General features: G+C 35.0%; 5 protein-coding genes, 1 non-coding gene and 2 pseudogenes across 24 annotated transcripts; 3 read left to right on the top strand and 5 right to left on the bottom strand.

The window, feature by feature from the left end:
* Positions 1 to 32,797: 32,797 nt before the first annotated feature.
* BCAT1 (branched chain amino acid transaminase 1) lies at positions 32,798 to 106,695 on the bottom strand. 6 transcript variants are annotated; one of them, XM_016119288.2, is made up of 12 exons: positions 85,283 to 85,345; positions 84,142 to 84,213; positions 78,412 to 78,612; positions 75,186 to 75,296; positions 73,075 to 73,194; positions 61,303 to 61,466; positions 55,405 to 55,547; positions 50,161 to 50,246; positions 47,377 to 47,517; positions 45,550 to 45,624; positions 42,960 to 43,117; positions 42,017 to 42,047 (listed from the first exon to the last, which is right to left on the bottom strand). In XM_016119288.2, exons 1-12 carry the CDS (start codon positions 85,322 to 85,324, stop codon positions 42,032 to 42,034), a joined length of 1,329 nt encoding a protein of 442 aa, XP_015974774.2. In that variant the 5' UTR covers positions 85,325 to 85,345; the 3' UTR covers positions 42,017 to 42,031. The 6 variants fall into 6 exon arrangements, with proteins under 6 accessions (XP_015974778.2, XP_015974775.2, XP_015974772.2 ...); XM_016119292.2 differs by lacking the exons at positions 42,017 to 42,047; positions 42,960 to 43,117 and adding an exon at positions 32,798 to 39,038; XM_016119289.2 differs by lacking the exon at positions 85,283 to 85,345 and adding an exon at positions 106,539 to 106,695 and having other exon boundaries at positions 39,303 to 43,117.
* LOC118614629 lies at positions 56,524 to 56,642 on the top strand (annotated as a pseudogene).
* An 11,706-nt stretch (positions 106,696 to 118,401) lies between the features above and the next one.
* Positions 118,402 to 195,839, top strand: IRAG2 (inositol 1,4,5-triphosphate receptor associated 2). 7 transcript variants are annotated; one of them, XM_036236847.1, is made up of 39 exons: positions 123,171 to 123,379; positions 123,734 to 123,770; positions 124,672 to 124,785; positions 126,971 to 127,049; positions 128,168 to 128,326; positions 131,354 to 131,471; positions 133,465 to 133,515; positions 136,532 to 136,609; positions 137,364 to 137,387; positions 139,131 to 139,187; positions 139,981 to 140,040; positions 140,129 to 140,193; positions 140,995 to 141,094; positions 142,820 to 142,954; positions 143,668 to 143,769; positions 144,727 to 144,878; positions 152,267 to 152,375; positions 152,797 to 152,959; positions 159,481 to 159,542; positions 160,649 to 160,726; positions 161,291 to 161,387; positions 163,030 to 163,177; positions 163,953 to 164,034; positions 173,304 to 173,350; positions 173,457 to 173,521; positions 173,675 to 173,782; positions 175,818 to 175,888; positions 177,760 to 177,817; positions 179,142 to 179,205; positions 179,291 to 179,321; positions 179,574 to 179,714; positions 183,682 to 183,816; positions 189,421 to 189,568; positions 190,516 to 190,559; positions 192,129 to 192,191; positions 192,302 to 192,351; positions 192,626 to 192,727; positions 194,359 to 194,466; positions 195,336 to 195,839. In XM_036236847.1, the coding sequence occupies exons 1-39, from the start codon at positions 123,203 to 123,205 to the stop codon at positions 195,577 to 195,579; spliced, it is 3,726 nt and encodes a 1,241-aa protein (XP_036092740.1). In that variant the 5' UTR covers positions 123,171 to 123,202; the 3' UTR covers positions 195,580 to 195,839. The 7 variants fall into 7 exon arrangements, with proteins under 7 accessions (XP_036092742.1, XP_015974704.2, XP_036092736.1 ...); XM_016119218.2 differs by having other exon boundaries at positions 123,169 to 123,770; positions 161,294 to 161,387; XM_036236843.1 differs by having other exon boundaries at positions 123,169 to 123,770.
* On the bottom strand, positions 135,164 to 135,282 carry LOC118614082 (annotated as a pseudogene).
* LOC118614474 lies at positions 137,100 to 137,206 on the bottom strand. The gene has a single exon (XR_004956070.1). It is a non-coding gene; the product is annotated as a U6 spliceosomal RNA (small nuclear RNA).
* Positions 195,840 to 195,920: 81 nt separating the features above from the next.
* Positions 195,921 to 250,729, bottom strand: CFAP94 (cilia and flagella associated protein 94). 6 transcript variants are annotated; one of them, XM_016119225.2, is made up of 16 exons: positions 247,126 to 250,729; positions 244,360 to 244,377; positions 235,541 to 235,625; positions 234,224 to 234,315; positions 232,202 to 232,303; positions 231,240 to 231,377; positions 226,851 to 226,997; positions 224,441 to 224,544; positions 222,541 to 222,850; positions 208,598 to 208,673; positions 205,891 to 206,051; positions 203,576 to 203,732; positions 199,973 to 200,187; positions 198,717 to 198,884; positions 197,123 to 197,236; positions 195,921 to 196,324 (listed from the first exon to the last, which is right to left on the bottom strand). In XM_016119225.2, the coding sequence occupies exons 4-16, from the start codon at positions 234,281 to 234,283 to the stop codon at positions 196,046 to 196,048; spliced, it is 2,031 nt and encodes a 676-aa protein (XP_015974711.2). In that variant the 5' UTR covers positions 234,284 to 234,315; positions 235,541 to 235,625; positions 244,360 to 244,377; positions 247,126 to 250,729; the 3' UTR covers positions 195,921 to 196,045. The 6 variants fall into 6 exon arrangements, with proteins under 6 accessions (XP_015974711.2, XP_015974708.2, XP_015974709.2 ...); XM_016119222.2 differs by having other exon boundaries at positions 247,196 to 250,729; XM_016119223.2 differs by lacking the exon at positions 244,360 to 244,377 and having other exon boundaries at positions 247,196 to 250,729.
* Positions 250,730 to 250,798: 69 nt separating this feature from the next.
* Positions 250,799 to 256,686, top strand: ETFRF1 (electron transfer flavoprotein regulatory factor 1). The gene is made up of 2 exons (XM_016119230.2): positions 250,799 to 250,843; positions 250,921 to 256,686. The coding sequence occupies exons 1-2, from the start codon at positions 250,799 to 250,801 to the stop codon at positions 251,140 to 251,142; spliced, it is 267 nt and encodes an 88-aa protein (XP_015974716.1). The 3' UTR covers positions 251,143 to 256,686.
* KRAS (KRAS proto-oncogene, GTPase) lies at positions 252,062 to 287,534 on the bottom strand. 3 transcript variants are annotated; one of them, XM_036236851.1, is made up of 6 exons: positions 287,364 to 287,534; positions 283,391 to 283,512; positions 269,132 to 269,310; positions 267,599 to 267,758; positions 260,667 to 260,790; positions 256,350 to 256,451 (listed from the first exon to the last, which is right to left on the bottom strand). In XM_036236851.1, exons 2-5 carry the CDS (start codon positions 283,499 to 283,501, stop codon positions 260,671 to 260,673), a joined length of 570 nt encoding a protein of 189 aa, XP_036092744.1. In that variant the 5' UTR covers positions 283,502 to 283,512; positions 287,364 to 287,534; the 3' UTR covers positions 256,350 to 256,451; positions 260,667 to 260,670. The 3 variants fall into 3 exon arrangements, with proteins under 3 accessions (XP_015974714.1, XP_036092744.1, XP_015974713.1); XM_016119227.2 differs by having other exon boundaries at positions 287,351 to 287,497; XM_016119228.2 differs by lacking the exon at positions 260,667 to 260,790 and having other exon boundaries at positions 252,062 to 256,451; positions 287,351 to 287,497.
* Positions 287,535 to 288,358: the final 824 nt, after the last annotated feature.

Below are 288,358 nucleotides of genomic sequence, written 5' to 3'. Positions count from 1 at the left end.
ATAAGGGTCCCAGCTCCCATTCCTTCAGAGGAACAATTCTGAGGAGAAATACACAGTTCCACAGAGGGTTGAGTCACAGTTGCCCGCAGCAGTAAGCAGCTCAGTGACGCATCCTGTTGGCTTTTCTCCTTCCTGCCTTTCTTGCTCTCCCTCCTCTTGCACCTTACCAATAAACTGCCTGTACCCAAGTCCTTGTCCCAGGCTCAGCTTTAGGTCTTAAGGGAAGCCTTGTGGTTAGAAGAATGGACTTGAGCTGCATTTGTACAAGACTTTACTTTAAACTAAAGCAATCTAATTGTCTGTTTAAAAACACTGTATTACCAGCAGATATTTGATATAGACTAGAAAGCATAATTCTCAAATCCTAGGGAAAAATAGTGTCAAATAATGTCTCTTAGAGTAGCTACATTAGATCATGCTCTAAACTGCAAACTGTTCTCTTAAGGACTTTAGTGTAAAACAATAAAATGATTCCAATCTTAATCATCAACATTCCCAACTTTCATACCAATCAGGAATTAACTGTAATTGAATGTCACTGGCCAAAACTACATTTCAACAGATGGGGCTTGGGACATTTAAGTTTACTTAGTAACCTCACTCACTATGAGCCTCAAGGGGAGCCACGTTACAAGGTGAGTCTGCCCTACTTCTCAGACAAAAGAAAATGGAAGACTGATTCTGTAACCTGGATAACTGTGGCTATATGAGCCACACGAGCATACTATTAACTTTCTGTAAATCTGATCAAAAAACTATGTACACTGGTATGCTGTTCTGCCCTGGAGGACTTCAGAAACCATTCCTTAAAAAACTACCATCATGATTAAGGCTCTTCTTAAACATAAAAAGTATTTTTTGCATCCCAATTATATATATATAGAGACACTCTCTCCCTTACGAAACATTTGTCCTCGGGAAAGGTAGATATAAATATTTTTGCTGCTATTTCAAGGTGAAGCTGAAGAAAGGCGATGAAAAAAAGGAAATTAGTGGCTGGTTTTTAACTTTTAGTCATATGACATAATTTGAAGTTATCCTTATTAAGCTATTCCCCAGGATGTCCTGATGTCCTGTGCCAGTTTCTATGGTTCGTCATCTTTCAATTGACCTTATAATCTACATTGCATAAATTAGGGTCTTCTTGAAGGTTTTTGGCTGGAATATCTAAATTGCTTTTGCCCTGTTGAAATTCAAACAAAGCAGTACTGTTTGTACAAGTCTTCCATCCACGTCCTCATTGGCTTGGACTTTGTTTTCTTTAGAAAGCCGTGACAAATAAACAAAATCCTCTATCAAAAGCAATGAGGAAGTCACAGTTTACAATTATATTCTCTTTTAAAAATTTAACATCATTACTTTTATTCCATATATGGCCAGTGACGTATCCATCCCTGCATCCTCTGAGTGTGGAAGACTTAATGGTAAAATCATATTGGCCTCCTGTTCCCAAGATTAGGTAACAAAGTAATGGTCCAGTTATGAAATTATTGTGTGTGTTCTGCAAGTTTGTCGTAAATTAGTGCTAAAGTGTCTTTGCCCCCTCATTTTTTAAAATACAGGGACCCAAACCTTGCTGTTTGGTGGGAAAAAAGTAGAATTATATACTACCACTCATCTGTCAGTTTTTTCCAGCATGCCCCGATTTCATACAGTGTCCATTAGTGGCCCTTTCCAAACCTGGAGGATGGAATAGAATTGGTGACGTGATTAACTCTACTGAATCATACCTGTCCTATGTTCTATTAATTAGTTTGACTCCATCACCAGAAACATATGTCCTTGACATCTACTACAACTGACTGGTGTATGAAGAATTACATAAATAATTTTGACTTTACTTTTCCTTTTTTAAAATGAAGGAGAAGACATCAGAAGCTTTGGTGTTTATGCAAGAGTATGACCTTTGTATTGACATATACTGAAATGTAAATCCTTTTCTTTGTGAGTGAAAGCAGTTTTGAAAATAGTAAAATTTCATGTAAATGTACTTGTAATTTTGTTTCTGGAACTTTTCATTGCTTGCTGGTGGTTACATGTTAAAGTTTCTTGCAAGCCTACTTGATGTGAATTGGTCTATATCTTGTGCCCTTCACAAATCAGCCTCTGCTAAAAAGCAGCACAGAGTTTTCCACGTCGAGCCACGGAAGGAGCAGTTACGGTATATGGCCTATGGCATAGTGACAGTTTATGGGGTTAAAAAAAACCCATAGAATTTGATAAGAATTATATTCTAATGTAACTCATTCATGGTTCACTTATTATTCAAATATTTACTTGCCACTATTATGTGCTCCACACTATATATTCCCTGGGAATTCAAAAGTAATTAAAATAACTTATTCTTTAAGAACCCATAGTCTAGTAAGGTAGATAAACATTTATAATCAGAGAGATAAGGACTAATATAGGTTGTACAAAAGGCTAGAAAGATGGATAATAGATAATGAGATAGTTGCACGTTATAGTTCCATGAAAAAATGAGTTTGATTTTCATTGCTTCCAATCCACATGGCCTTCTTTGGGAATATCTTCTGTGTAAATTAGAGAACTCAGTAAGATTTCCTACCCTTTTAGACTCTAATGCCCTAATGCAGGGAAGAAGGGGAAAGTGATTTTTGCTCACATGGCTGCTTGATGGGCCATCATCGTCGTCAGAGTCAACTCTGCAGCATAACTCGCGGTTCTTATCTCTGCAGCTGCACACAGACTCTGAACGCTCACATGGAAAAGCAAATGGATGATGGAAATCTCTTTTTAACAGAAATATAGGTGAGGTGAGCTTTCTATTACTTTATTCTTTTTTTTTTTTTTTTTTTTGGTAAATTCTAAGAAGGATGGACTATAGGCTCCTTGAAAGGCCTCATTATGCAGAAAGAGCATTTGAGAAAGACTAGAAAGGAATGAAAAAGAAAAAAGGGAAGAAAGAAAGAGATGGAAGGAGAAAAGGAAGGAGATGGGAAGAAATAAAGGCATGCAAGATAGCTACAGTATTTGGAACAAGAGAAAATTTTTTTCTGCTACAAAAAATAACTACAACACACACAAGTTCAATTAACATGGGGAGTAAAGAAATGTTGGGAAATAAAAGCTAGCCCACAGTCCTTTCATAAATGGCTTTATCATTACACAGTCTTCTATCATTAAATATACTAGGTCAATTCTCACCTTGCCTTCCTGTCCAACCATTAGCAGAAGCAGCATGTTAATTTTTCCATGACTAATTCTGGTGTATGGAACATACTCGTCCCACTGAAAAATAACTGGGTCTTTGGAAACAAAAGCCTAATGACCGCAGCATAGGATTCTCCCATTCTGAAGAGCGCAGTTCACGTGGTTCGTGGAAGTCATGCACGATTGCACGGACTTTTAGTAAGGATTAAGGAGGTTCAAAGGCTATCTCTGAAAGCCTTTACAGAAGGGAGAACAGCCCGCTGTGTATTAGGCCCAAACTAGCACACCTCCCTTCTTAAACACTATCATGCCTCATAGCATTTCTTTAGTATAATCAAGCTAAAAAAATAAAAGAAAATTAACATGCTCTAAGAAAGAAGATTCTCACTCATAAAATAAGAGGCAGGTCATCTTTCTTTGCTTAATATTTATTGAATATTTCTTAAGACATGCAATTTGCTGAAACTCTCTCATGTTTTTTATAGCAATGAATAAATATAGTTAAGCATATCAAATAAGATTTTTCTCCTGAAGGTAAATCACAGAAGAGGAGAATTTTCAGAAAAATGTTTTATAAATTTACACTGAAAGTCACTGCCGTGCAGTTAAATAATGAAACTTAAAATGGTAACAACTTTTCAGTATTTTTATTTTGGAAAGGTATTTCTAATTAGGATAATGACATTCAATCGTTTACTAGATTACGTTTATTGAGGACCCATTCTGTGCAAGTCACTGTTCTAGGCTCTGGGGGAAAAAATAGTGAACAAGACTGCCATCCATTCACTCATATGTGGAATATAAAATAAAAGGTATCAAACGAATCAACAAAGAAGCAAAAATAAACTCAAAACTCATAGATCCAGACAACAGAATGGTGGTTACCAAAGGGTAAAGGGGGTGGGGGAGGGAGAAGTAGGTAAAGGGGGTCAACTATATGGTGGTAGAAGGAAACTAGACTTCAGATGGGAAGTACCCAATAGAGTATACAAGTGTTGAATTATAATGGCGTGTGCTTGAAAAGTCTAGAATGTTATTAACCAATGTTACCCCAATAAATTTCAAAAAAAGACTGCCCTCCTATATAGAGTCTATATTCCATCAGGGAAGACAATCAATGCATAAGCAAACAATTATATGAGATGATTTCAAATATGTATAACTGCTAGGACGATAATAAAACACTGAGTGAGTGTGGGGTTTGGGGAGCACTTTAAAGTAGTCAAACAAGACTTCCCTGAGCTGAAACAAAAATGAGAAAATGTAGGGAGATGTGCAAAGAACTAGGATAAAGGTATTCTAGGCAGAGGGAACAAGAAGTGCACAGAACTTGGGACAGTCAGTACTCTTTGACCATGCTTTGTATAGTTCTGTATAGCTTGAAGCACTTTCATGTATATTTTTTCATTTGATTCTCACAACTCTAGAATAAGGGTACTACAAGTAATATTATTCTCACCTTATGAATGATGGAATCACACACCCAGTGGAGGATCAGACAAGGTCTTGTGATGCCTATGCTTTTCAACACATTATGATACTCCTCTGTTTTTCAATGATTATGAAGATTATATAAATCATCTGAGTGGGTAGTTTAAGGCCATGATTAGCTCCATTTTTTCTTCCTTTTTATAGCAAGTAGCTAACTTGCCTTCTGAGTCTGAAAACCTTTCTTTGAAATACAGTCCTGCCTCAGTTACATAAACTACCTTCCTGCCAGTTAACATCCATGAATGGTCCACTCACCTATTAAAGCCAAACCTTCTACTTAAAGCCTGGTTCCCAGTCCCTCTAGCCCATTAAAAACATCACTGCAGAAATTCCTCCCTCAACTCTCTCATAGTCCTTATCTAATCTGACAGCAGATGCTATGGGCTCTGCCTTCAAAATATATTCAGAATTCAACCACTTTTTATTTACCATGTCCACAGCTTCCACCCTGATCCAAGCCGTCATCATCTCCCACCTGGATTACTACTAATAGTCTCCTAACAGGCCTGCCTGCTGCTACAGTATATGCCCAGTACAGCAACCAGAAGAAGCCTGTTCAAAAGTAAGCCAGATTGCATCACTCCTCTACTCGAAACTCTTCAGTGACTCTCATCTTGCTCACAGTTAAATCAGAGTCCTTGAAGTGAGCTATGAGACCCACATGATCTGGTCCCCAAACTCCTTAGACCTTATGTTCTGTTCTCTCTCTGCTGCTCACCCAGTTCTTACTACATGGGTTTCCATCCCCTGACTACTCAGCTATAATGTGAACTCCACAGGGGAAAGGATCTTTGTCTGTTTAATTTACTCATGTATTCCAAGGGCCTGGAACAGTGCCTGGCACAGAGTAGGCACCCAAAATGTATTTGTTGAAAGCATAGTCCCTGCCTACCTAACATAAAGTTAGGTGCAGATTTGCTTGGTTTTCACTTCATCTAATTAGTATATAGAATTCCACCAGATCTTGTCACAATCTTAATTAGATCTCTCTTAAATAAATAAAAATACAGGTGTGAAACTCCATTTCACTATATATTGCACAGACTTATCCATTTATTAATATTTCTCATATACAGAAAAGCTGCTTCATTGGCTGCTGCCTTAGCTTAAGGATCCAGTCTCCACGCTGAGGGAAATAGTGCTTCTGATGGTTCAGATTATTGGTTCACCGATACTTAAGGGCCTAAAAATGGTTAGAAAATAAACTAAAATATGTAATTTATTCCTTCCCAAACAGAATCAAATCTAGTATTGAGTTTCTTTAGGAATCACTGAAAGCTGTTATAAACATATACTGTAGTTTTTAACTTGTTCATATAAAGCCGAAAATGGTTACTTATGAAATAAAAACAAAAGTTTCTCGATATTTCCCCACCCCAGTCCCTTTCTCTCCTAAAGAAGAAATCTGTAAGAAGATTCCACACCCTAGGCTAGACACCATCCTACTGACCTGTAGCTTTTCTGTAGCATTTGGTTCACAGCACAATATTCAAGCACCTTGGGGCAGGCTGATTCCCACAGGGTTTGTCTTGCTTTGTTTTAAGGAACAGAATTCTCAGTTTCCACAAAGCTCTACAGAAGTCATTACAATTGATGTTTTGAAGGAAACCCAAACTGATTGCCAAAGAACGATTTTTGGATTATCTAGTCTTAATTCATTTCATTTCAGTTCTATAGACACTTATCCAACGTGATGGCCTGGTGCTAACCATTAGACCAAGGGGTATGGACTTGCTTTAAATACAGTAAGAGCAATGGTAGAAACAGGTGCAGAATGCTAAGGAACACAGATGAGGTGTGTTTGCCTAGCCTTGAGATTCGGAAAAAGCTTTCTGGACAAAACTCTGCTGGGGCCAAATTTTCAGTGCAAGTGAAGTATAAACTGAACAAAACAATGTGGAAAGGGCATTCACAAATTCCATTGACCCACTTTCATCAATTTGAACAAGAGAAAAGTTGATATCTAGTATTTTAAAGGAGGCTGGATTATCTGTGTGTCTTAGTCTATTTTTGATCTGTTCACCTTTGCTGAGTTCATTTGGAATAAACTGTAGTCCCATATTTAAAATGCTTGATTTATGTTGCCTCCCATGGTATAAGCTTCATCATAAAAAAATAATTGCCCTGGTCTGAATTTTGAGAGTAAAATTAATATACTCTGTATTAAGTTTGAGTAAAAATACATTTGGAGTCAGTTAAAAGACATTCATTTTAATAATCAGTTTTGAAAATTTGACTGTGTGAGATATTTAAAAGAAGTATTCAGTTTGGGTTTTGTTTACTAATATTGGAAGAAATCCTAACTTAAAAAAAAAAAAAGAGGACCGTATTTCAGTCTCTTCAATCCTTTGTTAGTTTGACTTCCTTCGTGCACCCACCGTGCTTGTTTCTATAACATATGGGACTTTACACATTCAAGCAAAGATGTGTCTGTAAAAAAAAAAAAAAAAAAAAAAACTACTGGTTTTAAATTCCATTTTTTATTCCATGTATACCCTGTTACAAAAAAATAAAAATAAAAAGTTATGGATCATTGCTATTTTTGCCCGAATTTCACTCTACAGAAGTCCCTTTATTAAGAAATGAGAGCTAATGAAAAGTAGGGCTACTGTTTATGTGGCCTCAAATATCACTGGGGAAATATTTTATGTTTACATTTTGCTGAACTATTTATAGTGGGGACTCATACTACTGTAAAGCCCTCTTTTCCACATATAATGGCTATCTTTGTACCTGAATTCTATATACTTCTATGGTTTACCTTTTTATCCAGTCTGACCACATTTCATTCCACATTACTTTGTCCTCTGAGCCCAGCTATATTACAGCAACACCTTCTGGCAGAACAGAGACACTGAAAATCTAGTGAAATAAAACGGCACTTATCTAAGTGTCTTAAATCATTAGCAGGAAATGCAGACTAAATTTAGCTATTTAACAAATCTCTCAAATCAATTATTATTTTCTATCCCCACTATTGGTCTTGAAAGCTCTCAATTTTAAGCACTCGACTTTCTCCTTCTGAATTAGTGGCCAATAACTATTGTTGTATTTTACTTATATTTCAACTATTTGGTACCATATATTTATAAATCTAAATCTTTTTCAATGTTTCTTGCCTAAAAGACAATATTGATGAGTGAACTTTGGAGTCCCTCTGGTGGTCATTTAAGTCAATTTTAAATGAGATATTTCTCATAACGTCTTTTAGCCTTACCTGCTTCACACCATCTGCCCTCTTATTTCTCTGTACCTCAACACCCAGCCACCCTATGCAACCCCTACTCTTTGCAATACACAATTCCTCACCCATTCCTACGATATATATAAATACAATGTGAGTACTTTCTACAAATTCTTAATGTTAGGTTGTGAGAACATTTTGCCCATGACATTGTATTTTCAATAAAATACTCTCGCTGAAAGTTAAAACAATTGCCAATTCCCTGGTTTCTATTAGAAATCATAGCTCGTGCTTTTTTCTTACTCAAATTGGTTTTAGAAATTAATTTTAATTTTTAACGACTATCTTCCTTCATTTTCGTGGCATTTGATGACTTGTATTTCTTTTTAGTCACCTAATTTAGTCCCTTCAAACTTTTTTTAATGTCACTAATTCAAGATCCCAAGCATAGAACAGTTTTACTCAGAATAAACAATGGCTTAGTGTAGTTACATTGTGCAAAAATAGTCTTTCCCTCAGCTCCTTATTTTTCCGTACAAATGAGTGAAATCTTCCCTGGAACAGGCCCTTGAGCAATGTTGGGGCTTTCAGATAGATTAAGTCCTGAATTGTGCTTAGAGGAGATTTAGAAGCTATTTACCTAAACAGAAATGAGATGCCTCCTTAACATTACATATTGTCCCCTTGACATTTGTGTCATTATCTATGTTTCTAGTCAGTGGTCTCAGAATTTCAGAGTGTTCAATGTTCAGTCCCCATGAGTTTATGGTTTTTCTGAGTGGATGTGTATTGCCTCCTTCACTCTCAGTTGAAAGATATTCATCCTTCAGGACTGTGTTTGCTTTTATTCAAAAATTAGTGTATTTAATCTACTGTTTAGAAAAGGAATAGAATGAAAGTAGTGATTGTATTGATACCGAGATCATCGAGTCTCCTAAATCTTTCCAAACACATGGCTCCCTGAACACCTCAGAATATACCCTCTTCCTCTTTTATTATAATGAATTTACTTGAGAACCAAAATGCTACACTATACATCACTAGTCATCAAACCCAAGGTGTCAAACATCCATTTTATTAAATTAGACTGAAGAGAATTGAGTATAAAACTAGGGTTGAAATATTATCATAGAACAGATCATGCTTTTTAAAATTATAATAGTCAAATATGAAAAATCCACATGTACACATATTTCATACTATTAAAAAATAGTCAAACAGATATGTTCACGAGGAGCTAAATACGTAATATATTCGTTCAAAGTCAGCACTAATAAGAAAATATATAGTGAAAAATTTCCAAGAAAAAACGTAAATGGCATTTGTCGCTGCCTTTTCTTAACTGTTACACCACACCATATATGAAAAAACAAGCAGCAGCATAACTTCTTTTGCAGACATCTTTACCCTGTGGTTTCTGATCTTCAATTCACTTTCATACATTGTGTGGCCTCAGGGTGTTCAATGTTTTTGAAGGGGAGTTGGAGTTTACATTTTAATATTTTTAAGTGGCTGTAAGCAATTCAATATAGCAAACAGAATATATATTCCATTGTAGTTTGGCTTTTTAATAAGTAGTTACTTTTGAATTATAGCAACCAAATCTCCAACATCCTGGCATTCATCACTACTCTGATGAAGGTTTTCCGAATCCGAAACTATGTGATTTGTAGGCTTTCATGAGTAACTGCTTCCATTGTTATCATATGGTCCTAATTATTTTAAATTGGAGGGTTGGCTGACAACACTAGAAACATGGATACTTAGCACCATCTATTGTTCAAGAACAAAACAACTATATGATAAATAAAGGAGAAAGTCATTCTCGAAGTCACACTTTCAAAGGGAGAGTTTGTATTACTTTTCTAGTACTAATGTAAAAATTTACCACGAACTTATTGGCTTAAAACAATACAAATATATCATCTTTAAGTTCTGTAGTTTAGAGGTCTGCAACAGGCCTCACTGGGCTATGAAATCAAGGTATCGGCTGGGCAGCATTCCTTCCTAGAGATGAAGCTGCTTCTTTGCCTTTTCTAGCTTGTAGATGACACAGCTTTTAGAGGCTACATGCATTCCTTGGCTCATGGCCCCCTTCCTTCACCTTCAAAGCCAGCCATATTACATCTCTTTGACCATTCTTTCATAGTCACATCTCCTCTGATTCTGACCTCAGGTGAGAAAAGTTCTCTGCTGTTAAGGATTCTTGTGATTAAACTGGGGCTACCCACCCAGCCTATCCAGAATAAAGTCCCCAAGTCAAGATCTGTAACTTAATGACATCCGCAACTTCCCTGTTTCCATGCAAAGTAACATATTCACAGGTTCCCAGAATGAGGACCCTGATATCTTTGGAGAGTCATTATTCTGCCTATCACAGGGTCTGAGAGTTAGAGCATTAATTAAAAATCTTATGAAAATATCCAAAATTTAAGTCCTTGACTTTTGGTGGAGTTAGTGATATATTATGATTTATATTGGTGACAGCGAAGAGGAAGGCTGCATTTCCTGTTTGCAATATCTGTCATTTTTATCATTTTAGTTCTTCTGAAGTCAGGCTGCTATTGTTAATTTTCTCTTATTAATGTGTAGTAGGTTAGTATTCTTAGAATGGCCATCTATTAAGAACCGCCTAGGTTTAATATTCCTTAGGGGAAGTGTCAGTCCTTATTCTTATCTGTTAACACCAACCTTTTCCCCTCACCCCACTCACCCTTCAACCTGGTTGCCAATACACACACCACAGGTATACACGCATCTACAGAAACATAACAACACGTTCAATAAGTGTCGTTATTTTCCAGTGTTTAATTTCTATTCTGCTAAGGGGTTCTGTTTTGAATGAACATACAGTAGCACCCCCTTTTCGGCAGGGGATACATTTCAAGACCCCAAGCGAATGCCTGAATCCTTGAAAGTACCAAACCCTATATATACTACAATTTTTCCTGTATTTACATGCCTACAATGAAGTTTAATTCATAAATTAGGCACAGTAAGAGAATAACAACAAAAACTAATAATAAAATGATTATAACAATATACTGTAATAAAAGTTATGTGAGTGTGGTCTCTCTCAAAATATCTTATTGTGCTGTACTCACCTTTTCTTGTAAAAACTGCACTTTACAGCTTCTCTTTGGCATATCCGAATCGCCGGCATCACTGGTCTTGCGTTTGGGGGCCATTATTGAGTAGAATAAGGGTAACTTAAATTCAGGCAGTGTTATAACAAGACAGTTGATCTGATAGCCAAGACAGCTACTAAATGCCTAATGAATAATGGGAGCACAAGCGGCATAAATACAGCAAGCAAAGCGATGAGTCACGTCAGGGGTGGGACGGAGCAGGACATCGCGAGATTTCATCATGCTAGGGAGAATAGTGTGCAATTTAAAACTTACGAATTGTTTTTATTTCTGGAATTTTCTATTTAATATTCGCGGACCGTGGTTGAGTAAAGGTTGCCGAACTATGGAAAGCAAAACTGCAGGTACATGGGACAACTTTCCAACCCATATTACAACGTTGAAATGCCGTTTGTGATTAGTTATCCTTATTTCTTTTCTATAGCAATGTTATTGATGTGTTAGTGATAGACAACTGATAATCAGTACTCAGCATCCAGTTTTATTGCATTTATAACAGTAAAACAGACTCTCAGGATGCTGCTGGCATTTCATCACTAATCTAGAAGAGGCCAAGGGCAGTTGCTAGAGGATGCCCAACAGACTTGTCCATTCCTTCTCTGACGTGGAGGCACTGGTGGCAGCTGGAAACAGAAGGCAACTTTCGGCTGACAACATTGTTAGATTCCTCACTGATTTGTAACCGGTACTCGCCACTTTAAGATCTCTGGGGGAGAGGAAATACCTAGAAAATAGTTTGCTCTAGCCATGTTCACTCTAAGATGTGTTTGATGTTTCTCACTTCAGGATGGGAAAAATGGACTTTTGGAAAATAGCAGCTTCTTTTTTTTATAATTTCTCAAATTTGGTAATAAAATACAGGCACCAAGTTTTTTAAAGGCTTGAAAACTAATGGAACTGTTCAAGGTCTATCAGAATAACTGGAATGTATACAGAGATTATGATTAATAGATCACGTTTGCAACCATCTAACTTGATAATGACACCAACCCTATGGGACAGATATCATTTTACAACTGAAGAAGCTAATGTTCGTGTCTAGTTGACTAAGATTCTGAAAGAGTATGCTTATTGACAAGGACGCAGAGAAATGATCGCTATCATATAATCCTGGTGAAGGATTTTTTCCCCTGTGAAATACCTGGATGCCCATCAGTTTTAATGACAGTGACCCACTTTTATTTGCTACTACATGTATTCAATAGATATAAGTAAGACTCCAAATAATAGCCTTATATAAGCTAGAAGTCTATTTTTGACATGTGGTGGTCCTATTGTTGGTAGTCTTGGACTTACTGTCAGAAACGTGCTCCTGTAAAGCTCTGCTCCAGCATTCCTAAAGCAGTGGTTTCCAAACTCAGCTACATATTAGAATCACTTGGAGGTTTTTAAAAACATTGATGTCTGGCTCCCACGCCCAGAAATTCTTATTTGTTTGGCCCACAGTACAACTTCGGGCATTTGGATTTTTTAAAAACTCCCTAGGTAATTCTAATGTACAGCAAATTAATCCAACTTTTCAGAAGGACAGTTGACTATATCAAAATGCCAAAACATATATTAAAGTAAGGCTTTGACCCAAAATTTCCACTGTAAGTAATATGTTCTAAGGAAAATTTTAAGAATGTGAACAGAGATTGAAATAAAGTGGTGTTCATTTCAGAGTTGTTTATAATAGTAATAAATTAGAAATAACCTATGGCAGAAATTGCTGGATATTCAGCAAAATCTGTTTCCTGTGTCTCCTGGACATACAGCTGTATTACATTCCCTGGTCTCTTCTGCTGATAGAGATGACTGGGGACCATGTTCTAAGGGATGGAATATGGGCAAAAATGATACAAATAACTTCAAGTTTTAGTGCATAAATACCTCCTTGGTGATCCTTCATGCTCTCTTGTCCTGTTGTTGGTAAGATACAAAGAATTCAGTGAAAAAACCCTTCTAGACAATGTTATACTGACTAGGTGAAAGAACCTTGGTCCTTCCTGGAATGACCATGTAGAACACTATCTCTGACAAGGAACATATAGATTATGCTTCATGTAAGGGAGAGATAAACTTTTACTGAATTAAGACAGTAAGATTTTAAGGTACCACAGTTAGAGTTGACCCTAATACAAAATTTACATGCCTAATAATAGAAAAATTAGTCAAATAAACAAGTGAATTTCTTGCAACATAGTCTTTCTTTGGATGACTTATGAATTACAATCTGGGCAGTAGCCAAACTAGAATAGATATAAAAGCATGTATTTTCATTCTACTTTATTATTATCAATTTTAATTTCAGGCTATTAAATTAATGCACTACTATCCATTTGACTGCAATCATCTTTGTGAGGCTGAGTTGGGGTTGTCCTGTTTCACAGCTTTGTTTTTGACACTAGAAGAGGTAGCCAAAATTTAAAAAAAAAAATTAAAAAAAGGAAAGTCACCTATAACTAAATTTTTTAAAAATTAAATGACACATTCTGATCAGTGATTTGCCATGGAATCATATAATTGGAGAGTTCAGATGAATTAAGTGTTGATTAAGCCAATCACTCAGATGGCTTGAATTTCAGCCACAACATTCAATAAAGGAAGCATCTGTTTTTTCCTTGAACACCTCCAATTATGGGGATTTAATGAACATAGAATAAAACACAGTTTAGGGTTTGTGTGTCTGTTCGTTTGTTTTGCAGAGCTAATAACAAAGATAAAAAGAGCAAAGTAGACAAGAAGACCAGCTAGTATTTATTGAACGTCTATTATCTAGTTCCTGGGTATAGCACATCCATATATATTATTTAATTTAATCTTCACAACAACCTTCTAGGGTTGGTGTGCCCATTTTTCAGAAGACCTAAAGCTTGCAGAGTTGAAATAATTCATATATCTGCCAATTTCTTATATCTGCCAAAGAGACAGAGGCAGTGCTTACCCCACCAGAGCATGCCGCCTCTTGAACCTTGAAAAGAGTAAGGAGAAAACAGAGTTGATTAATAATTGGTTAGTTGACATTTGACATTTGATTCCCTAGAGGACTAGCTTCTAGAGTTAGACCGTTGGGATTTACATCCAACTTCTTCTTCCTCACAGTGTATCCTTAAGAAAGTTTCTTAACATCTCTAGGTCTCAGACTTGTTATCTGTACAACAGAATGATGTATGCTATTTACCTTTTGTTGTTATATTGAGGGTGGTTTGAGATAATGCCCATAAAGTGCTGCATGATATTTTGCAGAGTTTGGTCCACAGAGAAGAGGAGGGTGGAAACAGTTGGATCAGTTAGGAAAATAAACACTTCAGGGTGTCTGCAGTGTTCTCAGAGACATATAAATAGATATAAAAGTTATATAAGTACACATTATAGTACTAAAATAGTATATATTTTATTTTTAGTTCATATAATTCTCATCAGGCAAAAATTCTGAAATATTCCGTGCCTTATATATGATCATGATATTATTGGTGTGTGCTTTAAAATACACCTCCAGCCATCATCAGGAATTTGTATCATTCACTCTCCTTCCTTAGACACTCTCTAGTTAATTTCTTGGACTAACAACATAGAATCTTAGGGGTACAATCTATAATCATCAATACTAAGGGAAAAAACCTAATAGTTTTATTAAATAACAGAAATCATTACCTTAGCATAGTGATCTCGGCTTTCAAGTACTCTTAACTCGGGCTTCGACTATTATGCAAAGCAAATTAAATAATACATCTTTTGGTTTTGGAACATATTAATATAAATGACAAACATAAACAAAATCACATGAATATATGTAAATCTGTTCAAAGAAAGACTGAAGCGTTTTCTTTCAGTGTTTCCATCTTGTAATTATATGCATGCAATGATTTCAGTGCTAAGAGAAAAGTAAGGAGTGTGTGTCTAATTGGTGGGTATTTACAGCTCAATTCCAGTTGTCTGTGAGAATCAGAAAGAGATGGAGTGCAAAATGCAAAGAAATGTCCTGTTGAGCTGCAGAAGAACAGCATTTGGAACTTTGTGGTAGCATTGAGGAATTAGACAGGAAATTATACAGAATTGAGGAGAGCTATTTGATTAGAGAATGGTAGCGGTTAAAAAAAAAAAATCAGTGGAACTGTTAGTAAATAAAATCCAGTGTAACCCTATGTATAAACAAGTTAAAAATGGAGTAACCTGTTGAAGTAGAGTATGTAGAACATCATCTAATAATCCTCCCCTCTGTTGGAACCTGAGTCTCTTCAGACTACAATTTGGAGATCAGTACCCACATTGAATACATGATAATCACCCAGGGATATATATATATGCCTTACTGCTAAATTGTACACCTGAAATTCATATCTGTTCTCCATAATTCAATGCCTTCTGACTCTGCTCACTCGCCCACTATTTTCTCCTGCTCCTGGTGGTTGCCAAGCTGTTAAGGGTCCACAATTTGCCACAGCCAAATGTTTGTACATTGCTTACCACAAGTATAAATGCCACAAAAGTCTAGCAAGAATATAACTGAAAAGCAAGAAATACTATATTAAATTTTGTAAGAGCTTACTAACCTGATTTCTCTGAAGATGACCTGATTTCTCTCAGGGCTCATGGGCACATAGTAATTTCCTCAGCTGACACTATATTCTTTTAATCTTCTCAAGCAAAGAGAAGTTCATTTTGAGAAAATGTTATAGCAACATTGCCGTGGGGCATTTGAAATATATGAGTTGATGGTTCCTTGACCATGTGTAATTGGCATTAACTTAACTCCTCTATGCCCTTCCCACCCTGCCCCAGCATTATGCAAATACACATCAAAACGGCAATGTTTAGAAATGAGAGAGACATTATTATACCATCAGTTTTTTAAAAAAAGAAAGAAAGAAAGAAAGAAAGTCCAGATCCTTATCTATCCCTGGATCCATATTCTAAAATAAAATGAAGTTAAAATTAAATTGACATTCCATTCCTTCCATTTTAGAAGAAGATTGCTATACTTACTGATGTGGGATACTATTTACATTTTAGAAATATATCTAGGAACTAACAAAGCCATGTTAAATTTTTTCTTAGGTAGTTAGTTGGCAATTAAGTCCTCTTGGGCAATGAAAAAATTCCCCAGATAGTTTAGATATGGACAAAAAAACCCATAAGAGATAATAAACCAAATCATATCAATATTAGAAAAAGATTCAAATATATGTAGGAACCTAAATTCACAAAGCTTCCTCATAAAGACTTCCAAGATATGTTTATTTATAAAATTTTTCACGAACTATTTTGAAAAATAAGAGACATTTCTAGAAACATGAACGCATGGAGACTGGGCACTAAAACTTTCACCTCCCCCCCCCCCAAAAAAACCATGTGATATCCTATGAGATTTTTTTCAGATTACTACATCTAATTTAAAATATTTAATAACTTTAAAATGACTTACATGCTGCATAATGAAATAATAAAAGAGGACATACCTATCTTGAAAATCAGCTAGTGAGAGGAGGATTCAGAGGATGTATTTCTTGTTTGTGAGAAACAAAAAGTATATGTTAATTTTAAAATGTTTAACTTCTTAGAACAAGTAAAATGGCAGCATTCTTTAATCAAACTCAAGAAATATTGCTCCTTTGCATTTAATCATTGCCTACCTCAAAAAAGACGGAGAATGGCATTTTCTTTGGTCAAGATGTCCTTATTTCCATCCCAATGTCTGATATAATCAAATCACTTTAAAAGTATGATAACACTCTTTTAAAATTTGCTTTCTATTCCTTCTTCCTTTGTAAGTGTAGTGATATGATTCAAGTGATACACACACATATATATACACACACATACATAAACACACATATGTACACATACATGTTATATATATACATATATATATATATCATCAAAATTTAGTTAAAAAATAGCCAACACTTGAATCCTGTAAGTAAAATCATTTATGTATTTCAGTTTTAAGTGAATTCTCATTTATTTCTACACCAGTTATGACTATGGCTTCTACACTGCAGTGAACAAAATGAACACTTCTCGATAACTAAAAAGGAATCCCTAATCTTTCCTTAATAATAGTCGAATAAGTCCTGTTAATTCAACTCCAGAAATTAATCAATGCTCCTAGTTTTTAGTTGAAATATTTCTAAAACTCCAATGAACCAATTACTCCTTTTAAAAGTTTAAGGCAAAATTAAGGCAATTTGAGAACAGAGATTGTGTATTGATAAGCCTTGGACTTGTTCAATACCTGGTATGCAAAAGATACTAAAAACCGAGTGGAGAAAATGGTATGTGCCTTAGAAGATGCATGAAGAGAAAATGCTCAAGAAAAAATACTTTAATTTCCATGAGTTGATCCCTATAAATCTCAATCGCTCTCCTGGTGAAAACTCTTTAGAGAAAATATTTTTTTTCTGAAATATTTATCCACAAAATTTGTGATGTATGGGCATTAGCCAAATGTTCTGTGTAAGGACTTACTCTCTTATTTTGTGTGAAAGTAGTCAGGTTAACACCTAAATGTAGCCTAAACTAATAAAAAATAACAGTACCTTCTCTTCAAAATCAATCAAACATCTTTCTGAAATGTTCTTTTCCCACACTTGGCTCTACCTCTTTACTGCACATTGTTTCATTTCTCCTCTGCCCATTTTGGTATCTATTTGTTCTTTCATGCCGCTTATGTGTGTTGTATGTGACACCTTCCTGTGTTTCTTGGTTTACGGTTGACGATTTCGTGTGGAACATCTGTTGCTCAGATGTTCAATTCCTTTCTATATTAATCATTTCTCATTCTACCCTAGAATGAAGGGAGTTAATCTCATCTAACATGAAATTACAAAATCACATTGATAAAACTTGGTCTTCTGAACTTTTCTGCAAAGGAGGAAAAAACATGCATATACATTAAACTAGAAGGTCTTCATATTCAACCCACAAAACTAATATCAGTTAATCTTCAGTTCCATATTATGGTTGCAAAGTCAATATTGATAAATGTAAGAAATAAGCTCAACAAATCTTCTATTATGAGGAAATCAGAAATCTCTAGGAAGTTTTCATTCTACCTATATTCCTAAATTATAACTGTAAATTCACATAATCCAGGAAGCATTCCTAAGTTAATTCTATCCATTGCTTACAAGCTAAGGTAATACATGACTTTTCTCTGCCATTTTCCCACATATAAAACACTTAGTTTCTTGAGGAAAAGATATTATTTTATGTTTACTAGACTGTAAGAATTCTTAGGGATTTGCTGTCAAAAACTAGAACTTAAAGATAGATAAAGGACACAGAGAAGTCACTGATTAGGAGAAGTTAAAATCATACAGCAGGAGAAATATTCCTTAGTATTGGGTAGAAACAAATCAGACCTCAAAGCTAATTTTAGACAGGAAGAAGAGGCCTACGTGGCTTTTTGAGTGAAAAAGTCATTGTGTCTACTTCAACAAAACAAAACCTATGCAAAGTCTGATGTAAATAGTAATCTGGAGTGATTCTGGCAGCCAAAATCAATAAGGACTTGTCTCTAATCACTGGAGACAAGTTTTAAACATTAAGTGAAATGAGTAAGAGTTGGAAAGTGCATTTTATCAGGAAATGTATGCTCAAATCACTCAAGCAATGAAAATTAGATTATTTTAGAAAAGCCAAAATAAGAAGATAAAGTGAAAGTAATGGGTTGCCTGGAAAGGCTGCAGAATAAAACATTAACTTAAATTCTTATGAAGGAATGTACAGAAACTACAATCTATAAAAGTGTTCATTATCTTCGGCACATTAAAGAATGCAAATTTCTCTACTAAAAGATTGATTTTTATGAGGAAATATTTTGCTCTTCGAAGAGAGCAAATTTATTCTTTAACCTTTAAAAAGCCCAATATATTGAGCTGTGAAATATTACAGTAGTACTAAACATAGTACTTATTAATAACATGTTAAAACTTCAAGCCTTTAGGGACTAACAACCAAAACCAAACTAAACTAATCTAGTAAGAGTGACAATGGGGGGAAGGGGGGAAGAACATCTAATAATCTACAGGTATGATTGTCATATAGCTGTAACTAATAAAGAATAAATGAGAACAAATAGTTCAACCAAAGCCATTAAAGGGTCAATATTAAACACAAGGAGAAAAACTGGTCCACATTTTTAGGACTGTAAATTACACAGTACTAGGTTATAGCCATTATCTATCTATCAACTATCTATCATCTATCTATCTTTCTGTACAGTTTAATTCAGGTATTTAGTTTCTAAGTAATACTAAAGTGTGTGTGTGTGTGTGTGTGTGTGTGTGTGTGTGTGTGTAGGGAAGGCACTCAAATTAAATGTCCTAAATGAGAGAATCTAAGAGAGAACTATAGAGTAATCCTTCTTGCTTTCAACTTCCAAAGATAGGAGATTTACCTCAGAGGCAATTTTTTCATACAATAGCTAATGAAGGTAATATTGTTTGGCAATTTATCAAAAACTTTTTTGACTTAATATATTTGTAAGTTCCACCTTTTCCATCTCTCAGAGTAATGTTTCATGTCCATTTACTCATAAGAGAAATGATTATTTTATTTATCTGAAAATAACTGCCTTTAAGCTTCAGTGCTTTTCAAGGCAAAGTGAGCTAAAATTTACCAAAATAGCTTTAACTTTGTGCCAGGAAAAAATTAAATCAGGGAAAAGCTAAACCAACTGGGACCTTTCAAGTTGAAAAGAGTAGTTGGGAAGATCGAAATGATCATTTTTAAAGAGTTATTACATGCCGACAGTTTTCTGGGTATTCTTCTGGACTTACAATGAGTTGATTCACAGAATATTAAAACTGAAGAGGACCCAGAGGCTGCTTGTTAACAACTCTCCAGCTCATTTTTCTTTCTTTCTTTCTTCCTTTCTTTCTTTCTTCCTTCCTTCCTTTCTTTCTTTCTTTCTTTCTTTCTTTCTTTCTTTTTTTTTTTGCAAGAGGGAAATTTAGGATGGCTAAACTATCACCTAAATAATCACTTCCCCATTTTGGGGGCGGGGACGGGGAGGCGTAGGAAGGGGGACTAGAAAACAAACAAAAAAATAACCTGTAATGCATGAGACAACATTTTCATTGAGAACAAATGAGAAATAATCCAAGACATATGGGTAAAGTTGCTGAAAGAAACAATACTAACCAGGAGGAAAACTAAATTCAATGGCCTGGGTTACCCATATGTGATTTAATGCCCTATTAAGTCTATTAAAAATACTCCACAAGTGTTCAGAGCTACACTGTGGGAAGAGTATGAATGGTACCTGATTTATAAAGCATACATTTAAAAACAATTTATAATTTTCAGAATAGAAATAGAAACATATATATTTGTACTAAGTAAAAATTCCCCACAGGAGCTTATTCTCATATTTAAATTCAAAATACTTTTAAAATTTTGGTTTAATGTAGCAGTTCCAGAAACACCACAAGCATGTTCATGCTGGTAACTTTGTGTCAAAAATGATCAAGGAGAGAGAAGCCGGGTTAACAAAAGCCCCTTAAAGGGGGGAGGCGGAGGGGGGGGGGGGAATGCACATGTTATTTCAATTCTTTGAAGCTGAAATAGAGCCATTTTTTATCTAAAACTTCTAAGCAATGTGACTATCTTCAATAGGTAAAAAGGCATTCCCTAACCTTTCATACTTGAAAATGTACTCATCAATTGCAAGAACCAGAAAGCTGGACCATAAGGAAATTTCCAAGAAACAGCTATTTATGTGAACGAAGTGTTTTACAAACAAGGCATTAAATGCCTCTGCTAAAGTGAAGGCAAAAGGAGGCTATGTAAAACACACAGGCCATCACTGTGTGGAGCAATAATTACTCATTCATTTTTCTCGATGGAAATACATCTGTGGCATTTAAATTCAAGGAAGCCAAATCCTCAGTAGACCTTGTTGTCCCATTTTATACTTGGGTAGTTCATTTTGGGAAAAAGACTGCACATAATGTGTGATTAATAATCCCTTGTTGAGAATGTGTCCTGCAGAGCCGCTGACCCTCTTGTAAAAAGACTTTTTGTTTGCTGTATCTGAAGGCTTAGGTCTTGGACAAAATAATGGCCTGCTGTGCGTTATTGAATCTCTCTTCTAGAAATTTTGAACAGACATTGAGAGTGTGGTGGTGGTTATAACCCTAAGTGAAGAATTATGTGAGAAGGTTTCCTAATAATCAGCTTGTCACAGACTTGAGGCTTTAGGCCATGGAGAATTGAGGCAGTAAATTTATTTTTTCCCCTCTTTAACCACAATACTTGGATCACTCCTAAGAAAACTAAGGAAGAAAGTTCCCTAAGAACATTTAATTCTCATTCCATATTCAAATTTCTCCAACTTTCCCCAGAGGCCTTGACAGCCACTTTTGGTCCCTAGCCAGGGTGTGATCGATGATCCCACACTGCTATTGCTCTTTCTCTAATGGCCTTATAAATCTCCAGCAACCCCTGTAATACCACCCCCACCTTCACGTTAATTATTTCAAATTGAGGTTTGTATTGAGATAACCATAGATTCACATGTAAGATATAAGAATGCAGAGAGATCCTGGGTACACTTCAGTATCCCCCAAAATAAGTAATATTTTACAACACTGTGAGATTCTATCACAAGTAGGGTATTGACATTGATACAACCCACTGATTTTATTCAGGTTTTCCTAGTTTAACTTATGCTTGTGTGTGTGCGTATATTGTGTGTGTGTGTGTTTGGGTGTGTGCGTGCATTTAGTTCTATATCTATGTTCATTTTAGAATAACAATTTCAGCTAAAATATATGGAGTACCTGCTACCTACCTGGCAGTGTTCCAAATTTTTTAGGTGTATAATCTCATTTAATAATCATGTATTAAATACTATTCTTATCCCCTTTTTATACAGATGAGGGAGGCTAAATGACCTGGTGGTGACAAAGCAGGACCAATTCACTTAACTGCCAATGCCACATGTCTCATTATTTTGGAGCACCTTTCAGTATACAACTTACAGTCTTGTAGAGTTAGACTCTGTCCCGAGGGGAGTGAGGCTGGGAATGCACTTCTAAAATAGCTATAAAAGTCAATGTCTCTTAAAGGGAATTTTTAGGGCAGTAAAATTATTCTGCATGATGCTGTAATGGTGGGTACATGACATTATTCACTTGTCAAAACTCATAAAACTGAACAATACAGAAAGTGAAGCTTAAGTATGAATTTCAGTTAATAATAGTGCATCAATATTGGTTCATCGATATTGTAACAAATGTACCACACCCTTGCAACATGTTAATAACAGGGAATCGGGGTGGGGGGGCGGATAAAAATACCTCTGTCCCTTTGTTCAGTTTTTCTGTAAATGTAAAACGGCTCTAAAAAAAAGTCTATTACTATTTTAAAATATTTTTAAAATATTTTTTTAAGTCAATGGCTCTTTCAGATGGACACTGCTAACAAAGTAACTGAAAATACTTTTATCTTTGGAAATCTCCAAACTGTGGTCACTAAGCATTTGTAGTTCACCAGCTGCCTTGCATTATCTGAAGTAGCAGGAAAATCGTGACAAAAACTCAGACATTTAGAGGGTGCCCTGGGGATGTGCGACTCCCCCCCGCCCGTTCCACATCTTCCCCTGCACTGACCTCAGCAGCTAAGCAGAAAGAGGGCAAACAGAGTAGTGTCTGTAATTCCCATCCATTCTTGGGCCCTGTGGAATCTGAATTTAAGCTCGCTGCATTGTCACTTGAACATTAAATCTTAAATGTCAAAATATTCTTCAAGGCAGAGAAAGAACTTCAACATGGTCTCCCAAAATCTCTTTTCCATACTCTTTTTGGCAGCTCTGAGAGGAAATTTTGCTACTGCTTTCAAAAATATTGTTTTTGTGTTCTTGTGGAAATTCACAAAGGGAATATTATATTTAATCTTTACCACAAGTAGAAATACTTATTTTGGATGGAAATAATACTAGACACAAATATAATGGAAAATATTATCTAAACTTTTATATTGGGTGAAAAATTCATCCTTCACCTAAAGTGTATTGTACACCTAGAATCATCAGGACAATTGCCAATGACTGCTCGGTATGAAATTGTTTCTTTGACAAACATGTTATGCTCCCAGGCAAATTGTAGCACCACACATTATCATATAAAACCAGGGAGATAAATTAATCTTAACAGCTATTTGGAGGAAGATATCTGAACATGCCTTACCCTCTTCTGCCCCAAATCACAATCCAATATTAACTCATAATCTTTTTCATTGGCTTTGGTAATTGTACCCTTTGAAGACAACCTATGAATATGCATATGTCCTTTAGGCACTTTAATTGCCATCTCACCCAATTAACAGATAATTAAAAATGCTTCGTATGAGTACCTTTTTCTCCTTCCTTTTATCACCAAGGAAGGAAGAAGGGCAGATGTCAGGCATATCAAAGGCAAACATAGCCAACTTCCTTCCACCTCACTTTGTTACTTGACCCTCCAGATTTGAGTTTCATGATTGATAGTTTCCTTTAACTAGTTAACTAGCTCTTATGGGACTAGTTATGAGATCTCCCCAAAGTTTCAGTAGGTTGCTAGAGTCATTTTCATGTACAGTGTCATGAGTGTATCATCTTTAGAGCAAACAAAAAGTAAATCAAATTTATGGCGAAATTAGTGATGAGATCCATTCATAGATACTATAACTACGCTTTTCATACTCATCAATGGAAGGAGATAGACATGTCTAGACTCAAGAAATAGAACCTCACTTGATAGAATAATCAAATAAATATACTTTAAGGTTTTATTTTTTGTTTTTTTAAATAACAACCAAGATAGACTATGTTAATTATGGTAATGAATTAACCCTCAAAGCTCAATAACTCCATCCAGATTTATTTCCCATTCACGCAGCGTGTCCAGCATGGGTCAACAGGGGTCTCCACTTTAGTCTCTCAGGTACCAGGATGACGGAGGCTTCATGCTAACTCATGATTCTATGATTACTGAAGCAAGAAAAAGGAAGTTTGCAGTTGAGCACCACCATTTAAATGCTTCCACATGGAAGTGACACATGTCACTTCTACTCACATTTTATTGGCTGAAGCAAGTCACTGGCCAAGCTTAACTTCAAAGGGTCAGGAATCACAATTTTAACAGGCCTCCAAAGAGAAAAAAACAATATTGGTGAATAGCTCTAATTATTACCACACTGCTTACTCCCTGCGGCTGACCTACAGGAGTTTAATAATTCAATGCATTTGATGGTGTTTGGAAATTTAGCACTGAGTGTTTCAATTATATATGAGTGACCCTGATAAGATCTAATGCCAGGTGGGAGGTAGCTATTTAGCTAATGAGTTAGTTTATTGGTTCTCTATTTGTTGTCACATTTGCTGTAATTTAAGGAAGATGGTAAAAACTATTTCTTATAAGTATATTTAGTTGCTTATAAGAAATAGGAGCTATCTTGTTGTTTTAAGTACTAAGAAAAACTTTTGAAGAGTTGGTTGTTTCCCCTTGTAAAAAATCAGATCTGTTGATTTTGCAGAGAACCAGGTTATAAAATTTGAAGTAGCTGCAAGAGTTAACATATTTTCTTATATGCCCTTAATCTCATTTTCTCCTTTAAAATTAATTTTAAAATAATATTATATTTATTCTTTTCATGAACTGCCTCAAGCCCTTTTGTAAAAGAGATGGAGACTATATAAAGAATTAGAATTTTAAAAAACCCGTGACTTTGTTAAAAACAGTAATTTTCCTGGTTATGATGTAGTATAGTAATATAAAGTGTAACCACTGAGAAAAACTGAGTGAAGGATATACAGGACATCTGTGAATTATTTCTTATAACTTCATTGACTCTATAATTACGTCAAAGTAAAAGAAAAAAAATTTTAAAGAAAAACTGCAAGGATGGTTGACTGCTAGTGCTGGTGCTTTAAGTCTTTTAAATGGACTTGAAAATGCCATTGTCTTTCAATAATATATATTAAAAAATGCCCAATTTATCATGCAATAGAAATCACTGTGGCAAAGACTTGAAACCACAGTCAATGGTTATTTTCATAAATTAGTTTAAAAAATGGCAAAAGATGCATACATAAAGCATATGTTCTGTTTCTTTCATTTCCTCCTTTCCTTCCTTCCTCCCTGTCTTCCTCTTTCACTTTTTCTTTCTTCCTTTTTCTCTCCTTCCTTCCTTCCTTCCTTCCTTCCTTCCTTCCTTCCTTCCTTCCTTCCTTCCTTCCTTCCTTCCTTCCTTCGTTTCTCTCTTTCTCTCTCTCTCTGTCTCTCTTTTCCGACCTTATTTTTTTTTTAAGATACTATTAAATCTCTCCTATTGCTAAGGACTATGGTAATAGGTAGATAAGACAGAAAAAGTATCTGCCCACGTAGTGCTTATATTTTAACGGAGGAGGCAGTAAAATTGTAATTGTGATACCTGCTTTGAAGAAAACTAAGAAAGTGCTGAGATGGGAATAATGGGGCTGAGGAGACACTCTAGCCAAGGTGGTCATCTGAGGAGATGAAGGAGGAGAAATGACTCGTGTTGTAAAGAACAAGTTGGAAGGATTCCCAGCAGAAGGAACAGCCTGTGCAAACGGCCTTGAAGGGAAGCGAGTCTGCATATATTTCAGAGCCTATGAGCTGTCAGCGGGGCAAGAAATGACACTGGAATCATTGTGGTCAGAGCCTCAGCCTAATAATTCCAAGTGTTGTTAGAGCTGACTAGAAGGTAGAGTTGACCTAATTACTGATGTTTATTTTAAATTAAACAAGTTCATTGTCGAACTAATGATACTCAAAGTTTACTCTTTATCTCTCTGCTGTATATATTATTATTGTTCCCATACTCTTCTATACTCAATTTTCAATGAGAAAGCTAATGAACAAAGAAGTTAAGCAAATACAAAATGAAAAAGACAGAATTAAAACTTTTGCTAGAGCCTCACATATGTAAAGAAAGCACAGAGACTGGGAAAATCCATTTGTTGACCTACAGAGGACAAAATAATATTATGTTTTTCAGAACAGCTATTACGACTGGGAAGATCACCCTGATCCTCACGTCTTTCCCATCTGTAAAATATTCTGATAAAGTCATAGACAATTTATTTATTTTATTATTAGCGATTAGGATTGAATACAATATCCCTTGCAGGAGGAACGCTATAACTTAAATTTACACTAAAGACTAAAAAGTTATCCTAAAGGTTACTTCCTAAGGGTGGAGAGGGAATTGCAATAGATAAGTGGATAGCCAGAGTATTAAACTTTATGTTAATACTTTATTAAACTTGTGAGGTGGATGCATGGATGACGAAGGTATTAATCTTTATAATGTTTTAGATTTTATATATATTTCTTAATAGTTTCTTTTTAAAAAGAACATGATTACCTTCAGATTCTCTTAATGTTTAAGCAAGTGAGCTCTTAAGACAGGAAAATTGAAGGAGAGGGGAGAAATGAAAAGGATCATGGAATAGACCCAGTCCACTCAGAGTTGAGGAAGCCTAGAATGAGAGGAGAGCTTAGGGTTCGACTAACTAAAACTCTTCATTTTAGGGGAGTTAATCTGTTCAAGCTCATAGCAGACCTGGTAGAGGAAGTAGTGAGCTCCTGACTTCAGTCTGTTGCTTAGCACTACATAGTAACTTCCTTGAGGTCTTTTGTGTTTGGTCACTGGTGACATCAAATTTGATTTTAGTGACAAAAGGAACATCTGGGACTTAGAAGTAGACCTCAAAATGATATTTGCTGGCAAACTGGAGAAAGTATCTTAAGGAAGAATGATAGAGATCAATAGAGACAGCCACCCTGCTGAAAAGAAAGACATAGAAGAAATCACTGTAATTGATTATCCCAAAGGAGCAAAGCAATGTCACAAAATGATCATCATATCAGGAAGTGTAAAAGGAATGTTACTGAAGAGGACTATGTCCTCTCCATTGACTAGAAAAAGCTAAAACTCATTGTCCAGGTCCAGAGTCTGATGGCTGAGAGAAGCAGAGAGCTTTGAGAGGCTTAAGAGAATAGGCATGAAAGTTAAAGAGAAAAAAATGAGACACGAAAAGGAGAATTGGAATTTCACACAGAGAAGTGAGAATTATTGATAATTGAATAATAATATTCTATCATATGAAAGAATATTACATGGGCAAAATTAGATTTTCTTTTTCAGTTTGTAGATGACTGTAAATAGAATGTAAAAATATCTTTGGCAGCAAAAAGGATTTAGACTTTAGAGGAAAAAAATCCTAATACTTTAAATATTAGAACAATCTTTTAAAAGGGCCAGCTGCTTCTCTTATTCTGGTAATAGTTAAAAAGAACTAAATTCCTCATATCTGTGGCAGTTTAGATGTTGTCCAGCCCAATGTAAGAATTACTTCTGGCCTACTATGGAACAAGAAACTATGATTCTGGTAGGAGCTAAACCTAAAAGACTCTACTCTCAGCATCTCAATTTCAGGTACTAGGAAACCGACTATAGTCAGAACTAAGGGAGGATAACTCATTGGGATAGTTTGGGCAGTACCTCACAAGAATATTTAAGTCCCTTAGGTTATCAGCCACAAGCATCATTGGCCAAGAACTTGCTTTAACGTGAAAGGAAGCATTTATCTATGTTAGTAGCCCACGAAACTTAAGAACAGCTGCAACTTGGCTGAGACTCTTGTTTATCTGTTTAATTTTTTATATATGCCCAGAGGCTCCCTAATAGCTCTAAATATAAAGAATAAATAGTGTACAGGAATTCAGTAATTAAGAGTCTCCTGTTGTTTCCTGTTGCAGTAATTTTCACAGAGACCACCATGATAATTCACTCACACAAGACAGAGACAGAAAGGAAGTGCCAGGAAAAAACTCAGAAGGAATTAGCAATTTAAAAGGTACGTTTTGTAATCAAATTTGCATATGTTAGGTTTCGAGCAAACTCAAACCTATCTTGAGTACAGTGCTATAAAATCACTTTACCTTTGGAACAAATGATTTTATAAAATTAGTTCCACCTTCCAAATGATTCTTGTTTCTAACCTCGCCATTCGATGTGGCTGTTCAGCTGAGAAGTGTTTATGTCAGCACTTTCAAATTTGAATGTGGAGATAAATCATCTTGTTAAGATGCAGACTGATTCAGTAGGTCTGAGAAGGGGCCTGAGGTTCTACATTTCTAGCAAGTGCATAGGAGCTGCTGATGCTGCTGATCTGGTAATGCGGCTTTGAGTAGCAAGATTTTAGATGACCTCTAAACACAAGTTGGGACCTCAAGAGCAAGCTGGCAGACAAAAACAGTGTCAAGCAAGGCTCCATCCTGTGGAGGAGGTAGAGAGCACCATGTCCAAGGGGTTATGGGCAAACTCAGGTCTAATCAAGCCCATTTTCAATAACGAAGAATTACAGTCTGTTGATAGGATCTAGCAATAACCATAATTGAACAAGAGGCAAAGATTAGTTCTAAAGGTTTCAATCTAGATTGAAACAGGACCCATCTATATTTAGGTAGCAAGAGACTAAGTCCAGGCTTAAGAAGGTGTCTGGACCTCCACCAAATGTGTTGAGGCTGTGGGCAGGGTGACTCTTAGCGAGAAGAGCTACAGGAGGCAGAAATCCAGTAAATCAGGATGGATGGATGGGCATGCCAGTTGAGGGATAGGGAGACAGCTCAGTGGGATCCAGAGATGCCAGAGACGTCAGAGACGCCAGATGCTGGGATTAGAGCAACAAAGCTAATTTCATGCCCCTGAACCTCAGCTGTTAATGCATTATCAGAGCTATTTCCAATTAACTCATGAATTGGATGAGATGAGCCCGAAGATGAGAAGTGTTCAATATCTGGAGTTAAGTGGTGCTTTGAGAAAGGAAGGTGCAGAGCTGCCAGATATTGTGTACCTACTAGATGCTAGGCACTATGCCAGATGCTTAATACATATTTCTTACATATGATTAAAGAATTTCACTCTGGGAAGATAGGAAAATGAGTAAAAAGTAATCCTTTAAAGAGTTACTAGTTTAGTGAGAGAGTCAACCATTGACAAATACAAGTTCTCATCATAGTCACCTAGATAAAAGGGGAAGTGTAAAAGCAGAACTGTCTGTGGCCTTCATACACTTGACTGAATACTAGCCATTCAAATCAGTGATTAGCAAGAAAAATAACTGTCGAATAGTTTCAGGAGGAGGATTATTGCCATTAAAGAAAATTTACATTAAACTGGTGGATAAATCTCTTACAGGAAATGCAAACGTTAACCTTGCGATTATGGCAAAAGCAAGCTCAAGAAAAAGACTGCTACTTCTCACCTCATAGGAAATATGAAGTCACTTTCTCTTTCTGCGATAACAACCAGACTGAAGAGTAGCTATTTCGGATCATTTCTGTCCCCATCACTTAACCTCATTTGGCTTCTTATTGCCTTTTAAATTGACTTGTCAAACTCACTAGAGAAGCAGACTAGTTTATTCTCTTTACTCAGGAGTTTAAAAAATATGTCTTTCAATATATGGGGAAGATAGGTAAATAAAAGTCCAAAAGATTACAAAGATGATCCTAACTCGAGTATGATAGTAAGGAGTTGAATCTGGTCGTCACGCTGTGTGAAGTCAGCAGGGTCCAGATGACTCCTATAATGGTTATCGTAGCCTTGCATTTAGTAAATCTATGAAATTGATTTTTGTCATCAGGATGGCTGCTTATCTGACAAAATAACGCCATCCCTCAATTAAACAAAAAAAGAGTTCTTTCCACCTACTTTTGGCCATGTTATGTCTGCAAGGTATACATTCAGGTCAGAAACACTAAGCTAACAGTATTTTATGACACATTCAGTGGTCCAACACTCAGAAATATTTTTCTCACTGATGCCTTAAATTTCAATAGTGATGGCTGCCTTCATTTAGTTGATTGGGTTGTGCAACCTTGCCAGTCCTGGAATTCTTGTTTTCTCTTAAGTACTGTGTTTGCATTAGAGCAAACTATTGCTGGTGCCTTATGTGATTAACAATTTTTTGAATGCTAGGCATGCCTCAAATTAAATATTTGAGTCAAAAGGCAGTAATATATTACATGGTTTGCTTCCTTAGAAGAGAAAAACATGAGTCCTAAGACTGTCGTATCAGGGTTCTATAGAAAAACAGAACCTATATATATATAGAACTCATATATAATATATAATATTGTTATATATTTTGCGTATATATAAAATGAAGACCACATTATTATTATGTGACAAAGACATTTGGAGAGAATGGCCATAAGGTTTAATATACTAATTAATGATATTATTATTAATTTTAATAATATATAATCTATTACATTAAAATAATAAGATAATGTGTGAGATTTATATGTGTATGTATATGGAGAGAGAGAAAAAAGGGAGAGATTTTAAAAAATTGGTTTGTGGGATTGTAGGGGTTGGCAAATCCATAATTAGTAATGCAGGCTGACAGGTGGGGAATTCAGATAAGAGTTGATGTTTCAGTCTTGAGTACGAAATCTGCACAACAGACCAGATGGCTGGTGACTCAGGCAGGGTTCAGTGTTACAGTCTTAAGGATGAATTCCTTCTTATTTGGGAAGCCTGTTTGCTCTTAAGGTGCTTAAGTTATTGGATGAAGTCCACCCACATTATGGAAGGTAATCTCCTCTACTCAAATTCTACCAATGCTGATCTCATCTGAAAAATACCTTTTGCACAGCAACATCTAGGCTAGTGTTCGGCTGAATGATTGGGCACCATAGCCCAGTCAAGCTGACACATAAAATTAACCATTACAGTTGTATTCATGTGGAACATGGAACTTAACTGATATTTCTAAAAATGGGAAACATCTAATTACTTCTCAATAATCTTATCAATCATTGCTTAATCTAGCCCTGGCTTTTATTTCTGGGCTTTAGTAGATCACACATTTCCAACTCACCTTAAGCAGTTTGAGGTAAATTCTGCCACTTGTGCCATGGGTACACTTGTGGTATGGATATCGGAACCTTTACCACCTCTATCAGGCATAGAGGGAGGGGCTGATCACTACATTTTAGTGAAGTATCTATTTGCCCCTCTCTTCGGGTTCATTCATTTATTTTTAATAACATTCCATCTGCTTCCACTTTATGCATGAACTGTTACAAATTCTTTACAAATTATTATAAATTCTTTGTTATAAATTCATAATAGTGAGGTTGGTACTGTTATGAATTTTTTCTCCAGTGTAAGTACTGTGGTAAGATCACAGTTGGTGGTTCTTAACCATTCTCTCAATGATTAGACAACCTGCATATTAAGGTTTTGTTACATCTGGCCATGGCTTGGAAAAATCCAGAGAATAAAGGCTGAACCATCTCTGTTTATTGTTACGAATATAGATGAGAAATGTTTACTAGATTATTGTAGCTATTTTAAAAACAAATGTTGTTTAATCATCTCTTTTGCATTTGGGATACAATTAGCCTGTATTCTGCGACTCCAAAATTTTCCATAGGTTAATCTCACAGATTTTTCAAAAATCCTATTAACTTAGTGATAAAGACCTTTGGAGAGAGTGACCATGGGTGTTAACCAACACTGCCCATGTTGCATACAGATATAAGCTCAATGACTGTTCTTACATACACTTTAAGAAGAGTTTACGTCTTCGCTGTGGGTTTTTCATTATAAAAATGTGAGCCTGCAAGTCATCACTATTAAAAAGTCAGGCTACAATAGACCATTTCATCTAAAGATAAGTTACCATGGGTGTTAAGCAACTATGATATGTCATGTATGTGGAATCAATTCTAGATTATAAAAATATGCTTAAAATAAAATTGATTCAGCTTAGCAGAAAAATCATTTTAAAGGTTGAAAATCCCCTCTTCAAGTCCTTGCTCCTTTTTTCTGCTTCTGTTAGTAAATCGATGTAGAAGAAACACTTTCTACCCTAAAGGAGACTGCTGTCGCATCTGGTAAAACATGTTAGGTCCAGTGAATGCATGCCATCACCCTCAAGAATGACAAGTCTATCTCTGTCACTCTTGTGGGATTTGAGCATTGACACTATGAGAACTTGACTACCTTTACCTGAACCTTCCACACTCTGCATACAACTTCTTGATAAAGATCTTGATAAAAGCCAATATTTTCACAGTTCGACAAGGTCTGAAGAAGAGGGTCACTGAGTACTTTGACATTTTTACATCCAATTTACAATAACTTTGACACTTTTACATTCAGTTTACAACCTCAGGTTTTGTCGCAATTATCATTGGAACAAATCATAAGAAAATGAATATTATATGTGGCCTTCAGATATACTGCATTTGGCTTTATTCTAAAATATATGCTTGTGAGTGCAATTTATAGAAGGCCTGGTGTGATTAAAAGGACGTATCATTGGTGTTCTCTAGATTTAGATCAAATGCCTTTCGCTTTATAGTGTCTTTTATTCTAAAGCTGGTTAGGCACATATGGGTGTGTTGTTCTATCAGTAATAAAATAGCTTAATTATCAGTGAATGAGGAGAAGTAATCTATTCCCCTATTCTGTGCAAAAATTCCAAAGACAAAGCTAAATTTTACTAAAGACAGATTCATACTAGGAAAAAGGATGATCTCAAATGCCCATGGTATTTCTTATCCAAAAGTTTGAATATAAGAGGCACATTTAGATTCTGCCCAATTGTATGGTTTCAGGTGTTTCTGGTGTGCTCAATTCTTTTCACTCTCAATGTCATTTTGGTTTAAAAATATCACACTACCTTCACAGTCCATGACCAAAAACCTTGGAATAGCACTAAAACGATAAGTAAGGATTATTATTTCATGCATCCAACAATACCAGTATCAAGGGACTACACAAAAAGGATTCCTTTTTTTATTGATGACAAAACAGTGCATAATTAAAGATTTGATGAGAAACCTGCAAACAATAAAGAATGTGTCTATTGCCAGCAATTTACAATTATTCTAGATCCTTTAGACATTACAGAGTTCTTTCACACCAGATGGTTCATATTTAACAAAGCCATTTTGTAATGTCTAATTGTGCTTCTACAAAACCTTCGAAGAATGAGGTAGTTTCCTTTACCCACGATTTTTTCCACATTTCCATCATCATAATTTTAGTGAGCCTAAATCCTTTTAACATAACCTTTAAACAATATTTCATGAAAGCCAAGCCTTATTTACAAAATGTTTATTTCCTTCTATTTGACTTTTCTTAAAAACAATTTTAAGAATCACAACCCACCTAGAGAAATTTGAGACGAGCAATGGCCGTGGTTTTTTTCATTACATTCAGACTTAGATGCAAGAACACATTCTAAAAATTTCATAGTTAGGCTGATGTTCTTCTCTATCTATAAACTCTGATTTAAAAACTACTTCCTCAAACTACTTATTTTCTCTCAGCCACCCAATGTAGTAAGCACTAATTCTTCAGGATAGTAGGTTAGGCTCCATTTTAGCTAGTTGGGTGCATTATAGGATTATTCATTTTCATAAATTAACAGTGCAAGAAATAATAGATGCAGAGTAGTTAGCTTATTTTTAAAATGATTCAAAATCTACCCACAGCCGTACCCTTGAGAGAATTACTGCATTCTTCAAAAACTTATCAATGAAGTAGAAATTGAGGCAGATATCTGAATTACTTTCCTAACTCTGAGAACGACTTTAATGACTACATGAAATTAGCTTGAGGAAACTGCATGTTACTGCGCATTTTAAAAACTAAATAATGATATTCAACTAATTCCAGCTCAGCTAACCTATACCAAGGAAAGAAGATAGTGGTAATACTATTCTTAAAGAGGAAAAAAAACCTCTCACAATCTACTCCAGTCACAATCTATTCCTTGTCACTTAGTCTTTTATACAGCCTCAAGAAGCTTCGCAAATCTTAAAATAAAATGATTGAAGAAATGACACAAGAGATCTCGTAGACAGTGCAATTATAAAATGAAGTGTTATTCAAATAGGTAGCTATCTAAAGTGGTTTCCACGTAACGCAACTCTCAAATTATTACCTTATCATCATGGCCTAATTCTAATATCTCATGAACTGGCCACTTCCTAATTGACACCATTTGTATTTGGCACCTGTGTTTCAAACTGAAAATGCCTATGGCTGGCAGAATAAGAATAAAAGCTTCTTTGGACAATGCAGAGTTAAGTTTGATTCCCCTCCACTCCCCCCCCCCTTTTCCCTTTTTTCTCTACCTTTAGTTGTCCTTCCTATGACATCTCTAACTAATTTTTTCTCCATATTTCAGTAACTAGATAATGACATACCTAGTGATAATGGCTATGCAGATAATTCTGCCAATGAAACTACATTTTAATTCTTTCCCATAACACAACTTACAGTCACTTCTTACCATCACAAGTAGAGTCTGTAAGTTGAACATTATGCAACTCAAGTTTTAAGTCCTACTAACTGGATCTACTATTGTGTGAAAAATACACTTGCAGACAGAATAAGATTACTTAAATAAAACTTCAATACTTGTACCCAGCAGATTTTAGAGACCACTTCATTTTCTAAGACTAAATTGTATGCCTTTGTCATTCATTAAAACAAATATGTTTACATATATCTGATCCCAAGGAATTATTTACCCACAAACGCTATTATGTCTTGTTGATGTTTCATGACCAACTTCCCCCCAAAATATCTGACAAGTCTTTTATTATGGTATGGATGCTGAAGATGAAAAATAAATCATTATCTTCTACCTTTGTATTTTTAAAAGGGCTTTAAAGCGCTAATAAAAATGAATCTCTTTGCTATAGTTTAAATGACCTTTCTTTTAAAACTTCGAACTGTAAATAATCATTATATTAAAGTTAGTCTCCCACCTGTTATTTTCTGAGTAGCTGGATCCATCATTTTGGAGCTGATCCTCTAAATAGTTTGATTCATAATAGACATTTTCCAAAAAACTTATTCTGGGAACATTTTATTATTATCTAATTAAGATCAACAAAGATGCTGTCATTTGAGGTGTTCTTTTGTTAGATGGACCATGACAACTCAAAATTGCTTCAAAAGAATGCAGTGAACAAATGTACTAGAGGTGGGCAGTGAGTAGTAAACCAAAGGAGGTCATTTATAACACAGCAGTGGCTGAATGACCCCTGAAAACTAATTATACAGAGTAGTTTTGACTGGAGAAAAGGAATGAAAAAAAGAACAAATACCCTTTAAAAATGAGATGAAAATATTCATTGTGATTTCTTGATAAGAACTATTCTCTGGCCTGCCTTCATCTCATTACCTAACTGCATTAAATATTGCTTTTACACCTAAAAATTTGTTCAAATACTATAGTCTAAACAACATGAAGATACTATATATAAACTATTTTTTAAAACTAACTTCTTAATCCCTATTGCAAGATATATTAGATGCACACTTGTAGGTACTCAAGGTATTAACACTTATCAAATTAACTGCTCAAGTTAACTATAACTATAATCACCATGATTGTTGTCAATTAATAGGTAATATTATCAAAAAGCTCGTACCCTTCACCTCCTTTTCAGGGGAGAAATCTGGAAAAGAAGTAGCTGGACAAATTCTACTTGTAGCAAAACAAAGTGACAGGTATTATAGTGTCCAGTAAAATTACCTGACAGCATTACTATTTGTAATAGGATTTTGCAAATTCACATTAAAGAATCCACATTACAAGAAAGAATTCCTTGATCATGTTTAGAATCAAGACATGAAATAAGGAATCCTTACAATGTTTCTCAAACCCGGAAGCCGTTTACTTTAATGAATCCAACAAATATTTACTGCTCTAATATTTTAAATATCGTTTATTTAAAATGAACAAATGCTATAATTTTCTGCTTAAAACACATTTTCTCAATCATAAGAGTAACTAAACATATAATTTTTAAAAACTTTTTAAGGAAAAAGAACATGGTGATTCAGTGCTGAGTGGGAATAGAGAAAATAAGTAAGCTTATTCGGCAGCCTATTTCACAGTACAAACCCCCTCAAGCAGAGTTCAAACTACAACTTCAATAAAGAGCTCCTACAATCCTTTTTACTAAGATATACCCATCAATTGTCTTCAAGTACCCAAAATTGGTCTAATCTGAGGAAAGCAAGATCATTTGTTTAGGTACAATTCTATCAAGCAACAAAACTGGTATGGTGAAGAATTTTAACCCAGAGTATATGATGTAGGTTTCTCACATCTTCAAGTGTGCTGACATTGCATGTCAAATGATTGTCATTACACCGCACTTTCTTGCCGCTGCCTCTGATCTTTTTTTTTTAATTGTTATTATTCTTAGAGAAATCTTTTGAAAAAAAAATAAAGGGTGCTTACCAAGCAGGAAAAACAAGTGCTAACAAAGTTTCTCAGTCATTTCTTTCCATTTCACTTTCCCTTTGTACTTTTGAAAGCAAAAGTTAAAACGGGTATTGTTCATTCCTTCCTGCCAGCTGCATAGTACTAGACAGCACGGTCCAATCCACATCCCTGAGGTCGAGTCTTCCTTTGGTGTATCATGAGTTGAATCCTTAATAAATGACAGTAACAGAGAACATTTCTAATAGCAAATATCTTTAGGAAATGCTCATGTTTTGTCTATATTTAATTTTAAAATCTTGGTTTCTATTGATATGTTTTGGTAAAAGCTGACAAACTTGGTCTGAAATGAAAGAACTAAAAAATGAGGAAGAAAAAAAATGCAAAATAAGTTAATCATTATCATTTTAAGTGCCACCAGTTGTTTATATTCATGCACATGTGAATTGCTGAATCTCATTTGATCAACCCAATTAAACATTAAATAATTGCAGCCAATTATGCAAATATCAGCAACAATATTAATTTGTTGATCTTTTTGAGCAGATTAGCCTCACATGTTTCTAATGCTAGACTATCTTACGCCTTAAATGATCAATTAGTGTTACAATAACTAAGTCTTGAAGAATGGATAATTACCTAGTTATAATGGGCCACTCTTGCTGTATTAATCTACTGCAATTAAACAAATAGTGCACAAGGAAAAAAGATGTACAGATGTTTCTTTTAAATCTATTTAACGAGTTAGTGTTAAGGTCAATTTCCTGTCTTATTACTTAAACGAGAATGGCAGATTACATCCTCTCAGTTTTTTTTTTTTTTAATCTATATCCTTAATCTTCACCAAATCTGGTAGAAGGGCTTAAAATGCTCTTAAGTTTTGGTAAAAGAAATCGTACAGACTTAATGTCAAAACATTGTTCTCTAACTTTTGTATGTAATGGACATGTCGTCTTACCATAATAAATTTAGCAATGCAAAGTATAAAATGCATTTATGGCAAACAAATGACTCCCATTTCTCATAGGAATGTAAGTCTCATTCATGTGCTGCTTAATAGGTTAAAATCACTTGGAAGTTTTTTCTAGAATACTATATTAAAAGCAAGGTCACAGGATTTAGCTAAAGCAAATACATACCCTTAGAACACTACTTGGTGAAGGAGTGTATAGGACAGGTAAAGCACCCGAGGCCTGAAAGAACAGACTCTCCCAAGACTTCAGATCAACAATTAAAAGCCCCCTAAAAGATACTTCTACCATTCCTTTTCATCTTATACTTCCCTAATTTTCATTTTTACCATTCCCATCTAAAAAGACCCTATGGCCAAAAGTGTTGAAAAAGAATCAAAGCCCCATTTGCTATGTGCTGCTAAATGCCTTAAGGAAATTTTTCCAATGCATCAAATTTTTAGAATGTTTTTTTCCTTGCTTTGAAAAGAGAATGAAATATGATCACCAAGATGAAAGTTATTAGTACAGAAGGAAACCAAAATATAACATCTGAGGGTTGACCTTCCAAGGGTAAATGTTTTCTATCAAAATTTGACTTTCCCCTAGATAAACCAGGATACAATTTTAACACAGAGCTCCTAAATGAGGAAAATACCATCTATAATTGCTCCCCCTGCACCCTAACCTTGTGCTCATCCAATCCCCATTCAGGAGAAAAGAGCCCGTATAAAACCAAGAGTATAAAAGCCACAGTATATCTCTCTGCTTTCTACTAAAAAACTAAATATAATGATTTATTTTGTATTTAACACTTAACATATAACATTTGTCATTTTCTAGAGGTATAACTTCAGTTCCAAGACAGTCTTTACATATGAAATAATTCCTCCAAGAAACTATGCCTCTGAATATCTCTAATGTCTTAGACCATGGAAAATAAAGACAATATGAGGTAAACATACATAATGTCAGAATCAATCACAAATTCTAATAAAGAGGTTTCATAATATAGAAACAAAGAAGGTTCACTTCTATAGAAGGTAAATATTCATTTATTCAATATCTACTGAGTACCTATTATGTGCCAGGCATTGGGGATGCAAAGATCTCTAAGGCATAAGACCCTCAGTGTTTAGTGGAGCCTAACAAGCAGCCAATCACAATACAATGTGGAAAGGGCAATGCCGGAAATGTGCATGGATCTTACTGATGCACAAGGAGATCTTAGAACTGATTGTGACATCAAGAAGTAGGGAGAGATTTACCTTAAGAGGCACTTAAGGGGCCTGTAAAGAAATGTGACATGAGGAAATTCAGTTTTTCAAAGTCTTGATTTAAAAAAAACCTTCTGAGGATGAATATGTGTCACAAGAAATGTTATCTATGAATTTTACTCAGATCAGCTTTTAAACACACAAACTCATTTGGTTGAGGAGAATATAATTTATGATAAAGAATAAACAAACATTTCTGTATCTGAGTGTAGTACTAGAAGAGGTACTAATATTATTGAGGAAAATTCTATGCTGTATGGCTTACATTATCATCTTTCTAAGGGAAGGGAAGATAAGCTTCGACTACAACATTTACAAAACACCATTTGAAAATTGCAATTTATTTTCTCTGGCACGAGGAAACAATCGCCCTGGTAACATTGATAATACAAACTACATTATGCACATTATGCACAACTAAAAACAGGTAGACAAAGAATCTATCATAATTCAAATGCAACAGTCTATCCCAATAGCACACAGATAGTATCCTGTATTTTCCATTCAGGATATGATGATTGTCCAATCACTCTCTTCTCTTCCATACTACAAAAAGAACAAGAACATATTTCAGTATACAAGCTAACAGTACTGTAGATTATAAATAAACTTAATAATAAAAACGGTTATATAAAAGATTCATTTCTGTTTTGAATATTAAAAGCATGTTCACATTAAAAATAAGATTTGAGAGAAAAACCAAATACCCAGAATGAATCACAAATTTTATAATTATTGAACTCAAATTTATAGTTAATGTAGGTCCCATATATATGCTTTCATTACTATTCTGTATTTAGTTTCTGGTCTCCAAATAGCATAACTGAGTTTAACTACTGTCATCTTCATTTTAAGTGATGCTTAAAGTGCATTCCTCAGACCAGCAGCATTAGCAAGATGCTGGCAAGATGTTAGAAATGCAATTTCTCAAGCCCTACCTCAAATTTCCTAAATCAGAAACTCTGCAGGTGAGTCCCAGCCATCTGTGCTTCAGCAACCATGTCAGGTGATTCTGACAGGCGCTAGTTTGAGAATCACTGCTTGAAAATCATCACTCCTGAGAGAATTTTATGTTTCTGGACAAAAATATTGAATTGACAAGCCTGGTAGATCTTAATGGTGACTTTGTTTTCTAAATGAAAGTTGTTTGTGTTACGTTATTATCCCAAATTTCCTTATTCCTTCAAAAATGATGGAATTGCATCATAATCACAATTAGATTTGCGTCAGCAGATAAATTGCTTTAGCAAACCTAAATTTTAATACTTAAAACTAAATTAAATAAAACAAAGATATCCCAGATGTCAAAAACAGAAAGCCAGTTCTACATTCATTCATTCATTCATTCACTGATTCAGCAAATATCTGTGTTTAAATGAGCTTTCGCCCCACGAGCAAGTACTGCATGCCAGCACCACTATGCCAAGAGCTTTACACACGTACTGCCTCGTTTATCCTTACAGTATCTCTGGAGAATAGGTGCCATTATCAATCCCACTTTATGGATGAGGCAACTGATGTCTTGGGGAGATTAAATAACTTGCTTAAGGTTGTAGTTAGTAAAGGGTAGAGGCCAGACTCTAGCCATGGCCTCCCACGCCAAATTCCATGCTCCAGACCACCGTCTAGACTCTGCTCTACATGTTCAGTCATACGTTGTGGAGGCGAACTTGGAGCAGACCTTCCCTACGCAGAGGAGCATGCCATTAATTCTGTCACTATGCATTTGCCTAAACCAGAGGATGTCCCCTTTTCCCATGAATTGGCTCTTTAGTCCTAATGTAACTTCTGATGAAATTAATACAAAACATCTGAATTTCTGAATTGTTAAGAACCTTAATGATCATTTAAAATGATCCTCACATTGGGATGAGCCAAATTAAGTGGGGATCTGGGTTATACTTCTTTACTTCAGAACAATTCCACTGTTATTGGTTTTGCCTATTGGGATTCCAGGAAAAATTTATCTTGGAGAAAGTTTTGCTGCTGAAAAATCGAGCAATGAACTTTTACGCCAAGCTTCTCATTTTACATGCAGGGACACTAAGGCTCTAGGACATTCATAATCACAAGCCCAGCTCTCTTGCCTCTGTTGGATGCCATTTCTCCTAAGTCACATTGTCCACATGCTGTATTCTCCTTAAAGAGCTTTAAAGACCTCAGTGAGTAGACTCTGGAAAACTGGTGAAAATAACCAGGAGCCACAAATGGGTCTACCTACAACCTTCTGGTTTACATGAAGAGGAGAATGAAGGACGCCCCATGACTGTAAGTGACCTGCTTAATCCACATCAGAAAGAGTCGCCTAAGGAGTGAGACCTCCCACTATCGACTCTGTTGATTCGTGATGAATGCTGGATAAAACATTCCCAAAGTCTGTCTGATTTATACATGGTGTCAACACGACTTAAGGTAAGAGCAAAAGATGTGTGCTATTTCTCTTATTTGTGTTTCCATTAACACATTAGACATTTTTGCCATTAATAATACTTGAATGTCAGCATATTGACATTTTAGCAGCTCTACAAAATTGTGATTCATGACCACTATAATTTCATACTGAATTTCATTGGTTAAAATAAATTTGCTTTCAATTAGTCGTTTTAGTTTTATACATAGTAAAAAATCAATTTTGGTTAAAATGACAGTCATAGGCCATATTACATTGCAAACCTACATGATAATATAATATGTTTTACTCCTCTCATCCTGAAATTTACACTTTTATGTAAAATCATAGCATTCTGAGATGTATCCAAGAGATATGATAATACAAGTAATCCATATATCTAGACCTGGGCCATTAGCAGTCCAACTTTTCATTTGGATAATAAGTCATTCAATTTCATTTTTCAAGGCAAAATAATTCAAAGTGGAAATGACAGGTTTTAGGAGAGACAGAAATTATATTCTTTCCTCAAGAGCAGGTGTCCAGAGAAGGAGAGAAAAGAGAACAAACACATGTCTGCATGGGCTCGGTGTTCATGACACCATTGTTGGTCATTACAAAACCACAGCAGCAGACCCACACCTTCAACACTGGCAGGCCTGCTTGCTATAAGTCACACTTACTTGATTTTGTTCATTGAAATCAAAGATGGGGTTAAAGCAACATGGCAAATCACACTGAGCCTGTGAGATGGTACTTTGAACCTATGTGGAAAACTATAATGTGCAGAATTTCCATCTTTTCACAAATTCCAGTTAGAACACTACACCAAAACATGATTAATGATAAGTTCATTATTTCACATTCAACGTACGTATGGCAAACATTTTTTCATAACCCTTGCTAAAATGTCTTTTACATTCAACAGAAAATTCTGAGCAACATAAAAGGACAATCTATGTGTCATGTACTTACTTTCTACAATGCCAATAAAAATATATTAAGTGCTGCCCACCAGGTAATAATTTTTCATTCTTATTCTAAATCCTACTCGATGGCCATGCACAGCTCTGTAAAATCTCATAACATGTAGAGAAGTGTGTCTTAGGGAACAAAGGGAGGCTGGAAAGCTGGTGGAGGGACTGAGTCATCAAGGCAATCTGCAACTGTGCACATAGAGCACACAAAGAGAAAGATAGTTTAAGAAGTCAGCAGGGGAAAGGGTGGGGCTCTAACATCTTAGATAACTACTGCTCCTATCCTATTCAGGCTTTCCTTTTCCTAAACTATTAAGATGTCTACCTCTCGGTCTTTGCAATCGCTACTTCTCACCTCCTGAAACCTCAATGGTAGCACTGCTAGTTACTCAAACGTGCTACCCCTGATCTTTAAGACTCGGGTTCCAGCTTTTAGCTAATCCTGACAGCAGTCTTGACGTATGTCACTTTGAAAAGTTCTGAATCAGGTTCTTTGAACATTGAACAACTCTCACATTCAAAAAAACCATAGAATAAAGACAGGTGTGTGTCTAGAATATGATTTAACGACCACGTGAGATAATCCCAGGCAATAGGGAAGCCAGAAAAATAAGTAGCATTTAAGTGGCTGAATGTATGTTTGTATTGGGTTTGCAAAGGAATGTTGCTCAAGAGAGATTTAAAAGGTACCTAAAGGACATATGCGTTGAAGGACAACCAATACCTTATGAAATGGACAAACTGTAGAAGGAAAAAAGCAGCAGAGAGCAGGATATAGTGAAGAACAGAGAAGACCCCAAATGGTGGGAGCAAAGGTCAATATGATGTAACTGGAATGGCAAAGAGTAATGGGAGAGAAAAGAAACGTGGGCAACATGGAAAATGATTTCCAAGTTTAAGTTTGGTTAAGTATGAACACAGAACACAGAAATGTTTTTCTTTGTTGCTTAAAGAGAAAAAGGAAAGGGCAAAAAAGAAACTGTTATTTGAAATGTTCCCCTCCTAAGAGGTTTTTGTAGGGCAATCTGAGACCCAGGGAACTATACGAGTAATTATCCAAATGGGATGCACACTTAACCTCAGAGATTCTTACTCATGTACAGAAGTACACAGGTTAAATCAAAGTCCAAACTGCGGTTAAAAAGGAATTTCCCCCCGAGGTCAATACTGGCAAGAGTCATAAGGGTTTTGTGATTGTTGTTGCTCCCCCTCTTCTTCATTTTACCTGAGCACTTTGTAGGAAACATCCGTATTTCCATCTAATATCAAAGAGATCAAATGTGAACCGTGATGCAATTCTATGCTTTTTCCTCAATAATTGCTTAAATTATTTTTCTTGGAAAGAAACAGATAACCTAGTAGCTTGGCTGACAGCACCAATTTGCCATCTTGTAAGAGAATAATTCTGAAACTTTGGGTTCCATGCCCACAAGCATAAAATCATTGAAGAGGAAAGATGTGGTCTTAAATTCTGCACGAACAGTCCTTTGTTACCTAACAATTTGGAGCAGAGCTGGTGCTTCTGGTTTGTGGCTGAATTCAGAATCATTGTATTATCTCCTGTTCTGTAACTCTATCTCTTTGTTTCTTTGTTCAGTATGGAGCTCTGAACATATCATTAATTTTTAGTGTTATGTACATTATGCATTATATGTTACTATCTAAAGTAAAAAGAGAAATTATTAACTTCTTCCTAGCCACAGGCACTAGGTTATATAGAGAACATATACACATAAGAAAATGTTTCTTCTCATTCTCTATTCTCTCTATGTATATTTATTTTATTTTTAAAACTTTTTACATGGACTCATATTTAAATTGCATATTTATTTTGACCTTCTAAATCGGTGTGATTTGACTACTCTAATATTTTGTCCCTTTTTAAACTACAGTATCACCAGTATCTGGAACAGCCTCTGGCACACTGTGCCCAATACATAATTTTGTTGAATGAATAAATAAAAAACATTCAATTTTGTCACCTACATTCTTGGCTTCCATCATCTTACTTTGAAAAATGTTCTTTCTGATAACTTTTGCCATGGCTTCTCATGTGTCCCAAAATTATGTCTTTGGGCTTCTCTTTCACTCAAACTTTAGGGTTCTGAAGCATTATTCTGTCATCATCCCGATGGTGATAATGTACCTTTCTGCTTTTGCCTTCCTTAGCCAAAGCTTCATGGTTATGTTTGTTGAACACATCTACTTAGATCTTTCTTTCCATTCAAATTTAATAGAATTTGATTTTCCCTTCAGCCCAGTTGACTACTTTTCCTTTTCTTTTAATCCTTCACAAGCAAATTGAATCAGTTCAAAATTTTTTTATTTCATGTAATCTCCAAGAAGTAACCCTGAGATCTCATTTTGTGTATTAACGGGCTCAAAGAAATCCTCCAAAAGCTTTTTGAAATGCTTACAAATTATAGGACAGTCTCTTGTAATTGACCCAGAATTGCTTGGTATTTGATATGCCTGCCTAGAAAGATGCTTAACTACCTTGCGAGACATTACTATAGATTGTTGGTCAAAAAAAAAAAAAAAAGAAAGAAAGAAAAAAAAAATTCTCTTCTATATAATGTGTTCCAGAAAAATTTCCAAATGGTATTCCTTTCTTATCACTATAACCACACTTCCTCCTCTCTTAAAAATCTCTCGACTTCTGTTTTGGATAAAGCCTTTCATAATCTAGCCAATTATATATTTTTGTTCTATTTATGTTTTTTATTTGAGCAACAACACTAATAACATTATCTTCATTAGATTTACTCAGATAACTTTAAAAAATATATAAATACCTGAAATATCCATGCAGAAAGTTCTGTTAAATTTTTCAAATTACTTCTAATTGTTTCTATTTACAAAAGTAGAAAACAACTCTGTAGAGTCTATGTCTTCAATATTAATTTAGGAATATTGAATAAAGGAATATTCTATATTCCTTCATCTAACAGAAAAATTCCTGTAGAAAACGTTTGTTGAAGAGTGGAAGATAGCTCAAAACACCAATCATTCTTTCCTTTCATTAATATTATTAGTTTTGCATAAAAGTTGTTAAATATTCAAAAATACCATTTTAACACTTCGATAACAAGATTTCTTTAAAAATTATGGTACACTGATATAATAAAATTTGATTAAACTTTTTCAGATGGAATTAAAAATATTTATAGATATAAAAAAGCAAATAATTTACTAAGTGAAAAAAGCAGGTAACAAATTAGTACAATCCCATTGTATTAGAAAATACATTTATCTAAAAATATATAAATGCTTACAAAATATTAAAAGTTGAGATGTAGAAAATTAACAGTGGTTATATCTCTTGGTGTTGAAATTACAGGTAATACTAGTTTTCTTCCGTGCTTTCTTCTACTTTCAAGTTTTTGAGTATGTTCTACTTTTTAATGAGATTTTTAAATATTATCAAAATTTACAAAGTTTTTAAATGTTAAGTAATTTGGAGTCCCTGACAATACTTTCTTTCTCTTTTCTTTTTCTTTTTTTTTAAACATGTATCTTCTCCCTCGTTTCTGCTTTACTTATACCCATATATAGTATCAGGAACATGTTCCTTAAATTTAATTTGTCGACCCCAAATGCAGTATTTACTCCCTTCTCTCTATTGAAATATGATTTGGTTTTAAGTGCTAATTGAAATAAGATAACATTTTTAACAGAAAGAAGCCCTTACCTGAATATTAGTCAATTTGTCCAAGATCCGGCTTGCAAGCTTAGGCCCATTCTCCATAGTTGGAATGTGTATATTCTATGAAAGCAAACCAGACACAATATAATTTAAGGATGTTTAAGTATACAGTGACAAGTAAGACACTCAGCAATTCCACTGAAATAAGGAATGCGCTATGATAACCTGATTATATATGTTAGTTCCTTATGCCAAAGCCTCTTTTCTATTCCAAATTTGAATAAAAACTAACTAGCCAGTGATAAGCTGTTCATAGCCTATCAATTGATTTAGGGCACAACTGGTTTATATGCCATTCTTCGGGATGATTTGAGGAACCAATGAAAAGCTAGGGGTCCCTAAAATAGCAGCTAAACCTAAAAGAATACTACCTCTTCCAGCATTCCTAGAATCTACAAGGATAAACGATTGGCCTCCGCATTTAACCCTCTCAGCAGAAAATAAGAACTCAAAATATTTTGTCACAAATTAAAGTAAGTCATTTCAGGGACATAAATTAAAGCAAGTTTATATCCCTTCACAAGGGGCTTCTAGACCTATGTCTGTTCCAAGTTAAAGCTCCAAGGGCCACAACCTCCACAATGTTGGATAGCATGGTTAAGTTCGGGGCTGAGAGAAATATCGTGACCCTAATTTATATTTCAGTCATGCTCATTTATGCCTTGCTGGCTTGCAGGCCTTTGATAGTATGATTTTAGTAGACAGTCCATGTTCTTATCTTTCTTATTATGCCCTTTAGGATAATAGGATAATTAGATGTACCTTTTGGCTCTGAATGCCCTCTAAAACAAGACCATTAAAAATGTGTTAAACTTTATAAACTTATTATTTCTAGAGGTAAAATAGTAATTGAACTTAAAAATATCTGACCTAATGACAACCTTAGTTCGTTAAAAAGTGGACCAATAATACATTACCTAGATACTACCATAATAAAATATGAAACAGTAGCTTTATAATCAGCACAAGTACTGAATGATAATAGAATAATTATTTTCTCTTGAAATAGTTTGCAGATGAAAATATGTCAGGAGCTATTCTCTAAAAGCAAGATCAAAAATCTCAAGCAATGAAGCAGCCATCATTATAAGCAGGAAAAAAAAAACCAACCCAACCAGCTGAGGAAAAATAATTATAATGTTGAATATTAAAACAATAGAATTTTTATTTAATGAGTAATTTAAGCCAATTCACGTTTTATAAATAACACCCACATGACTTTAAATTATAAAGTTAGCTAATGATGTTAATCACAAATATTGTAGCTTTGTTATAAAGTGGAAAGAAAAAAAATCTGACCAAAAAATGGAAGTACAGTACATATAAAATCAGGCTAGTTGACTGGGAGTAGAAAATTTCTTTCAACTAAATGTTTAAATTCCTTCCGCACATTTTAGTGAATGTACCAGATTTGCCAGATTAAAAAAAAAAAAATAAAGAGTGGTCTTGATGATGATGATGATGATGATGATGATGATAGTAAATATAGGGATTTCCCATTGCTATTTAGCATTCCTACTCTAATATTTTGGAAATACTTTTGGGAACCAGAAATTGAGATCTAACTACTTATAGAAACGTCTTTATTGAACTAGTAGAAAGAAATGATGGAAGTCTATTGACACATCTTCAATTCCTAAATTGACAAAAGGCAGATATGATACTTGTCCAAAGACAGAAGTGACCTCCCACGATGTTGAAGCTTACACAAAATCACTGGAAAATGAGAATAAATAATTTATTAACACAGGGTCATCAGGACAAACTGCCCCATGCTTAGAAATGACAAGCAATGAAGAAACACTGTCTCACCTCACTCTTGTACAGTATATCAGAAACTGGGCAAACGACGCAGGCCGTGCCAGAGCCGAACATTTCTCTCACTCGATTCTGCTCCAGGGCTGTTATCAGGTCATCCATGGTGAGATACCTCTCCGACACCTTAAATTCACCCTGTTTGGAATATAAAAAATAAAAAGTATGTATTTTCAAGGAAAACGCATGCAAAAAAGCCCTGCAGTACTTATCTTTCTACTTTACATTCTGATCGAACTTGGGTAATGGCAATCATCCTTAGAGGGAAAGCTGGAAAGAGCAACATCATCACATCGGTAAACACACTGAGGTGCTAAGCAACATACTCCAAGGTCACAGCCTCTCTAAAAGAGATGATCGGAAAATAAAATATAAGATTATCACTAATGTGCAGTATATTTTAATAAATGCCTGTTTTCTTTTTCTTTTTTTTTTTTGTCATGGCTAACGTCTAACAAATTGATGCACCCAAGTATTATTTAATGTGTGCTCTACACTGACAGTGTCTTAAAGCCCATTTATCATAAAAGAGAACATATTATTACACTAATAATTATAGCTCCCATTTATTGAGCATCCATTGCATGCCGAGTTCTCCCATTTTTAAGGTGGATATTATCATCCCCATTTTACAAATGAGGAAATTACGGGTCAAGGAAAAGTCACATAGCTAGTAAGTGGCAGAAACTGGATTTGAATTCAGGTCTGATATGACTCACTCCAAATTTGCTTCTCTTTCCACTGTGTCTTATGGAGTAAAAACAGATATAGTTTAAATATCTGAAATATTTCATTAATTTAAAACATGACAAGTATATTTGGACTTTATTTGAGAAATTACATTTTATATATTTTTTCTTTCTAAATTTACTGATCCAGTTGATTTTACAGCAGTAATCTTCTTTCTTCTCCTTAGTATCATAATAGATTGAGTTTCATCATAGAATTATCCGTATAACCTCATCAACTTCTGCTGAACTACTGGAACATTTTATTTGCTCAAGGACAGAAAATGAAAAAAAAAATCTAATGCTTTTAAGTTATCTGTTAAAACCATCTGTTTAATACTCATTCTTTAATCTGTTTAATTCTCATTCTTTTATGTTAGTGGTTAAAACTCAAAGTTTGTCAACAGGCTATTTGAATTAAGAGGCAACAAAAGAATGAATAGATTTTTTAAATAAGAGAGTATTTTTTAAAACCTACAAATTCACAATAGATAAAAATGGAAATCACAGCCCTTGGCAAGATTCAAAACATTAGAAGAAGAATGCATCATGCTGTAAGTATATTTAGAAGGGTAGGAAAATATGCCTGCCTGCAATAGAAATATGGCTTTTTGCAAGTTTCAATTTATCTCAGCCCGCAATTGCAATTATGTTGCTCAAAGGTAAATAAATAAATTCCAGAAAATCAGCCAAGTTAACTGAAAACAAGCTGAGCTCTGTGTTCTGGAAAAGAAAAAAAAAATCTTGTAAATAAACAGAATTGTTTTTCCTCTGTTCACCCTTACTTATCTTTGGACAATTTCCCCTGTCTGGCAAGTAATAGTAACCCCCCACATGCCTCTTGGCATTTATGTCTCACTGTTTTAAAATAGCTTTTAAAATAAATTATAGCTAAGGAGTCAAGAAAAAACTTCCTCCACAATAACCTATTTTTCATGCTAGCAAATCATTAGTGTGGGAAAGCATTTCTACTTGCAACTTGTCATCAAACCTTCTGTACTTGGTTGAATTTTTTCTTTAATAAAACAAAAATTACTGAGCTTTGAAAATACATCTTTCCAACTACAAACATATTTAGGACAGGGCAAGCTGTTTGAAATTATACCAACAGTTTGTAAATGTCATGCCCAATGTGCCAGCCAGCATGTGGCAGTTGGGTCTTGTCTACTTGAAGGTTTTGTAGAATTATTTATAGCACATTTCCTCTATTTCCAAAGTCTTTTCCAGAGAAACTGTGCTGGTATTCTCTCCTAGATAATGTGTGTGTTTTTAAACATTTGTCCCATTAGTACTGTTGGACCACAGAATGCTCAAAGCCTTTTCATGTCCCTTGGACATCATTTTAACACATGGGTCACAAGTTCCATCCAAGAACTTTTGCCAGATAACCAACTCATTCAATATTTATCTTGAGTGTGTTATGTCATTTCCAATACCAAATAGTTTAACATGCTTTCCTATGTCACATGAATCAGAAAGTCTACTGAAAACAATTTTATATTTGCTCCAGCGTTTTGATTTTAAAATAACCGTGTATGTGAATTTGGGAGAACAGGGGGCAGGAAGAAGGGAAGAAGAAGGCAGCCGAACTAGTAATGTTGTGTCAGTAATTATGTCAGTTAAGTTCTTTAATTTCTGTGACAAGGATGATTCCAGTGGAATAAACAGAGAAGGGGAAGAGCTACGAATCATTGCCATTTGGAAACAATACACTTAGACTCGAAAAGTTAAGAACTGTCTAAACAGAAGCACACAAAGTATAGACCAGGGGAGTTAGTAGGAGGCACTTGATAGAAAGCTCGAGAGTAGTACTAGAAAACTTCTTCACCAGGACAACTTGACAAACCGGTTTCTCTCTGCCCTCCCTACAAACAATACTTATTTGATAGTCTTGCCAAGATAGTCCTTCTAGAAGACTTCTTTACACTCAAGTTAAGATTAAAAAATTGATGACATTGGTTGGAACTACAGCATATAATTTAAACACTAAGCCGGGCTTATTTTGATTACTTTTTGTCTCATGCTTATAAATGTTCATGTCAAAGGCACCCACCCACTCGCGTGCCAGGTCCAGAATGCTCTGCCTTGTCACTCCTGGAAGAATGATGCCATCTAGCGGAGGAGTTGTCAATTCTTCTTCTGTCAATTAGAAATTGGAATATTTTCAAACTTTATATTAGCCATGCCTTATGTCAATAGCCATTTTAAAAAACTGTTTCTTGAAACTTTGCTAGCAATAAATATGAATATAATGCTGCTGTTCTGTATTGTTGAATTTCCCAAATTAATTCACACTTCAGGTAGATCTTTATTTTTAAAAAAGAGAATAAAAAGAAAAAAGAAAAGAAAGGCACTCATCTAATCATCTTTAATGTATCCTTAACCAGTAAAAACTGAGAAGGTTTTCCACTAACAAAAGGTAAGAGTTACAGAATGCTGTTAAGAAGAAAATTCTGAAGTTGAAATTTACTTCAGTGGATTAAACTGGTTAGTAATTAGAATAATGCAGATAGGCTCCTACTCAGGAACACCGGTCATCACCAGACCTTCTAAGAAAGCTGTGGAGGGCCCATCCCCAAGAAGCAGCCGCTCTTGTTTGGGGCAGTCACTGCTCCCACACTGCCCTTGGATAAGTCTCTCTATAGTAATTTTCAAACTGGTGGAGTCTCCATATCCTATATGGAGTTGCTAATGGCACACTCTGAGATTCAAATGTAATGGGCTCAGGATAAATTCAAGCATGCATGTGGCTACCAAAAAAAGAACCAAGGCCAAGACACTGGTCTACTTGAGAATGACCTCAGGCATTCCTAACCACCATGAGGGTTAGCACGGTGGTCCATCTATAAGAACCAGTGTGGTCTGCCACCCACACACACACACTCTCCTTACAATAGGAAATCTCTAGTAAGCAATATCTCCCTCACCTCCCCACCTCTGGTACCCAGGAATTGGAACCCAATGAGAAATTCAAACCTTAAATCATTGCTTTATAAAGATGTTAAACCTTGTAACAAATGATGTGTGGCCCACTGTGTGTTTACAGAACTCACAAGGTATGCTTGAAAGGTAGCAAAAGCTATATAGCAGTCACACTGATGTCTCTGAGCTCCCCCAAACTGGTATGCAGATAAAAGGGGCTTTAGAGATCACCTAGTGCAATCCTTGTATTATAGAAGAAACTGAGGTCCTAGAAAAATAAGTAACTTGCAAGACTGGTGACATGGCGGACAATCAGGACCAGAGCTTAAGTGTCCCAGCAGTGGGGTCTTTCTCTTTCCCTTTATACTGTGGTCTGGGCTTTCCTGCTCCACTGTGGTCACGTCAGACATCCCAACAACCAAGCTGTCTGAAAAACCCAAATGCTATATTCATCCCTCTGCCTGGCCCAGAGTGGTATGTTGTTTTTAAATAAAAAATAAATGAATAATCATCTTTGCTAGGATATAGCAATATAATTCTTTTGAATTCTGGGTCTAAAAATTATCTGTTGAAAATTGCTTTCTGGAAAGAGGAAAATTTGTTCTTGGAAATGTCCTTAGGGCTACTTTTCATCATGTTTAGAAATGTTGATCTCAAAATAAACATGTGTTTTGCAATAGCTAGCTAAACATATGAATGTATGGATCTACACGTATGTGAGTATACGTACACATACAGATAAACATACTTCCAGCGCCTCCGAATTGGACCTTTGCTAAACTTGCTGAGCTCTTAAGACTACCATAAAGGCAAACAAAAACAGCAGCCTTGCATGTGCAAATTCAGTTTTGTGAAATGTATTTAACACCCAACTGGAACCACTAGCCTGAGGTCAAGGAATAGAACATCTGCTTCTCTGGTTGCCAGACAGAGGTGATGACATGACAACATTTGGGTGAGAAATATTCATTTTCCTCTGCAACCACAAACATGTTTACTGAGAGCCAGAACTAGCTCAATTGCCCAACAAGAAGAAAACAGAGCCTATAAATGCAGCTCGTTTTTGACAGGGAAATCACTTTTAGGACCTGAAGAATTTAGAAGCAATATCAGCAGGATTTATCTGTGGCATCCCAAAGTCAAGCACTAATAGCAACCAGGAATGTGGTTTACATAAGTGCCCTAAACGCCATCAGCACAATTATTCATTTATTCAACACACAGACGGACCCCATTTAACAACGGTCTGACTTATAATTTTTAAAATTTTTTACTTTAAGATGGTATGAAAGTGATATGCATTCAGTAGAAACTATACCTTGAATTTTCGTTTTTTCCCAGACTAGCAATATGTGGTATATCTCTTGTGATGTTGGTCAGCAGCAGCAAGCCGCATTCAGCCACGTGATCACAAAGGTAAATAAATGATACTCTACAGTGTACCGTGTTGCCAGCGTTTTTTGGATATTGCATTCTGAGCATGTTTAAGGTAGTCTAGGCTAAGCTATGATGTTCAGTAAATTTGGTGCATTAAGTGCATTTTCGACTTATTGATATTTTCAACTTATAAGTTGAGGAGCATTTGTATATTCAGTGTCTACCATGTGCAGTTGGCCTATCTATACCCTATGGACACCTTATGAACAAAAGTGGTGTAACTCCCTATTTGCATTCTAAGGGGCACAAGCAAACAATTATTATGTTAAACAGTATGTCAGATTATGGAGAAAAAAGAGGAAAGGTGATAAATGCTAAGAGGTGGGGAAGTAGTTTGCAATTTTTATTAGGGTGCTCAAGGAAAGTGCTGAGCTACTGAAAATTGGCTGTGTGACGCAAAGACCTGAAGGCAGTAAAACGGCAAATGTTGCAGGCATCTGATGGAGGAGTGTTCCAAGCAAAGTTGATGTAATTCCTTGTTATCTAAGAAGGCTCCTGGGCCCTTCTTAGTGGACTGAGTAACATCAACACTCACTGCCTCGATCATTCTTCCAAACTAACTTTGAACTCAACCACAACTAAGTCTTACTCTCAAGGTGGCTCCAGTGTCAGTACAATGTAAAACTGTTTGTTCCAACAGTGGAAAGAAGTACGTGTGTTAAATTACTCACCAACAGATTAAAAAAAAAGATTTGAGGCTGTGTGATCTTACTACCAGGTTGCTGTTAATGGAATCAAAACCCACATGAGTCACAGGCCAAGTGCCACATAAAGCCACTGCACTTCACTGTACTGTGAACACAGATCGTCTACTTTATCTACCTTTCTTGGGCAGCCATCTTGTTCAGACGAAGCAGTAAGTGTGGGTGCTCATGGAAAGATGGCAGGTTATTACCAAAAGAACTCTGCATATACCTCCTGTTGATAAAGTTTGTGAAAAATCAGTATTTTGCTGATTTTCAATTTATTATTCTTTGTATTTTTTTAAAGCCACATGATTTAAGTCAAAGTCACTATGGAGTCACTTCAATGACTTCTTTTGCTTTTAGCCCAAAGATTACTCCTAACGCTCTTCTCTCATAGTACTGTCCAAACGTTCATTCCATTTCCTTTCTCTTTACCTCGAATTGTAGTTAATCTGTTACATGAACACCTTCAAATTGAAGGGACACATTCACATTAAAACTAAAGTTGTCACAGGCAACCATAATCTAAACAACAACTCTTAAGGTCTTGTATATTTTGTAAGAATCAGAAGACAAATTCACTCATTTCTACTCTGTTCTGACTTTTAAAAGCCATGGTGGAAATGGTCCATGCTTTTTGTTTGGATAAGGAGTAATTTTTCACCAGGACTGTTTCTGGGTTTTCAGTTAAATCATGCAGCTCTGATTCAGACTGTGCTTAAATCCTGACATCTCCCATCCATAAATAATGACACTGCCACTTCTATATGATGTAACTGTTTTTATTTGGGGTTGTGTGGGTTTTTTTTTTTTTTTGGATGGGAGTGAGGATAGGAGTTGGCAGATGGGAAGAATGAGTTAAATCAATCTATTATCTCTTGGTGCAGAATTCAACTCTGGTTGTCATCTTTCAAGCACAGCTTTTGATATATGTCACATGCGATAACTCAACTTAGAAATCAAATATTCCAGTAAAAATTTTGTTTTTAAATTGTGCCAAGTACAAACAGCAGGAATGGAAGAAAGAGCATGATTTGTACCTGGCTTTTCTTATGCCAAGGATTATCTATGGTCAACCCCAGGACAAGGTGTATTCACCATACCTTCTATTTATTCTACCTCTGACTGGAATACAAGGCTCATCTTATTAATCTCTGCAAGTAATGCTCGACTTAGTGCATAGTTCTGAAGTCAGCCACATCTGAATCACCATTTTCCTCTACTTGTAGCAAAATGACAAAAGAGCGATAGAGGCCACTCTAGGTATTTTAAAATAAAATTTTCATTTAAAAATTTAATTACAACCAATATTGAGACTTTATAAGTATTCAGAAACTTAACACTTTACATTTCTAGTCTCTACACCCAGTACTGTAAAATGAACAGCTTAAGAATGTTAACAAGCCTAAAAATGTGTTTTAAAAAATTTTTATAATTATTAAAATTATGATGGAAATAAATGAATGTTTGTATTTTTCCCTTATTATTGGTCATTTAATTCAATGCCACAGCCATTACCAACATTTTACTTAATTATTATGGTCTTTGTCAACTAATAATAATATAATAATATAGCAAGAGAGATAAGGAACATTGAGGGTAGTAAAGAAGTAGATTTTAATAGTAGACATATAATAGACTTGAATGAATCAAGATCTAAATATAATCCCAAGATAGAGCAGTATGTTCTTAAAAATAGTGCGCTTCAGTCAAATTGAGCTCCAGAGTAAATCTGGAAAGCTTCTGATATGTTATCAAAATACATATAAAGGGCAATAGTTATTGAAAGAATTATAGCAAGAGAGTAATCAGTAGACCATGTTTATTACTGTAGCATTTAATACAACTTAGTATATGGTAAATGACCAGTGAATTCATCTGAGACCTATCTCCAAATACAAGAGATTTCTGATAAGAAAAATGTTAAGACAGCAAAAGGGATAAGGTAGTAAATATTCAAATTGTGGAGATTTAAATTCCATAAACTGACATCTCAAAAATAAGTACATCTAGAATCAAAAAAAAAACAAAAAAACAAAAAACGAAACCTTTGAAAATTCTGTAAACCTAAACTCGTGTCTACTTGGACAGCAAAAGCACAGTAGTTCTTAGCCATTGGGTCTGTGGTAGTTATTCCCTTGTTCTAAGGTTCTAGTTCTTTTCTTTCCAATCCCACTGAAAATTATTGGCGGGGGTGGGCGGGGGGAAGGAGGGGTGTGGGGAGGCAAGGAGCTGAAATCTGAATAGGTTACCTCCATCTTCATTTATCCAGTAAAGAAAAAGATTCATAGCTCCAGCTTCCGTTATCTGAGTATTCTCTCCATAGAGCCACAGAACCTGCTGACACTCGTTATCCATTGCTTCACATAGGGCAAAGAGAGATGAGCCATAATTCCTTTTAAGAAAGAGGAAACATACTGATCATGAATATATGTTAACCCCTACTCCCCATCTTCCATACTAAAATACTCAAGTCTTTAATTCACATGGGTATGTAGTCAATCAACGTACTGTTTTTCATATGTGTGTATATACTCTCTAGTTTACGGTGTAACATTTAAACAAAGTCATTAGAGAACCTAAATGATCTAATGGCACTCATTTGAGAGAGAAAAATGAAATTGTGGAATTCTAACTTGAAAAGTAGAGATATGAGAACACAGGTAAATAGCCAAGTTAATAACAGTTTAAAGTTACTGTGTTTTTTCCACCTAACAAGCAATATTACATGAATTACTTCATTTAAGCCTCACATCAGTACTATGAGTCAGCCCCTATGATTATTCCAATAGTCAGATGAGAAACTGAGGCTTAGAGAAGTAACTTGTATCAAGTTACAGCAATTAAGTAGCACAACAGCAAGCCTGAGCTCTCTTAACTGAGACATTCCATATATCCAAGAAATGCCTATGCTCAATGCCTAAATTACCCAAAGGTGAAACAGAATGTCAAAAATCCTGATTTTAACCAAAAAAAAAATTCTGAAAGCCCATTTTCCTCAACCTGCACTCCTCATCTTGGATTATTCAAAATCAAAAGAAAATGGTACATCTTTCTGGAATAATATTGGTAATATCTTAAATTCATCTTTTATTAAAATTAAATGGAAAATTCTGGAGTATATTACAAGGTATAAATAAATATTTAAAATAAAACATAAGAGTCCTCAAATAAATGTAATACTTGCTTGCCTTCCTCATCCCCTGGTTCAGTTTCCTCGGTCTTTAGAGGACATTTGCAAACAAGTTCGAAAGCATTACCATATAACAAGCAGGTCTAGGAAATAAACCCTACACCCACCCATGGACTATGAAGCCCCAGAAGTACACAGAAACAAGCAGTCAATCAAGCATACAAAAATAACTACTACAGTCTATGGCCATGCCACTCTGAACGTGCCTGATTTCATCTGATCTCAGAAGCTAAGCAGGGTCGAGCCTGGTTAGTGCTTGGATGGGATTCCACCTTGGAATACCAGGTGCTGTAGGCGTTTAAAAAAAAAAAAAAAAAAAGCCAATAACTACTATCGACCATCAATGTTAATGTCCACAAAATACCCACCTAGGCCTTTGAAATGATCTCTTTTATGTCTGGGCAAGATTAAAATGTATAGTATTGTCTAAGCAAAAGTGTCAGTTAAGCATAAGAGCCATGTAGCACAGTGGCTATCTGCCATTCCTCATCCGTACTGCTTCCCTTCCCACTGTATTTGCTGTGGCCCTTCCCGTGGAGCAAAGTCATTACACTGGGGTTGACAGTCGTAGCATCTTGCCCCGTACAACTGAATTAAAGGGTGGGCATGTAATCTAAGCTGCTCATGTAAATCCTTCTTTGAGTTTATTCACTCATTCATTTTAATCTATGGAATGTGAAAGACGCATTTTCCCCCTTAAGAGGTAGTGGTGTCCTGTTTGCTAGGATGCAGGGGGTCTATCGTGTCCATGATTGCCAGCCTTCACAGAAGGCATCTGAAGTGGGAGAGCCCTCGGCGAACATGCAGATGGAAGCTATGATGAGACATGAGGGGAGGAGGGAACAAGGAAGGAGGGAAGGAGTGTGGGGTGCAGGACACATACGAGAGCAAAAGAAACTTGGCAACATGATTTGAGCCCTGAGCAAACCCACTGCTACCACCCTACTGATATAAGCCAATCAATCTGTTTTCTGCTTTAGATGGTTTGAGTTGGTTTTCTGAAATAATATTAACTAATAATCAAAATATTCTAGAAAGCTATGGGAAATAGGCATTAAACTACGTGGCTATAGCAACCTGGGGCATGACAACATTTACAAACATCAAGGTAATATAAAATGTATTTAAAAGATCTTCAAAATACACATATTAAAATGTAAAATTTCTGTTAATCTAAAGATGATACCATTCTTTTTTTATCTGTTTAATAAAAATAAGTCAGATAACCTTTATTCAGAATCGATGGTAAATAGGCAATAAATGAGTTAAATTATGAATACTTTTTAATAACAAGTATAAATCAGACTTTAGTGGGGATCCAGTAGGAAGACCACTGGTTTGAGGCCAGCAGGCCTAGGTGAATCTCCTGCACTTCTACTATTGAGCTATTTTGTGAACTTAAGCAAGTCAGTTAATATTTTTGCCTCACTGAATTCATCTGGCAAACAAAAGTACTTGCTTTATAAACTACATAGGGCTATGTGTTAAAAATAAAATAATAACAATAAAAGCTAAAAAACAGATTATATAAGCCTCGTATCCTAGTGAAATTAAGTTTTAAAAAAAACTATTATAATTGACTTTTCTCTAGTTCACAGACACAAGTGTTAAGATTTTACCATATTTGAAATAAATGATTTCTCTCCTAAGTAAATCCCCTTGATAAAAAAAGAAAAGAATTTTCACAGTGTGAATTATTTAGCTTTTGAAGAAGCTTCTAAAAACATACTCTTTTGAGAGTTTGGAAGAATGAAAAACTATAGTTTGTTAGCAATGTAAAGCTACTTGGGCAGGAAAGAATTAAAAACCTTAAATGTTTCAGCACGCTGAGAGGAAAACGAGTTATTATTTGTTTGGTGCTTATTTTACCGATTATGATGTTCTATAGGTGGCGGTTTTTCCTAAACACATGTTTTTCTCAAAATTCTCTCTTAGCTATAAACTGCATTATTAATATCCACACGGTGAGGGAGACCACGGTACACGGATCCCCTCTCACGTGCTGCCAATATTCAGAAGAGAAACACGTGGCATTGGAGGTCAGAGAAAAATGAAAAAGTGGGAAAACTGTATGAAAAAAATTTAATATAATTTAAAATAGAATAAATAGTTGGGAGATGAGATAGTAAACACATCTCTCCAGAAGAGTAAATTATATTATGTGAAATCCAACTGATTGTCCTAAGATAGAGTCCAGGAGGCGAAACAACAAAGAAAGCCTCATAATAACTGTCTGTTGAGAGGTTACTACCTGCCAGGTGAGGCAGGGCACTAGGTACATAACCCCATTATTTCATTGAATCATGTTAATACAACCCTAGATTTGATTATACTTTTGAGGATTTCCAGGAAAAGAGGACTTAACTGTGTAAGATCACACAAATATAAAAACATGGCTCCCAAATATCTCTGACTCCCAAGCCCATGCTTTTAACTGCTAGGTTATACCACATTTACTGAGAGCTTTCTATATGACCCATGGCCCTAGGTGCTTTATAGTATCTCACTTAATCCTCAGAGGTATGGTGGGAATTATTACCCTGATTTCACAAATGAGGAAACTGAGGCTTAGAGCAGTTAAGTAACATGAACGAGGCAGTTAGATTTTTAAGCCAGGTCTTTCTAACTTCAAAACTTGTACTCAAGTGCAGAATGAGAGTGCAAGAGAAAAAGGAAAAAAAAAAAAATTAAGGTGGGAGGATGGGCAGGCCTAATTCTTTCCAAATTAACTTAGAACCTAAGAAATTGCTTGGGAACAAAGAGGTTCCTATGATGAAAGACTTCATCACAGGGGTCAGAACAAGCTGTCCGGCTCAGGGCTTCTCAACTCTGGGGGCACATTTTAAACATTCTGATGCTCAGGAAATATGCCAGATCAAATAAACCAGAATTGCCGGCCATGGGACCAAGGTATCAGCAGTTGGTAAAGCTCTCCAGGTGGTTTCAGTTTGCACCCACGGGTGAGAACCACTGTGTAGGAACTTCAGCTGTGTGCCACTGTATTACTTTTCTCACATATATTTAGAAATGAAAGGATAATATCTTGGATGGCTTCAAAACAGTGGAGTAATCTTAGAATTTAAAAATGTCTAGGGTGACGTAGATCCTAAAAAAGGCTTGGAAAGGAAATGCTGAATTAGTTCGGTTTAGAGAATAAGCAATAATATACAAATCTAAGGTTGCCGCCAAATGGCCTCACCAATTACATAGGTTGATACTTGATGCAGAATCGTTTGTGTCCCTTGCACTTCTCCAGGTTAGAAGTATAGGAGTAGAGAGTTCTAGGACTTCTGGAAACAATAGTCCATCCTTTGGATACTGCCTTCCCACTGGCCATTTTTGTTTTTATTTATGAGATTCAATATTCTCTAAAACATTTTAAGTGAACTTCCACTGATCATGGTCCACCTGAGCTTAATGACTCAAAGTATTTTTTTAAATATAATTTATTTTTAAGATCAGTTTAGGATTACAGAAAAACTGAGCAAAAATTACAGAGTTCCCATATACCCTATTTCCCCACTTCAATTTCTCTTATTATTAACATCTTGCATTAGTGTAGTATACTAGTTAAAATTGATAAGCCAATGTTAATACACCTACTATTAACTAAAGTCCCTAGTAACATTAGAGTTCACTCTTGGTGAATATAAAGTATTAGTTTTTAATTGTCCTATAGTGATCATGTATTCTGTGATAATGCTAACAAACTTGCCTATATACCAGAACTAAAGATTTTCCTGCAATTTCTCAATGTCCACATGTTATCTTTTCCCTAGGCAGGTAGGGGGAGCTAGAAAGCAAGATTTAAAGAAGAAAAACTATTTCAAATTATTACTTCTTTGTGCACTCTAAGAGAAGTTTCGACAAAATACAGATGTTATGCAGTGGTGCATATGAAGAAGTCTGAATGAGTAAAAAAAGAAATTAAGAGAGTAAATAAAAGTCATTTCGACCTGGCTAGCCTAGGACATAGGAAGGAGTGAGTGCTCTAAATAAGAAGGAAAAGTGACTTCTCAGTTTAATTAACTCCATTAGAATTTCTCTATCCATTCAGAGAATGCAGTTGTTGAAACTGGGAACAGGGAAGATGGGACTTAGAATTTTATAATGTTTTTTAGGAAGAGGCGGGGCGGGCAAGAAAATAGAGAAAGACCACAGAGGGGTCAGAGCCAGCTGTCGCTGTCTCTCTCACACTCCAGAAGCACGTCATCTGATTCCCAGGAATTCCTGAATCTACGTTTGTACCCAGGCCCAGAAGACGGCCACTGAGTCACCTTCCAAAGACTGCTGCTGCCCCAGGTATGTGATACACATCAGCATTTGGTTTACACCAGGAGAAACCCACGCTGATTAACTCGGCTATTCCTGTTCAGCCACAGGGGTATTCCCCATTCACGGCCAAGTCCACCCTTGAAATTGTCTAACACTTTTCAAATGTTCTTTTATTTCCAGCCAGCTACATATGGCCTATGAGACTGGCCTGACAAAGCCAAAGCAGGGCTGTCCCTCAGCCAGTTGGCAGCAGGTATGGCTACAATCTGTGGCAATGAAGACAGCACTTCAGTGAAGCAGGCACCTTCCCCAGGGAGGAATCCTTGGAGCCAATTGAGGGCCTTGCTCCCGCCCAGCACCAAATGCTCTTTAATGCCAGACATCAGCCTGCAGCCAAAGGACCAGCATCCAGGGCAGTTCATTCAAAGCACTGATCCAATTCCCTGTTTTAGTTACGTATTTTAATTCATGCCTATGCATAACATTCAATGTTTCTCCCTTATAAAGGGCCGCAGGTTATCCTTTAAACAACTAGCACTTTTAAAAACACTGAAAGCTAAAAACACAAAACAAAAATGAGCATAACGGTGGGCATATTAACATATGCACTTGTATTGAAATGAAGTGTCACCAAAATGGTAGTGAGGAACTCTCCTTTAGACAGAAATGCAGACTGACTTACCCTCCCATCTTGCAGTCTCCAGTCCCACCTTTCCAGGCCCTTACGAACTTTGGATTGGCCCACAGGGACACTGGATCAAAGTTTCCTCTTGGAAAATAAGGTCCCACCGGGCTCAGGATTACAAAAATCAGGGCTTTGGTAGGCTTCTTGATTCCAAGAGAAGGCTGCAATAAAGTAAAAGTACACACAACTCTTAGTTTAACATGTAGGCGCCAGTCTTAAAATCTAAAATAGATCAGTAACTGTCTCCCAAAAGGGCCACCTGTCTGTCACTTCTAACATTAAGTCACACAAAGCCTTTTAAGAAGTCTTTTAAGAAGAAAACACCAAAAATGGAGTATTTAAGTTTCATTTTGCTTTGCTTTCTGAGTTGTTTTGATTTCAGAGGAAAAAAGCAAATGTGTCAATTTTGTTGTTGTTGTTGTTAGTAGGGTTTTTAGAGAAGTATATTTTTAAATTTTTAACTACTAGCAGCTATATAACACCTTTCCATGTTGCAATGGCTGGAAATTGAAAAAGGGAAGACATGATTTTAGTCTTTGGGGGTGAAACATAATATTTGCTTCTCTAACTTCCCCTTCTGTTTTCAGACCACTGAATGCTTAGTTTAGGACACGAAAGGGCCTCTAGCAGGTGGTGTGTGTAGGGGAGTGTGCCATTACCAGATCTCACTGTGACAGGTACCAGATAGCAAGTGGAGCTTTACTAGAGGCAAAGACACCAAACGAAATAAACATCTCTCCAAAAGGCAAAGGATGAAGGATTCAGGAACTTGTCTCATGAATGACAAAGACAGAAGATGGCCTTTCCTACAAACAATCATTAGCCAATACTGCAAAATCATACAAATTCCATTTCAGCACAAAAGCAGTTATAAGTAATTACTGTCAGTTGTTAAGGAAGAAAACTGAGGGACTGAAATTTTCGAGGGCCATATATCACACAAGGACAAAAAAAGGTCACTGAGCCAACCTGTGCCATTCGAGACCACAGGAAGTAAGAAAACAAGTCAGGAATATTGCATTGAGAGTCTCGGGATATAAAATGTGTCCAGTCTTCACTAGAGTCTAGAACTAAACTGGATAGGGGAGGAATCTGTCATGGAAAGAATGAGAAGAGACTCAGTTCCGACAGGGAAGGTGATTCCACCTGCATTTCATGTGAATATGAAGACCGAGCCTGGGTGCCCACAGGGCAGACAGACACCGGATGACAGGTAACCAAGTTAAAGAAATTAGTCAGCAAGCAACAGGTTTTGGTTTTTGGCTTATGTGTGTTTGTTCTTTAATAGTAGCTGAACAGGGCTACCCCCAAGTAAAAGAGTGAGAGACTTAAAGCTTCTTTTACCTCTTTGGGGTTCATTGTCTGGGAGAGAAAACCTCAGAATGTACACATATGACCTTCTTTCCAAGTTTTAATAAAAATATCAGTTAAGTAAGTACAATGATCCCTCCCTGTCAGAGGAGCTTTAAAGTTTAATATTTAAAAAAATTTTATGGACCCTCATATTGAGGAATCAAAAGAAGCCTCTCAACATTATTTAGAAATATGATGTGCAGGACACAGTCTCAGTAATTTATCTAGCTCCTAAGGTTCTGAATAAAACAGCTTATTTATGGACAATCTGATAAGAATTTTATTAGCTATCATATGATTGTCTGGACTTTTTTCACTCTAAACTCCAGCGTTTTTTGCAAACCACATCGTACTAAAAAAAAGTAACAATAACTCATCATTATGGAAATTTTTTTTCTGAGATAAATTTCATCCTATTCATTTCCTTCCCCCAATTTTAATTGAAAAACTTCCATATATTCCACTAGGTGGCAGTATAGAGAGCATAGATGGAAAATGGGGAATAATTCTATAAATTAAATCTATTTCTGGAAAAAAATCTCAATAAACTTTCAGTAATACGTTTATTCTTAGCACACAGGTAAATTACAGATTCGAGTGTTTCCATGCTGAGAGAGAATGTGTTTATGTGTACTAACATTTCATTTTCTAAAATTTAAGCACTGTTAACTTATGTTTCATGAGTACATCAAGTACTTGTGTTGATCACAACTTAGTCACCTTCATCCTTAAATGATTACTTATACTGATTGTCTTTTCATGAAAATAACTCTGTGACTTTACTGAAAATGATCTAACACAATGCTTTAAAAGAGAGAATTAAATGTAACTGCATCAGGAAGAGAGCTTGGTGATTGGGTTTCTGCCCTCAGGAACCATTATTTTTTTCTTTGTCTTAATTCTCCCTTCTGTCCTGGAAGACAATTTGAATTTGTGCCACTGCTGCGATTATGAGTAACATCTATTATAAAATGTTAATCAAATGGCATTAGCATAATTCTATCATGGCAAGGTACACTTCTGATCGAATCAAGTAAAAGTCATGCAAATAGAGAAGATATGAAAGACAACAGCTGACAAGTTGTATAAATCGATTTCAATAAGTTTCATTTCTTTATAAACTCTGATTTTTTATTCTTCTCTGCCAATTCTTTGATTATTGTAATACATAAGAAACCGAAGAGGGCTTTTTAAAAGCCCCATGGAAAATAAGGAATATAAAATCTCAGGTGCAGAGTATATAACTTCTCAAGGGACCACGATGAGTTTGAAATTAAAATTCTGATGTGTAACAATAGACACTTCTTACTTTATATTATATCTCACAGTTAAATACATATATGAGGGTATTAAATATGTATATATTTTGCACGTAATAACAAGACACTGGGTGTGATGAAAAACAGAGAGACATCACAGTGAAAAGTACCACTTATGTCTGAGTCAGTCAGAAAATTAGTTCATAAGAGTTGCCGGCACCTCTGCACCTCACTCTACTCCAATGTGGCAAAAATATCGAGCCTTAGAGACCGAAGGGTTCATCGAGTCTCTGATTGATGTTTTCCAAAAGTATGCTGGAAAGGATGGTAACAAGTGTAATCTCTCCAAGACTGAGTCCCTGACCTTCATGAGTACAGAACTGGCTTCCCTCATGAAGAACCAGAGGACCTGGGTGTCCTTGCTGCATGATGAAGACATTGGGCGTCAACAGCAATGAGCAGCTAGATTTACAAGAATGTCTTAATTTTACTGGTGGCATGGTGGTAGCTTGCCATGACTCCTTTATTAGTTTCCAGGAATATATTTGAGGAGGCCTGGAAGCAAGTCTCCACACCACCCACTTTCCTTCCAGCCCCCTCACCTCCAACACCATCTCTTCACAGATCACATATACCCTGAGCCCAGGGCAGCCACCATGCCGGGCTCCTCCTTCTGGTGGTAATAAACATTATCATTTTTTAAAACACCAGCACACAAAAGTTTATAAAGGCAGGATTTCAGCGGTAATCTGAACAATGGTAGAAAGAGCTCGGCAAGCTAAGAAAATCACACGTTTTAGCCCAGAAGGCAGAGAAGCACAGGAGCTTTGTGGAGACTAAATAATAATTCTGCCTGGGCAAGGCAAATAGGAGAGACAAGGAATAACATAATTGGGAATAACAGGGCAATATTTTTTGGAAAAAAATGGTATGACTTTTTTGTTAATCTTGCCATTTTTTAAAAAAGATGTTAGAGGAGAAAACAGTAAAGAATATTGGACTGATGGGTGCTCAAAGAGATGTGAAGAGAACCAGGGCCTTGAGTGCGTGTCACAAAAGGGGAAACAACTCCATGCAGTTGTTTTTGTAGGAAAATCTAGTTTGTTTGGTGAAAGATTTAAAAAAAAAAAAAAAAAACTTCAAGAATTATATAGTACTTTTTGGTTTCTGAGACAGTAATCCAATAATCTAGGAAGTTAACAATTATAATTTTTAGGTAGGAGAAACTGACATTCAAAACAAATGATTTGCCCAAGGCTTCACAGTAATTACACTCTAGATCCTCTACTCAGAGCTCTTGTTACAATATCAAAGTTTAAGAAAAAAACAGTGACGTCCCCGAAATTTCCTAACCTGAAGAAAGCTCAGACTGGGGCCTCCCTTCCCATTGGCAGTCACACTACGCATCCCATGCTCAAATCACAGGGAACCCTGTTCCCTTTCTCTTCCTCCTCACCTTGCTACCTCTAAACATTCTCCCCATTATGAATGAAATGTGTCTGTCCTTAGAATTTGTATGTTGAAGCCCTAACCCCACCCCACTCCCATGTGGCTGTATTTGGAGAGAAGGCCTTTAAGGAGGTAATTAAGGTTAAATGAGGTCAAAAGGGTGGAGTTCTAATTCTATAGGGCTGGTTATCTCTGTAAGAGGAAGAGACACCAGAGGATGAGCCTCAGCTCCTCACCCCGCCCCCTTTCTTTTTCCCCTGACAGAAAAGGCCCTGTGAGGACACAGTAAGTAGGGTAGGGACCTACAGGGAGGCCTCACCGGAAACTACCAGGCTGGCACTTTGGTCTTGGATGTCCAGCCTCCAGGACTGTGAGAAAAGAAATTCTGGTGTTTAAGACACCCAGTCTGTGGTGTTCTGTTATGGCAGCTGGTGTAAACTAAGACATCCCTGCCCTCCCCTATGTAATATAAACCCTTCAATGCCAATTTAAATATCATTTAAATGTCACTTCAGGAAATGAGACCTCTAGACAAGGATGTAGGTGCTTGTGTTATGTGCTATTATAGCGACCTGCACTTTATTACATTTAGGTGAAATGGTTATCACACATTCTTACAACTGCTTATTTAATCCTCCGCCTTTTGCTAATCTGTACACTCACTCCATGTGGTACAAGATCTTCTTTGTCCCCTATACATAGCATCGTACATTTTTATACCAGGTTTACTAAATATTTATCAAACAACTGTCCATTTTAATAAGATGTTTTCTAGGAAAACAACCTACATGACTGTTTACCATACTTGAATTGTTTTGATTTAATAAAAATCTTATGCTAATTCTAATATGTTGCATTGACAACATTTAGAAAATGCTCCTTTGTCTCTTGCCTGATTTCCTTTAGTGCTGGCCTCTAGACTAATAATTAAAATGTAGACAATGAAAGAATATCATCTGGGAAGCTAAAGTTCAGAATTTTCTGAAGCTTGCTATAAAATGGGTTAGAGATAGGGCTGAGTTTATTTGTTTTTCAGTCCTATTCAAAGAGAGAGATAGTATAGATTTAACACTTGACCAAAAGAAAAAAAAAAATCCTGAGCAGTCAACTCTTTTTTAGTTTTTTAAATGAGAATAATCTTAACAAGTTAAAAGAAAACTAAAGATAAGATGAAAAAGTCTAAAAGAATATAACTGTCTTACCTTATGTAAAGGCAGTGATGACTGCTCACAGTGTTAGTATAAGAATTAAATCAGATAATCTGTGGAAGGCACCCAGGGCCTGACTTTTTTCAAGCACTTTACAAATTGCAATTTTTATTATTGCTTTATAAATAACTGATAATAGTAATAGTAGTAAAATAAATTCAATATGTACCAACACATAGCTCATTAAGATGACATTAAGATGATTGTAGACATGACCATAGAACCAATTTCAACACTCAGGGTTAGAACTGTAAAATATGAGTACTTGGGAAAAAGACAAAGATTATTATGTGGATGACCTAAAAAAACCAGGTTGGTAAATTTGAATTCAATCATAAACAGAAATTTTAGCCTGGATTATTAAACTAATCAAGAACACCTGATGGGGAAATACTCAAGAGGAACCAGAATTGAGTCACCTTTAAAAAAACCATGCTTCATTTCCCTTTCTGAAATAACTCTAGATCAAAGGTAAGCTAACTTCAGCCTGTAGTCTATTTTTTAAAAAGTTTTATTGGAACATGTGTAATCATTTGTGTTACCTTATGGCTGTTTTTGTGCTACAAAGGCAGAGTTGAGAGTTGAGCAGCTACCTAACCCTTCACAGAAAAAGTTTGCCAGCCCCTTTTCTAGATGACAAGACAATGCTACAGGAGGCTTTTCCTTGTGCCAGGAATGGCCTCAAAATCAGGATCTCCTCACTGAGCTAGACCCAGCACTCAGACCGTGATTCCAACATGCTTGGTTCAATTGACTGGGCCAAGTACGGTGCTCAGCCTCAGAGAGACAAATAAGACCAACATAGGGAGCCGACAACTGCCATCAAGATGGATCCCAAATTAGCAACTCCTACCCACCTTAGTCAACCAAGTAAGGAACAGAACCCTGAGGGCACTAATAAGGGAAAGGATGTCACACTCAAGGGAAGAGCTTTCACAAAGACAGTGTTGTCTACAAAAGAAGTGTGTGTGGGAAACTATAAGCTAAAGGGCAAGGTGAAGGTGGGGTGTGTGGACGTTCCTCCACCTAGTCAAATATCACTGCCTGCTTATGCTATCACCCTTAAAAGTAGAACCACAATAGAAGTAGTTTGGGAAATCTTTTGAATATTTTAATAATCACTTTTCCCTATCTTCTGGATCATTTCTATCAGCTTAAAAATATGCCTTAATATTTCCCATCTAAAACAAACACACTCCCTTACCCACATATCCCACTCCAGGCATCCATTCCTTTCTCTGCTCCACTGTATAGCAGAATTTCTCACAAAATTCGTACATACCATGATAACCTCCCCTCCTCTCATTCTCTCTCGAATCCATCATATTTAGGCTTTCAACCCTACCACGTGGCTGAAATATGGTTCTCAATATCACCAAGAACCTCCGCATTGCCAGATCTGAGAGTCGGTTCTTAGGCCTCATCTCGCTGGTCCTACGGGCAGAATTTGCCACAGTTGATTATCGCTTCCATGTTCTTCACCAAGTGCACCAAGCCCTCTCTGGTTTTTCTTTCCACCTTACAGGGTACTTCTCATACTCAGCTGAATCCTCCATATGGCTCCCTTTCTTCTAAATGCTGGCTTGCCCCAGGGCTTAAAGACTCATCTTTACATCATTATCTACAGTTCTTCCCTAGATAACTTCACCCAGGCCCTAGGCTTTAAAGGCATTTGATGTTAATTATTAAAATGTATCATTTAAATTCCAAACTCTCCCCCAATTTATAAATCTACCCATCTATTTGATATCACCAGCTTAAATTACCATGCTGAAAAATAAACTGACTCCACCCACCATCACGCTAACAAATAAACAAAAATAAACCTTCTCCCTCACTCTTCCCTGTCCCAACAAACGCTCACTATCTAGTTGCTTTGGTCCAAAGGAAAATCTGATATCTCTCCTCTTAAACGCACATCCAATCTACCAGCAAATTGCGTGAACTGCAATAAATATCCTTGAATATGTGTCTTTATGTGCAGTAGGAGATATGTCTATAACATATATTTCTTCAAGAAAGCCTACATTTTTAAGATTCCCAAATTTATTTTTTCTGCTTTACTCGATTTACCAAAAACTGCTCTAATGTTTGTTATAGCAACATAATGGCTGATCAACAGGACACTGGTTATATGCTACCATATTACACAGATTCTAAGATGTCCATTATTGTTCACATTAATTTAACATGTGTGAAATCTGGGCTCAGCATGTTGCGATTGCTACTGGCTAAGCAGCAGTCATGGCAAAGCTGGGATTGCCAGACTTGAAATTACTTGTTCATGGCTTATGGGTGCTGGTAATGCTATACATGCTGATCTTGTCATTTAAAATACCTTCAAAAAAAGTTATGATATGATTTGGCACTAAAAGAAAGGTTACCGCATAGAAAGGCACAAGAACAGAAGCAGGACAGATATCGATACGAAGTGAAACAAAGATGTGTAATAACATTAAACAAATGCAATTCAATATTTTCTTGCAAAGTAACAAGTCTTCTAATGGGACCGACAGTAGGAAGTAATCCATAAGATACATGCAAAAAAACAAAATGCCTATCACAAGCCCAGCAGGGTAACTGATGGCAGAGAAATCACAGATTTCCTCACAAAACATACATTAAAAAAAAAAAAAGGGCTGGTATGATTAATTCATGAAATGCTCAAGATTATCAGGAAAATACTGTCATGGTTTAATTGGCAATATTTTCCCACTTCAGTGCATACAATAATGGTATATCTTATTATAATGTATGGCATCTTGTATTCAATTAGGTATGAAATATGTGTACAATGGAATGCCTTACAGCTAGAAAAATAGAAAAAATAAAGGTAGATCCATGTTTACCGATATGGAAAGTGCTTCAAGACAAATTACAAGCACGAAAACAGTAATACAAACAAAACTGTTCATAGTATGCATACTATTTATGTAAAAAAAAAAAAAAGAGAGAAAAGAAAAAAAGAATGGGAATGCGGGCAGAGGGGAAAAGGGACAAACAGGGAGCCAGAAACAGCCTTCATCTATGGAAACATGACATAGCAACAGCTGGCACTGTAAAGCAGTGGAGAAAGGATAGACAACTCAATAAATAGTGATGGAACAACTCAGTGACCATATGGAGAAAGATAAAATTGAGTCCTTCACACAAAGTTCACTTCCATGTGGATTTCATTTAAACGGAAAAAGCAAAATTTTAAAACAGAAGTATGACCTTAGAGTAAGGAGGAATTTCTTTTAAACATAAATATCAAAATCCATAAAGAAAAAATAATTACATTAAAATGGGTATTCCTGTTCACCAAGACACAGGTAAGAGAGTGAAAAGGGAAGCCATAGACTGGAAAACTACTTGCGATACATTTATATAACAAAGGATTTGCCACAGACTGGGAGCAGGGAAGTGACGTTTGCTCGGCACTGTGTGCCTAAATCTAGCACAGTGGCTGACATATTAAAGATGTTGCAGTAGAGAGGTTAAGAACCTGGGGGTTCCTATTCAACCTCTTTGGGCCTCAGTTTCCTCATCTCTAAAATGATGCCAGTAGCACCCACTCACTCACAGGGTTGTTGTCAGTCAGTGTACAGAAAGCACTGAGCACAATTACACTCAGAGCTTCATAATGCCAGTGATGGTGATGATGATAAACCGAATTATTATATTTTATCAAAAAGAACCAGGACTTTCCTGAAAAACAGCAGGATTTTCTTGGGATGGAGAGTTAAGATGGGCCTAGGGCATCATGCTCAGAAACAATGATTTTTTCAATAATTTTCTGGGTTGTGTATTTTCAAACTGCTCACTGCAGTCTTATATGAGGTAACAGGGAAATGGAATCCCAGTTAGGGAATGGGACAGAGTGTGGTAGATGCTCAGCATGGAGAACTATGCAGCAGTTAGAAGTGATGGACTGGATACAAACACAGTAACCTGGACAGAAATGAAAAAACAGTGCTGAGGGAAAAAGTTAAGAAACAAAATGAAATCTGTAGGACAAAATCATTTATATCAACTAAAATTACACACATGTACACTAATAAGAGATACTTTAAAACACATACATAGCAAAAGACTATTAATTCACTATATGTGAATGATTTCCAGTCGGGGAAGAGGAGATGAGTGGGAAATGAAGACAGAAGGGAATAAAACAGCAGAGGGATCTCATATGCCCTATGACAGTAAGTGCCATGAACTAAGGCGCATAATTAGTAACCAGGTGTAATAACGACAATCAATCCTGTGGTAAACTTGAAATGGACAAGAAGGGCCTCGAGAGGGTGTGCACTGATAGGAGTGGCCCGATAAATAACAGGCTGTTTATCGCAGGCCATAACCAATGCAAATAAGCTGGATCTCTAAAAACAGACTCAAGGTTTGAGATACTAAAATGGGGCTGTTAATATAAAACATGTTAACAGAGTTATGCAAATGAGAATTTAATATCGTTTTTAAATAGTGGAATGAATATATATATATATACATATATATATATATATATCTCAAATAAGGTTGCAAAAGAATACATTAAGTGTGAGCAAAACCCCAGTTAATGATTACAGATTGCTGCTGTAACACCTAGTTTTCAAATCTGTTCAGCTTCCATCATTTATAGAGGCTAATTGTGAAGAGAAAAGATAAGATGTATAAACAAGTATAAACAAACAAAAGCAGTGAATAAAGGGAATTCTTTCATGGGAACTATTATGATTATTGGTTAAATTATGAGCAATATAAAGATTTTAAAGGTGATAAAAGGAAAAGAAAGTCATGTCTATAAATTCATATTTCCTTAAGTCCCCTGTGTAGTGAACCAGAAGTCAAGGGGCGCACCATTTGGGAGCAAGATATTTAAATGCGAGCTCTAAGGAAAATTTCATACTGAAAGATTTCCCCAGAGAAGTTGTGGATGGGGAAAATGTGTATGTGAAGTGATTTTAAATGTTTCTACATTATTTGAAGTGTATTCTGTGCATCCGAAGCTGGTATTAACCAAAAGCAGACTGCTTCTTTGGTTGAGCTCAACTCCAAAGATGTATTAATGTATTTACATAGGGGCAGTCCAGTAAGGAAGCATGAATTCATTGAATATGAGGAATTAATCAACTTCCAAATGAGCTAAAGTCAGTTTGTCTCTGAGTGCAGCTGAAAAAGTCAAATCTGCCAGTAGCTTGCAGATCTATGGTGACAGCCTAGGAAGCTGTCCCTTCCAGCAGACTCAGCCCTTCTAATGATACTTACTTAGTACTGTCTCACTCCACCACCTCTTTAATGGAGAAAATAGGATGAAATGGGACTGAGATCAATTGAAAAAGTAGAAGGCTAGGAGCAACGATGAAAGGAATGAGTTTGTGGTTGTACATATTTTGCTATGACTGTGGTCAAGGCATCTGTACACTTATCAGAATTACCGAGGAAATAAAGGTGTGTGTGTACGTGTGTGTGTGTGTACGTGTGTGTGTGTGTGTGTGTGTCTGTGTCTGTGTCTGTGTGTGCTCATACAGCTGTACCTGCCCAGAATTACTAAATAGGGTAAAGTTGGATAAAACAGATGTTAAAATCAGCAAACCCCAGGTTCTTTAGATGTAAGGTTGTTAGGTATCCAGTACTGAACATGACAGTCATATCATTTTAGCTTCTTGTAGGATAAAGTAAAAATTTAGAATCTGTTTGTGTAGATGTTCTTTATCTAAATATTATGATTTCAGATTTTACCTTAATTAGCAATGACACATAATCAGCAATAGACTGAAGCACTCAAGCTTTTAGTTTCTCTTTGTTTTTAACTCCCTATAAATAAATATTTTGGAAGATATTGATTAAAATGCCAAAATACTTTCTTAATGAGAAATCTTTTGGTGATATGATTTTATGCTTTAATTTAAATGTTTTACATTATTGTATTAATGTTTAGTATTTTGTTTAATAATGTAAACTTTACAGAAAATTATTTTTCAAATTTCCACCCACCAGCAGCACGGTACTTTTGTTGGCGATCGCTACTCATTGATTACAGGGGAAGAGAGCCCAGCACTCCACTCCCTCCCCTTACCAAGTAATCCCAAGACTTCAGGAAGCAGCTCTCCCTCCTCCAAATTTCAAAACCATTATCGCCTTGACCCTGAAGAAGTACTGCCAGGACCAGAGGCACTACATTGGTAAACCAAGGAAATAATGGTTAGTCTTGATTGGGGAAAGGCAAACGGCCTCATCCATTGTTCATTCCTTTACTCATTTACGTTTGGATCCATGGCTGCTTTTGGGCTATAATGGTAGAGTTGAGTAGTTGTGACAGAAGCCATATGGGCCCAGAAAACTTAAAATATTTACTATCTGGCCCTTTAAAAAAAAAAAAATGTGTGCTGACGGGTGGTCTTAATAGAAAAGAGAAAGGAGTCATTAATGATGTCACTGGGGGCTGCTTCCAAGTTTCACACAAGGATAAACAATAATAACTTGCCCACCACAGTACCCCAAAACAGGGAGTCAGCTGTCACCTCAGTTCCAATGAGTGTAGGACGAATATACAGACTAGCAGATGTTGAATATGGGACCCATTCTTGATCCAATTTCACAAGTTGTTGAATACACTCTAAAAGCTCGTCCTTGTCAAATCGCTGGAGGAATGAAAAACATAATGAGTAATGGAATTTTCTTTCATTGTAACAATAGGAAACAATCCTCATGAACTGTTAAAAAGAAATAATAAAACCATACAAGAAGTTTTCTGTTGCTCTCCCCCACACACACATTATGATGAGATGATAGATTACTTATATGGGGAAAATAAAAAATTGGATCCCTACCTCTAACTACATCCAAATATCAACTATAGTTGGATTATACACTTAAGTGTGATAAAACATTAAGACTTAAGAAAATATATACATATCATGGTCACCTTAAGGGAAGAAAAGAATTCTTAAAAAAGAGACATAAAGCAAAAATGGGAAAGGAAAAAAATGGATAACATGTGACTAAAACTTAAGGGCTTCTGTTCTTCAGAAGAGGTAAGCAGCAAACTGGGTGAGGTTATTTGTAACATAACCAGCAAAGGATCGTAACTGGAATATGTTAGCATATCCCCAAAATGAGAAAGAGGGAGATGACACAAGTGGAAAATAGGAAAAAGCTAAAAGCAGTTTATTTCTAAGGAGAAAAAGATTTTCGTATACTAAATTGGCAACGATTTGAAAAATCAGTAGTTTCTACTCACTTAGCAGGAGAGAGAAACGTACTTTCAGAAATGTATGTGATGGATGAGTTATCCCAGGTACAAATGAAGTCGAAAGTGTGCATCTGAGTAGACCTCATGATAACAAGATCTAGCTATTTAAATATTAATTTTTAACAGCAATCACAATGTACTAAAATTATAGAAACCAGGACTGCCAATTATATAGGATGTATCATTACCATGTATCACCTGATTGGGTCTCTGGTACTGCTGTCTAGAGATAAGATTTAATGGGACAAGAACTTGACTAGAAATTTTAGAATTTATATCCAATTTCTTGTCCTGACCTTTTATTCTGTGAGACTTTGAGTAAGTCCTTTAATCTCTCTGGGTCTGAGTTTTCCTCTCTGTAAAAAGTCACTACTAAAATTTACAATACATACCTTCTTGACAGTGACTTACAGTTACGATTAAAGCAATGAAGAATGTAAGACCACATAACACAGTTTGTAACAGAGTTGATGTCCAATGAATGTTAGTCCCCCGCTTTTCCTTCTGTCCCCATTTTAAGGTTTTCCCCAGTAACCTGTCTATAATGGTAGAATAGTGAAACTAGGACCAGTTCCAAAGAACTTACCTAATTTCCCTTCTACTACCATATTATGGCCTCTAAAGGAAGTAGGTGAAGCATGGGTTACAAAAACAGCGTGAAGGATGAACCTGGCTAAAAAGTAATAGTTACTTGGATTTAGCTGTTCCTAGGCTTCTTTAATAGATGGCTTGGGCTAGATTCCTGAAGGTTCAGTACTCAGATTATGTAAAAGAAGGAAAGGACTTCTTCCATTTCAGAAAGTCAGCCTGGTCATGTCTCAGGGAATGAAAGTAATCTATGTCACCTCCACCTAGATGTTAATCTTACCAACTAAAACTAACCCACCTTATAATGAATTCTGCTCTATAACAATGGTATAGCCAGGATCCAATGGCCATGAGAAACCATTCTGATGTCATTTTTTAAAATAAAACTTGGGGTAAATATTAACAATTAATTAAATAAGTGCACACTTGCTAGTGTCCAAAGCAATTAGGCAAATATTCCCAAAATAACTGTGTGGCACACCATGTTTTCCATTTTTGATGTTATAATTTTGTAAGTCTTTCAATTTTATTTATTTTAATTTGACACATTCTCTTATTTCTTATCTTTTTATCTACCACCTATGCATTAGCCCCTCTCAGATACTCAAAGAAATAGACTGTGAAATTGCCAAATGGTATTGATTACTTCCTTAAAGTACATTGGAAATAACTTCAGTGTTCATATGGTTTGTACTGAATATCTAAGTATTCAAAAATGATTCTTTTCATTGTAAACTCACAGTGAACCATTATATCAAGAGAAACACAGAAGAAATGCCTAAATTTACGTACCGGCAAAGTTGCTCTTATAGCAGACTGGTGCATTCTATCCATGTTGAGGTTTGGTCGAAAGAGTCTAATTTTATTATCTACTCCTCGAAATGCCTTCATCCCTTCAAATAACTGAAGATAAAAGAGAAGGTTCATTTAGGTTAACTAAATGAAAACATTCCCTATGTTCAACAAACTGAATTATCTATGGGCACTCATCTCTGTCATGTAAAGCTGTAGACACAGACCTCAATCAGAGATTCCTAAGTCTAGGAAAGCCAAGAGTTGAAAGACTGGGTATAATAACTGGGATAAAAAGAAGTCCTTGTATTACCAAAACCTGGTGGGAATTCAGAGTTATCTTGTGCTCAGCAGGAACCATATTGCTAAGTAACATATTAATGGAGACTGGAAGAAAGCATCCCAGTTGCACAACTGGAGCTAACTAACCAGACGATGGAGGTGGAAACCAAAGGCCCTCCCCACCCCCCCAACCCCTGCAAAATACCCATGTATCTTTTCATTTAATCTGACCCATTCAAATTCTGGATAGTAAACAATCTAGATATGACCAGAGCTGGTTCAGTCTCCTGAATCATCTTTCTTAAAGTGCAGACTCCAACAAATCACTGTGCAGGGATGTGAAAAGACTGGCAAGTAGGTACATACTGACGAACATGGAGAAAGGAGAAAAATCAGCAATTTTCATGGAAAATTTTAATACAGGTCCTCTAAGTAATCAACGGAATAAACAGGCTAAGCTCAATAAAGAAGATTTGAACAACAGGAACAAGCTAACGTACTGAACATACAGAACCCTGCAGACATCACCTGTAGAATGCATATTCTTTTCACATGCTTTCCATCAGAAGGTATGCCAGAAATCAATACCAGAAATATAACTAAAGAATATACAAACTTTGGAAAAGAAACTCATTATTCAATAAAGTATGAGTAAAAGAAAAAAAAATGGTAATTAGAAAATATGTTAAATTGAATAATAATGAGAAGTAGGGCCTTTAGCAGGCTTATATGTATAGCCTTAAAGCTTACATAAGAAATATAAATCATGTAGCACAATTAAGAAGCACAAAATTCAATATTGTAAGTACAAATATATGAGAAATGTATTAAATATAATAGGAGTAAAGCTTCCATTAAAAGACAAGGTTGTCAGATTGGACTTAGCTGATAACATCTGAAAAACATCCAAAACAAAAAGAAATAGAAAACAATATGCCATACAGATACTTTCTAAAATAGAGCTGGTAGGTATACCTCATAGATAAATAGGTCCTAGAGATCTAATGCATGACAGTGATTATAAACAATACTGTACTATAAACTAAGAAACTAGATCTTAATTGTTCTCACCACAACAAAGAAATAATAATTATGTGACATGATAGAGGTGTCAGCTAAGGCTACAGTGGCAGCCATACTGCAGTATGTAAATACATCAAATCCACACATGTACTATAAATGCAAAATATACAAAAGGGTAGCACAGCATGAGTAATTTGGATTTATACCAGGAATACAGATTGATTTAACAGAAAATCAATTAATGAGAATTCATTATATTAACAGTTGACATAAAAAAAAACTATATGATCATCTCATTAGATGTAATAAACACATCTAAAAAAATCAAATATTTATGATTTTTTAAAACTTCCTTAAGTAATTAAGAAAAAAAGAGAACTTCCTTAAGTAATAAAGGATAGCTATAATAAGCTTGCAGTAAACATACTTAATGGTAAAATTTAAAGCTTGCGTTTTCATTTTAGGAATATCACAAATTGCCTTCTGTGACTACTTTAATTCAATTATTATACATCCGGTATAAGGCAAGAATAATGAAATAAAAAGCATTAAATGTAAATAAAAAGCAAGAACCTTGAAACATAGAGATTAAGTATGTAGAAAATCCAGGGAAAAAAACGACATAATCTCTTGAAATTATTTGTTTAGTTAAAGTAACCAGATGCAAAATTATACTCATACGAAACAGCAGCAGTTAATAGATAATATCATTTACAATAAAATTACTTAGATGGGAAAAAATCTAATAAAAGAAGCAAAAGACCCATAAGGAAAATATAAAACTTTACCAAGTCATTAAAGACCTAAATATAGAAAGCGATGTCACATGAGCTCATGGATGGAAAGGCTTAATATGATAAAGATGCCAGTCCTTCCCAAATTGATTTATATATTCAATGCAATATGTCAAAGTATTTCATTTTCTTTTAACAAACTGAATTATGAAAGTTGACTGACTTGATGAATCAAATCTAAAAATCATATGAAAAAGCAAATGACCAAGAATATCTAAGGCAGTAGTGAAGAGCAGAATAGAAAGATTTATTTTAGCAGACATCAAGACTCACTATAATGATTTGGGGATTGAGAGTGTGGCATTTGTGCAGGTACACAAGTAAAACATTGAAACAGAATAGAGACCCAGATACATTACATGATGGAACAAAAACGGAGATCTTGAAGCAGATGTATGCATACATGACAGAGGTGCCGTGACATGTCAGAGGGAAGAGACCAGTCTTTTGAAATGGTGCTTGAACAATTGAGTATCTGTAGAGGAAGGAAGGAAGGAAGGAAAGAAGGAAAGAAGGGAGGGAGGGAGGGAGGGAGGGAGGGAGGGTCAGACACCTACTTCATGTAAAAATCAATCTAAGATTAAAGTTCTAACTGCAAAAGACAAAAATATAAGAAGATATCTTCATAATCAAAGGTCAGGAAAAGAATCTTTAAACAAAATACAAAAGTACCAAACATAAAGCAAAGATTGCTAAATTCAAGTTTTAAAAACTTAAGTATATTTCCTGTCATCAAAAAATTATGTAGGGAGTAAAAAGAGCATGGAAGAAGGTATTGAAATACATATAACCAACAGAGGACCCCTCCTCAGTCATTAGAAGATCCGAGAAGAGAAATGACAGTAAAATATTAAAAGTACAGGCTTTTTGATTGCTAATTTTCTTACCAACCGTCCTTCCTCCTTGTTCTAAATGATTTTTTATTGACATAGAAAATTCAAGTTTATTTTTTAAAAATTAGTTCTTACAACTTACCTTCAACTTGACTATCTAGGAACAGTTTTAAAGACATTTATAACTTCATGAGTAAATGTGATGAAGTCCAAAAGCTATTTTAGCAGGGGGAGTTACTTAGTGTCTATAATGAAGAACAAGCATTTTACAATCTGTAATTCCTGTGTACTCACCTCCACTGCATAGTGCAGAGCTGACGAGCCAGGATGCAAAGACAGGTTTTGAAGAGGCTTGATATGTGGTTTCTCCCATCCAAACTCTGAGGACCACTCAACTGTCAACATGTGATCAGTGAAAACAGTTCCAAAGACCAAAGTATTTGGGTCTGGCTTTTCCTTTAAAATGGTGGCTGGTGTGATTATTAGATCTTTAGCCTGGAGAAGAAAAATCAGCATCAGTAAAGAAGAGTAACTGAACATCTACACTGGCTACATGACACAGTGGGTAAACAGACATAAAATTTAAGTCACTGGTCATTAAAAAGTGAAATTCATACCTTTTGACCACCTTTACTCATTTCCCCCAGCCCCTACTTACCCCACTTGACTTTTAAATATTGGCAACTAACTGGGAAATTTAACAAATCATGCCTGCTCTCCGAATTTGGCCTGTTGTTTGAAATCTCAGCAATGTACACTGTCTAGTAAACAGTAGGACCAAAATTCAGTGATATTTAGAAACAGAGACAAAAAGAGCAGATGGGGTAAAATGATGCAAAAAGAACATATCCCTTCTTCATTACTATCTATCATAAGGCTCATGTTGAGCACTAGGGAAATAAGAAAGGGGTATCTTCTATAATAAATACAGCAACACTAAGAATAACTTGTTAAGCTAAAATGAACATCATTAAGAATTGAACTTTTAGCTGATGGTTATACTTCAACTCCCCCAAATAATTCTTGCATCTAAGACTTAAACCCCCAGGGTGCACTGTAGAAGAGATGAGTAGAGCAAAGCAATTGTTTTCCTCGTTAAAAACAGAGAAGTAAAATGAGCACTAACATATTAATCCTCTGTTCTACGTTAAGGAAATGGTGAACAAAGGACCTCTTACTGAAAGAAGAATAAAGAAGAGTAATAGGAAACAACCCCACAAGCAGCATTTCACCACCACTCCACGCAGCCAGCTTGTTTGTTACAAATGACCAAACACATAAGCATACAAATCTCTGTCAATACCATCACTAACTGTATAACAGCAATAGAATGCTGACAAAAAAAAAAAACCCAAACAAAAAAACGAAACAAAACAAAAAACCCACAGGCAAAGGAGGTTTCTAACCACTTATAATATTAACTAAGCACAGGAACAACCTGTTAAAGAAGGTCAAATCCCACTTCTTTTAATACAAAAAAGTACTCATTCTCCCACCCCAAAATCGAAGACAGAACTTCACTTTACAGCCTCAGCTCTTATTATTTTTTAAATGATTTCGTTATATCTGATTAATTCACCGCCTTACAGCTGCCTTAGTCATTTGATATATTATACATAATAATCGGTTTCAGTTTTAGAATAATATTCAGGCTGAAAATGTATTCTAAAACAATCAGAAAGCTCATATTACGAATCTAAAAAGGAACACAATATTTCCTCCAAAATGTGGTCCCTATTTCTGATATTCCTATTACTTTCAACTTCTTTATTTCTTAACCCTTAATTTATTCAATAAGATTAATGCATATTTATAATTTTATTTAAAAATTTGACGGTAAAGAAGGGAAGAAAAATGAAAAGTATGAAGTCCCCAACTACCACCCTAACCGCCATTCCCACTTTCTATTTGTTAATAACCTCCATTAACAAATTCATTGTGTGTTTTTCCTATATTTCTTTGCATCTTTATTACCTTCAAGGTCATTTATCATTCTCACACATTCAAGGATTCCAAGTATGGCACTAATTTCCTTTTTTTTCTACTACTCATTAATGTTTTATATAAACTTTTTACTTATCCTTTACCAAAACATTCGGCTGCAAGTAAATCAAAGACTAATAGGAGTTGGTTTTCTCACATCAGAAGAAGTCTTGGAGCCAGGCCTGGCAGTACTCTGTAATGTCAAGATTCTGTGATTTTCCTGGCCTTCTCCAAAGGGTCAAAAAAAGAGAGAGGCTGCTATAACTATAGCAGTTTTAATAATCTAATCAAAGTCCAAATAAAGGGTGGGGAGGACGATACCAGACATGTCTGTTCCTTTTGATCACAAAAGCAAAAATTTCTCAGAAATTCTCTTTTGCCTTATTGTTTAGAAATCTGTCATATGGATCTCTCTAGCTGCAAGGGAGGCTAGGAATGCATGTTTGCCACCCAGGGCTGGTTAATGGACTGCAAACAAAATCAGGGTTCTATTAACAAGGAACATGGTAGGGCTATATGTCGGGTACACATTAGCCCAGTGCCTGAAAACATCCCAGTCTTTATGCATTCTTGTTTACGAACCTTTGTCTAACATGGAAGGAGAGATGAAAAGGCTAAAACTTGGCTACAAACGCCCTTCCACCATCACCTTTTTCTCCCTCCCATTTCCTCTACTTGTAGCACCATTTGTCATGCCTCCAGTTTGTCCAAACTCTTCTTTCTTCCTCCAGCAGTTCAGTTTGAAAACTGTAGCACCCCATCTGGTTCAGTAATCTGTTATTGTATCCTCAGCTTTCAAATCGCCTAGCACTTGCTTTACTTATTGCTCATATAACCCCTGTAGGTGGATAGCTCACGTTCCAAAATGCTTGGTTTGGCTCCATAAATCCGTTTGATTGATATAAACAGTTAGGAAATGGGAGTCATTTTTCTTTATTGTGTTAGCCTTTCATTTAACACAGTAACTCTTATAGATATCACTTATGTCTAATTCTCTTCTGAACTTCACTAAACTTGGATTGCTCTTCATGGTTTGGGATATTAACATAATAGACTACTAGTTTTTACTTTTAAAAAAACCTGTACTTACTATAGTTCATAAAAGAATTTTCTATTGTTGTTACAAACCCTTAAAAAACCAACTTTAAGAATGATCATGGCCCAGTATATAATTTTTACCTTTCTGAGGACTCTTCTTAAAATATCTCTGGACCACCCGCAGCGGCCCAGAGAGAGTAAGTTAGTTAATGGTAAAATGGAGATACAGAATAAAGTGTTTTTATGCTCAACTTAGTGCTCTTATAATAATAACTTGCTAATACTAGTTAAGTTTTGGGAAACTGAAATAATTGTATAGAACCAGGTACTAGTTCTGTTTTAGTAAACCACTACATTCTTTTGTAAGACATGCAATTTCTTAACAATGTAAATAGCAACTCTCTAAATTTCTGATTGCCCTATATGAAGTTTTACAAAATAATGCACTATTGAGTAGCTTCAGAATTTCATCCCTCTGTCCTTTATTTGAAAAAATTCCTGCAATTCTGGAAACTAAAAATAATAGCTTTTCACCTGAGCTCAAAGAGAAATTATCTAAGTATACTAAATCTAAACAATTAGATAATACAGTTGAATAAAGGTCAAAAGTAAATAAACAGTATTAACTAAAGGTGTATATTGTATATTGGTTTTGAGCAGGTATGAAATGCAATTCTAAGGAAAAGAATCATTTCCATAAAAGAAACAAATTTTATTAACAACTTTTATAGTGTTTTTAAAAACCAATTTCTATTTTTATATTTCCTTTCCAAAGACAAATAAAAATTAACTACTTATAAAATGATACTTTCTCCTGCCTAATTAACCTGCCTCTCTCTGATACTCCATATACCCTGATGACTTCAAGTCAGGATATTTCATACCATATGCTTGTGGAAAAATCTGGAAGACAACAATGACTGGACTGTGAAGTGGCAAATATTATTGAAAACAGGGTATATTAAAAAGCAACAATTTCTTAACTCAAAATGTATGGTTGGTTACCCATTCGCTCTGCAATGGGGAAGCCTGTAGCAGGCTAGTGCAACTTGGTTGAGAGCGCCTGAGGACTTAAATTAGTCAGCATTCAGGCAACATTTTTTGTACACCACTAAATATTGCCTCTGTACATCTCTGTACTGGCCACAACACTTATACATTCAAAGACTACCTCCGCGTTACAATTGCATCAGAAATTGCTTAACTTTGTTCTACAATAAGTGCATATTTTTACTCGGAAAGCATTAGGTGCTATGTTCATTATATTTTAGAGACACTCTTAAAATCTAATAAGGAGGAGAGGATTTCAGATTTGGAGAGTCACGTTCTGTGGAGATCTATAAAGAAAGGAGAATGGAAAGAAACAGACAGCTGATCTCTATGAAACATAGACAGTCTGGAGTCCACAAAAAGATCGCACAGGATCCCCCAGTAATAAGGCATCTCATTGGTCAGTCCTTTTGGAAAACTGTACTTTCACTGTAAAATGACCACATCAAAATGGAGAATGGGATGTAATATGAAAATTACCATGAGAGACCCAAAGGCAATTTAAAAGTTATTAAAGGGATAAATCAAAAGAAAATTATGTCAAAAGCAAAGATGGTCCTATAAAATCCATTTTCTCCCCTAAATTATCAATTTCATTTTTCATTGTCCTGATTATATATGCATTATGAATACAACCACCATTACAACTCATGTTTTGATATGTAAATACACAAATGGAGAATGTCAATATGACCCTCCCAACTGAAATCTAATATATAGAAATCAAAATTAACAAATAAAGAAGATTTACATTATGAATTCTTTACTTTGCAAAATTATCCTATGCATAAAGGTATAAAGGTCTTTTGGGAAAAAATTATATTTAGCTATACCCTTTGAGGAATTTACTCACTGTATAAGCTGACCTTTAGAGATTTTTAAGTAGTAGTCCCTTTTATTACATTTTTTTAAGGACCTCGGATATCTCACTATCTAAGTCCGCAAACTATATTAGAGCTTCATTTTCAAAGACTAGCAAAATAGATTAGCTATGGGCTTAAAAAGGATATTTGTCTTTAAAGGATCAGAAATAATATGGACAAATAAAATTTGCAAATTTATTTTAATGAGGAAATTACTATATTCTGTTTTGATTTTTTAAATACCTTGAAAGGAGGGACCTTATCTTGAATATATTTTTGGATTTCCAAAGCCCAGAACAGTCCCTGGTACACAGTAAGAGCTGGCTGTGTGTGTAAAATTGATGAGTCCAGTTTCACTCCATTTCTGAACTCTGCCAGGATGTGAGATCATTGGGACATTCCATGCTATGGATGACAATTGACAGTGACTGAAACAGTCAGCGGGGGAGCAGAGGGAGGCATCATGAGGAGAAGCAAAAATGTCCATGGTTGGGAGAGGGAGTGGTAGAGATAATGATTTATAGAGGGAAAAAAATACACCTCACATGTGTATTTTTAAGATTTTCAAAGTAATTTTACAAGATTATTTCTCATTTGCTTCTCACTATTACTCCATGAAGTATGAGATTTAATAAACTCCATAATTCAGAAAGAAAAGAAGAAAATACAACAGTTTTATTGTAAAACGTCAGGTGTTGCTTAAAGAGAAAACTCATGAGTTTAACTTTTCATAAATGGAGCGAGGGTTATACTTATTACACAATCAGATAAACCTTTAGGTGAATGAAAAGTCATAAATCGATTACTTTCCAAGAAAAGTTTATGATTCCTGAAATAATATAAGCAATTAACAGCCAGGAAATTTTAGATGTGATGAATATGCTATTGCTCCCCTAATTATTTTCTCAAGAGTGGAATTTAAAATGCATGACATAAAAATAAACAAACAAACAAATAAATAAAATAAAATGCATGACAGTATATCTAACTACTATATAACCCGCACAGTGAAAATTGCCCCAAATCTCAACAGGAAATGGGTTTATTCAGCTGAATTATTGTTTCACTTAATCTCTGGCAAATAACTTACCTTAAAGGTCTCCATCACTTCCTTCGATCCTGCTTTTCTGGCACATTCTTCCGCGCATCCATTATTGCAGTCCTTAAAGAAGAATTAAATCCATTAAGTAAACCAGGTGGGTAATTGGGGCCTGGGGTAATCAACATCACTCACCATTACAACGCGTGCTCTGCTCAGGTACCCAAGCAACTAGGAAAAGGAGACTCGAACACCCACACACGGGCCCCAAATGGGAGCGTCCTGTGAGTGCTGCCCTAAGCTTCCCACCCAGTCTGAGGTCGTGGCTGTTTTTGTCCTCCACCGCTGGCTTAGGGCAGTCTGCTTAAATTCCAGGTTCGCCCTACAGAACCACGGTTCACCAGCAAAGAACAAGATAGTAACTGTCTCCCTTATAGCCGAGTAAATAGTCTAGACTAGGGTTTTAAGCCATTTATAGAAAAACCTCCTAGGCGCGCTCAGCCTCGTGGTCTTGTCAATCACTGGCGCACACTAGCAAGCCTGGAAAATGGATGGGGACGAGAGCAAACCATTTTCTCCACGGGCAGGGTCCTCCGACGCAGGGGCACGCACATCGAACCCTACTGGTAAAGGACAAAACATCATGGAAATGGGGGTAATTCATTTAAAAGATACCCAGGGACACAACGGAAAAGGGGTGAATTGAAAAAGGTGAAGACCTGCAGACCTTTAAAAAAAAATTAAAAAAAAAAAAAAAACCCTAATCTGCTAAGTAACTACGAGAGAGAGGGCAGAAAGGGATCCAAGGAGGCAAAAGGCTGCGGCCAAATATTTTGAGGGGGCAAAGGCACGCAGAATGTGACTGTCAGTTCTGGAAGCCCAGAAATCCCGCCCCCGCCTCCTTCGCCAGAGCAGCTTCCATGGCAACCCTCACGTCCCCGGTGGCGGTCCGCGTGGCGCTCCGGGGCGGGCCACCGGTGGGGCTTTCGACCTGGCCCGCGGGGATCCCTCCAAGGCAGAGTTCACAGGCTGAGACTCTAGGTTTCGGGCAGGGCTGGGGGAAGAGACGCTTCGGTGGGGGCGGGACGGCGGTGCGAGGCAAAGCAGGATGGTGCAGGAAACAGCAGCAATGCTCTCCCGACACCCTGGGTCTAATCCTCCGCTTTTCCGCAAACCCCCGCGATGGAGCTACCTGGTGGGCTAGGGCCGCGGCGGCGCGGGGCAAGCTGGCCATGGTGCTGCCCCGGGAGCGCGCGGCTGCGGACGGCGGAGGCGGCGGCGGCGCTCAGAGCGCGGCTGGACGCGAAAACGGGCGGTGGGACGCGCGGGCTGCCGCCGCCCGGGACCCCGCGCCTGGGCGAGGCGCAGAGAACCACGCAGCACCCCCCTCCCCCGCATCACTGAAGGAGGAGCCTCCACCCGTCGGGTCCGTGTCCTTCCTCAGTTGGAAAAACCAGAGCCCTAGTTCCTGCCACTCAGGCTGGGCCACCCGAGTACGTGCCACCGGAGAGCGCCTTTCCCACTGCAAGCACTTTACGAACGTCCTTACTTATCAAACAACCCCTGGGTGAGCGGCCCGGAAACGCCCCTCTGCTAAGGCGAAGGCAACCTAAGGGAAATAAATATATTTACATTAAGGCAGATTTTATGGTCCACAAACCGAAAAAGGGCAGTTTCTCACCCCTCCCCCCTCGCCCCAGGGGAGTTTGTAGTCCGGTTTGGGCAGTTGTGCATGGGCTGTTGTCTGCCACCAACCCTCATGTACAAACTGGTGAGATTTGTAACTCGAGGGTGTTGCGGAGTTATCAGGCTCACAGTTAGTTCCCTTAGAGCTGTTTCTGCTCAAAGACCTTGATGCCACTTTGATTCACCTAGTCATCATTCTTGGGCAAAATAGACCACCAAGAGCTCCCAATGAAACTGTTTTGACAGTTTTCTGATGTAGGCCTGTGTTAGCAGGGTTCAGAAAGAGGACTGGAAAAATGATATTTGAAACACAGCTTGGGTTAACAAGAGAAAAGGAAGATTGTAATAGCTATTGTCTCCTCTGATGTATTTTCCTGAGGCAAAGTCTAAATTATGACTATGTGGCTTTTAAATTAATAGAAAGTAGTGACCTGGGCTGACTTGCTGTTGAAAAGAGGACAGTTTATTCTGGGTAAGAGCAGTTAAATCCAGTCTCACTTTAGAATTGATTTCATACAGTCCTAAAGACAATATAGTTGTGATCTTATCAGAAAACAACATTCAGTTCTTCCTCCCTACCTCCCTCCCTTTCAAGCTACAGAAAAGTCTCTTTTACTGGGGTGGAGGCCTGAGTTCCAAAGAAGAGACAGCTCAGGCAGATCACGTGTCATTGAAAAGTGGCAACTGTCACTGGACATGTGGAATCTCTTTTTAAAAGAAATTTAAAACCAAACTTTAAAATTAAAGAAAAAGGACAAATTAAGTAAACTTTAGGGCCACCAGTTTGAGACCCCAATCCAAAGCTTAAGAATAAAAATCCTTTAGTCGAAGAATTATAAACACCTTATTTATATTCAAGTTTGATTTAAACTGTGAGTATACCAGACATTCATTGAGCCTGTTACTAATTTAAAGGTAGCTGCTACACAACTTCAATTTTCTTGCTACTTTAAAGGTTACCTGTAAATCAAGAAAGCATATATACACAAGAATAGTATTATTAAAGAATGACCAGTGCCACCTCTACCTTTCCTCCATTTCAGTGCCAAACTGTGAAACTGCCTTCTCTATCAACTGATCCTTATTTCCTCTCGCTTCAAGTTTGACTTCTATCCAATATCCCAACTAAACAAAGTTCCTAGTAGCCTTCATTTTGTTCTACTCAATGGTTTTGCTTCCTGTGCATCTTTATGGCTGCACCTATATGCTGATAACTTCCAAATATTTATATTTTCATTCCACCTCTTTCCTGAGCAATAAATACTACAATAAAAAAAAATATGTCTAAAGTTTTTGTGATGTATGTTACATTTGTAAGCACTGGGCTGGGTGCTGGGGATGCAATATGAGCACACCTCCATCCCATTATCATGAATTGCCCCCAGCCAGGTAGAAAAAATGTTACTCATGTTAAAAAGTGTTAAATAATCTCACGAATGTAAAATTGCAAATTTCACAAGTGCTATCTATGCTTTAAGAGCCTCTAATAATGGAACATAACAGACTCAGAACTGGAAAAGCTTTCCAGCAAGGAACCCTTAAGCAAGGATCTGGAGGATAAGAAAACGTGTTATAGGAAGAAGGGGTGAAGAATGTCCAGGATGAAAGTGAGTTCCAAGCAGAAAGGACATGTCTGAGAAGAGAAGGGACATGGTGCTTGCAAGGGCACAAGAGACCCAGGGCTGGGTAGAGATAAGCAGAGGGCGTGCAGTCCAAGGTGAGAGTGTAGAGATAGGCAAAGGGCTAATAGTGCCTTAGAGAGTGAGTTAAAGGGCTGTTTCCCCCAAAAAGGTAAAGACATGACTGCCATATAGATATAAAATGAACGTGTATTATAGTGTTTTTAAACCCATTCAGTGAAATTATTACCAGGGAGATGTTGAAACTGACTCAAAGAATAGACACATTTCTAGGTCAGGAATAGTGAAATGAATTTGCTAATGGACATAAAACTGGCTTCTTTCACAGCAAGGGAGAGAGAGAAGTCAATTGAACTTCATAATTTATTTGCGTGTTTGCAATAAGATTTTGCAGAAACAATGAAACAACGTAAAAACACAATGAAGGAGCCCATTGAATCCTAAAAACAAAAACCACTGAGAAACGAACTGACAGACACACAGAACAAACTGATGGTTGCCAGATGAGGGGGATGGGTAAAAAAAGGTGAAAGGGATTAGAAGAACAAATTGCTAGTTACAAAAATAGGGAAATGTAAAATACAACATAAGGAATAAAGTCAATAATATTATAATAATTATATATGGTGTAACGTAGGTACAAGAATTACTAGGTGATTACTTCATTAGTTATATAAACATCTAGTCGCTATTCTGTACACTTGAAATTAATATAATTGAAAAATAACTTTTTTAAAAATAAAAACCACGGAAAGGTTAGGATTAGGTAGGGAATGGAGGTGGCGAATTGACAGGATTGAAGTGCATTCTGATTGTAGTTTGGAGGTTGGAGGGGGAGCCCGGGTGGGGAGGAAGCTATTACAGAACCCACCTGTGAGATGATCCTATTAATAAACTGGACTTGGCAGGTGATAGGTGATGAGGATGGAGACAAGCAGTCAGATTTCAGCACTCTTTAGACAGAATGGATACAAGAAGAAATATGAGAGGGAGGGAGAGAGAGAGAGAGAGAGAGAGAGAGAGAGAGAGAGAGAGAGATGCCAAGGACAGCTCCTTGGATTCTGGCTTGCTCTACTGGTCGGCTATGTTCACTAAGAAAAATGAAATGTGGAGATATAATGTCATTTGAGAGGATGAGCAAGGATTTAATTGGGGGTATACTGAGTTTTGAGGTTCCTCTGAGACTGGCTGAGATATGCCTATCTGAAGCTCCAATGAGAGGTCTGGATTAGAGTAAGCGTTTGATGAGTCATTAGCACGTAGGCGGTAGCTGAAGTTATGGGTGTGAATGAAAATGTCAGCCTCAGTTTTCTCACCTGTAAATTGGGACAATAACAACACTTATGTTTGCCAGTTGAGATAGATGATTATAACATATGTAACATGTAAATTACTTAGCATCTTGTCTGGTGAGTTTTACTCCCTAATAAATGTAGGTAATGACTATCTACCCTAGTTGGCAAACATTTTCTTAAAGAGCCAGATAGTAAATATTTTAAGCTTTGAGGGCCATGTGGTCTTTGCTGCAACTATTCAGATCGGTCGCTGTATAACAAAAGCAGTCATGATGGTATGTGAAAGTATGGGCATGGCTGTGTTTCCATAAAACTGTGTTTACAAAAACAGAACAGTGGATTTATCCTGTGATCTATAGGCTGCTGACCCCTACTGCATGAGTTGCCCTAGCTGGACACACAGGGGGCACCCTTCAAACACAACCAAGTGATCAATAAGGTCCACATATTGTAACTCTAAATATCCTGACAGTTGTTTCTCCAGCCAGATTACCACTATCTAGCACCAAATGGCTTCTGAGTAGCCACTCTGCCTCCAGCCTTGCTTCTCTTTAAGCTACTGTTAGCATGGCAACCAAAAATCTGAACATCTCTTTTCTTGGCTGAAAATTTTTCAGGGCTTTACATCATTCTTATGACAAAATATTTTCGCAAGCTGCCTCACTCATCCCAAATTTCGGCTCCTGTCCCTGACTTTCTGGCTCACCTTTTGCTACTGTCTTTCTCTTCGGCTACACATATGACTTATTTCAGTCCTTTTTGATATCAGGCCTCCTCGCAGCTGGTAGCATCTGTCTGACATGCTCCCCTAGTGCATCCTCGCTCTCTTGTCCTTCCTTTCTCAGCTTAAAGTGGCACTTCCTTGGGAAGTCATTTGAAATGTGACTTAAGATATGAATTTTCACTTTCGCTTAATTTTAATGAATTTGCACTTAAATCTAAATAGCTAAATGTATAGCTATGGCCTAAGTGCAGGTTTGGGCATTGTCATATTTGGTCATAGTTAAGGGTTGGTATTTTCTATCACTTATCAGCTCTATGACCTTTGGCAGATTACTAATGTCTTCTGATTCTCAAATTTAAAAAGAGAGTAAGTAATAAGAAAGTGATGAGATTCAACATAAAGATTTGGTGCAAAGGACTCGGCAGTACTTAGCATCCTGTAATCGTTCCATAAATATTAACTATTATTCTATTTCTATTTTTATTTTTAAATCACAATTGTTTTTCACTTATATGTAGCCTTTGGATTAGGGTATATTAATGATCAGAATAATAGTATATAAGGAGAAATCTTAAAAATATACATCTATCATTTCAATCAAGGGTTTCTTTTAATATAAAGTGTGTAGGGGGAAAAGGCTCAGTTTGGTTATTAAAACAAACTGCACACCTAGTTTGCATGCTTTCTGCTTGGCATTGGGAAGACAAAAATGGCTGAGGCCCAGCTCCTACCTGCCCAGAAAAACCCCTGTCTCATGTCTCTGGAAAGGTGAGTCATAAAGAAATCTATCGGACTTATTTAATGCCAAGCCTCCTTTTATCAAGTAAAATGAACGAATGTGTAGTATGTATATAGTCACTGTATCAGTTTCCCTTTGTAACTAGTACCATAAACTGATTGCCTTAAGACCTGAGAAATTTTTTTGTCTTGCAATTCTAGAGGGTAGTTGTGGGCAGGTCCATCCTGCAGGGGAGAATCCTTCCTTGCCTTTTCCATCTTCTGGTAACCCCAGGTGTCCTTGGCTGGTAGATGTATCAACTCAGTCTCTGAAGGGAGATCATTGTCTCTCCCTTCATACATCTCTGTTTCTCTCTTCTTATAAAGACACAAGTCATAATGAATTAAGGGCCCACCCTAACTCAGCTTGATTACATTTTAACTTGATTAAATCTGCAAAGACATTATTTCCAAGTAAGATCACATTCACAGGTACTAGGGTTTAGGACTTCAACATGTTTCTTCGGGGGACACAATTCGACCTGTAACAGTTAACTAACTTTACTCAAGTTTAATGATCATGCTATCTTTCATGTTTTCTACTTTAAACAATACTTTTTCTATTAATAGAATTGATTTACAAAAATTAACTTTCATATACCTTTCATTAGGATTTTATGATTATATGGAAATAGGATCGTAATAAATAAAATTTACTTATACTCTACAAAAGATTAATCACATATAAACATGGCTCTATATTTTTTTCATTCCCTTTCTTCATCTATTCAGGAAGTCACCAGGTCATACTAAGATTTCTACCTGAATGTTTCTCTCCTCCACCCACTTCTCTCCTTCATTGCTGCTCCTCTCATGGAGAGTCTCCCAGGTGGTTCCTCGGCTGCATTCTTGATCTTCCACTTCCTCCCCTATCTGATACATCCTCCATGCTGTCATCAGACTATTCACTTTAGAAAGCTTTTCCTAAACTAGTCACTGCCCAATTCAAAACTAGAATATTATCTGCCAGTGGTGCAGTCAGTTATGATATTCTGGTCACTTTGGGTACAACATTTCTTATCTCATACTCAAAAGAGCCCTCTCTATCACCACCACTACCACCACCATGCACCATACATTCTATTTTCAGAGAGGTCAGCTAAATTTCCCAAGATCAAACAGCTGTAGGTCAAGTCAGTTTGACCATAAGATATGGAATCTTGTTTACAATTCCAATGGCTTCAATTTTTATGATTCTATACCTCTATTAGTAAAAATGTGAGCATGCATGGCAGATTGTACTTTCCAAGGATCACGCTGCATTTTTCTAAGATGGCTGCAACCTTATCTTTCATTGCATATGCTCTTCTGCTCAACACCATCATGAGTGGGAGTTTATGTCCCCTTTAGTCAAGGACATTACAAGAAAACAACCAGAATTAGGAAAATATTTTTAAATGCTAATTATTTCATGTTTATCTCATCTTTTTTATTCCTATTTTTGTGTATGACTTATGCATTAGGTTATTTTCATAAATAACTAAATAAACACGTGAGGCTTGCATGCTGTTTTGGTTGACACTGCTATATACCTAATCATCTCAGGACTCTGTGGCTTAAAACAACAATGTATTATTATTTCTTGTGGTCTGTTAAGATTGTTGGCTCAGCTGTGGGGTCTATAATGTGGTTTAAGTTATGTGAAGGCGTAATTGAACTGGATGTCCAGGATAGCCCACTCACGCAGCTGGCAGTTGGTGGAAGTTGGCTGGAAGCTTATCTGGGACTGTTGACTAGTGAGCTTGCACATGGCCTCTCCATGGGGTTTGGACTTCTTACGGCATGGTAGCTACGTTCCAAGTGTAGGAGTCCCGAGAGCCTCCAAGGGGAAGGAAGCAGAAACTGCCAGGCCAGTTAATGCGTATGTCTAGAATTGGAACAACATCACTTCTGTACTCCTGCCATATCGGTCCAGTCACAGGGTCTAATATATACAAGGGCCAGGTCATCATAAATGACAATAGATACAAATCCCTTTTAAACAGTCTTCTTGATAATACCAAAATCTTGTGGGCAACTGTGAGTTCTGACTAAATCATTGATACTTTTATCTCAGAATATGAATAATGGAGAACTTTTAATAGGAATTGGAAAAATATTAGCTCTGTCTTATTTTTGTTATTTTTTTATTCTGTTTTTATGCTGTTAATTTTTTGTGTTTGTTTTGTATGCAGAAATCTTTCAAAGCCAGTTATTTTTGCAAGGATTATTAACAGTGGCTGGCATAATCTGTAAATCTCCTTAACCAGGTTCACATAAACCACCACAACCACAACCTGCTGAGAGAGCATGAAAGCGCAAGGCTGCACAGAGACCCCTAGAGCAGTGGGACTGTTCTTCTCTCCTACTAAGACACTGGTCAGAGTCTGTGGCAATGTGACAGTCTGACAAACAGACTGAGCAGAGGGTGCCCGTATAAATCCATGTGAGTTAAATATAGGTACAATTTAATTTTCTCATGTGTTACAGAAAACAAATACATATATAAGCAATACTTCTGACACCCCAGTGGTCTCTGTTGGATATCTCAAGAGCAAACTCTCCAGCTCAGTATGCAGGGCTCTACCAGTCCTGGGACTCTCTGTCAGAATTCTTTCTCTATCTCTCCCTTCCTTAGCTTCCCTTGTCCTCATTTGCACTTCCCATTTTCCTTTGTGCACAGAAGAAACCCTTAGTGTTGCGAGTCTCTAAGTCACCTCAAAGTACTCTAAAAAGGAGTAACAGATGGACAGAGATTAAGATACCCCAAGATTCTAGATAGAAAGATTAGAAATTCATATCATATTTGGAAACAAGCTTATGGTTTTGCTTTTTACAGAAATAGAATCATATATCAACCTCTGAGAGAAATTAATCCTAATCAAATGAAGCTTGTTTTTTTTTTAAATTCCAGAGTATTATATTCTAGATTGCTTTAGAGAACATTTTGTTTTACACCAGAACATAAGTAGTCGCTCTGCTTTTAAGAGTGCTGGTTAATTTGAGGAAATTAACAGTAAAAAGAAAAGGCATTGGGCCATGACCAAAACAGATGTATTAAGTTTTATCCATGATGGTTAAGTGCGTTATATACAATGGGATCCACAACATACTCCCATTAAGATAAACTAATTTTAATAAGTACATGGTAAATAGAAAAAAAAAATGAGGAGTGCTTCATGATTGACAATGAGCAAAAGATATGCACCCAAGGAAAATTAGGTATTTTGAAATACAGTAATCTTTTGGGAAATGTTAATGAAAATACTTTTCCTATGAGTGTAATATATGTTCAGGAAAAACTAACTTCTCTGGGATATGTCCTTTTTGCTCTACAATGTGCTGTTCTCTGCCAGAAGTAAGCAGGGCACTTATCAACTCCTCTTTGAGATCATTCAAAGTATACGACAGAGACACAGATGGGATGAGAGTCCATCAAGCTTTCTCATGGTGAAAATGACAAGGGCACAGCTCTTACACTTGTTACGCCCTTAGTGCTTTTTATAAACCTCAAACACTCTCATTTTAATATAGAGAGATAAGGCACAGAGCCATACCATGTATCTGTCACCTGGATGAAATAAGAGCCTGCCATCTTCAGTGCTCCTCACCAGCACTGCTGATTCATAGGACACAGTCAAAAGAATGAAAGAGGCTAGGTCTTTAAACAAAATTTGTCATTGCTCCTGGTACCTCCATCTTAAGATAGTGAGAATGAAGAGTATCACCAAGCACACCAAAACTTCCTGTTTCTAATGCCATACTCCACCAAGAGTGGGAGAGTTATAGCGTTAAGACAAAGAAAGGAAGCCTGATCGTTGGTTTCTGCCCACTTGATTAGAGGAAGTATTATGGATACAATAATCTGAATTATCTGTTTCTTTTGCTCTGGTGGTTATGTAGCTTGCTACATAATATGACAATTTGGAGTAGATAAAAGACAAGCTTCTCTTTTGCAGAGTGAGAGGTACGGGCATTGTGAAAAGGGAGATGGGGAAAAAAATACTGGCAAGATGTTTCCTCTTCAGTTTCCTGCCAGCAAGGCTTGGGAAAGATTTAAATAAAAGTTGAGAATCTGTACGCTTTTGGAAAGTTTTCTCGTATCCTCAGGGGTATGAGTCGGTAGGTTGGAGACACTAGTTTAACCTGACGTTTACTGGAGCAGTTATGACACCAGCCCCTTCTGTCTAGGCAGTGACTTTATTCTCTTGGATTTCCAGTGCTTAGTGCACAAGCAGACAAATGAGAACCTGAAAAAAATGTTTTGAATAAATTGATTGGATGTATAAATCCACCATGTTTTTGTTTAAATTAAACATTGATAGATGAGCTGACATGTTTTATACATATATATACACATGTAGGAGAGAAGGAGAGAGCAGAAAACATACCTTTATAGAAACTCAATTGTTTTAGGCATAAAAGAATCAAAAGTAGGTATTCAATGTGATCCTTTGTTCAGGCTCTGTGTCATAGATATTGAAACTTATTTACTAAAATTGCCTTTCTCTATTTACTAGATATTTTGCCTATCTCCTCTAATTTTACACATTTCTGGATAGACACTGAAATGCCCCTTGGAATTTTTTCTGAATCTGATTTAGCCATGAATTCTGAGTTCATTACAAGATTTTGTTTCAAGCTCTAGCTCCATTATCTAGTAGATACACGACCTTGGGCAAATCATCTAGTGTCTCTAAACCTTACATTAATGTCTCTGAACCTCGGCTCCCTTCCCTATAAAGGTAGAAAGGAAATATGTAAAAGAATTTTACAGACTACTGAACAGAATATGTCACAGTTGTTTCTTTATTCTCACCTAAGTTTGTCAAGCTTATAGGCAGAACCTACAATGCAGTGGTGAAGCACATAGCCTCTGGAGTGACACTGCCAAATCTGATAGCTTTGCAAGACCTGGTCTAGTTACCTAACCTCTCTGTGCCTTGATTTCTCCATTTGTGAAATGGTATTAATAAATGTTTCCATGAAGACTAAATGAGATAATTCACATGAAGCCTGTGCTGGTACACAGTAAGCTCTCAAACTATGTTAGTTATAACAATCACAGTTGAAAATTCATGTTAAATCTGAAGGACTTTTGAGAAAAGTTGGCATCTTTGAAACTTGAATTATTTATGATTTTTAGAGAGAAGAAAGGATCCACAGATACTTCACCTCTCTTTAAACCAAACCTTATGACATGGCTTCCTTAGGACCCTGGTGCCCTGCTGAGAAGCAGCGGTTTGATCTTAGATGCTCCCTGATTCCTCTTGGCAAACTGATCACCCCATATGGCCAACATTGTATCACTGGCTTTTTAGCCTTCCCTCAGATTACTAGTGCAACACACAGATAAAGTAATTTTCCACTGAGGTTTCCTCAATGTTTGGATTTGGTGCAGTCCTCAAGCAAGTTAAAATTCACTTCCTCAAAAAGTCTGGTTAACTTATTTCTTTACTTTTAAAAATTGGTATGGAAGCACTTTCTCACTAATTAAGGTGGCATACATTTTTTTGTTGTTGTTCTATGATAAGTAGGCCCAATATATGACAGTCTTAATTTACAAAATAGATATATCATAGGATTTCTAATATGCAAAGTTTTGCCACGGATGGCTTTTAAATAGTAAATTCACTCTGTGCATTTGAATGTAATTACTTTACAGAATAAAAGTAGATAGTACGACTTTACAATAATGCAATCCTATTATATAAAAACAGGCTCAACAGTTAAGAACTAAATTTCTCTCTACCAGTCTATATTCTACTGTAGAAAAAAATGGTTTTAAAAGTGTGAGCATATGTATGTGTTTTATATTTACATGTTTTGTGCCACATATTTACATGTTTTATGACACAGTGATTCCAGCTACTTCAAAACATCAGAATAATACCCTACTTGGCCATTAATTATTTCTGATAAAATAAAATATCCAACAATGGGTATAAACTGCAATTCATCATCATATAACTCTTTAAAACGAGAAGCAGTAAAAAGTATGTAAGGTTTAGAAATAGGAAGTTGGGGAAAATATAAGATAAAGGAGACTAATGAGAAATAATTTGGTGACGTAGCATGAGGATTATTAAGGAGCTTGTATGCCAATAATTTATTCCAGGGGCAATGGGAAATTTTTTAAAGGTACTTGATCAAGAAGTTATATGTGATATCATTCTCTCAACAATATATAAAGTAAGTTGAAGCAGGAGGAACTGGAAGAGGGATTAATATGCCACCATTCTGAGGCCTACCCCAGAAAGAGCAGACAATGAAGGGAAGAAATTCTGCAACCTACAGAACAGATCACTTGATGACAGAGCAGAAAGAGAATTTTTGCTCTAGAGCTCTAATTCCCCATCATGTCTTAACTACATAAGCATTAACAGAAAATTCCCTAGGATGAATGACTCTCTTAATATGAGGCTGTTCTAAATCTGGAACCAAAGAGCCAATATTTCCCTGGAATTCTGCCTTGAATGAGTGTGATTTATACTTTGCTTGAAAGTCAGCTTTCATGCAGCATGGTGCTTGTGATGTTGAAGGATGTGGCATACCAAGTGGTTTGCTCTCTTGATCGTCAGAGACAGCACATACCTTGGAGATATTTGTATTAATGAGACATTCAGTAGCATTTCCCCTACGTCAAGGCAGCCAAAGGACAAACTTTGTAAACAAATGAACAAAAAAAAATAGTTGTAGGGGGAATGAAGACGTATCCATGGTACATTTTGTTCTAATAGCTTTCATTTGTCACAACTTGATAAGCTGTAAAGTTCCTTTCTAAATCCACTCCATGCCCCTTCCTTACTTCTGTAACTTTCATTAGAATATGTAATGTGGGTGCACATCAAAGGAAAGCATGAAGAAAAGAAAGGAAAACAGTCTTAGTTTCATTCAGGCTGCTATAATAGAATACCACTGGCTGGGCAGCTTGTAGACAACAGACATTTATTTCTCACAGTTCTGGAGGCTGGAAGTCCTGGATCATGGTGCCAGCATGGCCAGGTGTGGCCCCTCTTTTAGGTTGCAGACTTCTTGTGTCCTTAAGTGGTTCAAAGGGAAAGGGATCTCTCTGGAGCCTCTTTCATAAGGCACTAATCTCACTCATGAGAGATTAGTCACTTCCCAAAGGCCCCACCTCCTCATACCATTACATTTGCGGTTTAGAATTCAACATGTACATTTTGACCATTAAAAACAACCCTCCCAAATTATTTTATATATGTTAGGTGGTAAAAGTAAAACACACATACACACATACTTTAGTGAAAGAACCAGGGGCAAATTGTTATACGAACCTGTTTCCTTCAAATGAGTCATTCAAGATTTGAGAGTTAGTTTATTTGAGTGAATGTGTCAGTGTTACTCTGACAAAAAGACATGAGCACGCACAAACACAAGATGTTTTTGATATGAACAGTTAACATATTTCATAACAACTACCCTGTCAGATGCGTCCTACACGAGGCCTTTAATTTCGCACATTTCATACTCACAACACCACTGTAAGGTAGATAATGATGATGATTATAAACCATATTTTAGATGAAAAAATTGGAAAACATTTGATGATTTTCTGGGATGACCCATAGAACTCAGTGCTCACAGCTACAATGTATCACAAGATAAAAAAAGACACAAGGCAAATCAGCAAAGGGAAACGACCCATGGGATAAAGTCCAGAGAAAACCAGGTACAAGCTTCCAAAAGCCCTCTCCTGCAGAGTCACTTCATTCCTCCAGCAACAAGTTACAACAACACGTGTGACATGTTGTCTGCCAGGGAAGCTTGGGATGGAGTGCCAAAGTCTTTATTGGGGGCCTAGTCATGTAGGCACCCTCTACCTAGCACATACCAAACTCCCAGGGCGAAAGCAGATATCCAGCAGAAACCACATTGTTGGTACAATAGTTTAGGCACAGTGAGTTACTCTGTCGAGGAATTGTGGGAACCTTCTAGAAATCCAAGTTCCCAGACACTGGCAAAGAGTCAACCTTGCAAGCTGACCTTTTCAACTCTATCAGCCTCAAGCCTGCTTTGTCAACTCTTTCCTGGATGTTCTGTGCCAGCCGCAGCCTATCAATAGTAATGCTTTTGGCTAGAAATGCCTGGGGGTCACTCACCTGGGCCCAGTAGCACCAACATCACCCCTTTCTAAATCAATGTTACAATTGGACTAACCCCTTGTGGTTCTTAATATAATTGCAAGAAACCCTTCAGCAACAAGCATCAGAAAACCGAAGAAAAAAGTTAATTACTTACAGGTCCTAGAGCATAGGGGTCATGTTAAGAGGCACACGCACAGGAGGAGGGTGGGGGGGGGTGGGGGGAGAGAGAGCATGCATCTGGGATTCTGCTTCTGTGGGGATCCGGCATGAGGGCCTAGGGTTTCATGGGCTCACTCTTAATTGGTGAATTTAGAACCTAAGAGCAGAATTTAAAGCATGGGAATTTAGAGAAAAAGACAAGTAGTTCAAATGGTCAGTTATCAGAATCACCCAAGATCTCTTAAAACAAAAGAGTCTTAGTGAGGGGAAGTGATCTCACTCTTTATCTAGTCCTGTGGCGGGCAATGCATTTTAAGACAGTCTTTCTTGAAGTAGATGCCTCTTTGAAAGGAGCCTCTGCAATCAAACTTAAGTCAGACACTCAGCTTTACAAAATGAGTCAACTAGCAGGGCTTACACTACAGAGGCCTTGATAACAGTGGAGAAGCAGAAGATAGGAACAGTCATTAAGAGCCAGAGACATGAATTATTCAAGTACAGGTATGCACCATGTAACTCAGTGAAGGACTATATATATTATGGGTGGTCTCATAAGATTATAATGGAGCTGAAAAACTCCTATAGACTGGTGATGATGTAGCCATCATAACATGAAACGTTATAAATGCTTACCCTTGTGTTAACAATTACCTACAGTATTCAGTATGGTAACATGCTGTGCCAGTTTGTAGCCTAGGACCTGTAGGGGAATAAAATTTTTTACCCCAAAATATGTCTATTTAGCATTAGGATTGTTTTAGGCTGGTTAATTTAAGAAACAACAGACATGGGAAAAGCTCTGAAAACCAAGTAGAAGTTACCCTTTTTACAATTACATTTGTAAAGGAAATTGTTTATAAGGGTGTCTTCTTCCCCTACCAGGAAGAGAGGGATGACCTTATCTCTAGAAACTCTTATCAACGCAGAAGTAAACCCTTGTTGATTGTGCTTTTCCTGGGAACCTCTCATAACTGACTCCTCCCACCCACAACATTGTTTGTCTTCAGCTGAAGGGGGTATTTAAGATAGTGGCTTCTGCCATTTTGGTGAGTTACTCAGTTTTCCTGAGCCTCTTCTGCATATACAGAAATTATATAGCTTTGTTTTTCTCCTGTAGAGGGAAAATTATTTTTCCTCCCTGATAGAGCAGTAAGTAGCCTTTGCCATATAGCCTAGGTTTGTAACAAACAGACTGTACCATCTAGATATGTGTACGTGGGTTTCCATGCCCACCTAGGACTGCCAGGTAACTAACTACCTCTTCTTGATGGCAGCAAGACATGGGAAATTTATTCACCAAAGAAATAAGCCACAAAAGACCCATGCTTGAGGCAATCTAAACACTGGTTTCAGGACAATTAAGTAAAATCCACACACTAAATAATGAAACATCTAGTCTCAACACTGGTGACACTGGCAGAAAGTCTTGTGCTTACTGGATGATTCTTTCTGTAAAAACTACACAACACCCTAAAAAAGGACATAGTGTTAAGTATATTCAGGAGTCCTCCGACGAAACGGCCTAGTCACTTCCCTGTGGGCATGTAACAGTGAAACCACCAGAGAAGGTGCAAAGCATGTGCACAGGGCTTCCTATGGGCTTTGTATAGGCTCATTAATAAATATAAATAGATCGACACAGGTCACCAGATATTTGAGAAAAGCCTCCTACATGAAATGCACCGCCCTCTTCCCACCCCCTCAAAAAAAAAAAAAAAACCTGGAAAAAAAAAAAGAGGTTTAGGGAAGGGGTATCTGCAGAGAGCAGAAGAAAACAGTTTTAATTATAATTAATTTCCTCAGAAGTATAAGGAAAATATTTCATCCATGAAACAAGGACATGATGCTATTTTAAAGAGAATTTTGAAAGCTCTTTGAAATATAAAGGCCATTTTAAGTTAAACTGGTTGTGGGTTGCCAATGTTATGAGTTCCAGTAGTTCATTCCCTGGAGGATGTTGGGTTTACCAGTGATCTCAAAGGGAGGCGAGGCATGCTTTTTCTCAGAGAGTGCTATGATAAGAGAATGAGAGATGAAATCTAGGTCCAGAAGTCTGGGGTTGGGCGAAAGTGGACCACGTATATGCCTAAAATGTTTTCGATTTCTTGTTTATCTGGCTTTCTTTCACAGTTCTGCTGAAACATCATCTCCACTGTAAAGCCTTCCCTGATTTCTCTGACTAATCTTTTTCATGTACCACTGTACCTTGTGCAGAATTCCATTATAGCAACTGTTATACTAATTATTGTTTGATTTTTATATATTTCTCTCCTCAAATAGAGTTATTTCTCAAGAGTAAGAATAATGCTTGAATTATTCCATTTGCCTTTTACCTAGTACAAAGCCTGGTAGTCTTAGTAGCAGCTATACAATTAAATGCAATGTGAACCAATCATTTTTTCTTAGTTAGTACTGTAATATATAAATGTTAGATTTGGAGAAGAATTGTATACTCTTAACATGCACTATAAGTTTGGTGAATACATTGTGTTTAACCTGCTTTCTCAATAAATTATTTTCAGTTAGTTATAATTAAATATAACGGTACAGAAATTTTATCAAGATATTTGTCTTTGGTCTTAACTAAATTGTGCTGAACTACCCAGTATTTCAGATTTTCTTGATAATTTCAGTATAAGACATTTCCATTTTTTTCAATTTCAATTTTTGTGTCAAAAATCAAACAATACATAAACATATACAATAAAAAGGTTCATAGAGACTTTTATTTATAAACAGGAGGCTTTTTCTTCTTCCACCAGTTTTTTTTTAACCTTATTCCTTTTTATATCTGATGAATACCTGAGTAACTTCCAATCTTTTGTAATTGCAAACAATGCTGCAGTAACATTCGTTTGTACATCTTTTAAATATAAGGCACTTCTAATTAAACAAAGCATGAACAATGATGTTGAGCCATTAAGTCTATCTCAAACTATGTAGTTAAGTTCTTGTGATTACAAATGACGCCTCACTCCCATCTTCAAAGTGTTGCCCTTTCACATCAAACGGTAGACTGATGGACTACTGTAAATAATGTTCTAACAGCACTGGTCAAAAGGAGAATGTGCCTGGTTGACCAGCAAACATGCATTAATGCAAGAGGTGTATGTGAAATTATTAAAGGAGCATAAACCTTATTAATATCCTGTATCTACATATCACTGAATTACTGATATTGCTAATAGAATATTTCCTCTAACATTACTGAAATAACACTGTACTTTTATAACAAAGTAAAGAAAACATACTTAACTTAATGTTATATGATATTTAAAAAATAAGCATAAAGACTTGTGGCAAACTTTCAGCATAGCCAAGCATAAATTATTGATGTGTATAACCAAAAGGGAATAAGTTAATTATCGAGAAACCTTCGAACAGTAAACATGGTAGGTAGTAGAACTCTCCACAGAAGATTTGAGAAGTCTCGGTCCCTAAGATATTTAAATGTAATAGATACAAAAGCTAGAAAAATAAACTCAAAAGAACAATCCTTCTTTGGCAGAAGTAAATGCCTAAAATGACCTAATTAATAGATGTTTTTCTTTCAAAATTCCAGTATTCAGTGAACACTGCCTCTAAGCGCCTCTTTTGTTAGATTTGTTTGTCAGTGTGTGCATTAATTAATTTGCTTTTTAAAAAAGAAAGGCATTGTTTACAACAAAAGAAAACCATGTAAAACAATATTGGAATTATTTAGTATTCCCAGACACACAACTTTGTTCTATATTCTGTCAATTCCTTGGGATGGGACAGGGGCCATTTCCCTTGACATCAGACATAATTTGAATTCTCTATGTCCTAGGCTTCTTAGGGCTTCCTAAGGCAAATAACCATGTACGGTCAAAATAGTAAAACATTACCCAAACTAATGGATAGACTCTAAATGCAATTGATCAAATATCCAGATGTACATATCAGAATAAAGAATTTGTTCTTTTAGATGAAATATAGGACTATTGTTAACGGGATCAGCTGATTTTATAAATATCTCAAAATTTTTCAATCACAAAGAAGTGTGTGCTTTTTAGTCTGACTTTTTTGGATTATAGTTGTAATTTCCTCTTTTTTTAACTTGTCTTATCTTTTCCCTTTCTTCTTGACTTTTTCCTATATTTTTGGAGCATGCTTCTCTCCTTAAGATTTTCTTTCTCTCATTAATCACTGAACAGAAGAAAAATGTTTTGTAAAATAGCTTTTCTCACAAAAAAGGCATGGCCTATATGACAATAGAGAAATGTTAATGTGATGTGCTATGCTATATTGATAAGCTGACCTAACTTCTAAGTTATTTTAACAATATAAATATTCAATTTCTAGAGTTAATTTTATCAGCTTGTGGATTTGAGAGGACTAATTAGAACCACTGGTACACTTAGCACTTGAACTTGGTGTCATAGAAAAGACCAATTCACCGTCAACATTGTGAAGTGCAGACTAGATCTTATGGTAAAAAATGTTTGCAAATATTTGCAAAGTTGTATATATAAATCTGAGCATCCCAAGTCCCTCATTTTGAAACATTTTTAAAAATCGAGGTGCACTTCACATTTATACAGAATCTAATTTCAGTGTCCCTCTTGGAGGGGTACTGACATGTATTGCCAAATGGGCTATAGAGGCTCAGGACAACCCATCTGTAGGAATGTTTACCACATGTTATGTCAAATATTTAGCACGTTTGGTCAGCTGTTAAGGGGATAAAGTTACAACGCAAAGACTGCCCACGTTTAAACTGTAAAGTGAGCGGACCAGTCAGTTTCCTCTTGTGCTCAAAAAGAATGATAGTATTACACAGAAAGTCGAGGATTCCTGGGATAATGATGTCTATTGTGGAAAGTCCCAGGTTCTCAAATGGTAACCAAATCCCCCTCGGCATAAGGCTAACAATTCCATTGGGTTTCCCCAGGACAGTATCTTTTATTTAGAATAATTGTGGTTTTGAAACCTAAAGAGACATAGAGAAAGCTCTCTCCTCTTCCATCTTTCTACACCCATTAAGAAGGGACCATTCAAAGAAGCAGACAACCTGAAACCCCAAAAGACAGAACCAATCCAAACATTCAAGATGGCCACAGTTCAGAAAAAAAGCCTTCATTTATGCATGGAAATAGTTTACTATACCTCTTGGGTTAATAAAACTACCACTCATCTGTTCATTTCCCTGGTCTAAATCTTGAGATGAGAAATAAAGGAAACTCAAGGAGAGCAGCATATGCCACTCAAATTATATGTCTCCGACATAGGATTATCTTGGGCTGATTCCTTTTGATGGCTGCAGACATAGGAGAATCTCTGAAAACAGAGTCGAAGTTGCGTTTTTTCTGAAGGAAATTTACATTTATAAATGAAATCTCCATTTGTAAGGATGTCTCCCTCTCAGTGCCTAGAAGAGGATAAGGAAAACTCTAGAAACTAACCAGTAGAGGCCGCTCCTGCTTAAATCTGAATAATATCTTTATCCTTGTTTACTTTGCTTGATAACCTCCCACAATTGCCCCAACTTTTTTTAATTTTATTTTTGCCTTTAGCTGAAGATGATATTAAGGTGGCAGCTTTGGCCATTTCAGGGAGTTTCTCAGTTTTCTGAGTATTTCTTGTGTGTACAGGTTATTAAGCTTCTGCTCGTTTTTCTTGTGTTAATCTGTTTTATAACAGGGAACTCTCAGCTAAGAACCTAGAGGGGGAGAGGGAAAATTCTTTTTCCTTCCCTATGGAACTAAAAGTCCTGATCTGGACTAAGAGACAAAATACAAAATAAAGAAAACTGAGAAATACACAGCTACTAAAGGAAACCATAATTTGGTCTTAATTCTTAGTACAAATCTCTGTAATAATCAAATGACTGTTTTCAACTTTCTTTCATAAGGTTTTAAATCCATCTCAAATAATTAGACCTCAGTTTCAATGAGCTGACAGGCAAGAGAAATTCTTGCATGCAAATGGAAAATTCTCTTAATTCTCCGTTCTTTCTGTAGTTCTAAAATCAAATGAAGTTATTTATTACAGAAACTTACTGAATGAAATATTGGCCAAAATTAAATTTTTGTCTATTTTTTTTTCTCCCTTTTTCCTTTCTTCTCACCACTACATATTCCACTAACGCCCTGTAGTTAGGCCTGATTAACTGGCTACGCATCTCTGAGCATAGACTGAGGGACTACATTCTGTACTGGAATGTAAACTTCCTCTTCCTTCCAGGCCTCACCTCTAGCATCCTGCAAACACACAAAGAGCCTTCAACCCTTCCAGTAAGTCTAAGTACTCTCCTTTCCTTCACTTATCCCTAACAATGACTTCTCTTGCCTCTGTCCCTTTAGGATATATGTCTATTTAAAATATCTTAATCTAGTAAGACATAATATATATGTAATGTTTTTACACAATAGTACATACTATTCAATATATGTACTATCTTAATCTAGTAAGACATAATATATATGTAATGTTTTTACACAATAGTACATACTATTCAATATATGTACTATTTTTCTTATCCACATGTTCATTCTGTATATGTCCTTCTTAAAATATAAGCTCTCAGGCGAAGACCGTGCCTTCAGAATTTGCTTAGGACAGAGCTTGTCATGGCGCCATGAGCAAATCACATTTAAAAAAAACATAATAATGATCATGATAGCAATACTTAGGTAAAAGGTAAATAGAAAGGTTTTGAAAATAATAAAAACAAACTTAAAAACCCTCACGTACTCCTTAGATCATGCCTAGACTACAAATCTTTCTTTCCAAATCTTAGTAAAATATCAGAAAACAGAAATGAGACAACTTGAAGAAATCCTCTAGTTTTCTGTGTATAAAAGTACCTTGTAAAAGAGACAGGGGCTCCTGAACTCATGCTAAAGCACCCATGAACTTACGAAAATACATAATCAACTGCAGCTCCACATAAAACAGGGAAAAACTGGAAAAGCAAGACTGTTCATTCTCATAATTTTCTCCTTTTACTCATTAACATTATTCACATGCAAAGTGTATTTTTCAGCTGAAGTTAGACATTAGCAAGCCAGAAATAGAATCTCTATAAAAAAAAAAAAAGTTGCTAAATTTTTCACTGTGGCACATTTGTATAATTTCTTAATACAGACCAGCATTCCTGCTTAATCTTAGTGGACATTTTTTTCTGATGAAAAAACACACCATTTATTTATTATTTAAGTGAAGTTGTGGATAAGCACAGTTGAGAAACATACTTCATCTCCTTCCTTTGAAACTGAAACATGGATTTATTTCTTCTAAAAGTTCAGAATGCCTATAGGAGGAATCTAATACTTCTACAATGTAGATGGCAAGATGACTTGCCCATTCTTCACTTTCCTTGGAAAAAGCTGCAGTTTCAACCCCTCTTTATTGTAGTTTTTCAAAGTGTAAGACCAGGGAAATAGAACACTTGTGAGTTCATTCCTACAGCAAAACCTTCAGATAGGCAGGGAGGCTAAATATCCTTGATCAGCATAAGAATAAGAGCCTTTAGGGTGCTCCCTCAGTTTTAAAAAAGAATGCCTTTAGGCTTATGTGATTTGTAACTCCAAGGAAGCTTTAATTTCCAGAAGTAGCAAAGTAAGAAACTTCTGCTTTTAATAAAGATGGGACGTTTACCACCCACCCACCCACCCTCCTCACCTTTTTCTGCACCTTCTTCCTTCATTGCTTACCCCCAGCAGAAAACCCCTGTTTACAGACAACGAGACACTCAGACCTCTTCTTCAAAGTCCCCCACCTCCTGTGCATATTAGAAATTGAGAGAAGCTTCCTCTTTCTTTCCAAACTTCATTAACAGGGAGGGAAAGGAGCTGCAGGCAGCCTTTGTATCTCAGATCACAAAGGCAGCAGTGAAAAAGCCTGATGAGGCTATCCTGTGAGTGGAGGTTAAACAGAAGAATGGAAGGTCGCATCCAGCAATGACTTACTGACCAAGAAAATGTTACAACATTTGCGTGGACACAGACCACGGTGGTCCTTCCTCCATCCCCTTCCTACCAACTTTATGTTTGATGAATCGCAGGCTTAAGCCATACACACATTTTTGTAAACTACAGTCAAAATCATAAGCAGTTACCTTCATTGTTCCTTCGGCTGTGGAGATTGCTGGAGCTGAACGGAGGACAAACCTGATGTGTCCCAGGCTCTCGCCGTGTTCGAGTTGGCGGCTGTGGGAACGCCTGGGGAAGAGGCTGGGGTGGTGGCTGCTACACGTGCCTGGCGGGACTGCACACTGACCCACTTGCAGGGAGATGCTGGCTCTCTGGCAGATTGCATCAGCAGGAAGAGCCCTCAGGCTGGATTTCCTCCAGATCGCCCCCTGAGGGCAGAGTCTCTCCCAACAGGAATATTCAGATCCCCGGCCCACTCCTGGGACTCTGTCATTTCCAGAGTAGAACTCTGTACGTGCCAGTCCATTTTAGTTCGCGAACACTGAGCACTGTGATATTTAGACTTCCCACTTCTTGCTTTACAATTTCCAGTTTACCTTGGTTCATGGTTCTTAATTCCACGTTCCATCGCACGTGTTGTGCAGCGTCCTATTTTCCTTTTGCTTTGTGCTCGTCAGTCTTTCGGCTTTGGTCTAGTTGCATCATTAGCAACAATGTTTTAGGTATTCATTCCCTACCTTGCCTCAGGAGCCCTTTGAGTGCTTTGCAACCTGAGAGTCTCATCTTCAGCAATAGGGTCAGGGCTAGCCACATGTGTGGCATGGGGCACTTGAAATGTGGCTAGTGTGACTGAGGAACTAAATGTTTTTTATTTTTTGTTTTTATTTTACTTAAATTTAAATAGCTACAGGTGGGCTGCAGAGGTAATGATATGTGTTCAAATTCTTCTAAAACTTCTAGTGTGCTTCCAAATAATAGACTGGTCGGCTCTGCAGGCCAATGTATAGCATGCGGGGTCTGCTTTCAGACTGGAAGTGTCTTGCCGTAGCAATTTCCTCTAGTTTAGGAAATACAAAACTGGAATGATGTACTTGCGATCATATTTAAACTCTTAATTAATTACCAGTTAGGGAAGCATTTTTTAAAAGAGGCAACATTTCAGGCTTTATGGGTCCACAGAAGAGTTAGGGACCAGTCTCCTACCTAGGAAAGATAGATTCTTAGGGATCATGGACTGTGGAGTCTAAGGGAAATTAGATGGCTGCAGTGTTTGTTCTAGAATAAAGCAGACTGCATACAAAATAGTGCGAAGGAAGTTTCTAGGTTCAGATGTTAATCTCTTGGATTAGTCAAGGATAGATGAATTCTGACTTCTAAACTCAATGGATATTAACCATTGACATTGAAAGTCTAGTATGGTAAACCTCGCATATATTTAAAGCACACACACACCACATAAAGCTTTTATTTTTCAGGCTTTTTTTTTTTTCCTTTTCTCTCTCTCTCTTGATTTGAGATTACATGTATGTATGTGTAATTTGCTTTTAGTTACTTTAAACCTTCATCTTTTACTTTAAAGATTATTTCGTACTATTCCTATTTTACCAGTTTTGGATGCTCCCCTTCCCCCCCCTCCCCCCCACCGTTTTTAATTGTATTTGAGAGTGAATAGAGATAAACTCCTCAGAACTCTGTGAAGCAGAAATGCCACCACAGCTTTTTGAACTACCAAAGAGAGCTTTATTAAGTCAACAAATTACTTTCTCAGCTTTGAGCTGCTGTGCATTGGGATTCAACACTGACATTCCACTTGTCTGGATTTTCCATTCTGAGGCTCAAGTAAGTTTAAAAAATATGTAAGTTCTATCATTTTCTTTTTATTATTTCTTTTATTTATAGCAATATATTTTTTTAAATAAAGATTTTCATAGATGTAGGACTTAGGTAAGACTAATAGAAAATCTTAGAGGAAGGTTTTATAGAGTCTAATGTACTTTTAAAAACTTAAGTGCAGTTGGCATAATAGCATTATACGTCAATTTATTTAAGCGGTATCTCTAGGGATACTTGCTCTCCAGCTATGTTCCAGGGTGGTCATCTAGCACTATACGGAAAAGCCAGGCTCTCTGCCAGCCTATGTCCTCCATCAAAGCCAGGCTCTCTGCCAGGCCTTGGCGAATTAGCATATTGGATGTTAAATGTGGGTTTTTATTGGCAAAACTAGTGTCTGTATGTTTATTAAGAGGGTAGAAAACTGGTTCTCATTGGTAAAAATAATATTCCCTCTAAATACATGTATTGGCAAAATAATTTAGGGACATTCTCTACATCACAGACAGTGGTATGGTAGGGTATCCCAAGTGATCCCTGACTTTGTCTCTTACCCTAAGTGTGGACTAGATTTAGTGAATTGATTATAATGAATAGAATTCGGCAGAAGTGATGGGAAATCACTTCTAGAATTAGGTTTGAAAAGACTTGCTATTCCTGGGGTATGAGAAAGAGAGAGAGAGAGAGAGAGAGAGAGAGAGAGAGAGAGAGAGAGAGAGAGAGATTGATTGATTCTTCTCTCTTGGGTTGCTTACTCTGTGAGGCAGCCCTGCTCAGAGGCCCCTCTGGACAGGGATGAAGTTCTGCCAATAATCATGTGAGTGATCTTGGAAGCAGAACCGCCTAACTAAACAGTCCAAGATTCATAACCCACAGGAACTCTGAGATCATAAATGTTAATAGATCTGAGCCTCTAAATCAGGTGATTTGCTTCCCAGCAATAGATTTAACAAAGATGGGTAAGACACGGAGAAGCCGAGAGAAACTACTCACTACCTGATATGTTTTTGGCAATAACATAGCTAACACTCAGACATGGTAGGCAGTGTTCTGTGTATGTTACATCTAGCAATTCATTTAATCTTTACTTAGATACTGTTATCATTGCTATTTTACAGAGAAGAAAATAGCCATAGAGAGGTTATGTTTCTTGTCCACGAAGCAGAGTTTAGAGAAAAACCTGGGCAATCTAGATCTTGAGTTCATGCTCTTTACAGCTATGCTACTCTACTGCTCCTCTTGTAGTTAATTATAGCAGAAGGGTGAGTCAAATTTGTTAGAAAGCAGGGGTGGAGGGGTGAATGAGCAAAGATCAGAAATTGGAAATGCTCACTAAAGGCCAAGTTTGACTCTATGAAGTATAACCACGTGAAAGAAATTACTCAGCCCTTTCCCACTAAGAACAACTAGCAGACTAGGAGGAAATCTGCCTATTTTGTCAGGAAGTGTATTTTTCGAGCCAGGTAGAAAGCCCAAGTAATAGAGATGATAGATAATGGCCATCATTGGTCTTTTGTGATGCTGTCTGCTTGCTCAGTAATTAACATTTCCATCTCAACTAATTCACTCAGAAGAAATAAATTCATCAACAGATTGACCCAAGATAACACAAAATTTATTGTGATTTTTCACAAATAGTGAAAATCAATGGCTTTTTTTTTTTTTGGTTTCTTTTTCTTCTTTTTCACAGAGACCTCCATGCACCTATATCTGGCATTTAGAATAGTATAAAGGGAGCAGGCACCCAGGGGTCTTAGCAGAGCCTCAGATGCAGTTTACACTGGTGCTGTTCCTGCAGAGGACACCAAGAAATCCCCAGTGTCTGTATTGCAAACACTCTGACCTGACTGGTGAAAAAAAAAGAGAAAAATCCCAAGCACCCTTTGGTTGTTGATGATAAAAACACTTTATTAAGTGTCAGGAAATTAAGCCCAGTTTAGTTGTCCCAGAAAAATATTGTAAACAATAGATAAGCAAATTGTTGGAAAGACTTTTCATGAAGATACACGTACTGATGTCTCTCTCTTATGACCTACAAGGTGCCGATATGTACTATAGTGTCAGGATTATTTTGTCCTTGTAACAGTTTCACAACGGGCTGCTGATTTTCAGGAATAGGTCTTTTCTGGAAAGGGTCCTCTCTCCCACAACTTGACAAAGCCCAGTCTGTTGATTTATGTGTATAGAGAATACCTAGGTTTTACATAGAGTGTTTGATTTATTATTCAACTTGCTGTCCTACTTACTTTGTGAATAGGTTTGTAGGGTAAAAGCCCTGGTGAATAAATGATTTCATTCCATATATCATAAAAACAAGAAAGTGAATGCAATAGGTATGTAATACAACCTTAACATTAATTCTTATCTAACAGGCAGGAAAAATAAAAACATGTTTGTCTTACAAACTAAATAGGGCTCTGGTCTTATGATTGCACATTTGGGAGGAATGAAATGCTTTTTCCATTTAAAAAATACTGGTATGTGTTCTATTTGTTTTCTAATGGTTAATGTGGAAATATGAACCATTTAAAGTTTTCTTATTTGTTTGTTTGTTTGTTTTCCCAAGTACACCCAAGGCAAATATATAATCAGAGCACCAAAGTCAAAAAGCTCAGTCACTAGATGCCATATGAGGCCTCCTCTTGGAGAAAGAACATAAACTTTGTGCTTCCCTAGTGACTGGAACACTACAACAGCCAGTCACTGCCATGGCCATACCCTTGACGTTGTCACCACCAATTGCTGTAGCCTTGTCATATTTCAAATTCCGGATTCTACTCGTCGACTGCCACCTTCTACCCCTATTCTTTGACTCCAGCAGGATCCTCCATCCATTGATCTCATCACTATCGCCTTCTCATCCCCACAGATGCGTCTTATGTTTTCTCCCTACCTGGCTTAAATCCCAAGTCAGTGCTTCACATACGCTCTCAACTCTACTAACTCTTTTTCACGTCTCACATTGAACTTGCTCGGATAAATTGCAACCCCAGGTTGCTCCAATTCTTTGTCTACTCAGTCTCTGCACCCATGCAGCTAAAAAAAACCAAAAAACAAACAAAAAAAAACTCATGCAACCATGCCAGCTAGTCTCACATGAAATTTGGGACTGAATCTTCGTGCCGTTGTCTCTCATGCTACCCAACAATCATATCGTGCTTTCCTAATCCAGTCTCTCTCATCTCTCTCTTAGATTATTTTATATTTTACCTTTCTCCTCAAACTTCCAGCACTATTTCTCTTTTGGCTTTGCTGAGACCATCGAAGTAATCAGATGGAGATATTCACCAGCGCCCCACTCCCCCGCCCCACACCTCGCCTGTCGATCTGCATCTGTGCCCATACTTGGTACCTTCTCCAGTCCTGTGGACAGCCTGTCTCTGTGGCTAACGAGTCTGAACCCTCACTTGACACTCAGCCTCCTCTGACACATGCTCTGCGACAGCTTCCACATTCCTGTTGCTCTTTCCAGCAACCTCAATTTTCCTCTCTGGATCAGTTCATTCCCATAAACATGCAAACATGATGTTATTTCTTCAAATTCAAAGAAACTCTAAAACCAAAACACTAAACTCCTTCAACTCCATTTTTCTCTCTACTAGTATCCATTTCTTTCCTTTCACAGCAAACTTTATTTTACATATTTATCAAGATAACATACAAAAATTGTACCTATTTAATATATACAACTTGATAAGTTTTGAAAAATGTATACACCTGTGACCATCACCATAATCAAGGTAATAAATATATTCATAACCTCCAAAAGTTTCCTTATGTCCCTTTGCTGTGTGTATGGTCAGAATACATAACATGAGATCGACCCTCTTAACAAACTTTTAAGTGCACAACACCATTTTGTTAACTACAGGCACGATATTTTACACAACAAACTCTTAAAAAGCAGTGTCCATTCTCAGTCTCTAATTTCTTTCCTCACATTCACATTTGAACACATTATAACGAAATTGCTCTTGTCAAGGTGACCAAATTACCTGCTCACTTACTGATAATCCAAAATCGTTTTCTCATTTTATTTGATCAGCGGTTGATCACTTTGTCTTGAAACGCTTTCCCCACTTGGCTTCCAGGACACTGCACTCATCGAATTTCCCACCTTCTACCTTCTATCTTGCTCCTTCTGTCTTTTTTGCTGATTCCTCCTCATCTCATCCCCCAGGCTGATAAATGTTGATATGCCACAGGACTTAGGCCTTGGACTTCTCTTTCTTATCTACCTTTACTCCCTAGTGGTCTCAAAGAATCCCACAGCTTTATATGCCACCTTTATACCGAGGACTCCTAGCATAACCCAAACCACTCTGCTGAATCCAGACTGTATCCAACTGCCTATTTGAAAACACCCAGCTAAATATTTAATAGCATCTCAAACCTGACATTCCAAAACTGAGCCCCTGATAGTCATCCCTCCCTCTAAAAGATCTCAACAAATGGCAACTACATTCCTCCAGTCGTTCAGGTCAAAATCTTTAAGCCGTTCTTGATTCTCTGTCACTCTCATGTTCTGTGAGCATTTGGTCTGTGAGCATATTCTGTCTCTCCCCATATCTTTCTTTCTATCTATCTATCTATCTATCTATCTATCTATCTATCTATCATCTCTCTATCTTTCATCTATCTAATCATCTACCCATCTGTCTATAACTTTTTGTCATTATTTCTGCTCCAGGATCAGTGATATGAACATTTAACTAATCTCACTATATCTACCCTGGAATCCTTTTAGTTTATTCATTTATTTAGAGCACATGCCTGCTCTCCTTAAAATCCTACAATGGCTTCCCGTCTCATTCAGAGTAAAAACCAATGTCCTTCTATAACTCTAAGATCCTATAGTTCTCCCCCATTAATGCACTTACCTCATTTCCTACTACTCTTCCATGTTCTTTTCACTTCAACCACACTGACCTCCTTACTGTTTTTCGAATATATCAGGCGAACTTGTATCTCAGGACCTTTGCACTTGCTCTTCTGCCTGGATGTATTTTCACAATATTCTCTGGCTAGCTCTTTCACTTCCTTCGGGTCTTTGTTCAAATTCACCTCTGGTGAGCTCTTTCTTGGCTACCCCATCTACAAAAGCAAACTTCCCTCCAAACTCATTCTTCGCATTCTCTCTACTTTTCTGCTTCAGCACATATAAGACTATAACGTATTATATCTTTTTGTCAGTTAGGTTAATTTTATGTCTCTTTTGGTAGGAAGTAAGTTCTATGAGAACAGGAAGTTTGTCTATTTTTTTCAATGTTTCCCCAGCACAGCACAAGGACATACTTACTGTATACCAAGTGTTCAATATTTGTTGAGTGAATGAATTATAATAATAATGAACACGATGAAAACATAAATTGGCAAGACAAACATACAGTATTGCTTACTTTTGTACAAATTGCTGATAACTATTATTAAAAATAGTTATGATTTTATTCTCAATATTCTCACATCATCAAAAGTAGAGTTTTATACTTAGACAATTGTTGAAACACTGGAATTGTGGATTGCTACAAAAATCTATAATTTTTTAAACTTAGAAAATTTCCATCGGTTTTTTAAAAACATTATGATACAAAATATCGCTCATGATATACTATTTGAGGATACAATGATCACAAAATAAAGCGTAAGATAAATCCGTAGGTTTATTAATGGTTTCTGGGTCATTGAATTTCAACTGGTGCCCAGCAGAGGGTGCTTCTGATCCATATTTCGCACCTATGTATAAAAAGAGTGGCTGAACTAAGGGGCAGATTCCAATGGTGTGAATGATATCTTATGAATCTACATTGTATGATAACAAATCAGACAATAAAATATAATGATGAGTTTTAAAAATATATTATTTTTTCTATTTGTTCATTCAAATTGATATCATAAATGAATATGGTATAAAAAATACAGAGAAAAAATCAAATATCTTCTATTCCTGTGTCTTAGTCCCCCAGCTTCCCTTCCCAGTATTATCATTGTCTTCAGTTTCTTCTGTACCTACATGTACATTTGTTTTGCTTTGGTTTGTCCTGTATGTTTTAAAATCAGAAATGGTGTAGACACTGTTCTTCACCTTAGGGTTGATTTGTAACTTGACCAGATAACTTCAGGATCCCATTTCAGGCCTTAAAGAATTGCTTTCTTTTAAAGAGCCATATTTTATCCCAGTGTTTAATGAACTGTAATATATATATAATATTCCAGCCTCCGATTGAAGGATGTGAAATTTATTTTCAATATTTTGCCATTTCAAACATACTTTAATATATTTTTATTTATTTTTATAAATATTTGCAAGAATATCTATAGGGTAATTTCCTAGGAAAAAAACAGATGGCCATCTGAAAAATAATGAAGGATGGAGTTCTGTTTCCCTATATACCAAAATTAATTCTCAATGTATTGAGTCATAAAAGTACTAGAAAAAAACATGGGAGAATGTTATTATGATTTTAGAGTCAGGAAGGGCTTTCTAACATTAACACAAACTCAGAGGAGACACAGAGATGATTGAAATTTGACGAAAATATGCATGACAAAAATATCAACAAAAATGGAAATGATAAATTGTACAAATGCATTTCTAATACATAAAATACAAAGAAGTAAATTTATTAACATACAGCTTTTGTAAATTGATAAAGTCAAGCTCCTATTGGAAAATGACTAAATAATACAAACAAATAGAACATAGAAATGGAAATACAAATAGCTTTAAACATATGAAACCACATTCATAAGGAGAGAAATGTAAATTAAAATGACAAGATGATATAACTCACCTATCAGATTGGCAGAGATCAACACATTGTGTTGGTGAGGGTGTGGGGAACCAAACAGGCTCACAGATTGCTGGTGAGATGATAAATTGATACAACTTCTGTGGAAACCAGTTTGGCAATAGCTATCCAAATTTCCAGAAGAAAGTTTGTGAAGTTTTTTTTCCCCCCTTTTAGTCAAATCTCTCTTTGAATTAGCTGCATGTACTTAACTAGAAGGAAAAGCTACACCACCATTTAAACACAAAAACGAAACATTTCAAGGGAGGCATTACACCCTTGGTGCAATGTGGATAACAACCATACTGGGCCATGGAAATGAACACAGCAGCTAAGCACACCTCTGAGTATTTATCAGTCAGGGTCTCTTAGGAAACTGCCGGCACATTTTTTTAAAAGGGGAGGCTGAAAAGACTTTCATTCCTGGAGGTGTGGACAGGGTTAAGGGAACCAAGGAGTCAGGAGAACCCCGTGGTGCTGGCATCAGGGCTTTAGGGGGCCATTACCATCATAGCAAGGGCCCAGGGAGGGAAGGTGTGCAGAACCAAGTGAGGACTGTTGGCTGTAGGAGAGGGCTGCATGACAGGAGCTGAGGCAAACCATGAACCACTGCCAGGCCCAGCAGGGCAAGAGAAGCAGAGTTAATAACCTGGGCTCTTTCTCCTCCTACCCATCTATTCTCTGTTGTTACCTTCTACTGGCCAAGTTCAATGGGAATCAGAGAGCAGCGGAGCTAGATTGATGTCCATAAAGACGTCAGTCTCCTGGGACACTGAGCAAGGACCGGCTTATCTTGCTTTATTTCCAGAGGGTAGATCTGAAAAGGCAACAGATGATTTTCACTCCACTAATACATACCTTGCCCATATCTTCAGGGCCTTCCTTCATTTTAACCATCCTGCAAAAGTATCATGCCAATTTTTCTTCTAAAAAATTTACTTCGCTGTTCCTTTTTTGGAATGAAACCCACAGGTCACTAAAATGCCCAATATCTTTTTTTCTGAAACAGTGTATTTATAAAAATTGGCTTCCCGAAGACTCCGCATTTGCTTCTTAAAGTTTAGTTTGGAAAGCAATTTAATGACAGTGATCCCTAGACAGTAAGAGTACAATGGAATATATTATAAGAAACAGTGCATTTTACATAGAGTGGGTTTCGGGAAAAAAAAAAAAAACATGTATGTTATGTTTGGCCATGCCTATACTAAAGAGAGATTCCACTGTCTGGTTTTCTTTTTTCTGATAGGGCCCCTCACCCTCTCCCTGGATCGACTAGAGGAGATTAATCCCAGCGAGCCAGCTACTGGTTCATGTCTAACAACATGTTAGAGATTTAAACAGATTTTTTTTTTTTTTTTTTACATGTTGGGATTTCATTTCTTTGACATGTTATTCTGAAGACTGGGGTGAGGTCCCTTAGAGGTTCTCTACTGATGATAAGACAGACGACTGCTTTCAGGTCTGGCAATACCAGGGGCCTGTCTAGTTAATAAGCTTTAAGGGGAATGACTTGCCCAGTAAACAACATGTTACCGCTTCTACCTACAGTGTATCCAACACCCAAAGCCCCATCTTGGGGTTCTCTTTGTAAAGCCTGCATTTTGTCCCTTTGTCTACTCCCCTGTTAAGGAAGCCTTTGTCTGGGGGTGGAGAAGCTGCTCCAGTGGAGACTGTGCCTTTCTGGCTGCCTTCAGGACAAGTGCCATCCAGGGGCTGAGTCAGCACAAGGCAATCAGTTAATGAGTGATGAGATAACATGTTCATTCAATTCATTGTAGAGCTGTTGGAATTTATTCAGGTTATTTCTTTCACTGCTCTGAGAAACATTAGGTGTGATACACTTAATTGGACCAGGAAGTAAGAGTACAATTTGTCAGACAGGCGACATGGTCTAGTGGATTCAGAACTTGAATATTATTTCTGGCTCTGCAGACAGCTTCTTCCTTTATGACTAGAGGGAAAACTCTCTGGGTGTTGCTAGTTTCGGTATCTGTAAATTGATAAGAAGGAGATCACAAGCATGGATGTTATAATAGTTCATTTGCTGGGAAATTAAACAGAGCAAGACTAATGAGAGAAATGAGTTAACTGGTCATTTCTCTCTGGGCACTATTTTGCGCTTTAAGAGGACATTTAATATCTGAATAAATTAAGAGTCTCAGAAATTGCATCATTTCATTCTTGCAGCAAACGCATGGTATTGATGCAATTTTGCTGATGTAGAAACTGAGGCACAGAGAGTTAAATAAATTGTCTAAGGTCACAGCACTAGTAAGGGCAGAGCTCGGATTTGAACTCAGGTCATTTCAATCTAGAGCCCCAAATCTTAACTACTACAGTCCTTCCTACTCACCTGGTGGCAGAAATGATGACCCACAGGAATAGAAACATAAAGTCTAGATGGTCCAAAAATCCTTGGAGGAGCTGGGGAAAGAGAAAATAGGGAGAAGTAGGAAATCACTGGTGCTAAGGCTTATGAAGCTTGTGATTAGGGACCTGAGTGGTCTGGCCAGAGAAGTCCCTTAGACAGTAGGTAAAACTGCCAGTTTGAGAACAAAATTCCAGTTCCAGGGATGACGCTTTTAGCTGTGTGTTTAGAACCCTGATCCTGGTTTGCTTTTTTGTTTCGTGGTAGGTTTTGTTCTGTTTCTAAGATGTTTATCCCAGTTGAATGTAATTTCCTTGGATGGCAAACTTCATTATGGAAGATCTCATTCATTTCTGAATCTGCTTGTATCCCACCAATGAAAACTTACATATTTTTTCACTAGTCCACAACCTCCCCCTATCTTGCTTCCATCAGACTGTTGACGCAGTGCTGCCAAAACAAGTTTAGTCTCACCACTGTGCTTATTCTTTGTCTCTCGCCACCTGCCTCCCAGATTTCTCCAAGCCCCTAACTTTCCAAAACATCTTATTAAAGCCCAGCTTACATCCCATCTATTTTATAAAGGCTTCTCAAAGCACATTGAGCTTACCCTATCCTGACCTCCCCTGGAGCTCAATGTTCCACTCATGTACTTCTTTAAAGGCCTAATTATTGCTTTTTCCATAATTAATATGCAGAGTTTCCCAAACCATATATGGTCCCATAAAAGACATAATGATGAACAGCATTAATGTTTTAGAAAGCATACAGCACTTTGCCCAATAGAAATGTATGAAGTCTAACTTAAAAAGTGACTTTTCCTCCATCCTGATGAAAGAGAGAGTATATTCTGAGCGATCTTAATTTTGTTGTTATCACATGGCGGAGGGTATTCCCAAATGGCGTGGATGCACGCAAAGCGGTCAGTCTTCCTCATTCCTCCCATGCGTCTTTGCGGTGGCGCCCGGACTCTCACGATCTTGGCTAGAACCGAAGAGGCAGGTGTAGCTGATCAGTGGCTTCCCGCTTCTCCAGCCTGACTTCACTCCACACCACCCTGTAGAAGTTAGCTCCACCCGGTCACCTGATCCTGCAGCTCCAGCCCCCACTCCCACCCCCACCACTTCCCAGTTTTCGGAAGACGGTTCTTGGAGTACTTGCTGGTGCGGTGAAGTGAAAATAAGGTGGTGAGTTTTTCCCCAAGTAAATAAATTTTAGTTGATGCTATGGCCCTTAGTCATCTAAGGTCAAAAAAGTCCTGCCCTGAACAGGGAGAAATAATCCCAGATGCACTTGCTGTGTTGTCCCTTTAGGGCAACCCCAAATTCAAAGTCCTTGTAGCAAGTGAGACAAACCTGCAACATCAGGCTGTATTGGGTGCTCAACAGAGTTCGCTGAAACTTTAAATCTAGGGATAAAACCAAAACACTGAAAAAAAAACAAAAAACAGGGAAAAAAGATGGGTAGTTGAAAGTGATACAGCGAGTTTCCCCAGAAATGTGCCTTCACCACAAGCAAATCCCAGAATTGTTTTCAAAGAGGTTTTTGGATACCGAAGTCCTGAATTGTGGTTTCCAGCCTTGGTCATTTGGAATGTGTATTAGTGGAAATTGGTTATGTGGTTTTGTGGGCAATAATGTGGGAGTGCCTGAGTTCTTTGGAGTTGGGAGATTTATCATAGGTTTTCTCCTGAATTCTAAGAAGAAAATCAGACTTTATATAATAAGAACTGAAACAGAAGGACATAGTCAGTTTTCAGAGGCATATGTGTGACTGCTTTTTCAGAAATTGTTTCAATGTGAGATGTTTATAATAAGTTTAGTGTGACCCAGCCACAGCTTATTATAACAAGGTTAAGGGAATGGTGGGAGGAGAGAGTTTCATTCTATACCAGCTTGCGTTTATTAGTAATCAAAAGGGTTTGCAGATGGCAGCCTCGCCGAGCATTACTTAGTCCAGGACTTGTGGGTTGCAAATCATTTTACAGCTGAAGTTCCCTATCCTAGAGAGGAAAGGGAAAAATAAGGGTTATAATTTTATCACATATTAAGTATAAGTTACAAAGAGTTACAAAACACTGTAATTTGGTAAATATAAAGTTTATTGGTTAAGTAGAAAACCATGCTCTGCCCTCCCACTGGGCTGGCTACAGATGAGTTTTCTGGGAACACCTCAGTGAACAGATGGTTCTTTTTATGTTTCAGTGAAGAGTTTACTGGCATCTAATTGTTAATGAAGGGAGTTTTTGGCAAAAGGAACCCTTTGTTTACCTATGTACATGTACAGGCATATCTGGTTTTATTGCACTTTATTTCATTGCACTTCACCGATGTTGTGTTTTCTACAAATTGAAGGCAGAACCCACCACCACCCACAGAAAGATCACGACTCGCTTTATTGCTGTGGTCTGAAACATTCCCAAATCCGCACAGTATCTCCGAGATATGCCTGTACACTTATCTATATTAAATTTTTATATACATTAAGGGTTTAATTAAACCAAGTGGGAACCAGATGAAAATTTTGCCTGGCTTACATAATTAAATATTGAAAGATTGTTAAAATAAGCTACTTGATCTAAAGTTTTTAAGTTCAATGTTTAAGAAATAACTATGAGTAAAGGAGGAGAAAATCTAAATGGTTGGTAAGAGAAAGTTGATTCCATTGCTAACAATCTTTTTGGAGTCAGAGTTTGCTTCAGAAGGCTTTCTAAAGAGCTTTTTGAATCACCCTGAAATCTGCTAATTTTTTCAAAGATGTTACTTTGTATCTCTGAAGATCTTCTGTCTTTCTTTACAAAGAAATTCAACTGTTTCTTAGTAATTGAAGAATATAGATATTGAAAAACAAAAATTATACCCTTATGTTGTTTGTAAATTCCTAAGAATTTGAAATATTGTTTTATTATTTATATTATATATGGTGAATTTATTCTAACCTATTGATAACAGCTTTAGGAAGTCAGAACAATTGTAGAAGACCTATAAGTCTCATTAAAGAATGCAAAAGTCTTAGAGGTTAGTGTTGAACTCTGCAGTTACATCACTGGTGCAAACTGAATAAGAAATAACCTAACTTTAGGTAAGAAACAAATCACACTTGTTTTATAGGTGCTGCCTGCCATGCAGCTGTAAGAGACGTTTAATTATTGCTTTATAGTTTTGATTCAAGGAGGTGGTTGAAAAGTATTGATACAAGAACTTTTACTATATACAACAAGGCAATTCAAATGATATTAATAATGGGACTCAGATTCTAGAAACAAAACAATGAAGCATAGTTCAATCAATAGGAGAAATGAAGAAATAAGATTAGTGAAATAGTTGGTTTGGATAATCTCTAATAATATTTTACATTACAGTTAGCAAATGTGAACACAAATGGAAATTCCTATAGCATAATTATGGTTTCACTTTTTAATTTTCTGTTTATAACCATGGATTTAGCAAACAATATGTATAGTATTATGCACAGTGCACGATGCATAATTGATGCCCCCCGATTTTTCTCTGTTCTCACTTCCAAACTAGAATAACCCCCTATTATATGTTCTCATAGCCCCTGGCACCTTTTTTCCTAGAGTGTAATTATTTGTTTATCTGTAGGCTTTAAGAATGCTAGATTTAGCTAATAAAAATAACAGATGCCCAGTGAAATTTGAACATCAAATAAACAACAAATAATGTTTTAATATATTTTTCCTGTGCAACTTTTGTGACACACTCTTATTAAAAAATTAGCCATTGTTTATCTGAAATTCAAACTTTATTGGGCATCCTGGATCTAATCTGGAGATTCTAGTGGCTAACTCGTTCATATTTGTATCTTTCACAGACTACAAGTTTTAGGAGAACAGATACTCTGTTTTCCTCATCTTTGTACCTCCAGTATCTGTACAAGGTTTAGTACTTGTAGATACTTGATTAATATTGGTTGAATGCCTAAAGGAATGAATGATATGGAATGCCACTAAGATTCAGAAAACTTAAAAAGAAATCCTTGCCATTGAGATGTCTATGGGTGTACTATCTATATGTAGTAAATATTCAGTCAATTAAAATGGATAAATAAGAAAATTCTTTTAAGAGACTCCAAGCAACTGGTTTTACTGGTAGAATTAACTTTCAATTTTTAATTTTCAGTTAGTACTTTTCCAAAGACAGTTATTGCATAAAACAAGTTAGACTTGTATTTTTAAGTGTTATGGCAGATTGAAACTAAACTTTTCTACCAGGATCTAAAACTAAAAAAGAAGTTTGGGCAGGACAGACAGGAGATGTTTCCAGGCCATATATGGAGTGGGTAGCATAAATTTTGAAATATTTTATCATCACATCTTACTTATCGAACCCCCACAAATGTTCTGCTCTACATTAGAAAAAGCAAAACAAGTTAATCTTGTAAAGTTTTGTTAGCTCTTGAAGAATTAGTGTCTTAAGTGTACTCTTGATGAGATTTAGTTTAGAAACTGTGGAGCAGAGCTCACTTAAGTGAGTCATGAAAGTTTAGAAAACAGATGGTAGGAGGAGAAAAATGCCTTGGAAAAGCAAATAGAAATGCGGGTTTTATGTGGTAGGTACATGAACCCGGCTCATTCACAAAGGCCTGCAAGTGAGCCTTTCTTTGTGGCTTGAACAGAATCCCACATCAATAGTCACCAAACTGGGCAGGCAGAATCTGAGAGTCTGAGGTCCCAGTTCCCTCCGCTCTCCCTGGGTCTCAGTTCTCTGGCTCTCTAGGGGAAAATCTAGCTCTTCAGTTAGGCAAAATTTTGGACTTATTTCCAAATTTCTTAATTACTCTCTTGTAAAAAGTCTTTTTTATTATTATTAAGGTATAATTGACGTACGGCATTAGTTTCAGTTGTACGACATAGTAATTTGTCATTTGCATGCATTGTGAAATGGTTACCACAATGTCTAGTTACGATCTGTCACCTTACAAAGGAAATACAATATTATTGATTATATTCCCCATGCTGTCCATTACATTCCCATGACTTATTTATTTTATAACTAGAAGTTTGTATTTCTTAATCCCCTTCACCCATTGTGCTCCCTCCCCTCAGGCAACCAACCACTCATCTGCTCTCCGTGTCTATGAATCTGGGTTTTTAAAAGAATTTTTGCTTTTAAAAACTGGGGTTAGATACTCTTTGGCTCAAATCTTAATGATGTGACCATTAGCGAGTTACTTGATTTCTTTGAGCCTATTCTATTATGTATAAAAAGGGGATATTTCCACATATCTGACAGGGTTTGTATGAAGTTTAGACATAATACGTATAAAATACCTAACATAGGGCATATTTAGTAAGTTCTCAATAGATGAGGACCAGAACAGGTAGTCAGATGGAAGCTGTTATTTTCTTCACCATTATCATCATATTTGACAAATTATAAATGTAAAGCAATGTAGTTAGGAGTACAGCCTCTGGAATAGGACTGTCTTGTTTCAAATCTGGGTTCTGGCATTTATCTGGGGTGATTTTGGGTATGCCTCTTTTTCTCCCTTTCCCTGAAAATGGAGATAAGAGTAACATTTATGCTATAGAGTTGTTTTGAGGATAAAATGAGTCGATATGTATAAAGAACTTAGTACCATGCCTGGCACTTGGTAAGTACTTTATACCTGTTAGCTGTTATTATTTTCTAGAAATTTGAATGCTAAAATTAAACACTTGGAAAGTTGTTTAAAGCAATTGTTTAAAGACAGTTAAAGACATCTTGATCCCTCCAAAGTTGACTTAGGAATAAATAGCCTATTGCTAAATTGATGTTAGGACAATGCTAACTTTAAAAACAATGTTTGCTTTTGCCTGTACTTTAGCCATTTCATCTGTGTAATTGAAGGGAAATCAACAATGGCCTCTGCAAGGAAGGTAACTGAGAAGCGGCATAATCCAGTGGAAAGCATTTGCAGAAAAATTAGAGCCATCCAAAAGAGAGAAGAGATTTCAAATTCAGTTCAACAGATTATCAACTACCAGTCCAGCAGCTTTGATAATCCACAGGCTAAGACCAGGAAAGATTTTGAAGAGGTACTGAAGAAAATGTCTGCTCCTCACATTGCTATACCTGGCAGCCACTTCTCAGGTTCTGAGAAGGATGGTGACTTCATTTCATCTTCTCAAATAGTGTCTCCAAGAACCCCATCATTCTCTCATCTCAGCTCTCCTGAGAATGCAACTTATACTGTAATCCTCACAAGTTCTGAAAACATCTTAAGGCCAAGATGCTCCCAGAATTCTATATCGTTGGTATCACAGATGAGGAAGGGGACACCCTTCTGTAATAAAGATTTAAATAACTGTCATAGTGAAAACAATTTTAGTACCTTAACACTTGACTTTGATTCCACTTCTGATCAAAGCTCTGAAATTTTTACTCCTCAGGATTCAGTGGTGAAAAAATTATCTCTGAATGAAGATGGTAAATATCTTTTAATATTTGTTCTTTCTATAAAGCAATAGCATATCTATTTCAGGATACCTGAACTAAAAAACAAACAAACAAACAAAAAATGCATTTTTAAAGTTTGGATGGAAACATCTAACTTTTCCTTTTTAAGTATGTTTGTTTTTTTTTCTCTCTCAAAAAAAATTTTATATGTAAAAATAAGTATTTTCTATGTTTTCAATTAAAAACCAGATAGAAATTCTGGATTGTATTTACAATGATAATCATTGGTTTTTCTTTTCTGACCTGAAAACAAACTTTCTTCAGGGAAAATTAGAATGGCAGAATGGGAATACATAGATAGAGGAGAGTTAAAATTCATATAGTTCCCAGATGCCTTGCTGAAAACACCATTTTAGCAATTTTTTGTGTGTGAGAGTTAAAACATGTAAGAAAGTGCGGGTTTCATTGTAGAGCCAGCAATTTGGGCCAGAGGAGAATGTAAATTCTGCAGTCCAATTCCAATTGAAATTTTGGAAACTCTGTTTAGTCACATATATGATAGGAACTGAAAAACAAAACAATGTAAAATAACACATTCTGTATAGCTAGTTTCTGCTTTCTCTCTTTCTTTAAAATATTTCTATTTGTGTTTTACTAATTGCTTTCTCACAGAGTGATTTTAATATTACAGGGCAAAAACTTTTTTCCCTCTCCATCTCTCCTTTTTATGTACTTTTACAAAACTTAAAAATGAATAGATCGTTCAGGACCACTTTTTTTTTTTGCTTTATTTAAGTTAAATAGCCAGTATTGTGAGCTGCTGTTCACTTAAATATGTTGTTTCTGTTAAAATTAACACCAAAAAAAAAAAAAAATCATCATTGCAGTACAGAAAGGCATTGCTGGATTTGCAAACTTTTTCTTCTAATAGGATGGAAACTAGTAACCAATGACGACGGGGAAAGTGTAACCTATGGCACTAACAGGACTTCTGAAGAAGAGTTATTCACAAATATTTTTCATGCATGTGACACAAAATGCAGAGGTAAGTTGAAAATTAACTCCTCAGATGATTGTAGTGTTCATCAAGTCGTTGGTACTTTCTATTGTGAGAGAAAGGCAAATGGTTTTATGTGGTGCTCTGTGGGTCTGTGTCTACACACGTGGTGTGTGCAACCTAACATGGGAGTAAGGATGGCTGTTGAGGTAGTGGTTATTTCTTAATAAATTCTTTGTACCTATTTTGCATATCTTATCAGTATCTGGAATGATTTTATTGAGGTTATCAGCTGATTTGCCAGCTCGAATCATTGCTCGGGACTCCTGACATTTCACAGTTTTGCCATACAAGAAATATATACTTCAAATATATAAAACCACTGTACAAGTTTAGCTCAAAATTTTTAATTTTAGATTTCACTTCTGCTTTTTTTAGAGATGTGTTCTTTTTAAAATTTCCACAAGTAATTTTTAGTACATAAATGATTCATGCTCATTGTAATAAAAAAGCAAAAGGGAAAGTTCATCAGGAATCCTATTTGCCCACAAAACTATTGATTTGTTTTATAACCTTCTACAATTTCCTCTGTCAATGTGGTTTTATTTGGATTAATTTTTTCATTTTAGAATATTTTAAACATATACAGAAGTAGAGAGACTAATATAATGAACCCTTATATAAGTGTCATAACCAATTATGTCTCATTTTTAATGCCACTCATTTTCCTCTCCTCCACTTTGGACTATTTTTAGATAAATAGAAGACATCACAATATTTTATCTGTAAATATTTCAATGCATATTTCTAAAAGACCAATTTCAACCACGGCTGCAGTGTCGTTATCATGACTAAAAATGTAACATAATTTCTTAAAGATCTTGTCAGTATTCGTAAGTTCTCATTTGTGTGAGGAATTTATTTATTCTTAAATAGTTTAACTGTTCAAATAAATATCTAAGAAAGGTTTGTTCATAGTAATTAGTTGTATGGCTTTTCTCTATGTTCCCTTTCCATCTCTTTCTGTTTCTATTTTGTTATTTGTTAACTAAACTGGTTCTTTTATCACATAGTTTACCCCAATCTGAATTTTGGTAATCGTGTGCCTGTTTCTCTCATCGGATTTTATCAGATAAAAGTTTTACTTTTTTATTTTTGGTAGGAATTTTCATCAATGCTGTCATGTATTTTTATCAGAAGGCAAAACTATTGATGACGAAGGCCTAAATCTATTCTTTCATTGGGTGTTCAATGGTAATCTTCTATCATTTCTTCCTAACATATCAGCTGGAATAGTCTATAAGAGAAACTCTACCCCGCTTCATCAACTATTTGGCTGTCTTGAGTGTTGTTTCCTGAAGGGGAGACAGGATAAAAGCTTGACTGTGTTTCTGATTACTTGAGAGTAAAGGGGGGAGGGTGTGTGTGTGTGTTATCCCTAAGGGGACTAGTGTTTATTTCCTATAAATGAGGACGTTTTCTTGCATGACCACAGAACAATGACCAAAATCGGGATATTTAACATTGATACAATACTGTAATTTAAAATTCTGTATTCAAATTTTGTCAGCTTTCCCAATAATGAACTTTATAACTTTTTTGTTTCTTGGCCCAGGATCCAATTCAGAATCAATCCTGTATTAAGTTGTCACATCTCTTTAGTCTCCTTATGTCTGAAACAGTTCCTCAGATTCCTTGTCCTTTATGACCTTGACATTTTTGAAACTTGTTCGCCAGTTACTGTGTAGAATGTCTGATATTTTCCCTTTATTCAGGTTATACATCTTCACAGACATTATTGAAGTGATGTTCCTCTCAATACAATATATCTGGATTTTTAACTTTGATTCCTTGATTAGTGTGGTGTCTGCCATTTTCTAATTGGGTAGTTACTATTTTTCCTTCGAAATTAATAAACAATTTATGGGAACATACTTTGCTATGTAAATATCCTATTCCTCATCAAACTTTCACTAATTTTAGCATTAGTGATATTGTGCTTTATAGTAAGAAATACTTATTTGTTCTTTCAATTATGGGATAGAGCACCCCAAACCATTGGAATTGAATAAGTAATGAGAGCAATAAAGGTCTTATTTTAATGAGGTAACTTTTAGACCCAGCCTAAGGTCTAGCGGAGCAAGTATGTATGTGTTTCTTCAGAATTATTCTGCCACTTTCTCGTGGTTTGGAGAAGTGGATTTTTCATAAAAGTCTCTCATATGTCTTTTAGTTAAGATGACCACAGACATAACAGCGACTCTGTCACAGAGCTTCGAGGCTTTCGGTGGAGACGTGTCTAAAGGAGTCTTGTAAGCATTCTTGTAACACTTTCTCAAGTGCCTCGAGTTTTATCATTTATTTCATAGGTCTGTATATTTTACTTAGCATTAAGTCACTTGGACCTGTTTTGTGGTAGAGCTAACAAAATTTATTTTTAACTCATAACTATTCTATCCTAATTACATTAGAACTAGATTTACTAGGATCACAAATTATACAAATTATATAAAACTAGTATTACATAGATTAACATTTTCTCACTCATGAAACCCTTCTTCTTCATTGACTTCATGTATTTTCCATGGAAAACAAGTTCCATTTAAAGTAGACTTGTGACATTGACCTCAGGCACTTTGGGGGATTATTTTTAAACACTTCTTTAATAATACTTTGGAAATGAATGAGAAAAGCTGTTTTCTGCTAAATGTGTGCATTTTAGATATTAAGGAGAGGTGATTCTGTCTCTTCCTTGGTTTATCTTTGCCAGTTTAGGTTTAGCCATACAAAAAGGTGGTATAAGAACAATGTACCCAACCTGTACTAAGCGCTGGAATTGAGGTTTTAAAGAGGAAGCAACCTGGGACTCCATGAAAACTCAGTCTAGACTCTCAAAGAGTTTCTAATCTAATGTCTAGGGCAAGAGGGACAAGTGTTAACAAGTCGTATGAACTACTAGGAAAGATAAGTACTAAATTGTGAGCTGCAGGCTGCAAATACAAGGCTAAAAATTGTTTTCTAGTTAAAGGCTTATTAAAACTTGCCCAGATCCCTTGACTGAAAGAGTAATGGATCAGCTTATTTTAGAATTTCCCATTACCCAGGCAGAAATAAGAACTCTTCATTGCAGGTGGAAACAAATGTTGGAGTGATGTGGAAAGGAATAAACACAAACTGTGCAAGTCGACTTCGCAACTGGCAAATGCTGAATACCTGGCAATTTTGGAAAAATCTTTCATGCTATTATAATACATGCTAAATAAATATTTATCGTATAAATAAACTACATTTATGAGGATGGAAGAGGATAAAGTAGAAAATCTCACAGGAACATTTAAGCCTGTTTGAGCGTAACCATAGGGCTTATTTTGATTAGAAAGGATGAGGGATGTTGAAGATTATTTATTCTCATTTATTCTTTCACCTGCAGAGAGGTATCTGATTTGATTACCTATGTAGCAGACCTGCATCTCAACAAGCAGAAATTGGAAGGGGAAAATAATAAGTTTAAGCTGGCATTGGAAACCTTGGAAGAAGCTAATAGCCAATTATCAGAGGATTGTACTGAATTGCGCCTTCAGATAAAAAGGTGAGCCATAGTGGAGTATTGCATATGGGAGCTTTCAGTGCTTTTTTACTTTAAAAAATATATGATTTTTATAATTCACGTAGCATAAAGAGTACTCCTTTAAAGCGTAAAATTCAGTGTTTTTTGGTATATTCACCAGCTTGTGCAACCACCACCATAATCTATCCCCAATACATTTTTATCAGTCCTAAAAGAAATCCCGTATAGATAAGCAGTCCCCCACTTCTTCCTCCCTTCTGTCCCTAGCATCCACTAATCTATAGATTTACCTATTCTGGACATTTCTTATAAATAGACTTATACAATGTATCTTTTGTGACTGGCTTCTTTCACTCAGCATAATGTTTTCAAAGCTCGTCCATATTGTAGCACCTATTACTACTCCTTTCCTTTTTATGGCTGAATAATAATCCATTGTTTGGCTATATCCCATTTTGTTTATTCATCAGAAGATGGACATTTGAATTATTTCCACTTTTTGGCTCTTATGAGTACTGCTTCTGTGAGCATTTGTGTACAAATTTTTGTGTGAACATGTTGTTAATTATTTTGGATTTATACCAAGAGTGGAATTGCTCAGTAGTAACTTAGAATCTGAAAAGCTGTCTAACTGGTTTCTAAAGCATCTGTACTATTTTTTATTCCCACTAGCAATGCCTGTGTGACTTTTCTAGCAATGATGTTCTCTTTGCCGTTCAAGGTAGTGTTCTCCATGAAAGAACAGTTTGCCTAGGGGCTAAGCGTGGACCTCTCCAAAGTGTTCTGTGGTTTGGTTGAACTGTACTCTTGCAAAGTCCCATGCTATTATGAGAGATTCATGGATGAGTCAGGTTTAAAATGTGCCCTCAGGGTACCTATAGCCTAGAAGGATGATAAAGTTCGCCAACTTTAGCTTAAGGTAGAAAAAAGATAAAGGACCTAAGAAACATACCAGATAAGGGTAAAATGGGTTGCAGGGAAATGCTCGAGCATCTGGAAAAAAGCAACAAGATTCTCACAAAATCTGTGTTTAAGCTGTTCTAGATGCAGACATTCTGAACAGAAAAGTTTTAATTTAATTTGAAAAAACAGTAGAGCATTCTTACCATGGACTCTTACCCTCATAGTTTTTGACTAGCCAGTCCAGCCTCCAAACCAATCTACAAAAAAAAAACCACACAAAAACCAAAACAAAACCTACCTTAAGCTCTCTTCATTCCACAGTTAGCTTATTATTTCTTTGAAATATAATAATTCATATTTTCTATTTTAAAAAACTGTCTTAGATGAATGTGCCAGTCAGGACTTTTGATTGCAAGCACTAGAAGCTGACTCTTATTAAGTTAAGCAGTAAAGAAATGTATTTGAAGGGAATTGGGTAACTCACAGAAGAACAGAAAGGCGAGGGAATTTGGATGGGCACAAAATTAAGCCTTTGTGTCTTCTTTTCTACTTCCTCTACCTTTTCAAGAAAAGCCTCTTTTTTTTTTTTTTTTGTGCTCATAGTCTGTTTTTTGATATTGAACAGTTGTCCTTTCATAGTATAATTTATCTTCTATATTAACTGTGCCCATGTTAATGGGAGGAACTGTTCATTATCCATCCTGGTTACCCTAGTGCTTAGTGTGGTGTCTTCTGTAGACTGACACTCCCACCTTTCCAGTTGCCTGCAGACCATAAATCTTCGTCACCTTTCTTCTTCAGCCTTCACTTATAAATTAATAGCAAGTCCTGTTAAATTTACCTACTTTTATCTCTCAAATAGAGTTATTTCTTTCTCTTTCTATGTCTGCCACATAGTTCAAATCATCAGCACCTTTCACCTAGATCACTATAGCAATCTCCTGATTAAGTTGCCTTTTCCAAAACTTGTGCCGTACCTGCAGGAATGCTCTTCCAAAATGCCAGTCCGACTACATCACATCCCTACCTTAAACACTTCAAACGATCCCTATCTTATTCAGGATAAAATCCAAATTCCTTTGTCTGGTTTGCAAAACCCTTCATGATAGGGCCTTTGTTGCCTTATCTCTAATTCCCATTTTCCCCGGGCTCCAACAATATCTAACTGTTGGCAGCCCCTCAGTGAGCTTCTGTCGTGTCTCTGTGTCTGTCTGTCTGTTTCCCCCTTCCTCTCTCCCTCCCTCCCTCCCTTCCTTTTTCATTATCTGAACCAGGTGCCTTTTACACAGTGTCTATAGAACTTGAGTTCATTCTAACCTTGGTTCTCATCACACTGTATTATAATTATGATGATCTGTTACCCTCCTAGACGATAAACTCCAGGAGGGTAGAGTTCTCATGACTGGGTTCACTTTTGTCTCCAGTGCCTAGCATAATGCCTGGCACAGAGTCGGAGCTCCACAAATATTTGTTGAATGCTCAGTGTAATTCCTTAGTAGGAAAAAATTGTACTCTCTTTGAGAGGGTGCTCAGAAAACAGTTTATAATCTAGTGAGAGTACACATAGGAAATTCCATGATGTGGATCACCATAATACACTTAACAGGTTTCCTTTCATTGGACATAGGTTGTTTCTAATGCTTTGTTATTGTAAACAATGCTAAATAAACTTTTTTAAGTAAAACATATAGAAACTATTGATTTAGTTATCATCTCCTTCATTAATATGTAAGCTCTATAAGGGCGAGGATCATATTCTCTTTTGTCTGCCATCATAGGTCCCCTTGTAGGGTGCAGCCCCTGGAACGTGGTACTTATTCAATTAATATTTGCGAAATTGCACTAACTAATAGCAGGAAAGAAGTATGGGATTCAGACAATGATGGATTGCAAAGGGAGTCTCCAAATCTTTATCTTCAGGACTGTTTGTTTCCTTCTACCCCCTTCCCCTACCACACTGCCTCCAAATCCCTTCTTTTCTTAAGAACTATGAAAGATAGTAGATATATTTTTACTATTGTTTGCATCTGGTTTAAGTTTTCAGTGGTTTTCAACTTGGGTCTAAAAATAGTCCTTGGCTTTTCTTAGTATCTTTGACAGTTATAGTTGAGGTTTTGCTCATTGCCTTCTCCACCACCCCCACAGTGCCCACCAGGCTATTATGAAAACAAATCTGTTAAAAGAAGAACTGGAGGAACTAAAAACTAGTTTGAATGCTTCAGAAGAGGAGAAGACCATGATTGCAGCACAGAACAAACAATTAGTAAGTCATCCAAGTACTTCGAAATTGGTATATAGTTTACATAACTGAACTCTAAGAGAGTTTATTTGAAGGCAAAAATCAGAAGTCAATAAGCTGATAAAAGAATTGGTAACACCTTAGAAAAGTAAAGGCAGGTAGGATAAAAACTGCTTTTTACTTTTCAACCAAGATTAAAATTCTTTACAAATTAATCATATTCACAGAGGTTCGTGAAGTCTTAGATCTCTGGAATGCCTCCTGAAGTTAAGAGGTGAACTCATGAATATTGGATACTAAAATCCACTTGAATTTTCTTTAAAAATTTCTCTGTTGAACTTTCAACTTTTTCTCCATTTTAAAAAAAAATTCGTTTTCTTAGTAGTTCCAGATTATTAAAAAGCTCCCTAAATCAACTCTTACACTAAATAAGCACAGGCTTATAATTTTTAGAGCGAATTGTTATTTAAACCAAGCTTTAACTCAGCTGAGAGAGAAGTACGTAATCATGTTTTTTTCTGTGAATGTTAAACTATTTTCTAGAGCATCAGTAATAATTTGCAAAATCCTGATCTATTCCAGCAGTACTCCAGGCATTGCTACCAGTGGTGGTAGTCAGCTGAACGACTAATTTATTTTTAGGCCCATAATTCTTCAGGAGATAGGCTCCAGGCCTGTGTCACACTTATTTGTGGCCTTCCCCAACCAACACAGCTGAGCTTGGGTCTTGCCTCAATAGTAAAATGTGAAGACTAGGACTCTGCAAGTCTTTTATCAATGTGTTACAGAAAAGACTCAATTTGGGACCACTGAGGAACTCTTATGTGGAGGCAATGTAGGGAAATGATCAAGAGCCCACACTTGGAAGTCAGACCACTGGCATTCAAGTCTGACTCCTAGGGCTGTGTAACTTTAGGCCTAGGGCTGTGTAACTTTAGGCCTAGGGCTGTGTAACTTTAGGCAAACCACATAACTTCTTTAAGCCTCTCTGTCCTCATACCCTAGGGCTATGAGGGTTAGTTGAGTTAGTTCATGTTACGCAGTATGTGTTTACTTTCCTCTTAGTGCTGGATAATGTTAGCTGTTATTAAAAGTGCAGAGTCCTAGATATACAACCCTAATTCTTTGCATTTTATAGTGTTTTACAATCTCAAAAGAATTTTTAATGTTTCATCTCACTGGTCATAAAAATTCTGTGAGGTAGAAACTAAGTAGTTATTCTTCATGAAAAAATTAAAAGTTATAGGTAAAGTTCAATGATGTTTTGATTATTCCAAGTCAATTGGCTAATAAATGATAGAGCTAGAATTGATCTCAGGTCTTCTGATTCCAATTATGAGGGGTGTGTTCCTTCGTCTTTATACCAATGATACCCTAACTTGACATATTTTCCCTTTTTATATTAAAAGATAGTACTCATTCACCTTATAAAAATAAGGAAATGCATATTATCAACAAAAAGATGAAATCCCACAAATTCTTACCCTATCCACAAGATTTACTGTTAATATTTTATTAATATTTACTATTAATGTAATTTGTCGTAGAATATTTTTTTCTTTTGGTGGTTCTGAACTTGAGGCTCTTAATTATACAATAGTTTTTGATATTCATACGTTCTGGTGATGTCGAATCTGAGAATATCGACAGCTTCAAGTAGAAAGCTAGAGCTCTTTGTGATTTCAAAGTGCTGTTTAAACAGATGAGTTCACACTACTTGTCGTAAGTGGATGGCGGTAGGTAGCAGGAAAAGAAACTAGGCTCTTTGTTTTTTCTTTTTTCTCTCCCTGTCATGGATTGAATCAAGGAGAAGGGTGACTTCTCACAGATCCCCAGAAAACTGGAAGCCAAAGACTTAACCCCATATGAGAATATTTTCAGACTAGGCTCATTTGTGATATGTCAATACCATATTAAAATTTGATAAAGGAAAAGAATGTCAATAGACTTGCAGGTAAATATGTGGTTTCATGAATTTCTCAGATATTTTTAAATTACTTTTCTTTTAATGAATTAGGAGGCAGAAAACCGGGCTCTGATTCTTAAGATTCGGAATCTTCAAGAAGAGGTATGTTGAAATCATTAAAACATGGGTACAGATTAAATATATGGGAATCATGGGTCCTGACCCTGGGTTAAATAATAATCATATAAATGTTCAGGCTTCTGTGGGCCAAAGACAGGTCTCTTTGTCAAATGACAAACGAAGAAGAGTGGATAGGATTTTCACATCTGGACAGGGGTACATTACTGCATTTGTTCTTATCAGTGAAAGAAATGGAATTTTAAAAATTCAAATTTAAGATGAAATGTAATTAACCCATCTAAAGATTATACAAATCAAGAAGGAAAGTGCAGACATTATCTAAGAATTTTCCATTAGTATTCCACTGAACTAGGTGGCAAAAGTCTTGAGTCTAAGACAAGACCTGAAATTTGGTGATGGTCTAACCTTGGAAAAGCCATTTATATTTTTTGGGTTAATAATACCTATTCTCTCAGTTATGTTAGAGATTGAAATAATGCATGCAAAGCCATTTGGTTAACTATAATGTATTCCATATATGTTAGTAAATATTAGTAAAATCTCTAAAAAATGAATAATTTTATGCAATATATCTTTTTAAGCAAAAGAATTAAAGCATTGAAAGAATAGATAACAAAGCTACTAGTAAGGTAATATTTTGCAGGGAAATTTTGAATGTCAAGTATTATGCACAATTTTTTATTTGGGCTTTATATAAGTTAATCAGAGGTATTTATTAAGCTGTGATGAATAATCTGAAGAGTTATTCAAAATATGGGCAAGGTAGACATTAAAAATATTTTGTGGTGAGTTGGAAAGGAACGATTAAATATTGGAAAGAAACTGTATATTAGATTCGGACATGTTACAGTTACAAGGCCAGTTTTCATGAAACTGGTGCTTAACAATTAAACTCCCAATCTAAGATATCTTTTTCCTTATATTTAAGGTTATTGACTAGCCTCAAAATTCGTTTGTACCAAACTAATTTTATCATGCGATTGCATTGCAGTTATTGATTTACATTAGAGAAGGCACATCAATGTCACTGCTAGCTAAGATTCTTTTAGGAGATAAAAATCTGATGCATTGTGAGAGATAACAGCACAATGATTTGGAGAGTTAATCACTTTTATTCATTCACTTATTTATTTAACACATATTCTTTGGGAGACCTCTGTGCTAGGCACTATTCTAGATGCTGAGGAGCTAGGCTTAAGCACAATAGCCCATGTAGAACTAACAAGTTAAATGGCGATTAGTGCTATGGAGAAAAAAGCAGAAAACAAATTGTGGAGGAGAGCAATTTAAACTAGAGTGGTTAGCAAGAAAGTAGCACTATGAAATTAATCATTTGATTAAAAATTGGAAAGGAGGTTTATCTGTGGAAGAGCATTCCAGGCAGAGGAAATGCCAAGCTCAAAGGCCTCAGGCTGTAGCCTACGTGCTATTTTTGAGTGACATTAGGCGAGTGTGGTTGGAACAGAGGGAGAAACTAGTAGCAAGAGGTTTGGCAGAGAGCCGAAGGGAGCCAGACATACAGGGTCTTATATAATTAGCAATGTATGGACTCTGGCTATTTACACTGAGTGAGATGAGAGCTCCTGGATGGTTTTGATCAGGGGAGTAACATGTTCTAATTTCTGTTTTTTGAAATGGCTTCTGGGTTTATTTATTTATTTATTTATTTTTACCACAACACCTGGTATTCCAGGGTGGTCTCCCATCGAAGTACTAACCAGGCCTGCACCTACTTAGCTTCCAAGATCCAATGAGATCGGGTGCGTTCAGGGCGGCATGGCCACAGACTGGCTGCTGGGTGTAGAATCAACTGTAGTGGGGCAAGAGAAGCAGGGAAACCAATTAGGAGACCCTTGTAATAATCCAGGCAAAAGCTGATGGAGGCTTAGGCTGAAGCAGTAACAGGTGGAGAGAAGTGTGCAGATAAGCAAATGCTTTAAAATCTGTCTCAATTTGTTATATATTCAGGTAACATGGAAGTTCTCTTCTGATTGTTTAGTGTCTCAGTGAAATACAAAGCAAAGTCATTAGCTGAGAGTGGGGATGTTGTAGGAGGTACTGGAAGTTCAAGGAGAGAGAAGAGATGAAATAAACCAGGAGTTGGCAAACTTTTTGACAAGAAACTGATAGTAAATATTTTTAGTCTTGCCTGGCTAAACAGCCTTTGTTGCGACCACTCACGTCTCTTATTATCGTGTAAAAGCAGCCAGAGACAATATGAAGACAAATGGGCATGACCGTGTTCTAATAACTTTATTTATAAAACCAAGTGGTCAACTAGAGTTGGCCTGTGCAAGTGAGATGGGGAGGTTGGTGTAGTTTGCAAATCCCTGGTTTAGGCAAATGGCCAAATGAAGGGAGTAGGATTATATGATAGTACAAGTAAACTCTGAGGTTAAAGGTTATGAATTTAACATGTGAGCTGTTGGTTCCATTTGTATTTTTCTTTAACAACGTTTCTCTAAAAGGGTACTGGCATAGAGTGGGTGGCAAGCTTACATTAAGCAAATAGAAGAAGTAGGGGAGAGGCAAGGAAATTGAGAGGATATGGAAGTGACTATAATGAATGACCATGGGAAAATTTAAGCTGAGTAAAGAAGACTGAAATCACTGCAAGGTGTGAGGGTAATGAGAAAGTGTTTGGATTGATGGATTGCAGGCTTCAGTGGGGACTGAAGGTTTGTTGTTGCTGAGAGAAGTAATCTGGACAAACAAGAAGTGGAGGTTGAAGAATGAAATGCTTGCAATTAAGATAATGGAGGGATCACAGTTGCTCATAATGGCATGTGTGAAGGTGTGTCTAGGGAGTGAACGACTGAGGTGGAGTAGAAGATAAAAAGGGACTACAGAGAGAGTGTTCTTGGATGGTCATGTTAAAAGAATCATGATTTTTTTAGACAAAGTCTAAAGTTTCATTTCTTAGTTTAAAATGGATTATGACATTAAAGATGAAAATGCTATTTCTTAAAAAAGACTTAATGATATCCTTTTTTCTTTTTTGGTCTAAATCTAAGAATACTGTCTTCTTTTACTTTAGAATACTAAGAACATTATGGACATATATAAATTGGAAAAGAAGATTGAGGAATTGTCTAAAACTGAGACAGAGCACCAAGTAAGCACTTCCCAAATACTGGTAAAACATTTTCTTCCATCAACCCAATATTACTCTATAAAGGTATATATGACTCATTGATACAATAACCTTTGGCTATTAATTTTTAAATTCATACTCCTCAAGACGTCTGAATTATAGAAAAGGCAATTGCTATTTTTTTAGTGTAACAGCTTACTAATATATAATACACATGCAATTAAATTCGCCCACTTAACATACGAGTCAATGTTTTTTTAATTTTATTATTAGTTTCAAGTACACAGTACATTGGTTAGACATTTATATAGTTAATACATGATCCCCCTATTTGCTCTTTCTCTCCTCTAGCTGTACACCTAGCCATTACATTAATGCTGACTGCAGTCCCTATGCTGTGCTCCTCATCCCTGTGAACACCTATCAACTACTGATTTGTACTTCTTTAACCCTTTACTCCTTTCTCCCAGCCCTCCAACTCCCCTCCCGTCTGGCCATCACCAGATTGTCCTAAAAATATGAATGATTCACAAATTTGCATGTCATTCTCGTGCAGGGGCCATGCTAATCTATGTAAAATTGTTCCAATTTTAGTATATGTGCTGCTGAAGCGAGCACACAAGTCAGTGTTTTTTAATACGTTCACAGAGTTGTACAACCATCACCAAAATCCATTTTAAAACATTTTCGTCATCTCAAAAGAAACCCTTTTAGTAATCACTCCCCACTTCCCTTCAACCCTAGACAACCACTAATCTACTTTCTGTCTCTATAGATATACCTATTCTGGATATTTCATGTAAGTGGAATCATACACATTACATTTGTTTGTTCCTGGCTTCTTTCACTGAGCATAATGTTTTCAAGGTTTTTCTATGTTATAGCATATATCAATATTTCATTTCCTTTTATTTCTGAGTCATATTCCATTGTATGGATATATCTCATTTAGTTCATTCCTCAATTGATGGACAGTTGAGCTGTTTCTACTTTTTGCCGATTATGAATAATACTGCTGTGAACATCCGTGTCCAAGTTTTTATGTGTACAAATGTTTTAGTTTTTCTTGATCGTATACCTAGAAGTGGAATTACTGGGTCACATGATAACTGTATGTTTAATCTTTCAAGGTACTGCCAGACTGTTTTCCAAAGTGGCTGTGCCATTTTACATTTCTACCAGATGTGTATGAGGTTTAGAATTCTCCACATCTTTGCCAATACTTGTTATTATTTATACTTTTTATTATAGTGGCAATTTTTAATTTAATAATGTCTGATTTTGTAACTTCCTAAGTCAAGAAAGATTTCAGCTACCGTACCTTCTTAACATGGAAAATGAAGCAAGATGGGGGAGGGATTTTTTTCCTTGATTAAATTAAGAGATACCTTACCGAAATGGTTTTTATCAATATGGCATCTAAAAAGTCTATGTTTAGTACATAATTTTGGTCTTTTTGCCATACATTCTTATTAGGAAACAGAAGACAACTATTAATAAATTCAGGAATTTGTGTCATGCTTATTGTCATCTCTAATGGTTTATTTGAGCAACATATTTTATTGCAGTTTATGTTTGAAATGGTGACGTACTCAAATTTCGTGTCTATATATGGAATTTTCAAGTTTCCTAGCAGATATTCAAATTGCATGTGTGTATACATATATCATATGTTAGAGCAGTTATGATTTAGACATTAAAATTAATTTTGTTCTAAGAAGGACTGTCTTTGGAAAACATAACTGTCATAGCTAGTGAAAAGAGCTAGAAGACATGGGTTCAAATCCTGTTTTCTCTACTTAAAAGCTATAACCTCGAGCAAGTGTTTAACCTCTTTAAGTCTCAATTTTATCATCTGCTAAATGGATATGATATTTTTTGCATAATCCTCAAGCTTGTTGAAAATTTAAATGAGATGATTATATGAAAATACCTTTAGAACCATAAAAGGATATCAAATATATGTGATTATGATGACGTTTCTACTTCCAACTATGCTGATTATTTTTCCATGTTTTGAATCCAATTAGCATAAATGTTTATCAGTTTTTTTAGAAGCCTGTGCCAACAAACTTGCTTTGGTTTTGAATAAACTGATATATCTTTAATATTCACCTTGCTAACAAATTTTTTGTACATTTTTAAACTTAAGTTTTTAAAAGAGGAAGAGTCTTCTATATCACATGGAGTCTGCATTCATATCTATATTTTCATCTTCACCAGGGAAAAAAGACTATATGTCTTCTTATTATACCAAGTGTGAAATGGAAGAAAGGGCAGTTGGCTGGAGCCTCATATTCTAGGCTCAATCCTGTCACTAACTGTGTGACATTGGGCTTGAATTTCCTCACTGGTAAAGCAAGGGTGGTGATCCCCAACCTCTAAGATAGTTGTGAGGCTGATGTGAAAGTTTTTAAAAAGTAAAATCAGGTGAACATTAAAGGTGCTTCAGAAACATGTATCCCTATTGGAGTGATTACGTGGCACTGTCCTTTACAAAAGCAATGTCCCAGTGGTTTTCCCTAAATTTGTTTCTTTTCAGATGCAGTTACACATATATGAGAATACTTTGCTTAATAAAGACGTGAGTTTGCAGAAGGTTGGTTCTGCCCCTTCCCATGAAGTCCTGTGGGATTGACTGGTTCCAAATCATAAAGGAGGTGGTCATTTGTGTAACTTCACCGCTATTAAAATATATGATGTTAATATTCTGTCAAGAATAGTAGGCTTTCCTTTATAATATTTCACAAAAATGTTTTTCTGAATAAAGAATACCGACTTCTCCCTCTGGGATAAGTTTTAACATATCCTCTCTAAATGTTGGTGATGTTCATTAACCTATGCAACAAATATTAGTGTGCCAATTTATCAGTCACTGGTTAGATGCTGGTGATGCAGTTTTAATGCATAAAATACAAATGAATGTGCAGTGATTTATTTTAGGGAAGTAGAAGAGCATATCCCCAAATTATTTTCTCCCTAGTTTGATTGATTGATTGATTAGATAGATAAATAAATAGATATCATTTTATTCATTCTTGTATCTGCGATCATAGCCTATCTTATAACAAAGGATGCTGGCTAGAGATGCTGGTTATGGTGGCTTTAAGAGACACAGGAAGGACACAACCTAAGTTAATAAACTTCCACATTTCAAGATAGGGAAGTGAAGAAAGAATGATATTTCTTTTCCTTTCCTTTTTCTTCCTGTTATGACATTTCAAAGGAATCGTTCATGGCTCGTAGACATTGACCTAGGTACTAAATATTGTACCAACTTTATCTCTTCCATTGGACATTTACAGTTCTGTGGCTCAGACTGATAGTCTAACAAATATGATTTGGCAAATTCATACATTTATTAGCTATTAATTTTCTCTTCTACTTTTTAGAAGGATTTAAGTATAGAAGAACTTAAATCAACCATCATAGAATATGGAAGCATCATAGAGGTATACCATAATAATCTCACAGGCTGTAAGGTGGGGTTGTAAATTCTCCAGTAAAGTAATATGTACAACCTAATGTGTGTGATTCCAGAATTTACGAGGAGATAAAAATAAACTGGTTCATGAGTTACAGCACTTGCAACAGGAACTCATCATGTAAGTACAGAGTAACCTTTTACCAGCCTTCTCTCGTGTACCACCACCCTGCATTATTGGCCTACTGAGCTATATGCAGTTCTCCAAATGTGCCACACTGTTTTCTTCTGTGCCTTTGTAAGGGATATTTTCTCTACTTTTCTCCAAGAGAACTCCTTCACAAGTTTTTCATGACCTTCCCTTGCTTTTCTCTTACCTTGAGATTAATCCTTTCACATGCATGAATGTCATGCTATTCTTTCCTAATACTCATCATCTTACAACCATTTGTTTCTAAATATGTGTAGTATGCTAGTCTAAAGGTCCACAGGAGCCACTTGGATAACAAAGATGAGTGAAGCCAATGAGGTAAGTGCACACACTTACTTTACGAGAATTGCAAATGAGAAAAGTGCATTTACCCCAACGAAGGCAAAGAGGCCTACTCTGCTTACCTCCAGATAATTGTTGTATCAAGAATATATGGACCCAGTATGACCACGTCTTCTGATGTTTTAAAGAAAAGCCAGAAATATAGATTTTTAGTGAAAGTTTCTAATTTTGTAACTATTGGCTCCAGTTCCTTAAAAAAAAAAAAAAAAAAATGTGGCTTACATGTTTGCAGCCACCCAGGGTCACTAGTCTGTGCAGCTCCTAGAGGGCAGACACTTTCTCTTATTTCTCCATGTTCCTGAGTACCTCATACAGTCCTTGGTGCATGCGTTTGCTTATTGATGGGTGATAAACCCTGTTCTGGTGTCTTAAAACATAATGTTGGAGGCACAGCTAATCAGACAGTTCTGTTGTTATTGTTTTTTCAAGGAATGGGAACCATCTGAATGTTCGCGGAGAGCGTAAGAGTATTATCCCTGAAGAAGAAAAATCTTTACATTGTGAACTCATTCTTGCTAAGTCTGCAGAGGTAGGTAATTATGATCAAATGGAAAACTTTAAAAAATAATCACCATGTGCAGTAACTTACTATTAAATGAAAGTCCATAATTTGCTGAATAGCACTTGTGACAATTTGAGAGAAACTTGACAGTTTTTAGAATCGAAGGCTAAAGTCTCTTAGCCTGGAAGAACAGACCTTTTTCAAGTTATGCCTGAAAACTATAGTGAGGATCAAGCATGGGCTGTGGAAATGTGCGTTCAGTGAAGCTGGATTTTAGGAGTCTTTATATTCTTGATGTTTTTCAGACCAAACTATCCGCATATTCCCCAGCCTGGGATATGAAGGGTAGCAGCAGAGATCCATGAACTGTTTTTTTCAGTATTTCTCCAATTTCCCCATAGTAAATGTGTCTACCAGAATTAAAGATGCTCAGAAACAACATGAAATTTCTTTGCTTTAGGAAGTAATTGTACCAATCCAATTTAATGACAATAGTTATTACATTCTGAACAGAAATTAGCATTTTTAATGTTTTTGATTAATTTAAAAATGGCAAATGAATTGTTACTTTAAAAAGTCTCAATTTGTTAGGTTTACCCAATTCTTTATAACATTGGAAGACTCAATCAAAACCCTTCTTGGAGATGAAATGTTGGAACCCCCCCCCCCAATACTATATTTCTACTCCTTTTTACTTTCCAGTTTTGTGCTTGTTTATGTTAGGAAATACTTTATTAGCAAATTGCTTTCTTTTCACCACTTCAGTGGTCTCTCCATGTCTGTGAATAAAGGATATGTCAGAATGTCCTCCTGTTGACAGCTGCGGTATGACCTTGAAAGGAGAGGAAAAATGTCTTTGGGGCAAACGCTGTTTGAATTTGTCCTGCCAAGGATGCAGGGGCAACATATGCTTCCTTCATCTGACACCGTCTCAGGCAGCGTTGGACATTCTGCTGAGGGCTGTGCTTTCCTGACATTCTGTTTCAAATACTCATCATTTTACTGTGTTTTTGAAACCAAGCCAAATCGCCAGACTGAATGAAATGGTGGCAAATCTGCCACGGCAGTGTGTTTTTATCCTTAGTCCTCGGAGATAATGATGATGTCAAGATGCCAGTCTTCAAAATTCTGTAGTTCTAAACAGGGGTTAAATGACTGACAAAGTTCTGGCCCTAAGGTTTACCCACTGATGGATGAAGAAGTTTGCCTTCTAATTGGAATCCAGAAATAAGATCCTTCTGACCTTTTTCCAACAGACAGCAAGAAGAAAGTTAAATGTATTCTTGTCATATATCTAAAATATGACAGTAGATAGAGACTTTGAGAGAAGTATAAGAACTGTGCTTTGTGAAACATCGTGAGAGTATCTTCTATGAATGAGAGACAAAAGAAACCAGTCTATGTTTAATGGGATTTATTGAGCACTCCACCGCCCCAATGTTTTTTTTTCTGCAACTTGCTTAACCTTCCCTTATTTTCATAAAATTAGAGTCATAGCAGTTTATATCACCCACATGTAAATGTTCTCTATGGGATAAATAAATTTTTAAAGAAAATCGATGTCAAGTCGAAGCCATCCTAGAGAGAAAATGTAAACAGATTATTTGGGATGTAGAAGGATTCCATAAGACTATTTTAGAACTATTTGATGGGGACAAGTACATTGGCCTGTGAGCATGATTTTTATAGAGTAAAAATAATAAATGTTCTTTATTAGAATGAAAATTATGGACATTTTGGTAATTGTTTCAGAACAGTGAAACTGAGCGGCAGTGCAGTTTAATCAGTTTGTCATCTCTGGACACAATGATGGACCAAGAAATGCTGCTGTTACTGAGAGAACTTGAAAAAAAGGGAGTGGAATTCACAGCTATGCTTCAGAAGCTGGTATCGTATAACATACACCTATTGTGTTTCACTGGCTAGAAACGTCCTCAGATACCACCAGTTTGCTGAGCATAAGAGTATCTGTGTGTTAAGACTCAAATTAATCTTTGAAAAGAGAAGATGTTTCTCAAACTTCCTTTTTCTAGTTCTGTGTCAATTAGGACTAACAGATTGACCATTAGATATGGATTGCTTGAGCTTTGTTTTCCTACAGGTTAACCTTTAGTTTCAAAATGGCTAAAAATGTGGTATCTTTAGAAAAGTTTCCTTCTAACTTTTACGGCTAGCATCTGTTTCTCCATTTTTATTTTTGACTAGAAACTCTAGATGGTCAGAGAAAGCAGAAAAACATCTTTGTGTTTCTTTCTCAGTGCCTAGCATCTGTAGTAGGTAGTATTTAGTTCAATGAATGAAAAAAGCCACAAAAATGCTTGTTTCTATTTCAGAAAATAATGAAAATGTGTAGGTTTTGTTCTGGAAAATGATTCTACCTATATATATTCAGCATGTATGGAGCACCTGACAAGGGTTAGCATCTACACGTGGCAATGTCCTGGGATAAAGGGAAGTCACTGTGTAACATTAGATGAGAAGGAACTCTCTCTCTGATGTCTTCCTGAATTATCTATATAGTAGAATTTTGCTCTGAATTACTTACATAATAGCATATGTCTTTCGCCTGAATTCCTAGAAGATGTGGAACTTTTTTTCAGCATGAAGAAGTTCCTGAAATTGAAACCCTGATTAATAGCTCTCTACAGTGGGTAACTAATCCAGAAATTACTGTGAAAGAAAAGTGGGAGAACAAGTTTACCGTAAGTGTTCTGTATCTTGTGTATTTCCTGATTTTCCATCTCTTTTTTAAACCCAGATAACATTTCTTATGTACAGTACCATTTCTGAGGCATTATTCTAGTCTTCTGTCTAAGTCTAGGGATGTTCATGAGTGTGGTATGTGGGTGAAAGTGAGTGGTAAGTGTGTGAGTGTGAGGGTGAGGACATGTGATATGTGTTAGACAAAATCCATAAGATTTAATGGAAAAGATTTTATTTAAATCCTTGTGAGATCTGACTAGTCTAAACTTGAATTTTTCCTTGGTTTATTAAAATTCTCTAACATTGGTAGAATAATTATTGTGCAAAAGAATCTTATTCCTGAGACTGATAGTTTCATTATCCCGGAAATTAGCAGAATGTTGGGAAAGTAGGACCTTTTTAGGTGACTATTCCCAGTTACATTAGGAAGTATATAAAAAGAAAGCTGTTTAATTTATCCATCACATTATCTCTCCTCTTTGACTGTCAGATGATTTCCTAAAGTTTCTCAGTCTCCTAAGTTAAGCTGCTAAAGCAATAAGTAAATTCTGAAAACTCTGGAATATTAATTTCAACCCCTTTGCCAAACTAATCCTTTTTAAAGTTGCTTTTGAATATGTTACTCAACAACTGATTTTATTTCATTTATGCCATCCTACTCTAAAGTAATTGTGATGATTGACGAAATAGTGAGGGGCCCACTATTTAAGAAAAAGAAAACTCAGTTTTAGGCATATGGTAAGTACCCAACATGTAATTGTTAAATTGAGATAATCAACCCAAAGGATAACCAGTCTCTGGGCAATTGCAAATTTGTATCTATTTAGTTAGAATTTTAGGGTCCAATAACAGTGAATACTATTGAGAGGGAATGGTCACAGCATTTTATATCACCCTTGTCATGTGTTTATATTTAATACTGGAATACTGAAGTTTGTTTTTGATTTTTCTTGGAGGAATTCAAATATATCGTGGAAGAGAAACTAAATCTTTGCATGCTAATGCTGAGCAGCTTGGGAAACCACAAAGAATCTCTTGATAAATCAATAGAGATTTTGAAGAGATTCAGGCAGGAATATTTTTACTTCAGAAAAGAATACCTTTCCAGGTAATGTATAAGAAAACCATGCTTTATAAACAGGACACATTTTAGATTGTGCCATATCTTTCAGTTTACTTTTTTCAAGTTGTATACATTAATTTCAGATAACACTTTTTCAGGGAAGACATTTTGTCTGACAATTATGAACTGCGAAGTAGTGCGAAATTGACTAATACATTTAAAATTGCAAATGGTGAACTTTAAAATCTGCGGAAACCGGTATAATGCATTATTTTTTTTCTAGAGAAGGAATTCGGAATTATAGAATATAGTATTCTTTTAACCAGAGGGGACTTAGAGATCATTTAGTAAAACCTCATAATGTTATGCAGGACAGAAGCATAAGGATGGATGTAAAATGAATTGACCGAGACCTGAGAGTTGTTAATGGAAATTCCACAAATAGATCTGTTAATGGAAGAGCTTGATACAAGGTCTGTTGACTCCTGTCTTATCGACTTCATGGTCTGTCTCTGTATACAATGCATCACACTGGGTACTAGTTCATTAAATTTCAAGTAAAAAAAGAAAGAAAGTCATAGGGGATAGACGACTCTAAATGTAAAATAATTTACCATCTTACCCTTCCTCTCGCCTTCACTATGATTATAGGGAAATTCTTGAAGTTTGTACACTTTGTAAACCACATACTATACAAGGACAGTGATTATGTCTTTTGTTGACATGTATTTATATAGCTGTAGTACTGTACTAAGCATTCCCTTAAGAAATGCCTTATGAATGAATGAATGAACATGGCTGTACATTGAATTTTAATAAAGTGAAAAAAATGTAATTAGAGACCAAGATTGCTTAAAGAAAATAGCCAGAAAAAAAAAAAGCTATTTTATTCCCCCCAAATAAGGAAACTAGATAACAAAGAGAGGTTAATACCAGAAGGAACTCTCAAGAAAATGATCTTCTGCTTCCCCTAAGAAGCAGAGAGCCCAGACTTCCCCTTAGTGGTAAAGGCGTGGGTTCAGTGGATATGCAGCTTCCTTACACAAATACCATCTCCACAAAAGGGAGTATTAAAATTCTTCTGTATAGCAACAAAGAACTATTTGGAGAGAGACCCGCACTAGAGTCATCTCTAAATAAGTGAACCTTCTGTATTATCCTACTAGACACACAAGAAGCTCAGTTAAATAACAGTAGGTACAATTTGTTGAGAACTTATTAGATGTAATGCTAAGAATTTGGCATACATTTAATTCCAGAGAGGTTCAATAACTTCCCAAGGTCACCCAGCTGGGTTTAAGTGACAGCTGGGATCAGACCTAACTTCAAAACTTAAGTTCTTGCAACTATTAATCTCTCACTCTCTACTTATTAACATCTGACATAATATTCATTAAAAATATTCCAGAAACTTAGCAAAATACTACTAATTAACTTAAGGATGATTTAGCTCCTGCCTTCTAGACAGACAAAGCCATATAAAGGCTGCACACCAAATGATTTGGCTGTGAGTTTTAACTCTGCATAAAAAAAATGAGTGGAGTATTTTGTGAAAGGATGACAGAATTCTGTGTTTACATAAGGTAGGAAATATTTATTAAAGGTAACTTTCAGGGGCGGTTTGCGTAGGAGAAGAAGGCTTCTATTCTGGTACAAGATAGATAGGCTCCAGTGCTGAAGAATGGAAAGGACTGAGTGAGTCAGGGAGAGGCAGTGAAAGAAAAACTGCTCTCAGAGGGCTCTGTGCGAAAAGCACTTCATTTGTACAACACCCAAGTGCCAGCTTTTTGCCAGGCTTTTTTTCCCCCAGGTGCTAGAGAATTACAAGAAATAATACAAAAATACCTGCTTCCATGAAACTAACATCTATTGAAGGACACAGATAATGCACAAATAAACATATAATTGTATGCTATAATGCCAAGTAGGTGATAGGAAGAAAATCAAAGCAGGATAAGAAGACTGAGAATGACGAGGGGACAGGAGGACCTAATTTTAGAAAGAACGGCCAGGAAGTCCTGTTTAAGGAGTGGTAAATTGAAGGAGTGGTTGAATGAAGTGAGAGAGTGAGCTATGTGATGACCTGGCAAGTGCTCTAGGCAGAGGAAATAGCTAGTGCATAGGCTCTGCGATTGTAATGAGACTGGTATATTTGAGCATTAGCAAGAGGCCAGCGTGGCTGGGGTGAGGCAAGTGCTGAGCAGTGGTAGGAGATGAGGCCAGAGAGATAGGTAGGGGTCAGGTCCACAGCCTTGCAGTTCATGTTTAGGAACTGAGATTTTTATTCTGAGTGCATGAGAAAATATCATAGGGTTATAAGCAGAGAAGTAACATAGCTTGCATTTTGAAACATTATTCTGGATGCTGGGCAGAAAATTGTCTATAGAGAGCAAGATTTAAAGCAGTGAGAGTAATGAGAAGAGTTTCCTTAACAATAAATCACCAATGAGAGATCCTAAAATCAATTCGCTGGATTATGACCCATTTAAAAAAATATATAAAATATTAGAGTGTGTTGCATATAGTAAAAGTAAGTGATGTTTCATAAAATTTTTGTTTCAGCGGTGTGTATGTGTGTGTACGAGGTTGAAAAATAAAGCATTTACTGGGTCATGATCAAAAATAACCACTAAGTTAAGGGCTATTGCAATGGTCCCGGTGAGGGGTACAACATGAATCAGGGCAATGGTTGTAAAGATGGTAAGAAATGGTAGCATTCAAGCTATATTTTGAGGTTGGATAATTAGTTGTGGGAATGCAAAAAAGAGAAGAATGGTCCTTGACTTAGAGGTTTTTGGTCTGAAAACTAGATAAATAGAGTGCTATTTAGATGGCAAAGTTAGGGGGACACTCAGACTTGGAAGCAGTAGAAATTTAGATTTAGCATTAGGACATGTTAGGAGAGTTGTTAAATTTAAAAACACACACCCAGAGCTAATACTTACCTCTTAACATGATAACAAAAAAATCTCTATGATAGAAAAATCTTCAGTTGTTCCACGTCTGCTAAATATCTTTAATAGATGGGCCTATTTAATTTTTAAATAGCTATTTCTAAGATTTATGATTCATAAAGTACATAAAACTTATTTTCTTATACATGCAGATGCATGTGATCAAAAGTTCAATATTGTTAAGTATGGATTTCTATTGGTCCTTATAGTCCTTTTGCTTTCCTTTGGGACAGTGGTTCCCAACCTTTTTGGCACCAGGCACTGGTGCTCCTATGAGAATCTAATGCCTGACGATTTTAGGTGGAGTTGAGGCCACTGTGAGGTTAGCGCTGGGGAGTGGCTGCAAATCCAGATGAAGCTTCTCTGGCTTGCCCACTGCTCACCTCCTACTGTACAGCCCTGCTGGGAACCCCTGCTTTGGAAGATAAGAGATACTCTTGAGAGCTTAGGCTATTCCTCAAGGAACTAGAAAAAGAAGAACAGACTAAGTTTAAAGTTAGCACAAAAAAAGAAAATAAATATTAGAGCAGAGAGAATAAAAAGCAATTTTAAAAAATCAATAAAACTAAGACCTGTTTTTTTTTTTTTTTGGAAAGATAAAATTGACAAACCTTTACCTAGACCAAGAAAAAGAGAAGACTCATAAATAAAATTGGAAATGGAAGAAGAGACATTACAACTGATGCCGTGGTGGCAGGGGGTTGGGGGAAGGGTCATAAAAAGACTACTATGAATAGTCATACATTTATAAATTGACAAAATTAATAAATCCCTAGAAACACACAACCTACCAAGACTGAATCAGGAAGAAACAAAATCTGAACAGACCAATAACTAGTGAGGAGATTGAAGCCGTAATCAAAACCCTCCCAACAAAGAAAACCCAGGACCAGATGGCTTTACCGGTGAATTCTACGAAACATTTAAAGACGATTAATGCAAATCCTTTTGAAGCTCTTTCAAAAAAATTGAAGAAGAGGAATGATTTCCCAATTGATTTTATGAGGCCAGCATTGTCTTAATACCAAAACCAAAGACACTACAAAAAACTAAACCAAACCAAAACAAAAACATAGAAGTCAATATCCCTAATGAATGTAGATGCAGAAATCCTCAACAAAATACTAGCAAACCAATTTCAACAGCGCATTAAAAAGGTTATACAGCATGACCAAGTGAGATTTATCCCTTGAATGCAAGAATGGTTCAACATAAATCAATGTGATACCCCACATTAACAGAATTAAGGATAAATATAAGATCGTTTAAACTGATACAGGCATTTAACAATATTCAACATCTTTTCATGATAAAAATATTCAAAAAACTAGAAATAGAAGGAAACTACCTCAACCTAATATAAGCTGTGTATGAAAAGCCTACGGCTATCACCATACTGAATGGTAAAAGACTGAAAGCTTTTCCTCTAAGATTAGGAATAAGGCAGGTAAGCTCACTCTTACCACTTCTGTGCAACATGGTACTGAAAGTTCTAGCTGGAGCAAACAGGCAAGAGAAAGAAATATAAGGCATCCACATTGGAAAGGAAGAAGTAAGGTTATATCTGTTTGCAGGTGACATGATTTTATTTGTAGAAAACATGACTCTACAAAAAGTTGTTAAAACTAAATTCAGCAAAATTGCAGCATGTAAATCAACATACAAATTCAGTAGCATCTCTATACACTAACAATGAACTATCAAAAAAGGAAACTGAGAAAATAATCCTACTCAAAAGAATATCTAAAAGAATAAAATACTTAGGAATAAACTAAGGAGGTGAAGACTTGTATACAGAAAACAACCAACTATTGTTGAAAGAAATTAAAGACACAAATGGAAAGATATCTTCATGGATTGGAAGACTTAATATTGTTAAAATGTCTATACTATTCAAAGTAACCTACAGATTCAGTGCAATTCCTATCAAAATCCTAATGGCATTTTTTTTACAGTAATAGAAAAAACATCCTAATGTTCATATGGAACCACAAAGGACCACAAATAGCCAAAACAATCTTGAGAAAAAACAAAGCTAAATGTATTACACTTCTTGATTTCAAAATATATCATAGGCTATAGTAATCAAAACAATATGGTACTGGCCTAAAGACGTACATATAAACCAACAGAACAGAATAGAGCACTCAGAAATAAACCCACACATATATGGTCAACTGACCTATAACTAGTGTGCCAAGGATACACAATGGGAAACAATGACCTCTTCTACAAATGGTGCTGAGAAAACTGGATGTCCACATGCAAAAGAATAAAGTTGAACCCTTATATAACACATACACAAATCAACTCAAAATGGAATAAAGACTTAAACATAAGGCCTAAAACTGTAAAACTCCTGGAAGAAAACTTGGGGAGGAATCTCGGCATTGGTATTGGCAACGATTTCTTGAATATGACATCAAAAGCACAGGCGACAAAAGAAAAAATAGACAAGTGGGTCTAAATCAGACTGAAAAGCTTCTGTACAGTGAAAAGGTAACCTTTGGAATGTGAGAAAATATTTGCAAACCATGTTTCCGATAAGGGGTCTATATTGAAAATATAGAAACTTCTATAACTCAATAACAAAAAGGACAACACAGTTTTAAAATTGGTGGAGAAACTGAATAAACACTTCTCTAAAGACGATATGCATACACATGGCCAACAGACACAGTAAAGGTGCTCAGCATCACTAATCATCAGGGAAATGCAAATGAAAACCACAAGGAGTCACTCACAATGATGAATGAGTCACACCTGGAAGGGTATTATTTAAAAAAAACACCAAAAGATACCAAGTGTTGGCAAGGATGTAGAGAAATTGAAACCCTTGTGTACTGTTGGTGGGAATGTAAAATGGTGCAACTGTTATGGAAAACAGCATGGAGGTTTCTAAAGAAAATTAAAAATAGAACTACCATATGATCTGGCAATCCCACTTCTGGGTAGAAATCCAAAAGAATTCAAAGCAAAATCTCAAATTCAAAAAAAAAGGTATTTGCACACCCATGTTCATTGCACATTATTCAGAATAGCCCAGATGTGGGAAATCCTCAGTGTTCCTCTGTGGTTGAATGAATAAGGAAAACATGGTGTATGCATACAGTGAAATATTATGCAGCCTGAAAAGAGGGAGCAATCTTGGTGCGTGCCACAATGAAGACGAATCTTGAGGATATGTATTATGCTAAGTGAAATAAACCAGTTACAAAAGGATAAATATAGATAATTCCACTTAAATGAGGAGTTTAAAGTTATCAAACTCATAGAAGCAGAGAGTAGAATGGTGGTTTCCAGGGCCCGAAGGAGGAAGACATGGGGAGTTGCAATTCAACGTGTATAGTTTTAGTTACATAGGATCAATAAGCTATAGAGAGCTGTACACTGTGCCTATAGTTAATGGTATTGTACACTTAGAAATGTGTATGAGGGTAGATCTCATGTTAAGTGTTCTTATCACAGTTAAAAAAAAAATTGAAGCTATTGAACATTGCTCAGTAGAATGTATTTAGGTAGTTTTTATTTTCATTTAGAGTTTTTGTTTTGTGTGCTGGTTTACCATAGTGATAAAACATTCTATGAGATCATCCTTGTCTCTCATGTGGTCCTTTTTGTAATCAGGACAGATTCATGCTGATGTTCAGTGGGATTCTAGGTATTAACATTTGAGAGGCACACAGGAGGCCTCAACTTGACGATGTCTTCCAAAGTTGTTCTTTCCTTTGAGCTAAGGTTCTTTTTCAGGTCAAATTGTTTCCAGATAGTCATCGATACATTGTTATATAGTGTAGTTTAAATAATCTCATTAGCTAACAGATAGTAGGTGCATTTTTATAAATTTTGGGATTAAGGTCAGATCCAAGAGGGAGGTAACATAACAGCACTAAGAGATTTGGGGTGAGGAAGAAAGGGAGGGGAAAGTCTTCAGAAAATTGCCAACCGCAATGGAAATACTAACAGGCAGATTTCATCTGTGTTTGGGAGCAGCCCTTCCTGTGCTCATGGCACACATTTATCCCATAATTGACAACTCTTGAGAAGAAAGGCTAAGGTTATGAAATAAAGCTCATATCTTTTTTTTCCCTTTCACCTTTTCTTTTTCTGAAAAAGCTAGATGTAATATGTAAACATCGCACCTGGCACAGTGACCTCATTATAGCGCCATCCTCTAAGCAACTGCCAACTGATGCAAAGTACTATGAATGTAGCTTGTGGGGGACTGAATATTTCAGTATAAAATAAGAATTAAATGTTATCTGTAAAGTGAAGGTCTCAAGCTAAGTGATCAATATGATTACTTTAGTTAAAATCCTATGATTGTGAAGTATTTATATGTATGTAAACACTTTCACTTTTTCCTTTGATCTCTGAGGAAGTGTATGAAATTTGAATTTGTCACAACTTCCCAGGGGTGACTCTTAGTTGAAATGTCACTGACAGCTTGTGGTTTGGGCTTTTTTTTTAAAACTCCAGACAGAAACAACTAGAAGCCATTAAACAACTGCAAGAAGATGCTGTCAACCAGGAAGTCATCCTCAGGGAGAAGGTCCAAGAAGCCAGGCTGGAGGATGCAGAGGAGCAGGTAAGGCGGGCTTTGACTGCATTATTTTCAGAGGAAGTCTCCTCAGCTGTTCTTAAAACCATGAAGTAAAAATGGAGAAGGAATGAAAAAAACCCAAAGAGGAACTGCAAAGTTCAGTCCCTCAAGACTAGCAAGTGGAGGAAGTAAAGGGGGGGTTGTAAAAGAGGCGGTGTCAACAGCCTACTGATGAGAGACAACTTTGCAGAAAGAGGCAACTTGACATATCAGGACTTTAACGGCTGTAGAAATAGCTCAGGCATACAAGCCCATGCAAACACAGAATTGCAGAAGTTCAGTAGAGGCTTATCACTTCCCTGAGAAGAAAAGCACATTTTCAGTTTCCTGTGCATAAAAGTAAACGCTCAATTGCTTTCTTTCTCAGCCATACTGCTAAAATCCAGTATTAACTGTACATCTTTAGGTTCAGGATCGAGATGGCACAGCCCACTCTGCCAGTGAAAAAGCTAAGTCTTTGCTGCATAAATTAGAGGAAGCAATTTCAGAACAACTGAGTCTCCAGACTATAAATACCGAGTTAGTGAACTCTTGCCAGACACTGGAACAGAAGACAAGAAAACTGAAAAGTGAGTAGCAAATATTTGTTATTTCCCAATTTAGTTCACTTCGAGGTGGAGCAGAAGGACTCTAGCCATTTTTATAGATTACAGCTGCTTTCAGAAGGCAGCACTGTGGGCTTTCAGAGAGCTTTGCCTAGTGAGTAGGTAGATCGATTTAACCATTAACTTTCCTTTTTGTTGTTTATTACAAGCTGGATTTGTAAGTGATATTCTTTAAAAATTAAATAAAATGTCTCAATATCTATAAAAAATAAACAAGGGAAAAAATCTTGTTCCCGTGGGATATTTGAACCTGCAATTTGTTTACCTATTCTACCCTGATTTGATTAGCTGGTTTGTACCCATCGTATGATAGAAAAGGCTCTGCTTCTCTGTTTTAAGTAGGAATTTTAGGGTTGGGCAAAATACGTATGAGTTTAATGTGTATGAAAATATTAAATATGTGTGAAAATTCTTCCTAAATATTTAAATGATCTTTACCCATATATTTTGCTTTAAATATTTTTTATTTTTCTCTATTACTTAAAAGTGGATAAGTGTTTACTAAGGATTTAGGTAAGAAGACAATCGTCAAATTACAGGTGTCAATTTTTCATAAGCTTGTTTTATTCTAGAAACATAATTTGGTTAAAAAAAAAAGCTTATTTATATGACCACTTATCAGACAACTGCTTTTGTTTAGCCAGCTTCTTGTTCCAGCAATATAAATGACTTTTTTTTTTTTTTATGGAAAGCTTTTGATTTGGGTGATAAACACTAAATAGAAGCTTCAAGTAAGCTAGAGGTGGAACTTTTCAGACATGTGTTTGTTTTGGATTTATTGTACCCTTTCTACTATTTATCTGAGAAAGCTGTTTAAGAGTCTAAAGGAACTGGCTAGTTCTAAAATAGTGGTTATTCAACATTTTATTATTTTTAAACCTTGTAGGACTTACTAGCTTTTAATAACTCTTAAGTATCAGTTTATTTTCCTTCACTCTGTTACACAATGTAAAGCATGCTTTAAATTACATAATCTGTGTTATTTTATTTTGTTATTTTTCAGAGGGCTGTAGAGAAGTTTCTCTTGTGATTAGAAGTGTTTACATTGAGACATAAATAATACCAAATTTGATTTATGGTGTGTTTGCTTAAAACATTGTGCTTAGAGGACTGGTCTTCCAGTCAGTTATATTAATCTTTTGATTGAATCAATATTATACACCCCATAGTTGTATAAAACTAAGAATTTATCTCTTCTCCCAATCCCCCATGATTTCATTGTAGTACCTTCTTGAGTCAAGATTTGTAACTTATCCCAAAATGTACATTCTTGATATTATAAACTTGCTATTATTGTCCCGGTTTATCCTCAGGATAATTTATCCAAATATTATTAACATTATGAAGATATTCAACTCAGCTGCTTGGCTCACAAACTGCCTGGCTTTATGAACTCCTGTACTTATTTTTTGCTGCCCAAAGGAGGCATGCAGATCAAGATTTTGTTCTTAAGACCATTTGCTTATGAAGATTTCTCTAATAATTGCCTTAAAAGTCAACTTTTGCAAGAAGAGGGAAATTTAGTAGCACATATTTTTTGATATATACAGCAGATTTTTCAGTTAGACTGTGAACAAATGTCACCGACGTAGGACAGTTATCACACAAACATCCTTGCACATTACACCATGACCACTGCCACCACATGCTGTTTGAATTCTGAGTCAGACATTTGAATTCTGAGTCAGAAAATAAAAATATTTAAATTAACTTAGTTCTATTGAAGGCAGTTTCTTTCTACTACATTTTAGAAGCTTTACCAGCAAACTGTGTGGGAATGCAGTTGTTTGTTCAAACGCTCAGGTCAATGACAGTGTTCACAAACTGGAACTGGGAAGTTGTGCATGACTCTTGATTAGAGATTCTGAACTGAACATGGAATAAATAGTATTGTTCAAGTTTTCAGTTTCCCCCAGGATTGGACTGATTTGTGAGGTAATTAGCATACATGTTTGCCTCTGTGAAATGTGCTATTAAAACTGCTAAATTTCTTGAATAGTTACTTACATAACTTCTTTCTTGTGCTTCTTACCTTCATACGTATCTAAATATCATGTTAACTAAGGCAATACTAGATGTATAAATGGATATTTGCTTTAAAAAGAAAATAAAGCTTCTTAGAGCTTGGGTATGCTTCAACATATTAACAGATTAGGGTGAATTTAATGTATATGAAACATAGACCAAACTTTACTACTTTTTTTTTTTTTTTTTGCCCCTGTCTGACATGAAATTATCACTGAATCACTCATCTGATAGACAATTATGGAATTACCTTTAGAAATCATAAATGTTTCTTTGGGGAGAGAGCCTGAAAAGCTTCTGTGTATCATAATTCCTTATTTGAACATAGTGTCTGTATATGAACTTTATAATTCAGGGAAGGGTTTCAAATAGCATGGAGGGCATGAGGTATGAAACAGATAACAGCCTTGCAGCTTTGAGGGTGGATGTAAGGTGAGGGCCACATGTCTTGAGCAGTCAATACACAAGAGGGAAATTAGACAACAAAGGGGGATTCAGGTGATTAAGGTACTTTTAAGATAAGTATTGGGGTAAGGATTAAGGAGAAAACCAAAGTCAGATATAGCTTGCTTGACAGCTCTAATGGGATGGAGGGCTAAGTTTGCCAAATGAAAAATGCAGGTATGGGTGAAATAAACTAGGAGGCAGTATAGCATAATGATTAAGAGCATGGGCTTTGAAGTTAAACAAACCTATTTTCTTATTCTAAGTCTACAAGAGAGAAACTGGATGCAGTTAGGCAAAGTCACTTTACCTCTCTGAGCCTCCATATCCTCTTCCAGAAAATGCGGTTGTTAATTTATAAATAACAACAAATGCAAAACAGTAGTTAGTGCTTGGTCATACCTGGTACAGTCTGTTCTGCTAGAGCAGGTTTTATCACATGAATTACCTCATTCATGGTTGATTAATAAATAAGTACATGTTAGCATAACATGGAAGTTATATTGTTTCGTTTATGGTTTTCCTGGGATTAAGATCTCGTTAGAAGGAGTAGAGCTATAACTTCCACAGGAAAAGAAAAAGCTCTCAGCATGGCTGCTGACAGGCAGCAGGAGCCCTTTCAGTTGTATTCTAAGAAAATCACAAACAAGTGTCTACACCTGGGCCTTGCTCCCCAGAGACATGCCACCCCAGAGACATGCCACCCCAGCCTCGGAGGACCCTCGCTGTAGCAGATTGGGCTCCCTCCTGCATTCACTTTGGCAGCCCCACAGGCTCAGAGTTCCACTTCATCTGCATTTTCTTAGCACCCCACCAGCACTGTGCCATTTGAAGTGTCACCAGCATTTTCACACTATTGGTTTCATGCATTTCTAGTACCCCAAGAGGCAGCCTTTAGCCATTTTAACATGCATGTCTCCATGATCCAAGTTATCTTCCCTAGGTGCTGATAATTTAATAATTGTGTTTGCTTAGTGCTCTGATTATGATGGCATATATACATTTTTGGTGGTCTCTACCTAACCTTATTTATCTCATAAACCCTGTTATTTTTGTTCTTGTTATATTTTTAAATTCTTTTATATTGCTGAATAATTAGCATACCATAAAAAGTTCAGATGTTCCATGTACTGCTCAACCAGTTTGACAAATGAACATTGAAACACAGAACTTCTATAACCCCAGAATGTTCCCTTGTGCTCCTTCCCAGGCACTCCCCTCACTCCCTCTACCACCACAAAGAGCAACCACTGATCTGATCTGATCATCAATGGGTTCATTGAGCCTATTCTAGAACTGAATTCTACAGTATGTGCTTTATATGTGTGTCTGTCTTCTTGCCCTCAATATATGTTGCATTTATCAGTGGTATGACCTTTCCATGGTTGAATTATATTTCTTTGCATGAACATTCCACAATTCGATTATCCTTTCTCCTATTGGACATCTAAATCATATACAGTGTGGGGTTGGTCAGGAGAAAGTCACTATAAATATCAATGTATGGGTTTTTGTGTGGACATATGTTTTTATTTAACGTAGGATAAATATCTAGGAGCAGAGTCGTTAGGTCATAGTGTAGTTGTAACTCTAACTTTTAAGAAACTGCCAAGCAGTTTTCCATAGTGTTTGTAGTATTTCACACTCCCATCAGCAATGTGCAAGAGTTCCAGGTGCTCCACAGCTCCAACAGTTGGTGGTGTCAATCAAAAGATTGACATTTCATTACCCTTTTGAGTTTCTCATTGTGATTTTCATTTGTTATGCTGATTGGCTGTATCTTCTCTGTGAAATATGTAAGTCTTTTGCCTATTTTCAAATTAGGATATCCTTTCATTATTGAGTTACAGGATTTCTTAACATATTTTGTGTGCAAGTCCTTTGACAGATATATGTACTGTTAATTATTTTTTCCAGTATGTGGTTTTCAATGAAAACTGACATTTTTAATGTGCGATTTTATAGGTAACACATACATTGTATTATAAAAGTCCATACTCCATAAAAGTCAACCATTATTGATAACTAACATTTTTTATAGCTCTAATATTATGGTTTTGATTTTCAGCAGCCAATTTAATTGTAGGCCTTTGCCTGAAAACCTTAATACACAATTCAGAAAGTTATTTTATCTCAGCTTCCTTCAAAGGCAGTGTATCCAAGACACATGGTCCCATTTTACATCACAAATGGCAATTGCGGGAGAACAATGGCCATTGTTTTACTTGCTTTTATGTAGAAACCTAAATGTCCTAGAGACATGGCAGGTCCAGCTCCAAACATGTAAAGAAGAATGCAAAGGTGAATGCAAATTAGGATCATAAGCCAGCGTGTTTTGCCTTATAAAACACATGGAAATAGTTGCTACACATTACACAAAACCTCTGTTGAAATAATGTTTTGAAATGCACTATTTCTAAAATCTAAGGTTGCCTGATGGGAAAGCAGATGGGCAATTTAGACAGTCTTCTTCTAATTTTTTTATTTCTTCTGAAACACAAGCTTAATTTGGAAATTCAAAGACAGTGTTTTGGAGATATACGACCTTAAGAAACATAATGTTGGCCAGTTTAAAAGCTTTGGTTGCTATTGCTTAGATGTACGTCAGGAGAAGGACAAGGCTTTATTCTAAATACAGTTAACATGGAGAATTTTTTTTAATGGAATCTTTACTAGAGCTGTAAGTATTAAGAATTTTAAAAAATTAAATTACTTATGTATGTTAGAAATATTTTTTTAAATATATAGTTTCCTCTTAGTGAGCCTAGTAACACTATCTCAAGCTGAGTTGACAAGTTATTTTTACAAAAAAAAATTCTTACAAAATAGAATTTTACATGGGTAACTTTCTGTATAATTGAAGCTTTTTAAACATTTTTTTTCCCTGAAAAAAATTTTCAAATTAGATTTTGTACTTCTTTTAACATACATTAGCATTTTCATGGCTCAGAATTTCTTAGGGCTATTGAGATATCAAACTTGGTATTTAAATTAAGAAGCACCAGATTTCTGTGTGTTTTGTTTTGGACACAAGAGGATCTGCTCTTAATTTTCCTGGCTCTTAGTGATTTAAAAAAAAAAAAAAAAAGTGGCAGCTATTAATACGCCTCCATCTAGCAGAGTTTTCTACCCTCATTTAAGTTTTGTTTTTAATCATCCGTGTGGGCTGAGAAAACAATCGAGCTTGTGAGAATTATGTATAAATTCAGAGCCCATTTTCTGAGTAAAAGTGTAAGGATTTCCCACGTGAATAAAGGGCATGGATATCGACATCTATTTTGGTTGTTCAAAAGATTCGATCCTGTTTTCTGGTTCTTGTCTATATTTCAAAGGATATCGGTTGTGAAATATAATGTTATTATGTAACTCAAAAAATTAAATAGGTATTTTTTCCCATTTCCGTTATTCCAGAGATGAGAATTTAGAAATTACTAGGGAGTGAATTTCAATTAAGCAGAAAGACAAATATTTTTAATTTCACAACAGGTATAGTGAATCGAGCACTGTCCTATGACTGATCTCAGCTCCATGAATAACCAGTTATCATTTAAATCCTCTGGAAGTCAGTGCTCTCGTGATCTCAGACCTACTTGCACGATTCTGGGATTCTAGCCTGCCACTTCCAGGGCTCTCATTACTTGTAGCTCAAGCAGAGGCGTATTGGAGAGAGAATTTTCACTTTGGTAGGCGGTTTGACTGAACGACCTCTAAGGTGTATTCCCATTTTAAGACTGAATAAGTCTGTGAGTCACTTCTAGAAGGCAATTCACTTGCATTTATCAAGGTTAATTTTAAATACCCAAGGGTGATGACGGTTTAGCTGCTCTGGCCTGCTTTGTTCTCTTGCATTTCTGTTTTCACAAGTCAGAAACTGTAATGCCATTCTCAGAAGTCACTGTCTTCTCTCTCCTTTCTGCAAGCACCAAATTTAAAGCTCTTAAAAGTTTATGAAATGAATTAAGGTAAGAGGAGGTTATAAATTCTCATATTAAGCTGGTTATAAATTCTCTTTATAGCAACAATCAAGTCACTAAGAAAGAAGTTAGTAAAAGGACGACTCCATGGCTTACTGTTTCAGGTAAAAAATTATATATATATCTGTGATGTGTGTTTGGTGTGGGATGATGTCCAAATTACATAAGGTTTTAAAGCTAATTTATAAGATGTAACTTTAATCATATAATTATGTAACCAACTGAGAAGAAAATGCTCTGATAGGCTTTGTTCTCTTAGGCACTAAAAGCATCTAGCAAAACAAAAGAGAAAAATTCACATTGAGTGGCTCCTAACAACCCCTTTCAAAGAAGAAGCATTTCAGAATTTACTGTATCTATCAGAAAAGGGCCAGTTTTTAGTCTTAGGGACCTCCCTTCCAATACTCTTGAATGTGTACCCTTCCTTGTATGGGCTTAGATTGTTACTGCCTCTTTTTTCTTCTGTTTGAATTAAAACTTTCAACTCTTTCTGTTTGAATACCTCAGGATATCCATGGTAGAGTTTAATGTATTTTTTCCTTATGGTACTTGGTGAATTTCTTCTTTTTGTTCATAAATGAAGAACATAAGGAACTGCAGGGTTGCTGCTGGAGGAAGGAAGAAGGAAGGGTGATATTTGCATATCTTTTTCCAGGGCATAATGTAGGCACATCTGTTTAAGCAGGGGAAAAAAATTATTCACGTGGGAGATTAAGCTAGGCAGAGTTCCTAAAAAGCCCCCTAACAATAAGTTGAACTAGAAAAACCTCCATATCTAAATATGCTTTAATCATTTCAAGAATACCAGCATAATGTAACTATGTTATAATGTAACTATGACAGATATGTAGCTACCACTTGGACTAAAGCCACAATTTTATTGCTATAAAATTTTCACAGGCACCATTTTTTGCTATTCTGGATTATATCTCCAACCAGCTTCTTTGGCCTCTGCCTAAAGATTTTAGTGACAAAAACATTCAGTTTCCTTTCCCTGGTCTTTGGGTTTTATTCATTGAACAAGAAATGGGGAAAACATGAAGAGAGGTTAACGATTATAAACTTGTTCCCTTAAAGTAGAACACAAGATAAAGAACTGGTCAATTTTATCCTCCTTAGGCAGTATTATTTCTTAAGTCTAATATGTTTTGTATCTTTGACTCTTTAATCATTCTGTCTTTGAATATGCTCCATTGTTTTCTCATGATAGAGCCGTTTAGATGAGGAATTACCTCACTATGATCTCTTGTCATGCACAGATAGAATTCAACATCTTCAAGAACAACTGGTAAGTTTAAGCTTCTTAAAACGATTTAAGTGCCAATTATGAATCACCTAATGTGCTAAAATGGAATGCTGAGAACTCTGTACTGTTTTTCTTTGATAGATAATCAGATGAAGCCATGGGTATCTATTTCTATGTTTTTTTTTTTTCCTTTTATCACATACACAATTCTGATAGACCCTAAGACATGGTAATATTTAAAATATTTCAGTTACAGTTTCATGAAAAATTAAATAGCTAAGTTTGCTCCTCACTCATACCTCTTTTTCCTCAAGGCCTTTTATAGGAAATTATTGATTATTAGGAATTACTGATGTATATTATTATTTTAAATTATTATACTGTGACTTTTAATAAGAATTATACTTTATTCATAGGATATACCTCTTGATCAAAAGCCTGATACTTGGCATCATTTATTTTCTTCCTGACCTCTCTTGCAGGATTATTTGAGTGAAATCAGTGATATTCTTTCTACCTTTGGATATGAAGAGAGTAGATTATAAAATATGTTATGTTACCCCCCCACCCCCACCTTTGGATAGCTTATATTGATTTTCTTTTCAGAAGCAGTGTTACCATAAACGATATAATGGTGAAGAAACAAGAATACATCAGACTCTCCTAACTTTGAAACATAGATGCTGGTACACACCTCTGCTGGGTAAGCATGGGCAGCTGCTCCTCTGTACCCTCTCAGACATAGCTGGGAGTAGGGTCCTTTTTGAAAGGGAAAATAATTAATCACAATTATATTTGAACAGGAAGAGTTGCTGAATACTTGGATCTTTATCCCTGAATTCAGTCAATCAACTTATGTTTGAGCACCTATTCTGTGTAAGGCGTCATGTTACATATAAGAGATAATAAGTCCTAAAACAGCTTACAAATTGTAGGGGAAATAAGACCTGGGCTCAGAAGCCTCCATAGAAGAAATGAGAGTTGGACCAGGCCTTGAAACATGAGTTGTATTTGGAAAAGCAAAATACATGGAAAAACTATTCCAACTGGGAGAATGACGTGTATGTAGGGAGTAAGAAGGCAAAAGCCTTAAGTATTTGAAGAAGAGTTAAAGTCATTTTGGAAACAAGAGGATACAGTAGAACATAAATTTGAAGCAGGTTGTGGGTCAAATTGTGGGCCATGACTCAATGCCAGGCTAAGGAAAATGAGCTCTATTTTAGGAGATGCAACCTAGTTGAAAGCAAAAATTAATGGCTGGTTCCAAAATGACAACAGAAATAAAATGATTATCAAAATAAATTTAAGAAGGAATAAAAAGAAAGCAGATTGATTTGTGGATCATTTCAACTAGAGAAGAGAAAACTAATGTAATGACCATTTTCTGTTGGATTGTCCTTTATAGAGATGATTTTTCTGCTCTTAACATATCTATTAACTCATTTAATTCTCACCACATCCCCATGAGATAGATGCTAATATAATTCCCATTTTAAAGAGAAGGAAACAAGGAAACACAGGTATATGAGCTAGTAATTTGCCTAAGGTCATGTATCACTTAATATGTAAGTAAACTAAGCCCCAGAGTGATTTAGTTATTTATCTGAGATCACACAACTGGTATGTGGCAGAGTCAGAATCTGAACTAAAAATTTGCGATTGACTCCAAAGCCTGTATTTTTTTTTCCCTAACGAAATCTGCTGCTTCCTATACTCAAAAATTAAATAAATAAATAAATAAATAAATAATAACAAGATGGTCCCCCCTCCCCACAAATGGTTTGTCACCCGATTTCCTGCACCACTCTCACAGGTTCCAATCACAATGTTTAATGGTTTTTTCTCTAGGAGATGGTAAACTGTTTTTGTAAATACTTTATGTTTTGTAGGCCATATGGTTTCTGCAGCAACTACTCTACTTTGCTGTAGCATACAAGCAGCTATAGACAGTACTGATCAAATGGGTGTGTCTGTGTTCCAATAAAACTTTATTTACAAAACAGGCATGTGGTTGGATTTTGCCCTCTGACTACAGATCACCTACCCCTCCAGTTGCTTAGTAGGCGAGGGTTTTCTGCCCCCGCCCCAGCCCCTTGCCCCCCGCTTCAAAAAAAGGAAATTTTAGCATTTTTACCCCGTATAACTAGGCATCAAAAGGGGGGAGGGTTATATTAAAATGTTAATAGAATTGAATTTACTTATGCTTTTTCAGAAATGGTCCAGTCTCCCAATATGTAAAGAATATATGTGTGTATGTGTGTGTGTGTATATGTGTGTGTGTGTGTATGTGTGTGTATTAAATCGGAAATAAATTTCTATTTTTATTCTTTTCTGTTCTACTGCAGATGCCTTGCATCTGGATAGTCTTATACCAGTTCCAAGACTGGCATTGACACCTTTCTCATGTGTGGCCAACCGAATCCATGCTTCATGTGAAAGACTCAAACATGGAGAAATAGAGGATGGTGCTTTGGATGTGACTAGAAGACACAAGTAAGTTAAAGAACAGGATAAACTTACCATCATTTTTATGGATAGCCTGTTCCTACTGCCTCAGCTTTCAACAAGTTAGATTTTCATATCCTGAGATTCTAACATCTTTATTGTAGAACTTTTATTGTGTAAATTCTCAAACTTTCTGAGCATTGAGCATTTTAAAACAAATATCAATATAGTTTTCTTGAAGTATAGTTTTCTCGCTCTTTTGAATTTTATTATATCCATTCTCAAATGTAAGAGACAAATTAGGCTACATAAAATGTTTCCCACTTTTTAGGAATATGCTATATGCTGCTTAGTTAACTTGTTCAGGTAGATTTTGATCATATTTCTCTTCCTCCAGACTCAAAGTTATCAAGGTGTTGGGATCTCATCCCTGTCCCCACCTCCACCCCCTGAAGCTCATCTGCTCTCATTTGCCTTTCTTAGTACACAGACTCATCTTCCCTAGGAAAAGTTTAGAAATATCAGTGGCGTTTATGAGCACTTTCCAACCCAAAGAAATTTCTGTTCTGTATTGAAGGCGAGGAAGCAAGACTTTGAATTGCAAATTATTCATTTTCATTTTTAGCTAGATTCTCTGTGGTTTGTAACCTCTCTCTGATGGAGTTTGGAGCTCTCTCTTATTATGTCCTACTTAATCCATGAATCCATAGAACTTAACCAGAAATTTGGTAAAACTTGAGAGGGAGACTATGTTACAGTTTGGTATCTGCTGAAATTTGCAGAGTTTCTATCTGTGATAAGGAACTTTACTTTCTCTTGCCAGGTTCCCAGGCCCTACAGCTGGTCCCCACCCAGGAACAGCTCCTTCAGGTTGCATCAGGATGAATGATGACCAAAGTATGGAAGTAAGTATGGAAGTGACTATATTTCAACTCCTTTTTAGTATTACTGTATAGTAGTCCTCTTCTATGGGTATTTCCTTTTCTTTTCCCTCCCTCCCTCCCTCTCTTCCTTCCTTCCTTCATTTGTTAAATACTGGTGGTTGGGGGTCCACACATTCAAAGAACTGACTTAGGTCATATGGATATTTTTATCTGTGCAGCAGCTGGTACCCCTAACTGGCATATTGTTCAAAGATTAACTGTATTATGGACACTCTTATAGCAAGTACGAGTCTTAAACCACAAAAATCAAATGTGTAAGAAATGATGTCAATTTTTGATGATAGGAAATTAAAATTCAGTCATTTGGGGTCATTCTGCCCCTTCCGTAGTATAAACTCAAGGATATATAACCAACTGGAGATTTCGATAAAGTGTGCTGAAGTTTTTATTTGAGAGGCAGGCTAGTTTGAGACTTAAATTCACTAATGGTTGTAAAAACTCTCAGGTCCTCACTAGGACTCTCTAAGAGTTGAATTTAAAGCTAGATAGTCTTTGAGGTGCTGGTACTTTGTTAAAAAATGTCATAAAGTAAGGCAGTGCGCAGAGAGAATATTTATTGCTGTCGTGAGGTGCTAATGGTACCTTTCCACCCAAGAAAAGAAGAACACTAAATAACGTGAAGTCACTTAGGCAGGCTCCCCAGGTCATGGATATGTGTCTGGAGCTCCTTCTTGGACTATAGCCTGAGCTCCACTAGGTTCTCAGTCATGTGGTGCAGACAGTTCTGTTTCGGGGTCTGGCAATCTATCAATCTTCCTTTTTGTTAACAGCTTTATTGAGATATAATTAACATACCAAACAATTTATCAATTTAAGTTGTTCAATTAAGTACTTTTAAATATATCCAAGTTGTTCAGCCAGCACAACAATTTTAGAACGTTTTATCACCCCCAGAGGAAGAAACTTCATACCCATTAGCTGTTTATTCCCATCCACTCAACCAATCCCAATCTCTAGGCAACCACTAATCTACTTTCTGTAGCTATCGATTTGCCTATTCTGAATATTTCATATAAATGGAATAATATAATATGTGATCCCTTGTGCTTGGCTTCTTTCACTTAGTATAATGGTTTCAAGGTTAATCCATGTTATAGGTACTTCATTCCTTTTTATGACTAAATACTATTTTAGTATGTGGATATACCACTTTTTGTTTATCCATCCAACAGGTGATGGTTACTTGAGTTGTTTCTAGTTTGGGGCTATTATGACTAATGATACTATGAACATTAGTGTATAAGTTTTTGTGTAAAAATATATTTCAGTTCTTTGGGATATATATCCAGGAGTGAAGTTGCTGTATTATATGGTATCTCTATGTTTAACATTTTGAGAAACTGCAAAACAGATTTCCAAAGTGGCTGCACTTCCATTCCCACAAGTAGTCCCACAATGTATGAGGATTCTGATTTCTCCATCCTTGTCAACACTTGTCTGTCTTTTTGATTATATCCACCTTGGTGGGTGTGAAGTGGTATCTCATAGTAGTTTTTTAATAGACTGTAAATTTTTGAATTTCTGTAATAACAGTGATATTGAGCATCTTTTTTTATGTATTTGTTGGCCGTCTGTATATCTTCTTTAGAAATATGTCTTCCCAGCCTTTTGTTCTTTTTTAAAAACGGGATTATTTTTCTTTTTACCACTGAGCACATGAGGTATTCTCATTTTTCCTTATATGTATGCATCTAACGTTATTCTGTTTCTTAGTACTGATCCTATTGAGTAACTAAGAAAAGGAAAGAAAAGAAAAAGGAAATTGATCTATTTTGCTATTTGCAGTTCTTGTAAAGTTTTAATAAAGGAAGTTGAACTTGGAAGCTTACAGGATGTTTGGTTATTAGCAATTTCCCTTTTATGTGGCACTGATTTCACCAAGAAGGGAAAAGAACAAAACATCAGTTGTGTACTAGGTACTTTGTAGGAAAGCATTTTCACATGCCATGTTATTCCTTTACAACTTCAATGGCAAGTATTCTCTGGTTTTACAGGTGAGGCAACTGAAGTTCAGGGAATTTAAATAACTTACCCAAGATTACTCAATCAGTAAGTAGCAAACCTGAAATCAAATTCAGGTTTGTCTAGTTCCAAAGGATAAGCCTTTCTCACAACCCCTCTTAGAACACTAAATTTAGACATTTCAATCATAATAATTACCCGTAGGTACCTTGAAAGTAGTTTTTGGCTAAGAAATTTGCTGGTTTATGTATTTAAAAAGACCCCCTAATCTACTTCTCTTTTTAGGAAATGTGACTAAATTGTTTGTGGTTTTGACACCCATTCAAAAATAGGAGCTAACAGATTATAATAGAAACTTCTGTTAAATGCTCTTGGGGTAATGTATAGTTTTCCTGAAGGTTTTCATGTTGTCTTCTGTTTCATTTCTCCTATAGTCCCCAGAAACTAGTCTGTTGGCTACACTTTGTGGCTGTTACCACCAATTTTTACCATTCCTTTTCCAGGTTTCTGCTCCATTGAAGAATCTATACAGCCCGTTCACTACACGCTTCACTCTCTCATGCCTGTCCCTTGAGTAAATCCCTACTTCTCACCACTTCATGCCCACCCCTATGCCAATTTCTTAAACAGAAAGCTCTTTTTAGAAAATGATTTTCTAAGCATTCTCATTAATAACAAGTACAGGAATTAGAATGAAATATGAGATAAAAATGACAAAAACATAGTTCGTGTTTATCCCAGTGACCAATAAGTCACGTGTCTTCTTAACTCTTTGTCTTCAAAGTACAGCATTTTTGTCACTCTTGAGAGCCATAATAACAAACAACTTGACCTGGTTTTCAATCCCCTTCCTAATCTGGTCACAACTAACTTTCCATCTTTTCCTCATCACTGCTTTATGTTTATCCCTACATATCCTATCAGCCAAACCAGGTAGTGCGTATTGTCAGAATACACCACACAAACCTGTTTATGCTGTGCTCCTGGCTGGAACTCTGTACATGTCTCTACTCCTCGAATTCTATTTGATTGTCAAAGCCCATTTCAAAAACCAGCAGTTTCATAAAACCTTTCTTGTGATAGCAAGAAACGTTTCTTGTCAAGCATTTCAAGTACTTCTTGAGGTGAAAATCATAATGGGTTAGAAGTCAAATGAGAAGACTCTTCACCTGGTTCGATTTCTGTGTAACTAAGGAAAAGTCATGTCTTTCAGGCCTCAGTTTCCTCATTTCTCATCTTTTCTACTGAGGAAAAAAAAGTTCTTTTAGACCCAGTAACTCTTTCTCCTCCCCTCTGTCATCTATACTCCAGTTGCATGGTATTTATTTGTTTTCTCCTATTTATTCCTGTAGTAGATTATAAACTTGGCAGAGAATGCCTTTGTTTGGCCATTAAGCAATGTACATCTAGCACCCAACATGGATTTGGCATACAGTAGCTTCCCTGTTAATATTTGTTGAATGGCTATTTACTTATTTTTGTACTCCCTGCAGTATCTATTTAAGACATTGAGAGAGAACACTCGATGAACTTGTTGAATTCATAGCCTTGCTCTATTGTTTTCTCACTCCTTTCTTTGGACAGGTGTTCCTGAGAACTTGAGTTTTAGTTTTAGTTCCTCTCCCATATTCATAGAAGAAGCTATCTATTACCATTTTCTTTTTTTCAGAAAGTACAGTGTGAGACCAAACTGAACATTGGTATTTGTAAGAGGATCTTTGAGCAAAGGACTTAATTGAGATTAATATCTCAAAAAGAACATCTGTTAGTAACATAATTTGGGGCCTAGTTTGGGACATTCTTGGCGAGAACAGAGCTACTTTACTGACCCAGTGAAATTCATTTATTTGGGGTATTTTTGTGTAAAGAAGAAAGAAGGAAATAAATTATTTTCAGTCATTATATTTTAGAAAGTCAGACTGAAATATTTTTGGAAGAAATGTTTATGATTTCCTGGATTTGCTTCAAAACAATACAGGGGTGTGTTTAGAAGGAAGGCAACATCGATGAAACAAAATTGGGCATAGATTGATCATTGTTGTCTCTGTAGAAGCGTACACAAAGGTCAGTTATTCTATTCTGTCAATTTTGGATTTATTTGAAATTTTTCCCAATAAGGATTGAAAATTTTTAGCCACTTAGAAAACGTTTTGGAATTTAAGACTGACTGTTTTTTATTAGCTGTGTGAACCTCTCACTTATGTCCCCTGTAAAACAGAGACATTACTTTGCATGTTTTGAGGATTCAAATAGGCATATACACATATACATATGTTACACATATACATTATATGTATGTGTATATATATACACATATATCTATATCTATCTATCCATATCTATATCTATCTATATATCTGTAATGACTAAGTTCTGGTTTACCCAGTCTATGGAAACAAACCAAGTAGGTCATATTTAGAGAACATACAAATCTCAATGCTCTTTTTCTCCACTTACTGATGAATAGAAAGCCTCTTTTGTTTCATGGGGTCTTTCTCAACATTTTCAAGAATCTCCAGGGGTCCATACCAATAAATCCATTGTCCTTCAGGCCTCACCTACTACTGGGTCCCAGGGAAGGACACATCTCTGCAGTCCTTTGGTTTGTTGCCCCACTGCCTACGGGCCCTGCCTGCTCCCCTTCTGACTTCTTTGGAACTCTGTGTCTGAAGCTTTAGAGATCTGTCCCCGGTCAGTAGATGACTTGTCTCAGCACTGTCAGAGCAGGGTCCTACTGTGATGTTGGGTGGAAAACTTGTGTCATGATTGTTAAAATTATTCTCTACCTTTCCAGGTGTATAGATAATCCAGCAAGGTACAGTCTCCCACTAAATCGAGTTTTGGTGCTCCCTTCAATAGCTGGACCCAGCTGTTTGTAGGCCCCACTCCCTTAATTCTTCCTCAGCCTTGGAAATTCCTCTCTGGGGTTCAATTGTCTCTATCTTTCTTCCTTTCTTCACTGTTCTCACCATTGAGTCCGAATGACAACCAAAGGGTTTCTAGGCCTTTGCAAAACTAGACATGTGATTAGGTGCCTATGTGTGTCCCCAAATACTCCAAGAACTGGAGTGTCATGAAAATTCTATGAAAACAAAACTGATTCTCCCCTCTACCTACTCCAATCTCAGATCCGACCCCGCCAAGACACTATAATGTATGTAAAGTACATGATTCATGGTAAACTCTCAGATAGTTACAGCAGCTGTAACTATCACCCAGATTCAGAATTATCAGCAGTGTGAGGCTCACATGATATCTTATTACAAGTCAGGGGTATGAAAATAAATTTGTTTTACCTTTGGCTATTAAAAAAAAACAATACACAAAATATTAAGTGTCTTGCCATCCCTTTGAGCTCTCCTTCATGTTATTACATATATTTGTCTAAGATATACTATTATTAGGAGGAAGTGATTTATGAGGCAAAGGGCAGATTCAGTTTTAAAATACCTCAGATTTTCTGGCTGTTGTCTGCCCTGTCCTGTTCTCTCAAGCTGTGCGTGGGTGCAGCATTAATAACCTTGGAGAATAAATAACATTGCCAGGTGCAAAATTGGGACATGTGAAAGTTGATTGATAACTAAATTATAAATGAACCTCAAAGTGGTAGGTGTGTCCTGTAGATCTGAGGGTGTGGTGTCCTTTCAGTTAGAATTGGAAAAAAAAAAAAAAACCTGTGAGGCAATTTAGTTTTGTTTAGGTTACAGCAGTTATAAGCTTTCATCATTCTATTTTCCTTCTTTTGTTAGAATGTTGAAACCAACATGGAGCCAAAGATATTTTTTTTTTAAGTTAGAACGAAGACAACTTTTGTTCATTTTTTTCTTCAGAAATAGTACTTATTTAAGTAACATCATCTAAAATAGATCTAATAGTAAAGAATTACATTGGTAACACGAATGTTCATTAGTGGAAGGGTTTTTGATTATAAAATCTATAGATAAAGTAACATTTCATCTAGGAGAATAAAAATAAAGTAACCCAGGAGATTATCTAGGGCTATTAATTGACATTACTAATATCTTAAAAGTTATTTCTTATTCATATTTTTCTAAATATTGAAATAATACTGGTGTGTGTGTGTGTGTGTGTGTGTGTGTGTGTGTGTGTGTAGTGTTAGCATTAGTTGACCCAACCCATGAAAGAATCTGTCTGTTTATTACTTGAGCACCTTGACTACCCCACCCTCCATTAAACTCTTACTGTCAAAGGAAAATGGGCTGGACCATGGATTTTCATGTAAATATTATGCAGGCTGATATTTGAATGGCTTGGACGGGAAGAACCTTCTTCCTGCTCTATTTTGTCAACATGTGTTAGACTCATTGACTTGAGCCACTCTTCTACATGTAAGTAGGTCTTTCATCTCAACTTTATTTTTTGCTTGCTTTTAGTCAATTTCTTTATTTTCCTTGGTTTTAAAATACATCCAGTAGGATAGTGTTTTCATGATCTGCCAGGTGGGGGTTAGGTTTTCCTGTGGTCCAGGATACTGGTTTGAATTGGGATGACTTTAGAAATTGAAAGAAAAGAGCACAATTATGGAAAGTTTTTGCTGAGTTATCACCCACCACACTCCAGACAAACTACAAGAGGCTATATTTCCAACCTTCATTAACTATAATCCTACGTTTGAAAAAAAAAAATCTTTTTTTGTCTGGTTATTTTTGTAAGAAGGGAAAAAATGCTATTAGACCAAATTTATGAAAATCTATGACTAAATTATGTTATATATATATTGGGTTGTTTTCTGATCAGTGAGATTTATAAGATTAATGAATTGCGAATAATAGCTAGTTGCTTACCTTGCAACTATTCCAGAACAATGCAGTCATATATATGACTACTAAATAAATGACATTTCTCTGAAATCACAGAATTATTACTTATTTAATCAACATATATATTCATGTTTATCAAAAGGCTTCTGACTAAAATGTTTCACATATGAGGTATAGGACAAAAGAATGGCTTACAACAGAGCATTATGAGAAATGAGACATTTATAATATAATAGAAGCAAACCGTATTTCTGCTGTATTCATTATTTTGACACTAAATAAGAGTCTTTTAAAAAAAACAAAGTTTACAGAAATGATGGGTCATTCTCCTCCCCTCCCCCATATTGGAAATCAGTTTGATTAAATAGGAAATAACTGCATTTCTTTTATATTTTTAAAATTCAAATACAAGTTTCCATGACCCTCATATAACAAGAAGTCTTTTTCTGACAAAATTAGCTTTTCAGTTAGTGCAACATAATTATTATATGTGATATACATGATTGATTATAGCACAGTAATAAGTGTTATTTCAAGCCACACATAATAACAAATTTTTGTATGTTAGGGAATATTAAATGGGCCTGATTTTTTTTATTAAAGAATTTTTGTTGACTTTTATGAAGTATGATACTCAATGAAACTGAAGAATATTTAATTTTTTTTCTAGCTTTATTTCTTATATATAGGAATATCGTTAATAAGCACATAATAATTACTAATATAATTTATTTAAATATTTTAAGGTTAGGGCCATCATTATTTAACTTCCTGTAGGGTATAAGGCATAGTAGAAGGCACAATTTCTCTTCAAAATTTAATTTAAATATTACCCCACTCTGTTATGTTTTAAAAATATTACTTTTCTCTCTGGAATGCAGCATATAATTTATGACCTATTTGTTTTACATATTTGTCTTCATGACTGGCCTATGAGCTCCTCTATGTCTCTAGCTTTTGTTATTGTTCCTGGCACAAAGCAGGCCTTCGATGACAGTTCTTGAATTAAATTAGCTGATGTCATGAGGGGCTTTTGACACACATAGTCTGATCCAAAGACATTTACAGCAGAGATGAAATGAAATAAAAGAGAAGAGTGCTCAACACTGATGTATAAGAGGATCAGGTATGAATTCTTGCTTTTCAAATTTGTGGGTTTTTTCTAAACATTCAAGGTGAATATTTAAATCATTTACCAGTCTAACGTAATAATTGGGAAGTCTTTGCCTCTCAAGCAGTCTGGGATATCTCAGGGACAATTCTGTTTAGAGCAGAGAGGACAATGTATTTAGTCCAATCTGGATTTAGATGCTGATACCACTATTCTGAATATTCTTGGGAAATTACTTTATATATTGGCTTTACTTTCCTTACCTAAAATAAGTAAATATTTTCTTGCTAAAACCCACTGCATAAGGTTGTTGGGAGAATTAAACGAGATGAGGGCTTCTGTAAATTTTAACATGCTGCACAGATATAAGCTACCATTATTGTACTGGATAACTACATATGCAGCAAACTCTTGCTAGATCTTTACTTTTCTGTGGCTATAATCAATATTATCTTGGATGGATTCTAAATATTGTGAATGATAATAGAGCAGCCCTTCACTAAAACCTGTTGTTGGTTGCAATTAATAAGAAGGTCTATGTTTGATTGTGTAATACTTAAATGTCTTCATTTTTGCATTGTCTCTGCAGGTTTGTGATTATGTCCAAGTGATTTCAGTTTTGATTTATTAAATTTTAATTTATTTTTCTAAATAGATCAAATAATAATGAAAAATGCTTATTAGAAAAGCTTACTATTAAAGAGAAACCCATGTTCTCGCTGTATTTTTTGAAATAAAGTGAACTAATCAACTCACCTCAAATTAGGAACTTCTGATAGAGACTAAGAAGTTCAAATGAGACTTTCAAACACTTGCCCAAGCAGACCGCAGCCATAGTTTGATTAAGCTCTTTTTGAGCACCAAGTAATAGGTGTTGACTTACACATCATCCCTCAGATCTTTGAGAATTTGATTAAATTTCAAATGTACGATTTGTATGCCTAGAAAATTGAGAACCATCTTTAAATCACCAGGTCAAAAAAGTTAGGTTGAGTAGTATTTGCATAAATATGAATATTTTATACCCATGTAGAATGTTCTGTTTAAGGGAAACTTGACTTAAGTTTATGAAATAAACGCTATCTGCCCTTTAAGTTTAGAATTTGTTTTTCCAAAGAATTTATCAGGTTTTCTTTAAATATTAAGCTTGTAAGTATACTTAAAGTTGGATTTTTTTGCAAGTACAGCTTTGAGGAAGTATATATATCAATCTGCCATATACGATCCCATCCCCATATCCTCTCCAAAAGGGCAAAGTAAATATGAGTTCATTTAAATTTATGTGAAAATGTTTGCTTAAAACCACCTTTCTGAAATGGAAAATGTCAAATTGTTGAACTTATTTCTTCTTCTTTTTTTTTTTTTTTTACCTTAAGGAGAATGGTGCTGAACATTTGGATTCTAAGAGCCTGCCACAGTCCAGGTTTGCCTGTCTGTTGTGTATGTGTAAATTTGTACACACATTCACTTAGTTTTTAAGAGAATTTTTGGACCTGACACCCCAAAATATTTCTTCTACTCTTTGGCAGGGACTATTCCACACTGCCTTCTCCTGGACATACTTCATCCACTGAGAGCACTGTAACTTCAAGTGGTGAGTGGACTTGGAAAAGATATAATATAGACCATTAGTTTTATAACTATAAGCTTGAAGTTCTGTGACCTGCTGATGTGTGCAAATGAAAAGAACATAGGCAAATATTCCTTTTGCATAGTATTTATGCCATTAGTGTCTTCCTGTTGATAGATGCTCGATCAGAAACTTTGAATATGGCTTCTGGTGACCTTGATTGCAAATCACTCTGTGAAAAAAAGGAGGATACAAGATCAGCTTCTACTGTGATAAAAATCAAAGGTGAGCTCTTAAAATATTCTAGTTTCCATTCTATAACACTAACAAACCTATAAGCTAGTAGAGTAACTATCCTCAGTAGCATTACTTTGTAAAAAAATTTGGAGACATAGTCCAAAGAAAAGTAGTCCAAGAGGTGACCAACTCTTTTCAATTCTGTAGATATAACATAAATGACAATATATTTTAATGTGATTTAAATATTTTTTTATGGCAAAGATTGATTGAACACAACTGGGTCTTACCTGTGACACAGGTGTGGAATCAACTATTTAGGAAATTTTAGAATCCTAATTAGAATCTATTAGAATAATAAATGAATTCATGATGGTCCATTCAGGAGGCAAAATAATTAACTAGATGACATGTTAGAGCCTTTCTGCCACCTGACTCTGAAAATAAGGTAGTTATTCTCAACTATTCCCAGTGAGACACCATTGCAGTTGATACTCAAGGGACTGTCAAAGCAATCAACAAGAAAAATTCATGTAATTGTTTGAACTCGACAGCTAAATTTGAGATATAGGCACTGCCTTAGAAGGGCCATAAAATTGTAGAAATGGAATCCATTCCTTAAGTTAACTGAAGAATATCTTTATACTCTACCTCATACCAAATAAGAAAAATTTTAATATTAATTAATTTCAATTAAAACTGCACCAAGATACTATTTCAACTGATCGCAAAAATTTGATTACACTCTGTTGGTAAGGTTGAGGGGTGGGGAAAGGAATTCTCATACATCGCTGTAGGGAATAAATTATTGTAATTAATATGGAGGGGAAGTTTCCAATACCTACCAAAATGCTAAATGTATATATCTTGATAAAACAATTTGATTTCTGAGAATCTATCCTATAGATCTAAAATACATATTACATGACATATGAGTAAATTTATTCACTGCATCATTGTTTATTATAACAAAACATTAGAAAAAAGTTAATTATCAATAGAAGACTTTTGGCATGCCCATGTAACAAAATACTTATATGTATTCATAAAACATATTTAAGGAACCTTTTTTCTTGGAAGGATATTGAAAAACTATTGTTTCTTTAAAAAAATACCAATGAGTACAAAATATTATGTGTTACATGTAAAAATTATGGGAAAAAGAATAGGAAAAAGTTTTGTATGTGCATGAAGGCTAGACAAAATAACATTGTCTATGGGGAGGAAAAGTAGGTTTCTGGCTGGCGTGGATGGGAGGGAAAATTTTCACTGTAAAACATTTTACATTTTTAAGTTTATAGACCATATGAATCTATTATCTATCCTAAAACTTAAAGAAAAATGAAAATAAAATTTTCATAGGGAAAATTTATATCACTGAGGAAAGTGGTTACCATTTTGTTTTCATTTCCATATAAATTTTAAAAATATAATACATCCTTTTACTATCTTTTTCTTAAAAAGAAAGAAACAAAACCTACCTATAACTGCTGACTTTTGAGCCTGTACTTAACAAATTTCAGGGCAGTGGATCATGTAAAAAGGGAAATCATTATCAAGTCATTATAATACAAATAAAGTACATGAAAAGGGAAATTATAAAAAGGAATGACATAATTTAAAAGTGCATCATTTTTTCTTAATTTGATGACATTTTGAAAGATTCCATGTTTTGAAAGGATGCCATATTTTGTTATCAGCCTTGCATATATAATTTTTAAAAAATTGATCATCCTTCCTTTGTCCCGTTTCCATAATTATACCAGTAATGTGTTCAATAAAAAGAAAACAGTAGCAATCTTAAAAAAGATTTTAAAAACTCGACTATTTGAAGACCATTTATACAGATGTTCATTTCTATTAAGAAATCTTATATGGCTAGCTTCCTTAGTAATCTTAGCTTCTCCAGTCCTGGTTCTGAATCAGTGGGCACATTTAAAATTTTGTAGTACATAATTTATCTCACATGTTAAGTAAGGCCTTTGCCTCTTACTAGTCTGCCTATATTGTCACCCTTGCTGTTTCTTCCTTTTTTACTTGTTACTGTGCCCCAACTGTTTAGTGTGTTTTCTTTTTCTTGTAGACACAAGTCCAGCTCATGAGAATATTGTACTTAAAGGCTCTGTGAGTGAGGACAAAATCATGTTAAATCTGGTAAGAAAATATACACATGTTAACAGTAAAAGTAATGATATGTTACAATGGTAGAACTGTTTCTTTAAGTTTGCAGAAACACTCTTCAAAGCACTATGTCATTTTATCTTTCTAAAATATTATGAATTTAAAATAATCTAATTATACCAATATTTTTATATATGAAGTTGAGGCCAAAGCATCCCTGTGACTTGTCCAAGGTCACACTATAGTCATTCATTCAGTCATTTATTCATCAAAAGTCTACTGGAAACAAGCTAAATATCTATTAACAGAGGACTCGTAAGTAAATTAATGCATTAATAAGGTTGAATAAAACCATGAAATGTCTCTTAAATATATGTTCTAATTAGGGAAAGTAACATACAATTACTCTGATTAGAGTGGAATTAGAGACATGAAAAAAAGATCTCTTAGGGCGAGAGGCTAGAAAAGGTGTCATGGAAAAGATATGAATAGAATAACATGAGAGTAGGGAGGGAATAAGAAGAATAGAATTTGTGGGGTAAAATAAGAGCAGTTCAAGATAAGTAAAGTTTCAGGTTGATGTGAGACATCAATAGTCTATAAGGAGATTTTATAAATGGTTATATACCCATATTCTTAATCTTACCAATGAGACTTATAGCAGTGGACACACATTCATGAGTCATCAGCAAAGAACCAAGTGTGCAGATAAGATTCCCGAGGACTTTGGCAGTCAGGAAGAGAGCACTGAGGACACTTGACTCTTGACGATTCCAGTATCTAATAAGGGAAGGCAATGGCAGAGGAGAATGAGAAAGAGCTATTGTGATGGGGGAACAGCAGGAGAGCAGAACCAAGGGAAGAAAAACCTTCAAGAAGGAGGGGATTATAGATCATTTTAGATGCAATAGTGAGGTCAAGTAAGTTAAAGACAAAATTTGGCAGTAGGGAGGTTGCCGATGATAACAGGGAAAGGCAGTTTCCTCAGTTAGGAGGGTGTAGGGTCAGAGTAATTTATTGCTGACAGATGGGAGACAAAGAACTGGAAAACACAACCTCGGATAACTCTTCCTAGAAGTGTGGCCATGAAGGGCAGGAGAGGGAGGAAATGCCATACCAGGAAGAGGTCATAGGTTGAGGGAGGATTCAAAAAACTTAAGAATATTTAAATGTTAAGAATGATCCAGTGCTCATGTTATTGCATTTGTTATGTTTCATCAAAGTCTTTGTTTCAACTGTCGAAACAAATTTGTCTTAGATTTATTTTTACGGAAAATTTCTGAGAATATTGAACAATTTTTATAAAAATGATTGCATACTTATACCTTTCCCATTAGATTTCCCAGGCAGCACACTACGACCCTCTTATTATGGAGTTTCTTGTTATATAGATATATTTGTAAGACAGTTGGTCAATGACCTTAAAATATATTCATATGGAGTTAAAGGCTAATGTAACACTATTTTATCAGCTATTTTTGCCATGATTTCCCCAACAACCCACCAAGAAAGCTGCACGTGATAGTCCTGGATCACTCCCACTTTGCCTCTTCATCCATCCTATCCAGAGACTTTCCATGCTATCCAAGCTGTGCTATCTCTCCTCTCCCTTTGCAGAGCACTTGTCTATATCCCATTTATTTGGCAATTAATCTTACTTTGCTTTGTGGTAACTTATATCATGTTTGCAGCTATTCATATATTTCTGTTCTTTATTCTGCAACTAGATTGGAATCTGCCCTGGAGCCAATCTTGTTTGTTTCTTTAGCCCTTAGTACAGTTCTTTGAACGCTATAGAGTGTTTTTGACAGGGTAGGTTTAGGAGAGGACGGGAAGTTGGGAAATGATTGGTTATAAAGGATATCCACTCTCTGTACAGTAATAAAATCTCTTTATGATTTTAGGAAGCCAAAGAGGAACCAAGAACAATAGATGAGCATAAAAAAGAGTGTGCTATGGGAGGTAAGGAATGTTCTCTCCCACCCCCACATGAATTTTTGTTCCCTGCTAGTATTTTTATGGGTGAAATCTCTCTGAGTAAAGATATAGTATCTGCAAATTCTGCATCTCTATAGGTAATCAGCCAGCAGAACTGAGTCTTGATTTCATTGGTATAATTTTTGTTGCCATAACATAAACCCCAGAGCACTATGGCCTTATGGTGACTAAGAACCACACCAATGTTGGTAGTTGAACTCTGAGCTCTACTTTGAGATCTTTTTCATCTCCCCATCTAAAAGTAAATAAGCCAACATTTAAAGACTAAGTGCTAATATGCTTCCCTTCCCATTTCACCTTGATTAGGAGGGAGTAGTAAATAGGATTCTGGCTTTGGAGTCAGTCTCTGATTAGCTATAACTTCGAAAAGTTATTTAACACAAATATCAATTATTGTCATCTGCAAAATGGAAATGAGTAAAAAAAAAATACCCTTTATTGAGAATATACTATATGCTATGTGCATTGTTAAATTCTTTATGTGCATAGTTTTATTTAGTTTTCCCAAATATCTATGTGAGATAGGTAAACTGTGATTCAGTTTCATAGCCTATAAACTGTAGACAGTAACACTATAGAAGAAAATATATATCCTGATTTTGTAAGTGGTTGATGTTGTTTGTTCCAGTTCACATAGGTATAAGGGTCAAAGCCAAGAGTTAAACCAGGTTTTTTCAATGTTAAATCTAATGTTCCTGTAGCTAATATATTGTCCTTTTTGTAAAGTTGTCATTAAGAGTATCATTAATTTGTGTTAAGAGCCTTGTTGTGAGATTGACATATAGTAAACACGTAATGAATGGTTGAGGGCAGGTATATTGTTGCTGTTATTGTTACCAATATTCTTCTATTATACATTATTATTATTTATTATTACTACTACTATTACTACTATAATCACTATTACTACTGCCACTGCTGCTAGTTAATGCCTTGATCCAAAGGAGGACCAGGGTGCCAGAGGAAGGATCGCATGTAGCCAAGAGTTCAAGTTAAATAAACATTCAAATGCAAAGCAAACAACTTGGGCTATCCCTTGACTCTGAGACATTTTCAGGTTTCAGACTATTTACAGGCTGAAGTATGAGCCTATGATTTTAGTCATCATGATCCCAAAAGGGTAGCATATTATCTTACATTTCAGCAAATGCATTATTCATTGGCTGTTGTCTCAGACATATGTCAATGAAATGCCTTCGTTTAGTGGAGAAGGAACATAACAGTTGATTGAATGTGCCTTTAGCTGTTAAGCCTTTTTAACTAAATAATATTTATTATCTTTTAATAGACACTGCTGTTTCCTCTCTTCCTGTAACAACTGTGAAATCAGTTAACTTTAGACAAAGTGACAAGTAAGCTTTTTTTCACATAGTATGCTAACATTTTTTGCTTTTCTGTTGAACTATGCTTGAGTAAGTTCTTTGTCTTATCCTACAGCACTTCTTCTGCTAATGAGAAGGAGGTGGAGGTGAGTTAAAATATTTTTGTCTTTAATTAAAAATAAGTGTTTTAGACTCACTTGCCTGTGGTTGCTTCATGCTTTTGCACAAGCTCTTATACATTTGATGTCTGTCTGGCTTGACAATGACAAAGTGTGGATAAAGCCTTTGCATGCCAACATTAAGTTGCTGGAAAGAGAAAGCAATGCCTCATATAAATATTTGAAATATTTGATTACATCCAGTTTTCTCACTTCACCCTCATATTATTTTGATAACAGGCTGAATTTCTCCGATTATCTTTGGGATTTAAGTGTGATTGGTTCACCTTGGAGAAAAGAGTAAAGCTTGAAGAAAGATCCCGTGACTTGGCAGAAGAAAATTTGAAGACAGAAATCACTAACTGTTTAAAGCTATTGGAGGTAAGAATCATAACATTTGGGGACTATCTATTTGGTCACATTATTAATAATATTTTCCAAATTACACATAAGTTTACTTCTATGACTAAAATCAACACCAGATACCAAGCTCTGCCTGACTCCAATGTAAATTAATAGGAGGTAATAATTCAAGATCAGGGTAAAATAAAAAATTCACTAGTAAGAGAATATAAGCAATAAAACAATAAATGTCTTTTATAGTAGTTGTATGAGTCATCTGTTTTCTGGATTTTCAAATAGATTTCAGGAAGAAGAATAATACTTGCAGAAAACTGAGCAATAGGAGATATCAATTTTAAGTTTCAAAGAAGAGAATTAAAAGTATGTCCATTTAATTAACTGAAAAAAAGAGAATGGGGACCGATTTCAGTCTTGTCAGATGTTGGGCAAGCCTTCTGTAAGGTACATAGCAGTATAACAACTATTATTCTTCCATTCTTCGAAGTCACCATAAATACAGAGATGGGTTGGGAAATTAAGAGGGCTAGTTTTGGAAAAGGAAAATAGAAATTTAGAAACCATATTCTGTATTTTGTTATTTTGTTATAAAAAACCACATAACATAAAATTTAGCATTTTAAATATTTTAAGTGTATGGTTCAGTAATGTTAAATATATTTACATTGTTGTGAAGTAGATCTCCTGAACCTTTTAATCTTGCATACTGAACCTCTGTAGCCATTAAACAACTCCCTTTCCTCCCTCTCAGCTCCTGGTAACCACTATTCTACTTTCTGTTTCTATGAATTAGACCATTAGATACTTCATGTAAGTGGAATCATACAGTATTTGTCTTTCCGTGATTGGCTTATTTCACTTACACAGTGTCTTCAAAGTTCATTCATGTTGTAGCATATGACAGGTTTGCCTTTCTTTTTAAGGCTGAATAAAACATACCATTTATGTATATGCCACATTTTGTTTATCCATTCATTTATTGATGGATATTTGAGTTGCTTCCATCTCATAGCTGTTGTAAACATTGTTGCTATGACTATGACTATGTGCAAATATCTCTTTGAGAACTCTGCTTTCAGTTCTTTTAGAAATACACCCAGATGTGGGATTGCTGGATCATATGAAGAACTATTTTTAAGTTTTTTGAGGAACAACCATATTGTTTTGCATGGGCGTTGCACCGTTTTATGACCCTGCTAACACTGCACAAAGGTTTCAGTTTCTTCACATCCTGACCATCATGTTATTTTCTGATTATTTTATAGTAGCCATCCTAATGCGTGCAAGGTGGTTTTGATTTGCATTTCTCTGATGATTAGTATTGTTGAGCATCTTTTCATGTGTTTATTGGCCATTTGCACATCATCTTTGGGAAAATTTCCATTCAAGTTCTTTGTCTGATTTTTAATAAGATATATAATTAGCAAATATTTTATTCTGTAGGTTGCCTTTTCATTCTGTCCTTCAGTGCACAGTTTTTAAGTTTGATGTGGTACCGTTTGTCTGTTTTTGCTTTTGTTGCCTGTGCTTTCCGTGTCATATCCAAGAAATCACTGTCAAATTGTCTTGAAGGTCCCCGTACCATGTTTTCTTCTGGAGTTATAAGTTTTGGGTCTTACATTTAGATTTTTAATTATTTTGAGTTGATTTGTGCGTGGTGTAAGACAAAGTCCAACTTCACTCTTTTGCATGTGGATATTGAGTTTTTCCAACATTATTTGTTGAAGAGACTATCTTTGCCCTGTTGTGTAATCTTGGCACCATTATGAAAGATCATTTAACCATATATGTGTAAGTTTATATACTGTTCCATTGGTCTATGTATCTGTTTTTATGCCAGTACCATACTGTTTGGATTACTGTAGCTTTGTAATATATTTTGAAGTGCGAATTCTCCAACTTTGTTCTTTTTAAAAGTTGTTTTAGCTATTAGGGATCCTATTTGAGATTCCATGTGAATTTTAGGATAGATATTTCTATTTCTGCAAAAAAAAAATGCTATCGAGATTTTGATAGGGATTGCATTAAATCTATAGATTGATTTTGGTAGTATGAACATCTTAACAAAATTAAGACTTCCAATTCATGCCAAGGGACGTCTTTCCCTTTATTTATGTGTTCTTTAATTTCTTTCAGCAATGTTTTTAGTGTACAAATCTTTCACCTCCTTGGGTAGGTTTATTCCTAAGTATTTTATTGCTATTGTAAATGGAATTGTTTTCTTAATTTCCTTTTTTTATTGTTCATTGTTAGTGTATACACATGAACTAGTTTTTTATATGTTGATTTTGTGTCCTGCAACTTTGCTAAATTCATTTATTACTTCTAACAGTCTTCTTGTGAAATCTTTAGGGTTTTCTGTATATGAGATCATGTTATTTGTGAACAAAGATAATTTTACTTCTTCATTTCCAATGTAGATTTTTATTTCTTTTACTTGCCTAATTGCTCTGACTAGGACTGCCAGTACTAAGTTGTGTAAAAGTAACGAGAGTGGGCATCCTTGTCTTATTTCTGATCTTATAGGAAAAACTTTCTGTCTTTCACTATTAAATACAATATTAACTGTGGGGTTTTCATTTCTGGCTCTTGTTATGTTGAGGTAGTTTACTTCTATTTCTAGTTTTTCGAATTTTTTTTTATCATGAAATGGTGTTGAACCTTGTCAAATACTTTTCTGCATTAATTTAGATGATAATGCATTTTTTATCCTTTAATCTGTTAGTGTGGTCTTTTGAATTGATTAATTTTCATATGTGGAACCATCCTTGCATTCCAGGAATAAATATCACTTGGTCATGCTGTATAATCCGTTTAATGTGCTGTTAAATTTAGTTTACTAGTATTTTTATTGAGGAATTTTACATCAATATTTACAAGGGTTATTGGTCTATAATTTTCTTGTAGTGCCTGGCTTTGGTATCAGTTTAAGGCTGGGCTCAGAGAATTACCTTGGAAGTATTCCCTACTTTTCAGTTTTTTGAAAGCATTTCAGGGAGATTGGCGTTAATTCTTCTTTAGATATTTGGTAGAATTCTCCAGTGACGCCTGATACTGGACTTACTTTGTTGGGAGATTTTTGATAAGTGCTTCAATCTCCTTACTAGTTTTTGATCTATTCAAATTTTCTGTTTCTTCACAATTCAGTTTTGTTCAACCATATTCTGTTTGGCTAACAACTCATATCTGCTTTTCCTTTCCAAACTGAAGGTGATTATTTAAACTACCATAGGAAACTGTCTGACAATGGCCATCCTAGTTGATTAGCAGCTCATATATATTTGTCTGATATGTATCGCTTGGCTTCAGGAGCCGAGCACTTACTGTGTGACAAGCAACTGGCATCTGTTACCACTCATGTCACAGTATTTGTGGAAAGGAAATGTAATTGTCTCCCTCTGACAGATGAAGAAAAATAGAAAATCAGAAGGGTTGATATTATAACATTTCTGGATGTAGGAAGCAATTTACAGTCAATGGTGCCTTATAGTTTTATTGCAGAACTTTTCATTTCTTAATGATATACAGAATTTATGGTGCTTTAGATTTGGTCGATTCTTAAAAATTTGCTCATGATCATGCAGCTAATGAGCAATGGCTTGTTTGCTTTCAAATCTACTGTTTTCTTAATTCTGTCTCCACCCTTGTAAGAAAGATGCTCCTCCAGCAGTAAGGGCATCATTTTGGATGAAGGGCTCAAGTTTGAGAGAAATATTTATAAAGCAATGAAGGCATACTCACCTAATCAGCCCAATCACACTTTGTCATCAACAGAAGAGCAACAGCAGTCAAAGTCATATCTAATTTCAGTATATTTTCACTCTTTTTCTTAAAAGTTCAAACTGTTCTCATATAAGACATTCAACTCATTAAAAGCATAATTTCTTTACCAATTAATTACATCCTATTGTAAAAGAAAAATATAAATACATATGAAGGAGTGGAAACTTTGGGTTGGATACTTCTTAATATATTGCTTTTTGTGCAGTCTTTAACACCTCTTTGTGAAGATGACAACCAGGCCCAGGAAATCATTAAGAAGCTGGAGAAGAGTATAACATTCCTTAGCCAGTGCACAGCACGAGTAGCCAGTAGGGCCGAGATGTTGGGAGCCATTAATCAGGTAATCTTTCTCCATTTCTCTAGCTACAATGAAATTACTAAAAAGATCATTTTCCTTGAAATTATGGATTACATTTTTAGGAAGAACTTTTTAAAAATACTTCTTTATTGTACAAGGCATGTCTGTTTAATAAAAAAAAATGGAAAATATGCAAATAATGTAAAAATATCTCTCATAGCATTAGCTAGTGACTATTATAAAAATTTTGTGATATACTCTTCTACACACTCCCTTTATACTGTTATAATCTGCTTTTTCATTCAACATATAGCATAGTTTTTTCTATGTGATTCAAATTTATACACACATCATTATTTTATGATATTCTATTGACTGAATACATCATCAATTAACAATCCCCTCTATTTGATTATTTCAGAATGTTTTTGATTTTTTTGCTATTATAAACAATGCTACAATATCTATCCTTGTACATGAAGTTTTGAATACTTATTCATAGAAAAGTAGAATTTCAAAATTTCTTTGTGGGAAAATGTGGGGAAATTTTAATTTTTTGAATCTCTATCTAAACGAACTTGTTAAATATGTTTTCCTAAGATGGAGAAATTTAATCGTGGTGGTACTTTTAGTTTGATCATTTTTACACATTTTTAGTATCATATTTCCTTTTTATCCCCTCACTAGAGAATAATATTCTTTTTTTAAAAAATTTTTATTAAAGTTACTTATGTACATAGTTTAAAAAGTTGAGTAGTTCTATAAGGCGTATTATCCCATGTTTCATGTTAAAGAGCAATAACTGTCAACTCTTTTGGCTTGTTTTGTGTTTGTATCCATACCTCTAAATAACATGCTTATACTGCCCCTTGGCTTCCAGGTACCACATTCCCCGGTTTTTTCTCTCTGCTTCACAGGTCACTCCCTTTCAGGCTCTTTTACAGGAGCCTTTTCACCAGGCTCTTTGTCATGATGGGCCCCAGGGTTTCACCCTTGTACATCTGATCTCCATCTTCACTCAATCCCCCTGCTATCTCTGTCATCAGCTGATGATTCCCAAATTCACATGCTTACCCTAAACCACTACTGTGATTTCTAGACTAAAATATGCAATTGCTAATGCAGCATTTCTACCTGGATGTTTGATAAACAACTCAAACTTAACATATTCAAAAATAAACTGTTCATGGTCCCTCCAAGACCTGTTCATGCATAATCTCCTTACCTCAGTCAAGGGCAACTAAATCTGTCTTTCCAACTTCTCAGTCTGAAAACCCTCAGGAGTGATTCTCACCACTTTTCTCTGACTCCACATCCAATCTGACAGAAATTCCTGTTCACTCTATCATCAGAATATATGCAGAATTTAACTAACTACTTATTTTTCTTTCCATTGCTACTACCTTGATTTAAGCCACTGTTCTATTTTTCCCACATTAATACAATATCTTCCTAAATTAGGTCTCCCTCTTTCCATCCACACCCCATCCTTCTCCCAACATAGTCTATTCTCAATAAAGCAGCCAGAATAATCTTTGGTTCAAAGTCCTCCAGTGGCTCCTCACTTTTTTCAGAATAAAAACCAAAGTCCTTAAGATGGCTTAAATAATACATTTTCTTGATTCCCCTGCTTTTTTACCTCTTGGAGTTTATCTCCTTTGACTATCTTCCTGAATTATTGTGTTCCAACAACACTAGTCTCCTTTCAATATGTTCCACTAATCATACTGCCATCTCTGGCCCTTAATTCTAGCGGTTCCTGCTGCCTAAAATACTATTTTTCCAGGTATCTGCATGTCTTAGCTCTCATGTCCTTCAATTCTCGTTCAAATCTCACCTCTACAGAATGACCTACCCTGACATCCTATGTAAAATTTCAATCCCTCCCACCCCAGAGCTTCTCATGCCCTCTTTTCCTATCTTTTGTTTTTCATAGCACTCATCACCTCGTAATGTAATACATATTTTATTGACATCTTGTTTATTGTCTGCTTCCTCCCACTAGAAGATAAGCTCCACAAAAGCAGACATATTTGTCTGTATGGCTCACTGCTTGTATCTCTGTGCCTGAAATGTGCCTGATACATAGTGGCTACTTAATATTTGTGAAATGAGTGAGTATATGACATCAGAAGCAAAAGGAAAAGCAACAAAAAATGTATAAATTGGATTTCCTCAAAAGTAAAAACCTTTATGTATCAAAAGACATTATCAAGAAAATGAAAAGATAACCCACTGAACGGGAGAAAATATTTGCAAATTGAATACCTACTAAGGGTCTAATACACAGACTAAAGAACGCTGAACACTTAAATAGAAGGAAAAACCACCTAATTTAAAAATGGGCAAATGACTTGAAGAGATATTTCTCCAAAGATCTCTAAATAGCCGATAACCACATAAAAAGATTAGGGAATCAGGGAAATGCAAACCAAAATCGTAGTGAGATACTACTTAATACCACTAGGATAATTATAATTAAAAAAGGAGAAGGAAGAAAGAAAGAAAATAACTGTCATTGAGGAGCTTGTGAAATTGCAATATTATTATTATATTATTAACATAGTATATTATTTAGCCACTAAAAGGAATGAAGTGCTGATAAATGCTACAATGTAGATGAACCTGGAAAGCATTATGCTAAATGTAGAGGCTAGATACAAGGGACACATATTGTATGATTCTTTTTATATATATATAGTATCTTCCGAGAAAGGTAACAGATTAGTGCTTGCCAGGGGCTAGAGTGACTGGTTAATAGGGACTAACTGCTTAATGTGTATGGTATTTTATTTGGGGTAGTGAAAATGTTTTGGGACTAGATAAAAGTGAAGATTGCACAACATTGTGAATGTACTAAGTGCCACTGAATTGCTCGCTTTAAAACAGGTAATTTTAAATTGTGAATTACTCATTAATATTTTAAAAAAGAAAAAATAGAATCGGTGTACTTAGTGGTTCCAATGGATGCAAAACTGTAAAAAGATGTTTTTGAGACAATTGGGAAGATTTAAATATGGACTGGATGACATTAAGTTGCTTCTGTTAATTTTATTAGATGCGATTACGTAAGGAAATACACTATGTTTTTTAGATACTTACTGAAGTATCTAAGAGTGAAACAACATGACGTCTAACACTTGTTTTAAACGAAATAGTATTCAAAGCTGAGGAGGAGATGAAATTCATATGGCAGAATGTTCATGGTTCTTGAAGCTGATTGATGGATACATGTCTACTTTTTGCCTCTAAATTTTCATAATATTTTTTTTAATTAAAGAGTAAGTTAGTGCAATGAATAATGTTAGTTAGATCAACATTATGTATAAACATTATGACCGTGTGAATTCTATTCATAGCAGAAAATCTATTATAATGACTTTCCCTTCTTTGAACAAAATCATGTTCTTCCCAAAGTCAATCATTTTTCTTTGCTATGATTGTTATCTGCTTAGTTTTCCATTTAACTAATTTATTCCTAACCTCTCCTGGAGAGTCTAGAACTTGCAATAGATTTAAACTCATTAGGTATTCTGTCAATTTTTTCTTTTCTGAGATGTTGCTTCCAGAAATTTCTGACCTGTTCAAATCTGAACTAATTGTTTTTAGGCTCACCGCAACAGTCTTTGGAACGCTTAAATGAACTTTTCCTTTCATTTCTTGATTGAGTCGAATACTATTTCCCAAATCCTATACCTCCTTCTTTGTTGATTTTTTTTTTTTCATTTGGTGAAACATCTCACCCAGTAACTTCTTGAGAAAAAGAATGACTAGGAAGTAAACTTTTGAGATGTTATATAACTGAAAATGTGATATATAGTCACACATCTATTCTTAGTCTAGCTGGGTGAGAAAGTCTAGGTGAGAGATCATTTCCTTTAGAATTTTTCTTGCATTGCTTTATTTTCTTTTTAGCCTTTGGTGTTGCTATCAGAGCTTGATGTCATCTGGACTCTTGAGACTTTGTTTATAACCTCTTTTTACTTTCCAGAGTTTTTAGGATATTTTTTTTCCTCCTGTCCTCTCTGGTATGGGTTTATTTTTATCTACTGTTTTAGGCCCTGAGTGGACATTTTCTAGCTGGCAAGTTATATTCTTGAGTTCTGGAAATTTCCTTGAATTATTTCATTTTCTACATGTTGTGGAATTTTTCTACATTTTCTATTTTTTCTTGAATGCTTCAAACGTTGGATCTCAAACTGATCCTTTCTCGTTGCTTTTCTACCTATTGGTCTTTTTGCTCTAGTTTCAGAGTGTCTTAATCTTAACTTGAAACTCTTCTATTGTTATGTATTTTTGTCATAGTTTTAATTTTCAGACCACTTTTTATTATCAGAATATTGTTTTTCAATAATACCTTGTTCTCATTTCACAGATGCAATACTAATTCTTTACTCTCTGAAGATATTGATACTTTCTTTGAAGTTTCAGTTTTTCTGGTTTCCTCTAGCTTGCTTTTTCTTTTTGTTTTCTCCTTTTATGCTAGAGGCTTTCCTCCAGCATCTCAGGAGGTACTATACAGATGATAAGGAGCTCTTTGTATATGGGTAGGGAAGGTTCTTATTTATTAACTCTGAGTTTCACACAAAGTAGAATGTGTCATTGGAGTACTCTTAGTATCAGTAGTTTAAAGACTTTTATTTTGAGATGTTAGCTTCCTCAGAGGAAAATCTTACAGCTGCCCGCCTTTAGGGTATAAACCTGGCTACCAATGTTTGGGAGCAGGAAGGAATAATAAGGCTAGGTATCTAAAGATTTGATATATATACAGACTTTTGCTTAAATCTATTCTTTTCAGTATGATCCACCAACAACTGTTACCGCCCTACCTACAGACCCTCTGTTTAACTCTCCCTAGTCAGCCTTTTGTATCTTTCATCAAAGCATGGAGGGAAAGTTGCTCAGTTAGCCCAAGAAAGGGAGGCGGTCTGTGTTTCTAATCACTTAAATTTTTTTCCAATTACAGTTGACATTCAATATTTTATTAGTTTCAGGTGTACAGCAGAGTGGTTAGACATTTATATAACTTATGAAGTGTTCCCCCACCCCAGTAAGTCTAGTGCCCACCTGACATCGTAGTCATTACATTATTATCGACTACGTTCCCTGTGCTGCACTTTACATTCCTGTGGCTATTTTATAGCTACCAACTTGTATTTCTTAATCCCTTCCCCTTTTTCACCCAGCCCCCTAACCCCTCTCCCACCTGGCAACCGTCAGCTTATTCTCTGTATCTATGAGTTTGTTTTGTTTGTCCTTTTTTTTTTTTACACAGATTTTCAAACTTCTTCTGTTCACATATCCATCTTTCAAGCTTAATTTTAGAGGCATCACTAATTCTTGAGCCTTTGGGACTTTCTGTGGTGGAAACCAAATTTTTCTTACTGCATTTTGAGGGATTTAGCTTTTTCTGGTCTTAGTCATTTATCACTAGTCCTTCTACTAGCAGGCTTTAAATTTTTCTTGTTGTTATATCTTCTGTTCTATTTGCCCTTGTGGACTCATGCCTTCTTTAAAAAAATACTTTTACTGTCATTTTAGTGGGACTTAGGGATGGAGTGAAGATAAATGTATGTTTCTAATCACCATCTTTTAACTGCATATCAAAAACAGTATTTTCAGTGTAAATTTTATTTTGTCTACTAGGAAAGCCGAGTTAGTAAAGCAGTTGAAGTGATGATTCAGCATGTGGAAAACCTGAAGAGAATGTATGCAAAAGAGCATGCTGAATTAGAAGAACTGAAACAGGTTCTTTTGCAAAATGAAAGGTCTTTTAACCCTCTGGAAGATGAAGGTAATAAAAGTTTAAGATCACCGTACCAGTTATATTTTTCTAACATTCGCTTCCTTCATTCTCTCTCTCACTAATTCTTATCATGTTTCTAGTATAGAACTGTTAGGTTAAGATTGTATGGAAAGAGGAACTCATTCCTGTCAGAGACCCCAAAGGAAGATGTCAGTTAGATAACAGGCTGGGAGACAAGGAAGATTCTTTGATAACGACATCAAAAATTCATTAAATCAATTTAAATTGCTGAGATCAGAGAAATCTTTAATCCAACCTATTAAGTTGACCTTGGTGACCTCCTACATGGGATATCTTAAGAGTTGGCTCTTTCTCCACACACAAAGCGAGGCACAGCAACTTAAATGAGCCACTCCCATCAACAGTGGTTCTGTATCCTTATAAAAGGAATAACCCTGGTACAGCAAGCTGACCCGCACCTTGAAAAATAAGGTGCATTATAAGGCCATGGAAAATATCTTAATATAAAGTTTATATACATTACCCGATGTATTTTCCTCCAGAGTGTTATGTTATATCCATAATAAAAGCAATTTTAAAAGGGAAAAAGTTTATATAAATGTTGTAATAAGCAGGATACGCTTTGTTGAAAATTCTAAATCATTTGTTCCTCTTATAGAAATGTAACCATATTTGATAACGTTCTATCTGTAATTTCGGATTACTTTATTCAGCAGACATTCAGGTAGTGCCTACTGTGTGGGAGGTCAGCATTCTGGACATCTGCAGTGCCATAGAGGACTGTATTCCATTGGTTAAGGTGGTAATTGTAATAAATCACCAAATAAATGGCAACCTGATATTTATCTTTAATAGTTTCCATGGTCTTAAATATTTTCTGACCTCTGCTTTTCCTTGTAAAGAATTAAGGCCATTACGTTAACAGAAATTAGAAAAGTAGTTTCTAAAATGTGCAAATGTGCTTCTCCTTTCAGATGACTGCCAAATTAAAAAACGCTCATCTTCTCTAAACTCCAAGGTAATTCCTAATTCACTTACTGATTCACTTAAAACACATATATCATAAGTTACAAGTGAGATGGTTTTAAAATATTTGAAGCAACATAGCTTTAAATGTAAATCGCAAAACAGTTTTAATTCACATGTGTGTATCTTTGTTAAATGTCTGCTTTCATATTTCCTGCTATATTAGCATATCGATTGTTCACCTGGCATCCAGAGGAAAGCCAGTATAACAATAGTTTTTCTCATGTAAAACGAAAGTTGGAAATAGGCAGTCCAAGGATGGTAGACAAGCTTCACGAAATTCCCGAAATTCCCGGGGCCCAGTCTCCCCCTCTCAGGGCTTCATCACCCTCAGCGCTTTTCTTCTCCTTTATGGCCTAAGGTGTCCTCTTTGGTTTCAGCACCAAGTCCTGGTCATAGCATCAAGTCACATTCCAAGAAAAAGGAAAAATCAAAGACATGTATTCCCTCTCCTTGTAAAGATAACTTCTAGAAGTCCCAGATAATATTTCCATTTTCACTCTTAGTTGCACATAAAACTGGAAATACAGTTTTTATTCTGGAGGCTGTATGCCTAACGAATAATCAAGGAGTTTGTTATTAAATAAGAAAGGGAGAATTTGATATTAAAACCAGCAGTTTCTGCCAATTTGAAAATCGGAATTTCACAGAATTTTGTAATAGAATTTTTGAGCAAGTGACTTTGAAATCATTTCATCCAAATCTCTTTTTCACAGATGAGGACAGGGAGAAGCACAGAAGTTAATGATTAGTTATGTCACGTAGTGTTAGAAGCCAGGTGTATTGTACCACAACTTGATCTTCCTGATGCTCAACTAATCTATGAAATTAAATTAGGGATGGTCATTTAAGAACAGGATTCACATAAAATTGTATTTCCTACATTTAAAATGTTTTTATTTTCTGAAGTTATACTTATTTAAACTTTAAGAACTATATAATACTATATCATTTTTTCTGTGCATATCTCAAGGCTGATCTATAAACACATCCATTCATTAAAATAATATGCCTATCCTTAAATGTATTAAATGGAAGAAGCTGTGAAAAAAAAAAGGCTATAAATAAGGCTGCATATTTCTCCTCATGACTAGGGGAAAATATTTCTAAGCAAAAGAAATGGTAGCAAAAGAAAGAAAGAGATTAATGGATTTTGCTGTATTAACAGTGAAAAAGTTTTTCTACCTGAAAAATCATGCACAAAATTAATGTGGGCAAAGATCAAACAGGTGCTTCTCAGAGCAGATATATATACATGGTTATTCAACATAGAAAATGTGTTCAATGTTATTATAGCCAAATAAATGCAAACCTAAACAAGGAAGTTTATACTCCTTATTTGACTGGCAAAAATCATATTAACTTTGAGTTGGGGAAGGCGGACTATCAATTGATAGAATATTTCTGGAAAGCAATTTGACCATAACAAAATCCTTTAAAAATGTCTAACTCAGCAGTAACCAAGTGTATGGATATGAATGTACAAGGATATTTATAGATGTTGCATACAAGGATAAAATATTAAGAATTTTCTAAATTTACATTTTCACCCTTTGAACAGCCATCTTCTCTTCGAAGAGTGACCATTGCCTCTTTACCCAGAAATATTGGAAATACAGGAATGGTATGCAAATTTCTAAATGCTCTTTCAAAAGCAAATGTATTTTCATCTGACAAAATTATAAACTTCACTAAATTCATATTTATCATTTCTTTACCATTTGAACTCTAAAGGTGGCTGGGATAGATAATAATGACCGATTCAGTAGGAGGTCAAGCAGTTGGTAAGTATAATTTTATGGTTGTTTTTTGGGAACTTTACTCATAACCAGGCTAAATTAAAATGTTTAAAATAGGTTTAAAACACAATAGTGTAAGCAGAATAATTATAAAAGTTGGCATGTGATCATGAAATTGTTTCCTTATGAAATAAATGTTATGTGAAAGTGCCAAGGAAAAAATTAGAACATAATTTTTGTATTGATTTAGGTAGTGGGAAATAAATTGAAAACAACTGTGGATATATTTGATTTGACAAGTGGTCATTATCATCTTTAGGCGTATTTTGGGCTCAAAGCAGAGTGAACACCGTCCCTCCTTACATCGATTTATCAGCACCTATTCCTGGGCAGATGCTGAAGAAGAAAAATGTGAACTAAAGTAGGTGAAGCTTGGTGTTTATTAACCTGATGTGAGCTGGGGAATAAACAGTGGGGGTCACTTTCATGCTGTGGGGATAAGAGCAGTGCTATATCATCAAAAAGATAACTAATTGTTGAAGACTTATAAACTGTTAAGCACATGTAAATGTTATTTGTGAATATATTAACTTTTATAGCACTCAGAACTGCAGGGTTTGAGGTCTTAAGTTAGAAAAGATCCTGGAATTTGTCAGATTTGATCAGGTAATGTTTTCCTGTATAGGTAGGTGCCTGGCCTCATGGGGGAAGGGTCAGTAAAGAGCTATAGAAGTAAAATGTCCATCTACTTAGAATTTAAAACAATACATGAATTAGATATATAATAGATGTATATATAAAATGTATAGGCATATAAGTAATCTATGTGCATTAGATAGATCTTCCCTTTAAAGAAATGGAAAGGAAACATAAAACTCTACATTTCTATCTTTTTATCTAGTAAGTTAAATTAAATACACTTCTGTATCAAAAGAGAGTCTAAGAAGGAGGGACATGAAGAAATGCTGCCTCTAAATCCTTGGGTGCCATCGGACAAATTGCTTAACCTTACTTGGTCTCAGTTTTCTTATCTATAGTGATCTTAATGAATTGATTTTATGTTCATGTTATGCATGTTCACTAAGTGCCTACTATGTGATAGACACTACACTCAATTCTAAGGGATATAAAGATAAGTAAGAAAGACCATAGTACTTACCTTTAAAGTTTTTTGTGGTGTGTGTGTGTGTGCGTGCGTGCATGTGTGCTTATTTAATCCTGGGAGCCTGTTACATGTGATGAAAATTCAGAGTTAACATAATATTTTCACCTCTGGAGTAGGGGAAAAAATCAAGTTTTCTTTCAAAGATTATAATATATTATTTGCTTTTTTGTTAGTATGATATGATTTTTACTGAGAAATCGGTGTAAACAAAAGACCGAAACTTTGAGAATCTTACAAGAATGAAGCTAATTCTGGCTTTGAGGTCTTCTTTCTTTTAAAAAACTAAACTAAAATCTACCACATACATTCCCTGTACATGCTTGGAAAAAAAAAAAAACAAACAAACAAAAAACTCCCTTTGAGACATAGTTCCTTTTTTGAGGGCATTATGAGCTTGAGATATCAAAATTCAAATCCCGGTAGAAACCTATCAGTGAACATAATGATGAAACTAGTTTTGTTCAGGTAAGGAAATCCCTCTATAGATAATATTTTATTTAAAATATAGTCAACGCAGTTGCTATTTGCCAGATCACTGAATACTAGTTTATTTTAACTGGCTTTAAACTAAGACCATTTTCATAAACAGTTTTAAAATTAAGATTTTTAGAGAAATAATATCGATGTTACTCCAATTTAGTATTGATCAAAAAACCTAAAGAATAAAATTATCTGCTAATATGTTATTAAACACGAGGTAGAAAAATAATAAAATGGTTAAATATATAAATTTGGTGATTTGACTTTTAGAATTAGATATTTATCAAAGCTTTCTAAAGCAAAACAGATATTTGTAAGCATCTTTTTTAACAGTAAAATTTAGAAATATTTTATAATTATAGCACATTATCTTTAGTTTTGAGTATTTAAAAAAAACACTTTTACAGAACTAAAGATGACTCAGAACCACCTGGAGAAGAAATCGTAGAAAGGACAAGAAAGCCAAGTCTTTCTGAAAAGAGAAATAATCCATCAAAATGGGATGTCTCTTCTGTGTAAGTTGTCCACTTGCTAAATTATACCATTTTGGGGGAATGGGGGAAAGTAAGACAGGGTTAATGGTATTACTCTTACTTAAATCATTTTACTGAAAGACCTGTCAAGTTGTTCAATTTAAGATGAATAACAAACGGCATATGGTCTACAGGGGTTATCCCTGAACCCAGTTACAGCGGGCAGAATTCGGTGTCAGGAACCCGGCCCTGAAGCTGGACGGCCTGGGCTCAGCTTGCAGCTTTCTAACTAGCTGTGTGACCTGGGCACAAATTTCTTCATCTATAAAATAGGCATGATAATAGTGCCTGTGTCATTGTTTTGATGTCACAATTAAATTAATTAGCTTGTGTAAATAGTGCCTAGCCCAGAGTTTACTATTTTCAAAGACTTAAATGATACTATAATATTTTGTGTGTGTGTGTTTATTTTAAAAGAGTTTAAATTTCAGTACAGCAAAAGTCTAGGGTATGGTGAGAAATAAGTGACATGTTTATATGTACATATATATGTACATACACATATTTCTTCTTCTACCCAATAAATATTTTTGTTTCCACCATAGGAACATGTTGCCTTACCTGATTGAAAGAATGAGATAAGTACTCACATGTACTTGTTAGGAGTTATTCTAAATCACATAATTTTCAGATTCTCACCATAACATTTCTTTAATTCTAAAAATTATAAGAGGGAGGAGTAGACTGTGGCCAGCACCAAGACAATAGATCACACTGTTTAGTTTATTACAAAGCAGTATTGGTGGTACATACGTCAGATCGATGACTTGATTGGTATCATTGGCAAAAGGAGTGTTTCTAATAACAGATTACTGTGATTACCAAATTCTGAATTTGTGTTTTCCTTATAGTTGTGACACAGTAGCTTCCTGGGCAACAAATCTCAAGACTTCCGTCAGAAAGGCTAATAAGGCACTCTGGTTTTCTGTTGCATTAATTGTACTGTTTGCAGCTTTGATGAGCTTCCTCACAGGCCGATTTTTCCAAAAGTCTGTGGATGCCGCTCCCACACAGGATGGAGACTCCTGGATGTCTCTAGAACATATCTTATGGCCATATACCAGACTCGAACATAATGGGCCACCGCCAGTATGACTGCAGCACATCCCGACGTGTGTATCTTGATTTTTAAAGTCTCAGTATCCAAACTGTGTAAATTAGTAACTTTTAGCTAGAAAAATTATAGCCTGGAACCAGAGGTTCTCAGAATGACTGTAAGATATTTTAAATTCCCTCTTTTTGTGATTATCTCCCTAACTAAAATACCATGGGGAAGAAGCCTACCTATGATCTTTTAAAGGTGATATTATATATTGTTTGTTAAAATATATTGAAATAAAGAATGATTAAATCTTTATACAGTGAAAATTAAACATCTCAGTAGGCCTGTATTCATAGGGAAAACCCTAACATTTAAAAAAAAATTGAGTTTAAAATGCTGATTAGATCATTTTAATAGCCTATTTGAAATATATTCACTTGTTACATTTTATTGAATAAGTACCTGATTTTTCTTCAAATTGCTCGATTCTCCATACTGAGCAAAATTTATCAGTGGGAGTTAAGAATAGCTCAGTAATCTAATCGAGAGTAGCATATGGCATACAGAATTAATAAACTGGCATTTGGCGCTCCTAATTTTCTCCATTGCTTCCTTAGAAGCAAAATCCTTAACCATGTGATATAAAGTAGAATGAAACTCAGTTTCTTCTTTAAGGGCTTCAGAGAACATTTCACTGTATTCATCAATCTTGAGCCTTTGTGCTCTATCACCACTAAACATTAAAAGGGTCCAATCAGGATTCTGAATAGGTTCTTCTTTAGCAAGGTGTTCCATCACCTTAAGAAAATCAGAGAAATCTGTTAATAGTTCCTCTTTTATTAAATATTTCAGCAGTAGAGGAGTATTTGAAGGGCTCAACTCAGTCCCCCAAATTATCAATATTAGAAGAAGTCTTCTTTATGTCCCATTTTTTAAATCATGAAACTTTATATTTTGGTGTTTTTGGAGCTTATCGAAATGTATTAATTCATTCAACAAATATTTATTGAGTAGCTATAATGTACCCAATACTGTTCTAGGTGCTGGGGATATAATAAAACAAAAACAACCAAACATTAGTAAATAACTAATGACTGGAACAATAAAACCCTGTTCTTAAGGAGCTTATATTCTAGTGGCAGAAACACAATAAACAAGATTAATAAATATGGCGGCTCATTGATGCTAAAACATTCATCGGTTAGCTTTTAGAATTGATAAGGTGCCTTCTTTATCAGGCAAATAGTAAATGTGCCAGAAAGTTAAACTGGAAGCCTCACCTCAGAGTTTATGAATCACATGTTCTCGTTAAAGGCTTCCATTTGTTCTTGGCTTGAGTCACTGTAAAGAGATATAAGGACTCTAGCCTGATATCAAGAGTATTTGGTACCATAATGGACAATGAAGGAATAATCTCTTTACATAGTTTAGTTTTATATCTTCAAACAAAATTTAAAAAAAATGTTTTTAAACTCCATTTTAAATGTTAAAAATTTTCACCTTTTTAAGAGGAGAAACCATGGTCTATAATCATTTGGCTTTTGATTACCTTTTCTTTTGGAGCAAAGTAGTTTTGTAGGTTTTTGCATACTATACCTTGAGGACAACTTTTTGAGAATCACAATGTGCATTCCACCTGCTCCAACCAAATGCAAAAGCGGAACTTAGCAGGGCCATTTGTCGACAAGCTTTCATTTCTACCAAAGGAACCTGTCAATATGAAAACCAACAGAATTGATGACAGAGCCTCTTAACAAGTCTCGTTTCCATCCTCAGCCTCCTACAGTCTATTCTCAACACAGAAAGAGGCATTTAAAATGTAAGATTATATGACTCCTTTTTCAAAACAGAGCAATGGCTTTCCTTTTCTCTCAGAATAGAACCCAGTGATCTACCAGGCCTGTGTGATCTGACATTCCCTCACATGCACCCCATTATCTGTATGACTGTCCTCTCTCCCTGTGCTCTCCCAGCTCCACGTACCTGGCCACTTTGCTGTTCTTTCAATCTTCAAACACACCAGGCCACTCAGCCTGGAAGCTGCTTCCTGAGATATCCCACTTGGCTAAATTCCCCAACTTCACATTTTGCTCAAATCTTACCTTCTCATTGAGCCCCCCTTGACCAATACCTTAATTGATATTGTATGCTGCCCTAACCCCAGTATTTCTGTTCTACCTTTTATTTTTTCCTTAGTACTTTGTCTACCTTTTGACATAGGAGATAATTTTTTATGTTTATTGCTTATTTCTGTCTCCCTCTACTAAGATATAAGCTCCACAAGGGCAGGGACCTTTGTTTATTCACTAATATATCCTAAGCATATAGAACACAGGTTGTTCATAAAAAGAAATTCTTGAATATTCTGAAAAGATGAATAGTACACTACAGTCAGCATTTGCAGAGTAGCTAGCAATTTGAGTCACTAAAACCAAGGTTTTTTCTCCTACACATATATGTATACACTGTTATCAATATGATTATTCTCAGATGTTATATGTCTACCTATATTGTCATTTTATGGTATATTATAAACTTGTTCTTGAGTATAGAACTCTTTTGCCCAAAAGACCTTTCATGATTAGAAGCTACTTTGTCTTTGTGTCATAAATATATACCATACATCTATATTCTAGGAATACAATAGGTGCTAGAAGAATCAAAGCTGATTAAGAAACAGCCCCCACCCTCGAGCATCTCACTTAACTAAAGACCTATGAGGAACACAAAGCACTATGCTGGCAGGGAGGCTCTGTCAAAAAATAGGAGGAAGTGAGTTTTATATATACAGTGGTCCTTGTTCGTATGTGATGATTTCACCTGACTTATGTTTGGGAAACTGCTGAGTCATTTACTCTTTTAAACAATCTTATATATATCCAGTCTGGAAGAAGAAAGAATATGTACAAAAAGCAAAATTGCTCAGATTGCTTTTGCACTAAACCAACCAGCCCTGGATGTGCTCCATTTGTCAATATGAAGATCATACTACAGGCTTGCTTTCTTGGAGAAGGTTATTAAACTTGAGAGAACCATGAATTTCTGGACTTTCCATTTATTCCTTTTTAACTATAATCTTGTATAAGTGAATATAGAAAACCCATGCTGTATCTTAAGGTTTATATAAAAGTTAGCACCTGCTAGAATTCTGAATGTCCATTACATTAAATTTGGAAAGATTCATTCTTACCTTATGGTTTATAACAACATAAAAATGAGAGTGTCCAGTAGGGAAGATATTCAGTCCAGCTTCTTTCAAAGCAATAATGAAAGAAATAGGATTCATCCATTTTCCTTCCAAAACAGAGGGGTGCTTTTTGTTATTTAGTTTTATTGAAGCTAACATGCAGAGGTCTTCCTAGTTTCAATAAGAAAAAGAAGCTTCATATGAGTAAGTTAAAAAATTATTACTTCATTATCATTCTGGTTCCAGCCTTTAGGTTTATACCACTTTTTAAAATCCTATATCATTTTATACTAAAAAGAATGCAGGACAGATATGTTTTAGGACCAATCCAAATGCTCTGCCATAGTCTCTGTGTTACCTTAAGCAGTTTATCAACTCTTTTGAGGCTTTATCTCAACAATAAAGGGATTGGATTAAAGGATCTTGCAGGTCTCCTCCTATTTTGTGAGTTATGGTCTAAGATTAACTGTATATGTTCATACTGAATCATAATAGCTATTTGATAGCAATCGTTGAAACTTAAGGAGCAGAATTTTTTACACATACAAGATTTAACATAATAATGTAAAACTGTTATCCAGTTTTAAAGTTAGCAAAGTTTGATGATGTTCTAGTCTTCCTATCAGATTCATAAGGAATTTCAGGCTGTCTCTTAAAATAATTTTACATATATTTTATGTGTCATAAAATTTCACCCATTTCAAGTACATAATCCAATAACTTTTCGTAACCGAGTTTTGCAACTAACACCATAAATCAGTTTTAGAACAGTTTCATCTCCCCTACCGCAAAAAGGTCCTTCATGCCAATTCACAGTTAATCCCTGTTCCCACCCTCTGACTCAGACAACCAACCACTAATCTACTTTTTGTCTAAATTTCAGGCGATGTAATTTTTGACTGATGAGCAATATGAGGCTCATTCAGAGGAACCTCAGAGGTGATTTCAAATGGCTGAGTGATGAAGATCAGAAAGCCTCTAGAGAGTGGGTCAAAAAGTCTCATACTACAACCAGGCTTGTAGCTTCATTAATTCTACTCCTAGTAACTTTAGGGTATGAATTTGTGCCTCACTTTTTACATGTTATTTCCTATCCAATTAATATTTAATTTAGAAATTACAGCTCAAGGTATATGTTAAATATATTTATAAAAGACCTTTTTCAATTTGTAAATCATCAGTAATTGATTCCTTTGACATATTCTCAGTCATCAAAGAGCTTTACCTCTTGGATATGACTTGCTATAACAGTGATTTACCTTAATTTGTATTTGAATCTCAGTAAACACTGTGATCACAGTCAAAAGTACTTTATTCACATCAAGAGGTCTTAGTTCCCATGATTGGTATGGCATGTTAATATGCGTATCTTGAATCAAGGTAAGAGGGCCAAAAGTTTCCAGACTGAATGTTATAAGTCTTTCTCCTGATTTGTAAGATACATTGCTGATGCCATCAGTTTTCCAGTGTCTACCTTTAATGATAATAAAGTGACATTAGTTTCATTTTTTTCTATACAAAAATAAGATAAATGAAACCACCCCTGACTGCAATATAATATGAATTGATCTTTTACATTTAAAACAGAATCTCAACAAAAAGCCAACTTTGCTGGGCGTTTCTTCCTGTCTACAGGATCAAGTCCAAACTACTTGGCACACTATGTAAGACTTTTAAATGAAGCTTTGACTCGCACTGCTGGCTTGTCCCTCACTACTTCTCACATCTGTTTTCAGTCACACCTTTTTTTCCCCTTCCCCAACAACCTTATCCCTCTGAACATGCAGTTCTTTCTTCCTAGAGTATTTTTCCTTAATCTTTTAGAGAACATCTCCATCTTTTTAAAAACAACTTCAAAATTCACCTGTCTTAAGTATACAATTAAATTAAGTAAATTTACCCAGTTGTGCAACCATCACCACAATCCAGTTTTAGAACATTTTTAGTCCCCTAATAAGTTCCCTCATGTCCCATTACCACCTCCAGCCCCAGGCAACCATTAGTATACTTCCTATCTCTATAGATTTGCTTTTCTGGACTTTTTATATAAATGCTATCACATAATAGGTGGTCTCTGTGTCTCTTAGAACTTAATAATAAAACATAACCAGATTTAAAAAGCAAAAGATGTGAATAAACACTTCACCAAAGACAATATATGGCAGGATAGTAAATACATAAAATAATAAATACATAAATAGTAAATACATAAAAAAGATTCAATATTATTGGTCATTACAGAAACAAATTAAAACCACAAAACACTTTACATCCACTAATATAGCTATAATCAAACACATAGATGATAATAAATGTTGGCGAGGAAGTAGAGAAATGGAAACCATATATTGCTGGCAGACATGTAAACTGGTACTGCTAACTTTGAAAAAGTTTGGTAGTTTCTCAAAAGTTAAATTTACCATTCAACACAGCAATTCTGCTCCTAGGTATTCACCCAAGAGAAATGAAAACATGCACACATAAAAATGTCCATGTGAATGATCTGTCTCTGAAGGCCTGTTCGAAATTTCATCCTATAAGAAGCCTCTGTGAACTTCCCGATTGACCCAGTTCTTCTCTATATAACTTTTATCGATAATAGCACCTTACACACTGTACTATGATGTTTTTCTAAATCTGCCTCTCTTGTAACTTTGAAAACTCACAGAGGAAAGAGCCCATTTATCTATCTATTGTTTAGCATACTTGTGGAACAAATGAATGAATCCTTTTCCTAGAATGCCCTCTCACTTTCTTTCTCCTCACATGCAGGGGTCTGCTGACTATTTTTAACTCTTAAATTTGATATAACAAATACAATTATATTGACAAACTAAGTTATTTATAATTCTTTGTTTTTACATTAACAAAATTATTTTAATATCTAAAAGTTAAGTATTGCCTTTAAAAAGATTCTTCAAATTTCTAGTAATTCCAGGCAAATAGTTTCCCCATAGTTTTAAAAATATTGGAGTTGTAAGCTGATTGATTACTGTGGTTGGAGTCACATTTTACAAATTATATTTCCCTAAATTGTGTGGATAACTTACCTTGTCTAATTCTAATTTAGTGTGAATAATTTTTTAATTTGATAAATATTAGGAACATTACCATTAAAGGAGAGAAAAAGAGAAATCTCTAAAGCAGTGTGAAAAGAAATTACCCAATTGTTCATTATATTTTATAGTTTAATGTATGTATCGATAGAAATATACTGTTTATAATAAACTATTTCTAGAATATAGACAATATCTTGTAGCTATGTTTACACAAGCAATGATGTGCAGTATTATAGCAATCATAAAAAAGTTTATAAAATTTTCTGCTCCCGTAACTAAATAATAACTCAGTGTTTTAGTGATCTTAACTGTTCCCAACCTATCACCAAATATGTAAGTCCTTTCACAAATAGATGGATGTAAAATAACTCACATTAAAAACAGAGCTATTCAGCTTTCATCTAGGATCCCAAACTATGTACATTAATTTACAAGACCAAGACCTTTCAAAATTTTAGCCAGCCAATGCAATACAGGTATTCGTTCATGATTAGTGAATCATTCATTTGTATTTCTTTTAGTATTTTTGATTTATTGAAACATTTAACATTTTGAATAAGCAATGGTTTCCTATGGATTGACAATCGAAAGTAATAAAGAGGCTTACAGTAGCTGGTTTTCCTCTTTTGGGTTTCCCGTTTACTCATGTCCCATCTCCAATACTTGCTTTGCAATTTATAAATTATTAACATGAATCAAAATTTTCAACAGTGCTTGCAAAATAAACATTTAAAAGACAGTAACAAATGTGGGCAAAGATTTATAGAAATTGGAATCCTTGTGCATTGCTGGTAGAAATGTAAAATGATGCGGTCCCTGTGGAAAACAGTCTAGCAGTTATCCAAATGGATAAACGAAGTTACCACATAATCCAGCCATTCCATGCCTAAGTGTGTACCCAAGGGAACTGAAAACATAAGCCTCCCCAAAAACCTGTACATGAATGTTCATAGCAGCATTATTCATCATAGCCAAAAGGTAAAATAACCCAAATGTCCGTCAGCTGATGAATAGTTAAACCAAATGTGGCATGTTCATATAATGGAATATTAGCCATAAAAATGAATGAAGTGCTGATCCATGCTACGACATGGGTGAACCTTGAAAATAGTATGCTATGTGAAAGAAGCCAGATATAAAATGTCACACATATGATTATATGATTGTATTTATATGAAATGTCCAGAATAGGAAAATCTATAAAATAGGAAAGAGATTAGTAGTTGTCAGAGGCTGGGGGTGGGGGAGGAGACAATGAGGAGTGACTGCTAATAGGGAGTTTCTTTTGTGTGGGGAATGAATAGGTTCTGGTATTAGGTAGTGATCAATGCACGATTCTGAACATACTAAAAACCACTTTAAAGGGTGAATGTTATAGTATGTGAATTGTCTAAATAAAGCTACTAAAAAATAATAATCAAATTTTAATCCCAATCTGAATTTCTTAGTCATTTCAGGACACAGTGGGCTTTTCATTTGTTTGTTTTTGATTTGCTATACTAACTAGATATTTCTGTTCATTTCTTTTTTTAAAAAAAATGTATACAACCATAAAGTAATTATTTAGATTATGGCAAATATTAACACTTTTGGAACTAGGAGTTATAAAATTCAATAAATTTTAAAATTCCAATCCCTATTCATTTTCATCAAAAGTAAATAAAACAAAGACCCTAGAATTGGCATAGAAATGTGTAAGATTAGAAACTTAGTTTCCACACTTATTTTCTGTTTTGATTCAAAGATATCTATTCTACCTTTTCCATTACATCATTATCAAAGCTGGTTAAGGCATTGCTGTACCTTCAGCATCCCACCTTGCAACCATAGGGTTCTCAAAAAAGATCACATTCTCATGAACTTCAAGCATGACCTCTACTGGTGGGAAAGCATTTTCTGTTTCAAAGTCTTCTGTAGTTCCTGGAGGATATATGTATTTCTGTAATCCTTCTTTGAGTATCTATTAAAAGTGACCAAAACACCACCAAGTTAGAAGCTGACTGGTAATAGTTAAAGATGTAAACATTGCTGGATAAACTACACAGTTATTTTTAATTAACACTGAAGTTTGGTCCTATATAACTATAGGCTAACAAAATGTCAACAAAATTAACATCATGATTGGGGAAAAAAATCACTAAATTAAATGTAATTTCAGGACCCTGCCATGGGCCACATTCTATGTTGCGGCTTACTCATCATTTCTGCCAAGCAAGCATATAAGGTATATATTTAACTAAGAAGATAACTGGTACTTAGATAAATCAAATAATTTGTCAAAGATTACAAAATGACTTCAAGGAGGCATCAGAACTCAAAAACAGCTATAGGACCCCAAATTCCATGCTCCTATACTTTGGTTAGGGAGTATAAGAGAAAAGTATAAGCAACCTTTTGAGAAGTGTAGAAATGAATGGATGAAGGTAAAAATCATATTATATACCTTAAATTTACACAATGTTATATGTCAATTATATCTCAATAATGCTGGGAGAAAAAAAAAAGTAAATCAAACCCACAGCAGGTTTCTCTGGGATAAAGGAGATTTGTCCATTATCTGAATGTAACAGAAGAAGGCTCTAGGGAAGGGAGAAGATTAAAAATGTTAAAAGTGTTACAAAATAGAGGAAAAAACTGGATGGGGAAAAATTCTAGATGAAGGGGGAATTATGGAAAAGATACTTGAAAAAAAAGGAAGAAGGCCTCTCTGATGCAGGAGAGAAAAACAGGTATGATGGAGGAAGGACACTTTGGGCTCATGGAGAGCATGGCGTGGTGGTATTAGGACGTTCTGACAAAATTCAAGAACAGACCTTTAGATGAATCCTTGAAAACCCTAATTCAGGCTGAGACCTGTAAAGAGAGAGTTTCGAAGGCCTGCCATCACCAAAGGAATGTCTTTCTTGGACTCCACACTGTCCTTCAAGTATTCCCAATGTAGTGAAGGTAGATTCAAATAGATTCTTTGAAGAGGCTATAGACCAGATTATCTCCCCCAGGTTTGCTATAATAAATGCATTTTCATTTGTGGGGAGAAGGGCAAAGAAATGGCAATATCATCCCCAAATAAGGTAAAAATTAGTTTGGGGGATTATGAAAAATTCTTTTATGTGTAAAGCATAAATATATATATATATATATATATATAGCACATACACAGATATACAGTATATCTGTGGTATTAAAATTTCATGGAGGGGGGAAGTTAGAAAAAAATGTTTACAAAAGCACCTCAGAGATATTATAATGGGGGGAAAATGTTGAGATATATTGCTCTAATTCAAGAATGTACCAACGTCCTAAATGGGTGGGATTGTGGGTGGGAACTGCACTACTCAATGTGTATACGAATCACCTGAGGTCTTGTTAAAATGTAGATTCAGTAGATCTAAGGTGAAGCTGCAAATTGTTCATCTATAATAAATTCTCAGACGCTGCTGAGTCATGGACCAGATTTTATATATCAAGGATCCAGATCAATTGTTCTCAAACTTTAGCATCTTGCTGAAACACAGACAGCTGAGCCTCACACTTCCAGAATTTGATTCAATAAGACTTGAGGTGCAGCCCATAAATTTATATTTCTAGAAAATTCCCAGATGACAGCAGATAATGCTGATGCTTCTGATCAAGGGACTGCACTTTGGAAACTGCTAATCTAGACCAGAGTCCACAAATTATAGTCCCTGGAAAATCTGGCCCATCACCAGTTTCTGTAAATAAAGTTTAACTGGAACAGCCATGCCCATTCATTTGCATGTGGCTGTTTCAGTGATACAATGGTGGGGTTAAGGAGTTGCAAGGCAGCTGGCATGGCCCACAATGCAGAAAATAGTTACCATCTGGCCCTTTACAGAAGAAATTTCCGGTCTCTGAAATAGACTCATTAAAGGCCAAATCTAAACATAGTGCTATAGGTTTACAATTAACATGCATGAATTCTAGTTTTAGATGACTTTCCTTTAGTGTTGATTCAAATTTTATAAATCCAAGATGGTTCACAATTAGATTTTTTTCCTTTGTGCTTGCTTAATAAAGTTCATCAGATGTTAGAGTATTTGATGTAAAAATGTGAGAAATTATTTTACTTAAAAATTTCGATTTAAGAATCAACCTACTTCCATAATCATCCAGCCCTTCACTGGTTTGCACTGTGGGGGAAGCTCCAAAATGTCCAAGTGATACACTCCACCCAGCATTGTGAATTGGCATGTATCAACCTCATCATCTTCAAAGAAATAAAGCTTTTCAGAAGTATTCTCTATCAGCAACAACTGTGCTAAAATTAATCAGATTAATTTAATTACTAAATAGATCATTGTATTTTTGTATTTTCTTAGAAGGGAAATGAAAGCTAGTACTGCTAAAGAAAGTTTGTTATTCAGCTACTAAAACTTTTCAAAAAGTGGTTGATGCAAAACCCTTCACAAAGCTAACCTCTGCACTGGAAACAGACGTGTAATGGTAGGATGCAGAGAAAGGCTCCATTTATATTTTATATACTAGCATTTTAGGAATTTGTATATAATAAGCATATGTCATAATTAAAATAAAAACTTAAAAAACATATTGTAGGGGAGAAAAAATTTCCTTCTATCCTTCTGAGCTCTTGTCTGAGAGTCCTGTAATAAAGGATTAACAAGAGAAAAACAGAAGTTTATTGGCACATAGCCTCCTGATTACTAACTTGGGAGAGCCCCAGGGAAAAATGAGTAATTCAAAGAGGTAGCCTAGAACTTCAGGTTATATAGCATTTTCAACAAAGAACAATAAATTTGTTGTGAAAGGACAGAGGAAAGCAGCTTAGGCTTCCAGAGGGTGAGTATAAAGGCTAGTTAGAAAAGTCTGTTATGCAGATTCCTGTGGTGCCCTCTCCGGCCTGATAGGGTCTGAAGTTGTCTGTGTGAATTAAGATTTGTCTTTCCTGGTAGAGAGGCGAGGAGAGACACCTTTGAAAATCTGTGTTCTGCTGTTAGGAAAAAAGGACAGGGAGCTTTTCTTGCATCTATGTCTTTTCAATTGCTTACGGCTCAAAATAATCCTCATGCCAAAGCGGCATATTTGGGGGCGGTATATTCTGCTACCCTTCAATTGAAAAGATCAAAAAAATGGTTTAACATGAAATCTGATAATTGCCAAATTAATTTTTTAAAAATGGACATTACGAGGCTAAATATCTGAAATGGTAAAACAAACGAACAAAAAAAATGGTCCATATAGAAAATTAAAGCTAAATTTTCTTCAACAAAAATAGTCCCAGCTCAAAGAAAAACAGGGATGGGGATGTGAAAGCAAAGAAACTGGATTGGATAATCTCTTATTTTTTTTTAAATTTTAGGGGGAAATTCTATGATCTCATAATTTGCAATGCACAATCAGGGGTCTATCTGAAGTCACATCACTGGGACCATTCCCAATTCCCACCTTTTACCAAAATTATTTCAATATAGTGTAATGGATAAGGAATAGAAATCAGACCACTTACAAGTCCCACCCTTTACTAGCTGTATGACCTTATGCAAGATATGCTAATTAACATCCCTACTCTCAGTTCCTTCCTCTACAAGATGGTTCTAATAGTAGCATCTTATACTACTTGGGGGAATTATGATTTCATCCATATAAAGAGCTCAGAATTCGTACCAGGCATTGTAAAAACTCAGGAACTGTTAGCCTTATTATTTATTATTACAATTTCCCTCCCCCATAAAAAGAAGCACATGGCGATGGCACTGATTTTAACCCCTGGATTCAGGCACTGAAAATTAATGAAAATAGCTCAAGAAAATTCCAGTTAAGCAATTTCACTTTTCTCCTTGTGTACATTCAATAATATGCAGACTTTAATTCTCAAGTGTATCTAAATAATTTATTTAAAAACTAAGAAAAAATAGTGTATCCAAATTTAGACATTTATGATAGGCATTATTCAGGAATTATCTTGTAGAAAACTTTGATATTACTGACAGAGGTTTATGAATTGACTTTAGTATCATATTTCTAACAGGAAAATTACCTCACAAGGGTTATAGAAAATTATAAAAATATAGACCTAGTTGACTACAGAAACAAGAGTGTTTTGAAAAAAAGTAAAGCAGTAGCCTGTTGTGAAAAAATATGCTAAGAAATATGTAGAAAATAGATTCCTTGGAAGTTACTGAGAAAGAAGCATAATTATAAGGTTAATGGAAAACATATACATAAATCTTAAACTAAAAGATTTGCAAATTAAACACCACTGCCATATTGACATTTTAAAACTATATTCAATTGCTATTTGCCAGGATAAGACTGAATATAAAGTGCTGAGAAATTTCTGATTGTATATATGTGTGTGTGTGAATGTTCATTGCAACATTGTCTGTAATAAAAAATTAGAAGTAACCTTCCTGTCTATCAATAAGGCTTTAAATAATATTCCACTATTAGGTGGAATTATACAGCTACTAAAAAAAGTAAGGGTCCTAATGTGTTCTGACTTAGAGTAACATCGAATATTATTCATTTAAGTAGAATATGTACTGTGTTCAATGTATGTATATAAAATGTTATGTAGAGTAACAAATGTTAAGTGAAAAAAAGTAATTTTCAACAAAAATATCTGTATGATATGATCCTATGGTTTTATTAAAAATCAAGAGAGAAGGGGAGAAAATGAGCACAAATAAATTTGTTAACACTAGTTCTCAGAAGAGGGATTATGAAGAATTTTCATTTTAAATATATTTCTGCAACATCCAAATTTTTTTTTACAATGACTCAATTTCTTTTGTAAGCAGAAAATCCAAATAAAATTAAATCTAAAAATGTAAGTTAGAAGAATACCTGCTGAAACCGTTTCACTTAATAATTTCATCTCCAGATCACATTTTGTGGCTTTAGATTCTTCCTGGGCAGAACTCTACAGAAAACACAAGGACAGACTGGTGAGACCGTCAGTGTTTGCTTCAGCTCAGATTCATTGTCCTTCGGTTCCATTTCCTACTCCAGATGCCTGTTACTTTAATTCCAGGGCCCCAAACTGACACTTGCTCTGGCATAAAACTGGACTTAATAACAATATTTTAAAAATCAACTAAAATGAGAGCACATCTCCACAGAACTTCACGGAGGCAGAAGCTAGCCTGCTCAGATCCTCTACTGAAAACCCTGAAGTGAAAAATAGAGTAGGAAGCAAAGCAAGCTAAAAAAATATTGTTTATTTTAGCATTTTGGTTTTAGCCGAGTTTTAAATTTTGTTTGATTTTGGCAATTGGCTCTCTGACAGTAATCTGAAAGTCTGCTTTTGGGTGAGCCTCTCAAATAAATTAAAGATGCTGTGCACCAAGTAAATAAAAGATCTCTTATTGTACTCTAGTAAAAAAGAATATTACAACAGGAGGGCAGTAAGATCTAGAATTTATATCTAAATTTGCCATTAAATTACTTTGGTGACCTTAAGCAAGTCATTTAACCATTATGGGCTTCAAATTTCTGATCTAACAACACAATTGGTACTCAACTGAGTGCCAGACATATAATACATCTCATAAACAATCTTAAGAGATAGCTATTATCTTCATTTTACAAAAAAAAAGGGAAACTGAAGATAACTGTTCTCTAAGAGTCAAATCATAGAAGTAAAGTATTTTATATACTGTCAAGCACTAGCTATACGCAGTGTTGCTATAAAAATTTGGTATGTGTGTGCTAATATTTGCAAAATGGATGACATCCAGCCAACTTCATTTGACTTCAAATACCACCTATACTTCTATGGCAATTAACCATATTCCACAATTCTAATCAGAAGCTTAAAGCCAGCAAATCCTACCATGTCTCTCATCTTCAATCACCATACAAAGCCAAGTCCCCTTACTCTCATCACTGTATTGCCCTGTGTTTTCCTTTGAACCAGTTTTAACACTATTGCATTCTCTGCCAACCCTTTCCATTGTGCCTCTGAAACTTCTCACATTAACTCATTCATTCAAAGAGTTTTTACAGAGTGCCTAAATTGTAGAGGCATTGCTTAGATACTAGAATAAAAAGAAAAAAGACAAGGTCTCCGACTTAAGGAGCTTCCAGCCTACTAGGGAAGTAGGTGAACATATGGTTATAATACAGTATTGTGGCTGCTATAGCAAAAAGTAAAGGTGTCCACAATAGGAATACAAAGGAAGAATAGTCAGTTCTGTGCGTGGGTGAAGATAGGAAATGCTACCCAATGGTGAGAAAGTTTGAATGAAATCTTGAAAGATAATTAGGTCTTCCAAAAAAATTGTAGGAAGAAATTCCAAGTGTGAGTGAAGGCAGAAAAGCTTGAAGCAAAACCAGGTTCCAAGCACTCCCAGCTAGGTATGGCTGGAGTGAGGCATTCTGGGAGAGTGTTAAGATCTGAAGCTGCAGAGAAACGGGGTCCAAATGTGGAGAGCTTTGGGTGCCACTCTAAAGACTAGAATTTCTCCTACGGGTAAAGGAGAGCTCATAAAAGGCTTTTAATAGAAAAGATGAAGAAATGTACATTTGGAAGGAATATTCTGATGAACAGCTGATTGAATGGACTGCTTAATGGAGAGAAAGAAGTCCTAGGTGAGAGGATCAGGGCCTAACTCAAGGTAGAAACAATCCCCCCATTAGGAGTGTATATGAAAGATGATAAGTAAGTAAAACCAACATAACTTGGATTGCAGCTGGAAATAGATATAAGGTAAAGGACAGGTGAACACTGATTTTCAGGTATCTGGTTTTAAAGTGGATGGCGGTACAATTAATTATCAAGGAAAGGAGGAAGGACAGATTTGGTGGCAGGGGAAGCACTGAATTCGATTGTGAATATGTTGAATTTGAGGTGCCCATGGGACATCTAGGTGACCTTTGATATTATCTATCATTAAAAAGGCAGCTGCATCTCTTTCTTACAGGGATTATGATCATTAAAAACAACAAAGATATCAGACAAATAAGCAATTCAGCCTTTCCAATTCACAGATTCAAAGAGTTGAGAATTCTTCAGAGTTTAGACAAAACTAGTTTCTTAACACCTTGCAGGAAGATTAAGAATTTAGACTTTCTCAACAAAATTTTCTTCTTAATAACCACAGTACTTCAACAAGCAACAGCAGGAATTTATCAGTTTCTATATATCATCACATAATAGAGAGAAGAATCTTGTATTTAATATTGCCTTTATGTAATTCAAAACTTTTACTATTTTGTTACTTGTTAGCTCAATTGACTTTTTTGAAGTTAGGCTTCTTGATGAAGGAAGCAATGTGCCCATTTACATTCTAGTGCAAGCTCATTCAACTTGATAACTGCTCGAGAATATCTTCCTGTCATTTCAGCTGTATCATCAGAACTGTCTCCTACAAAACACTGAAACTCCAAACCACATTTATTGACAATATAATTCTTCATAGTTTTATACATTATAAAGCTCCTTCTGTTTCTTGGCAATAAAGCCGAAAAAATACTTTTTTCTTCATATTATCATTATGTTTATATTTGGTAATTAAAAGTTCTTTTTCCATAATTGTTTTATAACTGGCTATTTTTCATGTATTTTTCTTCAAAATTTAATAGCGTTTTATAATCTTTTATTTACTTGCCTGTAAATGTTGACAGAATATGAAGCAGAGAAGACAGCTAAAGTTTAACTTTTCAATGCATATGGCTCAACAAATATAGGAATTGTTTTATAACATAGAATAACTTCATGGAACACTAGCAGAGTATTTTTCACTGCAACTTGATAAATGCACAGGTAATGTAACATGGAAGCTCCGTTAAATTATATGCAATTTGAATTTGACATAAAAAAATGACCTGGATCATGAATAAGATCACTGGAAACGGAATAGAGATTCCAGAACTAGATCTCAGGATCCACTTGGAAATTTAGCATATGGCATTTCAGATCCATAAGAAAAGCCTAGGTTTGTATAGTAAGTGTTTTGAGAGGGCTAAGATTTGAAATAAGTTTAGATTATTTCATCCCACTTTACACTAAAATAAATTCCAGATTGATAAAAAATTTAATGTAAAGATATAACTAATCAAAGGCCACAAAAATCTCAGAAGTATTTCAAGAAAACATAGGAAATTGGTATAACCAATTATTAATGAAGTAGGTGACATTATTGTATATCTGCAAAACATCGGTACTGAATATTTTCCAAGTTTGATAGAATGTCTTAAATTTTACTGTTCATCAAAGACCTATACAAAAGAATTCATTCATCTGAAATTCAATTTTATCATCAAAAGATAATTTAAATTGAACTAGAGCTTTGGAATAAATTAAAGTGGCTCCCGATAAGGAATTAAAGGTGAATTTGTCATTGCTTCATTTTGAATAAAAGTTTGATTACCCTGAGTTTGCTGAAGTCTCATTCATTCCTGTGACTTTAATTCCATCTCTAAGCCAGTGGTTCCCAAATCTGTGTTAATGATGCTCTTTAGGACACACACACTCTTAACTCTGGAAGTGCAGGGCATAATCTGCACACAGACATGGTAGATGTGCCTGACTTACCTCAGAACTTCGGGTTCACATTTGCTTACTTGACATTTCCCTTTGTGTGTCCCCAATTTACCATGCCCAAAACAAAACTCTTGTTTCACTGTCATTATCAACCAATTAAGCCCATTCCTGCCTATCTCAGTAAATTGGACCACCATCTGCTTTGTTTCACAAAATAAAAACTCAACAGGGTTTGTTTTTATTACCTCCACAACATATTCCAAACACATCTACCTTTCCACATCTCTTACTACCACCTTTGTCAAAGTAACCTTGGCCTCTCATGCCTCCCCAGTACATTGAAAACAGTGATCATGCTGATTTCCTTATAGAAGGTACTTAGAAAATATATGTATATGTATTCACTCATATTAAGTATGTATAATATATACTCATATTTAGGTTAAATCTTGTATGTGTTTAAGAGTATCCTAAAGACAGACTATTTTTAATTTGGACTTTTAAAAGTTTAAAGGCCCACAGATTATCATATATGCCCCTTTAATCACTAAAATACTTCTGAAGTTGATTTCACTTTTAAAAAACACTTCTCATACATATACTACACTTAAATAAGGCTCTTCTAAATATTTTATAAAATATATTGAGAAGACAGTATTACCCAATATCCACAATAGTAATGTATTATTATTACACATTTAAATAAACTAAAATATGGTATTAAGAGCCCTCTAGTGGCAAAGTTCTTAATCGACCCATGAAAAAGGAAAGAATTTAGACCGTCTTCTAAGAGATTAATTCTTATACTAACAAAGTACGAGATACTTGTTATTTGTGATCATATCACATATCAAGTACAACTCAATTCTACCTTATTATACTAATAACTGTCTTGCCATTAGCCTCCAAATTCAGTAAAAAGATATGAGAAATGTAATATTTATATTAAAATATGCTAGCCTAAAATTATAAAGGTAAGCAAGTTACCCTAAAAAAGAAGTTGTAAAAATAGAGAAATCTCTTCCTCTAAAATGAAAATATAGTAAGTTTGCCTACTGATCTTACAGGTAGTCCCTAATTTACACATATACTTATATGAACACACACACTCACGAGTTAAATTTCATGAATTTATATGCCAGTTTTAAACATTTAGAATATATTTGCCAAAGAAGCCAGTGTTATGAATGACATTTAGGGTTATGATAGTCCTTATATTGCTGTGATTATAAAGGAATATAAACCTAACTACATCTATAACTACTGCTTCAAGTTCACTGAACTTCAACTGGAATGCAAGGAGCACACATTTCCTGAGGCCATTGTGGTAGTGGAAGTAAAGCCTATCACCAACTGTACTTTATCAGAACAGCAGGGTTCAGAACTGTTAAAAAGAGGGTCACAAGAATCCCTGGTGATAAGCTTGAAGAGTCCCTAAACATAGCAGAAATGGCTCTCAGGACACCCAACTGTAATTGAAAGAGTGTTAAGTATCTCTAAAACCGAATAATTTTAATATGGGTAGTGACTGAATTCCTTGATATGGGTGACTGTTCTTATGTAAGTTGTTCACAGCAAATTAGACTCAAGACATGACCTACATTACATCTCTTATTATCCATTCATTCACTTATTCCTTCATTCAATAAACATTTATTGAGCCCTTATCATACTAGGCCGTGTGCTTACTCTAAATATGAAGTCCATCAAGATATTCTTCTCCTCAAGATCATAATTTAGTATTTAAGATGAGAATTTTAATAATTAAACAGAATAATAACAATAGGGAGATATCTAATTTAGTCTGAAGATCACAGGCAAACTTTGTGAATGTAAAATTTAAGTCTTGAAAGACAAGTAGAAGTTAGATAGAGTAGATGAGGATGATGGGAGGAAGGGAATTTCACAATGACACACTAGCATGTGGAGCATCACAGAGGTCTATCATGATTTTTTCCCTTTAAAACCAAAAAGCGATACATATTGTTTTATTAAAAATGTAAAGTATGTTCAGAATTTAAGAAAAAAATTAATACAGAAATGTAAAGAGAATAATAAAATCGCTGATGATACACCACTAACCTACATTTCTCACACACCAAGATAACCAGTTTGATGACCAAGCATCCAGACTTTTTCTATACGTTTACAAATAAGTATATTTTTCCACTCACAAAAACAGAATCCTATTACAAACACAGTTTTGTTACTTAGAAATAATTTCTTAACAATACATTTTAGGTATCTTTCCATATAAAAGTATACAGGTTCCGGTTGAAGATGGTGACATAGGAGGATCCTGAATCCACTACCTCCCACAAACACACTAAATACAGAACTACATATGGAACAATTTCCTCTGGGGGAAACAAATAAAAAAACTAGCTGAGTGACTCTTTTATATCAGGCAAACAAGAAAAAACCCACATCGAAGCAAGTAGGAGAGGCTGAGACACAATCTCACCATAAACCGCACCCCCATGTAGTGACCCACAGTCAAGAGGAAACTTGCAAATACACGCTTCTCCCTGAAAAGTGAAAGCTTTGAATCCCATGTCTGGCACCCCAATTTTTAAGACTTGCACCCGAGATACCAAACCCCAAAACATCTAGCTTTGGAAGCCAATGGAGCTTGCATACACACAGCCCACAACAGTTCTTAAAAGGCTTGCATGCATGAACTCACCCATCCCAGGGCCCAGAGGATAGGCAGCCAACTATGCTCTGAAAAGTGCCAAGACTTTCTCTGAAAGAGGTTTATTTGTTTATCTTAAGGCATAGATCTGAGAGGTGAACATCTAATTTAACACACATCTAGTGTCTTACTGAATTACTCTCCAAAAACAGAGGTGCTATCTTTGTGCTCTATCTCACTCTAGGTTGCTGATATCTTCCAGAAAGGAGCTTGTACCTTCGTTTGGAACCCCAATTTTTGCCACTGCTACCCAGGAGACACTTCTAGATTCCCTCACTCTGGTAACCAGTAGGACTTATACTCACAGATCCCACAGGACTGTAACAAACAGAGAAAGAGTATTTAACTGGCTGCCACGCCAGGGCACAGTGGAGAGGCAACAGACCAAAGAGCTTGCTCTTTCTATGAAAGAGGTCTATTAGTGAATCTTCATAGCTGTGGTCTGAGGGACAGGCTTCTAATCAAATACACATCTAAGAGCTAACTGTAATCTTCCCCAGAGACATCAGAAAGTGGGTACTATCTTTGTGCTCTCCTTCTGCTACAATCTAGAGCACACATATCTCCTGGAGGGGAGCCTCTACACCTGTCTGGTACCCTGTTTTTTTATGTCTGGCATTCCACTTTTTATTGTTGCTGCCCAGGAGAAGTCCCTTGATGACATCGTTCTGGAAGCCAGAGGGCTTGTATTCGTGAATTCAATGAGATATTAGTAAAGAAAGAAACAGTTCTTAACTGACTATCACCCTAGGGCTTAGCTCAGAGGGAGCAGACAGAAACATTTATCTCTTAGTCTTCCCCTGAAGGACATATGTTTTCATACTTTAAAAGCTGCTGCCTGAAGGTCTGGCTTCCAATCAGCCTGAATCTAGGTGCTGACTAAGATCCTCCCTTGGGGACTGACAGGTCTTGGGACACTCTCAACTACTGAGAGCCACTAAAAATAAAGTAGGCTGCTTGAACAATCACAAAGAATTGAAAGACAACCAAGTGTTCGAGTGTTAGAAAATGATTAAACGATAAATTTCATCTCCTACATGAGGTTACTCCTTCAAGAATGGAAAAAGTGGTTTTATCTAATGCACAGAAACCAACACAGACAGTGAGAAAAATTGAAGAAACAGAGGACTATATTCCAAATGAAAAACAAGATAAACCTTAGAGAAAGGTCTTAATAAAATGGAGATAAGTGATTTATCTGATAAAGAGTTCAAAACAATAGTCATAAGGATGCTCACCAATCTTGGGAGAAGAATGGATGAACAAAGTGAAAATTTCAACACAGAGAAAATAAAAGAAAGTACCAAGTAGAATTTACAGAGCTGAAGAATAACTGAACAGAAAAATATAATAGAGAGATTTAAAAAAAAAAAAAGACTAGATGAAGCAGAAAAAAAAATCAGTGAATTTGAAGACAGGGCAGTGGAACTCACCCAATTAAAGCAGGAAAAAGAAAAAAAGAATGAGAAAAACTGAAGATAGCTTAAGAGACTTATGCAAGAACATATCAAGTGGACCAATACTTACATTATAGGGATCTCAGAAAGAGGAGAGAGACAGACAGAAGGGGGAAGAAAACTTATTTGAAAAAATAATGGCTGAAAGTTTAATCTTGGAGAGGAAACAGATATCCAGATCCAGGAAGCACAAAGAGTTCAAAAAGAGATGAATCCAAAGAGACCCACACCAAGACATTATAATTAAAGTGTTAAAAAATAAAGACAAGGAGAGATTTTTTTAAAGCAGAAGGGAAAAACAACTTGTTATGCACATGGGGACACTTATAAGACTCTTAGCAGATTTTTCTGCAGAAAGTTTCAGGCCAGAAGGGAGGAGCACAATGTATTCAATGTACTGAAAGAAAAAAACCTGCCAACCAAGAATATTCTACTCAGCAAAGCTGTCATTCAGAACTGAGGGATAGTTTTCCAGACAAGAGGAATTCATTACTATTTCCTTAAGCCGAAATGAAACAGCACTAATTAGTAACCGGACTATATATGAAAGAATTCAGAATCTAATGTAAAATTCAGAATCTAATGTTGTAAAGATAGTTAATCACTTATAAAGCTAGTATAAAGGTTAAATGACAAAAGTAGTGTAAATAGCTATAACTATAATAATTTTTTAAGAGGCATGCAAGATGAAGAAATGTAAATTGTGGCATCAAAAAACATAAAATGGCAGGAGGAGTAAAAATATAGAGCTTTAGAATGCATTCAAACTTAAGTCATAAACAACTTAAAATATTCTTACACAATTGTTTTATGAAAGCCTTACAGTAACCACAAAGCAAAAAACAAAAACAAAAACTCGAAGTATAAAAAGAATCTAAGCATACTACTACAGAAAATCATAAAATCACAAGGGAAGAGAGAAAAAAAAAACAGGAATTACAAAACAGCCAGAAAATAATGAAAAGAATGGCAGTAAGTACATGCCTATCAATAATTACTTTATAGGTAAATGGGCTATATTCTTCAATCAAAAGACAGAGTGGCTGATGGATTAAAAAAAAAAAAAGACCTATTTATATGCTGCCTACAAGAGACTCACTTCAGATGAAGCACACACTGACAGAAAATGAAAGGTGAGAAAGCTATTCCATGCAAACCAAAAGAAAGCACTGGGATAGTGATATTTTTACCAGACAAAACAGTCTTTAACATAGACTGTAATAAGAGACAAAGAAGATCATTCTATAAGATAAAAGGGTCAATGTAACATAAGGATATAACATTTGTAAATACTTATGCACCCAACATAGAACCACCTAAGTATTTAATTATTACCAGGTCTAAGGGACAAATAGATATAAGTGCAATAATCGTAGAGGACTTTAATACACCACTTTCAGCAATGGATAGATCATCCAGACAGAAACCAATAAGGACACATTGGCCTTAAACAGGTTAGATCATATGAACTTAAAGAACCTATACAGAACATTCCATCCCAAAAGTAACAGAATACATACTCTTATCCAGTACACCTGGAACATTCTCCAGGATGGATCATGTGTTAAGCCAAAAGCAAGACTTAATAGATTTTTTTTAAATGAAATCATATCAAGTATCTTCTCCAACAACAATTGTGTAAAATTAGAAATCAATTACAAGAAGAGAATTCACAAATATGTATGTGAAGATTAAACAACATGTAACTGAATAACCGATAGGTCAAAGAAAATTTTTAAAAAATACCTTGAGACAAATGAAAATGGAAACACATCAAAACATATGGGATGCGACAAAAACAGTTGTAGGAGGGGAGTTCACAGCAATAAATGCCTACATTGAGAAACAAGATATATCTCAAAGAAACAACCTAGCTTTATACCTCAAGGAACTAAGAGAAAAAAAAAAAACACAAATGAAGCCTAAAATTAGTAGAAGGGAGGAAATAAAGATCAGAGCAGAAATAAGTGTAATAGAGACTAAAAAGACAGTAGAAAAGAGCAATCAAACTAAGCTGTTTTTTCTTTTGAAAAGATAAACAAAATTGAAAAAGCTTTACCTAGGTTCACCAAGAACAAAAAGACAAAGAACTCAAATAAGATCAAATAATCAAAAGGAGACATTACATCCGATAATCACAAAAATACAAAGGCTCATAAGAGACTACTATGAACAATTATACACCAATGAAATTAACAACTAGAAGAAACAGATAAATTCTTAAAAGCAAACAGCCTATCAAAACTGAATTTTGAAGACATAAAAAATCTGTAGTTTTATTACTAGCAAGGATATTAAATCAGTATCAAAGTCCTCCCAATAAACAACAATCCAGAACAAGATGGTTTCATTTGTGAATTCTAGCAAATATTTAAGGAAAAATTAATGCCAATCCTCTCAAACTCTTTAAAAAAAATAGTATAGGGAGAAACACACCCAAACTTGGTTTACTAAGCTGGTGTCGCCCTGACGTCAAAACCAAACAAGGATATCACAAGGAAAGAAAATTACAGGTTAATATTTCCTGATGAATATAGATGCAAAATCCCTCAGTAAAATAGTAGCAAATCAAATTCAACAATATGTTAAAAGGATAATAAAACATGATCAAGCAGTATATATATTGAGAATGCAAGGATGGTTCAACATCCACAAATCGATCACCGCATTAACAAAATTTTTACCATATGACCATTTCGATAGATACAGAAAAAGCACTCAACAAATTATCAATCATTTATGATTAAAAAATAATTCTAAAAAAGTGGGTATAGAGGGAATACACCGCAACATAATGAAGGTCATATGTAAAGAGCCCACAGCTAAATTCATACTCAATGGGAAAAGCTGAAAGTTTTTCCTCTAAGATCAGGAACAAAAGAGGATGCCCACTCCTGACACTTATATTCAACAAATTATTGGAAGCCTTAGCAAGGGCAATTAAGCAAGAAAAAGAAATAAAAGGCATCCATACAGAAAGGAAGAAGTAAAACTGTCACTATTGGCAGATGACATGACATTATATGTAGAAAATCCTAAAGACTCCACCAAAAAAAGTTAGAACTTATCAACAACTTCAGAAAAGTTACAGGACACAAACTCAATACATAAAAATATTTTGTGTTTCTATATACTAATAATGAACATCAGAAAAAGAAATTAAGAAAACAATCTAATTTCCGATAACATCAAAAGAATACCTAGGAAAAAATTTAACCAAAGAGGTAAAAGACCTGCACATTGAAAACTGTAAGACATCAATGACAAACACTGAGGAAGACACAAATAAATGTAAATGCTCATGGATTGGAAGATTTAATATTGTTAAAATGTCCGTACCAACTAAAGCATTCTATAGATTTAGTGCAATCCCTATCAAGATTCTAATGGCATTTTCCACAGAAAGAAAACAAACAATCCTAAAATTTATATGGAACTATAAAAGACACTGAACAGCCAAAGCAATCTTGAGAAAAAAAGAACAAAGCTGAAAGCATTATGTTTCCTTATTTCAATCTATATTACAAAGCCATAGTAATTAAAACAATATGGCATTGGCATAAAAACACACACATAAATCAATGGAACAAAACCGAGAGTCCAGAAATAAACCCACGCATATATGCTCAATTAATTTACAACAAAAAAGACAATTACATGAAATGGAGGACGAATAGTCTCTTCATTAAATGGTACTGGGAAAACTGGACAGCTACATGCGACAGAACGAAACTGGACCACAGTCTTATACCATATACAAAAATTAACTCAAATACTAAAGATGTAAATGTAAAACCTGAAATCATCCCTTAGAAGAAAATACAAGTAATAAATTCCTTGACATCAGTCTTAACAATGATTTTTTGGGATCTGACACCAAAAGCAAAGACAACAAAAGCAAAAATAAACAAGTGGAACTATATCAAACTAAAGAACTTCTGTACAGCAAAGGAAACCATCAACAAAATGAAAAGGCGACTTACTGAATGGGAGAAAATATTTGCAAATCAAATATCTGAAAAGGGGTTAATATCCAAAATATATAAGGAACTCATACAACTCAGTAGCAAAAAGCAAAACAAAAAAACAATTTTTCCAAAGAAGACATACAGATGGCCAACAGGTACATGCAATGGTGCTCGACATCACTAATCATTAGAGAAATGCAAATGAAAAACACAATGAGACATCACCTCACACCTGCAGAACAGCTATTGTAAAAAATATAAGACATAACAAGTGTTGGCGAGAATGTAGAGAAAAGGGAACCCTAGTGTACTGTTAGGAGGAATGTACATTGGTGCAGCCACTTTGAAGAAAAGTGGTTTCCTCAGAAAAATTAAAAATAGAGCTACCATATGATCTAGCAAGTCCACTTTTTGGTATTTATTTAAAACAAAAACAAAAACATTAACAAAGAGATCTATACAACACTATGTTCATTGCAGTATTATTTACAATAGTCAAGACATGGAAACAAAATAAGAGTCCATCAGGGATGAATGGATAAAGAAAATGTGGTGTTTATATATATATATGTATATGTGTATAGATATATATACATATATATAATGGAATATTATTCTACTATTAAAGAAAGGAAATCTTGCCATTGTGACACTGTGGATGAATCTGGAGGACATAGGCTAAGTAAAATAAATCAAAGACATATATCAGATGATCTCACTTATATGTGGGAATAAATATGTAAATGTCAATAAACAAAAAACCAAACCTATAAATACAGGTTTATATTTGATGGTTGTCAGAGGTGGTGGGGGGGAGGGGCGTAAAATGGGTACAGGTGGCCAAAAGGTAGAAATCTCTAATTATAAAATAAATAAGTCCTGAGGATGTAATGTACAGCATGGTCACTATAGTTAATATTGTTTTGTATATTCGAAAGCTGCTGAGAGATCTTAAAAGTTCTTGTCACAAGAAAAAAAAAATTGTGTGGTAATGGATATTAACTTATTGTGATGACCATTTCACAGTATATACAAATACCAAATCATTATGTTGTATACTCAAAACTAATATGTCAATTATATCTCAATATTTAAAAGTTTAAAAAGTATATCTGAGAGGTTAACTAAAATTTTTTATTTTAAAAGCTATCAAATTGCTCTGAGAACAGTTTTTTTTTTAAGTGACAAATTTTTATTTTCCATCTAAAATATCAGCTATATACAGGTTTCTGGGTTCTCCTCCCCTTAAGCCTTGTTATTTTTACATTCTTTGTACTAACAACTATCATGTCATATCCATAGCCTATATCGTTATATAACATTTATGATTTTTGTTTATGGTAAGATTTTGAATGAAATGTTCAATTAAATATGTTCTTAGAATATCTAATAATTCCTATTTTAATTTGAAATTTGTATTTGATCTAATTCTTAACCTTACATGTGTTTAAAGAAAATAAACCAATATATTTCATGTCTTAAGCACTTGTAGGAAACCGTTATTTCCTCTGATCCTTCCTAAAATGCAAATTGTCTATGGCCAAACAAAAAAGCTGCTTACTTCTGAGAAAGTATTACTAAAATTCTAAAGAGACAACTTGTTCTAACATAATAAGTAGCTCAAAAATCCTGGAATAGAAAACAGAGTAGAAACCTAAAAGGAATATGATTATTAAACTACTCAAATAATATGTTATTATATCTAAAGATGTTAAGTTTTAAGAGAGAAGCGCAATAGTGTAAGAAAATTAATTTTACTTTATAAAATTTGTTCTTGCAAAACCAAAAGCTTAGGAAGTAATAGAACAATGTAACATAATCCCTCAGTTTGTAAAAGTATTTACTGCAAGTTTCCATTTTTAATGGCAAACTCCCTTAAGTGAGTTTGAAATAAAATAAATACACAAAATTTAAATTGCTTCAAAGCTTTTCAGGAGTGTACCTAATATAAAAATGATCGACCCTTATACTGAACTTTAGAATGTTGAAGCAACAGGCTCAACTATCATCAGTGGCTAATAATAGAAGGCAAGAAGAAAAATTCACATTCAAAATTAGGTCACTGGCAAGAAAGTGGCTTTCAGACAATTTCTAGTTGTTTAGGAAAAATTTGAGAATGCTTCAAGGGGATTTAATAATACTTATTACATGATGAAAAAATGTAAACATTCAAAGTGTCCTACCATTCGTACTTCAGTATCAACTTGTTCTTCAACTTTTATTTCTTCCTCATGAACTGAGATAGACTCATTTTCCTGTTGTTTATGCTCTTCTTCGAAATCTTCAGGGATTACTGTTTCTACAACATTAACTTCACCTTCTGCAAAGTGAGATTCTGTGGAAGTGGGTTCTCGTAACAATCCTCGAACAGGGAACGGTGGCGTGACATGATCATAGTGGGTATGCAGGAGTCGTAGGGCAATGTCACTCGTTGCTAATATCCTTGGAAGTTCAAATCTAGTTTTTGTTTCAGAGAATCTGACACTTCTGTATCTGTTAATAATTTTAACAAAGAGGATGAGGTCTAAGGAAACTAGGTCTGTTGCAAATTTACACATAAGCAGTATTTCTCTGTACTTTAATTCTGTCACAGTTTCAAATCCTGACCCTTACTAGCTTTCTTTGCAGGATTTGGACCCAGTTGATAATATTATTCTTCTCAAAACACTCTCTTGGGATCCATCTCTGGTAGCTCCTTTTGTTTCCTCTGTATGGCCTTCTTCCTAACTATCCCTTAAATATTAATATTACTTGGCTCTCCATCCTAGGACTTTTTTTCTTCCTCTACATAGTCTACAAAGATATTATTTCTATGGCTTCAATTATTATTTATATTATCAGAAGTTTTTAATATAAGTTCTATGTTTCCTGGGTTAGGTAGGGAAAAAACATCCTGGATGAACTTTAAGAGGCCCCAAAATGCCTCTACAACACCCCAAAAGTTAAGAACTCCTCATCTATATGCTGATGACTCCCAAAATTATCTGATTTCTCTCAATGCTTTCAGACAGTTGCACTTTGATATTTCATAGGTACTTCAAATTCACCAAGTCCATCCTTACAAATCTCCTCATCATCAAAATAAAACAGAACTTATTCTGCCTCCACTATTTGTTATCTTAGTAAAAGAACCACCTAATTCTCTTCTTAGACCTGGGTAGTTAATACAGGGCTATTCATTTTACTTTTATTCTTTTAAAATTATACAGATCAATTCCCTTTACTCTTCTGTATATAACATATTTTATAATGAAAAAAAAAGGTTATATTAATATACTATCTCTGATTTAGATTTAAACCAGAGTATTTTGTAGCAAATGAAATGTGGAAAATATTTAGCTCCTCCTTTAACTAAATATAAAAAATAAAGTCTATCTTATTCCATTGTCAAATGACTCATCTTTTCAGAGCTGGGACCAGAACCTAGGCCTCCTAACTTTTATTCTGGTATTTTTTCCCTAAAACTCACCATCACACAAACTCAATTAATTTGACATGTTTAAGATCAAGCAGCAGCCAAGTGATTATGAATTTATCATTACCACTATCATTCTTCAGAGAGCTGTTACTTTTTTTGAAAATAATTGGGGAAACACCCCTTAAATCTCTAAAAGAATTAATAAAGATGAAAGTATTATTTTTTGGAAAGTATTATTTTTAACAGTTCACAAAGATAATAATTTTTTAAAAAATTTCAGATTACCCTGTAAAATGCCCCTACCTCTTCTACGTTTTTTGGTGGGGAGGGAAGTTAAGTGGGTGAAGAGAAGGGAAAAAACTCATATTTATTCAGCATATATTGGTACTAGATGATAGGTCATGACCTTACATGCATTAATATTTAATCCTCAACCCAATCATATTTAGTAATATAATCATCATTTTACTATTGATATACTAAAGCTCAACAAGGCTAAGTAACTTGTCTATGGTAAATGGCAGGTCTATAATTCAAACCCTATTTGGCTGACTTCCTAACATGAGTTTTTCCAAGCATGCCATGCTATTGTTCAACAGGCATCTTCCTGGTCATCATGATGTGACTCTAATGTCTTTCAACTACAGTATCACCCATGGGAATACCTTGGATTCTTCTTGAGGTTTGCCCACACATATAGAGTAACATTTTCATCTTGAATGACTTTTTCCATATTTCCACTGTCCAGATCTGCTAAAGTACTAGCATGCTGTAAGAGAAAAAGAAAACATTTAAAAAAAAGATTAGGGGCCTCGTAAATTACATAACTTAGATAAGTTATTTCATCACTTAGGTATTAGATTGCCTTCATTATACTTAACAGAGCTATTTGGGTAAAAATATGGTTTAATCAAGATGACAAAGAATTGCTTTAAAAATTCTCAAAACGATACAAACATGTTTACTGAATTAAATGTGCTTCCTCTTTTCCATTCAGTTTCTCTTATGGTGTCTAAGGATTAAAGTTGCTCCTATATGACCAGGTAGCACTTGTAGATTACTATGTTACCCTTTTTAATTTTAACATTATCATGACTTTTTATTTTAACTATACACATGCTTCTTTACATGTACCTTATTAAAAATGTAGATGTTACTGCAAAAGTTAGCCCATTTCTGAACATATCAAAGTTAGAAAACAAAATATACAGTTTATGAAATCCAAATGAGCCATGTGATTTACTAGTCCAATACTTGATAATCAACATCAAACATATAATTTAAGGATGTTTTTCAGAATTTTTTAATGAAGACTAACATAGTGTGATGCCTACTGCTCAATAAATTAGCTCTTTTAAAGGGCTTAAGTTAATATGTATTTGGCTGCTATAATACAAAAGCATAAAAGTATTGGGGATTGAATTTATTGCTATTTTTTTAAAAGTGATCCCCTGCTTTTCTTTTTCTGTGAAATAAACTTTTTGAAGTGTCCAAGATAGTTGCCTTGTAGAATTGTTCTACGCTGTAGATTTATCTGATTATTTCCTCATGGTATTTAATTTACTCCTCTGTCCCCTTATTTTATTGTACACTAGAAGTTAGGTCTAAGTAGGCATTATAAGAAGCAAGAAGGCATTATAGATTTTGTGTTCTTCATATTATATCTTATCAAGAGGTATATTATGTCCCACTATTAACTATGTGGATTTGATAACTTGATTAAATAGGGAGATGAATTTCCACATCTTCCTATTGGAAAGTACATTTTTTTCCAATCAGTAAATAATCTGTGGTCTAAAACTGTGGCACTATGAAAATAATGTGCTCCTCAACAACTCAACTTTTCACATAATTATTTAGGTAGCCAATGATGATCCTTATCAATTATTACATTAAGGATTGAAAAATGATGATTCTTCTAAGTGGCCCTTCCTTCTACATTTATCAGACAGCATTCTTCTGTAAAGAACTGTTCTCCTCCATCCACCACTCCACTTTCCTCCTCCATTTTGGGGTATCACTAGAGATTCACGGATTTTTATTTATTCAATGTTTTAATCAATTATAGTCATTATTCTTTCTGATATATGTATTGTCCCAAATTTGACTAGTGGGAGACTTTAAGCTAGTCCTGTCCCTTTGGATATGATTCCATTAGACTCTGAGCATTTATTTGCTTTCTAGCACAAGATAACCTTATCTTTCCGCTTCATCTTTCACTTCCCCCACCCCAGACCCAAAACTAGCCATTTACCCCAATTAGACCTGGCTCCTTTTATGCAATAAAAATATGACTAATGCTGATTTTCCAGTTCAAATATAACATTATTTTTCTAATCTTATCTTTTATCTACTGTGTCTTTTTCTCTTAAAATAAAAATCTTGATTAATAATTGTAATACATGCTTTTTATTACAACATAAATAAAATAATTGTAAAAATATGAATATGGTCACTAAAAATAAACGTAGTGAAATTTAAGCCTTTTTTTTTGAAATTCTTTTTGTAATGAGAACACATTCTGCCAAGACTGTACCAACACTAAAACTGTGTTCTAGAATTAAAAAAACAAGAGACAAAGAGCCTAAAGCAATGTGTGATCTTAGATTGTTCTCTGATTAAAAAAAAAGAACTATAGAAGATAATTCATGGGATATTAGGGAAATTTTAAATATGGACTGGATAGTAGAATATATTATGGATATCATCATTAGTGCTAAGATATTTGGGGGAAAATTGTGACTACCAACAATTATAACTTTGTATCAACGATTTATCTAGAGTAAATCAGTATCTAATATATAATGATTTGCAAGTTTATTTTCATAGTAATCCTAGTAAAACTTACCAAGTATAATTTAAAAACTAGACTTTAGCTATATTGTTTTATTTCTTTAAAAGGAAAATATTTATAGCTGTTAAACATGGGTAATTACATGTGCTAAATTATTCCACTGATTTTTTTATAACCTTTTAAATTTTGGGAAAAAAACACTGGGTTTTTTTATTATATAGCATAAAATTTTTACTATTTTAAAAGTTAATAATAAGATATAAGCAAAATATCACACTTACTCTGAGTAATATTTCTGTGGCTATGTTAAACTTAAGGTGAAGGAGCTCCTGCAGTTCCAGGATTGATTCTTGGTACTGGGTTATATTTTTATCTTGCAAATCATATGGTGGAGTTTCCAATAAAATTGATTTCAATTTCTCAATTAACTATAAAGCAAAAATATAAAGTAAAAATGTGAAGTAAAAAGTTACTAAGTAAATTAAATCTGACAGAGAAAAGTGAAAAGGAAGATACTCTTAACACTTTTGAATTGAGGAAAACATTTTAGTGTCAATAAAACATAGCATAAATATAGGGAAAGATTCTTATATTATTTAAGAGCACAGAAAAATAAAAGATTTCCTCCAAAAACTCCATTACAAGAATTCTCAACCATGTGTAACAGAGCTTTCATTAACAAGTTGATAGATAAGGCAAGGCTTATCATTAACTAAGACTGTGGAATAGAAATAACAGTATGGTAACAATGAGGAAAAGAGGAAAATTACTAATATTTACTGAATGCTTACTATGTGCCAGGAACTATTCTAAATGCTCTACATATTTTAATTCATTCAATCCTCATCTTAACTCTGTGAGGTAGATACTGTTATTGTGCCTCTTTTATAGATGAGGAAATCAGAGTGTTGGTTCCAACTGCAAGGAGCTTGGAAGACACCACTCTGCTGTTATCGACTAAAAGCAGAACAGATTAAAAAATCAACAACTCTTCTTTGATCCATAAGCAAGGCCCCCCAAGATTGTAGAGACCTACAGGTGAATACAGGGAGTCACTGCGTCCCAGAACAGAGATCCAGGAGCCGAAACCATCTCAGGATCTGGTAGGAAAATCTAAACTGTAAATGATGAATTGCTGGAGGCCCAGTGTGGACAACTCTGAGAGTTATAAACTCCAGGAGAAGAGTCATGGGAGTTTTACTTCCAGTCGAGTTTTACCTCGACCAGGTTGCCACAACAAATATAGGAGAAAAACCGCCTCATACTTCTAGCAGTGGAACAGTAAAAGGAACCATTTTGAAATACACCAGAGCTCTTAAAAAGGCCTAATCTCTGGAAACTAATTAACCAGAGTCTCACCTGTGGGAGTTTTGTCAGAGCTTAACTCATGTGGGGAAAAGGAAATACCCAGTTCCAGCTGTCTCTAGCCATCCCTTCCCACATAAAAGGGGATAATAAAAATTAAAAACACTTGTAAAGTTCACATTTCAGGGGCACAAGACTTACTAAAAGATTGACACATAATCGCAGGATTATAGAACTCTTCTCCTCCTTCCCTTCCTCACCACCCCATTACTAAAGCCCCATTTACAGTAAGTAACTGTTCCTTTTATTCAGTACATCATGTCCACTTACCAAGAAAAAATTAAAAGGCATACCAAAAGGCAAAAAAAAAAAAAACACAATTTGAACCGACAGAGCATCAGAAACCAGACATGGCAGCAAAATGGAAATTATCAGATTGGGAATTTAAAACAACTGTGATTAATATGCTAAGGGCTCTGTGGATAAAGTAGACAGCATGCAAGAACAGATGGGCAACGTAGAGAGATGGAAATCCCAAGAAAGAATCAAAAGAAAAAAAAAAAAAAGAAGAAGAAGCTAGAGATAAAAAAAAAAAAAAACCACTGTAACAGAAATGAAGAATGCCTTTGATGGGCTTATTAGTAGACTTGACTCAGCTGAGGTAAGAATCTTTGGGCTAGAGGATGTATCAATAGAATCCTGGAAAAACAAAAAGCAAAGAGAACAGAGACTGAATTAAAAAAACGACTGAGGGACAATAACAAAAGGTAATTCCCATAAAATAGGAATAGTAGAAGGAGAAAAAAGAGAGAAAGAAATGGAAGAAATATTTGAAATAATAAAGGCTAGGAATTTCTCCCAAATTAATGTCAGACCCACCAAACTCAGAGAATAGCAAGCAGAACAAATGCCCTCCCGAAACTACACTTAGGCTTATCATTTTCAAACTACAGAAAAATCAAAGATAAAGAAAAAAATCCTGACGGAAGGCAGAGAGAAAAAACACCTTACGTTTAGAGGAACAAAGTTAAGAATTACATCGAACTGCTTAGAAACCATTGAAGCAAGAAAAGAGAGAGATTTAAAGTGTTGGGAGAAACTAAGGCATAACATGATCAAGGAATAACTAGTAAGTGGCAGAATTTAGTTTTGAACACAGACACAAATAAAATATAGAAAATGTCTAAATTAGGAAAGGCAGCATAGTAGTGCAGGGTAGTGTGGACTCAAGCAAGATGCTGCACTTCAATCCTAGCCACCTCTTACTAGCAGTGTGACTCCGGACAAGTTATATAACATCTCTGTGCCTCAACTCCTCCATTTGTAAAATGGGAATAATGATGCCTATTTAATAGAGTTATTATAAAAATTTAGCAAGTTACTATTTCTAAAGCCTGGCATAGTAAGCATAATCTAAGATTTTGGCAAATGAATTTGATAATTTGGAACTTGATTTTTACCATAGGATATCACTGCTAATTCTTTCTGTTCCTCTTGTGGCTGCCTGCTTTAGTTTCTGATCGCTGATTCTTCTCTTCTGTCTCCTGTTTTGTTTTACTTTTCCTTGTCTCATCTTCCCTACTATTCATTACTTGTAATTCTGTACCTCACATTCATAACAACTCATCACTGGTGAACTCCAGTGCTACTTCCTGCTGCCTCCCTGTTAATCGCAGTACCAGATTCCTGGCCCAGCATCATGCCAGGGCAGTCTCCCTGGTAGAGAGGATGTGCAGTGCCAAGAACACTGTATGATAAATCCATTGGTGTCCAAATACCTCACAGTGCATGGGAGGCTCTTTGGAGCCTTGAAAAGACAGAGTAAGGCCCATCTAAGGTCTCATGGGGGACTGTAAGCAAGTTGTAATCTATATTTCTTCATATGTAAAATGAATCTCATAAGCTTGTTGTCCAGATTAAATTAGGCAACTCGTGTCATGTGCTTAGCAGAGTCTAGAGTTAGGACATCGTATAGTGACACGGAGAAGTAAGTCACAGTGATAAAAAACACAAAAATATGGTGAGGGGTTAGAATGAAAAACATAAAGGATAATGGGACCAAGAGAAGTGAATTCTTTTTCGTTTCTAATATTACGTAGGTGTGCCAAAGTGTGGATTTCTTTCTATTTATCCTAACTTAGGATTTGTTGTATTTCTTGAATCTGAATGTTTGCATCTTTCCTCAATTCTGAAAAATCATCAGCCACTACCTCTTTGAATATTGTCTCTTCCTCATTCTTCTATATCTCTTCTGGTACTCCTTTTAAATAAAATTTAAGTCTTTCTTGCTTCACTATATATATATATATATATATATATATATATATATATATATATATATAATATATATATATATATAAAATGAAGCAGGAAGGACTAAAATATACATATATATGTATACACATACATATAATCACACACATGCTGCTCTTTCATATTTTCCATCTCTTTATCTCTCTGTGCTGTATTCTGGTAAATTTTTCAATCTAACTTCTGACTCACTGTGATTAAGAATTCTCAGTAGAGACATTTTTGTTTTCTTTTCATTAAGCTAAAGATGAACCAAACAAATTCCTATATCTCCCTTTGCAGACTAAGTTTTTTCCCTATTATCTACAATAACTTTTAGCAGCTCCCATTCATATACAGTTCTCTGACCCAACTGTCACCTTGCATGTACCCTAGGCTTTGCCTCCTGATAGCCCTTTAAACCAACGCTACACCACCAGGGGTTAACAGATACTTTCTATACTCTCTGAGAAGCCACTGACTTCCACACTTGCCCACTTTTCTAAACTGTTTTATGACCTCCAAGATTTTCCCTTACTTTCTTTTGAACTAGGTAATGGACTTAAATGTCATTAAATTTTTTTTTAAGCATTTTTAAGTGCATTGTAAAGTGGTAGCTCCACAGGCTATCCTATCCATCCTTTTTGCAGAAATAGAATGTAAGATATTCTTATTCATCTTTGTACTTCCAGTACTTAAAAGAGTAAGTGGCTGGCACAAGTTAACAATTAAAAAATACGTGTACTGAATCACTGAAAAGTGAATAATGCCAGCTGAGGATAAAATTATTCACTTACCCCTGAGTTATCTACGTAAATGGATGCATCTTAACTTTTTTTGGATTGAATTAGACACACATATAGTTAAAGTTTCATTTATGTTTTGTTGATCTTATGTAAGATGTCAAGAGGTTTTTAGGAGTTGAAAAAAAAGAAGATTAGCAAACATTTTTCTTTATTGCTAAGGAAGCAATAGTGTTATTAATTGGCAAATATCATATTTATTTAATTTCTATTTTTGGATTAAATTTGTAATTTAAATAATTTAAAGTTATGGAATAATACTGAAGTACTTACATATAGAACTAGTTTACTCTTTGCAATCACTTCCTCAAAAGTCTCATTTGTTTCCTCTTTCCACAAGCTAATGAAAGTATTAATTTCTTGGGCTACTGAAGGATCAGGACTCCCATCACATTCAATGTAGTGTTTCCACTGTGGAATAAGTATGATCAAAGGTTCGCACTGACGAAAACGCAACCAAAAATAAAAATTCTTCTTTTTAAAGTATGAATTCTAATAACCTCATTTTCCCAGTTTTAGCAAAAAGCATATTATGACTTTAACTAAGTTACTTGAGTTAGCTCTAAAATAACCAAACTTCTCTGTCAAAATAATTTGTAAGCCTCAATAATTCAAATAAATATTAAATCTATTTATTGTCAGTTTTTAATTTTTAAAATAGTACTTATGAGTTGGTTTTGTTTTTTCTCTCTAATCATATAGTTTCTATATTTACAAAAACCAACACTTGGCCTAACTTCTATTTCTCAAGTTATTGCTATTCGTCAATTGACATTGGCATTTTAGTATGAGCCCTTCCATTCATTATGTAGTCTATGCAAATTCTACATTTGTAATCACATTGTACTTATAAATTTTTGCTTAAAATTATACAATAATCGTCTTTTGATATATTATTCAGTTTTTTCTTTTTCTTCAGATAATCTACCTACATAATTTTTATAAAGTTAAGCTGTTTTGAGCAACATAGTTTTTATATACAAGATAATTTCCTCAGTATAGATTCTAGAAATTCAATCAGAATCAAAGGATATAAAACTTTCCAGGATCTTATTATTGAAAATAGTTTTCTACAGAGCTATATGAATTTACTTTGCTACAAATAATGTCAGATTGGAGATTTTTTATAGACAAATTTAAAGTTTTGGGGGACTAAAAAGGGTATCAGACTATAACTCCCTCTTGTGGTACAAAAGTTTTAGCTCAAAAAAAAAAAAAAAAAAAATCAGTCTTACCTGAGAAAGCAATCTATTTTCTTGTTTCAATTTCTCTGCTTCAGGAAAACACCCTTCTAATAAATAAAGTTCTTCAAGTTCTTCATTTCTCCTTTCTAGATCCTGTTGTATGGGGATACATTGATTTATTCTATAATTTCAGCTTTGTTTTTTACAAGTAGCATTGAAAATTTACTTGGCAAAGTATTTAGTTTCAGAATGAATACTAAAATTAATTTGAATGTAACTGCTATTTCCAAAAGGTTTTATCTGTAACGGTGTTTTGCAAAGTGTGATCTACAGACTCCTAGTAAATCCCCAAGACTGTTTTGGGATCTGTGAGGTCAAATCAATTTTCATAATAATGGTAAGACATTATTAGCCTTTTTGGCAGTGTATACATTTTCACTCTTGGTGCAAGAAAGTGTAAAACTGCTAGTATAAATCAAGGCGCAGACTGTACTAGTGGTCCTATTTTTCAGGGGCAAGGGGTGGTGAGCAGCCAGTTTCACATAAGAATGACCTGATGAAGAAGTAAAAATTATTAATTTTATTAAATATCAACCTTTAAGTATATGTCTTTTTAATATTCTGTGAAATTTTGAGAAATAAACACTTGTGCAATTATTTGAATATTTTGGAAGACATTCTCTTTCAAAAATGAATGAATTGAGCATGTCACCTCCAGGAAACAATTTAAAGTGTTTGTTGCCAGTGATAAAATTCAAGCTTTCAATAAAATTCCAAAGTTTAGAAAACCTTTATCTACCATTATGAGCTTGACAGTTTTCCAATCCTTCAAAATTTTTCTGATCTGACTGGCGATGATATAAATGCTTGTGATTTTTTTGGTAATGAACAATAAAAATGGGTCAACATTTAGAAACAAATAATCCAGTGAACCAAATTTTTCCAAGTAACCAATACATGATGCTGCAAAATCATGCATGGATACAAGATCTAAGTGTAAGATAGATCCATGTTTCAGTGTAATAGAGTATGAAAAGTTCATCAATATGGTTTCAGATTTTTACATTAAGAAACTACCACTTATTGAGTTAAAATATAGTATCAAAGAATATTCACAGTAATCTGAATGGCAATTAAAATATTCCATCTTTTCCAACTACACATCTGTGTGAGGCCAGATTTTCCTCATATATACTCCAATCAAAACAACACATTGTAATAGATAGAATACTGAAGTATATATGAGAATCCAGTTGTCTTCTTTTAAGTCAGACATTAATGATATTTCAAAAATATAAACAATGCCACATATTTCCCTAATTTAAAACAATATATAATATGTGGTGATGGATGTCAACTAGACTTATTGTGGTTATCATTTCACAATATATACAAATATTGAGTCATTATGTTGTACACCTGACACTAACATGTTATATGCCAGTTATAACTCAGTAATATATATTACGTATAATTGCTTCTTAAAAAATGTATGTGTATTTACTAAAATATTAATGCTTATTTTGAACAATGTTTAATGTCTATTAATATAATAACTTTTAAAAATTTGTTTTCATTTTTACTATAGTAAATATTGATAGATATAATCCACATAAACAAAAGCTCCTTAGGAGTCTTCTATTTTTAACAGTAATGAGACTTTTTTCTTGAGATCAAAATATTTCAGAACTACTGATTTGAAAAATTCGGTTGAAAAAGAGAAGTAAACCTAAAAAAGTAAAGAGAAAATTTGAATTCTTTTTTTTTTTTAATCCTTGTTTAATTATCTATAAAACGGACTGAGAATAACTTAATAGTTACAAGCTTGGGCTCAGATGCAAGACTACTCACATTTAGGCCCTGGCAATGACCTAGCTTGATATCTCTGTTCCTCAATTTCCTTATTTGTGAAATGTGGTACTAATGTCACAATTCTATGGTAGGATGAAATGAGTTAAACCAGTTCATATAGGACTAAATATTACTGATAGCTTCCAAGGGAGAAAGATATTAAACAGCCAAATAGCCATGTAATTTCAGTCATCATTAATAACATCATTAACATTTATTTACTTTTGCTTCAAGTTGTCGCCATTTTTCTTTCTCAATTCGTTCCATTTCAAGTCTTTCCATTTCTTCTTTTTCATATTTCACACGGGCTTCCTCTAAAGAACCCAAAAGGGAAAAAAAAATTTTTTTCTCAGCAATTAAATCAATTTTTAAGCCCTTAAAGTTACTTCAAATTTCTGCAAGATGTAGTGGTGGCGGTATATTTTATAGAAGTTACGACCTTTATTATGTGGTAGAAAAATACAAGTGCTAGATTTCTTTCAATAAAGTAACATGACTCTCAAACTTTCTGACCAAAAAATAGGCCCACAATGGTATTTCTCCTCTAGAAAGTTTATGGCAATCCAATAATAATTTTAGCCAATAAAAAATGACAGATCTATCATGAATAACTAAGGAGAAGTAAAATTTTCAGAAGATTTCTATAATATTGCAATATCTACATCATCAAAGCAATTACCTTAGTCTTCTTTTGCTTTTACTATTAAAAAAATATGATACATATTGCTGAAAAATATATTTATCCCAATATAATAAAACATTCCCCAAAATCTAGATCCTGATGTTCTATTATCATGAGTCATCTAAAAAAGATTTATATGATTATACATAAAAATCACCATGGAAACTGAAGATAGACTTTTAAAACCTGAATCTTATCCACAGATGTTCCTAATACTAAAAGCTACAACCACTTGAAATATCTGTATTTTTAAATCATTTTTCGGTTTTAAGTAACTGATCTTTTTATTAATTTTAATTAACTTTTTTAAACAAATCAAGGTCCTCTTTAAATTTGGCAAATAAATGTTATTAAACTATAAGAATGTAGGCAACTGTGTGTATTTCTTACTAGTACATATTTCTCTTATTTGATGAATTTGAGTTTCAGAATTCTTACTGTACAATCAGCCCCTGAATTCATCAATAAATATCAACACTTCAAGTAGATTTGTCAGAATTAATGATTAAAAATAAAGGACATTCAATTGAATTTGAATTTGAAATAAACAATGAACTTTTCTGTCCTAAATATTGCCTGGGGCAAATTATACCAAGTTATCCATTGTTTATCTGAAATTCAAATTTAACTGGGCATCCTGTATTTTATCTGGAAACTCTACTTCAAGATATATCTGAAAGTGATTGGTGTGTATTAACAAGTTTCTGGGTACCCTTTAAATAGTAGATATTTATTATAAAACAGATTAAATTAGAAAAATTAAATAAGTTGGAAATTCTTTTAAAAATATAATAGAAATACCAACCCATTATTAGTATTACCTATATGTGAAAATAGTATCATTGTGTATTTTGTACCTTCCTCTTTTTGCCGTCTTTCCTCCTCCTCTTGTAGCAGCTTCAATCGTTCAGCTTTGGTGATTTTCTTTTTCTTACTGCCAGGCTTAACAAAGGCCACAACATAAAAAACGGCTATTCGCATGTACCCCAAAAACTTAAAAACACATAGCCCTCAAATAGGAGTTTTGAAAAACACTTTTGCTTCCATGAATCCAGTCTTTCGCTCATTCGAATGAGACTGCCTATTATGTGCAAAGCCTTGACTCAATCTACTGAGAACAAAATGTATAAGAAAAATAAGCATATAAATTATTCGAAGGCAAGTATACATAATTTAGGTAACTCTCTCATTCCCAGTTTTCACATCTTTAAAATGGTGCTAAACATAACTTTGTTTCATTGTTGTAAGGATTAAAAAAATATGTAAAAACAGTTTAATACTGCAACATGTCTATAAAAATTAAAGACATTTTTATGACTAACAAATACAGAGAATTAATTTGCAAGTTTGGTGAAAGGGGAGATTATCTTCAACAGCTGGAATCAAGCAAAATTTTATAGAGCAGGTAGTATTTAAATTTGTGCCCAAAAGATTTTAACATTCAGGTATGAGGGGAAGATATCCCAAGAAGAAGGAAAAGCAGGAATAAGTCACAGAGTTTGGAGCATATTGGACAGGCTAACCAGTTCAATGGGCCCTGGGGAAACTCTAAGAAGAGGCGATGATGGAAATGAGGATGGAAAAGATGACTGGAGCCTATGCTACAGAGTTTGGACATTATTCTATAAGAAACTGGAACCCCCTAAAAGTTTTTGAGAAGGGCTATGGCCAAGAAGAATATAATTTTGACAGATGTAGCTCTGGGAGCAGAAGCAGAGCCCTGTCCATCCCAGATCCTTCCAGATGCCCAGCAAGGGCTCTTTTCTACACAGTGTGTTACTAAATGATAGACCTTGGGATTGTCATCAGAAAGGAACTTGAAAAATAGACAGAATGGTGAACTCTTGGTCTCCTGAAAAACTAAAATTTCAAAGTGTAAATTTCATGTTACATATTTCACATATATTGAATATCTTAAGAGAGCCAACATTATTTGAGAATGAGAACAAACATCTGGGTGTAATTCTTATGTTTTCATGTACTATATATTGTAAATAATGACACATTTACCCATATGAAAAAAAAGAATTTTGAAAACTAACATGGTATCAGGGAAAAAATGATTATAAAGAGAATATCATTTTGGTTACTATTAACAATAATTAAACGAAAGTAATGACAATGTAAATGCTGATAGGAGAATGGATATCCAATAAATATTTTATAAGCTAACTTACTTGATAATGATTAAACTGGGAGCAAGAAGACAAAGGAGTCCAAGAAGAATCAAAAGGAAAAATGCTAATCCAGAATAAGTAAACTTGTAACAGAAATTGTTTAAAGGCATTTAAATATAATTAGTATGAAGTACTGGTGTAGCATCCAGGCAATGCTCACAGGCATTAAAATTGGAGGATTAGTAAAGAGATCAGGGCAGCGGAGACAGATCTGAGAACTATCTTGGTGATAACCACCTCTCCTCTATTTGATTTATGGGAAGAGTTAGAAAAAGAAGAGTATCATCTCGATTTAGGAATCAAGAGTGATTAATCCTTGGGATACAGAGTCTTGGATAACCATCTTCACTTTGGGGCTCACCTACTGCAGGATGGTCCATTGGAATCTCCAATCCATTGGCCTTATCATTTTTTCACTGTTTATCAATCTTTCCCACACTTCTTCCTTACCCAGGTTAGATTTCACAGTTCATCACCATAACCACTAACATATATCTCTACCTCCCCTATTTTCTTCTCCTTCCAAGGAGCTCAGGTGGCAAATTCCAAGTCCTAGTTAAATCAATTTTCCACTTAGTTTTTGCTAGCAATATGAGCAGCTGAACCTTGCCAGAGAAAATACACGAGCTTAAATTTATGAGCACAAATTTTAAATAGGCTCTAAACACCATCCACTATTCTTACTACTATGTCATTGTCCTCATTTTTCAAACCTCCAAAATCCTCTCCTTTTTACTATTCTCAGCTGTTGAGCTTACCTTAAATTACTAGAAACTTTTAGAAGAAAACAATCTCCTTTACACACCAAATCTTCGAGCCTACCTATATCTTGTCTGCCTTCCTTCCCATCACGGTGGATGAACTGTATGTACTTTCTGCTAGTTATGGACGAACGTGCCACTCTGACATTGGATCTTACCCCTTAGTGGCTCCTGTGACTAACGCCTTTAGTTATTCATAAATTTCTCCCTCCCTAGATTTCACATCCTTCTCCATCATTTGCTCCAATTCTGTTACCTGTTATATCAGACCACCTAAAAGGAGTTGCCACTGCTTTCGCTTCCCCATTTTCTGCACGGCCCACTGAGGCTTTCATTTCTACTGTTCCAATTAAAACCTCTCTAGTCAAGATGACCATTTTTCCCATGGCAGTGGCCAATTTTCAGCCTTCATTTTACTCATCTGTCATCAGCATTCAACAAAGTTTTCTTATCCTTCTTGATATATTTTCTTCATTAGGCCTTTAGGTTAGTACTGTCTGATATTACTGCTTCTCCATAGGTCTCTCCTTCTCAGACTTCAATTCTGGCTTCTCCTCAGCTCTAGTTGATTGGTAACCTTTAAAATTATTTTTTCATATATTCCCTAAAAGAATTTTGAAAAACTATGTACCCCTTCACACATTTTTGAGTTGGCATTGAAAAATTTTCATCACAAGCTTAAATAGCTGCAAATATTACATTTTCAAGTATTTGATATATCAAAACTTTCACATCATTCTTAAATATATCGATCACTATTTAAAATACATCCAATGAAATCTACATACTATAGTGATTTAATGACTAATATCATTAAAAAAATATAAATAAGCTTCTTTAATAAAAATTGTAATCCTTTTTCTCCTTGAACTCCTATTTCCATTCCATTTCCCTCAAAGAATTTTATCTTAATGTAATATACTTGAAACTTTTGTTGATCCTATCCCATTTATCTTTTGTAAAAATACACATGAAAATTTTTAAATTTTATTTTCTTGTCTCTGAGTTTCTAAGTAATAAAAAACTTGCTCTGGATAGAGTTAATTTTATAACTACATTCAGTATACAATTAAACAGAGCAACATACTATATTTTAAATTCTGATAAACAATAACATAAGAAGTAAAATTTTACTGAATATACACCTCTTGATGAAGTCGTTGGGTGTTTCTTTTTCCTAGTTAGCTCATGGCCCATGGATAAATGTTAGCTATAGCTGAATGAAGCAAAGATTCAGATAAATTCTATTTTAATTTTTAATGTTTACAAATATAAGAAATGGGAAATCTGGTTTATATTAAAAAGCCAACAGGGATAGGTTTGTAACAATTGTATCATGTAGTTTTTTGAATTCTTTCCATATCGTATCCCCAAAATTATATTAATTTACAAAAAAAAAAAATACCTCTAGAGATAATCACCGATGTTTGTGATGATTTTGTTTTTCTTTAAAATTTTATTGTGTATATATGTATTCCTAGACAATAGTTTGCTTATTTTTTAACTTCACATAAATGCAATTATACTTTATGTATATGATTGTAATTTATTTCTTTTCTTATTGTAGTAAAGTAAATGTAACAAAATTTAACATTTTAACCATTTTTAAGTAGGCAGGTCAATGGCATCAAGTGCATTCACGCTGTTGTTGTACAACCATCACCACCATCAATCTCCAAAACTTTTTCATTTTCCCAAACTGAAACTCTGTATCGATTAAACATTAACTCCCTTTCTTCTGCAACCTCCACCCATTCCAACCACCATTCTACTCTATCTCTTTGAGTTTGACTAGTCAAGGTATTTTATATAAGCAGAATAATACAATATTTGTCCTTTTGTGTGATTTACTTTCTTAGATATACATTATGGTTTGTAAGATTTATTCATGTTTATTGATATAGCTATAGCTGTATATTTTCACTGTTCAAGAGTAAATAATTAATTTATTTATCCATTCTTCTATGATAGACATTGAATGGCTTTTAGTTTGTTACTATCATGAAGAATGCTACTATAAACCTTTAGTATATGTATCCTGGTGTCCATTTGAAAGAGTTTCTTCATAGTGTATACCTTGGAGTAAAACTGGTGGTTATAAAAATTTTCAACATTATTGAACTTGAACTTTCTGAAGTAATTTTTCTAATTCACACTGCCATAATCATTGTTAAATGAATATTTAATTTCAGTATTTTTGCTTCTCTGGCAGTTGGGTTTTTATCTAGATGAAAGATAGATAGATAGATAGATAGATAGATAGATAGATAGATAAAGATAGAGATAGCTACCTTTATCAGGCTAAGAAAGTGCCCTTTACCCTATTGAATGGTGAGTTACAATAATTGAATTTCTAACTCAATTTAATTGTATACTCTATTAAACCAATCTGCCTTCCTGGGATAAACTGAATTGGGTTATGACTTATCACTCCATATCTAGTAAGTTCTAACTTAACATCATTAATGTTTTGAAACTTTAAGCAAAATAATGTATAACAAAACCAATTTTACTATAGGCTAATTAACATAAGCGAGAGTTAAATTCCTACAGCACCTCATCCAAATTACAATAAAATGATGTTATTTGAGGACCTGCTGTACTTCCAGATTGACCCTGCTAACATTTCATTTAGAAATTTTGTATTTATGTTCATTAATGACTTTTAATATTCCTTTCTCATACTATTCTTAGGTTACCCAGGTAACCCAAAATGAATTAGTGGTGTTCCTTATTTTTTCATGCTCTGGAAGAATTTGTATAAAAATAAAATTTATTTATCTTTGAATGAAGAACTAGCTAACAAAGACTTACAGACCTAGAATTTTCTGGGAATATTTTTAACCACTGATTTAATTTCTTAAATGATATAAGACTATTTCTTAAATGATATAGGGTTGTTCTTTCTGCCTAAAATAGCTATCCCCAGGTAATTTTTGACTTACTCCTTTGCTTCATTCAGGTTTCTTCTCAAATTTTATTTCTTTAATTACCTTATATAAAATAGTCTCACAACTATCCCCTACCACACATTTCTCACTAACCCCTTTCTTGGTTTTCTGCATATTCAAAACTATCTGAAATTATATTATTACCTGACATCCTCCCCCCAGATAGAATGTAAACTTCATTTTTGAAATAACTATCTCAAAGAGATATCTGCACCCCCATGTACATTGCAACATTATTCATAATACCCAGGACATGGAAACAACCTAAGTGTCCATCCATAGATGAATGGATAAAGAAAAAGAAAATACACAATGGAGTATTATTTAGCCATAAAAAAGAAGGGAACCTTGCTATTTGCGAGGGCATTATGTTAAGTGAAATAAGTCAGAGGAAAAAAAAATACTGGATGATCTCACTTATATGTACAATCTGAAAAAGGTGAACTCATAGAAATAGAGTAAACTGGTGATTGCCAGGGGTTGGGGATGGAAGAAACGGGCAGGTGTTGGTCAAAGGGTATAAATTTCAGATTAACTATCTAAAGCACAGTGACTACAGTTAACAATACTGTATTGTATACTTAAAAGTTGTTAAGACAGTAAATCTTAATGTTCTCACCACACATGAGCGCGCACACACACACATACATGGTGTTTATGTGAAGTGACAGATGTACTAACTAACCTGATTTTGGTACTCACTTTATAGTTCATATGTATATCAAGTAATCGCTTTGTCTGCCTCAATTGATGTTATATGTCAATTATATATCAATAAAGGTAGAAAAAAACTAGAATGTAAGCTTCATGAGGACAGGGATTGTCTTGCTGCCATTCTCTTAATGCCTAGAATATAGCTAAATCAATGAAATAAGTATTCTTCCATGTGTTTGCAAGGCCTTAGATACAAGGATCTTCACTCCTACCTTGTTTGTAGTAGAAAAAAATAGGGACAACATAAAAACCACAGTACATAATTTCAATGGAATATGATACTGCTGTGAAAAGTAACATTATCTCAGTGTGTCAAAACAAAATGACATATTTATTCCATCAAATCTATGATGCTATCAGATGTAAGATGTATCTCTAAATTATTACTGCCAGAGAAGGAAATGCCCAAGATGGGAATCTAAGAGGAGATGCCTATATAAAGCTGGAAATAGGTAAAGACAAATGAACCCAGAACAAAGAAAGATACGGCAAAGAAACTTGCATACACAATCCTGAAAATAAATAAAAAGAAGAAAAAAATTCCCTGAAAACTTAAACCACAAGCCAGTTTATGTGGATTTGTATTCTGACTCATATCATTAGTGTGGTCCAAAAACTCTTGAGCAGAGTATTTAAAGTATCTCGAGCAGAGTATTTAAAGTAGTGTCCGGTTAGCAGTAAGTCCACGTGACTGACAAAAGTACATATCCTTTCCAGAAGAAATGGATGCCAATCCAGGACTAAAACAATTGTAAGATACCAATAGGACATATCCCAATTTCAGTAATGTTAAAGTATAAAAAGTTGAGTATCCTAGAATTAATTTGGTTAAGTGAAAAACAGAAGGTGCAGAATGCTCCCATATGGTGGGAGAAAAGGGATGTTTGTGCATGTGTGCATATGTGTACTCTTTAATGCTTAGTTCCTCTAGTCCTGGGTAGGAAAATATTTTCCATTTTTATGCTATTTTAATTTTGTACCACATGTGTTTATTAATTTTTCCTTTAAAAAAACTTCAAGAAGTCAGAAAGAATAAAATACATTTATCAGTGTTTTCCTTACTGAACATTTCCTTTACAGACCACCTCATCCCCAAACCATAATCTTTAAGAATGGAATAATTAAAAGAATGGAATAATTTTTAAAAAGTATTGAATAATTAAAATAATGATTTCCTCCTTACATTTGGTTTCAATTTTCATGAGATGAACCTCACTGCTTTCTAAGGAAACGACAGTATGAATAAAATAATCCCAAAGTATTTATTTAGCACCCCTGCATATATAATTCAGTAACAAGTTTATTTATAACAAGTTTTCACAGTTCAAACAAGGCCTGTAAGATTTCACAATCTAAAGCCGAAAATGAATGTCCACACAAACCAATAAACTATTGCAGAACCACATACAAATGACTGTAGCCCTCCAGAATACCTCCCCCCAACAAAATTTGTCTAAAGCCTTCATAAATAATGTTCAAATTTATCCAAGGCCCCTAAAACAATATCAGTTTGGTAGTGAGTCCAAGAGACTAAGAGAAGCAAACAGAAGACACTCAAAAGTATTTCTTGAAGAAATGTTTAATTGTATAACTATCGAATACACATTTAAATAAATATTTCTTCCAAACAATCAAGGGCCCAAGTTTTTAAGTGATGGTAAGGTAAATAGGGTTTCACATTTTCATTCAACAAATTTGTATTGAATTTTTACTATGGGCCAGAGAAAGACAAATACCATATTATTCCACTTATATGTGGACTCTAAAAAACAAACGAACAAACAAAACAAAGAAATGGACTTATATATACAAGAAACTGGTAGTTACTAGAGAAGGGAAGGGCTAGGGGGCAAGAGAAATAAGTGAAGTGGATTAAGAAACAAACTTCCAGTTATAAAATAAATAAGCCATAGGGATGTAATGTACAGCATAGGGAATATAATCAATAATATTATAAAAACTTTGTATGGTGACAGATGGTAACTAGACTTATCGTGAGGATTGTTTTGTAACATATATAAATATCAAATCACTATAATGCACACCTGAAACTATAATGTATGTCAATTACTCATCAATTAAATAAATAAAGTATGGCATTGCTCCTGACCTTGAACAGCTCACAATTATAAATTATTATGACAAAATTATATAGGGCTATAATTGAGGGATGTACAAATGCATATGCTATGAAAACACAGAAAGTATAATTGATTCCACAAGTGAGAATGGTAGGAAAATTTACACAGAAGTGATCTTTGAGATATACCTTAAAGCTGACATTCCAAATCCAAATCCTTATTGAGGTCAGGCAGGTAAATAAAGTAAGGAGTTTGGTTATGTCAGGACTATGACAAACTAAAGAGTTTATGCATTTCTAAAAGCAGTCCAGCCAACTGCTGCTTTACAGGATTGTAGGTCCAATGTTATCAGGTTTTCAGTTTTTTAAGAATAGATGGAAATAAAATTTTTGTGTGAAAATAGTCTGGCAACAGATTTAAACATTTTTTAGGTTAAGCAAAATATGTCTGGGGGTGAAATCTGACTTGCCAGTCAACAGATTATAATCTCTACTTTAAAGTATAAATCTTAAGTGAAGAAGAGAAAAAAGGCATTCCAAGCATCCCTTATTAAATTCAAATTTCTACAAAGTACAAAAAAAAAATCATTTGTTACCATGCAACTTATTTAAGCACATAATAACTTAGGGTCCACTTTTAAGTAACAGCAGATTTTACAATTAAACTTTTATGTGTTTATCTGAAATAAAGAAGAGATTCCTAATACAACATTTTCTAGAGCACAAGTAATAAAAAGCCTTACAGACACAAGTTAAAAAAAAAAAAGGTTATTCTTAAGTCTTTATGAAACTAGAATTATCTTTATATCAAATTTGTAATATGCCCTGTTATTATAAAAAGTTATTATTCCATGATTTAAATAACATTGATGTCTATGAATAACCTTAGTAAACTTTATAAACTATAATAAAACTAACAAAAAATATTTTAAAATTCTATTTGTACAATGTTAGTGCTTATAAAACTATTTTGAGAAAATAATTTCTACCTACCTTTTTTGCTTTGGGACCCTAAAATTTGGAAAAGCAAAAGAAACGGTGAATTATTTTTTAAAAATCAGATATTTTTAGCAAAAGTACCTATAAAAGTTAAAATTACAAGAAACTTGTTAAGTAATGTAAGAGAAGGCTCTGTATCATCTTTGCAACTTTTCTGTAATCTAAAATTATCTTAAAATAAAAAGTCTTTTAAAAAAGAATTCAGACAAAACTAGAAGCTAGTCTAGAAAAAACTAGAATAAAATAGTTGATCCACTGAAGCATCTTTTATACATAAATTTTACACTCTTTCTTATGACAGTCATTTAATAATCCATGTGAAATGCCTTCTTATCACTAAACAAAGTACCAGTCAGAAAAGCACTAGTTTACAGGGTTCCAAAGAACAATAAATCATTGACTAAGTACTGGTACTAATGTCAAGTTTGAAAGTGTGGGAATGATCTCATAAAAAAAAAAATCTTCCTGTGAAATTAAGAGTGCCTTTTTATAAAAAGAGAATCAATTACTCAAAGCAGGTAAAGCTATGATAAAATGATACTGTTCTGTAATGTGTAGAAATTATTATGAAAAGCAAAATTTCCATTAATATTTAAGATTACAAGTATTTTTCAGTTATACTACTTGTAATTTCCTGATCAGGCCCATGTGTCCATTAGGTTTCTGGTAAGGACTTTGTAGAAAAGCATGTGACTATAAGGTTATACATGTTTCACTTCCGAAGACTTAACACAGGAGATACTACTGCTTCAAGCCATTATCACTGTATAAAATATCTTAAAATTGACACAAAACAGATTATATCTTCTTGAAAAGTGCATATAGTTCATTAATTTATTCAGCAGATATTAATGATATACAAGGTGCTCTAAAATGCTGGAGATGATATAAAGAGGAATAGAAGAGACGTGGCTCTCATATAATTTTTACAACTATGCTCTATTCTTATGATCATATTTGCTATTAATTAATAGTTAACATACTTCCATCTTGTCTGCTATACAGCAGACTATGTAAATAGCATTGCTCCTATTCTCAAATAGCCATATTTTAAAGATGTGCAAATAGTCATCTTTCACTAGTCTTTTAATGTGAAGCAGATTTGGGATAAGTACATATCCTTGCCCCCTGCAAATCATGAGTATCAGATAGTTTAGTAGTGCTTAAAGTTCAGAGGGCATAAGAATCACCGGGGATGCTTGTTAAAAATGTATATATCTAGGCTAAAAATGTACATACTCACTTTCCTCTACCTATTTGATTCAGTAGATGTTATGGGTTGAACTGTGTCCTCTCAAAACAAAATTCATCTGTTGAAGTCCTATCCCCTAGTACTTAAGCATTTTACCTTATTTGGAATTAGAGTTATTGTTGATGTAATTAGTTAAATTAAGTTGAGAGCATACTGGGATAGGGTGGGCCTCTAATCCAATATGACTGACATCCTTATAAAAAGGGGAAAATTGGACACAGACATGCACACAGCAGAACGCCATATGAAGACTGGAATTATGTTGCCACAAGCCAAGCCAATGAACTATCAGAAGCTAGGAGAGAGGTCTGAACAGATCCCTCCCCAGCACCTGCAAAGGGAGCATAGCCCTGGCAACACCTTGACCTTGGACTTCTAGCCTCCAGAACTGTGTGTGAAATAAGTTTCTATTGTTCAAACCACTTAGTCTGTGATACTTTGTTACTTGGCAGCCCTAGGAAACTAATACAATAGATGTGGAGTCCAGTCTGTTCCTGGAATCTGAATTTTAACAAGTATTCCAGAAAGGTAGAAGCTAATGTTCCAGGAATATTTGAGAAACATTGATAGAGGGGTCCAAAAAGAAGAAACCTATATTTCATCAAAAATAATAAATAGGTGTATTGTTCTCTCAATTTATCAGCATTTTCCAGTCTGCTTAAAGTCCATTTACTTTCTGTTCTCCCTGACATAAATGTTCTCCATTCTTCCCACCATTTCTTGCCACTATTTCTGATAAACTCATACTTTAAAACACACCTTGAAAGTACTGCTCTTCCCTTCCAGCACCCTTGTCCCCCCAATTTTATCATTTTCAACTTTGTTACTACATTGTAGACACTTCAATTGTTACAGTTATAAAACTATTTTATAATTAATTTTAGTCCCTTTCCCACAGCAGGTAGGGGCTGTACTACTCGTCTTTGTATCCTTGACTTCCAGCCTAGTGCCAAACAAATGATGAATTCTACATTTTCCTGTAATTAACGTATTAAATAATTAAAACCACTTCTTCTGGTTTTAATCACAGAAAAGATGGAAATCACATTTAAGTCCATACATGTTGGCCTGTGTTCTTGAAGAAGACAGCTGAAGAGTGCACAAAAATAAAATGAACTTTATCATACTTAATATATTCAGGGCAGGCTGAGTACCTTGAATCAAAAAGTGGTATTTCTCCAAAGACAATATAAAATAACATTTTAATGCAGCATAATTTACAACAGTTTTTAATTAACTGCTGAGAGGCAGAAAGCCATTTTCTCAAGCTGCAATTTAAAAGCAATGTAACCGGGATGTCTATCATTACTGGAAGTTACTGAGACCAATTTTTAAACCTAGCAACAGTGTGACATTAGGACTGCAGCTGACCGCATGGGACTCCCACCTGTCCGCCGGATCCTAGACCGGAAGGCCATGGATCAGGAGAAAGCCGATCCCCCAACAGGACCTTGGGTTCTTTCCTAAACCAACCAGCCCCCCTCTAAAATAAGACAAGCTCTTATGACATCATTTAATACTGGTGAAGGAGAATCAATGCCCGACCGTTCGCCTGCGTCCCCCACTTTCTCTGCTCACCATGCTGCTGGAAGCACGACCTTAGTAGTCTGGAAAGCCTGAGCAGAGGTGTGTGGAAAAACGCTCCCCGGTTGTCAAGACGACAAGCCCCGCCCACTTTCGCCCAGAAAAACGGCGCAGATCCTCCCGTACGGGTCTGCGCAGACGCGCTGGGTTCTTTTGGACGGCGCCCCGCCCCTTCCCTGACAGGTTGCCCGCCTCCACGGCTCACCCTGTTTGTGGTTGACGGACGCAGTGGAAGAGGACCGAAGCTTTTACGGCTGTGGCGTGCCGGAAAGCGCGTGAGTGCAGCTGCCGGAGGGGTTTCTGTGTGGGGGCTCCCGGTGTCTGGAGGTGGTGAAGTGTGCCGAGAGAGAGCCGCCGGCTGTAGGAAAGGGTTTCTGAGCGTCTTCTGACGGTCTTTCGCCCTATTTCCCTGAAGCGTGTTGGGCGAATCTTTCTGGGAGGGTTTCCAGAAGGAAAGGGGCCGCCGGCGCGCTTGGGTCAAGTGACAGACACCCGGGTTGGCTGCCTGAGGCACCACAGCTTGGGCCAGGGGGTGACGGGGCTCAATTGGCATTTAGATAAACAGGTAAATAAATTGGCTCCAAGTAGGTTTGTTTTGATATTAATGACCTTCGGATTCTTCTCCCTGAACATGGTTCTGTTTACTTCCTGTGCAAGATATATGCCGTTTTCCCCCTAAGAGCCTCTGTAAACAAGAACTGGAAATGATTTGAAGTAATTCCTGGGTAAAGTACTTCTTACAGATGAAGGTCGCCGAGGCCCAGCAAGCCTCTGTAACTTATTTGCCCAAGGTCACAATTGTAATAACTAGTAGCACAACCTTCAGAAGAATTTCAAATGAAACGCTGGCAACTTAGACCAAACAGAAAACTAGAAGAAATTGATTAAGAAATTAAGTTCCTTCCAAAGCTTAATTGAATTCTGTATGATTTTAGCACAAGACATGAAATACTTTAAAATTATTGGTACCATTTCTCATGTCTGAATTCTAATTTTATAATGTTCTATCCCTTCCAACGTCGTTGATTAAATACAACATCCAAGTTTTCAGAACGATGGGGGATGTCTTTCAGTCCCTAACTCATTTGTTTCTTTACAGAGTACAGAAACTTCCATGACTTCATGCAGGGTTAAGGAGAATCCTCAGGTCTCTGCATTTAAATTGTTCCCCAGTTGTAAACCCAAGGAAACCCATTTCTCCCAAAGGCTAAAATAAACTTAAAATGTCCGAATGTTAACATACAATAATAAAAACTGCCTGAATCATATAGATTAACATATCAAAGAATGGGACAAATTTGCCTTAAGCACATCAACTACTGTTTTGGCTGGGCAAATCCTTTATTATGCATAATTTATAAAAGGAGCAAAAGCTAAACGGACAATTCAGCTAGATCCCTACTTCATGTACACCTCAGTTATTTCCCAACCCTATCCTTAGCATTTTACCTGCATTATCTAAACTAATTTTTTAAAATAGTTTTACTGAGCTATACTTGACATACAATAAAGTATAAATACAATTTGATAAATCTGACACATGTATACACCTATGAAACCGTCACCACAATTACGATAATAAACATATCCATCACCCCCAAACATTTCCTCTTGCCTCTTTTGATCCCTTCCTGGTCTCCAGTTTCTGACTCCGTTCCCAGGCTACTCTTAATTTTCAAGCATTTCAAACATTTCTTTGGTAGCTCCAGACATGCTGAGGGCAATCCAAGTGGTGCAAATTAGCTCTCCAGGTACCAATTTCTGTTTTTTATTAGTTGTTTACGGTTGCATAAGATTTGAGTGGCCTGCACCAAACCTGTTTCCCCATAAGCCCTGTTACTTTTAATATGCTTTTACAAGATGAAAGGTTTTTCAGGAATACATATACACAATCTCAAAGTACTTCCCACAAAATACTGACCTCAAAAGGAAAAAAAGTAACTCTACAGTGGAGAATCCAGACAAACACCACCTACCTAATCATGGGATCAAAATTAACAACCATAATGGAACAAATTGGAATTGTGTTCACCTAATAGGATGCAATGAAATGAACAAACATCATGTCTGTAATATTTTTGCCCAAATTACACAACTGGAATCTAGTCATGAGTTAACATCAAAATGAGACACATTCTACAAAATAAATGGGCAATGTACAATCTCAGACTGGATCTTTTTGCTATAAAGGGCATCTTTAAGACAACTGCCAAAACATGAAGGGGTCGTGGATTGGACAGGTGTGATGTAGCAGTGTTAACTTTCTCATTCTCAAGGTTGTATTGTTCTGTAGGAAAATGTCCTTGTTCATAGGAAATACTCTAAAGCTGTGCTATCCAGTGTGGTAGCAACTAAGTCATTGGTACCTATAAGCACTTCAAAGAATGGCACATTGAAATGATATTTTGAATACAAAAAAATATTCATTTCACATTTTATTTAATATGGACAACTAGAAAATGTAAAATTATATAGGTGGCTCACATTATATTTCTATTGGACAGCTCTGCAAAGTATTCAGTCTGATGGGTCAGCATGTTAGCAACTTCTCAAGTAGTTCAGGAAATGTTATTAGTACTATGTTGCAATCTTTCTGCAAGACTGAAATTATTTCAAAATAAAAATTATGTTAATGATGGACAGAAAAGTCCAATACATTTTTCTTTGTTTTCCAAAAACAGTGAAAAAACGGGAATTAGAGAATTTTAAAGGAGATTGTAAAAAACAGTTTACTTTAGGCCTATCATGTACTAAATGCTTTTGATGTTAGGAGTTTTGATTTAATTCCCACAGTTGTAACAACATTAGGAATTATTTTCTATGTTTAGGTTGTTGTGGTATCTTTAAGGAGCTGCCTCCGTATTTAGCATTAACGAATTAAACATAAAACATAATCTATCCCACTGGATATTTATTGCCTGCTCATGAACCCCTTATGGGTTGTTCTCTTGGTCTCTTCACCACCAGTCTTATTTACCCATCTACCATAATCGTGAACCTGCTTGACTCACACACCCAGTTTCTCCTACCTTTTATTTTAGCCTTTAGGATCACACCCTTCTAGATTTATCAGGCCTCTTCTCAGTGTTCTCCTTACAGATTTGGCCTTGCCTTGAAAGCAGGATAAAAACAATCTTCCTTTCGATAAGGAAACAGGTTCCAAAGGGTTAAGTAACCCACACATTATACAGCTAGGATTCAAATTTAGTTCTAATTCATCCTGCTTTGGTATAAAAGGAGGTACACCTACGTACCTGCCTCTGACAGCCCATTTTCTCTCTCTCATCCTATTTCCCTCATAGGACTTGTCACAATTCATAATTATCTTGTTTGCTTATTATGGCTCCCTCAGGAGATGTTAGCTCTGTGAGAGCAGGTATCTCATCTGACATGTTCAAGCTATATCCCGGTGACTGGAACCTAAGAGCGCTCAAAATATTAATTGGATGGGGAAAAAAAGTTAGCATTTTCCCAATGTGAAAAATCTTGTTTTCTTGAATATAATTGTTATTTTGCAAAAAAAAAAAAAAAAAATTGTTTTTCCTTTTCTTTAGGTCTGCTATGTATAAAAGTGAATATTTTCCATGAAACATAAAAATGGCCAATTCTTTAAGAGGAGAAGTATTGAATCTTTATAAAAATGTAAGTATGTTGCCAGTTTTATAAATGTTATTGTATGACATGGATTGCTTAGAAATATATAATCTTTCTTTTTTAAGCTGCTGTACCTTGGACGAGACTATCCAAAAGGAGCAGACTATTTTAAAAGGCGTCTGAAGAATGTTTTCCTTAAAAACAAAGATGTGAAGGATCCAAAGAAGATCAAGGAACTTATTGGACGGGGTGAATTTGTAATGAAAGAGCTAGAAGCCTTATATTTCCTTAGGAAATATAGAGCTATGAAACAACGGTACTATTCAGATACCAATGAAACTAAGTGATCATTACTATAACTTGACTGAAAATCAATGCCGGCTGTTTACAACAAATATAAAAATCTAACTTAAAATGACAAGACATACATGTCAACTGAAAAATATCTAGGTTGCTTTACTGAACTAAAACAGGTTTCAACTTCTATTCAAACTGAGGGCTTTATCAGCAACCCTTTATGCTCGATTTTTATAATAAAATAGAAACTTAGCTACATAATGTTGCCAACTACCAATTATAAATGAGCACACAATTTTGAATGAAAAGATAATGTTAAGTATTTTTTTAACAACAGATTTTTGCCAATTATTCTTAGCCCATTTCTCAATTTTACCAATGCCACTTAATTCACATTTAACTGGGCAAAGTAATTTCTTGCACATTTATTCCCTTAACTTTTGAAGGAGTATCTTATTTTTTATTTCATTTGGTACATTAGCAAGGTTCACTACAAAAGAAATAGCACCTGGTCATGATTTAAGTGCAGTTATAGAAATAGTTAATATATAGAGTAAGATTACTTCTGATCTTGAAATACCCTGCCAGTGACTGGCATTATATACATACCTATTCAGTACTTCCTTTAGTTTGCTGCTGGCTCCTTTTGGGCCTTAAAACACATCACCTGTTGGGTATCAATTACCTTCTTTGATAAAAAGTAATAAATAATATTATGTTCTTTTGTCATAAAGGCAGATCTGTATTTCTAAATGAGTTAACATGGCAACGGACCTAAACCACAGATGGTCTTAGGTTTAAACCTTTATGTAATGTTCACAGCACCTTGCATAAATAAAGAATATTTCTAACTTACAAGCTGCAAAAAAGATTTACTAATATACTGTAGTGTCTGTGGCTTATAAACTATTTCATATCAGTTGTGAGGCAAATGTTTCAAATTTCTATCAAGAAATACACACTATCATAGTCACCATAACTATTTTTATTACATTACAATAATTAGGAGCAGTACAGTTCATGACAAAAATATTACAAATTTCAGATCACTTCACAGCACATACTCCTATAAACATTTAAAAGTTAATTAAAAGAGTGGTCATTTTTTAAATTTGTTTGATATGACCAACATTCCTAGGTCAGCGCAACCAAATGATGGAAAACAACTAGATCACACTGCATATGTCCCACAAAAAAAAAGCACAATGTACAAAATGTGCATGTTTGTTTACACTATACAAAAATAGTTAAAATACATTCCAGGTAAACATGTTACATTAAGAAATAGTACTAGTAAGAAATTGGCACTCAAAGGAAAAATGCAGAAGTTATTTTCAACATGAAAACACAAGACAGTGGAACTGGAAACTTTTAGATAAAACATTAAATAACCCATTTAGCTGTATGGGGAGGGGGATCCTCTGTCATTGACATTTCTGCAGGTAATAACTTTGTTTTTCCTAAATTCATCCAAATTACCTAGCATCATCCCAAACAGGCACTTAAAACTATTAAACTAAAATAAGTAGTAATCTAGTTATGACTATTTTTAAAGAACTGATGTGAATATATCTTTAGAAATAATTTTCATTTTCTGAAGGAATTTACAGCTACCAGTTATATGCTGCTCACTTTATCAATGCAGATTTCATGCTACCCAATATTAACACAGACGTTAGTAAATCTAAATTCATTTTATGGTAACTGATGGATTTTTAAAATTCGTTAATACATAATTATCAAGAAATTATTATTTTTGACAAATGTAAATGAGTTTTTATTGCCTATAAAAAAACCTGAATGTGTATATATTGTTTAAAAAAAAAATGGCCAGAAGGAAAAAAAATCACGAATACAAATGAGATGAACTTGTGCAAACTGTAACTTAATATGCCTCAAAATTTCTATACGTATTAGGACAAAATTGTGCAATGGTGGCAAAGGTTTTGATAACTTATAAAAATTAGGTTCTAAATTCCTATGCAGTGTGACTCAGTTAAAATGAAACTGAAATAGAAATAGAATTCCTAACTGGGAATGTTCACTCAAATTATACTACATACTTCTGCTATTTTCTTCCACAAACATGTTAATGTCTAAAACTATGTAATTTAGCAACTTTTTTCAACCTCAAGAATGTTTACCTTTAAGGCTGTATTATTAGATAATTATTTACGTTAATCTAGGATTATCTCTACCCTTTTAAAACCTCTACAAAAACAAAGGTTTTGTCAAATCATTCAAAATTCACAAAAATTGCTCAGCTATATCAAAAATTCAATTGTTCTAAAAATCCCCTCACTCAGTTATGCACTGCAATTCTTGAAGTATGGTCATTTCTTTCTTTTGTGTAGAAACAAGAGGAGGTACTATAAGTCTTAACATCCTACCTAAGGTTCCATAAACCTGTTTAGCATAGCATATCAGAAATCATTTTTAATATGTGCTGCCGAAGCGGACATAGAAGAAGTATTACTAATTTTTACACACGTTTCCTTTTCTGTGAATTAGTTCAGGTATTTGTTTATTCGTACCCAGATAAAACTATTCCAAATTCAATATTTCATTTTAAAAGCCTATTGTAATTACTTATACAAGATCAACTAGAATATTACACTTGGACATTTTAATATTATCTGACATACAACTTAATGTGTACTATAACGGTCCCAACAGAATTGCATAATTATGCCAAATAAATAAATATAATTATTTATTCCTTTAAAAGAATGAAGTAAAGTGATTTATATAAAGTAACTTGATTAAAAAGTTTCATTGGAATCAGAGCAAAGTACTCCCGAACTAGATCAAATCCCTTCCTTACAAAACTAAAATATGTATTATGTTATCTCTGGGTCATGTGCCAAATGCCTCATGAAGATATTCTAGACCACTCTGGAATGTAAGCATTTAAGGACAGGGATTATGTCCCTTATACCATAATATCCCCAGTGCCTTGTGTAGTAGGCACTCAAATATTTGTTGAATAATGAACAGTGCTAAAAAGTAAGCCTTATGAATTAAAATTTAAAGTATTTTTCATTTTAAAATTTTAGCTATTAAAACAATGGAATGTATCACTTATTAGGGATAGTCCTACAGCTTATGTAAGGAATTCTTCAGCACTACCTTTATTAAATAATTCTTCCTACTAGAGAGGGTTCTGTCTACTGATAGAAGATGAAAATTCCTACGGAGTCACTAATGACCAGGCAGCAAAGAGATGATGTTCAAAGGATCCAGATTAAATTACTACAGCCGCCAACTGAAAATTATCTATTAGGTCAAATTCCATTATAGTATCTATCAAATTATGTTGAGCCTGTGGAAATAAGATGTAGGGCATTCTAATGTGACCTGATGGGAAGCCCTCAAAGAGGTATCCAAAACAGCAATGAATCTTGAGGTTAGGGGAATGAGAAGTATTAAAAGAAAAAGTATCAAGTCCTTGGGCAGTAAGGGTAGGCAGGCAAGATGACACTAATAAGGGAGTGGAGTCCTGAAACTGAAGAGAGGATATTCAAACATAAACTTCACCTCTTGCACAATTTTGCCTAAGACTGGCACTGAAGATGGTAATAAGTTAAAAGGTTACAGATTGTGCTGAAATTGACAAACAGGTATATTTTTACGTAAACTGAATGTAAATCACATAGTTGAATGCTAGATATAGCCTTGAGATGACTTCTTTTAACATGAAGAAATAGTGATTTGCCCCAAAATGTACTTGTAAAAGTCATAAAACTAGAACCTAAGTCACCTTCTTCCTAATCCAGTGATATTTTCACCTCAACATACCATCTCACTTCAAATATTTTAAAGTAACATTTTAAATACACAGAATCATTTTGTTAATTTAAGTATTATATATACCTAAATATAGACTAGACTTAAAGTGTTTATGAAATGTTACTCTAGACAGTGTCAAGAGAATAGCCAATACTAGAGATTTTGAAGCTTTTTCATTGTTAAAAAAAAAAAATCTTGCCCCACTTCCACACCCAAATCTAATTTAAAATAATTTTTTAAAGTCTAGTGTTTTGTTTTGTTTTTTTAAAGTGATGCTCTGATCTGTCAGCAGAACCACCACACAGTCAGAATGTCTCTTGCTGAGCTAGCCAAACTCCCTCCTAGTCCCCATTTTTGACCAACCAATGCATGGAATCACTGGAAGACCATAGGAATGCGCTCCATACTGTGAAACTCTCAGTGAAGCTCAAAGGTTCACACAGGGCCTGGCCTTCAACCTTGGTCACTTTAATACCTACTGCACTAATTGGCCCAAATAACCTTTAAAATCACTACCAGAATTAAAAGTATTTTTAAAGACTAAAAGTTCAAGAGAAGCTTTAGAGTTAAGAAAAAGCAATCTGACACAGGAAGGCTACATTTAATTCCTATGAGAATTTTTATATGTTAAAATTTTTTCAATTATTACAAACATTTAGTAGCATGTAAATATAGCCCCAAAATGGTTGCCATAATCCTCATTACATACTGGGTCTGCCTTAACAGGAAAAGCTATCCAGAGTATTATAGGAATTTATCGAATGTGGAAAGTAAATGGCCTTTTAATATTTTTCATTACCTTGTATTTTTTTCCATTTTTTCCCTTTTTATAGAAAAAATATAATATTTTGGGGAGCATGACTATGACAAATAGCAGTGGAAAGAGGAAGAAAACCTCTGTTAATAGTTAACTTTACATTCATTAAGGGTGATTGAAACTAGAGACTATGATTCCTATAAGACGAAGCTACAAGAGAAGCCCAGAAATTCATGTTCCCTCAATGTTTCGGTAAAACCAATCATGAAATCTCAACTGAAATCTCAACTTTAATTATAATTAGTAATTAATCCATGTATGTGAGTAGATAAAACACAGAACTGGGATGATTCAAAACTTCATTAATTTGTTTCACACCAAAGTTCACAATTGGTAAGAAAAATAGGAAGTAATAAACTGCATGCACCAAAAACCCCAAGACAGAAATCTCAGGTATTCAGTTTCTTTTTCACAGGCATTGCTAGTTAAAAAACCAAAACTCAGGGAATACTGGCACTTAGAGGAAAAAGGTTTCCACTGTCATTTTAAAATAAGCATTCAAGATAAAAGCTAACAGTTTGGATGGAGCAGAAAGAAAATTAGGTAATGCTAAAACGAATGCTAATAATTTAGTGTAATGTACAAAAATTATCACTTTTACTTAAGTATGCCTTAAGAAAAAAGTACAAATTGTATTTACATAATTATACACTTTGTCTTTGACTTCTTTTTCTTCTTTTTACCATCTTTGCTCATCTTTTCTTTATGTTTTCGAATTTCTCGAACTAATGTATAGAAGGCATCATCAACACCCTGAAATACATAAGCATTGAAATGTGAATATATATGGTTTGAAGTATACAAATAACAAAAAGGATACATTACTAATGGAAACATAAAATAAGGACACTTTACCTTATCAGTCGCCAAAATCCAAATGCATATGTGTGTGAATATGTATGTACACTTAATTATCCCTGAGCTTCTGGACATTAGATATAAGCCATGTAAGTATATACTATTTTCATAAATATTCACAGTAACAATATTTGAGCTTGAGTTCAATACTTATTTAAATCTAATTTAAAATTAGATTCAAATAATTACCAAGAAGTAAATAATATTTGAATACACTTTGTCTTCAAATAATATATATTAAAGCATTAGTTTCAATTCACATACTTATATAAGCAAGAAATTTAAAGGGACCTCAACACGACACTACTCTGAAAAATGTCATACTCAATACTCTGATTTATGGAGAAATGAGTTATATAATTTAAATAGTGTTATACTTTACCAACCTGGAGATTCTATTTTATTTATTATTTAGTTTATATACTGGTTAGTATATTAAGTATATCTTTAAATAAATAAATTTCCATTTGGTCATTTTGACCTACATCTTTTTGTGATCAAAGCAAGGTATCTAAATCAGTAATGGTTGAAAATGATTACAAGTCAGAATAATTTTCAACCTAATAACATGAAAAGTGACGCTGTGAATATGATAGCAGGAGAGAACTGAAATACTAAAATAAAAAAGCTCTATACATAAGTCAATTCTTGTCATTTCCCCATTCAAGAGCAAATTAAATGTAAAAGCAAAATAAAAACAAAGAAAAATATGCACCTCCATGTATTTCAAAATCTGTACAACTGAGAGGAACTTTAAAAAAAACCTGTTAACATAATGATGCTTTCAATACTAGACACTAGAGGGAGTCTTAGGAACAAATATCTAACAAAGTTATATATATTAAATCACTTTAAGAACAAAGTTGGGTTTTTACTAATTTTAACCACCTCTATTAAATAGTTACATAAACACATTCATTAAGTTATCTTGAAAATAATTTAAAGTATAAAGTGATATGATTTCTCCTTTACTGCATTCCTAAAATCTACCATTAATATTTCAAAATAACAACAAAATTAATTCAAGGCATTTCCACTCAAGTTACATTTATCTAATTTTCACAACAGATCTTAAATTCAGAAAAGTATTGCTAATATTTTTAAAGAGGTGAACAGAGTAGGAATGAGAGGCTTGCTCACATTTACACAAATAGGATAAAAACTAGTACTATTGATTTGAACACTAGTGGATAAAACTCCCCAAGAAAACCCCCAAACTGCGCTCATTGATGCTCTCCACTTTCTGATATCATTACTGATATGGTATATGCTTTTGTTTCATCCAAAGGAGAGAAGGAAAGTGATAATTTATCAGGAATATAATCAGGGTTTTATATACCTAAACCTTCATGCTAATCATCTTAACAAAGAGCAAAATACTTCGAATGATATAATTTTGTACTTCACCAACCTTTGACTAATTTATAATCATAAACCCTTAAAATGAGATAGAATATTTAAAAAAGGATCTAATCAAACACTTATATAATCTACTCCATTTCAACTTTTATAATGAAGAAAAAAATGTCAATGGTACTAAAACAGGGAAGCAGATAAAAACCCATGCAATGGATATAAAAACATAAGGTAAAAGCAATACACAGGTATTTAGGAGAAAATGAAAAAAGTGAATTTGTTAACATTACCTTCTTCTAAGATTATAACAAATACTTTAGATTCATATTGCACTGAACTCTCCTTTCTATGTAATCTAACTAAGATAATTTCCATGATTAGGGAAATGTTACAATTAAAATAGGGCAGTAAATTCCCTTTTTTAAAAATATGGGAACCAGTCATTCTCAAATATAATTATTTTGTTTAAACTCATCCATTTTAGGACTAAAAAAATCTAATTTGTATCTATCACTGTCAAATTAATTTTATAAAAATATTTTATTTAAAATGTTATTACCAAGTACACGTTTTTCTTTATGTAAATGCCATCCATGTCCAGTGAAAAAACAAGGATTCATTCAGTTCAACATTCCCAACAATTATTTGACATTCACACTACACCATCACAAAAATTTAGTTTCCACAAATTAAGAATTTTAGAAAAGTATATGCTTCCACCTTTGTTTTAAACAAAAATTAAACATAAAACTTATTTTTAAAATTAAATTTAATCACAAACTTGGCCATGGCTACTGTATTTTAAGAAGTTTAACTTTTCAAATGTTAAATTTTACCACACCTTCTAAATTAAGATATTGCTTTACACAATGATACTGAAAAAATATTAAGCATTCATAAATCTCAATAAAAATTAATGCTAGTTATGGCTTTTTGTTCTTCTGGGTTCAGTAGGTTAATATTAGACCATATAATATCTTTTGGGGCTGAGTCTACTATCGGATATATATTTTACTTTTGGGAAATTAAATTATTTCAGATCTTAAATTTACATAATACTAAAATGGAATACTGCCATTTGCGACAATATGGATGGATTTTGAGAATATTATGCTAAAGTGAAATAAGTCAGACAGAAAAAGTCAAGAATCATCTGATTTCACTTATATGTGGGATATAAAACTAAAAGCAAAAAACAAGACAAAAAATCACAGACACAACAGTATGATAGTTATCAGAGGGGACGTGGGTGGGGAAGTAAAAGGGTAAAGGGGGTCAAAATATATGGTGACAAGAGATTTGACTTTGAGTGGTGAACACACACACACACACACACACACACACACACACACACTACCAACCTTTAGTTTAATCAGCACAAAAAATAATATACTATAATTTTATTTAATGTTCTTGCAGAACTTTACAAACTATGCATCAAAATCTTAAGCTTTGGTGTATACTTTATGGCATCTATTGAGTGAAATATTTTCTGAGCAAGACCAAGTTTAATAATTTAATTATTAAGAAATTCCACTCAATAAATCCAACTGGGCAGCTACTATGTGCCAGGAACCTCGTTAGCCTATGGCCATGCAAAGATTAAAAATATGATTCTAGCTAAGATTCTACTGTATAGGGATCAAACATAAGAGGTTATTTCAATTTAACATGGTAAGCGTGTAAAAGCTAAGAACATTATACTGCGTAATACACAGAAAAGGGCATTACACTCATTCTAAGGGTTTAGAGAATAGGAGAGTAGAGGATTGTTGATTGAGTGTTAACTAATTAATAAGACTAGGGGATAAGAATATTGGTCTTCCAAACAAAAGCAATAGCCATTCTAAAGAGAAGAAAAAACATGGTTTTCATTTACATAAGGACAAAAAAAACTCAAGCAAGCAGTTTTTAGAGGTAAGGCCAAAGGCTGAAGGAATAGAAAGATATTAAGAATCATATATAACGTTCTATGAAATGAGATTTTATTCCACAGTCAGTGACTTGATTTAAAGAAGAGAATGATGTTTCTTTTATCCCTCTGGTTGCACTGTGAATGAAAGCGGCAACATGTAAACCAAATAAGAGGTTGTGACAGTCCCAGCAAGAAATGAAAGGGGCCTAAACTAATGATGTGGTAAAAGTCTGAACGTAGCATATAGGAATTTATGGTTGCCTCCAAATGGAAATGAAAAAGAAGGATGCAGGAGTCATCCCAAAACTCTCCGGTTTCTCAATTGGGTAAAAGTGATTTTGAAACCACTGAGTTAGAGAACACAGGCAGAGTTAAGAATGTGTTTGTGAAATGTCCAAAAGAAAAGAGTATATTGTAAGAGTGGCCCTTTCTTATTTTTTCTCTTTAGAGCCTATGACGAATGTAGTCTTCTATAGCCATCAAAACTGCCTCAATTGTAATTAATACCCATTATATTGAAAATAAAAATGTACAAATTATGTAAATAAACTATAGGTTTCTTTCTTTATTTTTTTTTTAAAAAAGGAAAGACATATATGTTTTACTTTAAATTTTGCCTGGATTTTTTTTTAAGGTTTTTGTTTCTTTGTTTGTTTTTTACCACTTATTCCTCATCGCCTTCTCACCCCTCCCCCCAAGCCCACCCTCTCATCCCTTCTGGGGTTTAGCTTTTAATAATTCAAATTAGAATCCCACACCTAGGTAGTTCTAAAGTAGTTGCTACTTCGTTACCTTTGAAAGACATCAGCTTTTGGCCAAAGTTAATATGCCGAACTTACCAGATTACATTACAATGCATTTTTTAATTTTCACACAGCCAGGAGTCTTTTCTTCTTTGCTGATTTTTTTCAATCTGTATTGTCGGATCTCTCTCACCAATGTATAAAAAGCATCCTCCACTCTCTGCATCGTAAAACACAACTTCTTTAAAGTTTGTTTCATTGGTAATAGTAATTTATTGGGATAGCCATGTGTGGGAAGTTTGAAATTATGAGCTTTACTTGAGAATTTCTTTTTAAAACAGACATCAGATTGTTTGCATAAAAAGGGGATGCAGTTTTAAAATATGGCTTGAATCCTGGTTTGTTCTTTAAAGTCAATTTTGTTTTATAATCGAATTAGAATTTTTAAAAAATTATAAATTAGTAACTAGGGGAGATTATTAAAAACCTGAGTACATGTATAAGTACCTGTGTATCAATTAAAGTAATCGTTTTGGTTTGCTGGTCATGGGATTAATCAAAATCTAAATTGAAGTTAAATTTAAATTATTTCTTTGACTTAGGGAAAATAAGTGATTTATGTACCACTAATCTCCACCGCTCCTACTCCAACCCTGCATAAGGAGTAAGGAGAAAAAATGGTACAAAAGGGGTTGTAACCTTTGTTTTAAAAAACACATACAATCCCCCAAAATAAAGTCAGGTCAAGAGATTGGAATCTCGAATTCTACCTTTAATTACAACACTGCCTAGTCCATCTCTAGGGTCAACAAGTGGAGCTGGGACTGGGTCTTCTGTGGGTGGATTAACTACATTTAAATAAAAATGCTAAATCAAGGCTGTTTATCATAATATGAAAACATTAATTGTTAAAAATATACCCACAAGAACTGTAGCAATGCATTTTGTATTTTTATTACGAGTCTTAAAAATAATTTTTAGAACAGTATCCAATTATACTGGCCTCATATCTATACTAATTTAAATATTCTAAACAGACAAAAGGGACTTCTCTTGTTTAAGGTTATGGAAAGAAAGCTATGAACAATCAATCATATATGGCCATATGGAGATCAACAGTTTCTAATGTCTTTTCCAGTCCAGAAAATTAGGCAGTAGCCAAAGGGGAAAAAGTATTTAATTGTCCACAAAAACATACCACCAAATTAATATGTAAATATTAATTTACATATAGTGCAAATTAACTTAAAAGATGAAATATTTATGTTCGTTTTTCTCAAAGAAAGATGTGTTTAGGAAAGCTAGTATATTTTATTGCACATTTAACTTAATCTGTTTATTTTAATTTTAAGAATAAATTACTCATATGGATACTGGAATATTTTAACCTGCTAGTATGGGTAGTAACATCAGTCTTTCTATAAACCAAATGTGACCAAATGGACTCAGCATCTAAAAAGCTAATACATATCAAATGTATGATTTTTAGTTTTAAATTCAATTGGGCACAAAGAATCAAACATTTCATTATTAACTGAAGTAAGCCAACAGCTAAGGCTTAATTTCTGTATGCAGACATCATTGCATATCCACTGCTTATAATAGTTAAAGGGAAAAAAGGCACTTCAATTCTTTAGGGTATATTAATATTTACAAATCTCAAGAATATATTAAGAGCTGCTTCAGTAGAGTTTGGCAATTTACCATTAAAGTAAAACTTTAATTTAAAATTCATAAAATTAAGTTTCAGGTAAGAAGTAGGCATTTAAATATGCTGATTATATATTAAAATGCACATTTCAAGTTATTTATACCACTCAGCAATATATTTCTATTCAGCCCTCTAATATAAAAATCCCTATAGCTCAAGAAAATTTGTATCTTATTTTTAATGGGATCGATTTGATCAACTAGTTAGCTAACTACAAAATAAATATTTCCAACCATTTTCTGAAAGCATTAAAAATGCTGGTACATTAAATTAGATAACCACTTTTACCTGTATATAAAATTTTTAATATATTTACCATTCATTCTCAAGAGAGGATTTATTTTTATTCACAAGTCCTTGAAAAAAATGATATATTAGAAAGTCTCATTATTAAGATAAATAATTTAAGACATTAAAATGACTTGTAAAGCATGTAAAATGTAAAGCTTGAGATGGCATTTAAGATATTTTCCCAAGATTCTCTTTCAATTTGAAAATCAATGCAAGAATATATATATATAAACAAACCAGGTCAAAGCTCATATTTTTTAAGAATGTAAACTTTCATTCCTGTTTTTAAAAAGTTACAAGGTCAACGTAGAAATACTAAAACATGCTATCAGAGGAGAAAAACAGGGTTTTGATCCTCTAATTTAGGAGAAGCAAATTTTGATTTTAACATTTCTAAAATCAGTTTAGGATGAGTGTGTCTACTTTTTAAGTGTGCACATCCCCATCACCAATATCAGAATATGTGATTTTTGTTTCCAGCAATGCAGAGAGAGAATTGGAAGCCAATAATTAAAAAGAAGAGATTACTACCCACCACCAAGATATTCAGTATTTGGACCTCAGTGGTTAAGATAATTAACAACACCAAGAAACAGTTATTCCAGAGTGACTTTTTTCATTTATTTTTACTAACAGGAAATTTAAGATTTTCAAGAATCAGTTATTTATCATATTTTCTCAGATTTAAATATTTATTTCTTGATAGTATACTTTAAGGTCATACTGCCATCAAGAGAATATTATTTACCCTTGTGTGCACCTTAAACCACTGGCACTGATACAGAACACTGGTTTCATATTCCAAAGTTTTTAAGTAATTTTTAAATATAAAATGTAGCTGAAATGTAGTTAATATCCAATTGTGGCTAGTCACTAAGCTCATAACTGGCACTTGATGATTTATTTTTGAGAATATGGCTTATTGCCACATATACTCATTTTCAAATGTCATTTATTAAACTTTAAGATCTGAAAGTATTTATATAGGAACAAAGGTGCACAAGTGTATACATGTAAATTTTTTTTAAATCAAGAAATCTAACAATATTTTTAGCTTAGCTATTATTGGAAAACATACTTGTGAGATGAAGGAAATAGAGCACTCCACATTAGAGAAAGAACTGTTAACAAATAGTATCATTCCATATCCTGGGGCCTACAATGCTTTCACTAAGAGATTTCATTTTAAACAAGTTATTTATTTCTATTGAATGCTTATCATCTGCAAAAATTCTTGCAAACTCAAGGAAATAACACTTCAAATACCCTAGTGTTTCAATAACACTAGCCTTCTTGGGGTTGAGTGCAGGGAGGAACAAGATGTATTCTAAAAAGCAACTTTACATTACTTAATTTCTCAAGGTACCTTGCCAAACTATAGCCCATCTCAGGTATTACCGAAATGCAGCAATACCCACTAACTGGGAGGCTAGGTATGGTACAAAACAGGTATTCAGAAACTGTTCTATTTTTAACTCATAAAAAGCTAAAATTCAAAACATTGATTGCATGTACACAAACTCAACTACTATTATACAGAAATATAGCACATAAGGTTTGCTTTGTTAAAACTATTTGATTGGAGGCTTTCTTTAATGGAGGTTTTCTAACTAATTTTAAGTATCTAACACATTAACAACAAAAACAAGGAAATTAATCACTTAACAATTTTTCAGTTCATAAGCTAATTTTTACATTATGCTCATATCGAGACCTCCAGAAAGCAAAAAAGCTAAATCAGGAGCAGCAGATAGGCTGAGAATTCTGCTTCTGTTATCCACTTTACTGAATCTCCCTCCCCACTTTTGATTTTAGCAGACTGAAAAACACAGCCGATTACCATGGTGTCAATGTTTTGGTTTCAACAGTCTTTGCCAACACTGCCATGCATTCCCAAAGACAACAGGAAAATCTGGCAATTACTAAGTAAACTAGGTAGCAGTCTTCATACACTAGGAACACAGGACCACATGCAGGATACTAGCAGAAAATAAAAATTAATTTGGCCTTTCAGATGTGGACTAAAATGACTGAGGAAAATATAATTCATTATATTCTTTAAAGTTGGTAAAAAGTACTATATTAAATTCCTTTTTTTTCTCTATTTCCCTTTCACAGAATAGATAAGTTCTACTTTTTATTTACTAATGTTAGCCTGTAAAGTCAAAAGTCTGCTCTAACTTCTAGTGTCTAATCAAACAATATAGTTCCTCAGAGAATCAGGCGTCAGTACCACTACAACCAGAAGGCCAAATGCTGCCACAGCCTATTCTACACTAAGAATGATTTTTGCATTTTTAAAAGGATTATGGGGGGGGGGGGAGGGGAGGGGAGATACTGCTTGTGGCTCATAAACCTTAAAATAATATCTGGCCCTTAACAGAAATAGTTTGCCAGCCCCTGACTTACATCTATGAGAAATTCTAAATGAATGTCCTGTTCCTACTAACTTGAATATAATTCTTTTTGGTGTTTGTGTTTTAGTTTCATGCTTAAGACCAAAACTTTGGGCATGAAACAAGCAACAACAAGAATATGCATACTTATTTTGTTCAAATAACAAATAAATAATAGATGAGTAACAAAATAAAATACTCTGTAGAAAACAGAGCTTTAGATTTTCACAAAAACTGGTGATGTAAAATTTATGAAAATTTACATATTTCACTTTATAATCTCCACAATCAGTACTTGGAATAGCTCTTTAAAGTCTTTCTAAAGCATGCAAATATCAAATTAATTTCAACAGAGGAAGATGAATAAACTTTTGAAAGGCAAATCAACAAGTCCATGTAATAAAAAGAAATCAAAGATCAGAAACTATCTAAGTTACAGTTAAGCAACATAAATTACATAAAGGTATCAATAAAACAGTATATAAGAAAAGGTGAGCACTAGAAGGTTAAGAAATGAAGTATTCCTTTTAATATTCTGTATTTTAATTACATGATCCACATAAATGTCTACAAAGCATATTTACGTTAATCTACTTCCATATTATACATATTACATACATCTTCCCCACGTTTCCCCAAAAAACAGTATAAACTTTAAAAATCTACTTTAAAAGGAAACCAGGTAGTTTTCTGATTATGAATCCTGTGGCATTTTAAAGCATTAACATCAAACACTAAGAATCAACTAGTACTGAGAGAGGAACTACTGAACAAGGATGACAAAGCTATTTTAAGCTCTTATCAAATGAGGAGGGAGGGGGGCAACACTGTGAGAATAACAAACTCCCTTTTACTGTCTTTTATCGCCTTTCTGTTCCAATTGTGACCCATGTACCAAAATCAGCATTACCTGAAAGCTGGTTAGAAGCACAGAATCACAGGTCTCAAACTAAACCAACTGAATTAGAATCTGGATTTAAATAAGCAGCTCAGTTCATTCATGGGCATATTAAAGTATGAGAAGCACTGCTCTATTTGCAATCCTTTACGACATTAGGCAAAGTCTCCTAGGTTTTTTCCTTTCTTTATAAAATGTAAACTAAGATCATAACCAGTTTAAAAAAGTATCTTTTAAATAAAAGTTACAAATAATGCAATTTAAGAAAACGTTATTGTTATAATCTAGGTAGCAGGTTTGCAAATGTTTTTGATAAAATTTCTTCTATTTTATATTGGAAAATTTTGATAAAATGTTCAGAGAAAAAGTTTTAAATATCATAATCATGTTTTCTGAGTATCCACTCTCTAAGGAAAATCAAGTAATCTGGTCAAGAGGAGACCAGTAAAAAAGACAGAAACCAAACCTCTTCCCAGACTTTGAGACCTAGGAATGGATTTAAATGAAATCTTAATTCCTCCAAAATAAAGTGTTATGTATCAAGTCTTTCTTTAACCTATAGATCAGGCTTTAGAATGAGATATTTGTACTGTGGTCGCACTATTTCAGCTTTTAATCCCAACACAAAGCCTTAAAATAAAATTTTCTCACTGTGTACCATATTTGTATGACTAGGAAGCTATACATTTCCGCTAGGGAAATAGACATATATACAGCTGAATAATGGTTTACCTTTAAATTTTTACCCCTTTACAAAATTCAATGAACATTCTAGAGTACTTTTTTGTAAATTTAACTATGTAATGAGTTCATCCATTTCCTTACCTGCTAGCATTAGTTTTCTGAGCTCACAGGTACATGTAACCAAACAAAGCCCAAAACAAACATTCACCTTTTATGGAACATAAATTAATCAATTTGATATATGAAAATTATATTTCATAATATCCTTATTATTCCTTTCTAGGATTTTTTTTCTATATGTTAAATTCTTATTTCATACAACTAGGTTAAATAATATCAACTGTAATTATTTTATTTTACTTACAGAAAAAGTTATTTTTAAAATGCAAGTAATTTTTGAAACAAAATTCTGGGCAACCTGGCATTAATTTTGAAAGAATTACACATTAAATGAATTTCTATTTACTTTCTAAATATTCTCTTGCTTTAATAAAAAACTATCTCCAAAAATAAATATATCCTTTAAAAAAATTCTACCAAGTAAAACTCTTCAAATGCAAAAAAAAAAAAATCTAATCTAGAAACATATGACATAATATTCTTAAAAGCACTTCTAAAATAGGAAACTCAATATTTAATCCCTGGTCTTTCACTTTATAAATTTAACAGCAAAAAAAAAAAAAAAAAAAATCCCCACATTTCTTGAATTGTGAATGTGAGATGTTATGAGTTGAAGAGAATGTTCAATGTGGAAAGAAACCAAAGCCAAAAGTAATACCATGGACAAAGGATTAAGAAGAGCTGCCCTTTTATATCCTTAAAGGAACATTTACCAAATAAATATTGCTTTACTAACTGTTTTAGTATCATGGAAAGAAAAACTGATAAATTATGTTAAACAGTATGTACATTTATTTATTAACGTTCTTCCCCTCCTGCCCTCCAAATGATGTTATTAGAATATACATTAGTAAATTATGATTAATGATTAAAATCACTTGATATAGTTTGCAGAGGACAGATTTGTATTTATTATAATTTTACCTACCTGTCTTGTCTTTGCTGATGTTTCAATAAAAGGAATTCCGTAACTTCTTGCTAAGTCCTGAGCCTGTTTTGTATCTACTGTTCTAGAAGGCAAATCACATTTATTTCCTACTAGGACCATAGGTACATCTTCAGAGTCTTTAACTCTTTTTATTTGTTCTCTGGGGAGGAAAAAAAAAGTTACAGCAGAGGCATCAGTAACAAAAATATTTCAAAAACTGTATACAATGTTCTCATAAAATATGGCTGAAAGACTTTTATGTATTCTTAGCTCCCTTCACACCAAATTCTTCTTGCTTCTCCTTCCCATTATTTTTTTTCTCCATCTTAAAATAGAGAATATCTATGTCTCTTAAAAGATCAAATACTTAGAAATATACTAAAATTAAAATCTAAGAGGTTCATATGCAGGTAGGTCACATGATAAACAGAAAATATTGAAAAATTCTAGGCTAAAGAAGTGCCATGCCTAATTTTTAAAATTATAAATATGTATGTACAGACTTTAAAATGTTTTTATAAAAACATTAATTACAACATTAACATAATCTTCACATTCCTTAAGAAAGTGCCAAGTGGAAAGATTTTGATTTCTATGTGTATAACGCTGATGTTACTACACTGTTTATTCTGAAAAAGTCCTTCTACAAGTTGATATTTTTCAATAAGATGTGCATAAACTCTAAATTTGGGGTAAAATTACATTCCTTCAAAAGTATAAGTGAATTTCAAAGATGCAGCATTAAAGAAAAAGCCAGTATACAATGGAATCAGAACTGGTTCAAATTTCCAGTTCATTTATGTATTAGTTCATGTAAACTTGGAAAAGTTAACATATTTACACCCATTTACTATTCTACAAAAATATTATCACCCACCCAAATTTTTCTCTCTTACTAGAGAGAAAACATGCTGTAAGAAATGAATAAAGCCGATGAATGTGATATTTGCTTAATATGCAGTTTTATGAAAACTAAACCCTGACAGAATATAAATTATACTCAATAAAATAATGATTCTTTTAATAAAAGTTTTAAGATTTATCGACTTTAAAACTATAATTGTTCTAATACTTCAATCCTTTACAACTTCAGAGTTTTGTTTTTTTCCTTAAGTATCTAATATCTGATTCGAAAAAATTCTAACCAAACATATGTAATTATTTTTAAGGCTGTTTCAGTGGCACCACCTCATTACCTTTTTACATTTTTGTTGATGGTATTAATCTTTACAAGGGCTCTAGCTTTTAAGCTAAGCTGAAGCCTTGGTCCCCTAGTGCAGAGTGGTTAAGAACATGGGATTGGAGTCAAATAGGCCCATCCCAATGCCACCACTGTCTACACCACCCAGAACTAGTTATTCAACTTCGCCAATTCTCATACACTTCATTTGTAAAACCAGGATACTGCCTACATCATAATTATTTTAAAATTTATATTAGATAATTTCTGCACAGTGGTTAGCAAAGTCTCAATAAATGGAAGATATACAACTACTCCTCAATGTCCATTTATGATATTCAATTTAAACCCACCTATAATGGTGAATATCTTCAAATGATTTAGTATTATTTATGGCAAATACACAAAGAAAGCCCTCCCCAGTCCTCATGTACTGGTCCCTCATTGCACTGTACTCCTCTTGACCTGCTGTGTCGAGAATATCCAAGAGACAGGTTTCTCCATCAATTACTACTTGTTTTCTGTAGGAATCCTGAGAAAGGAGAAACACAGTCTAGATTATTACACAACTCAAGAAAAAGAACCCAATCCAAAACTGGGCAAATCCCTTTAATAGACATTTCTCAAAAAAAGATATACAAATGGCCAATATGCACATGAAAATATATTCAACATCATTAGGAAAGTGCAAAGCAAAACTACTATGAACTACCACTTTACAGCCACTGGGATAGCTATTATTTAAAAATTTAAAAAATGTAAATAACAAGTGTTAACAAGGATGTGAAGAAACTAGAGCCCTTGTCCACTGCCAATGGAAAGGTAAAATAGTGTAGCCATTGTGGAAAACAATTTGGCAGTTCCTCAAAAAGTTAAATGTAGAATTACCATATGATCCAGCAATTCCAATGCTACTATATATAACCAAAGGAATTGAAATCAGGGACTCAAACAGATATTTGTATGCCAATGTTCACAGAAGCATTATTTACCATAGCCAAAATACAAAAACAATCCAAATATTCTAACAATGAGTGGATAAACGAAATGTGGTATATACATACAGTGGAATATCAGCCAGAAAAAGGAATGAAACTATGATATATGCCACACGATATGGATGAACCCTGAAAACATAATGCTAAGTGAAATAAGCCAGGCACAAAAAGACAAATATCTGTGAATCCACTTATATAAGGTACCTAAAATAGATTAAGTCACAGAGACAAAAAGTAGAGTAGAGGTTACCTAGGGCTGGGGGAGAAGGGGTTCGAGAGTCATTGTTTAATGGGCACAGTGTTTCAATTTGGGATGATGAAAATGTTCTGAAAATAGAGCTAATGGCTGCCCAACATTGTGAGTTTACTTAATGCCACTGAATTGTACACTTAAAAATGGCTCTATTGGTAAATTTTATGCTACATATTTCTTACCACAATTTTAAAAAGGTTTACAAAAAGGTGTTATAAAGAGATTCACCAATGAAAGTGTACCTATTAGTAACAAGACCCAACTTCTTATAAAAGAAAGCAATTATTACAAAAATGGGATAGGTCTACTAACTGTTATTCAGGGTGCTAGAAAAATCAACTACAAATAATTACCATGCATCTATTTTACTTACAGTCAAAGCAATATGGTAAATACTGAGGATTTTAAAGCCCTTATCCATTTCTGTAATCCTGGGAATAGTATCTCACAGCCAAATGGATACTATGATAACTCTGTAATAGAGTAAGACTGTTTTATCTGCAAATTCAGTGAGGCCTCTATTAAAATGGGGAGGAGTGGAGAAAGATGGATATCTTAAAGAGACTATGCAACTCTAAGACTGAGTAAAGAAAAGGGGGTGGGTAATATTAACACTCATTTTTCTCTGACTTTTGATGAATACTTATGCCTAAAAGATTTCACACAGTCTCTACCAAAATAGGCCTCAATAAATGAGGAAAAAGGAATGGTGAACTGTGAAGTCATGGAAGGAGAGATGGGACTGACAATAGATGTAAAGTATAAGCCACGGGCACTGTTTCTTATTGTTCCACATGTGGGCTGTAGCACTAGAGTGTCTCTAGTTCATGAATTACTTTATAAACATTCTATTATTTAAAAAGAGAATGGTCATTAAAAGGCATGTTTTTGATAAAATATTTTTAAATGTTTACAGTAGAACACAAAAATATATATGTGTAACATGATCCCAATAAAAATATTATGTACATATCTACATAAAGGTATCTGTACATATATTTAAAAACTGATGGGATTAAACCAAAATGTTAACAAAGGCTGTCTTTAAAAGAGATAATTTAAGAAATAATTTATCTCTTGCTTATCTTTTTTCTTTTTTCCTAGATGCTATCTTAAATATATTCCTTTTTTTGGCTTTTAATTTTTAAGTGTGAAAGACTACCATATCAGACTATGATCTCATGCTTGTCTTTTAAAGTAAATTGTATTTTCCAAACTTTATAATAAAAGTTAGTTATTTCACCAGTCAGAAAAAAATGGATGTGAATTTATTTTCTAAGCAAGAAGCTCTTTACTAAAACTTTGAACATTTGGTTGAAATTTTATTATTTTAGCCTATTCCCTTAATTAACTACTTGAAAGAACTCTTTTATATTATAAAATTAAAAACCAGTGTTTTTGAAGTATAATGAAATAGCAGGACTTGAGAGCAAAGTACAGTCTCTTAGAGTTAATCCATTCATTATCCAGGTGTGGCTACAGACCAAAGACCTTTCTTTACCTGCTGCTGTCAACTCATATTCTTCACTTAGCAATACTAACCTAAGTTAACCTTATAGTTAGTCAGTTTCCTTAGTCTTTAAATATAAAATGTTCTACCAACAATAAAATTAAAGACCACAGTTTTTAGAGCTACACAAGTCTATACCTAAGGCATGGCTGGGGGACTATTCACCATCTGCCCACATAAAATGTCTCCAAGATGTACCTCAATAAAGTCCCATTTACAAAATTTTCAAATACTTTGTGTTTCAAAAGTACATAATGTAGAATATTAGTAGTTTCTGCATGTATTTCATAATATGTTTCCATGATGAATATTCCATCAAAGGGACTAAGAAACTGGGAAAGCAGTCTCTATTCACCAATCTATCTCATTCCTATTATCTTTTCCCTTCTAAACTCTAATAATATTAAAGTTCTGCATCGCATTCAGTTATTGAAAAAGTAATCTACAACCTACTTATAAACAATGAGTAGAATCTGATTAGAAATAATAGATTTAGGTTAAAACTTCATTATTTCCAAAGTTAATTTTAACTAGTCTTCCTTAGAAGTATAATGTCACTGAGATATAAAAAGGCAATGCAACCTGGTAAAAACTTAAGAACAAAAGTGTTAAAAAGCAAAGTATGGTCTGAAAAGGATAGGTTTGCTGACAAAGCAGAAAGCAAGCACAACAAAAACGACATATAAACACTAAAGATTATGTTCAAACTTCAGGTTAGCCACTAGGAAGAGGATATGGAAGTAGAAAAAACTTAGTCATCAATGTGGAATCTTTCCCAAGATTAGAGTCTAAAGGTTTCAGCACACTACTGCTCACAGGCCAAATCCTGCCTACCTGTTTTTGTATGGCCCATGAGCTAAGAATAGTTTTTATGTTTTTAAATGATTGTTTTTTTTAAAAAAAAAAAAAAAAAAAAGGAAAAACTATGTGACAAAGACCCACATGGTCCTTTACAGAAAAGTCTGCCAATCCTGCTCTACACTACTAAAGTACCTTTTCACAAATCTCAAGTATTCTCAACACATTATTTATTCCTTCTATAATTAAAAAAGAAAAAAAAATCACCACTCTGAGAAAGTACAGGTTATCAAAGCCCAACCAATTTAAAAACACACAGATTCTACAACAAAACTAGTTAAGACTAGAGTAAGAAAAGGATTGAGACTTAACATTCTTAATTAGTATTATTTCCAGCCTTTCAAATAGAACAAAACTTTTAGATCAGGTAAATACAGTTATTAACATCCTTCAGAAATTAGGACAAAATAAAGCCACTTTAACACAATGGAATAAAATATAAAATGAAGGAAAGTTATTCCAAATATTCTCCCTTACTCCCAGCTAAAGTGTTACTGTTTTATTTACTGAAATAGTAAAAAACTTTTCTAAATGAATATACTATGCCAGCAAAAGTTAATCATAGGTAGAATGCAAATATTTCTAGTGATACAATAAACAGTCACAATCCTTTTAGAAAGCGATTAAAGTATTTATCAAGAATCATACAAATACCTTTTAGCCTTTTACACAGTAATGCCACTTCGGGTAAACGACAATAAGGAAATATGATTTATTTCTTTTGAAATGATAGTTATTATAAAGATACACTTAACATGGCATCTTAAAATGTCTTATAGAGAAAAATTACACAGTTATTTAATACTGACCCATGATCTCAAACCATTTATCTATCTTCAAAATATACTCCAAATCCAAGTACCCACCAACAATACCACTATCACTCGGGTCCATAACTATTTTGTCTCATGCAATCTACTGCTACTCCTTCCTTGCAGGGAACCCTGTTGTTACTCTTAAACAATATAGTCTCCACACAGCAGCTAGTAATCATTTTTAATTATTATTTGCTTTAAATGTCATTCATTTGCTTAAAGTCCTCTAACACCATCCTTTCATTCTTAAAAATAAAATCCAAAGGACTTATCACTCTCCCTCCTGGGCACTTGTTTCTTTCATAGCATGTTTTATACTTTGTAATTATGTAATTATTTGTGTAATTGTTTTTAGTCTATGTTCCGTACTATCCTCTAAACCCCATCATGGTTAGGCTCACATATGTTTAGCCCACCATTATATACTCTAGGCATAAGTCTTAAACACAGTAGGTAATCAGTCTATTGAATAAATTAATGAATACAATGTAAATATCCGCAGACACTACGAAACTGTCTTATCAAAATAAGCACAAGTTTAATATATTTTAAATTATACTAAAATGCCATAAAACTTTAAATTATAATATGTTGAGCATTTTGATAAATATATTCAAGCAAGTTTTATATAAAATTTTAATGTAAAAATGTACACCAAACAATAAAGATTTTAAAATATTTATGGGACAAAAGAGAGCAGGATTGCAGAGAGAACCTGCCTTCAACTGTATTAAGTTTTATATCTTGAAAAAGAAAAGGACTGAAACCAAATGTGGCCAATGTTAAAGATATCAAAAAGGTTGTTGATATATACATGTTTATATTACTTTTTCATATAGCATTAAGAGTATACCCACTTCATTACCACTAACAATTGATTTTATATTTTTATTTTTATTTAAACTTCTGTCAATTTGTTACGCTAAAATTTCTTGTTTTAATATTCATTTCTTTGAGGACTAATATATGTCAGGTTTTTTTTTTATATATTTTCGTATTTATTCCCATCACTTTTGCCTGTTTGGAATTTCCTCTTATTTGCACTGACTTGTATAATGTTTTTTCAAAAGTGTTTTCCAGTTTATTAATATGCCTTTAAGTGTTGTTTTATGTATAGAAACTTCTCTTTAGATCCAGTAGAGGAACTTGGAAGTTAAGACTAAATCATTTAAGAGATTAAATTCATTGACCAGGACATCATTTTGTCATTTTTCTATTATAATTAATGATAACCAGTCACTCCATATGTTATCTTTTAACATACTCAATTTAGTTTTCTAACTCAGGCAGTAACTCTGACATGGGAAGGCACACAGTAAACGAAAATTAAAGAAAGTAATAATTTTTACTAATGGTAACTATATTATTATTAATAGTAATTCTAACAGCCAACATTTACTGAGCCCTTCCTTATATGTCAGATACTATGATAAGCCTATTACAAGCATTATCCCATTTAATTTGTCTTCATGCTGCTGATTCCATCAGATGCTCTTATAAATATGACTAGGACTACTGAAAATGTCAGCTAAAGTATTAAGGATTTACTCTTGAATTGTTTGTAAAGTTTTTCTTAATGTGTTAAGTATTTAATATTTTTCATGTACTACTAAATAACACTGATAGGGAAAAATGAGAAACCTTTACTCTCTTGATGTTCAAGTATTTTGTAACTTCTAAAAGATTATTTGAACCCATCACAGAACGATGTGTTCCACACTACTGGTTATAAGCCATCAAAGGTTGTTGTAGACAGCTAATTCTTAAAAACAGAAACATCTCTCATTTACTCTAAGCCATTGTTCCTTCAGTTGTATTAATGTGTAAATAACACACAGGACTTTGTATACAGATTAGAACTGAAGATCATGAAAATCTCTTTATAAAATGAAAAATTATAAAATCCCTTCATAGCAGTGCTATAAAAAGTCTACTGTATTATTTTATATATTACACTGCACATGCTATTCTAGGCAAAAAAGGTAAGGGGCAGGCCACCAGCTGCCAGGAGCTATACAGCAACCATAGTATCCTATCCTTATAAAAATCACTGGGCATTTGCACTTGAACTCCTTTTTGCAAAACCAGTCAGAGTATTTCAAAATAAATATGATGGAGGAGGATAAGCTCCAGGGAAGGAAAGCTAAGACTGAGGGTTACGAAGGATTTCTGTTTAGACTAGGGAGGAAGGGCGTTAAAAGAGCTTGTTTTCATGACCAAATTTTTGATTAAGACATTTATTAAAAGTAAGAATAAAGAAAACAAAGACTTCTCTACAATGACAGATAATTAAAATAATAATTTCGAATCTTAGCTTAAGACTGAAAAAAATAAAGTGAAACAGTTTCAAGAGATAAAACTGATTCAACGACCTGAATAAACTCAAGGAAAATTTGCTCCCTAACGAGTTTGAAATAAGGATATTATATAAAGCATATGTCTGTAACCTGTTGACATCATGTGGCATTCTCCAACAAATTATCACTTAGTGCCATGGTCAGAATATGAGACTAAATCAATCATGGATCTAAATTAATTATAAATGCTAATATATTTTCCATGTTTTGTATTATATATCTCTCAGCTATTTTTTTAATTGGCCTGGTACTAATTTCTTTATCCAAGATATATCTGCATTATCCAATTTGTTGAAGCTTTAAAAGGGGAGAAGAATGTAAATAATCTAATGGCATCTAATACGTTAGGGACTTTTCTCCCTCAAAAATGAATATTTACTTTTCCCTCTCAAATAGTATATGCTCATTTTAAAAAACCAAATACTACAGAGAATGAATGTTTGGCATATGTCCTGCCATATTTTATGTTTGCATTCACATTGTTTTTAAATAAATGGAATCATATTCTACACAATGTGCTATGACACACCTTCACTTAAATAATGGACACTTTTCAATGTCAGCACCTATATAGACCTACATGGTCCTTTAAACAACTGTAAATTTGTAGAGATATACACCAATTACTTCCCCCTACCCCTACTGGTAGACATGTAGATTTTTTCCATTAAAAAAACAAAAAAAACATTGTAATAAAGATTCCTGTGTATTCACCTTGAACACTTATCCGGCTGAATTCTTGGGATAAATTCCCAAAAGTGGTCAAAGAACACGTAGCTTGCATTTTGATACATACTGCCAAACTGACCTACAGACGTTTGTAAGGCTGTTTTTCCACTTATTGCATAAATAGTATACATTTCTCTATACTCTTCCCAGCACTGTTATTCCAATCTTGGCCAATATGAAAGTAAAAATATGCTGTTTGTTTGAACTTGCATTTCTATGTTAATGAAATATCTTTTTTATGTCTTATTTGTTGTATTTTTTTGGTGGATACATTGGCTATTTATATCCTTTGCCCCTCTTTTTCCCATTTTGATGTTTCCTTTTTTCTATGTTATATAATATTAATATAATGTTTTCCAAGATTTCCGTTTGTCTTGTAGTTTTGTTAATGATGTCTTAATTTTTATGTAAACAAATAGCTCAACCTTTACCTAAATGTTTTCCTAAATGGTTTAAGAATATTTTGAAAATAAAAAGGACTCCTATTTTTCTCAATGGAGAAAAAATTATCATAATTCCACAAATAAAGAAGTTAACCTAATGTTAACTCAATCTGTGTTATTTGGATAATACTGCAAGAACCAGGAATTAAGACTAACATTATCATTTTTATTTCAACACTGTCTAATATTTAACATTAAAATTTATACGAGGTAGAACCAGGATTCTCACCATGGGAGAACAAAGATATGGAGGGAAGTGAGAAAGAATGAACTCATGATTTTTTAAATGAAATGTGTCTTAGCTCTGTCCCTTGAAAGGGTCTAGAAGTAGTGACATACCAATAGCAATACACATATCTAACATTCGGGATATTTCTAAATATCATTTCCCATCCAGGGTGGGGATATATGGAAAGAACAAGGTGAACTTGGAACGCATTGTGCCAGAAAGTAAGGAAGGGGACATGTCAAAAGGATACAGCAATCAGACTGAAAAGAATGCCACTGGCTATATCAAAAACAAATTTGAGAATCAGTATGAAGAATCACAGTAGTAGACTTTAACACAATGAATAAAAAAAGAATCCATTAGTCCATATTGATATAAATAAGATAAATCAAATAAATATACAAGAAGACAAAGAGAGCTCTTATTTATGGTAGATGTCAACTAATAAATGTAGAAATGACAGAGTTAGAAGATTACTTACCATTTTGCAACTCCTGTGGTAGTAATTAATTTTGGTGAGAATTATCAGTGGATGCTACATCCCACTGGGTGCAAATATGTTGGGGAACAGGATATTTATAGTCTCAAAGTATCTACCCACATATATAATTATAAGAAACCGAGGATAGCTTTACAGAAAAAAAAAACAGACATCGCCTTAACCAAATAATCAATGTTAACATCAACAATAATGGGACAAACCAGCATCATGTGCCTCCTGATGCGATGCACAGAGAATACAACATCACTTATGTAGTATTCCTGCCAAAACTCTTTAAACTGAATTTGAACACAATCAAACAATAAGATAGAACTAAACAAAAGGATATTCTAAAAAACAGCTGGCCTGAATTTTCAAAAAGTATCATTGTCATGAATGACTAAGAAAAGCTGAGAAACTGATCTAGATTAAAATAGATTTTAAGACCTGACAACTAATTTTTTGATTCTGGATTGGGGGGGGGAGGAATTGCTAAAGGGCATTCTGGGAACTGATAAAATTTGATTATGGACTATGTATTAGATAATGTATTGTATCAACAGTGATTTCCTAAATTTCATCATTGCACGTAGTCATACAAAGAAATGCTCTTATTAGAAAAAAGTCGGCAAACTTTTCTATAAAGGGCCAGATAGTAATCGGTGTCTGGTGCGACTAATCAACTCTGTCATTGTAATGTGAAAGCAGCCACTAACAATACATAAACACACAAGCATGGCTGTGGTCCCATAAAACTTTATAAAAACAGACAGCAAACAATCAGGTCATAGCTTACATACCCCTGTGTTAGAAAATAAAGTTTAGAGGTAAAGAGTAATAATGTGCGCAATGTACTCTCAAATAGTTTGGCAAAAATAACTAATATGTATTCAAGTACGTATGTGCATGCTATATACATGCATATATACATTACACACATATAAAGAAAAAGCAAGTATGTCTCATTTATGGGTAACAAGTATCCACTGTACTATTTTTTTTTTTTTTTTTTTACTATTTTTCCATAGGTTTGAAATTTTTCAAAATGAAAAGTTAAAAAATTACCTAAGGTAAGCACTGTCCTCACTCCTCTCAAATACTTTATTTTTATTACCCATTTCTGCTAAATTTATTACATTAAGATCACAATAACATAACTGTTTCATAAACCTAGGCACTATGAGCTAATATAATTAAGAGAAGCAAGAAATCTATTGCCCTTCTAAAGCATAAAGCCTCTAAATTAAGTTATATATAATTAGGGTTATTGTCTAACTGCTGTTCAAAATATATCTAAGACAAATAAGCTCCATGAAAGCATCGATTTGGTCCCTTCTGCTCCTCAATGTGTCTCCAGACCCTAGGAAGACTGCACGGTACAGAATGGGCACTGAATAATATTTATGGAATTCAGGAATTAGTGGCAATGTTAAAACCAGAATCTTAAGAGATGCCAAACCATAACTTTTTTTTCCTTTCACTTATTTCCATCACCAATTTTTGTTCGTATGTTTTTAAAGCTTTCTATTTACAAAAACCCAAGTTAGAATAAAACATGTCCAATAATTTTTAACATTCAGGTCTAAATAAATGGTTATTACTATTAGGTAAATACTTATTCTTAAATTGACGTAAATACAGTGCCTCAATTTTGTGTTAGTTTATTCTAAAAATCAGGTACTCACAATTCTACAGTCCTATAAAAATCTAGAAAATGTAAACTTTCATAATTTGTCACTTGTGAATCGGCCCTTCCTAACACCCCATGTAACACATCACTAATCTCTGAACTCTATAAGGTGCTCCTGTGAGCAGATAAAGAAATTCAGAGCCACAGTGCCACTTTTTATTCCCTCAAACAAAATTACCTCAATCAGTAATAACAATGAAACCACCCTATTTTTTCTTATACCACCTCATTTCCTTTCTTAGTTAAAAACAATCACCTACATATTTAGTTAGGCCCAACTAGTCCACAATAATCTTAATATTAGCAAAGTAAACTCATACTTTAGATCTTTAAAAAATTAGTTATATAAAGTAAAACTTTTAAATAAAATTTCTATTTATAAATTGATTATACCCATAATTTAAATAAAAAACATCCAAACTTAGTATGTATTTCATTTTTATTATAAAAGAAAGTTAAGTTGACCAGTAGAGGGCACTCACTAGAAAGGAGGAAGAACTGGCCAGAGTCTTGAAGAGAAATGCATTTACAAAATTGCTATGTGTACTTTATTTTTAAAATAGAATGTTTTAATAAAGTGCTAAAGTAAGCTAACATATATAACATATTACTGGTTAGAAAAGGTAAAGTTTAAATTATAATATGTTAGAAAATCTAACAGAAACCTCATTCAGGGTCTTGAATTTAACAAGATGGATGCTTAAGGGATGCTTAAAGCTAGATGTAGCATACATTAAAGTCTCAAACTCAGCACTACTGACATTTTGGGCCAGGTAATTATTTATTGTGGGGGCTGTCCTGTATACTACCCACTACAGGCACCAGTAGCAGTCCCCCTCCCCTGAAGTGGTGACAACAAAAATATCTGAGATATTGCCAAATGCCCCTGAGAGGCAAAGTCATCCACCTGCTCCTCATTGATAACTACCAATACATACATATAAAACCAAAAAAATAACAGCTTACAAGATTACATAATTTTTTTAACACTACTCTTCAATACTGGTATATTACAAATTATCTCTCTATACCTTATTCAGCAAATAAATTCCATAATTAATACGGAAAAACAAAAAAAAAAACAGAGAAAATTATAAATCTTTTTGATTATAGCTTAAAGCACTAAAGACAAAACAAATCAATCCAATTACAAATCCATTCTTCCTTAGTGAATAGGAAACTATTTCATCAAAGAAGGGAATAATACTTGGACTGAATTATAAGTGTCATATTAACAGAACCATGCAAATGTGAATGAATTAGAGCCTGAAAAAAACAACTTCTTTCTATATCTATTTTTACTAGCATGTTATATCCAATAGATATACAATATGCATTTGCTAAATGATCAACTACTCATTCTAAACTCTATAACTACTTGTATTTTTTAACCCCAATTTTTTTTCTTCAAAAAAGTTTTCCCTTACTAAATACATTTCAGAAACATGTTTTGATAACAGTTAAGTAATCTCTAAACTATAAAAACATATTATTTCTAGCTTGGTATTCTATTTGGGGGATTGCTCTGAGTTTGAATAATCTTGCACCACTAACGAAGTATTTCATTATCTCTGGAACTCTTTGATGGACTTCATAAAAGATAAAGGTAAAAATTTTTCAGAATGGAAGCAAAGGTGGCTATCACATGCATAGTTTCAAATATAAACATAATCCATGTATGCATCATACCTGTCTAATTCTATATCCTATCTCTGCCATTAAGATGCCATTAGATAATATGTAAGTTCAAATTTTGGTATACTGATACATTTGAATCAGCCTCCGCTATTAAATATTTCTTAGCTGGAAGGCTAATTTTTCATTTTTAAGACATTTTAATGGTACACAGGAAATTCCACTTAACTTGGTTGTAGAAAACTTAAGATGCCACTACTTACTAGCTAAGTATCCTTAAGCAAGTTACGGCCTCCATTTTTATCTATAAAATGAAAGAAACAATGACTACCTTTCTTACTTATCTCATAGTATAAATCTCTGCAAATCCTAAACCACTAGAAAATGTGGTATTACTTGACTAAATATTTTTTCTCATCTATTTCCATTTCTTTTAATACAGAAAAACAGGTTAGAATTCCAAATGTGCAAACTCTATGTCTTCTCTCATTTTCTCTGATACATTATTCACCAATGAAAACCTAACAGAGTAGCAATATTGCTATTCTCTAACTTACAAAATCAAGTCAGCACTTTTGCTTAACTATTTATTAAAATAAACTACAAAATTCTCTTGCCTTTCTTGCAGTTGAAATAAACACTAAGAATTTAATGTGCCAGATGCCTCTTCCCAGGAGGCTAAACTAGTGAGGGAACACCAGTTTCAAAAATCACAGGTAATCGATGTTCCAAAGTCAGGTTTTTGGGTTTGGCAGAAATCATAATCGAGTTATGGGTTTGAGTTTATAAACTTTTTCTACCTTTCCTCAAAATAAACAATTAAATTTTAACTTTAGCTCTTTAAGATTTATATTGCACTTAAACAATTTTGACTAAAAGGTTTCCTAATCTATTTTATCACATTACCACACATATACTATTCATGACCTCTGACAGGAAACAGTGTAATGGAACTCCTCATATTTTCAGAGAAGGAGGAGGATACTTCTGCTAAAACCATCTTCCAAAATCCCAGTAAAACTTCCATGCCTAACCTGAATTCTATTTAAAACTTCCTTTTACTTCTGATTTAAATGGTGGAGTATGCCAAGTGGCTTTGGCTTTAGAACTGAGTGAGCTATTTAATCCTCTTCGAAGAAACAAAACAAAACAAACCATCATACATCACTGAATTGACTTGTAAAGAGAAAATAGAGACTATTAGATAGGTGTTCTACTTCGGTTAGACTTCCCCTTTACTAATGGAAATTCTTAAACTTGGAAGCCAAATAAAAGTTGCTTCTATGTTTAAATCAAATCTTTGTAAATAAGTGTTATTTCTCCGCTTTTTTTCCTGCAGTACCAAAAATATTTGATATTTTCTTATAAAACTTATCTATCAATCCTCAAAGTTCTAAACCATATAAACATCTTCCCAAGACCACTAATGCCCTCAGAATATAACTCAGTGCAGTCAAAATGTTTCTTCAAGGCATTACGAAACACTGTCCCTTAACAGGGCATTTGACAGCATATTACCTTAACAAGGCATTCTAGATTACAAAGCCTGGGACGCAGAGAAGGTTCTGGGAAACTTTTCCGAGCTGATTAAAAAACTGGTATATCAAATCTAGAATAAAAGGAAGGGGTCCAGGATTGCTTATCCTGAGGTAAAGAAGTCTAAGAAATAATCTAACAACATAAGTCTATTTCAAAGACAAAGCAATATCCTTATTTCCATCTCCATTGATGTTAAACTTAACATGAAAATTTAGATTATGCATAAAATACATAATAATTACATCATAGAAATGAGTTAATGAGGACAGTTCTATTACCCCTTCCTAAAGGTCTTTAGGATTAAATTAATCCTTATCTGCTTGATACTACCTGACCTCTCAAGGTCTCTTCCAGGCCTTTATTTTATCGTTTTGCTGTTGGTCTTTACTTTGGTAATTTTTCATTAAGCTAAAAAAGTCTGAAAATTATTCATTAATTAATTTGTAATAAAAACAATTCTACCATTTCCTTAGTAAATTAAAAAGGACCACAAAGGATTGGCAGTTGTAACCTTATATATCATCTGATATATATAAGCAAAGAATGAGCTTATAAAAATGCATCAAGTAGCTATAGGCTCTCCACTACTTAGATATGAAAAGAAAACAAGGAAATACTATTACCTTTTTTAATCAACGATCAAAAGATTGCATTTCACCAGTATAATTCAACTCTTAACATGTGACATCAAAAAAAAAAAAAACCATAAAAACAGTAGCTACACTTAAAAAAAATTACTGTTAGGTACAGATAAGATGTAAATTTCCATTTTTACCCTCTCATAAACTCTGATATATACTTCTATATCAAAATGTACATATGCTAATACAAAATGAACATCATGGATCTTGAGATTCTTCTGCAAGAAGGGCTCTCCAATATCTATGGTTACCTATAACTTCAGAATAAAGCCTAGGAACCCAGAAAAAAAGCCTGATAACTTAATAAAATTATTTTCAGTGTAATTATCTTATAATAAATAGTCATAAAAATGATCAAGAAAATCTTTTTTTTTTTGGTACCCAAACGATGGGCCTGCACAAATCAATATGCATAATATTAAAACAAGATTTACCTCTATCGTAGGATCATATTCATCCACAAAGTGATTCTGAATTAGCTGTATCGTCAAGGCACTCTTGCCTACGCCACCAGCTCCAACTACCACAAGTTTATATTCAGTCATTTTCAGCAGGCCTTATAATAAAAATAATAAAAATATGACTAAATTAGAACATGTGTCACACATGAAGTTAATATAACCTGAACATTCTATCAACACCTTTTAACACAAATTCACCTTTATATGGAAAATCATTTCAAAATATCTCACAAAATTCAATGAAAATAGAGACTATAACATAGGTGGTCTACTTCAGTTGGACCACCTATAGTGACCTATTATATAGGTGGTCAAACTTCAGTTGACCACAGATATGTACTGTGATAAATTGCACTACATTCACAAACTCCCACATCAACATTTGAGAAAAATGCCAAGTACAAAGTTCTTTTATATTCAGGTTGTTCTCTCTAAATAGCCAGTCTGCTGTTCTGTAGCAGTTAATGGCTCTCAAAGGAACATGCCATGACTCTACTCAGTACAAGTGTCTAGCACAATGCTATATACCCTGTGGACACACCCACGCAAAACTGTTGACAGCTATCTCTACAGTATTCCTAGTTGGCTCTGGCCCCTAAGAGTTACAAGTGGATATGCTGAGTGTCTTTGTTGGAGCAAAGGGCTATAGAAAACTTTAAAAAGCACTATCGTGGGTAGTTCTCCTGGATAGTTAGCAAGAATCAGACAGGGTGTGTTGGGATGGGGGGGGGGGTAATTATCAAATAAAGCTTAACTGTGAGTGAGGAAATAAAAACTGAGACACCAAAGCAGATAAAGACAAAATTTGATGACATTTTATCTGTAAAATATCAGCTGGGGTAAATAATGGTGTAAAAATTAAGAGAACTTTGAGAATTTTGAACTATTTACTATTGTTGACTTGATCATCAATCACAATATATAATCCTATATTACTAGTGCTGAAAAACAGCACTCTGCATAAGAAAAATATAATCATATAAACTTTAAATATAAGCACTGCTTTTAGTGAGACAATTTAGAAAAATAAGTGAATATTTCTCAATAATCCATGTGACTTATTCTTTGCATCTTGTACATTGTATCGAGACATACAACTTGTAAGGTTAACAGCACAAGACAGAAAGTATTCTTTAGTCAGACGTTTCAAACTTTTTGAAATAAAATAAATTTATTTATCTCCTTTCCCTTAATAACATATTATTATAAACAAGGAACTGAGAAATGGCACATTATTTAGTCCCAAATTAATGAATGTGCAGATATTAACACTATATTCTTGAAGCATCCTACTTACTGAAGACCAAGTTATCCAAATAGGCACCAAAAAAAAAAAAAAAAAAGATAATATGGTTTTCCAAATGATAACATACTAACCACCTCCTCACCCTATTTCTAAACCTTCTCACAAAGAGCAGACAGGCTAGACAACTGTTATATCACAGACTGTCATATTACAACTCCCTGACTTATTCTGTGCCACCCAGCTTTACCTGGCTCTTGTCTAGGGCTACCTAGGGAGCCACTACAAACATGTTATCTTATTCTGTTTGCTCCCACTTTCTATTCCAAACATAAGTCCTTACAAATGGGATAGATGAGAATCACATCAAAACGTATGCTCTAACTCGCTGCTCACCAAGCTCCACAAAACAATTTAGACAGCCTAGAAAAGTAGTTCTCTCTCAAACATGGTCCAGGAACCTATTAGGGTTTCTAAGGTTTCTGGGGGATCCAAGAGGTTAAAACTTTTAACATAATACTACTACAATGTTAATACCTTTCCACTCCTGCCCTTTCACAAGTCTACAGTATTGTTTTCCAGATGTGTGAACACAATAGACTGAATGCAGAAGCAGATAAGAGGATCTGGATGTCATCAATTGAGCCATACAATTAAGGAGATTTGCAAAAGTGTGAAACAATGCCACTATTCTAATTTTTGGTTTTGTTTTGAAAAAGTCATTTTTTATAAAATGCCCTTTATGTTATCAAGTAATGGGCTTATCATTTCTATTTTTTAAATGAATTAATAAATGTTTAAAATTCTCAGTCTTCATTTCTATGATGATAAATATTGACATACCCCATATTGGGATCTTCAGTAATTTTGAAGAGTGTAAAGGGGTCCTTATAACCAAAAAGTTTGCCAGCCTAGATCCTGTGGATACTGGATTAGAGAAAGCTTAGCTGTATATATGTGTGAACTCTGAGACAAACACACCTTCTGGTCTACTTGTTTATCCAGTGGCTGTTTCTGGAAAAAAAAAAAAAAATCCTTAAACTGGACTTTAAAAATCGAGTAACACTTAAGTCCATTAGAGAAAACTGGGTTCCCAAGTAGACTTACTGAATATCACATGCCAGAAGGAGCCACCTCACCCAAAGCTACAAAAGCTAGCAAGAGGTGGAACTGTGACCGGAACCCAACATTTTGGTAAAGAAAAAAATTTCGACTTTTATTTGTCATAAAACTGAATTCTACCATCTCTTTAACCCAAGGTATGCCTATGGATGGCTAGTCTCAAAGCAAGTAATACTGACATCAATCATACTTGATGTCTATAGTCTATTACATGTTCGAGTCAGCAGTTTGGACCTCAGTCACCTAGCAGTGACGTCACTCATATGGTTGATTCTGAGATAATGATTATGAACACTTTTTCCCTTTGTAGTTTTTTAAATGATTTTTTTCCATTACAAATGTAATGAGTATATTGTGTGAAAATCAGAAAACATCTTTTTGTTGTTAACCCCTTGTTTTGATGGATATCAAGATTTAAGAAGGCTAGCTTATTTCAATTAGTTGTCTGGCAGATTGGTACAATTAACTCTTGTAAGTTTAAAAAATTGTGTGTGCTGTTTTAAGAGAACTGTAATAAGTCTTGAGATGGGGGTCAAATTTGTAAGGATGAGGGTGATACAGAAGAGATAAAGGAAAGGGCAAGGCAGGCAAATTAAACTTAAAGTATAATTTTGGCTATTACTGTCTATACTCAACTAGCAAGGGAAAAGCCCTGCTTCTGCTCTGCGGGTTTTCTGCGTGTGTTTTAACTTGACAAAGCAAAACAGACCTTCTGGGATTAACTTTTTCCTTTTCACTAAGTCAAAGGCTTTACGTTGTAGGGTGTTGGCCACCTGTTCTTCCACCACCATCTATCTCTACCTCCACCTCCTCCTTTGTAGCCACAGCAATGTCACAGCCCATACATGGGGGAGGGGAGCAGTCAGGAACTCGGCTGCAGATGCATTTTTTCCCAAACACAATAACCTCAAACAGTGTGGTCTCTAAGCACTTTCCTCTGCTCTTCCAAAACGTGACCTCCCCTCCTTACTCATATATGCCCCTACACACTGAAATGGACCACTATCCGTCCAGTCTGCGCTCGAGGGAGAAGTTTATTTCCTCGTCCTAGAGATGCTAGATGCAGCAGAGAAGGCAGTTACCGAGGCAAGCCGAGTGCTGGGTAGGGAGGAAGAGGTGCGGGAGCGAAGGGAGAGAGGGAGAGGGAAAGACGACGAGGGGGAGGGGAGACTGGAGCGCAACGGGAGTAACCTCCACCGCACCCGAGCGCCCGAGGGGCAGCCTGCCTGGCCCGCGAGTTTCTCCCCGGCCGCCTCCAGCCGTGGCTCTCGGGGAGGAGGAAGGAAGGGGTTCCCCGTCCAGGAAGCAGCACAAGCGGCGGCCGCCTCTAGCCTCACCCTCCTCAGCACCGCACCGCCTATTTCTCATTCCCCGCGTCGCCGCGTCCCCGCGCCTCCGCCTGCAGACCCCCCAACGGCGTCCGCCCGCCCTTCCGTGCTCCGCGCCCTCGCCCTCTCCCCGCCCCCCTGGGGACCCCTAATTCATTCACTTGCCGCCGGCCCCGCCCGGCGCGGGCGAGGAGGGTCGGGACCGGGGCAGGGGCCCAAGAGGGGTGGTCCACTCCATACCTCTCTCCCGCACCTGGGAGCCGCCGAGCCTCTGGCCCCCGCCGCGCCTTCAGTGCCTGCACTGCGCTCGCTCCCAGTCCGAAATGGCGAGGGCCGGGAGTACTGGCCGAGCAGCCGCCGCCGCCGCCGCCGCCGCCACCACTACCACAGCCGCTGTGCCTCCGCCGCCGCGGCCGCTGCCTAGGGAAATCGAGCTCCGAGCACACCGATGAGTTCGGGGCCGGGCGGCCGCAGAGGGCAGAGCTATCGACGCGCTCGGCGCTCGATTCCTCTCCAGAAGGGCGTGCGGGGAGGGAGCGGCCGAGGGCGGTGTGGGAAGAGCGCGAGCCGGCGAGAGCCGCCGGGGACGAGGAGGGGGCCGGGCCGGCGGAGGAGGAGGAGCGGGGGCCGGGCCGGCGGAGGAAGGCGGTGGCGGCGGAGGGTGGCAGAGCCCGGCGGGCGCAGCGGGAGGGTCTGGGCGGTGTCTCCGTGGGGGGCGCTGCTGAACCCACGCGGCGACCCGCCCCCAGGCTTTCGCCGCAAAGCCCGACCGGCAGCCGCAGATTAGGACACCGGCCGGCTCTCCGTCGGCCACACACACATCAGAGAGACACTATAAGTGACGCCGCAGCAACCCTATCGGGTCCACACCGAGAAGCTGCGAAACCCTGCCACCTCTCGGGGTCGGCCTACACTTGTGCACATTCATTTACTGTCATTTATTGCATGGACATAAACCCGCAGTCACCAAATGTGGGAGGAAGAAACCGAGCTGTCAGTCCCTCACCCTGGGGCTTTCTAATCTTAGGTAGGTTATTACCAGCCTCAACACTCGGGCTGGGAGCCTAGAGCCCAGGCCCAAACAAACCTGACAAACCCTTTCCTCACTAATCTTATAGGGGAGAAGGGTCTGTGGTTTTCTGTTGTTTCTATGGCTATTTTGAAGCCACCACGGGTCTTCCTAGACAGGGACCTCAAAGGTACCTATTGCCCTCGACGGCATAAGCAGAAGACAAGTTATTTTTAAGT

The sequence above is a fragment of the Rousettus aegyptiacus genome, unplaced genomic scaffold (genome assembly GCF_014176215.1).
Source record: "Rousettus aegyptiacus isolate mRouAeg1 unplaced genomic scaffold, mRouAeg1.p scaffold_m13_p_2, whole genome shotgun sequence".
NCBI classification, from domain to species: domain Eukaryota; kingdom Metazoa; phylum Chordata; class Mammalia; order Chiroptera; family Pteropodidae; genus Rousettus; species Rousettus aegyptiacus.
This window is presented reverse-complemented; position numbering and strand designations above follow the sequence as displayed.

Bases quoted from the DNA above. Each gene is read 5' to 3' on its own strand.
- BCAT1 (XM_016119286.2), bottom strand. From the start codon at position 85,324: ATGGCCAGCTTGCCCCGCGCCGCCGCGGCCCTAGCCCACCAG. The intron at 75,297-78,411 runs GTGAGTACACAG...TTTTATCTTCAG, and splicing joins CTCTGCACTATGCAGTGGAG to TTATTTGAAGGGATGAAGGC. The intron at 47,518-50,160 runs GTGGGTGCCTTT...TATTCCAAACAG, and splicing joins TGGACCTGGCACGCGAGTGG to GGTGAATTTAAGGTGTCGGA.
- IRAG2 (XM_036236843.1), top strand. From the start codon at position 123,203: ATGGCCTCTGCAAGGAAGGTAACTGAGAAGCGGCATAATCCAGTGGAA. The intron at 152,960-159,480 runs GTGAGTAGCAAA...TTCTCTTTATAG, and splicing joins GAAGACAAGAAAACTGAAAA to CAACAATCAAGTCACTAAGA. The intron at 159,543-160,648 runs GTAAAAAATTAT...TTCTCATGATAG, and splicing joins TCCATGGCTTACTGTTTCAG to AGCCGTTTAGATGAGGAATT.
- CFAP94 (XM_016119219.2), bottom strand. From the start codon at position 235,664: ATGCGAATAGCCGTTTTTTATGTTGTGGCCTTTGTTAAGCCTGGCAGT. The intron at 224,545-226,850 runs GTAAGTGTGATA...TTTCTCTTACAG, and splicing joins CCACAGAAATATTACTCAGA to CATGCTAGTACTTTAGCAGA. The intron at 208,674-222,540 runs GTAGGACACTTT...TGTTTTCTGTAG, and splicing joins TTGATACTGAAGTACGAATG to AGTTCTGCCCAGGAAGAATC.
- ETFRF1 (XM_016119230.2), top strand. From the start codon at position 250,799: ATGGCCAATTCTTTAAGAGGAGAAGTATTGAATCTTTATAAAAAT. The intron at 250,844-250,920 runs GTAAGTATGTTG...TTCTTTTTTAAG, and splicing joins TATTGAATCTTTATAAAAAT to CTGCTGTACCTTGGACGAGA.
- KRAS (XM_036236851.1), bottom strand. From the start codon at position 283,501: ATGACTGAATATAAACTTGTGGTAGTTGGAGCTGGTGGCGTAGGCAAG. The intron at 267,759-269,131 runs GTGGGTTTAAAT...TTTCCTCCCCAG, and splicing joins GAAGATATTCACCATTATAG to AGAACAAATAAAAAGAGTTA. The intron at 260,791-267,598 runs GTAGGTAAAATT...TTTACGATGCAG, and splicing joins CATCAGCAAAGACAAGACAG to AGAGTGGAGGATGCTTTTTA.